The sequence below is a fragment of the Zootoca vivipara genome, chromosome 12 (assembly GCF_963506605.1).
Source record: "Zootoca vivipara chromosome 12, rZooViv1.1, whole genome shotgun sequence".
Taxonomy (NCBI): Eukaryota; Metazoa; Chordata; class Lepidosauria; order Squamata; family Lacertidae; genus Zootoca; species Zootoca vivipara.
The window spans coordinates 18,069,124-18,324,701 of record NC_083287.1 but is presented as its reverse complement, the minus strand read 5'-3'; the positions used below and the strand labels follow the sequence as shown (position 1 = coordinate 18,324,701).

General features: G+C 43.5%; 2 protein-coding genes across 7 annotated transcripts; one reads left to right on the top strand and one right to left on the bottom strand.

Moving 5' to 3' along the window:
* Nucleotides 1-4,000: 4,000 nt before the first annotated feature.
* On the top strand, nt 4,001-29,654 carry NR1D2 (nuclear receptor subfamily 1 group D member 2). Of its 2 annotated transcripts, none has more exons than XM_035129545.2 (8): nt 4,001-4,453; nt 13,336-13,593; nt 17,254-17,342; nt 17,889-18,033; nt 20,797-21,440; nt 22,643-22,828; nt 25,845-26,055; nt 28,397-29,654. In XM_035129545.2, exons 1-8 carry the CDS (start codon nt 4,438-4,440, stop codon nt 28,591-28,593), a joined length of 1,746 nt encoding a protein of 581 aa, XP_034985436.1. In that variant the 5' UTR covers nt 4,001-4,437; the 3' UTR covers nt 28,594-29,654. The 2 variants fall into 2 exon arrangements, with proteins under 2 accessions (XP_034985436.1, XP_034985438.1); XM_035129547.2 differs by lacking the exon at nt 4,001-4,453 and adding an exon at nt 14,074-14,171 and having other exon boundaries at nt 13,455-13,593.
* A 20,407-nt stretch (nt 29,655-50,061) lies between these two features.
* On the bottom strand, nt 50,062-252,792 carry THRB (thyroid hormone receptor beta). Of its 5 annotated transcripts, XM_060280665.1 has the most exons (11): nt 236,206-236,580; nt 189,947-190,060; nt 175,199-175,236; nt 115,364-115,428; nt 94,569-97,445; nt 72,813-72,913; nt 71,175-71,322; nt 68,090-68,295; nt 64,372-64,518; nt 60,217-60,475; nt 50,062-58,488 (listed from the first exon to the last, which is right to left on the bottom strand). In XM_060280665.1, the coding sequence occupies exons 5-11, from the start codon at nt 94,897-94,899 to the stop codon at nt 58,247-58,249; spliced, it is 1,434 nt and encodes a 477-aa protein (XP_060136648.1). In that variant the 5' UTR covers nt 94,900-97,445; nt 115,364-115,428; nt 175,199-175,236; nt 189,947-190,060; nt 236,206-236,580; the 3' UTR covers nt 50,062-58,246. The 5 variants fall into 5 exon arrangements, with proteins under 5 accessions (XP_060136648.1, XP_034984881.1, XP_034984879.1 ...); XM_035128990.2 differs by lacking the exons at nt 94,569-97,445; nt 236,206-236,580 and adding an exon at nt 252,706-252,792; XM_035128988.2 differs by lacking the exons at nt 94,569-97,445; nt 236,206-236,580 and adding an exon at nt 246,046-248,461.
* Nucleotides 252,793-255,578: the final 2,786 nt, after the last annotated feature.

The window sequence follows — 255,578 nt, the reverse complement described above, 5'->3', positions numbered from 1 at the left end:
GTGCATTTGTAGGAAGGCAAGGTATAAGTTCATAATATTTCAAATTTTATTAATGAACCTAATGGAGTGGCTATCAGTCGACTGAAATTTGAGCCTGTGGCTTCTAGATTGAAATACGCATGCCGGATCCTCATTAGCTTTCACACAAACCGACGGTGGACTGATTGCAACCTCTTGTAATAAAGCGCTTGTGTCTTAGCTTATATGCTGCAAAATGTGCTTATTACAGTTGCTTCATATTTTTTACTAATTTAAGTCTAGATTATTAGTATAAATGACTTTCACAGCTGCCCAGCAAAGCTAGTTTAATACCAAGACAGTGCTTAAAACCAAAGGTAAGGATTGGGTAAGGTGCTGCTATTCTATTAAGAGCTACATAATGGAAAACAGCCTCCGAGTAGTATTGGAGCACAGGCTCTTTCAACATTGCAAGTTTTCATTATTGACCATTGTCCATCCTTTTCATGCGGGAAACTGCACAGACTGACCCTGCTGTGTTAACTTGTGTATTTCCACAAGAGCTTTCATTAACTGGTTCTTCTCAGAGAATGGGTTATACAATCTTCATTCTGTTAACTAAATGTATAGCCGATAATTAGGTTTTTTCAAAAACAAACAGCTGATTTTTAAAAATAAAAAGTTGAGTTCCTTGTTCTTGGCTATAGTAAAGAGCTGCATAGTAAGAGCCTTTAGAAATTGATAAATGTGAGAGTCTTGTGCTTTGTTCTGTCAGGCTAAGAGAATCATGTGAAATAGTGTCTAGGAGTGAGCTATAGCTTGTTGTCTCATAGCTAGTACTGTATTATAATGCAACTCCTACAGCCAAGCTGGTGCCAGATATATTGCTCTGCTTTCCTTCAGACCACATCAGCAAAGCCAAGACCTCCATACACCCTAGCCTTGCGTCCTGGGGATGTCACTTCAGTGCTGCTAACGCAGTGGTTTGATTTCACCCCTGGAGGCGCACTCTATTGTCTCAAAACAGACGGATGCCAACGACATCATATTGCATTTTAGGGATCATTTTAATTCATTGTATAAATGTTTCCATTCTTCATATGCAGCAGTAGCTGAGAGTTATACGAGACACGTAATTAGCATTTTTGAACACGGGGCTAGATTTTACCCTTTGTTACAAGGGTGAGGAGCAGATAGCACCCGAGATCCTGAACTCCACCACCGCAAGCCGATTTTGACAGCTGGCCATCTGTGAATCACCTGACATCACACTGAGATCAACTGATCCAAACTAAAAAAATAATTCATTGGCAGGGGCATAGTTTGAACTTTGCCTGCAGAGGAGGATCCTTCCTCTGACCAGCGTCAATTCAAGTTAGTGATGCAAATGAATAATAGTCCTTACAGCAAACCGGCTTTGGGCAAGCATTGGTCACTATGGAGTCCCCCACTGCTATCATAGGAAACTTGCTGTCAATGCCCATCAGCAAATGGGCATTGGTTGCAGCCTTTAGTTGCCAGGGAACAATTAGGATCCCTTCAAGGCTCCCAAATTGACACTGGCATTCCCATTCCCATTTGCCTCATGTCTGATGTCACATAGGAAGTTGTGGAGCAGGTGTCCACACAGAGCAAAATAATCTTGTGGTGCCAAATTGGGGTTTAGGTCAAATGTGGCCTATGGGCCAATGGTTCCACCATATCTGCTTTACTATTATCCCAGCCCAGATCAGGACCCTGTGCCATCGGTGTTCTGAGGTGAGGAGAATAAATTGCATGATTGTATTTCTAGCGGAAGCACCTGTCAGAGCTGTGACTCTGCAATGATACTGTGACTCAAAGATGACATAGCGTTTAAGTTAGGTGTAATGACTGTTAATGTTGTGAAAATGATCAGCGGCAGGGCGCAGGCAATTTTGCAATTGAAAAAGAGGTTGAGTATTTCCGTGCTGAATATCGTCTGCAAAACTGCAATCTGATAATGTGTAAAAGAGAATCTGGTTTCAGCATACAACTGTTTTAAATTTCTAGGGAATAAGCATTAAATATGGATAAACCCAGAAGAATAAGTTGTAACTAAACCTAAAAACTCATGCCTGACTCACAAATTTTGTATTTCAGAAAATAAGCAAATACCATGAGATGTTTCTGTAATATAGTACTGAAAACTGCAGTGCAAATTGTTCCAGTGTTAAGAACAAAGGCACATTTTTGTGTCTGCAAGAGGTATTATAGCAGTATAGCCATGTTAATGTCATAAAACACAAAGCAAACTAAAGATGAGTTGGCAGAAAACATGTTAAATATTTGCTTTGATTATTCTCTCAACCTTTCCCTGAATTTACGAATCTCCACAGTGGTTTATTTAAAAATAGCTATGCTTTGTTGGAAGGTATTTAGCCATAATTTTTGAATTATGGTGCTGGAGGAGGCTCTTGAGAAGATCAAACCTGCAAGAAGATCAAACCTATCCATTCTGAAGGAAATCGGCCCTGAGTCCTCACTGGAAGGACAGATCCTGAAGCTGAGGCTCCAATACTTTGGCCACCTCATGAGAAGAGAAGACTCCCTGGAAAAGACCCTGATGTTGGGAAAGATTGAGGGCACAAGGAGAAGGGGATGACGGAGGACGAGGTGGTTGGACAGTGTTCTTGAAGCTACCAACATGAGTCTGACCAAACTGCAGGAGGCAGTGGGAAGACAGGAGTGCCTGGCATGCTCTGGTCCATGGGGTCATGAAGAGTCGGACACGACTAAATGACAACAACAATTTAGCCAGCAATGTTAATTCCATCCTACAGCTCTGAACAACTTATCCAGGCTGCAGGAAGCTTCAACCACAAATATTCACTACAGTACTGTATATGTTTCACATCCGAGTGAGAAGCTTCTTATTTCTTATTTGTTTATTAAAACATTTCTATATCTCCCCCCTGTGGACAAATAACTACACAACTTTTAGGACATCTGAAGGCAGCCCTGTCTTGGGAGGTTTTTAATGGTTGATGTTTCATTATGCTTTTGTGTGTGTTGGAAGCCGCCCAGAGTGGGCGGGGTATAAATGAAATTACTGTACTATACTATACTATACTATACTATACTATACTATACTATACTATACTATACCATACCATACCATACCATACCATACCATACCATACCATACCATACCATACCATACCATACCGTGGTACCTCGATTGTCAAATGTAATCTGTTCGGGAAGACTGTTTGACTTCCAGGACGTTCGACAACTGAGGCACAAACGGCAGTCTCCACAGTCAATGGAGACAATTGAAAAACACGCAGCAGAAGCTGTCTGACTTCCAAAAAGCGTTCGAAAACCAAAGCAGTTACTTCCAGGTTTTCGGCGTTCAAAAACCAAAATTTTCGGCTTCCAAGATTCTAGAAAACTGAGGTACCAATGTACTATACTATACATAATATTAATGTTTATATCAATAATAATAATAATAATAATCGCATTAAAACACAGGAAGAACTCCAATTGAAAAACTAGGATTGAGTTAAACTTAAAATATTCTGAGACCATGAACCATTGAACTTCCTTGGAGGTTTTTAAGCAGAGGTTGGATGGAGATGTCATGGATGCTTTAGCCAAGTTTCCTGCATTGCAGAAGGTTGGACTAGATGACCCTTGGGTCCCTTCCAACTACAATTCTCTGATTCCATGAATTCCTGTGAGCTCCAAAGTCATTACTATTGCCAGCCCCTTTCCTAAGCTTTTCTGGAGATAGTGATTCTCCGGCAAGCACCCTGCCTCCAGTCCAGCTAGCATTAGTCACGACCGATTGCCACCTGAGATGAAACCCCCATTGCATTTCAGAGGAACTTCGATGCCCTGATCTCGTGCGTAATTGCCCCCGTTCGACCCGGAGACGCGTGTCCGTGTCGTCACACGTGGCTGACAGGTGACAAGGGGCGGGTCGCTCGCTCTTCCCGCCTCCCCGAGGGGACGGGGAAAGTGTGTCACTGGGTTGAAAGAGGGCCGGTCTGGAGGGGAGGCGGGACGAGCTGGGACGCCGATGCTGCGGCTGTTCAGACGGCGCGCGGGTGGGCTGGCAAGGCGAGGGCGGCGACGAGGGGAGGCACGTGGTCGGCGCCGCCCTCCCGGTGGCTCTCCCCGTCCTCGTGCGGGGAAGGGGGAGGAGGAAGGAGCCGGCAGCCGCAGCCCAGCCCAGCTCGCCATCCCCCCAGGAAGGCTCGACGGTGGCGCGGCGGCTGCCTGCCTGGCCTCCTCCCGCCTGGCACACACGAGGCGTGTCCACGCACACGGGGGGAGGCGAGAGGCGGGCGCGCATCGCTTGGGCACAGCTGCCGCAGCGGCTCTTTCAGCGCAAGCGGAGAGCGAGGCAGACAGGCGCCCCAGCAGCCCGGGAAAGCCGTCGGGAGAGGCACCGGGGCGGGTGAATGATCCCGGCTCTCGGAGGCAGTTGCGTGGAAGAAATCGGGGGCCGCCATGGAGGTCAATGCAGGTAAGTGAGTGGGGGGGGGGACGGCAGAGGGGGGAAAGCTTTGTGGTTGTAAGGGAGGTCAGAAGCCAGATCTGAAGTGATGATTACGGAGCAGGGAGGAGAGAAAGGCGGATCAAGCTTGAAAGCCCTTTCCTTCCCTCCCTCCACTGATCCCGGAGGGTCATGACCCCCGATGCTCAAGCGGACCCCCACCCCCTCATTTCAGCCTCTTACTGCTCTGCACCCCACAAAAAAGACGGACCGGCTTTTCCTTGCGGGGAATGCGCGCGCAATGCTGGACATTGCGGTGATGGCAGAAGCGAAGCTGCCATGGAATTACCGCGCCGTAGTGTTGGAAAGGATCCCCGAGGGTCATCTAGTCCAACCCCGTGCAATGCAGGAATCTCGTCCTGTGGGTTCGGTGTGGATTGGCCCTAGAAGGGCTTCGAGGTCAGGATCGGGGGGGGGGTTGTATGCTGTCCTCCGGGAGGCAGGAAGCGGCCGGTGCGGGAAACCGGGCCGAGGGGCTTATTCCTTCCTTCGGGGCTGACTGGACTCCCCTCTCCCTGGAGGGGGTGGGTCTAGAGTTCCTGCGGGGCCTTTTCCCTCTCGCTTTCCCCGGCTGCCCATCCATTTCCCATCCGGCCGGTTCTCAAAGCAGCAGCTCACATGGACCGTCGGGCGAGCCACGTGCGCCGTTTTGTTTACGTTCGGCGCCGCCTGCTCCCTGATTGGCTGTGACGTCGGAGATTACACAATCGGGACGGGGCGGTCGCCTCCCGCTGGCGACCGCGTGGAGCGACACGTGAAGGCGGCGGCGGGAGGCCCTTGTTTTGGCGACCTACATCCAGGGGGCGGCGCGGGGAAAGGACACGTGGGGAAGGCAGGCAGGAGCCTGCAAAGCGGATGGAGGGGGAGGGAGGCGCGTTGGAAAACTGCGCCCAGAAGACTTGGGAATCTCCCTTCCCTTCCTTCCGTTGTCAGGGGGTGACTCTTCCCTCTCCAGCCTTGCTGGATAGGAGGAGCCGCCTTGCAAGGCAGGCGCGGCCCGAAGCCGACCTCGCTCCGCTTTTTCTTTTTGAAGATCCGAGTGCATTCGAGGTTGCGGGGCGGAGCTTTGACGCTGCTCTTTTGCAAAAGCCTCTCTGTCGCAAGCCGGGTAGCGACGCGATCTCTGTGCCTTCTAGCCCCTCTTTGAGTTTAGGCAGATCTGGTAGGATCGCCCCGATCCTCCTTCGTGGCTACCCAGAAGTGAGCCTGTTGCTGCACGTGGCTGCTACCCCAGATGTTATCCACACACACACACACACACCCCTTTGTCTTTTTAATGGACCAGGCTAGGGGAAATGCCTAGCCTGAGGCTGCGATCCTAAACAACCGCACTTACCTGCGAGTAAGCATCGTTCAATCCAGTAGGCCGTGTTTCCAAGTAGACGGGTCTAGAGTGGCAAGGTCAGTGCGGCTCCGTTGTAAAACACCCGGGGAGACGTTTGCATGGAGAATCGGATCAAGGAAAAGGCGCGCGCGTGGGGGGGGGTAATGGGGCTTTAGGTAATGGGGGGCTTTAGGTAATGGGGGGTAATGGGGGACAGAACCTCAGTTAATATTTTTTTAAAACTAGATTGGAGGGGACGACCTGTCCCCTGCTCTCCCTGGCTATGGGGGGGGTGTACCTCTTTGAACAGGTGACTCTCTGCTGTTCATCCCACGCGTATTTTTACTCAGAAGTAAGGCCTGTGCTAGAGGAGGTTTACTCTCTCTAGTTAGTGCCCATTCCTCGGGTATCTGAACCTTAGGGACGCTTGAGTTCCTCCTCCTCTGCCGGCTGCTCTGCAGCTGCCTTAATGCTATGGAAATCGAGGCTGGCTATTGGTGCAGGCAGCGCGGCTGCTTCTGTGCGCGCGTATCCATGTGACACATGGACTTTCTCACATGTACAGACGACCCATGTGCACGGCGCTCGAAATGCAACAGGTCGGAGAGTCATCTTCCCTGATGGCTGAGCTCCATAGCTGCCAAGTTTTCCCTTTTCTCGCGAGGAAGCCTATTCAGCATAAGGGAAAATCCCTTTAAAAAAGGGATAACTTGGCAGCTATGCTGAGCTCACGGAATAGGCAAGTCAGGTGGTGCAACACGAACAGATTCAGGAGGGACTTACATAATAACTACGGACATTGGGCAGTTTGCCTGAGGCTAGGAAGATGAGAATGGTGTTTTCTTTTATAAAAGTCTTATTCGAGGACCAGAAGGGAAGTGCTGCTTCCTCCACCAGTCCTGCAGCCGAAGGAGACAGGAAGGGATGGAAATTACGAAATTCGCCCTCCCTAAATCCATGTAATAAAATGGACTGAGCCGGCTAAATTCATGGAACACTGATTATATAACAACATGCACCAGCTTCCTAAAGCAATGAACTTTTTGATGTTTTGTTCAGAATTTATGACTACTTTTGTTATGTTTGTAGTTGTGTAATTTTTTTTTTTAAAAATGTATTGAGCATGGTTTTAACTTTGCAAAGGCGCATACAAATAAATTGATTGATTGAGCCAGGGGGAGATGTTGGATGACTTGAAAAGGCTTTTAAGCCCAATAATAGCAATCACCTTCTCTTCAAAATGTGTTTGGTAGGTCTCCTAGATAGTAACAAACAATTAACAAGGTAGTTAAGTATGTGTTGAAGCCACTTAATACCACCAATTAATTATGTGATGGATCCTCTCCTGCTAACTGCCCCCAATTAAATATAGTGTGACTGCCTCGCAGTACACCAATTACATGAATTTCTACAATTTACCACAAATTATCTAGTGGGCAAACTTAAATGATTTAGAGTCTCAGGCAGGAGTTGATCAAACAAGCAAGAAATGCTTTATTAAACAAAAGGAAGTTTATGAAACCAAATGCATAAGGAAATGCGTTCTTTCAGGTAGAAGTTAATTAATTTACTTTAACTATTAAGATGTGTCAGGTTTAAACAGAATATTATAGGCACAACTCTTCTTAAACTTCAGTTACTAGAAATCAGTTGGTACACTTCAGGTGGATAAATACTCAGGTTTCCAGAATAGATTGCAAAATGCTCAAGTCAGTTTCTGTCACTTAGATATTACAGTTAAGTACTTTCAACACCGTACTGCTTCCTTCACAGCTAAATACTTTGGTTCATGAGCGAGGGCACTTACCCACTCTCTTAACCAGGCATCCCCAAAACTTGGCCCTCTAGATGTTTTGGGACTACAACTCCGATCATCCCTAGTAACAGGATCAGTGGCCAGGGATGATGGGAATTGTAGTCCCAAAACATGTGGAGGGCTGAGTTTGGGGATGCCTGCTCTTAACCATCCCATACCTGAGGTCTTCTAAATCAGTGTTTCCCAAGCTTGTGCCTCCAGATGTTTTGGGACTACAACTCCCATCATCCCTAGCTAGAAAGACCAGTGGTCAGGAATGATGGGAGTTGTAGTCCCAAAACATCTGGAGGCACAAGGTTGGGAAACACTGTTCTAAATGGTATAACAGATCTAGGGAATCACCTCATCCCTTGTTACTGGTTTGGGAGTTGTCTAGTATCTAGAAGAACTCTCCCTTCCTGGCTCTACTGAGACCCAGGTAGCTTGAATTCCCACAGGATCTACCTCTCCCGGCTCAAACTTAGCCCTTCCAGAACACTCCTGTCTGTATACCTAACTTTTCCCTCAACCCGGTCTCCCTATCCAAGCTCCGAGGCTTTGTCCTCTCGCTATGGGTAATCAACTCATTGTGTATGTTTAACTTAACTCGGAACCAGTTCTCCCAATCTCACTCCCAATCTCCCAGCCTGAAACCTGTCTAACGTCTCACATCCAATCCTATCCCTCTTCTCAAATCCAGCCCTATCTCTCATCTTAAATCCAGCCCTATCTAACTCACTCCGTCAGAAAACTGCTCCTTTTATTCCTACCCCCAAAGTGCTGTTCCTTCTAGCTGACTCTGTAGCCAGAGACTCCTGCATTCTGGTGGAATTTCGGGGGGGAGGGACTGGATCACCAGACTCTGGTCTGGCTCTGCTGACCGTCACAAAAATAGGAAGAGCTTTGCAGGATCAAATGGAGGGGCTTATCTAGTTCTACTTCCAAAAGCAGCCAGTGGATCGTTTATGGGGTTTCCCCTCTCCATTAGCTGGTATTTAGAAGCCCTCTTGACTATAGACCTGGGTTTCCCAAAGTTGGGTCTTCATCTGTTGTTGGACTACAACTCCCATTATCCTTAGCTGGCATGACCAGTGGCCAGGGATGTTGGGAGCTGTAGTCCAAAAACAGTTTGGGAAACCTGATTTAGATTATCACAGCTGGCAGACTTATCCTCCATGAAACTCTCTTAACACAAGAGTGGTGGGCAACCTATAGCCTTCCACGTAATGTTGGACTTACAGCACCCACCAGCCCTAGCTTGCATGGCGAGTGGTCAAGGATGATGGGAGTTGTAGTCCAGAAACTTCTGGAGGGCCATACACTCCTCATTTCTGGTCCAATCTTTTTACGGCCGCCTTAGCTAGTAAACACCAACCACATCTTGTGACAGCAGATCCCTTGTGTTATTTATGGATTCCATGCACTTTCTGTCTCATATGGACTGTCAGTTAATGTAATCGAGTGATTCCAAATTGCAGAGTTATGAGAAAGAGAGAAAAATGTCCTTATTTGCTTTCACCAGTCATAGCAATGTAACGTTCGTGTTCTGTCCTGGCCAACTTTTTTTCCCTCCGCTAAAAAGAAAGCGTTTTGAATCCCGCACGATGGATGTACACTGTGTGAATATACATAGTGCTTTACAAAAAGCATTCTTGACAGGACCCTAAAAATAGACACAGGGAAACAGGAGGAGGAGGGGAATCACCGTGTAAAAGTACAGAGCAAAGGAGAACGCATTATGAAAAGGTACAATGAAAATGGCCATTTTATTTTCACTCCCATTCCTAATAATTCTTAAAAACAGAGTTTGCCTTTCTTGCTGCTACTGCAAATCGAGTCGATGTTTTCACACTAGTCACACCCAGTTAAGGTCCCCTCTTGTGTATGTGTGAATTTATTTTCTCTCCAGCCTACCCAGTGCACCATTTTCCGTGAACTTCAGTTGCTGTTTTGTTGCCCATTCATTTAGTTTGGACAAATTCCTTTAGAGCTCTTCATGCCCCCCCTCTCTGTTTTCATCACCCTGAGCGATTTGGTGTGAGCCAGATCCTTTGTGAATATGAAACAGCACCACTCCAAATAGAGATCCTTGCTTGTTTCCATGGGGGGTCATTGCCGTATACAGTGGTACCTCTACTTACGAATTTAATGCGTTCCGAACACACATTTGTAAGTCGAAAAAAATTGTAAGTCGAATCCCATAGGAATGCATTGGGAGAAAAAATTCGTAAGTCAAAGCAACCCTATCTAAAAATTCGTAAGTAGAAAAAATCCTAGCTAAACCGCATCCAAGATGGCGGACGGAGCTCCATTTGTAAGTAGAAACATTTGTAAGTAGAGTTATTTGTAAGTAGAGGTACCACTGTAAGTCCCAACTCCATGCTTCCTATTACAGTATTTAGCCTGTAATTTAGGCTGTTAAGCATTTTCCCTGCCTGAGTCATTGTACACATTTACACATGACTGCTTATGTGTGTGTTAAACTTCCTTACTAAACTGATATTGAGACACTGCTAGTAGGTTATGTAATGGCTTCCCGGGAAAGCACATGCTCAATGAGCTATAATTATAATAATTTGCATTATTTTGTGCACAGGTGTCCATCTCTTTTCACATGACACTGCTAGGATGTGGGTTTATATATGTCCAAATTTGAACGCCATTGAAAGTTTTGAAAGCGTTTCATGTTTATTTGAAATAGGGCTTCTCCTTTGATACAAAGCTTCATTACCAAATGCGTCACTGGAATGCTAATAATTCTCCCTCTCTGGTCTTAAATATGAATAATTTTGGAGCCCTAAGCTGTACGACGGCTCCCTTGGCCAATAATGCGAGATGAGCGCCGCAACCCCAGAGTCGGTCACGACTGGACCTAATGGTCAGGGGTCCCTTTACCTTTTAAGCCTTATGTAATTTTCATTGTGGCCTGAATCTACTTCTTTCATTGGTACTATCGTGGTTACTTATTAATTAGAGATTTCCCATGACAAACATTAACCTGGCATATGTGAAGAGGTTAGGACTGTGCCATGATTATATAAATTATTCCCTTGTGGAAGGCAATCTCACTGTGAAGATATTTTCTTAAGGATTCTTGAGAATCACAATGTTTGAAGGATATTTAGACTGCAAACCTATATGCATTTACTTAGGAGCATGAATGTAAGAGGGAACGTGCTCCCTGAAAATATATTTTACCTGTTCTCTTCTCCCCAAAATACTTCCTAGTAATGCTGCTGTAGAGTACTGATTAAATGTGAATCTAATACAGGCATCCCCAAACTGCGGCCCTCCAGATGTTTTGGCCTACAACTCCCATGATCCCTAGCTAACAGGACCAGTGGTTGGGGAAGATGGGAATTGTAGTCCAAAACATCTGGAGGGCCGAAGTTTGGGGATGCCTGATCTAATAGGTCATGAAAGAAGTTACGGAGGCATTAACGCCAAACCAACAGCCTTCAATAGAATGCCTGATCTCCTCAATTTTAAGTAAGCATGTTCTGGATTGCTGCCTTGGGGCTGATTCACACATAACAAATGCCACATGGTGGCTGCCACCATGTTGCAAGCTATTCCACGGGCGGCGGCGGCGTGCCCTGAGAATGGGGGTGATTTTTCTATCTGGCACTTGCAAGGCACCTGGAGAAAATGGGCTTAGTCTGCAAGATCAGCTCCTGCACATCACTTGTTGCGAAGAAGCCTGTATGATAGTAGCTGTAGACCTAGGTGTGTGTTGGTCCATATCCATGCTAATTACTGGAGAGGAGACAACTGCACCAGTCTTTGCTTTAGGAAACAGTTAATGTTGGGTTGCGGGGGTTCTTCCAAATGGAGCTGAATTTGCAAGCAAGTTCATTTAAGACAGCAAATGGTTTGTTGGCAACAGGGTTTGGGTTTCTTGTTTTTATTTTATTTCCCCCGGGAAGAGGAAGTCCACATTAAACAGGGGAAAGGGAACACACTTTGATGCCCTCCAGATTGTAGTCATGCATGCCATGATAAGTACCCATTTGGAAGCACCCGCAATAATCTTAAAGTAGAATGACAGTCTCATGTCTTCACAGAAAATGTAATTAAAATAAGGCTCTTATTGGGACTTGTATATTCAAAGAAAGGGGAAAGTTCATTTGTAGGTTTTGAAATTCTGCTAATGCAGAATTTTCTTTCCCCCCCTTTGCAATCACTGGAAAGTGGCTTTTCCACATAAGGGAGAGAAACTAAGACGGAATCCTAACAATAAAAATGTGAAAGTTGCAAGATATGTAAGTTCACTTGGAAAAATGAGGCTGAGAAGCAAGCTGGTTTAAAAAAGTACATTTTTATTTTTTAAAAAATCATTTGTTCTAGGAATTGTGTTCTCTGAGGGGTTATTCAGCTGTCATATGACCTGGAAATGGGGATCTTTTTCAACACACAAACTGACTCCCTTCCATGTATGACTGAAGATGCATCCCTCAAGGCCAGAACATTCACTCTTATTTTGAAAGATAGAATATTAGGTAAAAATTTCAAAAGCACTCAAGTTTCTTGGGAACCTGCATCCTTGCAGAAAGCCGGGGGGGGGGGAATGCAGGCCCCAATGACCGCAATGATCAAACCACTTGCTTTGGAGTCGTCCCCTTGTTGACCATAGGGCTTCTTCCAAGTAAGTTCTGAGACCATCGCAGCCTGAGTTCGTTTATGTGCTTGTGAAAAATTTACCCTTGGGGGAGCATCTGTCCCTGATTGTCTTTCATTCATTCATTCATTCCAAAGAACCCAGGGGATTGTACATCTATGAAGGGGAACTATGATTGTTGAACAAAAGGCTTTCTACACTTCCCAGAGTTCTTTGGGAGAAGCTTTCATTCTTACATTATTATTTGTAGAGATACCCGTTTGCCTTTCAAAAAGTGGCAGTCCCTGGTGAATTATAGAGGTGCGCCAAAGCAAATTGCTCCGTGTTTTTCTTTCTGTTCATCCTTCATGGATGAAAATACTTCTTTCTTCCTTTTTGTTGTCTTTGAGCCCATGCCACTTTGATGCCCAGAGGGAGGCCTGTCAGTACACAATGGCGCTGAAGCTAAACCCGCCATGGAGCCTGTTAAGGAACCATATGCAAGCTCCCCTGAGCTCCTTTTAGTGGAAGAACGTGATACATGTGAAATAAATAAGGATTATAGTTTTTGTTGGTGCTAAGAGTTATCTATTATTTATCTATTACACTTTTATAATGTGTTTCTGTCAGCACACTTGTGCATGTGTTTTAAACATGGCTTGCCGTCTCATAGACATGAAAGAAAAGGAAAATCTACCTGCAGTCTCAAGTCTTTTCTATTCTATTCTATTCTATTCTATTTTTATGTTGCTTTTTATTCAAATAAATCCCAAAGCCGCTTACAAACAAAAAGATAAAAAATAACATAATGGAACATCACGCATACAGCATGATGAATACTTAACAAGTCCATCCACTGATTCCCTTTCTTCCAATATTTCAGAAACAAAAGCTATCAAATGCTTGCATTTTGTACTTTCCATTCTTAACTGTCAGGGTTTCATAAACAGTGTCTTGTTTCGGAACATACTGCTAAAAGCAAGACACTACAGCATGTACCGTGATCCGATTCTGAAAACTTGAAAGGCATTTGGAACGGGGTTTGTTTACATGTGGTGTGGGAGAGACTTCTGGAAGTGGGTTGTAAAGTGGATCTGTCAGCTGGTAGACGTATTCCTGCTTTCTTCCTTCGACAGGTGGTGTGATTGCTTACATCAGCTCTTCAAGTTCAGCCTCTAGCCCTGCCTCGTGCCACAGCGAGGGATCAGAGAGCAGCTTCCTGTCCTCGTCACCTGTACCGCAGTCACCAAACAGTTCCTCTTCAGACGGCAGCTGCAGCAGCAAGAGCAAAGAGGGCTCTGATGGAGTACCAAAGAATGACCGGTTAGATGACCGCGTTAAGGCCAGCCAGCCAAGTGTAACTGCATTGACCAAGGGTCATGGTGGACTTACAAGTAAGTATCCATTTGTAGTAGCTCTGCTTTTGTTTAGGCTCAATTCCGGCATTGTGTTTCCAGTCTATGGTTGGGAGAATGGGAGGGAATGTGCTTAGGGCTCCATCTTCTCCCCTGTGCTTTTCTCCTGCTGTGTTTAAACTGGGGCTGGTCTGGGTTTGACTACAGATCAGGATTCTCCAAACCATGGTTTGGAGACTCTCCTAGCTGGCATTATCCATATTTAGTCCTGATTCAGGCATAATGGCATGCTATGGCTATAGCAAAACCTAAAAGGGAGGAGCTGGAGGAAGAAGCCTCTAAACACATTGGGAATTCCCAATCTCCAAACCATGACGGGCAAACATAACATCTGAATTGATCATTGATATGTTGTCCACACTAAATAAATATATTTGTCTGAGGCCTGAGGGCATCCTTCTGCCTAGAGCCTGTAGCACTTAACATTCAGTGCTTAACCTCTGACTTCCTTCCTTCTAGATAGACTGTAGCTCTGGTACTCAACCTCTGGCAAACTGGAGCTCCTGCCTCACAGTGCAAAGTGGTGCCAACAGGCCATGTAGTCCTGTGGTCCACAAGTAAGTTTAAAAGTCGAGATCTGACTATAAAAGGACCCCCAGACTTTTTCCCTCCAACAGTCCCAGTTAAGCAACATCCCCCCATTTTGAAGCCATAGAGGCTTCCAGTTGTGTAAAAGGTTGCTTTTATACAGCTCATTGTCTGCTTACAGTAAATTCGAAGCAAATTACCGAATGGAAAGTAGGTAGAAGTTTGGCAGTGCTCTGTACACGGTTAGTAGTGGGAACTCCAAAATAAAACTCATCACCCGTAGTGCTAGTTTCAATCTGTAACAGTGCCCGAGTCTTCCTCTGTATATTATTTTAAATGTAGAAGGAATATAAGATCCCATATTCCATACTGGGCCCAATACTACCTAATCTACCTGGGAGTACTCCCTCCTTGCCCCCTCAAGCTAAGGTCTTTCCCATCCCCTACTAACTGATCCTTTTGAAACAGAGGCCTCTCTGAGGGAAAAGTGTGTGCTTTGCCACTGCACAAATTGAGAGTTGCCTGTATGCAATTTTGGCATGAGCTGCTATCCCAGAACGTAATCCCAGTGTAAAATCCTGGTTTACTGTAATAGAACATGGGTGGTGGGGTTTGTTTGTTTTTTGCAAGTTTTCTTGTGTGTGTTTTTCCCCCAGAGGCCAGCAGCAACTTGGTTGTTATCTGTAGAGCTAAACAAGAAATAATTTTCCTTGAGTTTGCTTGGTGCTCAAATGGTTGCTAATCTTCCTAACGGTTGATTCTGTATTTGACTCTACTTGGAAACTGTTTCCAACATGATTCACAGATAACAAGATTTTCATCATTGATAAAGTCAGCACCCAGGATATTTCTTTGTTTGCAGTTTGGTGGTATATTTGTGTGTATACAGTGGTACCTTGGTTGTCGAATGGCTTGGCTCCCAAACAAAATGGCTCCTAAATGGCGCAAACCCGGAAGTAAGTGTTCCGGAATGGGAATGTTTTACGGAAGCTGAACGTCCAATGGGGCTTCCATGGCTTCCGATTGAGTGCTGTAAGCTCCTGCAGACAATCGGAAGCTGCACCTTGGTTTTTGAACAGTTCTGGGAGTTGAACGGATTAAGTTCGACAAGCAAGGTACCACTGTATCTACATCTATATGTATATGTGCATAAATATTGTCTATGTATATATACACGCATACACATTTGATAGTAAAAAGACTGTCCTAGAGTAAAGTAAAGGTAAAGGGACCCCTGACCATTAGGTCCAGTCGTGACCGACTCTGGGGTTGCGCGCTCTTCTCGCATTATTGGCCGAGGGAGCCGGCGTATAGCTTCCAGGTCATGTGGCCAGCATGACAAAGCCGCTTTTGGCAAACCAGAGCATCACATGGAAACGCCGTTTACCTTCCTGCTGTAGCGGTTCCTATTTATCTACTTGCATTTTGACGTGCTTTCGAACTGCTAGGTTGGCAGGAGCTGGGACCGAGCAACGGGAGCTCACCCCCATCACAGGGATTCGAAACACCGACCTTCTGATCAGCAAGCCCTAGGCTCAGTGGTTTAACCCACAGTGCCACCTGGCGCTTCAGGGTAATAAAAAAAACTTCAGAGGACAGATCATGACCAACGTTTGAATCCTGCACATTTGTGAAAGTGTGGTTATCATGATGACACATATTGCAGTGCTCACATTTTGGTGTCTGTTTGCTGTTCTCAAAACAAATTTTGTGTTGGTGCTATGATTTTGTGATGGTACTATGATAAACGTGCAGGCTGAAGACAGCAAAACGCAGAGGGGAATTTAGAGACAGTATTCTTTTTTTTTTTTACAATAGTTCCCAAGTGGGGAAGCATCTCTGTGATGGTCACCTGCAGGGTTATTCTATGCAGGCATCCTAGAGTTGTTCTAAGGCAGGCATCCTCAAACTGCGGCCCTCCAGATGTTTTGGCCTACAACTCCCATGATCCCTAGCTAACAGGACCAGTGATCGGGGAAGATGGGAACTGTAGTCCAAAACACCTGGAGGGCCGAAGTTTGGGGATGCCTGTTATAAGGCAAGGGATAAGATCCTGTGGCCCTCTCGATGTTGTAAGACTCCCATCAACCCTAATCATTGGCTATGATGACGGGGGCCAATAGTTCAGCTCTTGAGTGACCATAGCCCTCCTATGGTCATTAGACTCCCAACTCCCATTAGCCCCAGCTTAATGGACAGTGTGAATTGTAGTAAAGCAAGATCTGGAAAGCCACAGGTTAGCTGCTCCTGCCCTAGGCTAACTACTAAAGCAGGGTTTCCTAAACTTGTATCTGCATCTGTTGTTGGGCTACAATTCCCATGATCCCTGAGCACTTGTCCTGCTCGCAAAGCATGATGGGAATTGTCCAACAACAGCTGGAGACCCAAGTTTGGGAAACTTCGCTCTAAGGCCTAGATACAATGTTGTTTCTTAGTTGAGGGAATCAACTATTTTGTCAATAGTGATAATGATAATAATAATAATTTATTGTTTATATCCCGCCCATTTGGCTGGGTTTCCCCAGCCACTCTGGGCGGCTCCCAACAGAATATTAAAAACACAATAAGATATCAAACATTTAAAGCTTCCCTAAACAGGGCTGCCTTCAGATGTCTTCTAAAAGTCAGGTAGTTGTTTATTTCCTTGACATCTGATGGGAGGGTGTTCCACAGGGCAGGTGCCACTACCGAAAAGGCCCTCTGCCTGGTTCCCTGTAACCTCACTTCTTGCAGGGAGGGAACTGCTAGAAGGCTCTCGGAGCTGGACTTCAGTGTCCGCGCTGAATGATGGGGGTGGAGACGCTCCTTCAGGTATACAATGGACCCTCCGGATATGAACTTAATTCGTCCCGGTGGTCTGTACGTACCCTGAAAAGTCCGTATCCAGAGGCATCGCTTCTGCGCATGCGCAATAGAGTCCTTCTGTGCATGCGCACATGGCGAAACCCACTTCCGGATTTGCTGCGTTCACAACCCGAAATTATGTTATCCGAAGGTAACGTAACCCGAAGTACCACTGTACTGGAATTTGCCTCTCAACGAAAAGAATGTAACACAAGTCAAATATGTGTTGTTTCTATTAGGTTGTCATTCTTATTTTTCTATTTATAGAATTTAATGGCATGGTCCTGCTGTGTAAAGTCTGTGGAGATGTTGCTTCAGGATTCCACTATGGCGTCCATGCCTGTGAGGGGTGCAAGGTGAAGTATGATTTTATAATGTGAATATCTTATTGGAGCAGTTGGCAAGCACAATTTCAGGGACAAGTGCAGATGTACCTGGGGGGTGGAGGTGGGGAAGGAAATGTTTGTTGCAGCTCTAAAACCCTTACCCTACAAGCTTTAAAAACCTATCCAGAATCTCCTAAGCAAATCTTGTTATTGTGGCCTTCCATCCTTTTGGGGGGGTCTCAATGTCCAGGACTGGGAATATTGAAATGCAGTGCTTTTTTTCTATTAAAAAAATGTTTAGGGGTACTCTCATTTTCCTACTCATATTGAAATACTGCCCCTCAATGAGGCCAAACTTAGATTCACAAAATGTTTAGGGGTATGCGTACCCCCAGAAAAAAGCACTGTTGAAATGTGCGTGGTTGAAAAGGTGCTGCTTGGGGACGTCAGTTGGCATATTATTGCCAGCATAGCCAGATTCTAGGTTACAATGCAAGTTTCTGTTGATGGGGCATGCTTGCAAATTGCTTGCAAATAAAGGCGGTTTGAAACTTAACAATTGCTTGTTCTTTTCAGGGCTTTTTCAGAAGAAGCATCCAGCAAAATATCAAATACAAGAAGTGCCTGAAGAATAATAACTGCTCTATAATGAGAATGAATAGGAACAGGTGCCAGCAGTGCCGGTTCAAAAAATGTTTGTCGGTTGGGATGTCAAGAGATGGTATGTGTCTATATTGAGAGCAGTTAGCTTCAAAAAGGTGAATTGTGGTGCTTTTCATACCTAATTATAAAAGTTGGTCTAGAGCAGGTGTGAGGGAGAGCAGCTACAGACAGCCTCCTCCCATCCTGAGCACAAGCTCATCTCCCAGCGCCAGTGTGAGCGGGGAGGGGGATGTCTCTAGCAGGGAATCAGGAAGTAGAAGGCACAGCTCAGGTAGGGTAGCAGAGCCACGGCTCCGCTCAGGAGAGGAAATGGGAAGCAGGGAAAGCGCGACCAGAAGACCGCTCCCGCCGACCCCAGAATTGCGCAAGAAGCGCCGGGGGCGGAGATTCAATGTTCCCAGGCTACTTTGTTGGAGGAAAACGCGGGAATCTCCATTCAGAGGTTCTGACCAAGACTGACAACATGTACATAGTACTGACTCTGCACTGTAAATAGCTTGCACTGAATAAAACCATGAAAAGGCAACGTCGTGAGGAGTCTTTACTCTAGAGTAGCCGCTACCGCGCCTGTGACAGCAGGTTTTCCCAAAAACTTGCGCCTCCAGCTGTTTTTTGGACTACAGTTCCCATCATGCCTGACCACTGGTCCTGCTAGCTAGGGAGGATGGGAGTTGTAGTCCCAAAGAAATTAGCTGCAGACCCACATTTGGGAAACCCTGGTGTTGAGTAATGGTGTGACATGCAAACAGATTCATTTTATTACACTCCTTCCATGGGGGGGGGTTGGGAAAATACTGACGAGCATACAGGACTGCGGTAAGGATTACAGAGGTATGTGCATGTGAAGCCTGGTAATGAACTGAATCCATTACACGGATAATTTTGTAGGGGGGATTGCCGAATATTGCTCACCAACACGCGTTGCTCAATCCGCCTCCCGTCTGTCCCATCGCCAGCAGAAGCTGCCAATCACCCGCCCAACTGCCAAAGTGTCAGCCAGTCAACACCACCCATTGACGCAGCAACCAATAACACGCACAATAGCCCCTGACAGCCTCGGCAGCAACCAATCAAACGTCCATCCTATGCACTACCCATGTATAAGGCGACCCCCACTTTTTAGCATGATTTTTAAAGAAAATAACCTAGTCTTATACACGGAAAAGTACGGTAAATGGTGAAACAATATGCATTAATTTCTAAGGGGGCAGCACAGCAGCCTTTGGCTATAAGCAATAAACTTGATACCATACCATTTCTAAGGGGATTGAGGGTTTAAGGCAGGCATCCCCAAACTTCGGCCCTCCAGATGTTTTGGACTACAATTCCCATCTTCCCCGACCACTGGTCCTGTTAGCTAGGGATCATGGGAGTTGTAGGCCAAAACATCTGGAGGACCGCAGTTTGGGGATGCCTGGTTTATGGGGCCTTGGGAGGAAACACATGCAAACCAATCCTGCAGCTGGGAGGCAGTAATGGCGGTTGTCCAACCAGAATCTGGTTTTGCTTGACATCATCTTTTTCCCATATTGGCAGACCAGCATAGGGGCTGGTTTTCTTCTCTTTCAAGCAAACATGTCTTTATACTTGACATAAGCTGCAAAACTGCAAGCGGCCATGCCTTTTTAAAAACGACGCCGTAGCTTGTTCTTAGCTCAGCTACACAAGTGACGGCTGCTGCTTCTTCCACTTGCGGCATGAAAACTGCTTCCTGCGTTGTGTTATTGCTTGCGTTTGTGGGAAAGGAAGTCAAAGCAATCTCTTGCCACTGCAAGTTTCGAAAACACATCGCTAACTGGGGCAGCCAATATGGGCTGCTTTCTCTGGTGAAGTTCCTTAGGCTTCTTGAAGCCCAGGGAACGCCCCCGTTCAGACAGGTGATCCTTTTATGACATTTATTTATATGCATTTATAACCTGCCTTTCGTCATGTGGCTGCAAGGTGGGTTACATATTGTCACAGGGTCACTGGCGGCTACTCTAGAGTAACGACTCTCAGACACACTGCCTTTTCATGCTTTTATTCTGTGCAGACTATTTACAGTGCAGAAGCTGTACAGCGTACATGTTATCAGTCTGGGTCAGTACCCCGGAATGGCGATTCCCGCGTCTTTTTCCAACAAAGTAGTCTGGGAATCCCCAATCTTCGCCCCCGTTTCTTCTTGCGCAGCTCCGGAACTGGAGGGAGGGGTCTTCTGCCTCCCCTCTTCCCTCTCCCTTCCTTCCTCTCCCGGGCGGCGCAGGGGCTCTGTGACACTGTCAGAGCCCTGCGCTCTACTTCCTGTTTCCCCGCTAGACACATCCCCTTCCCCGCTCCCACTTGTGCTCGGGGAGGAGCTTGTTGTCAAGATGGGAGGGGGCAGTCTATAGCTCCTGTCCCTCACACATATGGGTCAATTCAACCAGAAAATCATGTAAACGTTCCCTCCCTTTTCAAAAGCAGTTTGCTGTTTGGCCTTGCAGTTGAAGCTCCCGTTTGAGAAACCTTGGGCTCAGAAAATAAGTATCATAGTCCCCTAGTCCTTGTTTTGAGAACTACCATCAAAAACATACTCATCAGTGCTTTTTTCTCTCTAGAAAAATAGGTGCCAGTACTCACCACAAAGTTGTTACAGTAAGTGCCACACTTTTTAACCAGCAAAAAAGAGGGGCCTGTACTGTGTACCCCAGTAAAAAAAAAGAGCACTGAGCAGCATGTGATTCTCTGTGTTTTGTTTTTGAAGCAGGAGAGAGTTTGGTTTGCTTGTACGGCATTTCCGCTAGAATTTGTCAGCCCGCGTGTAGCTGAAGAGTCTTGCTTTGTTTTTGTTCCTTTTCCGAAGCCGTTCGATTTGGCCGGATTCCTAAACGCGAGAAGCAGAGGATGCTGGTTGAGATGCAAAGCGCCATGAAAACCATGATGAACACCCAGTTCAGCGATCATTTGCCCAGCGAAGCCTCGAAAGAGAGCCAAGAACCTTTGCTTCTGCTGCCTCAAGGAGAGCTGAGCGCCAAACGGCAAGAAGAGCAGAAAAACACCGGCAGCCGTTCTCCTCCTCCTCCTCCTCCTCCTCCTGTTCTCCTCCTCCCCCCTCCTCCCCCTCCCCCCTCTGACATTGCTAAGGAAGAAGTGGTTGGCATGGTGACCAGAGCCCACAAAGATACCTTTATGTACAACCAGGAGCAGCCCGAAAACCCTCCCACTCCTGGGCAGCCCCAGAATATGGAGAGAAACCTAACGTACAGCGGTGGTAGTGAAACCAATAATAGTGGTGGGAATGAACAACATTTCACTGGACAACACAAAGGACAAAACAACATGCATTATCCAAATGGGCGTAGTAGCCTTTGCTTTGCAAACAGCCATTCTGTGAACTTGGCTAATGGTGTCGCCTCAAAAAGTTGCAATGGCAGGCCTGAAAGTGGCTTTCCTCAGCACATGTCTATGAACGCCTACCCCTGCAACCCCGGAGAGAGGATGCACCTGGTACAACTATTCTTTTTTTCCTCTTGCACAGTTCTCTCAAGGGTTTGTTACTTGGCATCGGTTCAGACTAGTCACATGGGCTGTGGGAGTAGCTTCTCCCTGGGACCACCTTGTTTAGTGAAATAATAAACTCAGGGCAATGACAACAACAAAAGATACGAGAGGGAGATTACTGAGGGGTTTTTGGGGGGGCAGGGGTGCCAAAATCAATTGGCCCATCGCTAAAAGAACCTCTTTCCAATTGAAAAAAGAAGGATGGTTGGGAAAATGACTGATAGTGGGAAATGTTTGCTATTACGTATTGCGTTTAACCGAGGTATATTTTATGAAACCTCAACCCTAAATATGGTTTGTTTCTAATCTTGGGAAGCTTCTGCTTCTCGTTTTTTAACCGATCCCAGTTTGCTGTGTTATCCAAACTCTAAATGTAGCCAGCTGCATAAACTGTGGCATGAGGTTGCCTTGTTTCAGCTAACCACAGTTAAAATTAACCACAGTTTGTCACAAACTTGGCAAACTGTGGTTAATCAAACATGGAAGCAGAAGTGAACTAGTCCCCACAAATTGCTCCAGAAGAGGGAGAAGTGCTCAAACACAAGCCTTGGTTAGGCATATTGTTGTAATGCTAAAACCACTTGCATGTGTAAAGCAGCCTTAAGGTGCTATAATGTGCCTCCCATTTTATAGAATTCAGTCAGTTGGGTAATAAGAATTAACTCTCATCTAATGAATTGCAAATTGCTAGGAAAATTAGTGTCAGTGAAACTTAACCAGCTGTCGTGTTTCATCGAAAACTTGGTGGTGATCAAGCTCGCAGTATGTTTACTTGAGAATTAAATGCAACTTTTAAGGTTCTCTCTTTCTCTCGCACTTTGTATGCAGTGTTTTTAATGTGCATTGGAATGCAGAAGAGAGATCAAATACACATGCAGATTTCAGGAAGACGCAACCAATCAATTTAAGCTCTGATTTTAAAAATTGCTGAGTCTTGAAGTTAATTTTTCATAATAATATTTTTTTCCATTAAACTGTACTGTGGATCGTAACACATAATTTAATTCAGGCCTCACATATTTAGTCTCCAAATATATTTTGTTGATGCTCCTATTATTGTAATAATTTATGGAGATTTTTGAAACTATGAAATCTCTTGGTCAGTTTGCTTGGAATAGAATATTAAGACTGTGTGTATAAATATCTAGGTTTGCCCAATGAACAAGACTCCTTTTGTGGACCCAAATAAGTCTGGTCATGAAGTCTGGGAAGAATTTTCCATGAGCTTTACTCCTGCTGTGAAGGAAGTGGTGGAGTTTGCCAAACGTGTTCCAGGCTTCCGAGACCTTTCACAGCATGACCAAGTAAACCTTCTGAAGGCTGGAACCTTTGAGGTGAATATAATCTTAATTGAATGTATTGCAGATGTTTTGCTATGGCGTGCTATATACATATAATAGATTCATTTTGTTTTGACCATTTCTTCCCTCCTGCAGCCTTGTCGGTTAAACTTGGGATAAAAAGTTAGTGCAGCTATTTTGATGACTTTGATAGTTGTCTGCAGCAGTCGTTCGAAATGTTTGGCAGAGGTTGTCTTTGCACAAAACTATTCCTACTTTGGCTTATTCTTCCCCTCAGGAATATGAGTTCAGTTCTCTTACCCTCTTACCCTTACAGAATGTTAGCGTGACGTGGCCTTAGTTGTAGGACTGTCTTGAATCACCTAACACATAATGGATTGAGGTTGAATCCTGATAAGACAGAAGCACTGTTTTGGGGGGACAGGGGGCGGGTGGGTGTAGAGGACTCCCTGGTCCTGAATGGAGTAACTGTGCCCCTGAAGGACCAGGTGCACAGCCTGGGAGTCACTTTGGATTCACAGCTGTCCATGGAGGCGCAGGTCAATTCTGTGTCCAGGGCAGCTGTCTACCAGCTCCATCTGGTACGCAGGCTGAGACTCTATCTGCCCATTGACTGTCTCTCCAGAGTGGTACATGCTCTAGTTATCTCTCGCTTGGACTGCTGCAATGTGCTCTGTGTGGGGCTACCTTTGAAGGTGACCCGGAAACTGCAATTAATCCAGAATGCGGCAGCTAGACTGGTGGCTGGGAGCGGCCGCTGAGACCACATAACACCAGTCCTACACCAGAAAGACCTACGTTGGCTCCCAGTATGTTTCTGAGCACAATTCTAAGCAATGATGCTGACCTTTAAAGCTCCAAATGGCCTCGGCCCAGCATACCTGAAAGAGCGTCTTCACCCCCATCATTCAGCCTAGAAACTGAGGTCCAGGGCTGAGGGCCTTCTGGCGGTTCCTTCTCTGTGAGAAGTGAGGTTACAGGGAACCAAGCAGAGGGCCTTCTCGGTAGTGGCACCTGCCCTGTGGAACGCCCTCCTATCAGATGTCCAGGAAATAAACAACTATCTTATTTTTAGAAACATCTGAAGGCAGCCCTGTTGGGTGCTTTATTTTGTTTTTAATATTCTGTTGGGGAGTAACTGGGGAAACCCAGCCAGATGGGTAGGGTATAAATAATAACTACCACTGCTTACTATTATTGCACCACTACCCCGCCCCCCTCAAGGGACATTGTGTGTGGGTTTATGCTCAACCACACTTGGCATGTTCTCTCTCTAGAGCAGGCGTGTCCAACAGGTAGATTGTGATCTACCGGTAGATCACTGGACGTCTGTGGTAGATCACCGGTAGATCAGTGGCTCTCCCCAAAGAAGCTAATTTTTTTTGCTCCCCTAAAAAAAACTCAACATCTTTGCCCTGGACCCCTAAAATGACCTGAATCACCAAAAACAGGGCTTTCCTTCCTTAAAAAAAAAAGCTCAGTGTCAATGTTGCTTTCCTCCTCCCTAAAGAAGCTCAACAACTTTTACGTGAACCCCCCAAAACAGGGCTTTCCTTCCTTAAAAAGCTCAACAACTTTGACCTGAACCCCCCAAAAGGGGGTAGATCAATGCCAGTTTTTAACTCTATGAGTAGATCGCAGTCTCTTGGAAGTTGGCCACCCCTGCTCTAGAGCATGCGTGTAATGTTGTAAGCTTTGGTTTTTGACAGATCCCGTTCTGGTAAATGATCTAGGCCAATAGTTCCCAATTAGCTAAGTACGGTGAACCCCCTGTTTTTCAAAAGCCAAACCATGGATTCCTTCCTGAATTTTTTTTATATGTCTGATAGCTTTTGTTGTGGGAATGGTGCCATGAAACTATTGGGAACAGTCAAAAGAGACAGGATCAGCAGTTTTAAACCAAAACATAAAAGCGTTGTCTTGTCACATCAAGCCAAAAGCCTCGCTGAACTTGAAACAGTCTTCATTAGGAGGAGTTGAATACATTTCACAAGGCGTGGCGTTTCACATTCTGGGTGCAACCATAAAAAAATCACTTCCTCTCTCCTGAGATGGGACGCAAACCTAACAATCTTGGGCTGCGCACACATTTCCAGTTTAAAATGTTGCTAGGTCATTATTTTTCTCGCTTGAAACTGACACTAGTCTGGTGGGAAAACGCAAAAATGCAGCATTTCATTAGAAATTACGAGATAGATACGGATTGTGGCAGATGTGGTTACACCACTACCTCAGCCTGATGCAGAGGAAATACGAGTATGTGCACAGTTTTGAGGAGAAGAAAGGTTGACGGGGAAGAGATTATATGGGAGGTGCAAGAGTAGACTGCAAATGTGGGAGCAGGACGTGCAGGGAAATGTTCCTTGTTTCTGGGTTTTAAAGCCAAAATACAGTGGAAGACTCCATTCGACTTCCGAAATGTTTGATGACCGAGGCGCAATGGGCAGTCGGAAACTTCAACTGAGAAAACTGAGAAAGGCGGCTTGGAAGCCGTTCAACTTCCTAGGCGTGTTTGAAAACGGAAGCAATTACTTCTGGGTTTTCGGTGTTCGAAAACCGAAACATTCGGCTTCCAAGAAACTCAAAAACCGAGGTTCCACTGTACTCTTTTCTGCATTACCTTTTAAAATCTTTTTTTAAAAAAATTTTTTTGCTTGAAATCCGTTTGTATAAGCAAACTCACCTGGTCCAGACATTTATTGCGAGAATATTTTAGCCTGTATAGTGTCTGTATTTACTTTAGAAAATTGTGGAGGGTTATAAACAAATGAGTAATATAAAAGAAGGCTGTGGACCAGAGATAGTATCACGCAGGTGGAGGTATGTTGGTGATGCAGGAAGCGTTCTGTGCTGGTCATTTTGTGGGGAAACCTGTTTTCATGTACAGAAACAACATTCCTTCTGTTTAAAAAAGCAATTGTACCTGTTCACCAGCTGTCAGACAAGCAACATTACCAATGTATAGTGTTACACACTGACTCATTTTATCCCTAATTTCCTGCAGATTGGTCTAATCTTTTTTTAATTGCTCTTTTTTTCTTTTGGGTAGGTTTTAATGGTACGGTTTGCATCCTTATTTGATGCAAAGGATCGCACTGTCACTTTTCTCAGTGGAAAGAAATACAGTGTGGACGACCTGCGTTCAATGGGAGCTGGTGATCTGCTCAACTCCATGTTTGAGTTTAGTGAGAAACTAAATGCCCTGAACCTTAGTGATGAAGAAATGAGCTTGTTTACAGCTGTGGTCCTTGTGTCTGCTGGTAAGAAAGTTAATCCATACCATGGAATAAAATATTTTTGTATATCTCCAGATTTAAAATCGGCACCTTTGTCGTCTTTTCAGAATAAAAGAAATCTAGCTAATAGGTTGGGGAGTATTGTTTATTTTTATAAATAAGGGGGGGGGGTGGATTTCTTCAGGGCTCCTGAGAACTATATCCTTCCGTCACTAATGTGGGGTGGAAGAATTTCAACAACAGCAAATTTTCAAGCGCTTTATTTTTCTGTTCCACTAGTAACAATAGATGGTGCCAGTTTCTCTTTCGCCACACCTGCGAGGACTTTTTCATTTTGCGGCCACTTTTCATGTTTGATTTTTATCCTTTTACTGTTCATTCATTTGTTTATGTTAAGTGTCAAGGTTTTTATTTATTGCAAATCGCTTTTGGCTTTTTGAGAAATACATGGTTAAGGGTTACTGTTTGTTAGGTGACCTGAGAGGATGTGTTCTCATTGACATGCAATGCTGCAGAAAACACACCAACGTACCCTTGCATGTCAGGTGGGTTCATGCCAACAGCTTTTTTGTTGTTCGTTTTTACAATTTTCCCTCACATTAATCCTAATGGGAAGGGAAAATAAGTACACTCCAGGTTGGACTTACTTCTTCCTCTCCACCCCCACCACCTCCCCAAATCCCGTGGAGTAGAAGCATATCCTAATCCAGACATCCCAAGACTTCGGCCCTCCAGATGTTTTGGACTACAATTCCCATCATCCCTGACCACTGGTCCTCTTAGCTAGGAATCATGGGAGTTGTAGGCCAAAACATCTGGAGGGCCGCAGTTTGGGGGTGCCTGTCCTAATCCACCTTGGAATGCCTCCTTTTTTGCCCCCTCTACCAACAGAGCACCAGAGGAGCTGCAGAGGCTTTTGTAGCATGCAAGGAGAATAATAAATTATTATTATTATTATTATTTATCATTTATTCCCCGCCCATCTGGCTGGGTTTCCCTAGCCACTCTGGGCGGCTCCCAACAGAATATTAAAAACATGCTACAACATCAAACATTTAAAACTTCCCTAAACAGGGCTGCCTTCAGGTGTCTTCTAAAAGTCAGATAGTTGTTTATTTCCTTGACATCTGATGGATGGGCGCCACTACCGAGAAGGCCCTCTGCCTGCTTCCCTGTAACCTCACTTCTTGCAGCAAGGGAACTGCCAGAAGGCCCTCAGAGCTGGACCACGGTGTCTGGGCTGAACGATGGGAGTGGAGATGCTCCTTCAGATATATTGGGCCAAGGCTGTTTAGGGCTTTAAAGATCAGCACCAACACTTTGTGTTGTGCTCAGAAACGTACTGGGAGCCAATGTAGGTCTTTCAAGACCGGTGTTATGTGGTCTCGGCAGCCGCTCCCAGTCACCAGTCTAGCTGCCACATTCTGGATTCGCTGTGGTTTCCGGGTCACCTTCAAAGGTAGCCCCACGTAGAGCGCCTTGCAGTTGTCCAAGCAGGAGAATGCTTTCATTCATGGGCCTTTCTCCACCTATGGATCTTCCTCTCCCCGTGAAGCAGGAGACCCACACTATCCTAGGCCCCTGGGGTGCCCCACCAGAGACCGTCGTATTTCAGACAAAAGGCTTGTCCACACTTTCTAGGCACTGTCCAAGAGGTTTTTCCTTCGTCCTGCCACTTTCCCTGGGGGGGGGGGAAATACCCACTGCTTACTGATGAATTGGAAGAAGCATTCATCAGTAAACAGCGCAGTTTCCTGGGGGAAATGGTGGGTCAAAAGAAGAAACCTAAAAATTGAACACCTAAAAATTACAGGGCAAGTGTGGGCGAACCCTTAGTTGCTGCAGAGCTGTACAGCAGAAGAAAAAGTGGCCCGATGTACTTGGCAAGTAGAGCGGACAGGTCCTCATTCCTGTTCCCTTTCCATAAAATTCCTCTTGCTACAAAAGAAGAGGACTTCTGGGTTGTTCATAGCATCACAAAATAAGGGGACACTGCTCTGCATTCCAGGGGTACCTTTGAGTAAACCCACTAAAATAAACGAACATAAGTTAGTCACGTTCACTAATTCCAGTGGGTCTACTCTGAGTTTGGCTAACCTTGGATACAACCCTTTTGACTTAGGGTAGGACTTTTTTTGTTATGTGAGGATGTTGGGAAGTGCTTTGCAAAACAGGCACCTAACTAAAAGCTTCAGTATGTTTATGCCTTTGCTTGTTTTACCTCTTCATTAGTCAACCCTGAATTCCCACTAACCAACACAAATGCTTTGACGAATAGCTGAACATAGGGTTGAATTTCATACTAACCAGTGTTAAATCGGCACACCAAATAACCGTCTCTGTTCCGTTCTCTTCTGTTGTTTAGAACGATCGGGAATAGAAAATGTCAACTCGGTGGAAGCGTTGCAAGAAACACTAATCCGCGTGCTTAGGACCTTAATCACAAAAAACCATCCGAACGAAGCCTCTATATTTACAAAACTGCTCTTGAAGTTGCCTGACTTGCGTTCCTTAAACAACATGCACTCTGAGGAACTCTTGGCCTTTAAAGTTCACCCATAGGCTTTTACCTCTTTTATTTATAGAATGGACTTGCTTCCTGTCAATTAACTGTGGTTATTTCTATAAAATGCTATAAAATGTTTATTTATGTTTGTTTGTATGTATGTACCTTTTGTGGAGAAGAAGAAGAACTCGCTGTCTGTGTGATGGGTAGATGTTATGTTGCCATGCAATAACAACGTTTCGGGTTGAACATTTTTCCGTCAGTGGCGACATGGCCATAGATTTCTTCATGATTATCCAAAATAGTGCCCCATTTGCACTAAAAGTGAAGAGGTGACATTCAATCTTACGGATATAGACTGTTAATTACTGCACCCTTACAGTAAAGACCAATTAACTGGCTCTGTTATAAACCAGAATGCACAATGGCTATATGCAGAAAACAGAATTTGGGGTAAATGCATAGCTGCCAAGTTTTCCCTTTTCTCACGAGGAAGCCTATTCAGCATAATGGAAAATCCCTTTAAAAAAGGGATAACTTGGCAGCTATGGGTAAATGACACTACAGTGACTGAAGATGGATTTAATCTGTTTATTCCCCCCCCCCCCTTTTGAGCATCTCATCTTGGTTCTGTAGGAAGCTCAGAAAATCTAACATTTTGCTTTTCGGAAGCTCAGGAGCTCCATGGGGAAGTCTCATTGTAAACTGATTTGATAGCTCCAAGCACAAGCGTCCATGTGCTGTATGTATGTATAGTATGTATAGTATAGTTGGGTGTGTTATGACTTTTAAGAAATACATTGTTTGTGTATGTATATATTTAAGTGTATGTATGTAAATAGTTCTAATTGAAACAACATGCATATAATTTCTCCACAATATTTTTCAACTGTGAAGTTCACCAAACGAAAGGTGGTTGACCCATGGGAACAACGGAACCGATGTTTTTGGTAGATGTGCTGCGGAACCAAATGTCTCGAGAGTTCATCGTGTTTATAGAGATTTTCAGGTTAACTGCGGTGTGCCGAGTTCGCTGCTTTGAGAAGTCTTGCAGAATCAAAAGTGAAATGGCAGATCTGTCAAATCAGTTAAAGGTACTGGATTGGGCTGACTTTTTTTTTAATCTATTGCTTCTAAGATTCTTACGTGCTAATCGACACTTAAAGTTGCTGGACACACTACTCTTATCTGGAAGGAAATTTTCCAGATGAAGCTTGTAATCTGTGTGATTTTAGAGAATCATGAGAAATTTCAAGGGAACACTTGATCAAACACCTTCATTGCATATGTTTGTGTGTCTTTTGAATCTGTACACTTTATACACCTGTATGCTACATGAGAATGGGAAACAAAAAACAGACACAGTCAGTGGCTCATGAGGTATGTTTGTTGCGCAAATGTTCTATTAAGGTTAGAGCTGTAAAGGTTTTCTTAAACCTTTTTTTGGTGTACATAGCAAAGGTCTGATACCAGGTCTATTTTTCTATAAATTTGATGTTCTTTTTTAAAATGTCAATAATAAATCCCCAGGTACAAGGATTTCCTTTGCATCTAGATACTATCTCAAAATAATATTTTCCTATAATATCAAGAATTAAAAACCACACAATGGCACTTAAAATAAGCCAGAACGTTATAACTGGCCTTATTGTTACCACAGTATGGAAGGAAAAATTCTTTCAACTTCCTCCTTAAGAAAAGCATTGAATCCCTAGTTTACAACCTCAATATTTCACATGACTGTTTCTTGCTTGAAGGTACAAACTTGCATCTCCCGTTGTGCTTAGGTGAAGAATTGCAGCTTCATGGGTCCGATAGATGTTTAGTATTTCCTGCTGTTAAATGGTGGAGGTAGATTTGACGCCCTGTTGCAGCATAAAACTTTGGAGCCTTTTGTATTACTGCTTTTTTTTATTTTAAGAGGTTGTTTCAAAAAATTCAGTCTAATTCAGAGGGAATATGTGCATCTAATTGTCTTCTGCACACAGAACTGAGACCACTAGGAAACAACCCATTCTTCCAATTTCAGTTGCACAACCACTTGGTGATGTCTTGAGACAACTTATGCTTTCAAAACATTAATTGTTGACTTGGTATAATACAGGTATTTCAGTAACTATATTTTTTATTAATCAAGGACAGGTAAGCCATTTTGCATCCACTGCTTAAAAATCAAAGAAGAACGTTGCCCTGATTTTTTGGCTTCTTACAGAAGCTTCCTCCCTACATATACAATGTCTCTACATTCTATTTTTAAATCTTTAGAAAAGTATAACCAGCACAATGTAAAGGATTGCTTATTTTAGAAAAGAGTTTCCATATTTGTGCATATAATTAGAAAATTATGTGGCCGAAATAGATGCATGCAATTTCGTTTTAAACAACATGTTCCTGTACATTGAAGAACTTGGATTTACGTTGTTCCGGGTTGTTGTTTATTTACAAATTCGAGATCCAAGTACAGTCATACCTCGGCTCCCGAATGCCTTGGGAGTCGAACGTTTCGGCTCCTGAACGATTGAAAACCAGAAGGGAGTGTTCCGGGTTTTTGAACTTTCTTTTGGAACCCGAACGTCTGGCACTGCTTGTGAGGCTTCCAATTGGCTGCTGGAGCTTTCTGCAGCCAATCGGAAGCCACTCTTTGGAAGTCGAATGGACTTCCGGAAGGGATTCTGTTCCACTGCCGAGGTACGACTGTACAACTTTATTTAGAACATTCCCCTGTGTTGCAGTCTCCAAGGCAGCTGTTGCCAACCTACTGCTAGATGTTTTGGACAGCAACTCCCATAAGCTGCAGACCGCATATGCTGATGGGACTTGTAGTCCCAAACAATTGGAGGGGCACCAGGTTGGTGAAAACTACTCTAGGGCCTAGCACTTGTGTTATGCTGGAAGCACCAAGAGTCATTGGAATGCTGCTGCTCACACTGGTGTGGTGTTAATGCAGAGCAGCATTTTCTCATACTAGCATCAAACTTCAGATAACTGGGTAATGCTTGTGTAAAAAAGGATCTGGCCTTAGTGAGCAAGGAAGCCATTTGCTGCCTCTAAAGTTAGATCTTGTTACATCTAAGGAAGCTCTGCTTTACTGTGTTGCTGGTTATACACTTGTTAAATACTGAGAAATACCCGTATATTCCGGCGTATAAGATGACTGGGTGTATAAGACGACCCCCGACTTTTCCAGTTAAAATATCGAGTTTGGAATATACTCGCTGTATAAGAAATACGACCCGGCGTATAAGACGACCCCCGACTTTTGAGAAGATTTTCCTGGGTTAAAAAGTAGTCTTATACGCAGGAATATACAGTATTTCGCATCAGACTTTTGAGTACTGTAGATGGGATGTTGCTAAAAGATTATGAAAATGTACTGTATGAAACTAAATGAATTTTTTTACTCTGGTTTTTCATGTTTAAAAAGATTAAATATGGGCATTATGTTGGCAAAGCAGACTTTGCTTGCTGTGTGTGCTCTTTTTCTCCATCAAAGCTTAACACTGGAGTGGAAACGACAAAACATGTGAACCATTTGTTGCCTTGGACCAATGTCCCATGAACGTTTATTTACAACATCCTAATATCTGCATGTTTGTGTGGCCTTCAGCCCTCCTTGCTGCCCGGTCAACCTAAGGAAATAGTTGCATATATGAAGTTGTCCTCTCAGTTAATTGAATGAGGAAGTCTGTTAAGCATGAAGGTTGCGTTATGTGTCCTGCAAGCACCACACTGGCAAGACGTGGATGGCTTGGAGCATGCATTTATGTATATTTAAGTCAAAACACTTCGGGCTAATTCAGAAATAAACCTCATAGACTTATGTGTTAATGGTGGGGGAATCTAACCTTGTGATTGTAATGTGTGACACCACACCAGATTGGAATTCCTGCAAGACATGTCAGTGCGTACCATAGTCTAAAGCAGTGTTTTCCAACCTTGTGCCTCCAGCTGTTTTCGGACTACAATTCCCATCATTCCTGACCACTGGTCTTGCTAGCTAGGGATGATGGGAATTGTAGTCTCAAAACATCTGGAGGCACAAGGTTGGGAAACACTGGTCTAAAGTGCACATTGCATATGTTACAGGCCATCACAAAGTACTAATGAATTGTATTATTCAAATGAACACGTACATGGAAGCATGCCATACAAATCACACCAGTATTCTGCATACATACATGCATCCAAGTCCTGTTGAATTTATATGAAATTTACCATGGTTCCAGGCCAAATTGAAAAGTGTGTTTCTGTGTTACTAAGGGAGAGGGGGGAAGGCGGGTCAGCACTGATTTCAGCAATAAGAAAATGATGAAGTGATGATCATCCTAAGTCTAAATCCATATGATGATGTACTGATCAGCCTAGATCTACATGTGCTCTACATGGCATGTGTAAGAAATTTGTTAATAAAATTCGGTATGCCACTTAATTAAAAAAACAACAACAACACCATCTGTGCTATTTACAAAGAAATGGATAGGGCATTTAGGGAATTTCCCCGTTTTAATTCAGACAGTGCTGATCTATTAAACAATAGTATCTCTCCAAATCTTGAGTCGGCTTCAAACAAAATAATACAACACTATAAATGCCAGCAAAGCACAATGTTAAACAAGATTCTTTTAGCAGTCACTAAAACATATATGCTGTGTAGCAGCAGATCTTTCAGAACGTCTGCATTTTAGTTTTGCAGTTTGTAGTCCAGGCAGAACATGAAACTTTTCTCTTGAACAGCAGAGGTCTCTAGAACCCAGAAGTCTTATCCCTGCATTTTGCTTTGATCATGTCATCATTTCCTTCACACGCCTCACTTCACACGCCTCATGTCACTTCACACGCCTCATGTGCTTTTCTCATGGAGTCGTCACACTTAGGCACTCATGTCTTCAGTATGTAAAGGTAAAGGCTTTGTGGGGTTGTTTGTAAGGGTGTCTGCTAGAATAGCACCCTAATCTCCTCCCCTGTAAAGGTAAAGGGAACCCCTGACCATTAGGTCCAGTCGTGACCGACTCTGGGGTTGCGGCGCTCATCTCGCTTTATTGGCCGAGGGAGCCAGCGTACAGCTTCCAGGTCATGTGGTCAGAATGACAAAGCCGCTTCTGGCGAACCAGAGCAGTGCACGGAAACGCCGTTTACCTTCCCGCTGTAGCGGTTCCTATTTATCTACTTGCATTTTGATGTGCTTTCGAATTGCTAGGTTGGCAGGAGCTGGGACCGAGCAACGGGAGCTCACCCCGTCACAGGGATTCGAACTGCTGACCTTCTGATCGGCAAGCCCTAGGCTCTGTGGTTTAACCCACAGTGCCACCTGCGTCCTTCAGTATGTACCCAGCCACAGTACACTCAAGAAGCAATATCAGATTACTAGATATGTGTGTAATTACTAAGGACCGATCTGCACCACACTGTACATTGAAAACAGTTTGACCATTTTAAAATCCTACATAACAACCTGGGAACTGTAGTTTTAAGTGTACCAAGAGTTATAAGAACTATCCTATGCCCCTCACAGTGTGGTTCAACAACTGATCCCACTTAACCAGGTGATGGGGAACTGAAACTTTGTGAGGGGTCTCCTAACAACTCTCGGCACCCTTAAGAAACTACATTGCCCAGGATTTTTTTTTGGGGGGGGAGCAGCCATGACTTCAAGATGTTTTAAACACATTGTGCAGGTGGGGCCCAAGAGTGGTTGTAAATGTGGCCAATGGTTGGGGATAATGGGATTTGTAGTCCAGCAATGTGCAGAGGCCACTGTTCCCCAACCCCTTGTTTACATGGAATGTGTAGTTTGGCTCTTCCCTCTTACATGGGATATGGGTAGAGGGCCTTCTTGGTAGTGGCGCCCGCCCTGTGGAATGCCCTCCCAACAGATGTCAAGGAAATAAACAGCTATCTGAAGATTAGAAGACATCTGAAGGCAGCCCTGTTTAGGGAACTTTTTAACGTTTGATGTTTTATCGTGTTTTTAATAGTCTGTTGGGAGCCGCCCAGAGTAGCTGGGGAAACCCAGCCAGATGGGTGGGGTATAAATAAATTATTTTTATTCAATTTAATTTTAACAAAATGTTACGCAGCACTGTAGCAGAATATGATTACCCAGGAGTGTTACAGATATTCAAAGTACCTGGGGGTTCACTTTAATATGATGTCCCCATTTTCAATTTTTTAAAAAGCGTGTTTATGTCTTCTGGATTTTACAAGCCATGCCGCTGGGCTGAATGAGAGAACAGCTCCTCATTCCAAGCAACTGCAACAAGCAGCAAGGAAGGTGGTTCATGGCCAATAAGCAGAGCTATCCATGGAGAGAGAACCCCATAATGTTAAACAGGACGGGGAATGAAATGGAAACACTCATAGGCAAGAGATGAGAGACCCATCAGGCCTCCTGGACCACAACTCCATCCCTGCCAGATCCCAAGCGCCTGCCCTCCCAACATAGCTGCCAAGTTATCCCTTTTTTTAAGGGATTTTCCCTTATGCTGAATAGGCTTCCTCGCGAGAAAAGGGAAAACTTGCACCGCCTTTGACCCTAAACCATATTTTGTAATCTAGAAGTATATTTTGCCCGATTTATTTCCTGGCTATTTTCTGCTTGAATTGCATCTGCAGCTTTATGTAAGTACTGTAAACAATTTTATTTTCCTCCATTACAGACTTCTGTGCTGTTGTTTTGTTTAGAGGGATAAATAAAGGGGAAGGGGCAGCCTTCCTAAAGCATCCTGGATGATGATGATGATGATGATGATGATGATGATGATGATGATATATTATTTATACCCCACCCATCTAGCTGGGTTTCCCCAGCCACTCTGGGCGGCTCCCAACAGAATATTAAAAACACTTTGTCCCAAGTTTCTGTGTTCATGCTGCAAAGGGTGGCATATTTTTAACTCTGCTAAACTAGACGCTCATCTTACTCAAGCGAGCAAGGGGAAGGTTAATTAATACATAATGTATCCTATCTTACTTTCCAAATCCATCCCGAGACAGGTAAGATCAGAACTGGCACCAAATCATCATTGCTATTTCAATTTATATCTCCCTTTCCTTCAGGGAACTCCAGCTGGTACACATGGTTTTCCCTCTGTCCATTTTGTCCTCGCAACAGCCCTAGAATAGTGTTGGAAGAGACCATGATGGTCATCTAGTCCAACCCCCTGCAATGCAGGAATCTCAGCACGAAAGTTGCCCATCCAATCTGAAACCATACTGGACCCCACTGAGCTTTGCAAATGTGCCAGCAATTTTATCGCTGCAGGAGTTAGGCTGAAAGAGTGTGCTTGGCCCAAGGTCACCCAGAGAGCTTCATGGCAGAGTGAGGATTCGATCTCTGGTCTGCCAGACTCAAGTCCAACATACTAACCATAACACCACTCTGGCTTTCAGCTCCAGGCCCCAAAGCTAACCAGAAGATGCTTATATTTCCCCCTATTATTTATCTCCTTTTCAGCCTGTGAATGTTTGTATTTTCCTCCTCCTCCTTGGGGGTGCCTGGTTTAAATTCTCTCTGCATCTCTATCTACTCGTAAAAAAAATCTTTACAAAATTTCTTAATGTTGTGGCCAGTCTTAGAACAGGACTTGACTTCCTTCTGGCTTCCAGGTAACTTGACAGTCAATACCCAGGTACAAATAGCGCAGAGCGTTTTTTATCCTCATGAACCCAGGCTGCTGTTTTTGGCTGGCTCAGCAGGGGGAGACGTAGCACAAGGAATGCCACTGTTGGAACAAATTTCTAGACAGGGCCTTTTTCCGCTGCCAAGTGAATTCTCCAAGGATTGGTTCAAACTCTGCTTTTTTTGGTTCACATGACCAGTTCTGGGTAGGCGCTCACATGGACAAACATAACGGATTAACCGAGCAATCAGAAAACCAGCAAGTCCTCTGGCTGCAATAGTTTAGCAGCCATAATAATAGAAGTGGCTTCTTTGTAAATTTGGGGGTGGGGTGGGGTGCAGAGTATAATCTGGTGGTATAATCTGCACCGTACAGACATCCTCCTATGTCCCCTGAGCTCTCCACAGGAACACCCACGCGCCTTGGTTGACGTGATCCTTCTCTTCCAAAGATCACACAGATGTGGGGCTCTGTGTGTGTGATCAAGTGCTCACATGGAATATCTGGTTCACAACTGGAGTCTATTGGGCTGGCTGGCAAAGGAGAGATGCTTTTGGAAACATAAGACCCTGCCTTGTATTGTTCGTTTGTTTATTAGACTGGTTGGCTGCTTGTTACACTGAGGTTCCCAAGTGACTTGTGACACATTTAAAAGTGTCAACATGCTACAGTCAAACCTCGGTTCCCAAACGGCTCCGTTAGGAATGTTTTTGCTCCCGAATGCCAAAAACCCAGAAGTAAATGCTCCGGTTTTTTAACGTTTTTTGGAAGCCAAACGTCCGTCGTGGCTTCCACTTGAGTGCAGGAAGCTCTTGCAGCCAGTTAAAAGCTGTGCCTCGGTTGTTAAACATTTTGGAAGCTGAACAGATTACGTTCGACAACCGAGGTTTGACTGTACAGTATAAATATGACAGTCATACAAAACACTTGCAATTCCATTAAAAAATAAACAAAATGCATCATAGCCACAAGGAGCTTAGGTAGTGCACTAACAGCAAAGATACTAGCACCAAGTTGCTCCATTGGGTCATAGAATAATAGAACCCTAGAGCTGGAAGGGACCCCAAGGGTCATCTAGTCAAACCCCCTGCAATGCAGGAATCTCAGCTAAAGCATCTATGACAGATGGCCACCCAACCTCTGCATACAAGACAGATGCTCTACCCCTGAGCCATGGCCCTTTCACTTTTCCTTCCACTTTCAACATATAATTGTGTTGCTATCCCCAACTGAATATATGAATGAGTGTGATGTCACAGTATGTCAGGCTTCAGGGAATTGGCTTCCTCCCCCCCTTTGGCAGCAGATAAGCAGAAGAAAGGAAAATGAGTCTTCTTACCAGTTAGAAACTTTAATGATCACAGAGAGAGAACAAAGAATCCAATTCCTAGGAATGGCGGTGCTCCCAATTAAGGGTTCCACCCACTTCCTCCCTAGTCACCCACATAACTAACACATCTTGTAACCTGAGCTCGTAACCACTGTGCTGTCTGTGCTGCCACCATATCTGCTCTTCTAGACCTTGGGCTGAGCAGGTGAATGCTTTCCAGAGACAGTGAATCTGTTAACTCTCTCCCCCCCCACTGTTTCTCCTCCTAGCTGTTCCCCATCCAGTACTTCCCAGCTTTTGCCTTCTGAACTATGTCCTTCTGCAAACCACTGTTCCAAATCTATACTGTTCTCCTACTCCTGGGAAGATTCAGGATCTGGATCAGGAGCGGGGGGAGGGGGAGGGGGAGGCTCCCACCATTCCTCTCAGTGCAGACCTCTTCAGTCACATATGACCGGGACAGACTGTTTTCCCACCTAGCTCAATATTGTTAACTTTGACTGGCCTCAGTGTAGGTCTTTCACAACATCTGCTACCTGATCCTTTTTATGAAAGTTGGAGGTGTTTAATCAATAATCATGTGCAAATGTTATGCAAATTATTTCATAATTTGCATATTTCATAATTTGCATCTACACATGTAGATCATCATAAGCAGATTTTAATGCAAACTTATTTTGCCCTCTTTTCCGTTGATCCTCCCTTTTGGGAGGCTCGTTTGCATACATGCAGATTGGCATTGTGTGAATGGGCACTCAGTCAAACAGTAAGAAACATAAAAACAATTAGGGCTTTGAGACAGAGCTTCTAGGTGAAAGGATGACCCTCGGCTTTGGAGCAGAGGATGACGAACCAATGAATTTACAGAATTGTCAGGAAGAAGGAGAATGACATAACCAAAGCTTATACAGAGGGGAGCATAGGGGGGGGGGGGAATAGGACTCCTGAACATTACAGTGATAAAATAAGAAAATCATAGCCACAGAGATGAATAATGATCAAAGACTGAAGCGAAACCAAACCACAGAGCAGAGGGAGCGAGAGAAAACAGCAGGGGTGACACAGAGGACAGAGGGGGGCTATATCTTTCCAGATGAACACCCTGAATCAAAGGGAAATGTACAACTAATTCAATCCACCCAAGATGTTTCGGGTGCAGCTCATCTCCTGCAAAGTTACTCCAGCTGCTCCACACACCGCCTTGCAATTCTTGCCAGGGAGTGAAAAATGGGCTGGCTGGAAACAAAGGAAAAATAACCCCCAAAGAGCCACCCCACATCCCAATATTTATATATTTATTATGCAATAAATATATAAAACCAAATGACTCAACCAAATGATATTTTAAGGAAGCAATTCTTATTGGGAAGTAAGCTCCATCAAGAACAGCCTCGAAAGATTCCATCAATGGTGTCTCTGAAAATTTTTACACATCACCTGGAAAGACAGGTGAACTAATGCCAGTGTACTGGAAGAAGGAAAGATCACCAGTGTCGAAGCGATGATTCTTCAACATCAACTTCGTTGGACTGGTCATGTTGTGTGGATGCCTGATGATCGTCTTCCAAAGCAACTACTCTGTTCCGAACTTTAAAATGGAAAGCGTAATGCTGGTGGTCAACAAACGAGGTTTAAATACTTTCTCAAGGCAAATCCTTTAAAATGTAGTATAAACACCGACAACTGGGAAACACTGGCTTGCGAGCGCTCCACTTGGAGAACAGCCTTTACCAAAGGCGTCATGGGCTTTGAAGACACTCGAACTCAGGACGCAAGGGAGAAACGTGCTAAGAGGAAGGCACGCTTGGCAAATCCACACCATGATGAACTCCCACCCGGAAACCAATGTCCCCACTGTGGAAGGACGTGTGGATCCAGAATTGGCCTCCACAGTCACTTACGGACTCATTGTTAAAATGGGACTCGTGTTTATGGAAGGCAATGTTTCTCGTGTTTATGGAAGGCAATGTGTCGTGGGCGTTGAAGATGCTTGAACCTAGGACGGAAGGGAGAAACGTGTTAAGAGGAAGGAACACTTGGCAAATCCACACCATGATCAACTCCCGCCCGAAAACCTACCAGTATGTCCCCACTGTGGAAGGACATGTGGATCCAGAATTGGCCTCCACTGTCACTTACGGACTCCTCCACATGCAGCTGCTGGGTGACCTTGGGCTAGTCACACTTCTTTGAAGTCTCTCAGCCCCACTCACCTCACAGAGTGTTTGTTGTGGGGGAGGAAGGGAAAAGGAGATTGTTAGCCGCTTTGAGAATCCTTCGGGTAGTGATAAAGCGGGATATCAAATCCAAACTCTTCGTCTTCTCTTCTTCATCTGCAGCATCTGGTGAGGATTTAAACAGATTGCCACAGCTGAAAGAAAGCTGATGGCTCAGGGGAAGGTAGAATGCAGACAATTTCTCACAACACCAGACTCACACCTCTGTAAGTTGCCACTTGGTAAATGGCATCTATGTGGCATAGACTTCTCTGAGAACAACCGTTTCTCACAGCGAGATTCAGAGCCATTAAATCTGCAATCCTTGACACATTTGCCTGGGAGTAAGTCTCATTGCACTCGGTAGGGCTTACTTTTGAGTCGCAAGACTGGTGTTCTAAACAAATTTACTCCACACCCCACTGAAGACGATGGGACTTATGTTGGAGTCAATGTGCAACAGCTTGCGCTGTGAGTCTTACGGCATTCCTCTCCCCCATTACACACAGCCTTTGTCAATTTAGTTTTCCTCTGACACAAAAAAATTGTTGCTCACATGCTGACAATATGGTCCAATAGTTATTACCTTTGAGGGGGGAAATCACCGCTGTTGTTATTTTTAAATAACTGTTATTACCTGACAAAATAATAGCAATGCCATTTCCCCAACGATGGTGTAATTGTGGCAAATTCATGCTGCAAGTTCCTGATGAATGACTGAGAGCCCATCAAAGAGAGTGGAACAAAAGACTCTTTAAAGTACAAAGTAGGTGGATTTGAAGATTGCCATAGGTAAATATAATATTAATAAGCATTGGGAAAGGCATAAAAATGCAGAAATACCCCAATGCCAATCTGCAAATCAATAACTCGCCCACACTTTGGTTCCTATGCCCAATTCTAGTTGCCCCAAGTGACAAGGTTGGAATAGGCACAGTTATTTCCAATACATAATGGAACCAGTCCGGAAACCCAGCATGCATTGTTATTGTGTAGGACAGAGGTTTTCAACCTTTTTGGGTCCACTGCTCCTTTGACCAACTATATTCTTTCTGCAGCACCCCTGTGGGGCTCAGGAGCCCAGTTATGTCACCCCCTTTTGAACCCCTGTGGGGCTCAAGAGCCAGCAGCCCCTCACCCCTTTTTGAACACCCTCCCTTGTGGAGTGTTCCCTCAGACTCCTCTCCTCTCCTTGGGAGTCCTCTGGGCAGCCTTAGCTGTCGCCCCTGGTCTCTGAGCTTCCCCCCTGCCCCAAAGAGAGGTACCTCCCCACACCTGAGAAGCACCTCCTGGACAGCCCCAGAGGCACCATTCGCCTGGGGAGCTTGTAGCCAAGGCTGCTGCAACAAACATCTGTTTAAGCCTTTAGGAGACAGAGACATGAGAAGGTATTAGAGGAAGGGAGGGAAAGAAAGAGGGACAGAGGCCAATGTTGCCTGCAGCACCCCCGAGCATCATTCGAGGCACCCCAGGGTGCCACACGGCATACTGGTTGAAAACCACTGGTGTAGGAAGATCTCCCATTTGACAGTCCTATGGCAGTCGACGAGGGGGAAACACATGAGAACTTTGGACCAAGTTTACTGGCATTAATTGTGCGACCACCTTCGAATTATTTACATGCGTTGGTCTTTCCATGATTTTGCCCTGAAGCAATGTCAGGAGAACTGGCCTAGAATTGAGCTCAGTGGTGGAGAGATGAAGAACACACAGCATGAGATAAAAATGTTTCCCACATTGTTCTCTCTCCAGATACATCAATAACGGACGCAACACACTCCAACTGTTCCTGTTTATCGCCTTGGCTGGAAAATATCACTTTCTCTCGTCGGTGGATCCTTCAGGTAATTGAATAATGCTGAATCGATATTTCCTTCATGCGCACTCACATGTTTGGGTAGTTATAAATGGAGAAAAATTCTTCCCAGACTTTTTTCTTGCTCAAGAATCAACAACAATACCCACAGGATAAAAATCACATGTTGAGAAGATTAATTTGGAATTTGATTTTAATCAGCTTTGTCATATTGCCTGGAGAAGCATTATTTCCCAAATCCATGTACAGTACAGTGGTACCTGTACTGGGGAGCAATGTGCGGTCGGCAAATTCAGTTGAGAAAATTGAGAAACGCGCCTCGTAAGCTGTTCGACTTCCGAGGCGCGTTCGAAAACGGAAGCATTTACTTCGGGTTTTCGGTGTTCAAAAACCGAAACGTTTGGCTTCTGAGATGTTTGACAACCAAGGTACCACTGTGTCATGGGCTTTGAAGACACTCGATCTCAGGACGCAAGGGAGAAACATGCTAAGAGGGAGGCACGCTTGGCAAATCCACACCGTGATCAACTCCCGCCCGGAAACCAATGTCCCCAATGTGGAAGGATGTGCGGATCCAGAATTGACCTCCACAGTCACTTACGGACTCATTGTTAAAACCGTGTTTATGGAAGACAATCTTACTCAGCTACGAGTGATTGCCAAAGAAGAAGAAGAAATTTAATATGCACACTAGGAAACAGAAGTCTCATATCTGCTTCAGATGTCACAGAAAGAGCACTAGGTCATGTGCAGGATAGAGTCCCTGGTCCGACCACTGTGCACTGCTGCCCCCTATTGCTTTCTTGGAGGCTCCACCCAGCACATACATAACCCATTGAAATCACTATAATTCGATCGCCTTTGATCAGAATGTAATTATGTTGTTAAAATATTGCTTTGAAAATTGCATGGAACTGTGGCAGCTGAATCCTTCAGATGTAGCGTGGCCGGCCCTACTGTTAGGGAAAATATGGTGGATGCTTCAGGCAGCAGACACTGGAGTGTGTGGAAGGGCAGCGGCAGCCATCAGTTCTGAGTGAACTTCAGGCATTCTCCCCTGTCGGATGACAGGACAACCTCAAGCAGTTGTAGAGTCCCATGGATTGTATGAGCAGCTTCAAGGAACGAAACCTCCTAGCCCCTCTGTTGAAATTAGAGTGTGCCCAGTGCTTCTTTTCTGGGGGGATGCAGGGGTACACATACCCCTAAACTGGGCATGGCCAAACTTGGCCCGCCAGCTGTTTTGGGACTACAACTCCCATCATCCCTAGCTAACAGGACCAGTGGTCAGGGATGATGGGAATTATTGTCCCAAAACAGCTGGAGGGCCAAATTTGGCCATGCCTGCCCTTAACATTTTATAAATCTAAAGGTAGAAGTACCTAAAAAAATTAAAAATTTTAGTTTCTTCTCTAGCACGATGAATCGTCAGTTCCGTTGCTACCCCTGATGGTGGCCTCATTTCTCGTCGTGGTGTTTCCTGAGTCTCAGACGGAAACGAGCGTTTAATGTGTGAAGTAGGAGTTGGAATCTAGCATGGTGATTGGACAGTTTTGTTGTATTTACTGTGTTTATTTCCCCCGATTTGAACTATAAAATGGTGATTTTCTTGAGTCAAAATGAGAGTATCCCTAAACATTTTTTTAGAGGGGGGGAAAACCCCCACTGAGTGCGGCTGTTTGACAGGAATTTCCCAAAGCAGGTTCTAGAATTGCTTTGAAGCAAGGCCAAAACAGTTAATTGAGACCTTTGGCACCCCAGTCAACATGGCCAATGGTTAGAGATGATAGAATTTGTAGAGCAGCAACTTCTAGAAGGCCAATGATTTTCCTGCCTTGATCTAGAGCAAACTGCTCATAAACTCTCACAACTATTCCAAAATAAGCCTTGCTTTATTTGAATTAAAAGGTAAAGGGCCCCTGGGTGGTTAAGTCCAGTCAAAAGCGATTATGGGGTTGCGGCGCTCATCTCGCTTTCAGGCGTTTGTCCACAGACGGCTTTTCAGGTCATGTGGCCAGCATGACTAAACCACTTCTGGCGCGGCAGGACACTGTCTCGGAAACCAGAGTGCACAGAAACGCCGTTTACTTGAATTAAGACACTTGATGGTTTCCATTAGCCGTAAGAACACCTATATTTTTTTATTTGTTCAACTGAGGCTGAGTACGGTATTTTTTTGGAGGATCAGACCTTGAACACTTTTGTCCTATCTGATGCATTTCTGGAAAATTATTAGTGATGTGAGTAAAGCACCACTTTGGAGTGCTTTCGGACACATTTGTAAACCACTTTGCCCGAAAGTGTGTTGATGGATGTGCTTTGGAGTCTTGTTTTAGTCAAGTGGTATTTTTGCTAGATGACAGCTCTGTCTGTTTTGTAGCAGCCTTTAGACTTGACCCAGCGTCTGTTATGCTTCACTCAAGGTCCAGGTCTCAACCAGACAAATTTCCACTCAGCAGTTGCTCCTCAGCTCAGTGGATAAGCTCTGTAATTTTCATTCAATGACCATAATTTGTGCGCTGGATAAAACCTACATATCTCCAAACTATTTCTATAATGAACTTGAGCATTTTATGGTGATGGTCAAGATAATACCGGTACATAGATATTTTGAAAGCCTGTTTGGAGAGCTTTCTTGTAGTAATTGGTAAGAATCTCTCATTCCTAAATACTCTTTGCTCTTTTTATAGGTCAGCAAAGTTGTGGTTTTTTTAAAAGTACTGTAGTTCATTAAACCTTAAGCAGTTGAAGGAATGTGGTGAACTGTAGGGAAAACAAACAAGTTAGAAAAGGGGGCAGGAACTTGGATCAGAAAGTTGCGCAACTGAAAATGTATGTGCTGTTACAAATATACGTTATTCGGATTCTTCTTTTCCATTCTAAAAAAAATTTGCACCATTCTGCCATCTTGGAAAGGCCAGAATTTGTTATTTTAACATCCAAATAGCACTACATAGCGGCAGAACTATGAAGCAACATATTAGATTAATGAAAAGCTGCAAACATTAATACTGTATATATTCTCATCTTTAATCTCTTAATTGTTTTAGATAGACAGGGGTATTTTCCATAATTTTCTATGTAAATTGAGGAGGGGTTATTTATTTATTTTACTTACTTACTTATTTATTTCTGTTTGTTTTGTTGTTTTTTATTAATACTACGTTATGACAATATGTAGCAAACACATTATATATCAAATATCTTATGTAAAAAAAGCAAAACAAGTGAAATATTAAAGAATAGAAGGGGGGCGGAGAAAATATGTATGAAAAGGAGAGAGGGACAACATAACAAAACCTCTAGATTGCCATGAATAAATTAACAGGAAAAAATACCATCATTTATTTTGTCATTCCAGAAATGTAAAAACAAGGCCCACCTCTCAATAAATTTGTTTTCAGGATTATTAAATATAGTGTTTCTTTCATATGCAAGTCTTATCATTAAGATAGTTGTCCTTAACCAATCAATTATGGCAGGGGAGATTCATTTTTGTGCACTATATATGGTGACCATTTTGCATGGAGGGTTCTGTTCCTGCCCCCCGCCCCCCAAGTCGGTGGAGCGTGCGTAAGCCTTCAGCAGCTAAACTGGTTCCGTTCCCTTAAATCCACTTCTGATGTGAATTGCAATTCACATTTGCAAACAGTTATAGTCTTGCATGCGCAAGCGAGGGGCTGCATTTTGGATCTGGCGGAGGTTTCTCGAAGGCGCCCACGTCAAGGCCGCGAGGTGCTTAATTCAGCTTTGCAGACCTTGTTGCATCCCAGGCGTGTTACTTTTCAACTTCCAGCTGACTTGGTAAACCTTGTCCTTGCACACAGAAGGAACCTCGCTGTCGCGCTCTGGTATAGTGTGAGCTCAGAAAATGCTTGTAGCAAGTGACGGGCCTCTGGAACTGTGAATGTGTTTGGCTGTGCAACCTGCTGTGTTTTTGGAAAGTGGGAGAACAGTAGAATGAGGTTACGAAGCACATCCTTTTGCAAACAGCCAGGAAATGGTACTGGCCGAGTGGTTAGATCACATAGAGTAGAATCCTTGAAGGCTGTGAGTTCAAGTGTTAATTGGTTCCAAACAACCCTAATCTTTACAGCAAAAATGAGACTTATGATTGGTCTGGCTGCTGAATAAGATCCTAACCAAATGCACCTTTAAAAAAAAAGGGGGGGAGTGGGGGTGTCAACATAAATCATAGAAGTCAGAATTACTTACAGGCAGGTGGTTCTGCACAGGAATTAGTTTGGACCTGAAATTATGCATTTTGATGAAGAGGGTGCTGCCGCTGATAGATTTGTTTAGTTCAGGCATCCCCAAACTTCAGCCCTCCAGATGTTTTGGACTACAATTCCCATCTTCCATGACCACTGGTCCTGTTAGCTAGGGATCATGGGAGTTGTAGGCCAAAACTTATGGAGGGCCGCAGTTTGGGGATGCCTGGTTTAGTTGTTCCAGAGCACTGCTGGAGTTGGGTTTTATTGTATTTATTATGAATGCAATGGGCAATACTGGTCTTCTGGCAGATAATAATAATAATAATAATAATAATAATAATAATAATAATAATAATAATAATATAGTACCCCACCTATCAGACTGGGTTGCTCCAGCTACTCTGAGTGGCTTCCAACAGGATATTAAAAACAATAAAAGATCAAACATAAAAAACTTCCCTAAACAGGGCTGCCTTCTAAAAGTCAGATAGTTGTTTATTTCCTTGACATCTGATGGGAGGCACTGGCAGAGGAAGAGGAGTGCAGGGGGAGCGCACCGCCCCAGGCAGTGTGATCTTGGTGGGGTTCCGTCGTGGCTGCCCCCCCCGTGCTGGGTTCTCCGCCCCCGCAGGTGGCTTGCCACGCCCCCAGAACATGTGCCCCGCCCCTGCGGGCGACACACCCCACCCCCAGAACACACAACCACATCCCTGTGGGCGGTGCACCCCACCCCTGGGACACGTGCCAGCCCCACTCCCACCTGCCCCCCCCGGTGCCGGAGCATGAAGCTCCGCCACTGATGGGAGGGTGTGTTCCACAGGGAGGGTGCCACTCCCGAGAAGGCCCTCTGCCTGGTTCCCTGTAACCTCACTTCTCGCACTGAGGGAACTGACAGATGGGCCTCGGCGCTGGACCTCAGCATAATAAAACATGAAACATTAAAAACGTCCTGAAAAGTTGTATAGTATCAGGACTGCATAGCCTTTCTTCTGATTCCTCGGAGCCTGATCCTGTTTTTTTCCACATATACACACTATGTATGCTATGCTTACTTTATACTGGGCGTGGGCGGGGGAGCTTGCAAAAGACAATAGGGCTGGCCACTTCCCCCCACAATAATTCCAGCACTGATTGGCAGGCCTATTTGTATTAGTTGAAATACTTTGTAGAGAATGTGGGAGTTCAGGCTAATGGCAAGAATGCCCAGGCCACTTAGTGTGACTTCAATAACATTAGACCTCCTTGAGTGCTAATTTCTGTTTCAAAGCGCACAAAGGAAATGTTAAAACGTTGCCCACGAGAGATCAAACTGATTATGTCAACACGTAATCTGCTAAAACAACCCCTATGTATATTTTTAGCTTAGAAGATTGGGGGGAGAACATATAAAATGGAAGTCATTAAATGTGTCCTGAAATACAGAACATGTCAATAAAATTTCTAGAAAATGTTTGCTGCTTTGTACATGTGTAAAGGATCTAGGAGGCCTAGGAGACCACAAGCTTAACATGAGTCACTAGTTTGATGCAGGAGCAAAAAAACCCAACCTAATGCTATTCTAGGAGGCATCAACAGAAGTATAATGTCCAGGTCAAGGGTAGTAATAAGTAGCACTCTATTCTGCCTTGGTCAGATCACACTAGTGTCCAATTCTGGGCACCACAATTTAAGAAAGATTTTGACAGCCTGGAATGTGTGCAGAGGAGAGCAACCGAGATGATCAAGGGTCTGGAAACCAAGCCTTATGAGGAATAGTTAAGGGAATTGGGTATGTTAAACCTGGATAGGACACGGAGAGGCAATATGATAGCCACCTTCAGATATCTAAAAGGTTGTCGCATGGAAGATGGAGCAAGCTTGTTTTCTCATGCTCTGGAGTGTAGGACCTGAACCAACTTTTTCTGCCCACGGTGCTTCTGAAATTATATTATGTATAGCCATATATTCCAGTCACTTGTAAGCAGAAGCAAAAATGTAGTTGCCCCTTTTCTTGGGAACCTCCCTCTTCCTAAAAAAAAAAAGTGCACTCTTCTGAGTCTCCCTGAGAATGTTTCCAAAAATGCCTTCTCACTTTGGTGGCCTGAGAAAGTGAGAGAAGACCTGCTTTGCCCAGCCCTTGTAATAATAAGAGTGTGGGATTCACACACACACACACACACACACACAGACGGATGCATATTTTTTTTTTTAAAAAAATTGTGTCTCAAGGCTTGAGAGAGTTCCCAACCTTGGGACAAGCCTTTTTCCAAAGTGTGAGAAACTGGCGCAGGCTGAAGCAACCTTCTTTAGCTGGCACCAAGCTTGCTCACAAATTACCCTGAGCACAGGTGCATGGGCCTGTGTGAAAGAAGGTACACTTGTTGATGTGTACAGCTCAGCTGGTGTGAACACAGACTGTCCACTAACTGAAGGCTGTATATGAACCGAAGTGCAAGAGTAGGCGTACAGCTCCACTATTTGTGCAGCTCAACATAGCGCACACTTGATTAATGTAATGTGTGAATACTCTTATCAAGTTGAGAGGATAGATGTGAGCAGTAAAGGTAAAAAAAAAGGAGGTAAAGGACCTCTGGACGGTTAAGTCCAGTCAAAGGCGACTATGGGGTTGCAGCACTCACCTCGCATTCAGGCCGAGGGAGCCGCCGTTTGTCCACAGACAGCTTTCCGGCGCAAATGGGACACTGATTCTGGCGCAAATGGGACACTGTGTGCATGGAAACGCAGTTTACCTTCCCACCCCAGCGGTACCTATTTATCTACTTGCACTGGCTTGCTTTTGAACTGCCAGGTTGTCAGGAGCTGGGACGGAGCAACGGGAGCTCACTCCGTCGCGGGGATTCGAACCGCCGACCTTCCGGTCGGCAAGCCCAAGAGGCTCAGTGGTTTGACCCCCGGCTCCACCTGAATGGTGCAGCAAGGCATTTAGAAGAATGATGCAGCAGGGAGTGTTGCTCCATTTGGGTTTCAATCCAGGCAGCACCACATCGGTGCTGGTAGGAGATGCTTAAAAGTCCCCAAGCACTCCAACAAGCTGATTTAAAATTCCTTAAAGAAGAAACAGACGCCAACCGCTGATCAGTTATAAGATTTTTTCTTTTTAGAATTCAAGCGTACACAGTAATCTATGCCCACTATAGTCATAATTACATATTAATATCTGCATACAAAAGCTATGTAAAAATTATATTCTTCCCCCAAATATACAAATTTTCTCTTCAGATAGTTTAAAACATTTGTGATCGCATATTTTAATATAGCTTAGGCTGAAAAAATATTACCCATCTAGCATATCACTTAACACTGTTTGGAAAACAGAACAAAACAGAACAGAACAGAACAGAACAAAACATTTTTTTTAATAATAAAAAAAGATCCTATTCCAGAATTCTCTGTCTTTCAAATAAATTCATGTAACTTCAAACAGCCTCAGGGCATGACTCCAAAACACAGAAAAGGCAACTCTAAAACTCACCAGAACCTTTCCTAATTTTATTTTGTAAAGAACATAGCATTATATTGGGGTGGGGGTGGGGAATGAAGCCATTTTGAGGAATTTTAAAATTAAGAACATAAAGAAACAAGAGGGGAAATTACTCATTCATGCCCTGATATGATCTTATCCAACACTAGTGTAATTAAATAAAGTGTCTTTTTAATGTTTAACATTGTGCTCAGTAATTTACATCAATTCAATCTACACCGCAATGTAGATTTACATTTGATTGTCTTGTGCATAAATAAGGGTTCGCTTTTAAAAGTTAGGTAAACTGTGCAAATAGACAGTCACAAACAGCTTATTACTTGCACAATATTGCTTTTGAAGGCGACATCGTTGAATGTGGATCAATACACACAAGCAATGCAGACTCTTTGCATTTGCTAACATTTATACAACACAGTAAAAACTTTGTGAGAAAAGGCCATACCTTTTTTGTCATTGTGATTTTTTAAAATTGTATTTTTTAAAAAAGCAACATTATTTTTGTTTTTAAAATAAATGTGCTCGCTTTGTTTTAAATGTTTTACGTGGAAAATAAACCTCTACCGCTCTAGGATATCGTGTCTCTATAAAAATTTATATAAGGGTCATATCGTAGTAGTATCAAAAGGGAGCATCTGATAAATCTAGTTATTTGAATAAAGTTACAATAATAACAGGACAACCCAAAACTTCTCGCATAGGTCTTTGCTGTCTCCAGAGTTGCAAAAAGGCAGGCGAAGAAAACTTGCTTGTTAACGTAGCACACCCCAGGGCACAGTGTCTTTGCAATGTTTTGTCTCCCGAACCTCTCAACGACCGTGCGAGGCAAGGGGCAATTCTGGAATATAAGGCTGAGAGACAAGTGACTTGCCCAAGGTCACCCAGTAGGTCCTTAGCAGAGCGGGGAAATGTTGGTGAACCAAACAGTCTAAAATTCTTACCGCCTAGATGAAGGACCGAGAAACTTCAGCCTTTCGCTTGTGAATGGACTCCAGCTCCCATTGTTCTTGACCACTTGCTACGCTATCTGAGGCTACTGGGAGCTGGAGTCCGTGAACATCAGGAAAGCCAGAGATTCCTCAGCCCTGACCTAGACCAAACTGACTTTTTCAAACAAAGCAAAAAATGAACACGTCTTCCCTGGTTTTGATTCTCATTGCTGACAGTGGGGGAAAGGGTTAGCCTTGCAAGCTGTTTCTGAAAACCGTAAGACTGGTTGGTTTTGCTTATGATTTATGCAGCGAGAAGAAGTCCGCATGACACCTACAAGTTAAGAGTTCCAGAGCATAAAGATAACATCACTAGCAATGACATGCTCCTCTTGCAGTCAGTAGCTTTGTCCAGGCAGATTCCGGAAGAGTAATAATCTTCCTTCCAATCCCGTTTTGATTTTGCCTCTTCTTTTCTGTGCTCTGCTCTGCGATGGAGTGATTATTTAGCACAAAGATAAAATCACAAATGTCCAATGTCTAAATTCCGACATCTGTATTTTGGCACAGTGTTGTTACTTTTAAGAAACTGCTATCTCACCATAGAAATACATTGTCAAGAAATTACAGAACTCAGTTGCAACACAAACCCAGTGCAGCTTAAACATCTGTTTGTTTAGAGCAAGAAACAGTAAAGATGACACTTTTTTTTAATAAGGAGTTTTTTTCATATAGAGAACACTCCACTTGCTACTATACCTAGAGCAGAAAGCAAAATTGAGAGCCATGTGGCACTGTCAACAAGCAGAAATAAACGCTGTGCAGTGTAAAAAAATCATCTTTGTTGTGTCCTGTCAAAAGGCTCAACCCACACAGAAAAAAATACTGGGTGTAGGATTTGCCACTATGAGTAGTCGGTTCTGAAATCTACTACCCAAGACGCTGGCCATGATTTGACAAAACCTTATAGTTTACCAACCTTGGCAGGACTGAGGACTATGTTCATTAAAAAAAAAAAAAATATCCCACACATATTTAAACAAACTAAAGACTCAAACATAGGTCCCAATTCTGCTCTCGCTCCCTGGTGTAAATGAACAGTGAAATCGCTGAAAAGCCTGTGGAGCTACAAATGTAAAAACTGGAGTGACTGAAATAAGGATTTAACACCCTTACATTTTGCTAGACCGTCTCCGAAGTACAAAATGGCTATCGAGTTGTGACTGATGACTTGATGGTAACTTAGTGAATTGGGCTGCACTTACCTAGCGAGTCCCATTGAATTAAGTAGGACTTACTTCTGAGTAGACATGCTTAGAGTTGCAGCCTTAAGTGTCTCTGAAGCATAGTGTGCTTTGCTAACCAACTACCACTTAATGTTTTTGTCTAAAAGGTGCTTTAGAACACTGAGTAACAAAGAACTAGTGACCTATGATGTTGGACAGTAGTCCTAAAGTGCCACCCGCAGCTCTGTGCCGGAAATCGCCTCCCGTTCTCATCCGTGATGGGAAATGCGCCATGTGAACAGAGGGATTCCTTGTTGCAAATGGGGGAAAGGGTGTTCCCCTGCCCTTAGAAAACAATGGGAAAGTTATGGAGCTGGATGTGCAATGGGGCCAGCTGGTTAGGCTGGAAGCCTTCTTGTCTCTGGCAGAAGATGCTTTTCCTCCACCGCAAAGGAAACATTGGGTACATCCCTCCAGAGGGTGATGACTATTTTTGTTTGGAGAAAGTATTAAAAGTCAGATTGGGCCAGAGTAGGTGAGCCCCAGTGCTTTTTCCCCTTAAAAAATGTTTAGCAGTTACACTCATTTTGACTCAAGAAAACCACCATTTTATAGTTCAAATTGGGAAAAATAAATACAGTAAATGGACAAAAGTACAAAGGTTCACAAAATGTTTGGGGGTATGAGTACCCCTGCATACCCCCCAGGAAAAAAAGCACTGGTGAGCCCCATAAATTGATGTTCCTTAACTTTCAGGCTGTCAGCCTAGAGCAGGGGCCACCAAACTGAATGGGACTTGCTTGCGAGTAAACATGCATATGATTTCAGCATTAATATATTTGTGGACTGGGGGGGGGGCTGGAAGGCAGAAAATGTGAGCAGGGTCACGTTTTACCTTGCACCCTGACCTAAACTGGCTACCCACAAGCCACTGCTTGCACCGTTAGGGAAAATGTGCATACAGTCAAACCTCGGTTGTCAAACGTATTCCATTCCGGAAGCCCGTTTGGCTTTCAAAACGTTCGACAACCGAGGCGTGGCTTCCGATTGGCTACAAGAGCTTCCTGCACTCAAACAGAAGCCTCGTTGGACGTTCGGCTTCCCAAAATTATTCAAAAACCGGAACACTTACTTCTGGGTTTTCGGCGTTCCGGAGCCGAAACGTACTATAATGGAGGCGTTTGGGAACCGAGGTTTGACTGTACTAATATATTTTCCCTTATTGCCCACTAGGACCAAGAGGGAAGAAGGCAGGAAGCCAGCAGTAGGCAGAGCAAGAGCCAGTGACAGGTGGAGCCAATTAATTTTGGTTTTGTCCCCATCCTCCTCCCTGCTGACTCTCCCTACAAGGCAGAGGCAGACTTGTAGGAGCCTAAGGCGGAGGAAGCAAGTAGCCGAGACCAGGCCCTGGACAAGTTGTAAGATAGAAAACATGCAGGTCTTCTTGGAGGAACTGAGATTGATGGGGCAGCGTCCCATTTGGTAATGGAGCAGCCTCCATGGCTAATGACTCAAGCAAGAACTGGCAAGTGGGATTTTGGTCAAGAAAATGCCAAATGGTTCTCATCTTATTACCCTGGAGCTACTTTTTAGAGATGTGATGAAGGGAGACAGTTGTCTTTGTGTGTTTGGGGCGCTGAAGCCTTTCAAGCAAGACAGCTCCTGACTAAATGGATTTAAGGATGCACCCAGACCCAACACCCTTGCCGTATTTCATTTCACATAACTCATTTGTTCCCTATTAATCCAGTTTTAAAATTTACATGTTTCCTCCGCATGCAGGAATTGGTGACTCGAGTCTTCAAAATTTATATTAAGCAATGCTGAATTCAGATGGTTACGCCACACATTCCCCACACGTGCTTGATGATACGTGCTGAGAAATGGGAATAAACAGGGAAACTTCCAAGACAGGACTTGGAAGGGCCTGCCTTTCTGATATCATCAACTGCCCAGTTTAGCATCTGCTAAAAGAATTTGGCAAGGCCAAGGAGGAGTTGGGGCACCACGATGGAAATTCAGCATACATACTTGATTCTGTAGGGTTAGGGATGGTGCGAGTCCTCCACTTATACAAGGCATGGCCAAACTTGGCCCTCCAGATGCTTTAGGAGTACAGTTCCCATCATCCCTGACCACTGGTCCTGTTAGCTAGGGATGATGGGAGTTGTAGTCCCAAAACATCTGGAGGGCCAAATTTGGCCATGCCTGATATACCAATCATGGGTGGTTTTCCGCTTTACTAACAGTGCAATGCTAAACATGTCTACTCAAAAGTAAGTCCTAGTCCATTCAGTGGGGCTTACTCCAGGTAACTGGGCACAGGATTGCAGCCTGAGGTTACGTTTTGTATAAAGTATGCTAGGAAAGGTTTACAGACCGTGGGGTGCAATAACCATGAGGTTATCAGCAGTCCATTGTCTGGATGACACCCTAGTACTGCTCACCCACATCTATTTCCATAGGCCTTGCAAGCAAGATGGATGTTTGCGTAGATTGAACTGCAGCACTTTCAAACTCCACTTATCTCCTTATTAAGTAAGCTGACGAGGGCCAGTTCCAACTTGCGATGTATTTGCCTGTAATATTTGTAAAGCAGGTACAGTCATACCTCGGTTTAAGTACGCTTCGGTTTGAAAATTTTCAGTTTAAGTACTCCGCGGACCCGTCTGGAACGGATTAATCCACTTTCCATTACTTTCAATGGGAAAGTTTGCTTCAGGTTAAGTACGCTTCAGGTTAAGTACAGACTTCTGGAACCAATTGTGCTTGTAAACCGAGGTACCACTGTATTTGACAAGACACATTTATCTGGGCAGATGCTTGATCTATTTTGAATTTGTTCATCTTTTGATAAATAATAATCCCTGAGTTCATCCAATTGAATTTTTGGATAAGCGTTTTCAAATGACTTAAGCTGGTGAAAGAGACCAGGTGAAGCTTACTTTGAAACTTTGCATATTCTTACGCTATCAGAAGCTTGTGAAACAAAAGCTCGCAACTGTCTCTTTTATGGCAACAACTGTCCCTCTGGGGACAGGTGATATTAGGTTCTGTAGACGTATCTGGCACCCGAGAGAATATCATGCAGCCTTCTTGGATGCCTCATTCATGAACTGATCTATGTTAACACTTTTCACTATGGATGTGGGTTATTACTCTTGCAGCCTGGACTTTTGTTTTGCAGCAGTTAAAAAACAAAAGGAGTCAACATGATGCCTTTGTTTCTTCTGTGACTGTTTAGGAGCCTCACACACACACGCCCTATTCATATAGACCAGAGGTTGGCAAGGTGCGGCACGTGGGCCGGATGCGGCCCATGAAGACCATTTTACAGGCCCATGAGCCCCCCCCCCTGAGCTGAGCCGCCCACTTCGGCAAGTCCCCCACGCGCTGCGCTAAACCGGCACGACGCAGCGCAGGGACTCGCCGAGCGGCGCCGGAAATTTTGTCTGTGCATGCGCAGATACTAGAAAATGCGCCTGCGCATGTCCAGACACCGAAAATTGCTTCTGTACAGGCACGATTTTCAGCGTCTGGGCATGCGCAGAAGCAATTTCTGGCGCCACGGACATGCACAGATGCAATTTCCGGCGCTGCAGCAGTCCAGCCCACAGACTATCTCCGTGGGAGTGATCCGGCCCATGGCTGGTAAACCTTGCCAATCCCGGATATAGACTGTGAAAAATATATACAGCATGTTTAGGCATTTGCTAACATGGATCACAACCTAACCTAAGTCATTGAAATCAGTGAGTTTAAGCACACCTAACTCTGTATTGGATTGCGGGGCCATGGACTTACTGAATGTCCACTATGTGATGACACAGTTTGGTGCATGAGCATTCAAAAGACTTCCTTTGCTAATGGAATGAAGCATGGCTGAAAGGAACTCTACTGTTCTCGCTTTGTCCACAGTGAACATCTTCCTGAGTACAGAATTTTTCCAGCGTATACAATGGTGCTCTGGGTCTAGACTTCTAGGGATTGTTCTGGGCCGACATGGCTCCCAAGGGTTTGTGGAATTGTCTTCTTGCAACAGAAGACGTAACACATGCCGCTTCTGGAACTAATGTTGTTTGATTGCCAAAGCAGTTTGCTATGTGGCATGAGAACTGTTGTTTCAGAAGTGCAGGCACTAAACCCTGCTGGCTGCGGCAAGGACTAGATTCAGGTTTCCTGGGGTCCTTGCCCCGGGTTACAGTCACTATGAGGGTGACTGTAGACAGGCAGTGAAAGGGTCTATCCCCTTTGCTACTTACTGATATGTGAATGCAAAGGGTAGCATGGAAGGATTCAAAAAGCATACTTTGAGAATAAGCTGAACTGGGAGAAGAAGAGAAGAGAAGAGAAGAGAAGAGAAGAGAAGAGAAGAGAAGAGAAGAGAAGAGAAGAGAAGAGAAGAGAAGAGAAGAGAAGAGGGAATGGCCTGCCTGATGCATCATATAAAAAATGAGAGCAGTTCACAGCAAATAAGTTAGAGGTTCCAGGAACTGCATTCCTAGTCTGTTTAAACATCACCATCAGAACAGCCCCAAGCGCACTGATTCCTGATTAACGGAAAACAGCAGCAGGAGAGCTTGTCCTGCACAGTTTGTTACTAATATATCAGAGGAAAAGAATTGTTTTCAGGGAAGTGGGAGAAAAAAGGAAAATCAAGTCCAAAATGCAACCCATTATCTTAACTAGGGAAATGGATGAAGTATAAAGGGCTTAGATTAGCGCAACTTTTAAAGCTGTTTTCCCTTTATGGTCAGTTTTATACTATAAAAGGAGATAGAGCAGTCATTTCAAATACTCTGTGGTCACATCTATACCACACATTAAAAGCACATGGCTTTCCGCAAAGTATCCTGGAAGTGTAATTTACCTCTCGCAGAGCTGCAATTCCTAGCATGCTTAACAAACTACAGTTCCCAGGATTCTTCAGAGGAAGCCATGTGGATTAAATACACAGTGCGGATGTGACCCGTGAATTTAGCTCTGGATTTAGCCCACCCCTGCAAATGATTTTTGAATCTGGGTCTCGGAAAAGCATTCGGATGACCCCTTTTCACCTCAAGATTCCGCCCGCAATGTCAAAAACGCCACTGGGAATGGTCATCAAATTGCTGGAATGAAGTTGTAGAGCCTTAAGTACAAAGACGACAAATGCATTTGTACTTTAGGGCTATGTCAATTTCCCTTGTCTACGTTTCCGGGAGTAGCCGACATGGCCCCTTCTAGATGTCATGGACTCCAGCTCCCATCATCCCTGACCATTGGCCATGTTTGCTGGGGCTGATGAGTGTTGTGATCCACAAAAACTGGATGCCACCATGCTTGAGTTTTCAGAGAAAATATGACTCTTCCTTTAAATTATCCCAATCCAGAGTCACAGATGTCATCAGATATGCAGAAAGTGCTCGCACACGCTCATAAATGCCTTATTCAAATCTTTTGTGTGCCTATGGGCTTTCTGCATCTATAGAAATTAATGAGGTAGCCCTTGCAGCAGTGACGGGGGAGCTGTGCCCTCCATTTGCTGCTGGGTGCCAACTCCTATCAGCTCCAGCCACCATGGCCAAGGGTCTTCTGGAGGACTACCACAAGTTCCCCATCCTCATTTTACAGGGGGACATTTTTGGTGTGCCTATCAGAGTTCCTGCACCCATAAGAAATGAATGGATCGAGCCCAAAACTGTCAGGTTTCTCCCGCACCTCCCCAAAAGCCTGGATGATTAACACAGTCGTACCTTGGTTCTCTAATGGAATCTGTTCCGGAAGTCCGTTCGACTTCCGAAAACGTTTGAAAACCAAGGCACGGCTTCTAATTATAATATGATAATTTCTTATTTATACCCCGCCCATCTGGGGTATAAATTGGCTGCAGGAGCTTCCTGCACTCAATCAGAAGCCGCGGAAGCCCGTCAGACGTTCAGGTTCCAAAGAACGCTCACAAACCGGAACACTCACTTCTGGGTTTGCGGCATTCGGGAGCCAAAACGTTCGAGAACTAAGTTGTTCAAGAACCAAGGTATGACTGTATAGCAATTTGCCCTATTTAGCAACATGAAGTCAAATTTGTTTTTGAAGACTTGGGGCAATGTAGATTCCAAATGCGAGTTCTTATTCTAGTAGGTTTGACTTTTGTACACACATCCCAATAAAATATGGAAAATGTGGAAAACGAGGGACTTTCTGCACTTTTTGGAGCACTGACCTATTTTTTTTTAAAGATTTAAAAATACAAAATGTTTTATTTATTTACTTGTAAGATACCCATTCTGATCTCAAAGCAATGATGGCAATTATGGAAGTCTTTGGCTAAATTAAGATGTACTCTCTTAAGAACTACTAAAAACCATGGTTGCAATCAGGTGAAAGTTAAGCATGGTTAAGTCCTATCGATTTCAGCTGGTACTTAGGTGAGCCTAACACTTGCTAGATTGTAGCAAATACCTCGTGTCCTGAAAGTGAGATAATACTGTATAAAATATGGCAGAATTAAAAAATATAAAGTTCTGAGTATTTGTTTCCCTACTAGTTCAGCTTATTTTCCCACCTCTCTCCAAATAGTGATGAGTGTGAGCTTATGAGCACCTGAATGCTGGTGAACGAAACGGATTCATTTGTATTCCCAATGTCAAACTTCCAAAGGATTCACATCAAAAGGACACACACCCACACCCACAAACACACAAATGCAATTGTCACAAGTACCCGCATTGAAGGGAGATCATCATTCGTGCCTATCAAAAATAATCCTCCAAACAAAAAACAAGGTGGAACAAAATGGAAATGAACAAAAGAGAGAGAGAGAGAAAATACTAGGCAATGGAATGAAATGACAGACACCCAGTAGTGCTATAGGATTTTTGAGAACCTCTCCAGTCTTTTTAATCCTCAAAAACTTCCAGGAACAAAGGGGGAAAGAGTTCTGTTGGGCATTCCACCTTCATGTGCAGGAAGCGGCTAGCATGACAAGCGCCAATCATTCGTAGGTCCGTCACTTTCATCAGCAGTTTTGGCCAAAAGTGTGCAATGTGATGCTTTCTGTAATTAATGTAGTGTTCAAATGCCAGGAGGAAGCCCTCTTGGCACTTTTCTATTCTCTCGACGCTGACAAGACCCGGACGATCTGCATAATTTAGACGAAAGGCATAAGTTATTTCCTTACATCCACCCAGGGCTACCCGTATATTCCGGCGTATAAGACGACTGGGCGTATAAGATGACCCCCAACTTTTCCGGTTAAAATATAGAGTTTGGGATATACTCGCCGTATAAGAAATACGACCCGGCGTATAAGACGACCCCCAACTTTGGAGAAGATTTTCCTGGGTTAAAAAGTAGTCTTATACGCAGGAATATACAGTACTTAAACAGTACCTTCTGCAGAGCTCAGTCAAATTTTAAGAAATTGATATTGCTCAGTGGCAGGTTCCCACGGTATTTCCCAATACAAGTCGAGCCTGACACAGATTCAGAGAACCAGTATAAGGTAGAGGGTTGTCTTCTTGGGCAAAACATAGGGCTAGAACACAGGAGGGGTTGCCAATTGAGAATTTTACCTTATATGTTTTGGTAAAACAATACAGTGGTACTTTGGTTTTCGAAGGTTTTTGAACGTAATCCGTTCTTGAAGACCGTTCGAGTTCTGAAACATTCAAAAACAGCTGACAGCTAGGCCTCCAGAACTTGCACTCAGCAGAAGCTGCGTGGCATCTTTGACTTTCGAGACATGTTCGAAAACGGAAGTATTTACTTCCGGGTTTACGGCGTCAAAAAACCGAAATGTTAGACTTCTGAGACGTTCGGAAACCGAGGTACTAGAGATGTAAAATTTCCGGAAATTTTGAAGCTCGGGAAAAAACCCGTTTTTTTCTGGGGGAAAACAGAAATTTTCGGGAAAATTGAAAAAAATGCTACATTAGCACTTATTTTTTTTCTTTTCCAGATTGAAAGTCATTCTGTTACTTTAGAAACATAAAATATAACTATGGACAATCTTAATGGGCATAAAATTATGACAACTAGCATATTAAAAATATAGTATATCCAAACAATTATTACAAATAGATTTTACTTTTAAAATAATATTTATTTGTATTCGTAACAAATGGAGCAACAATCTCCTGAACTGTTTACTAGTTTATGTGGAACAAAAAAAACCTCCACAAAACAATTTTAGAAAATCCAGAAGTAACAATTATTCATTTTTCCTCTTCACAGTATTAAAAAAAAATTCTCATAAAAAGAACGGAAGAAGGAAGTGGGACTAAGTTTCAATGAATGGGCATGAGATTCAGAATCATTTTCTGAACTGTAATGATCTTCCAGTGCTTTGAGGCCTAGAGAAGAGGAACAGAACCGATGCATACCACACGGATGCAAAAACAAAACTGAAACCTTTTTCTTTTCTGGTGACACCACCACCTCCTAAAGGAAGAAATGTATCTTGTTCTTGCATTGGAGAGTTCAGTTTGTAACCTAGGACTTGCTTGTCCTCACAGAAATTAGAATAATCTGATACCATACATATTTTTTAAAAATGATTTATAAAATATTTGAACCCCTTATCTTAAAATATTTTATTCATCATGTTAAAATAAAACATTCCATAATCTTTTTTTTTTATTTTTCCAATTTTTTGGAAAAAAAGAAAAAAGTCTTCAGGAAAAAAATGGGAAAAACCCAGTTTCCCTCCGAATTTTTCCGCTTTCCCCCCGGGCCTTCACATCTCTACGAGGTACCACTGTATATGTGCACGCTAGGCTTAATTTTGCTCTCCCCATGTTTATTTCCCTAGGAAGCCAGTGTGGTGTAGTGGCCAGAGTGTAAATTACTAAACTATTTCCATACTCACCTGAAGACATCAGCAGTACCGCCTGTAGGAGGGCGACTTCTGTGTCATCTAGGTTGAATGATGACAATGACATGCCCAGGTCAAAAATGGCATCCGATACAACTCCAAGACCCCCGTTTTTCAACTGGCCCCTGGTCACCGCCATCTCCCCATTCAGGGTCAAAGTCTCGCTCTCGGGGTCATAGCGAACTGCTGCTCTGAGGGACATAATCTCCATGCAACAACCTTTCAGAAGGATGATCTGGTCTTCACATGGCAGCTGCGGAGAATGGCAAGTGAGAATCAGTTTTCCTGCACTTAAGTAAAAGGGCTTCTCCAAACACTAAAAAGTAAAATGAATATTGCCACCACCCCTGTAAGCAGTTTCCTTTCATTCCTTCCCTTTATCACTTCCTTTGAAGTGATCACTAAAACCTGATGAGAGAGTGTTCTTAATAATGTCACCCACATGCCACCTTCAAAGAAGTCATTGTCATTTTTCACCCTTCACTGAGATTTGGGGGTTGCTGGAGAGTTAAGTTGGGATAGGTATACATTCAAAGCAGTTTTATTTATTATTACTATTTTGATGATGATTGTATAATTAATAAATCCCTATTATAGTACAGTGGTCCCTCGACTTACGAATTACTCGACATCCGTAGGTTTCTACTTACGAACGGGACAAATGGCCGCACACTTACGAATTTTCCTACATCCGAACGGAAACTGTTGGCGGCTTTAAATGCGGTTTCCTCGACTTCCGAATTTTCCCGATATTTTTCCCCCCTATGGGAAACCGCGTTTCGACTTCCGAACTTTTCGACCTACGGATGTGCATTCGGAACGGATTAAGTTCGTAAGTCGAGGGACCACTGTAATATTACTGCAACGTGTCATACTTGGGGCTGCTTTTGAAAACAGCAGCTCATTCAGAAATAGGCAGAATTCACATTATACCAAATCTGGCACAACTGCACTAGCTACCGTTTAGTCTCTGAAGCCCAATTCAAAATGTTGGTTTTGACCCATAAAGTCTTAGGTGGCTCAGGACCTCAACAACTGCCTCTCCCCACCTAAACCAGCCTGGAACCTGTGATCATCATCGGAGGTCCTTCTCTGCCCCTGAGGGACATGAGAAATGGCCTTCTCAGTGGTGGTTCCCCACTTATGGAACGTTCTCCCCCAGGAAGCACAGCTGGTGCCATCTTTGTCTGGTTTTAGGTGCCAGGCAAAAAGATTTGCATTTAGGAAGGCCTTCGGTCCTTAATTGAGAGGGTAACTAGTTATGTTGCCTGCCTCTTTATTGGACTCATTCTTTGATGTGAGGTGGGTAGGATTTGTATCTTTTATATATATTCCTGGATTTGCACTTTAAACCTTGTTTTACTGTGGCTTTTATAATTGGTTTTAATGTTGCTTGCTACTACTATTATTATTATTATTATTATTATTATTATTATTATTATGTAGGTTGCTTTGAGACACTTTGGTGTAAAAAGATAATAATAATAATAATAATAATAATAATAATAATAATAATAATAATTAATAGTAATTAATACTAATGTGAATGACCCAGCAATGGTACATACTTGTGTTATACAACCGCTGTAACCATCTTTGTTCCCCACAAAACCTTCAGCCCATTGGCCAACGTGAATTTGAACCCTTCAGGGTAGGAGGCCATCTTCTTATTAGTTCTGTAGCACTATTAAATCACCCATAGTCCATAACATAAAGTAGTTATGGGAACAAAAATCTGTTCCATTTTGGCTTCAGTTAAGTTATTTTATTTTCAAGTCAAGTTGAGATTTGTGTGTGTGTGTGTCAGTGGGGTTGGGAGTCGTTATTTATAGTACTGACACAGTGATTACATTTAATCTCGACAAAAAAAACCATTCTGAGTGGGTGAAGGGATCATGGCTTAGCAGAAGTGAAAGCAATGTTCCAGGGGCCTAACGGTTTTTGAAAAATGTAGTCTGCTTGCAAAGGAAAATTGACACTTGATTGTACCGTCGTCTTTCCCCCGCCTCAGCTGCCGGCTTTAAGTGTAGAGTATTTGACTCATAGGGAGACTCATAGGGAGGGCAAGAAAAGGAGAGAGAGAAAATGAGGGCTAAAATATATTCTAATTATCTAAAATAAACGTGATTAGTTTAAATAATTCTGAAACAAGCACATTCATTTTGCCACTTGCATGGTGCTGCAGAGTTTTGCTATCCGCTGTGAAGTATTCTGAAGTTTGGACAAGAGAGGGTGAATTGGGGCAGAGCGAATGGCTTAAGGGCAGCGGGGAAAGCTGTGCCAGCCGCATCTTTTGTTTGGGAAATTACATGAAAGTGGCCCAGAATGGCCAGACTCACTTGGAATAGGGAAGCCATTTGCATGAAGTGTTATCCTCCCTCTCTTTCACTACAGCTAAGGATGATCTGAGATCTGTGTATGAAAGGAACAACTGAAAAAATGCTCTGGAACAGATAAAGGGACACACAAGAGAGAGTAAGAGAGACAGAGGGTGTTTTCACACACAGGTGATTTAGCGTCACCCAATAATGTTGTTCTGCTTTAAGCTGGAAGCTGAAAAATGGACTAGCTCATTCTCTGGGCAAGTCTCCCTTTCTCTAGTCCCAATAGTCCCAAATGTTGAGAAATGAGGGTGAGGATTTTTCAGTGGAACAATTGTGTTTTTTGAGGAAAAGGTTAAATACATTCATCTTCCTCCTTGCTGCACTTCCAATTGTAGCACTTTGGATTAATCCATGTTGTGACGTTATCTCTTTGGTTAAAGATCTGGTTTCATCTATTTGTGATTTCCTCAAATGCCATTATTGAAAGACACCCATCATATTTATATGCATGGAAAAGTGACTTAGGAGAGTCTATGGAAGATAATGGAGATTTTCCTGGAGATAACCTGGAGATCTTTTTATTAATCAGCGCTACTAAGGAGACTATAAATGACACACAATACAAAGTTCTCAGTATGTTGTACATGACCCCTGCAGTACTTCAACAGATACCGGTATGTTCAACTATAGTTAGTACACTGATCAGATTGGTTTATGATTTAACCTTTGATGGGAGCAGTTTTTAGTGCCTTAAACAGTGTAAGAGTTCAGGAATACATCCCAGGTGACATCCAGGAATTTTGCCACATTAGGCCACAGGTAGCTCCAGAGCCTTGGGCTTGCCGATCAGAAGGTCAGCGGTTTGAATCCCCGTGACAGAGTGAGTTGCCGTTGTTCGGTCCCAGCTCCTGTCCACCTAGCACTTCGAAAGCACGTCAAAGTGCAAGTAGGTAAATAGGTATCGCTCTGGCGGGAAGGTAAACGGCGTTTCTGTGCGCTGTTCTGGTTCGCCAGAAGCAGCTTAGTCATGCTGGCCACATGACCCGGAAGGTGTCTGCGGACAAACGCCGACTCCCTTGGCCTATAGAGCGAGATGAGTGTGCAACCCCAGAGTCGTCCATGACTGGACCTAACGGTCAGTGGTACCTTTACCTTTTTTAGCTCCCCCAGCTATGCTATGTGATCGCTTTGAATCTATAGACTCTGTATTTCTGCATAAAGGCCTTCTTAAGTAATTGTACCCAGGGGCAAAGTTGTGTATAGCACATAAAGGGAAGTCTCCAAAGGAACTATATAAAAAGCAGTGCATTAATAAAATTCCCGCCCTGGGCTCCTTGAAGACTAGAGGCAGGGACTTAATTAATTAATTAATTAAATTTGAGAGATGATGGTTACATACAATCTTACTCAGAATGTACAACAAGCAAGGGATACATAATAAATATATTGTAAAACCATGGTTTCTCTTTATTTCCTAGGTGGAAGCCCTTCAAATCTTTTGATCAAATCTGAATCAAGTCACAGGTACCTATATTTTTGTTTCTGACTATGATATATAGATAACTTCGATATGATATAGTTAGTGAGCTGGATATCTCAAAGGCATGATATAATGAGATAGTTGTATGTAAGTTTATTAATTCCTAGTTCTTGTAGCGTTCTGCTTTGTTGTCTGTGTTGTAACTCTCCCTCAAAATAAAATAAAATTCCATCTCAAGCTGTTTTTAGGGGGGTAAACAAATTTCACATTTACATGCAAAAAATAAATAAAAAATAAAGGAGAAGGAAAGAAAAAAGAGGGGTTAAACTGGAAAGAAATTCGTACCTCACAGAACATAGGCAACTTTTTGGCAAAATCCACCACTCTTGTGATTGCTGGTGTGATAATTTTTGTAAACTGGCTGAAGGCTTCTAAATCTACTTTCCCGCCTTCTGGGGCATTTACTATTGGTGCTTGTCCAATATCCTCTGGCTAACAACAGAAAAGAAAAAACATTGTAAGGAGACAATTTATTTGCAGTGGACATGGAATCTTCTTAAACTTTTGTGGAGCGCTGGCAGCTCAAACCCACCACTTCTTCTGTTTTGTTTGTAAGAAAGCCCCGTAGCTATTATTTAGCAAAACTAACTTTTGTATTCAAAAGAAGCCACTCTCTAAGACAAACTCTTGTACGCGTAAGTTTCTGACATGGCACTACTCATTTGTGTAGGCAGCTCAGTGCTTTGTAAATGTAGCTACTTATTCTTGTCTATTTATGTAATCTTGTTGAAGCCATTTAGCTGTTCACCCCGAAACCCTAAAGCGAGTGTCGTTTCTCAGTCCCACCTAGGAAAACTTATCCTCTCCTGAAATCCAAAAGGAAGAGAAGTCCTTCGGCATTACATTTGTCAGAGGGGAATTTCTGACCTTTCTTATAATTTGTTGTCATTTGCTAGAGGGACACAGTGAGGCTTCACCAAAGTTCATAATAGCCAAAGGCTATTCCTATAGCTGCGCTAACCTGACAGGTAAGAAAAACAGACAGGATAGGAACCAACATGGGTTATATTCTCTCAACAGTTGATCACTTGGTTTGAGGGGTGAAGCTAAGTTCAGGAATTCAGGTCAAAGAGGCTAACATTAAATATGTGTTCTGTTTCCTATCACTGAGTTGACGTTTGTTTGCTTTGCCCAAAATATGTTATTGTTGTTTAGTCGTGTCTGACTCTTCATGACCCCATGGACCAGAGCATGCCAGGCATGTCTTCCATACGGAAATTTCAACCACAAATATTTCCCACTACAGTGGTACCTTGGAAGTCGAACAGAATCCATTCCAGAAGTCCATCCGACTTCTAAAATGTTCGGAAACCAAGGCGCGGCTTCCGGTCGGAAGCTGCAAAAGTCGCGTCGGACGTTCATGTTCCAAAGAATGTTCACAAACCGGAACACTCACGTCCAGGTTTGCGGCATTTGGGAGCCAAAACGTTCGACTCGCAAGGCATTCAGGAGCTGAGGTATGACTGTATCAGGAAACAAAACGGTATTGCTATTCTATAGCTGTTACTAAGTAAAAATGACAAATAGGAGCAAGTAGGATCTGCAACAAAATGTTGCAGCATGTTCAGATTCCCTGCTACTCCATTCTAATCTCACCACAATCAAAGCAACTACTCTATTCCGAACTTAAAAATGGAAAGCGTAATGCTGGTGGTCAACAAAAGAGGTTTAAAGACTGTCTCAAGGCAAATCTTAAAAAATGTACTGTAGTATAAAAACGGACAACTGGGAAACACTGCGAGCCTGCGAGCATTCCAGTTGGAGAACATGGGCTTTGAAGAAACTCGATCTCAGGACGCAAGGGAGCAGGGGGCGGAGCAATCGGGGCGGGGGATGGTCCGCCCCGGGCACCGCCCTGGAGGGGGTGTCGCTCTGGGCTGCGCCCCCACCCCCCCAGGGACGAGGCAAGGCTCCGTTGGCTGATTCACATGCCACTCAACAGAGTGGCTGCGTCAGCCGGCGCCCTTTGGTTCTTCCTGCTCAGGTGGAGTGGAGAGGGGCGGGCCAGGGAGGGGCTCTCTGGCCCACCCCTTGCCGCTCTGCCTGAGCAGGAAGAAGGAAAAGCGCTAGGGAGTGGTTTGCCGCCACCGCTCCAGTGCCTGGATCCCGATGCTAGAGCAGCAGCGGCAAACCGCTCCGTAGCGCTTTTGCTTCCTCCTGCTCAGGCAGAGCGGTGAGGAGCAAAAGCGTTATGGAGCGGTTTGCCGCGGCGGCGCTGCTCTAGGATCGGGATCCGGGCAATGGAGCGGCGGTGGCGGCAACCCGCTCCGTCGTGCGTCATGACGTGCGATGGATGCCCCGCCCCCAGCGGGGTGCCTTCGGGTTTGCCACCCCGGGCAGCCCGAAGGCTAGCGACGCCCCTGCAAGGGAGAAACGTGCTAAGAGGAAGGCATGCTTGGTCAAATCCACACCGTGATCAACTCCCGCCTGGAAACCAATGTCCCCACTGCGGAAGGATGTATGGATCTAGAATTGGCCTCCACAGTCACTTACGGACCCATTGTTAAAACCATGTTTATGGAAGGCAATCTTACTCGGCTACGAGTGAGCGCTAAAGAAGAAGAAGAGAAATCTCACCACCCCAGTTTTCTATTCCCTGCTCCCACAGGGACTCAGCATGCTCACAGCTCAGTGAAGTGTTTTGGCTTTGGCCATTACATCCTCCTAACCCTACAATCTCCAGGAATGATGAGCATGTCTGCAGGTGGGGGAGGCGTTCCAAAAGCTCTGTGTGGCCAGGGTTCCCTCTCACCAGAAAGCCTATGCAGAGGCTTCTCTTCTGCAAACATGCCCTGTGTGGACACGGTGTGGGGCTTGGGCTGGCTGGGATATGATGTGATGCTGAGAGCAGGGCCAGCACCTAGCACCTGGTTTTCACTTCACATGACGGTGGGATGGATGAATCTGCAATTTTGGGTTCTCTCATTTTAGTTCTCTACACTATTTTCCAATGCAATTTTTAACACATTGCTGGACTGGAGAACTACAAAATTTGGGGGGAAGAAATTGAATTACAAAAGGATTGCTGTGTTTCAGTTCACACATTGTTTGGATAAAAGTGCAAGTTTGGTGAGTTCTGCTTTCCCACTTGCTTCAAAAGTCAGGGGAAACTGTGTACACAACACACCGTCACTTCATTAGAATCACATAAATGCAGGGAAATCGTTCTTACTTTTCATGTTAGGCATTTATAACCACCTTTTCAATTTTAACAAATTTCCAAAGCAGTAACAAAGACCACTCAAAATTTTGCCTTATTAGCTTATATCCTCTTTCTGGTATGTGTGTATGGGGGGGGGACCTTAGAAGACAAACCTGGGCCTCTAGTGGATAATAATAATGATAATAATTTATATGCTGCCCATCTGACTGGGTTGCCTCAGCCATTCCGGTCAGCTCCCAACAAAAAATAGTAAAAACACAAAACATCATCAAACACTAAAAACCTCCCTGAACAGGTCTACTTGAAGACGCCTGCAGTTATATATTAGTTTCATTATTTTTAAAGCAACGTGCTCTGCAGGTTCTTATACTGATTTGCCGTTATACAAAAGCAAGCATTTCTCATCCAGAAAGGACCCTTGTAATGTGAAAATGTCTCTAGTTAAGGAACAGGCATGTAAAACCTCTTCAAAGGATATTGTTCTGTTCTCTTCTATTTCTGGCTCCCACTGATCTAAATTGGTAGAATATCAGAACTCGCAGCGACACTATGGTAAACAACAGGCCACATGCTAGGCAGGTTCCACGGATCACTACGTTGAGAATTTTTGTTTGCGTATTGCAGAAAACATGTGAAACTCAACTTTGTCTTCCTATGTTATTGTGCTCTTGCTTGTTCTTTGTTTCCTGCTGCAGAAACACAGTGGCCTTAAAGCGAAGATCTTTAGAGATCAAAGCTCCCCACCCTATTTGTCCATTCAACCAAAAAGTAAATGGTGCTAAAAATCAGGTCCAGCAAGGAGTGGTTCTGGCAAGCCCCTCACACCACTGTGTCACCTACCAGAAACTTCCTTTTCTGTTTCCAATGGCTTCCTTGTGCATTGGTGGCGACATGCGCTTCTGTAACAATTTTGATAAGCTCCCACTCTTCATCCGTTGGCTCAGGTTTCATCCCAATGGTTTTCTGTAACTCTTCCCGACGTCTCTTCTCTCGATTCTCCTCTATCAGTTTTCTTTTTGCTAGCCGTTTGCTGTCATCCAACACCACTATAACAAGGAAAGGACATACCGGTATTAGAGAAAAACAGATTGCGAACACTTCTTGGAACTGCGTAATCTGGGTTTTTTTTGGGGGGGGGATTAGGGCTATCTGTCTTGGGAGTCGAAAAGAAGTTTGATCTACCTGTGCAAAATCTATTTGTCACTTTCACTCACGCAACCATGCACACCCTCTGCCAATCGAGCCAATTCCAAATAACTGAAACAGACAACAAAATGCCCCTTATAAAACACTACAAAATTATGACCCCTTTTCTCGGTCCTGTTCTCAGCACAAGCAGTTAAGCATGTTTAAAAGTCCATGTTGTTGCAAAGAAGCCTGGTTCGCCCAGAAGTCTGCATGTGCCCTAAAATTACGTGTTTCCTGTGTGAGCAGGGAGCATAGTGCTAATTGCAAGGGATCAGGGAAAACTACAGTGGTTCCAGCCACTAAATATCCTCCCATCAAGGGAAAACATCATAGTAGGTTTTCTCCACGGTAGTCTCTAGTCTTGCGCATGATGTCGAGCCTTCACAATGGAGTGAAGACAGCTCAATTATAAGTGACTGGTTATAGAGCATGGGTAGGCAAACTAAGGCCCGGGGTCTGGATTTGGCCCAATCGTCTTCTAAATCCGGCCCGTGGACGGTTTAGGAATCAGTGTTTTTACATGAGTAGAATGTGCCCTTTTATTTAAAATGCATCTCTGGGTTATTTGTGGGGCATAGGAATTCATTCATTATTTCCCCCCCAAAAAATATAGTCCGGCCCCCCACAAGGTCTGAGGGACAGTGGACCGGCCCCCTGCTGAAAAAGTTTGCTGACCCCTGTTATAGAGACTGCATACTATTTGCTTGGTTTATCTAGGTAGTTTCATTTTTGCACGTTATATTATCCAAGAGAGCAGAGTGAGAGCAGAGTTTATCCATAATTGACATGCTATTGGTAGCAGCAGTTCAACTGTCACATCTGTTTTATGTAATGTAGTCCAACTTTACAGAGGCTATATTTAGATGGAGAAGATACTCGGGCTGTCATGTTTGTTTGACTGCCGCACAGAATGACAGCAAGTAATGTAAAGGTAAAGGACCCCTGGGGTTGTGGCACTCATCTTGCTTTCAGGCCTAGGGAGCTGGTGTTTGTCCCCAGACAGCTTTCCGGGTCATGTGGCCAGCATGACTAAACCACTTCTGGAGCAACGGGACACTGTGACGGAAACCAGAGCGTGCGGAAATGCCATTCACCTTCCCGCCACAGCGGTACCTATTTATCTACTTGCACCTGCTAGGTAGGCAGGATCTCCAGGGATACGGGTGGTGCTGTGGTCTAAACCACTGGCCCTCTTGGGCTTGCCGATCAGAAGGTTGGCGGTTCGAATCCCCGCGATGGGGTGAGCGCCTGGTGCTCTGTCCCAGACAGCAAGTACCAACTGGCAATTTAGTTTATCAGGAAGATAATGGTCAACAGGCCAACAGCAATAAATAATTCAGGGAAATGTGCAACAATGAACCATAACTAATTGCTATCACTAGTCACATGGGTGGGATTAGAAAGGAAATGGGTGGAAAGGATCCCCCCCCCAAAAAAAGAAAATGAAGTATTGGCTTGGGTTTTATCAAAAAACAGTCTCCATGCCCCACTGCTTTGGAAACCAAGGAGAATCGCCATATCACAAACGGCTTGGGGGAAGGAGGAAACTCATTGGCATCAAAAGCAAGATGACATGTAGGATATTTTTTGACAAGCACAAGCCCGAAGTTCCCTTGGGTACAAAGAGCAATAAGGAGGGAGTGGCAGAAGGTCCCAGGTTCAATCTCGAGCATTAAAAGGGCCAAGTTAGAAGTGATGGGGAAGCCTTTTGTATGGGACCCCAAACAAGCATTGCCAGTCAGAGTGGACAATGTGGATGAGCTTGGTGGGATGCAGCTTTCTCTCCCCCCAAAATAATTTTTATTTGATTTTACAAGTGTAGAATTATAACAATACAAAATACATATTCATATTTAGAGATTTCTCAGAATCCCTAGACTTCCCACCTTCCTCTCCATGGGTCCTATTATCAACCTTTCCAACTGCATATTATTTCATTGTCCAAATTTTATGTCTCTCCAGTTTGTCCATAGTATTTTCTACACTGCAAGTGTTATTGCAATCCTGCTAATGTTTTAATTTCCTCCCATTCTTTATTAAAGTTTTGGTCCTCTTGGTTCCTGAGCTTTCCGGTCAGTTTTGCCATTTCGGCATAATCCGAGGGATGCAACTATCTATACTCCTTTGCTTCCCTGTTTTATAAAATGGGCTCCTTCTACCCACACCCCATTTTGAGGATAACTTTAGAAACAACTATCAACACTAGCACTTTGGATTTCCATTTTGAGTTGCTCCACTTATGCTACTTCAAGTCTTCACTAAGGGTTAATCTTGCAGCCATATGCTGTAGTTCTTTAGAAGCAGTGCAGCGCTCCTTTTTTTTCTGGCTAAAAATAAAACAAACAACTGCAGGATGACTCACGCAACAACAGCATCCAACTTCCCATTCTTCCAAATCTTTAAGCATGATAATTTCCTGCCCCCTGCGTGATACAGCTCCATAACACACACACACACTCCTGAGTTAGGAATTGTTCATCTCCTTACTAACTTACATACAGACTCACCAGTGCCAGGGGAAAGGCTAGCCTTTTCAACAGTAGACGGAAAATTAAAGCTTTACGGAAATATTATCTGGGCATAACAACCAATATTCTCAACCAGCATAGAATTAGATAATAAAAAAAATGAGGGGAGAGGGAAACCAGGCACCCAACAAACAGTCATGATTACGTTGTACTGAAATAAACATACCTAATGCAAACAAACAGCACAGTAAAATAAAGAAGAAGCTTACAATCTGTTGCCATGCCAACATAGATGCATTTCTTGAAGCGACATTCCTGGCACTGGTTTCTTGTGACTTTGTCTATCACACATTTTCCTTCATATTTACAGGAGTAAGTTGGATGAAGGTTTTTCTGAATAGTTCTTCGGAAAAAACCCTATGTGGGGGAAAAAGAATGCAAAGTAGCATCAAGATTGTCTGCTTTTTTTATCATTCAGGTTACTTATAACTGAATCTTTATTTAGATATGCTGGAGTGTTTAGCGCCAGACATTATGAAATAAATTAAGGACATAGGAGGAACTCTCCTGGATCAGATCAATTACCGACCTAGTCTACCATTTTGTTCTCCCAGTAGCCATCCAGGTGCCTATGGGAAACCCAAAGCAACAGCAGTCTCCCACAGATACTGGACATAATGTATAGCCATCATTTCCTTAATCAAATTTCTAATTTGCAAATTTAACAAAGAAAAGGAAGGGGGAGATTATTAAAGGGAAGGAAGGGAGGAAAATATAATAACATACGAATACTACTACCAGTAGTAGTAACAAAAAACCACCATCACTTCATATTACAGATACAGTAGCCATCGTTACATGCATCTTAAGTTAAACATATATGTTAATACAAACCCTCTCGAAGTCCAAAATAGGTATCCACATGAAAATTGATGCCTATACGAAATGTGTTTAAATGTAGTCAAATGAATGGCCTGAGATCTGCAGACCACTGTGTAATCAAAAGGTGGATATTTATCCTTCCAGGCTTGAAGTCTAAATCTCATAGCAACCACTAATCCCCATACTAGAGGAATAAAATATAAAAGCACCCGAACATGCAAATAGCAAAGACTTCGCCAATATAAAATTGATGTGAATAACAACTTCAGCCCCAAAAGAATCTATCACTGGACAAGCCCACATAATGAGGCATTCTTCGCATTATACCTCCAACAGCTATCTGTATCGGACAGTGCCTTCTTGTATAAACAGTGTGGAGTCCAATATACTCAAAACACTGGTGTTTTTTTCTGTATCAGTCTCAATTTCAAGCCTAAGGAAACATTCCATATAGACTCTTAAGCAATTTTCTATTCTTTGGGTTCTTTGGTGCAATCCTAATTCCCTGTTCCACAACTCTCTGAGTTCCTGAACTTTTATGTTACAAAGATCCACTAAACATGTTTAAGCAACAGCTTTGGTTTAGCATTTTGCAAGGATCCAACAATTTAGGAGATGCCAAAGCACTCAAAGCAGATGGGCCATAAGTAGGTGCCAGCCACTCATCGGAAATGGATATTGAAGATGTAAAATAGGAAATGACAAATAATAATAATAATAATGAATCCACCTGAGGCTATTAGCTAATCTAATGTATATATCCAACATCCAACACATTTCTTCCACAAAAAAGACTGCCCCTCTGTCGTCAAATCTGGATTAACCCATAAAGTCAATTTAGTGCAAGCATTTCGATCAAATTGTAATTGATAAGCTATCATATTCCCTCCTAGTTACTAAAATTGAATCATGACTGATAGCCATAGCTTTATCCTTTACAAATTATAATTTAAATCACATGAAATTGCCTTATTTTAGCTCTTTACGTGGCCACGATCATGTAGTAATTCTTGCTATAGACTCACCTTGCAACCTTCACAAGTAATGCAGCGATAGTGATACCCCGTGGCTTTGTCACCACAAACAACACATAGCTCGTCCTTGTCTAAGTAACTGGGTATGTACCCTGTAGGGAAAAAGAAAGTGAGTGTCAGTGAAGAGGTTGAACTAGAGAAATCATACCGTATATTCCGGCGTATAAGACGACTGGGCGTATAAGACGACCCCCAACTTTTCCAGTTAAAATATAGAGTTTGGGATATACTCGCTGTGAGGGACAGGGGATATCGCGAAGTCCCTCCCCTCCTGAGTTCAAGCCCGTCCCCGAGCAAAGGGGAAAGCAGGGAGAGTTCCGATTCCAGTGGGGAAGCAGGAAGTCGTGTCCGAGGCTCAGGCAAGGTAGAGGAGCCAGGGTCCCAGGTGGGACAGGAAGGGGCAAGTAAGGGGGGAAGACCCATCCCCCCAACTCCAGAATTACGCAGGAAGAGGAGGGGCAAGAGGATGGGTCTGCCAAAGCTTTTGTGTTGGAGAAAGACGCGCCAAAAGCCATTAGGAGGTTCTGAAACCGACTGACAACATCGCTCCGTGTAAATAGCAATGACTTGAGCACTGTAAATACGCAGCACCAATAAAAGAATAAAATGCAGAGCTGCGTAGCGTCGTTACTCTGAAGTAGTCCACTCCGGCCACTGTGACAGCAACCTCCTAATCATTTTTGGGCTACTTCGGAGTTGCCGGGATGAGCGTGTCCGAGGCGGAGAAGTGGCGGCAGATCGCTGAGCAAGCCCAGCTAGAACTGCAACAGCTGTCGCTGCAGGCGCAGGGAGAATTGAAGGCAGCTAAAGAGGAGACTAAGAAGGTCCAGGACGACCGGTTACAACTTGCGGAACAGGTGAGAGAGCTCCAGGAAAAAGAGCAGCATTTAAGGGCGGTGGCGGTAGACCTCCAAAACAAGCTGGATGCAGAGAAAAACAAGGCGGGAGGGGCTCCCCAAGTCCAAGTGCTGCCAGGAAGGAGAGCAGGGACCCTTGTAAGCAAGTTCAATGGAGACCCGAAGGAGTTTCAGGGCTTTGAGACTGAGATCGTGTATGCTCTTGAGCTGCACCAGAATGAGTTCCCCGATGATGAGCACAGAGTAGCGTTTATTGTGGAACATCTCACCGGAGCAGCCAGGGAGTGGCTAAGACCATTAATCGCAACCAAGAATCCTTGCATGAAAAATGTCCAACAATTTCTAGAAGGTTTGAGGACGATGTATTCGTCCGATAGTCATTTGGACCAGACTAAGGAGGAACTGCATAATTTACGCCAAGGAAATATGACAGTTCGCGCATATTGGGCGAAATTCACCATGCTGGTGCACAGACTGGGGTGGGTTTTGGATTCGCCTCCCATGCAAGCTGCGTTTTACTTGGGTTTGAGCGAGGAGGTGAAGGATGAACTCTCGAGAGGTCCAAAGCCCAGTACTATGGATCAGCTGAGCAAAGCAGCTCTGGCGGTGGGGGTGAGGCAGGAATCCCGGTGGAACGACAAGCAAGCGACGCGCGCAAAGCGGGCTTGGTTCCCACGGTCGCAGGAGAAGCCACTCCCTCAACAACCCTTTCAAGCCACGCCTGGAGCCAGCCAGGACCAGGAGCCCATGCAGATTGATAGCGCGCGCGCGCGGGCTTTTCAAACCCCAGCGGCGCCAAGACGCAAGGAGGGAAGGGGCGGGAATTGCTTTCTCTGCAACTCACCCCAGCATCTCGTCAGAGACTGCCCACATCGCAGGGAGTGGCAAGGAAAGGCGGGAACGGTGGTGCCCTCCCCCACTGACGCAGCACCACAGCAGGGAAACGGGAAAGCCTGGCTGCAGGAGACAAGGGGCAGCAGCCAGGCACAGTCAGCAGACAACAGCCCCAGCCCGCCCACCCGCACAGAGAGGTGCAGAGCCAGCCCACCCCTCCCAGAGCAGGAGTGGTTCTAGAAGTGACGCTAACGCTCCCAAATGGCTATCCCCTGACGGTCCTCGCCTTAATTGACAGTGGGGCGTCCGCCAACTTCTTCTCGAGAAGCTTTGCAGAAGAGCACCAAATCCAGCTTTTGCAGTTGGATTTTCCTCTGCACGTGGCAACCATTGACGGCAGGGAGCTGCTGGGAGGGGCCATCACACATCAAACCCCCCCCATGAGAATGACGGTGGGAAGGCACTCAGAGACACTGGCGTTCAACGTCACCACCATCTCAGACCCCCCCATCGTCTTGGGCATGAGCTGGCTGGCGCGCCACGACCCCTCCATCAGTTGGCACCAGAGGTGCATCACGTTTGGGTCGGACTTTTGTCTGGAACATTGCATGCAGCACCAACCAGGGGAGGGCCCTCCGATAGCCACGGTGGCCACCATGCATATCAAAGGGGGTGAGGCAATACCCAAGCAGTACTGGGACCTGCAGGAGGTCTTCAGCGAAGCGGAGTCCGACCACCTACCCCCGCACAGGCCTTTTGACTGCCAGATCAACCTGGTGCCAGGGGCGACGATACCCCCAGCCAAGCTGTACGCCATGTCAGACCAGGAGCTGGAGGATCTGCGCGCTTTCATCGACAAGAACCTCAAGCGGGGGTTCATAAGGGAAAGCAAGGCAGCAGGGGGCAGCCCGGTCTTCTGGGTGGACAAGAAAGACACCCAACAGCGCCGTCTTGTGGTGGACTTTAGACGGCTGAATTCGGTGACAGAGCCAGTGGCTTTCCCCATGCCCAGAGTGGATGATCTCCTGACAGCGGCACGCAGGGGCAAGATTTTCACCAAGCTGGACCTAAGGGGGGCGTACAACTTGATCAGGATCCGGGAAGGAGATGAATGGAAAACCACGATGTTCACGCCTCTGGGCTCTTTTGAATATCTGGTGATGCCCTTCGGTTTGCAAGGGGGCTCAGCATGCTTCCAGGCCTTCATGCACCACGTCCTGGGGTCCCTCCTCTTCAGGAAATGCTTGGTCTTCCTAGATGACATCCTTATCTACTCGAATGACCCAGTGCAGCATGTGAAAGATGTCAGAGAGGTGTTGCAACGCCTGAAGGAGAACCACCTGTATGTGAAGCTGGAGAAGTGCAAGTTTCACACCAAAGAGGTGGACTTCCTGGGCTACAAGCTGTCAGACAAGGGGCTGGCGATGGACAAAGACAAGGTGCAGGCCATCCTGGACTGGCACAGCCCCAGGACGCGCAAAGATGCCCAACGCCTACTAGGCTTCGCTAACTTCTACAGGAAGTTCATCAAGAACTTCTCTCGCGTTACGGCTCCCATCACGGACTGCCTGAGAGGCAAGCAGAAGTTCAAGTGGACACCAGAGGCGCAAGCAGCGTTCGAAAGCCTCAAGAGAGTGTTCGCCTCAGACCAAAACCTGTTCCATGTGGTGCAGGACGCGCCCCTACGCATTGAGACAGATGCTTCTGAAAAAGCTGTGGGCGCAATTTTGTTGCAACTGGACGCCAACAGGGAGTGGAGACCCTGTGCCTTCTTCTCCAGGAAGCTGACACAGCCTGAACGCAACTACACAGTGTTTGATAGGGAACTTCTTGCGATCTACGCTGCGTTCCAGCACTGGCGACACTTCCTGGTGGGCGCAAAGCACCCCATCCAGGTGTGCACAGACCACAAGAACCTGGAGTTCTGGAGAACTGCCAGGGTGCTCAACCAGCGGCAGATACGGTGGGCAGAGTTCTTCTCGAACTTCAACTTCTCCATCCACTACATCCCGGGGGAGCAGAATGTCAGGGCGGATGCCCTCTCCCGCAAGCCAGAGTACATGGAGGAGGAGGCGCCACCAGCCCCAAGGCACATTTTCCCCCCGTCGGCATGGTCCTGCGGAGCAGCTGTGGTGAGCGAGGCAGAACTCACAGCACTGACGGCAGCGGATGAATTTGCCAACCGCATCTTCAGAGAACTGAGAGGGGGGAGGGAGCAGGCAAAAGACTTTGCAGAACGCAGAGGGCTGCTTTTCTACAAGGGTGCGCTGTACCTACCCACCACCCAGCTTCGACGTACGGTCCTCAAGCAGATGCACGACAACCCTACAGCGGGGCATTTTGGAAGGGACAAAACCGCTCACCTAGTCATGAGACACTTCTGGTGGCCAGGGGTGCGGGAAGATGTTCGAGACTATGTAAGGGGCTGTACCACCTGCCAGCGGGCGAAGGTGGTCAGAGCAGCGCCACCAGGGTTGCTGGAGCCCTTAGCCACACCACACAGGCCGTGGGAAGTGGTGTCCATGGACTTCATCACAGATCTGCCTTCGTCCAGGGGTAAGACTGCAGTGTTGGTGGTGGTGGACCTCATGTCTAAAATGTGTCACTTTATACCGTGTGCCAGGGCAGTCTCGGCAGAAGAGACAGCCAAACTGTTTGTTGATCACATTTTCAGACTGCATGGATTACCTTTAAGGGTTATTTCGGATCGTGGCCGCCAATTTGTTTCCAGGTTCTGGCGGCGGCTCATGAACCTCCTGCAGGTGGAGGTCAGCTTGTCGACGGCTAGACACCCGCAGACCAACGGACAAGCGGAGAGGGTCAACGCCATTCTGCAGCAGTACCTGAGATGCTACGTCAGCCAGCGGCAAACGGACTGGGTGGATCGCTTGCCACTAGCAGAATTTGCCTACAACAATGCAGTGCACGTCTCCACAGGGGTGTCGCCCTTTAAGGCCAATTACGGGCGCGACCTCAGATCTTTCCCAGAGAGGGAGAGGGAGGAGGAGGAGGAGGAGGGCCCACAGGCTGAGGATTGGGCAGAGGAACTGGAGACGGTGCACCAGCAGCTCAGAGAACACTTGGAGAGGGCCAAGGAAGCGTACAAAAAGGGGGCAGATCGCCACAGGCGACAAGGGGAGGTCATCAGGGTGGGGGACAAGGTGTGGTTGTCCTCGGAGGGCCTTCCCACCAGAGGGAGGTGCAAGAAGCTGGCACCCAAATGGCTGGGCCCCTTCACGGTCACGCAACAGGTCAACCCGGTGGCATACAGGCTGGCACTGCCAGAGGACATGAGGGTGCATCCAGTGTTTCATAGATCGCTGCTGTCGCCGTACAGGGAAAGCAGCAGGCTCAGGGACAGCGAACAAACCCCCGAGGGAGGGGGGGAGAGGGAAAGCAGGGAGCAACTCAATGAGGCCACGGCCATCCTGGATTCAAGGTGGGGGGTGGGGGGCCTGGAGTACCTCATGGCATGGGAGGATGCTCCACCGTCCCAGAATGAATGGGTTCCCGCCACTCAGATACAGGAGGAATTCTTGGTGGAAGAATTTCACGCCCTCTTTCCCCACAGACCCAAGCCCTGGCACATGGAAAGGGAGGGGGAGGAGGAGGAGGCACGGGAGAACAGCTCACCATGGCGCTGGGAAGCGGAGTTTGAGGAACCAGAGGATGAGGTATGGGTGTCGCCAAGATCCACCCAGTCAGAGGAAGGAGCAGATTGGCAAAACATTTTTACCCCCACCAGCTCAGACGCCACGGACTTTTTGGGATTCCCGTCCTCCCAGGCGGAAGGGGGGGGCTCGCAGGACTGGGGGGAGGTGTTCACACCAACGGGATCGGAGAGCACCGAGTTTTTAGGCTTCCAGTCGTCACCGACACATGGGGGGGGCCTGGGGAGGGGTGAAGGAGAGCTTGGGAGGGGGGTGGATGTGAGGGACAGGGGATATCGCGAAGTCCCTCCCCTCCTGAGTTCAAGCCCGTCCCCGAGCAAAGGGGAAAGCAGGGAGAGTTCCGATTCCAGTGGGGAAGCAGGAAGTCGTGTCCGAGGCTCAGGCAAGGTAGAGGAGCCAGGGTCCCAGGTGGGACAGGAAGGGGCAAGTAAGGGGGGAAGACCCATCCCCCCAACTCCAGAATTACGCAGGAAGAGGAGGGGCAAGAGGATGGGTCTGCCAAAGCTTTTGTGTTGGAGAAAGACGCGCCAAAAGCCATTAGGAGGTTCTGAAACCGACTGACAACATCGCTCCGTGTAAATAGCAATGACTTGAGCACTGTAAATACGCAGCACCAATAAAAGAATAAAATGCAGAGCTGCGTAGCGTCGTTACTCTGAAGTAGTCCACTCCGGCCACTGTGACACTCGCCATATAAGAAATACGACCCGGCGTATAAGACTTTTGAGAAGATTTTCCTGGATTAAAAAGTAATCTTATACGCAGGAATATATAGTACATATACTTAATGCAGATCCAACACAGTTGTTCTGAGAGGAAAGTTTCTTAACTAAAAGGTCGGAGGTGCGTAAAGTGACCAAAGTAGCACAATCAAAAGGAGTTTGGTGATGACTAAGACCAAAAAGAAAGGTTACGGGAAATAAAAGTGTACAGAGGAACATTCACTGCCAGAATCAGTATTATGCATAAAAGGCACAACCACCCAGTCTTGAGCAATTTTAAGCCCTGCTGATCTCAAGGCAAAATTTTGAATCACGTGCCATTTTTCTTTTCTGAAATCAATGGGACTTAGAAGCGCCTCCCTTTGCCCGAATCATGCCCACATTTTGGAAGACGAAATGCAATTGGTGTTAAATTAAAAGGAAACATTGATTAAAGGACAGAACAAACCACCATAATTCCTGGGTTGCATGGACGGTTTGCAACAAATAAGGCGGAGAAAATAAGCGCACGAAAAACCTAATTTGTCTCGAGTCTTGTGCCGAGAAGAGAAACAATTATCATGTTACCAACATAACACAGAAAACCCACTGATTCATCAAGGTTAAAAGTGGAGAGGGCCCTTTCAGAGATCACTTAGATAAACTGGACATACACAAATCAGCAGGTCCCTGGAACTGCACAGTAAGCTTTTCAACTTGCGGATCACACCAGTGTCCCTTGTCTTTGACTTGGTGAGTCACACTGGTTAATGGAAAGCTTGTGGGGAAATGTGAAATATGATTGGGCCAGAAAGTAACATTTACAGTGGTACCTCGGGTTACAAACACCTTGGGTTACATAAACACTTTGGGTTACAGACTCCGCTAACCCGGAAGTAGTACCTTGGGTTAAGAACTTTACCTCTGGATGAGAACAGAAATTGTGTGCCGGCGGCATAGCGGCAGCAGGAGACCCCATTAGCTAAAGTGCTACCTCAGGTTAAGAACGGTTTCAGGTTAAGAATGGACCACCGGAATGAATTAAGTGCGTGACCAGAGGTACCACTGTATTCCGAACTGGAGTTTAAAGAAGAAAAAGGAAAGTATTCACAACAAAAAACCCACCTTTTAATGCTTCAGCATCTTATTGCACCAGTATCTTATTAAACAGCACTCTAAAGGTAAAGGTAAAGGGACCCCTGACCATTAGGTCCAGTCGTGACCGACTCTGGGGTTGCGTGCTCATCTCGCATTATTGGCCGAGTGAGCCGGCGTATAGCTTCCAGGTCATGTGGCCAGCATGACAAAGCCGCTTCTGGCAAACCAGAGCAGCACACGGAAACGCCGTTTACCTTCCCGCTGTAGCGGTTCCTATTTATCTACTTGCATTTTGACGTGCTTTCGAACTGCTAGGTTGGCAGGAGCTGGGACCAAGCAACGGGAGCTCACCCCGTCACAGGGATTCGAACCGCCGACCTTCTGATCAGCAAGCCCTAGGCTCAGTGATTTAACCACAGCACCACCTGGGTCCCTAGCACTCTAAAGGTAAAGGTAAAGTATCTTATTAAACAGCGCTCTAATCACCATAAAAATACAGAATACATTGCACCCATATTAAAGTAGTTTCGGTGTCTTTCAGGGCAGAGACTTCTAAGTAGCCATATGCCTATTTGCCTCTGGTAATCAAGAAATGCCTCCAGGCACCCTGGCAAGAAAGTTTTTGTACACTGGAAGAAATTTTATGTCTCTTTTCAGGCTATGGATGTGCCAGGAATGATTTATACCCGTTTGTATGCACCAATGGGCTGGTAACAGTGTGTGTACCGGTAGCTATCTGCCAAAAGGAAAAGGAAAGGCTGTGGAAGGGTTATATGAAAATTTGGATAGCGGTCTGGTGTATTCCAGGCTCAGAGTAAGTTGAAAGCTTTGGAAAGGGGTCAAACCCACAGGCAATATACATGTCCCGTGAAAGGTTTATTTAGTACAAAAACACCCGTGCAGGATGTGATAATGGAATGCCAAACGCATAAACTCATAAAGCTTTTGTAAGGAGGGAAGCTATTCTTCTGCTCATGGATATTCCTAGCAAAATGTATGTGCATTTTTCATTCTAACCATGCCTTTCCACATACAGTGGTACCTCTACTTACAAATTTAATGCGTTCCGAACACACATTTGTAAGTCGAAAAAAATTGTAAGTTGAATCCCATAGGAATGCATTGGGAGAAAAAATTCGTAAGTAGAAAAAATCCTATCTAAACCACATCCAAGATGGCGGACAGAGCTCCATTCATAAGTAGAAACATTTGTAAGGTTCCAATTATTTCTATTATCAAAATTGCTACTGGACATGAATTATTAATATAGCCAAAGCTCCGCAATGCTTGTCGATTGCCCTGTAATTATTACTATTATAATGCAATGTTCTCAGGCCAGAATCGAGTTATGTTGGGTTGAACGCTTTGTGAACTTACACAAACATCTTGCATCTTAAATGTGCAACATGTTGATGCAGTAAACAAATAGACTATATTTCAGAGTGTGTTGAGTTGAGGGGAAATTTGTTTCTCTTCCATTCATTATTTTAGGAGCTATGGTGAATGTGTATTAGGAAGGATCCCCCCGCCCAATTACAGGACAGAATCAAAAACAATAATTACTTTTGAGGGGTACCCCTTACCATTGCCTTAAGTTAAAATTTCACATCGTATCTGTATAATGCCCCTCTTTCACTTTAAGTCTTCCCCAAAGTGTTAGAGCGGATCATGAGCTGAGCTTTTTCTTCTACAGTGGTACCTCTGGTTACAAACTTAATTCGTTCCGGAGGTCCATTCTTAAACTGAAACCGTTCTTATCCTGAGGCGCGCTTTTGCTAATGGGGCTTCCTGCTGCACACGCACCTCCAGCACGTGATTTCCATTCGCACTCTGGGGCAAAGTTTGCAACCAGGAGCATCTACTTCTAGGTTAGCGGAGTTCGTAACCAGAAGCCATTTTGAAAAGGAAGAGGTTACAACAGCCTAAGAGTCTCTGGGGTGTCAAAGAGAAGTGACAGGTTATGTCATGTTTACTAATTTGCTAAATGGAATATGAAAGGTATAATGAGAGGTCTAACACACTATGCACAAGTGCTTCGGTAACCTCAGGAAATCCAAGCCAAGTACAGAATGGGGGGGGGGGGAGACACAACTGGAAAACTTGGGTGTTGTTGTTTTTTTTTTTTTGGAAAAACATTGAAATGTGTTGTTAGGCATCATGTTCACTTCCCAAATGAATCCCAGATGAACCAAGAGAATATTATCCCTTAGAGCCTGAAAAAAAAAATAAGCAAACAGCCTTTGCTGCTGGAAGAGCTGACAGGCCTTTTCAACTGCTTAATTTTATCTTGATTTTCGATATTTGTATCTCTTTAATCCCGACGACAATCGCACGGGACATCGACCGCATGAAGCACTTATTGGTGGACGCCAACCCCTTGGTTTCACGCGATGTGGCCATCTACATTTTACAGGCCCTGAAACTCAGGGCCACCTTTTTGGCTAACTTGCCCAGCCCTAGTCCTATGTAAATTCCTGTCATACACGCCTTGCTTTGCCTTTTACCCTACCAGTCGCATTCAGCTGGATTTTATATCTAATGTTATAATTGTATTTGTTGTATTCTACATTGTTGTGCAACCGTTGCCTGTTTGATTTTTTTACATGTGCTATGGCTATATGGCTAATGCAATAAACTTTTGATTGATTGATTGATTGTATTTTTTAAATGGTGTTTTATGCTGTGACCTTGTAAATAGCCCTGATGTGTTATGATAGCATGCCCTCCTTATTATCAAGGAAATAAACAACTACCGTATATTCTGGCGTATAAGACGACTGGGCATATAAGACAACCCCCAACTTTTCCAGTTAAAATATAGAGTTTGGGATATACTCGCTGTATAAGAAATACGACCCGGTGTATAATACGACCCCCGACTTTTGAGAAGATTTTCCTGGGTTAAAAAGTAGTCTTATACACAGGAATATACAGTACCTGACTTTTAGAAGACACCTGAAGGCAGCCCTGTTTAGGGAAGTTTTTAATGTCTGGTGTTTATCGTTTTTCTTTTTATTATTATCATTAATTCTGTTGGGAGCCGCACAGAGTGGCTGAGTATGAATAATAATCATAATCAAAATAATCATAATCATAATAATCATAATAATATGCATGCACAGAGATTAATTTGCAGTATTTCTATGCCATTAAATTCAAGCCTTTTCAAAGTGGCTCATGTCTGCAACGAAAACTATAAACTACAACTACTGAAACCATATCATTACAATACCAAAAATAAAAAAGCAGTCTAAAACCTTTTACTGGCAAGCACAACAAATCAGATAAAACAATTCAAAACAGAGACAGCAACAGTTTAAACCACTGAAATAACTTAGAAAGGAAGGAAGGAACCCCCCACTGCTGCCCCTCTTCTGGCCATGGGAGTGGAGCTGACTAGGGCTGGAACCGTGTTCCCCCCTCCCTGCCCCTGCAGCCCGGGGGACCTGGCTTATTAGACTACAGCACAGTGTAAACAAGGGATGCAGGTGGCGCTGTGGGTTAAACCGCAGAGCCTAGGGCTTGCCGATCACAAGGTTGGCAGTTCGAATCCCGGCGACGGGGTGAGCTGCCAGTGCTCAGTCCCAGCTCCTGCCAACCTAGCAGTTCGAAAGCACGTCAAAGTGCAACTAGATAAATAGGTACCACTCCTGTGGGAACGTAAACAGTGTTTCCGTGTGCTGCTCTGGTTTGCCAGAAACGGCTTAGTCATGCTGGCCACATGACCCTAAAGCTGTACGCAGGCTCTCTAGGCCAATAAAGCGAGATGAGCGCCACAACTCCAGAGTCATCTGCGACTGGACCTAATGGCCAGGGGTCCCTTTACCTTTACCTACTTTAACATAACGTTTCACTTGGACACAAAAAAAGGAGTGTGACTTGCTTTAAAAAAATAAATGATTCATCAGGAAATAAGGATTTGTTTTAAGTTTTTCATGTGTACTAAAACTCAGTCTAAGGTTGTCTTTTTAAAAAAATGTTTAACCACATCAGTTAACAAACAGGGATACATTTGCTATAATGTTCTTGTTTTAGTTAAATAAAATGTTTAAATTGTTATTAAGGAAATGGTTATTTTTCTCCTTCCGATAAAGTACAGCAGAAACACCGTCCAAATATAAACAGTTATTAAACCTCACAATAATTTCATAATTATCAGTCTATGTATTTCTGATAGTATAACCTAATCAGTAATCTTTGATATAACTGTAAAAACTACTCTGAAAAATTTATTATTCCAAAAATGAAACCTCCACCTGGTTGTAAATATTAAGATGATACCAGCAAGAATGTGTCTTTCTGTAAAAAAATAAAAAAAAATCAAGTCTTACCGACTAATGATTTAAATCGTGATTTAAACCGATTTGATTTAAATCAAATCCACCCTGCTTTATTGCGATATTCTATAATTGCAGCGGTCCGGAACTAAACACACAATATTTGGGGGGCATGCCTGTATCTTGACTTTAAAAAGATGGACTGGAACCAAAAGCATACAGAATGAGAGAGTGTGGTCTGCAACAAAGAGGGGAATAGGGAGGGTAGAACCAGCTGGGAAGTTAACAGAGATGGTGTGCTCTTGTCCTAAAGAACAATTAGGTGCTTATTGTTAGCATACAAGGATTTCAACACTGCTTCATAATACGAAGGACACCACACAAATGCAGGTCAAGACACGGGCAGAAGAGCCCAAATGACTCTTAATGACCTTGACCTTCATCTGTCCAGTATATTTATGGCAGTTGAAGGTAAAGCTGTAGTCGTCTCAGAGTCCGGACCTGCAAATCTGTCTAATCTGAACACTTGGCAAGACAAAATACTCAGCGGGAGCAGATGCCCACACCTTAGAAGAATGTGTGCCATAATCCAATCTGAACAATCCCTCTTGAAATCTATTACACTTGATCAAGAGGGGCCCTTGATCACTTGCCTGTAGAACCAATTGCTCCTGGATAACATACCAAGTCTATACCCAATAATTATTTAGCGTTGCAAATGTTCATATTTTCAACCAAATTTGCTGGGAGCCTTCGTGCTGCAAAATGCATTTGAGGAGCCCTCACAATTTAATCTGAATATACACCAGTATCCAATTATATACCTTCTGATCAGAAATTAAACCTTATGAGAAGAAATTAAGTAAAATATTCACACACATCTTCAGAATACATATAAATTGTAGATTCATCTTTACATATTAATTTACATAATGTTACATTAGAATGTGTGTGTTTTTAACACCAGTCGTTGTAAACCTTTTCGAAGAAATTTCACAACTTTTCAACTCAAATGCAAAGGAAAAATGTTTCTTGCAAACTCATCAGTGCAACTAAACATGTATTACTGCTAAGTATGATAAAAGTATAGTACCGGTATATGATTTTTTTTAACAAGAGGTGTGCGTTTTAGGGCCCCATGGAGCATGTAGCCCCTGCGTACCCTATACAGTGACTATTGTTTTGTACTTAGAAGTAGCTGGTCCATGGATAAGCTATCTACCAGACCTCACAAGAAAGGATTCTATACAGATCTTAGCAAATGCTCTTTAGACCCAATGAATCATTGCAGAGGTTTCTGTTATGTGAATGCTATGGAAGGAGCAGAGTAGAGTTCTGTGTTTGTGCCTTTTTTAAGTCGGACTAATAAGATTTCTTTGAAAGACCCTTGGTCAGCAAAATATTCAAGACTGTATTGATAGTCACCTTGGTTTGTTTGTTTTTCTAACCTAATTCAGAAGGAGCATTTTTTTCAGCCAAATCAGGTAGTAGGTCATGGAATCTAAAGACAGCAAGATATGGAAGTCCGAAGGGAACATCATTGCAGTGTGGTTCTGTCCTTTCCCAACCTGGCTAACTGGTTCTCACAAAATGGACAAATAGTCATCAGTTTAAGAGCAGGTAGGTAGCCGTGTTGGTCTGACGTAGTCGAAACAAAATTAAAAAATTCCTTCCAGCAGCACCTTAAAGACCAACTAAGTTTTTTTTTATTTTGGTATGAGCTTTAGTGTGCATGCACACTTCTTCAGATACACTTCTTCAGATACACTTCAGGATACACTGTGTATCTGAAGAAGTGTGCATGCACACGAAAGCTCATACCAAAATAAAAAACTTAGTTGGTCTTTAAGGTGCTGCTGGAAGGAATTTTTTTAGTTTAAGAGCATTTATCTTAATGCAACGCAGGTTTCAAAAGATGCAATTTTTTGTGCATTCATGATTATTTCTGTTATTGGCGTAGTCAACCACAATTCCACTTCCAATAATGTTTGTGCCTGCAAACATTTTGGGTCTGTTATACAGCTTCATTTCCAAGCAGGGCATACCCTGTTACTTCCTGCTAACATCCTCTACCTTTTCATACCATGTTACGGGTCGTCGTCCCCCACACTGCTTCTTTTTGTGTCCAAGCCCCTCCAGACAGCAATAATCTGGTAGCATTGGGGAAGCGTCCCAACACAACTATTAAAGCAGAATGAACCCACCCTTAAGGTACTACCACTATTATGTCAAAAACATGTTGCAGAGTACATTTGCAATAAAACACTGGTCTAGAGGAGATCTTTTTAGAAGGCTAACAGTCATGCTTGAGGCCTTACTCTCTTTGTGTTCCTGATGATACTGAGGTTCAGTGCTTCTCCCCCCGGGGGGTGCTCAAGGATACGCAGTTGAGCAGTTTTCAACAGTTGCACAAAACAAACGTTGCTAACAGCAGAGACAGTCCCTGCCAGAAATCCAGAGCAAAACTTATTTACTCCAGTGGCAACGGTGCTGCGTCTTTAGTACTAAGATTATGAAATCATTAAATAGCTTTGTTATTATTATTTTTTAAAAAAATATTAATTTGGTTAATTTTAAATATATACTTAATGGCATATTTGTATACCCTTTCACATTTTTGCTGTTCTGTTATTCTTCTATCCTTCTTGACATTGTCTATGGGTCTCATATAAGTCTATTCAATTATTTAACTTCCACTTGGATTGGTAGGGTTTTTTTTAATTCCACTGAAAATGCACAGCATGGCAATCAATACACTCACCCCTGTTTAATGAACTGTTTAATGATGCTTTGAAGTGCTCAAAAGGCTATTATACAGAGAAGAGACAAGACTCTGGGTAATACCATGCTCTGGTAAAATAAGTAGTATCCTTTCTGATGAAGATATGATATGTATCTCAGCTAATGCTACTGTACATAAGCAAAGAAACTTTAGCTGCGATTACAAACAAGATGAGCTTCTGATATTGAGAAGACATCAAATCCAGTAATTATGCTGAACTTTTAATGTTTTATTTTAGTAAATATAAGATTATACAACTAGTGAATTAACAAACTAAAATATGTACATGATTGTTTACACACACACACACACACACCAGCAGTATGGCTTTCAGTGGGTATCACAATAGCAATCATTAAATAAGATCTGTACTTTTAAAAATATCGGTAAGTCATGAAATCGAAACCATTCTCCTCCAACAGGATGCATAATCTAGTCCAGGGGTTGGCAAGGTTTACCTCGCCTGGGCCGGTTCACTCCTGCGGAGATCGCTCTGTGGGCCGGATCGCATCTGCGCATACATGATTTCCGGTGCCATGGAAGCGAGTCCCTGCTCTGCGCTGCGCCAGTTTAGCGCAGCATGCGGGGACTTGCCAAGTGGGCGGCTCGGGGGCCATTTAAACGACCCCCATGGGCCGCAGGTTGCCGACCCCTGACTAGTCATATCACATCCAAAACCACCTTCCCAATATTTGCATGTTTGGTTTTGTGATGCTAATATGAAGCAACACACCATATCGATAAGCCTCTGAGATGTGAGTTGTTAGCAAGCTGTTTGTCAAACAGTATTCTATGGCCAGACCCATTTTAAATGTGTGAACAGAAAAACGGCAACACGGCACAGGTTCAATAAAGAGCTCCCACATGTCTAGTACAGTTGACTATTTGCTATTATTTTTCTTGTTTTGTAAATGCTCCAGTGGAACCTGATTGCATTACTTTATTGGAAGCGAAAAATACCCTCGTGTCCCTCTGTGTGGGAAATGATTGCCACTTTAAAGAAAATTACAGGGTATCGGTACAGTTTTGTTCAAGCTGTGGGGCACTGCACGAGCAAATGGGTTAAAGGCCTCGTCCTAAGAGACCTGCTCCCGGCCTCTGTGAAAAGTAGTGGGTGTTTGGCTACTCGCAAAGGTGCAGATTGCAAGTTTTGCTCTTAAATGCATGTTCCTTGTCTTTAAAATTATTGTAAGTACAGTGAGCTGCACTTGGGAGAGATACAAGTCAATATCACTCTTAACACACTGTACCTCGTTAGAAACAATGAAAAGTGAGAATTGCCAACCAAACTCAATCCTGGCTCAATATATATATATATACCTCTAGAATGGTAAGGTAGCATGAATCACTGGATAAAGCAGAGGGAGAATCAGATTATATTCCCACCCCCATATCCAATTTGCTATATTTCCTTAGGCAAGCCACATAAGATTGCCCTTCAGTCCTCGAAACAAGCGAAAGGGCTAAGTACCAGTGTTATTGCTTATTATGATGTCGCCCCTTGATGATGCTTAACCGAGGAAATCTAATGCTCGCTGACTTGCCATCTCTTTCCCCTCCAATATTGGCCAAGCGATGGCCACTGAGTGAAAAATGGCTCCTGTTAAAAAGCGCCAAATGAAAAAGGTCATCTGAAAAAGCTGCAGTCATTCTACATACTGATTATCCTGAAGACAGACTGTGCTACAATTTATTCCACGGACACACAACGCAGTTAAAATTCTGTAAGAAATTTGTAGTTGCTTCAAATTTACAGAGAAGCACAACAACAACAACAACAACAACAACAACAACAACAACAACAACAACAACAACAACAACAACAATGGAGGTGCCCCTGTACCAGCTTTTCATGCTGTCTTTAGAGAAGACGTGAGCCGTATAGGCCCATGAAGTTCAATACAGGAAGGATGCATTCCCACCCACCCCAGACTGCAGTTCTGGTTAGCCTCCTTAAATCCCATCGATTTGTAACAAATCTGATTCTCAAACCTTTATTGAGATATGTACAAAATTCCAGTAGGGTTCAACACACACACACACACAGAGAGAGAGAGAGAGAGAGAGAGAGAGAGAGAGAGAGAGAGAGAGACCCTGCATCTAGCTCCTAATTCAGGTAGGTAGCTGTGTTGGTCTGACGCAGTAGAAAGAAATAATTTTTTTTTAAAAAAAAATTCCAGTAGCACCTTAGAGACCAACTAAGTTCGTCTCTAAGGTGCTACTGGGCAATTTTTTAATTCTAGCTCTTAAATTAGTGTTGTTTACGTTCACAAATCCTCATTGCGTGTTTCAGAACCCTGGCTACTACGTAGCTCCATCTTATCCCCATTCCTGAGTGAACATAAGAAAGCCTACCTTACATTTGTCTGAATACCACTCCCTACTAACAACCGATTGATAAACGTAAGATCAAATTGTCTTGATACCAGGGGCAGTGCAAAATAACTTGCAAGACTGATTCCACTTGTCTCTGTCCACAGGGGCATAGCTTCTCTACTAGTGGCATTTTCTGGAATCTCCCATGTCGCATTGCCGAGGATAGCACATTCCGTCTCGCTAGTATATTGGCCCTGTGTTGATTTGGGATGGTCAAAAGGTAGGACGCCATTGGCTGTCCCCCTCACACCAAACCAAGACTTGCACATACACTATTCCTGATTTGGCTACTAAGTACTTGGAGTTTGTTGTCTAACAATCTGCGTTTCATTATCTCGAATGCAGAATTTTTTGATAAAGCCGTATGGGGTGCCTAGTGAGATTCCGAACAGCTGAATTTTATTAAACCATTTATCGATCTAGGTTAGCACTGTCTGCACTTATGTGCAGCCAGCGGTTCTCTAAAGCCTCAGACAGAAGTCTTTCCTAATCCTAACTGGAGATGCCAAGGACTGAATCTGGGAACATCTGCAGACAAAGCATATGATCTCTTCATTGACCTGCACACAGTTAATGATCGCAATACAAACAAATGCTTTGACGTTTGGAAGAGGGCTGCATTCTCCCCCTGGAACCTTTGAGCACCCCTCTCTTCACGACATAGCCAAATTTATGTTTCAAATGTCCACCAGCTTTGCTAGAATTTTGCCATGCAGCATGCAGCATAGAAAGAGGTCACGCTGTTTGATAAACACATATTTGAAGGGGCCTTCTAAATTTAATGTTTCTTTAGATCCCATCCTTTTATGCCGCCTGAGTACAGAACTGCAGTCTAAGGATGTTCAAAGCACATTTCTTGCTTCAAGTCTGGAGAAAGGCAGTTTATAAAACGAGATAAAGGATCACAGAGACAAGAGTTTACCAGCACAGGCCACACCTGAGAATGATCTCGCGCTTTTTGCAGCTTGTGCACCACACCCAAGAATCATGAATCTGCCTCTTTTCTCACCCACGATGCCACCTTTTTACTTCTCCACATTCATCTGAAAATCTAAACGCAGCCTCCACACAGTCTCCGTTACGAGCTTCAGATAGAAATGTGGAAAAGTGGGTATGAGCTCATTCCCACTCCCTGTCTTCAGCAAAAGTCTGGAATGGACTTCAGATTAGACAACTCACAACTGAGAAGGAAGCAACATGGCTGAATAACTAGAAGGAAGCAACATGAATGAATAGCACATCCTTTAAGTAAAACCACACTTTAACTCTTATCACCTACTCCAAAAAGTTCAAGTTATTTTTCGCTTTCACACACGGTTTAGGGATGGCAAAAATCTGCCACCTCTACCTGCTTTGCAAATTGTATACGCTGTCATTGTAAGGGGGTACATACAGATTATCTTGTCTGCATGTTATGACACCTAAATTTCCACAGCTGACATCAAAGGCAGCTTTAAAAAAAAGGAGATTGTTTACTTACATCCTGTCTTCCATGTAAGCCTCAGTGCCAAAATTTGCAAACCTCTGTTCACACAATGTGTTTTCACTTAAATCCGTAGAATTGCTGAAAAGTACAGAACCATAAAGGTTCAGGTTCTCTTTGGCTTGGTGAAGATTTATTGGGAAATTATTGTTTCTGAGGAACCTTTCTGGGTGGTGCAAGTACTAAACCCTAGGGATGTCGACTAGAAGGAACATTCCTAAATTTTTTGAACGTTGTAGATTTGCCTTGCTCTGGTGTATACGGTGATTTTTGTTCTGCAATTGTGCGATTTGTATTCATACTGTATTGTAATTGCTATTTGCAATAAACAATAAAATTGATTGAATTGAATTGATATTAGAATGAGCTGCTATGAGCCTCATGCTCACATGAGCTCCCCTCCTCTGCTAAACCTAGCACAGTGCCCTGTAACATTTGAATTTAGGAACTGTGGCTTGCTTAAACTATGTTTAGTGAAAAGAATCCAGGATTAAACTGGTCTTGGATAGAAAACTGTGCTCAGTTCAAAATCAATAGCAGCTCCTCCTTGAGATCACAAAAATGAGGAAGGGAGAGAATGTGAACCGAAAGCTTCTGTGGTAGAAACTGATTTCTGACTTTGTCATGAATCATAGTTGTGCTCAGTGCTTTTTTTTCTTGGGGTACGTAGGGGTACGCATACCCGCCTAAACATTTTGTAAATCTAAGCTTGGCCTCATTGAAGGGCAGTATTTCAATACGAGTAGGAAAATGAGAGTACAGTACAGTACATTTTTTAAAAGGAAAAAAGCACTGGCTGTGCTTATCTTACAGTGAAACAAGTTCTGAAAATCACAGAGGCTCAAATTCATAATGTGTAATAATGTATTGATTATTGTTACAATTTGGGTTTGCATATACGCTGTAAGAATAATCGATGCATAATAAATTACAGATTCTGATACCCAGCCTCTAGATTAATTTTCTGCCATTTTTTAAGCCACAAGAAGAAAAGACAGCAAGGGGTTAAATACAATGAAAACACTACACAGTATAGCAAAAGCTGGGAACTTATGATTACAATGTAGAACACTTATTTTTTCCAAATTTTCTAGGTATTTATAATTCTTCTATAGATGCTGTCCCACACACCATGTAGATCTTTTTGTTCTCGACTTTTATTAGAAACACTGTTTCTATTTGGGGCTGTATTGCAAGGCAAAACAACATGCTATACAATTTAGGATCAGAAAGGAAGAGATCTCTTCTCTGCTTGGGAATAAACACAACAGCAAAAGTTTTAGAAGTTTGTTACAAATTGTTCTTAGGGAGTGGCATTGCACAAATATAGCAGCAAACATAATTAATAGAAATGAAGTTATTAAGAATTGCCTGGAATGAGGGCAAAGCTCATGAACACCTGCTTTGGATCTTAATTTTGTTTTAATGAGCCAGTACTAAGACTTTGCTAACAAAAAAGGTGGAAGAAGAATAAAGGGGGGAATCAATTTTGGATCAATACTGTCACAAATGTTTCTTATTACAGCCGTCTGTCCTCGGAACAGGATTAAGTGATCGGTTACTTTTATAAGAGTTTGTCTTAAAGCTTCTAAGCAAAAACCACCAACAAACACAAATAAAGTTTCAAATACGATCGGTTTAGCAAATATAATATTAGAATATTTTGGTGAAAGCCATGTTGATTCTTGACTTCTGCAAGCCTTCTTTCCATGTTCATTTTTCAATGGGCAAGACAATATTAATTGAGGGATAGATAGCTCACGATGAAAATGCCCTGAAACATTTATCGAGATAGCTATTCTAGGGGAAGGAAAGGCAGCTTTCAAAAACAGTTTGTAATGTTTCCCATTATTAAATCCACTTGCTGGGAAATTAGTAGATTAACCAGTTGCAAAATGTTCACATAGACCTATTTTATTTTAATCCAAACAGTTATCACAAGTATTACTTAAAAAATATTAAGATGGCCAGGCATCAAAGAATTGTCAAATACAAGGACAGATACACATTTTACACTATTGCAAATTTGTAACAGGCAACTTATGTTTTAGTGTGAGATACTTAATTTCCTTGGGTGTGTGTGTGTGTTTTCCAACAGAAAGGTGTCTAAGAATTTGTATGACTTGAACATGAACAGGAAGCTTGCAAAGTAATATTTTTGCATAAATGAAGGAAAAAGCATATTGCTCCCTCAAATAATATAACTGTCTATTATATGGCAACAAATGAAAGCATTTGTTTACAGAATGCTGATTTGCACATTTTCTAATCAAACACATATATTTTATAATAGGAAAGAGCAATGAAAAGAAAGGGGGGGAGGTCCAAAGAATTTTTTTTCAATTTTGTAACATGAACATTTTTTAAATTTCAAAGTATTTTTAAAAATTAAAACAAAAATTACAACCCACATTTTGGTAATATTTTTCATTTTACTTTTCCTCATATAGACACATATAGATAACTAGGTCTAATAAAGCAGGAGCAACTAGTTATTTATCCTACCAGGAAAAAGGGCCGTAGGTTTAATATTCCTATTGTAAATATGCTACATTGAACTAAAGAATCATTCGAAGGTAAGTAAGTACTGTTCCTTGAGCAGTTATATAAGCAAAGCTAGGCTTTGTTTGTACACATATAGTTCAGTCTTAATAATTGGAGGGTATCATATCGATGTTTTACAGAGCAATCCCATACATGTCTACTCAAAAGTAAGCTCCAATTGTTTAATTGGGCTTGCTCCCATGAAAATGTGCACAACGTTTCAGTCTCAAGCAAGGTATTTCATCAAATGAAACATCTATAATGTTTCTGTTACAAAAAAAGAGAGAAATTCTAACACTATTTGCACACACCATTCATATAACAGTTTCTCAGCAATATTCTGTGTTTTCCTTACTGGGAAGTAATTATATACTAATATTATGAGAAATAGACATATTTTAAGGCTTAGAAGAACGGGTACGGTATTCACTTTTCAATCTAGCCTACTTCCCACTCAAACATTCAATTAACCGGACATGGGGCAAAATAAACTTTCATATCTGCAGGTTTTTCATTAATAGTTTCCATTGCCGACTATCATAGAATCATTCAGAGCCTAGTGCTTTAAGGAACTTTTAAGAATATGACCTTTTATAACTTGTTTCTTACACATGGGGGTACATTTTAATATCCTCTTAAATAACATATTAATCAATGCTGATTAGGCATAACCACCTTAAGATGCAGAAAATAAAGAACATCTTGGCAAGGTTACGAGTCGATAATGAAACCCTTGCTAAGCAGAAACTTTCCCAGTCAATCTGACAACGTACCAGCCCACACACGCACAAACATATATCTAGACAACAGGCTCAACGGCACAGAAATATACGCATATACATAAGCTTTCTGAAATTAAAGTAAAAGTAATGGCAAGTCTTTGTCTTTCACCTCCCGTTGCCCCCTCAAAAAACACCCTTTCCCAATCACCTAGCAACATCTGTCGCTGCTGCTGCTGCTGCTTTCGATTCTCAATAGGCAGTCTTCACATTCAAAGATGTAACTGAGCCAACGGGGGGAAATTGCAGGTGTAAAGCAAGCAAACGGACAAAATTCAGGTGGATTTCGTTTTCTGCTGTTGTTACAAAAAAGAAAATCCCCCCCCCCAAAATGGCATTTCCTACCTTTCTTCTGAGAGTAGGATGGCGATTGCCCTTGAGAAAAAGTAGGCTTTTCTTCGGTGAAATATTCAGGTTGGCTGTACTGATGCAGGGCCACGTCCATGTCGGAGTACTCACTTTTAAAAACGTTTCCAGGGTAACTACAGGTATACGGCTGATTCACCGCCCAGGCCTGTTCCATATATATGTTGTTGTTATTGTGCAGGACCTGAGCATCGCAACTGCTGTAACTCTGACTATCTTCGATATAAGTGCAATAATCAGAGGGCTGCATGTAGCAGTTGCTGCCGGCAGCCGGGCGAGCTTCATATATTTCTTGCATACAGTAGTTCATCTTGCTATCCTATCGTCAGCCTTATATTTTACATATGCACACATGCGCTCACATGCATATACACACGGAAGCCTGCATACGCATGGGGTGGGCAAGAGAGATGAATACGCAACACCCAGGAAAGTCGGCCGCAAAATTGTATGTTTAACTTTAGAGCGCTGCCCGAGGTGCTAATACCCTCTTTATATTAGGGATGGACTGAGAGCTCTCCTGCCAGTCAAACATATTGGAAAGCAGATTTATAACAGTCAAAGGTCTTAATCTGTGACTGTATGTTAATTCCTCGAGAAGATGGCAGGTAACATTGGCCACCAGACAAAGAGGCGATGCCCAGACAAACCCCCACCGTTGCACGATTTTTTTGGGGGGGGGTGGAATTATAATTTTATAAAGCTACTTCTGTCTCCTTTCAGTATGATTAGAAAACGATTACAAAGGCAAGGATACAGAAATGCCCCTGGTGTTGTCAACTTAAGTGTGAAGCATCACAAAGTACACTCAGGAAATCCTTGAGACGATATGTTCAAAATCCAAAAATCAATAATCCTGGTTTTCAGCATTAACTCCTAGAAAATCCAATAGTGCTATGTTGATGATTCAAGCAGTATGTCCCGTTTTGCAAAAATTTTAGCGTCTAAATCTGTCATCTGCTTTATCGATTTTGATTGACAGAATGATTTGCGTAAACCTTTCATGCCTTACATACACATAGGCCAAACTCCCCGCTGCTCACTAATTTAACACATTTGCAAGAAAGCAGCTTTTTCAAACTTCAGTGATTTCAGTAAGCAATTTTTATTGAATTCAACAGGTGGGAAATTTCAAAACAAGCCATCTTAATCAGCAAGAGAATACTGCTTAAATGTTGAAGTTAAGCTTAATTGGTTTGCCAGTTACATTTCATTAAATTGCTTTTTTCCCTATGATTCAATAATGAAGAGCTGGCTGTTTCTACATCTGTTTCATTCACACACTTATGCTACGAACATTTCAAAATCATTATGCAAGGCAGTCGATAATTAGATAAAGCCTCCTCAACTTTAAAAATAAGAATGTCTCACATTCATTTCGGGTCACACACAAGCTCTTATAACCAGCATTTAAAATAAAGGTCTCAAGCAATTTTAATTAATGCCACTATTACAGTAACAGTGCAAAACTTCTTACAATTTTCGTTGTTTTTCTTGTTTCCCTGGCATCAAACAGTTCTCCAAAAAATTTAAATTTACCCAGTTAATAGGGGTCAAAGGAGTGACTGTAAACAGAAAAGAATGGCTGCATATAAATCAGCAACTATATTTTCAAATCTTTTAGAAAGAAGTTTATCATACTTCTTCCTTCTGTTCCCTGACCACTGTCATAATTTGGAAAAAGTGCTTTGCTAACTCTTCAGAAGGACAAAACCATAGGCTGTCCAATAAGAATCTTAAGGCATTATTTTTGGTCTATTATTACAGTTGGGTTTTCATTTGGAAGCTCCAAAATGAAAAAGGACAATTCTTCAGGGGCACTTCACATGGAATAAAGTTGAGTGTCGAAAATTGGGAGCTTGTCAACCTTACTTTTTATAGGCTTGGATCCAGAGATGTTCCTGCTCACAGAACGTTCAGCCTCCTGATCCCCTTCTTCCCCTTTAACACACACACTTGTGTGTCTGAATGTTCACCCCATTCAGAAAGGTCACCCAACTCTCAGAAGAGATATTGCGAAGGACTGGGGGGCACTGCAGGTGGACAAGGGGATCTCTGGATCCAAGGCATTTTTTAAATTTTATTTTGATGAAGGCTACTCAACAACGTCTAAGATGTAACTACTTTCCACTATGGATTTTTGTGCCTGATAGCCATTCGGCATCGACGGTACAGTGGATTAAAACCATTTATTGTGTTTTCTTTTTCACATTTCTATTTCATTCTGAAATATTCACATCAAGAGTTTTTAATTTAAAAATGTATACCAAGGCCCGCTTCTTCTTCTTTTTTTAACAAAAGTAAATAAATAATCTGGTTTAAAAAGAAAGCTGAATTGACTAAAAACTTGGTATAGCTTATATCTCAAAACTGAATTAATATTTTCCTATCAAAAACAATGAATTAAAGCCTTTGATTCTGCTGCTTAGGCACAAAGAATTTTCAGTGCTGAAAGTCATCCATCTCCAGTTTCTGACTTTTCCACTAATAAGTGTTTACTAAAAGCTCAAGAATGTTAAGGTTTCACTTTGTCACCAAACATTGTCCTGCAGAAATGTCTCCTGTTCCATTTCAGTTTATTTTATGCCAAGACACCTTTCCTGATTATGTCGTTGTTTTCTTCTGTTTTAATAAAAATAATAATATTGACACTAAATAAATCAGGAAAATTTGCTCTTCCTACTCCGTGGACATGACATATATGTTTGATGTGTTGTTAAGTTTTTTTGTTGGGTATAAGCAAGATATATTTATTTAAAAGTACTAATATTCACCTAATATATGATCCATGTAGGCAGGTAGGCAGTCAATCCACTTGAGATATTTTGGGAGTGGTTACTTCAAAAGATTGCCGTTCTGTATAAAAATAAAATTAAAAAAACCAAGCAACTAATCCTTTGCCTCCTGCAGGGAAAGTAGATTGGTTGACATGACTGCACTCAACATCACTTGAGTTTTTCCACCCACTTCCAAGGGAAGTGGAGTGCTCTTTGCGTGCATTGCACATGCATAATGCGGCTGAGATTTAGAAAACATCTACCAGCCAACATGTTTCTGTTTTCTATTACAGTGGTACCTCTGGTTGCGAACGGGATCAGTTCTGGAGGCCCGTTCGCGATGTGAAAAGCTCGCAACCTGAAGCGCTGTATCTGCACAGCACAATTTGGTGCTTGTGCGCATGGGCAAAGTGCGATTTGGCGCTACTGCGCATGCGTGAGCGGCGAAACCCAGAAGTAACCCTTTCCGGTACTTCCGGGTTGCCGCGGGACGCAACCTGAAAAAAGTAACATGAAGCAAACATAACATGAGGTATGACTGTACAACAAAGGAACCACACACACACACACACACACACACACATGCACATGTTACAGTTTAAATACAGATGGCATGATTAAGCCAAAGTTAAGTCTTTCGGAAGGACTGATCGTGAAGCTGAGGCTCCAATACTTTGGCCACCTCATGAGAAGAGAAGACTCCCTGGAAAAGATCCTGATGTTGGGAAAGATTGAGGGCACTAGGAGAAGGGGACGACAGAGGACGAGATGGTTGGACAGTGTTCTCGAAGCTACCAACATGAGTTTGAACCAAACTGCGGGAGGCAGTGGAAGACAGGAGTGCCTGGCGTGCTCTGGTCCATGGGGTCAATGGAGAAATTAACTCAGCGTCCAATTCTCACCTATTGAAACAGTAAGGTGGTACCCAAAGTAGTGCTTAGTAATTCCTTGTGCAAATAAATGGCTTCTGCTTGCACACCGGGAATTTGTCCTGCTCTCCCCACTTCCATGCATTCCTGAAATTGGTTCTGGAGATTTCCTGAACCTTCTGGAGAACAGGTTGGGGATGGAGGACAGAGAGAAGAGAGGTTCGGTTGCACAAGCGGAAACTGTTCCACATGCACAATTATTTACTTGGATACTGCCCAGGAGGACCTTACTGTGCTCAAATTTAGCTGGATGGTGTCCTGAATTTTCTAACCATTAGTTGCTATAAAAAAAATTTAAAAAGTGAAGTACTAACAAGAAAATAGAGTCAATGATGTTATAGCAAGAAATCTTAATACTTCTAAACATCGCCATTGTGAAACTGTTGAAGTTGCAGTTTACTTTTCTTGGGAATATTTATGCCAAACAAACATTCCAGTATCTAGATAAGACAAAAATGGTGCATCACACATGATTTGGTATATCGTATGAGCTACAATGATACACATCAAGTGCCAAGGTATAGCCACAGCTGGGAATATCATTTAAGATTTTTTTATCGGCTTCTTTGTTGGGGTGAGTATAGATAAAACGGGGGAAAGGAAAACTAGGCATTTGTTTTCCACAACAAATGGCTACATGCCATTAGTAACATACAAATACAAAGTAAAGAGGTAAATAAAGTAAACCTGGTGTGGACTGCACACAAGAAGTGAGCTTATTTTAGACAGACATTTGTTAATTACGCAACTAGTACCTGTATATCAAGGCTGTTTAAAATACAATATGTGGGACCAACTTGCTATAAAGATATAAGGTGTGGGACAGAATTATACTCATTTTACTTAGGCATTCAACACACAGACCATTCAACAAGCTCTCAGGGCCGTTTCATTTAGGTAATTCAATAAATTATCAAGGTGACTTCAACCATCAAAATAGAACAAACAGTTAACTAAAATATGAAACACCATTTAAATAAATTACACGAGTTTCAACAGAACTGGCTCTCCTTAGCACGTTCAAGAAAGGAATCTGAAAACTAAAATGAAATGAAATATTTCTGAAATGTACTGTTCTTAAAAGAACAAGCCTGCAAACTGAATTAATTTTACATTGGTTCGAAAAAGAACAATTGATTTAGTTCTTAGTTATGCTACAGCAATTGCTGTAAGCGCACAGCCCGCCGAAGGGAAATCAATAGTCACAATATGGAGTAGAATCTGTTAATGTTTTGCTCTCTCAATTAATGTTCTCTGATGCTCTAATTTTTTATGGGGACACCTAAAAATATTTTTAATTAATATATCGGGAGTACTTTTGCTAAGGGGACAGACTTTTATATTTTTACTGCATAAGGGCTGAGCCACATGGCAAAAGCTGGTAACATTTGACAAGACGATACTTCTTTAAAAATGCTTTCTTGAACAAGAACTGAAGTGGATGATGTTTCCACTTGAAATATGTGAATATTTCAGATCTGAATGGAAAATTTGGTACTGCAGACAGTTACCGTAGAAACGTAGGCAGCACCTTCACTGTTAAAATTAAAACGGCTTTCAAAGATGCTTGAGCAAATCTGCAGAATCTGACCCTTAAGATACGGCTGTGGAAGTACAGCTTTTGTTTATTTATTTTTTTAAAAAGTATTTAAAAGTTCTGCCATCCTTACTTGCATAATACAATGGTCTTTGTACGCTGTGTGGCATTGTGTGTGTGGTATAGGGAAATATGTGGTACAATGGAAAAAGAAGATGTAATATGGCAGCAATGGTAGATTATTTTTATAACTGTGTTGGATGGGAGACTTGGCACAAGTGTGAAGAGATCATTACTGTCTGTTCTATTTTTGACAGAAGTTGTCACCTTTTTGTGCAAATGGGGCAAAAATGGCATCACCCGCACAGAAGGGTGAGGCAACAGCAAACTCAAGAGCAAGCTGAGGTTATCAGGAGTGAAAAATAAACTTTAGGAGGAAAGGTCTACTCTCTGGCCCATCAAAAAAAATAGTTTCATGATCTGTGGAAACTCACAGCTGACTTCAGGTGCCGGATTAGCCCTGGTTTTACTCATATAACAGGTTTTTTTTAAATATAAATAAATAAATAAATGGCAAGCTAACTACACTGAGGTAATTTGCCTCAAAGCATCTGGAACAATAAATGGCACCAACAGCAATTTCAGAAAAATATCTGCTTTTATGTTCATTTCCCAAGATTATACAAAATGGGAATTAAAATGTAGAAGGTTCTTCAAAATACACAGCATAATGGATGATAGGAGGACATAGGTTCTTGAATAACGATGACCATTCATGAACTAAAAGGCTATAATTTCCATTTGGAGAGCAGAACATGTTGTCCGGAAGCCGTCCACAGCCCAATAGGATTTTGCACGTGTTGGGAAATGTACTTGTTCCTACACAGAAAAAAAAGCTTGGTGCAATAAAAGATACCAGCGGCTCACTACTGGCCACGATCGACTTTGCACTCCTGAGCTCCAGGGTTGATGCAAAGAGTGGGGGGCTTGCTGTTTTGGTGCTCTGTTGTCACTCCCTGCTCTGGCTGGGAAGGTTAAATGTGGCTACTGAGGTACTCAGAATATGGCTATTATGCCCGGCCTTTCCTTCCAGCTCTGGAGGGACAGGTGGGAGTTGAGATGGCCATTTTGGGTGATGGGCACTATGACCTTTTGCCAAAACATACCAAGTGTGGAGCTGGTGGACAGGATTGCATTGGGCTTCCAAGGTCCTCCAAAAAACCCATTGTAACTGCAAGGAAGCAGACTGTCCTTCACCTCCAGACTGGATGCTGGGACTGGCTAATTGAGCATGGTGGTTTGCGCTATGTCAATTTCCCTGGGGAGATTCCGGGAGTTGTCCAACCTAGGATGAGGACTATGGGAAGTATTCCACTAAGCTGTGCTCAGAGTAGACGGACTGCAATTAATCAACCTAATGAAGACATTTTCATTCATTTCAATGAGTTTACTCATTGAATACAACCCACAGTCCCCATCCTAGGTTGGGAAAGATGCTCCTTTAGGGTTTGGAGGAATGCCTACTGTTTCTGCTGCCTTCTTTTACCAGGTAATTTTCTGAGCCCTGTGGCAAGGAAAGAGAGAGGTGATAGCAGTCATTTCATGAGTATGCTAAAGTTTGCGCATCATCCCTACATTAAATTACATCTAAGTGCAGCACTGGGAGGGGAGGCAACTTGCAGCCTGCAAGATGCCCCTTTCTCTTATTATTATCATATTCTCCTATTATTATAAGATCAGATTCCATTATTAAAAAGTAAGCCTCGGTGGCTGCTGAAAAACATATAGACACAACAGCAGGAAAGATCGGGAACAAAGATGAAGGCAATTCAGCTTTTCAGTTCATAAAGTACGGGAGGAAATTGTAATGTAAACATAAGAATATCTCATGGTATCCATGGCCAGTAAAATATGATCCAAATTGAATCAGCTACAATTGGTTTAATTTGCAATGAAGAGGCAATATCAATAGCATGATCCTCAGAAGGATGGGGAGATGAAACCGTCAAGTTATTCAAGACAGTGGCCTGGCTCAGATATAATAACAATCATGGTTTGTTGGTACAAGCACAAACTTCAGATTTGCACACACATACAAATACACACACACACGGTCTCTTTTGCACATGGCAGGAAGTTCCCACTTTTTGATAAGCTGCAGTTTCCTAAGAAAGTTGTGGTTCTTCCCAATGAACATGTGCAAGCTTTTTTGAACAAATTAAAGAACCTGATTTAATGAGGTGCTGTGCTGAAGCAACAGCCTACAGTGGGAGTACCCAATGTGGTACTACCAGATGTTCTGGTCAACTCCCAAAGCTCTGATCACTATGGTTCATGGTCAGGGATGATGGGGTTGTAGTTTGCAACATGTGGAGGCCTCTACAATGGCTACCATGGGGCTACAGATTCTGGTGAAATGTTCTTAGCACTGGTGTGCTAGAAACAAACCCCCGTGGCCAAACGTCCAACTGTGTTTTGAAAGGGTCCTGGTAGATGGGGAAAGGTTCTCTTCTGCTTGCTTGCACAGGATCCAGTGGGCCTTTTTAGCGCATAGAAGCCATGAAATCCAGTTACTATTGGATGACAAGTTGCGCCTGCTTCTTGTGTGTGCAATTGTGCTTCAGCTGCAATAGCAGTTAGTAGCTGGACTACAAAATTTAGAGCGCTAGCGTGCTAGCCCATGGAACCTAATTTCAAGCAAACACATTTATCATTGCATACGATCTGCAAAGATGCACGCAAACCGAATACCCAAATCTACAGTATGCACTGGTCCGGGTTTGCTGATTTCCATGTCTTTATTTTTGCTAAGCGCAAACAGCACTTTAGCTGTGCTCAGAAGGTGTATTTCTTGCATATTTCTGAACTGCACTTTGTGTCTCTTAGTTACAGAGTGCATAAGCCCATGCCCCCTGAAAGCCACTTCATACACTCTTATTATTTTTTCCAACACAGAAGTTAACAACAGTGTTATAAAAGCACATGCAGTAAAACTTAATGCACACAGCACAGATACCTTTGTCTTGTCCACATGTCGGATGTGATAACTCAGGGCAGAAAGGAAGCTTTTGATGGCCATGTACACTTTGTATTAAACATGCTTTTCCTGACCTGAATATTTCGTTTACAGCACGATCCTATACATATCTACACAGAAGCAGGCCCCGCTGATTTTAATGATACTTGCTTCCCAGTGAGTAATATAGGATCACAGCCTCAGTATCATAAAAGCAGCATTGAACGTTAAACATTTTAAAGCTACAGGTGTCATTGTTACGTGCATCTCTAAAGGGAAACAAACCCTAAAGAGCCAACTAAAAATAGTCCCATATAAGATGTACTGTATATTCCTGCGTATAAGACTACTTTTTAACCCAGGAAAATCTTCTCAAAAGTCGGGGGTCATCTTATACACCGGGTCGTATTTCTTATATGGTGAGTATATCCCAAACTCTATATTTTAACTGGAAAAGTTGGGGATCGTCTTATACGCTGGAATATATGGCATATATTCATCTGATGTATATTATAGCTTGCCGTAATATATTATTTAGTTTCTCCAGTTTCACACCGATAATTAACAGAGCACAAGAGACATAATAAACCGGGAATAATAGACAAGTGACTTCAGGGAGTATTTGAACCATGTCAATTCATATGTTATTTCTAAGCAACTCAATGGCAATATTTTACTATTAGATTATAATTTGTAGAAATAAAACCATGTATCTCCATGGAATTGAGGGCATATACCTAGGGGATGGCTTTTCACTGTAAGATTCTATCAAGGCTCCCTACTTTGGATGCTTAGATTCTGCAGCTCCCAAGAATTAACAATCGTCTACAAGACATGATAGGACTAAATGCAACGTCTCCCACAACTGTGATGTAGAAAACTGAATTCACCACAGTTCGCTCCTTAACACAACTTCTAGAGGTACAGGTGTCCTCAATAAAAGTTAGAAGGGTCCTGTTCCCCTTACAGAAAGCCCAATATGTTCCTAAGGAAAAACCACCAGTTAATTTAAACTGCTAAAGATGAAAGAAAATAGTTACTAATATATAACACACCATATACATTGATGTTCCACTGAGATAAACCAGGCTTGTGACCAGATATGCAGATTATTGGTTATAAGCAAGACCAACTGACTTACATTTTCAAGGCATTTGCTTTGCTATACTGACCCGCTAGTTCTTTTTTCACAAATCCTAAATTTTTCAAAGTGGCGCTCTCTCGTTTTTATTTTTCATTAACAGCTGCATTAAGGAAGCCAGCAGACTGTTTTGAAACAAATGCAAAGGCATGCATTTATATAAATACCGTTGGCGAAAATCTCACTTCAAAGCCTGTTTTCATGCAATTTTCAAAAGCCAGCTTCAACCGATAAGTGTTAATAAATGGAATAGCCCTGTGTGCAAGGCCACCAAATTCATTAGGCTCACATGTGTCTAGCCACATGTTAATAGATATTAGCTAATTAGACTGCTTATCACTTCACAATTCTTATTTATCCTCTTTGGGGTAAAATGTTTTCTTACATTTAGCAATGAAACGGGATGGAAAATAACAGAAGCCTTGGTGGGACTGTCTGGGAGTCTTCTGACAGCCCTCAGTAAGATGTTAAAGCGATCAGCCCCTGACATCTGTTAGCAAGGAGGCATTTTGAGGTAAAGGGCTCCCAAATCTGAAGAAATCAGGTGCTTAAACCAGTTTAACTTTTTCATGAGGTGATAGCCTTTGTGACATTATAATCTTTCCTCCTGATGTGACGCAAGGGTTTAAGTAGAAGAAAACAACTACTGGCTACTGGCGCCCCTCCTCTCACAGCAGGAGACAGGAGACTTCTTTTTTTAGGCACGAACATTAACAGATTATATATTCCAGTGAAAATAAAATAGGAATATCAATGAAACGCCACTTCTGTTGCCAAAAAGATAAAATAATTACATCTTTTGAGGCTGTCTGCAGGTGGAAAAACAGAATAGAAAGGACGCAATATGCTCCTGCCAGCTCACTGCTTATTAACATTCAGCCAGTAAACAAACTGACCATGAATCTGAGGAGAAAAACCAACTAATTAAATTATATATCCATGATGCTAGAAAGTGATAGCGTGTATTTGATGCTTCTACTTAGCACTTGCTTTTTTAAAGAGGAAAAATAACACTAAAATATATACAGCTGAACATGTAGCCACTCTAAACAGTAAAACAATAGGCAAGACAAATTAAAATAATGATTGCTTGGGGGAAAAATAATGTTGATGATTACTACAGCTTCTATTAATATAATGCAATTTACTGTTTACAGCCTGACTAGATCACACATATACTGAATTATAAAGATCTGCTACACTTTGCATAATCATTCCAATTACCTTTACATTTTGTCTCCTGCATTTGGTATTCCTTGGCATTTGTAATGCCTTCAACATTCATATCTGTGTGGCCTGGTAGGATCACTGAGCTAGTCCATGCTCTTGAAGCATGCAGGAATTGTGTAGGCTGGTGTCCGATTCTCAGCATATTGTTACTTTCACAGTGCCTTTTCTTACATAAATCCCTGTCTGTTATGTCTAGGATATTCCATTTGTATTTTCTGCCAGGAAAGTGCATCAGTCCATCCCAGGATGGAAGGCCATGTTCTAGAGGCTTGACAAACACTGGTTGACAAGCGGTTGGCATTGCCAAGATCTTGCTTAGCTGTGGAGTTCTGGAAAGCAAATGTTCCCCCACTTCTCTCGATCGGGTGGAATTCACATTCATCGCCCCCTGAATGCACCAGCAGAAGAAGGCAGAGGTTTTCCAGCCATGCACTTTCAGCCACCATGGTCAGTTTCCATTCGGTGCTGTTAAGCACATCGGTTTCCCTTCTACGAAATCCAGCAAAGGCAGTTAGGTTTAATTGTGCACAGGTAGAGCCAACGGATGCAACTTTCTCCAGCGCCACGTCTAGAACATGGGGCCCTGGGCAAGTTACCATCCATTTATTGCCTTGCTCCTATGATCATTTGAGGTCTTGTGGGTCGAAGCTGGTCATGAACAATTTTCAGATGCTTAAAACACAAAACATCAAGGATTCAGCCTTGTTTGACTTTGTTCTTATTGTAGGCTGACCTGAGGGACACTCTGTTACCTAAGGCCAACATTCTTATGTGGGCACGCTTAGCAGTTCCGGTCCTGCTACTATTGCCTCTCTCTGCTCGGCTTTGTGGCCGCAAGAATCAGGTGCCACTCCTACTACCTTGAGGGTTTTAACCCTGCTGGCCTTACGCACGTAGCAGGCAGCAGCAATGTAGAGCATCTCGCAGAGTTTAGACTTGCTAAAGTATATTCAGCTACACACTGCCAGAGGTAGTGGAATGTTGTAACTCAACAGCAATGTATGTATGAAAAAAAATTACATGAAAGATGTCTAAAGCTCTAACTTTCAATGTAGATAATATTAGTCATGGTTTCCTTCAGAGAAGTCTCAGGCAATTTCCAGTCATGAAAATTTGATGCAGATGGTTTTATTAGTCACGGCCGATGTTTCTGTAAAATGCCATTTTTTAAAAAGCGATATGAGGATGGGCATATATTTGCAAGAAACTAACTTGAATCTATTATGCATTCTGTTTTGAACAATTTCACTTGAGTGAAATTTCCCTTCACATATATGTAAAATGGTAATGGTAAGCAATGCACTTAACTATAAAGCAGAAATGCACAAGTTGCAATTGTGGTATGGAAAACTACGAGCCATTCTCCCATATTTGTTTAGTAGCCACACATTTTAAATCTATAATTTTCTAGCTGCAAGCCAAGGAAAAATATGAGCAACTGCAACCTCCTTCTAATTTGACGTGGTCAATAATAAAAAGGCTGCAAAAGTGCCTAAGGAAAGTGTCTGACTAGACTAAGAATAATTTGCAGTGAACTTTAAGTAGAACTTCCTTTGACTGTAATGGCATTTGCTTTGAAAACAAATATGACACCTTAAAGGTGTTTTTTTCATAAATGTGTTTCTACGTTAATTAGCAATAAGGAAACTGTATTTTTGTTCAACAGCTATTTTAAGACCGCACTTTCCTGTGACATTCATTTGCACATATTTTAATTGTGCACACCATAAAGTAAAATAAAAATGCCAAATAAGCCCATATCATTTTGGTTGAGTTGAAGGAGTGGGCTTGATCTTAATCCAGTGGCCTTCCATGCACAAAAGCCAGTTTCAGTTGCTTTAGAGATCAGGCCAAAGAATGAAGATCTATAGTAGATCCCCACTTCGGGACTGGTCGGTGGACATTGAACCTGAACATGTTGAACATGACTTAATTTCACAGTCTGTGGCATTGTGCCACCACTATGCTAGCACAACATGGGGTGCGCCAGTACAATAGCAAGAATGTGCCAGTATACTAGCAAAACCTGGTGCTGCTACAGACTACCTCAATGGGGCTGAGGCAGGATAGGGTGGTGATGTCAGGAATGCATGGCTTCACAACTCAGCCTCGCCACTCTGGCTGCTATTGCAAAAGTGGCTTCTGCAGCTAAACTGATGCAAGTCACTGAGTGCACTTTTAAAGCTGCACACCTCTTTAGGAGCCACGGACCTCTTTGTGCTTGTATATGTTGCTTTCCCCCTCAAAAATGTGCATAACGTTGTGTTCCGGTCCGATTCTACAGAAAGTAGCAGATGAGCCAAGGCAGGACAAGGCTGGAAGTGAGGCAAGACTGGAGGCAAGGCAGGATGAGGCCTGAGGTAAGGGCTAGGCCAGAAGCTGCAGTACCATGGATAGCTCCAAGTGAGCAACTTGTTCCGACAAGGGTTGGGAAGCAGATTGAGGCATTTGAAGCCTCTGCCTCCAGATTTCACCCCTAAGGAAAATTTCAGAGACAGAAAGGGCCAACTCTTTGAGCTAAAGATGGGCACTTTCTGTCTGTTCCAGAGCCCAGCATGCTCATGCTGGACTGGTGAAGTACAGTGGAAGGTATCTGGCTCCCTAGGAGAAGGGACCTGTGAGGACCTGGGTTCTGGCTTTGCTGGTCTGGGGCCTCCTCTGGGTGTGATTTTCTGCCAGCCTCAGTTGGAGTGGTCCCCTGATCTCCAGTGGCCAGCTCAAAGCCCTGAACTTGGTTCGGCTCCTCAGCTGGTGCCTCTGCAGCCTCTAACTCTTGTGTCTGGATTGCTTCTGGATTTAGATGGCGGTAACAAACCAACCATAGCAAGGGTTGTCTCTGTTGGAAGCAGCATCTCAGTCCCAAAAAAAGGTGTGATATGGTATCAGAGAAATGGGAAGGCACAAAAAGTGCTACAACTAAGACCTGAGGCGATTCACTGGTGAGAAGACCTTGGTTGACCATGGATTCATTTATGTAAGCATAAATCAACGTACCTGACACATAGTTAACATGGGATTTTTGTGATGGATATGTTTGACTGCAGGACAGACTCACAGAGGTTCAGCAGTAGCCAGTACAAACCTGCAGTTGCTGAATTCCTGACACTCAAGTTGCTACACTTGGTGGTATACTGGTATACTGTTGGTATACTGTTGCCCCCATCAAAAATGGCAAACACCTTTGAAATTAACGGGGATAGTAAACCAAGTATAGGCTTATTCACAAGATTTGAACCTGAAAGGTTTATAGGTCCTGCTTCCAATCACTCAATATATTTACAACTTCACATGAAAGCTGTAGAGAAGCTAGAAAGGTTTTATTTTCAAGAGGTTTATATCTAAGTCTCCCGAGTTTTTAAGCGTTGTTAGTCATGACTTTTGCTGCTGTCAGGTTTGTAATATGTTTAAACACGGATGTTGTAAGAAATCATCAAGACATACAGGCTTTGAACTTTGCAAAATTTCCTATTTCACTAAGGCAATAATACACTGCTGACATATAGGGAGGAAAATCATTAGCATGAGGATATTTTTTTTTGTGGGGGAAGGTTGTAGTGCCTCTTTTGTACTACACAAAACTTTTCTGCAGTACAATGTGATGAAGTGCTTGATTTCCAGAACAATCACAGTTCATACAGTGAATGCATATATAATGTTTGTTGGTGTCTCCCCTCCCACGCAAGATTCATTAGTTAAACAATTAACAATGGCGTTCCAAGGGAAACAAAACTGCACATACCGCATATTGTTCTAAGTGGATCTAAACACCAAAAAAAAAAATGTAGTGAATGTTTGCACCAGTCTCATGCCTACATCAATGTACACATGAGCATATTCCTTTGTATGCTGAGAAATAGCCCCCATCACCCTGGGCAGATGGAGAAATCCTTGTGGCCGTTGGTTACAACCACTGCCCACACATGAATGGGTTCACTCCCCTCCTCAGTTTGGGCACCTTGGTACACTTAGGCAGCTCAATGTGTCTTTTATGGGAAATGAGAGGTCTATGCATGCTCTTCCCCCTTCACTCAGTTAATAAGTCATAGACTTTCCATCTCCCACAAGAGCCCATTGTGGTATTTGTATGCGTACTTGTGCTTGCACACAGAGTGGGAAAGGGGAGCCAATGGAGACCCCCAGTGCTCAGGTGCAGTGACCATGTGAGGAAGGATCACATCTCATGTGTGCATCTGAGCCTGTTCTCACATGTGAACACTGAGCATCTTTCTTTTTTAGTTTCTACCTCTCTCTCTCTTTTTCTTTTTCGATTGTGAGTCTTTTCAATTAATACCAAATGTTTACCGTATTTTTCGCTCCATAAGACGCACTTTCTCCCTCCCAAAAAGGAAGGGGGAAGTCCGTGCGTCCTATAGAACAAAGGCTAGAGCCAGAGCTGCGTGCAGCGGGAAACCGGCTCTCGGGCTGCTTCCGTAACAGCGGAGAGGGTTGCTTCCCCCTCTCTCTCCCTCTCTCTCTTTCACCCCTTCCTTCCTTCTCTCTCTTTCTTTCTCTCTCTCACCCCTTCCTTCTCTCCCTCCCTTCCTCTTCCAACTTGAATAAAATATTGGGGGGGCAGGTAAGCCCCACCTCACATACCATATCAGCCTTTCTCAACCTGTGGGTCCCCAGATGTTGTTGAACTACAACTCCTATCACCCCTAGCTTGCAAGGCCAGAGCTCAGGGATGATGGGAGTTGTAGTCCAACAACATCTGGGGCCCCACAGGTTGAGAACCGCTGCAATTGATCTCAAGACAAAGTGCATGCACACTATATGAATAACAATGCCCATCAACATGGGGGGGACAACTTCCTCAAATATTTAATGGGGGGGGCAAAGGCACCTAGGCCTCTAGGAGTTGGCTGCTAGAACAATTCAAGAAAGCAAAATATTTTCCCCTTGTTTTCCTCCTCTAAAAACTAGGTGTGTCCTATGGTCAGGTGCATCTTATGGAGCAAAAACTATGGCATTTGAATGGTATTGCTTGCACTGATTCTCTAGGAGAAGCTGAACTACAAATTCATATTATGGCACTACTGAGATTTTTGCCTCTTTAAAAAAAACTAATAAAAATAGGGACAGCGAAACAGCTGTTTTCCTTAGTTTGTGTGGCATCATCTATTGGGTGTATCAGAGATAGGCTGTGGATCAATTGGGTATTTGTGTGTAACAAAGAAAGAGGGCATCTGTTTTCTAAATATATCTTCCTTACAACCCCCCCCCCCAAAGATACAGATGAAAGCTATAAGAACGACATGAAAGAAAATATGAAAAATGAGATTCTGAAATCCCAAAATTTAAGAGCTTTCCTGTTCCAGAAGTTAACAGGAGAGGATGTGGGTTGTTGTTGTTGTTGTTTGGTAGCTTCAGGAGGGAGGGAGGGCACCCTGTGCACAGCTGTTAAATCCAACTCATGTGCCTTCTACATCCCACCAAAGATGAGATGGGCAGTGACTGGGAGAGCAAGGCAGCAGATGCCTCAGATAGCAAAAATGCCTCGCGGGTGAGTTACTACTCCCATAGAATTTCAGCCCCATCTGTTTGTTTTGCCAGTTCCAGGAAAGGAAACACTTACTGATTGCTAGGCAACAAGTCGGCTCTGTCCTCAGAATAAACTATTTGAGAAAAAACAGTGCGCAGAAAAGGGTTTGCATGGTCCTTTCCATTTCCATCTCAATTATTTGGGAGCAATATTTCACATTTTCAACAGGATCAAGTGGAACATTTTTTTCTTCCTAGGCTTCTTCCTCTATAGGAATAAGGCTCTAAGAATGGGTACATATATCAGTCTTGAGAAATTGTTCAGTGACCATAATGAAACTTTTGGCTGAACCAAAGAAGCCTACAGTAAATGTAACCTGAAGCAATGAATACCGCAGAAGATGTAAACAGAGGTCTAAAAATAATTTCTTATGAGCTCTGAATATCAATGCACTGGGTAATCTGGGATGTCCAGCGGTAAACAATTTCAGACTCTTGCATCAAAACGAACCTCGCGCTTTTCTTTTGAGATCAGATCAACAGCTAAAACAAATTGTTTCACAATGTTCCCAACACCACTAGTAAAAAGTGCAGGTAGGGAACTATCAAAAAGTTGCCTGCGGGAGCTTATTTCCCCAGACAATATAAAGTCATTAATTACACTTTGTGGTAATTTAAAATATCACTATTCTGAATGTGCAAAGTATTCAGTGAGTCTCAGAGCCTCGCAGCATAATCTGTTATATTGCCTCTGATTGATAAATTACACATTTATGGTAATATTTCTGATTAGAAACATTGATACCAAAATACCTAACACCATAAACATTTGGTGCAGTTAACAGACAATACACAAGCTTTATATAAAAGCTGCCCTCAAAACATGGTGTTCTTTCATGAGTAATTTGCACTGAATATTAACAATGCAGACATATAATAGCCTTCAGTTCAACAGAAAAGCCATTACAGCAGCTTTACAATGAATGGAAGACCAGCAAGTATAGTGTGTGTGTGTACACACACACACACACACACACACACACACACACACACACACACACAAAGTGTGAAGCATAAATAATAGTCTAGGCATACAAATAAGGATGGAAAACACAAAAAGAATGCTGCAGATTTATAGAAACTAATCTCTTCTTTATAGAAACAGTCCTTTGTCCTAGACAACATTCAACTGGCAAAGTATAATCCTCTAAGATGTTATTGTTTTAACTTGCCCAGAAACAAAGGATGAAGGAACAAAGACAAAGTTCAGAACATGCAGATTGTTCACCCATTTCTGAATGGCAAGTTGGGCAATCACACATCCAAGCATTCTCACTGCAGTTTAAAAAATAAATCTTCTCTGACTGCTAAACAGGAGAACCCGATTAATTCAAAATTCTGTAGATGCACAAATTAGATATCTTCTCCATATCAATGGCCTTCTAGGAACCGCGGGGCTGAGAGTGGTTATTTTGCAGAGATCCTCAGATACACAGCCTTGCTTACGAACTACAGGAAGCGATAAGGGGTGTTTTCTTCCCCTTTTTTACGCTCTAAAATATGCATGCATCTGAGGGCAAAGAAGTGGGTTGGCATCAGTGAGAGAGATCAGCCAAGGCAAATGCAATCAGGCTTATGGCAATAGGTGCACCCAGGTCAGTCCTGGAAGCTAAATGTCCACGGGCCAAATCAAGCAATGCTAAATTATTGTTAATTTGTAGCAAAAATGCACATTTATGTTTTTAAAGAAAGGAAGAAGCTCAAGCGAATTATCTTCCCTCAACATGGGTCCGCTGCTACTGCCACATGAAGAATAAATTGCACAGTAGTCTTGTGGCAGGTAATTAAAATAGGAAGAACTCAGACCGGCCTATACAGTTTTAAAAAATACATATATATCACTATAGAAGTGCCATAAAGATATAGGCCTGCTTTCTGACATGTCAGCGTTAGAGAACTGATGGGTAGGCACAAGAGATAGGGTCTTTTTGGTGGCGGTTCGAAAGCTTTGCAATGCTCTCCCTCTCCTTGTTTAGATAGTTGTAGGGCACAGTGAAGCCAATATCTTTTTTTGTGAAACTAGGCAAAACCTGCCTGCTTTCCCCTTATTTTATCCAGTATACTTGAAGGAGCATCTCCACCCCCATCCTTCAGCCCTGACACTGAGCTCCAGCTCTGAGGGCCTTCTGGAGGTTCCTTCACGGTGAGAAGTGACAGGGAACCAGGCAAAGGGCCTTCTTGGTTGTGGCGCCCTCCCACCAAATGTCAAGGAAATAAACAACTATCTGACTTTTAAAAGACATCTGAAGGCAGCCCTGTTTAGAGAAGTTTCTAATGCTTCATCTTTATTATTATTATTAAGCTCACATGAGCATCATCACCTCTCAAATGGGTAGGGAAACTGCATCAGTGGCGATGTGCAGAATGCAATGCTCAGATGCCTTGCAACGCACACAAAACCTGAGAACAAGCATGGACTACTACACAATGTGTAATATGAAGGAACACTCTGTGTAGAGCAGTGATTCCCAAAGTGGGTGGTAACCACCCTTTTGGTACCTAAGGAGGTGCTAAGTGGCAAGGGGTGGTGGGTTTGGAGTATTCAAGTTAGAAGGTCACAGAGGAGCAATAAAGGCCTATCTCCAGAAAGGCCTACTGTTCACTTTAAGCATGCCACTCCCACAGGAGCGTAGAAAGGGAGGGGCGATGGGGGTGCTCCACCCCGGGCAGTGTGATCTCAAAAGGCGCCACGGCGGCTGCCCCTGCCCGCCCGCACTGCGTCCCCCGCCCCCAGAACACACGCCCTGCCCCTATGGGCACCCCGCCACGTCCCCAGAACGCACACCACACCCCTACGGGTGGCGCGCCACGTCCCCCAGAATGCACGCCAGCCCCGCCCCCGCCTGCTCTCTGCCCCCGGTGCTGGAGAAAGAAGCTCCACTAGTGCACTCCCATATATAAACGAATGTTCTGGAACCTTCTGGAACTTTCTACTTGTTTCTGTCAGGTAAGCTGGTATCACTGGATCAAGTTCATCAATTTTATTGAATTAGTTCCAACTAAATAGTTTTAATTAGATTTTGAATAAACGTGCAATTAATTGTCCCCTGTCTTGAATTTTAACTGTGTTATTAGAATCTTTAGTTGGTTGTGTAAACCACTATTTTGAATAATGCTTTTTATGGAGTACAGGCGTACTGGGGGATGAGTTTATGGAACGGAGGGGGCTGTCGGTTGCTCCCAAATGTTTGGGGACCACTGGTGTGCATAGTGTCACTAGTCCTGCTGGATCTCTCAGCGGCGTTTGACACCATCGACCATAACATCCTTCTGGACCGTCTAGAGGGGTTGGGAGCTGGGGGCACTGTTATACAGTGGTTCCGCTCCTTCCTCCTGGGCCGTGTTCAGAAAGTGGTGGTGGGGGATGAGTGTTCAGACCCCTGGGCTCTCACTTGTGGGGTGCCTCAGGGTTCTGTCCTCTCCCCCATGCTTTTTAACATCTACATGCAGCCGCTGGGAGAGATCATCAGGGGGTTTGGGCTGGGTGTTCATCAGTATGCGGATGATACCCAGCTCTACCTCTCTTTCAAATCAGAACCAGTGAAGGCAGTGAAGGTCCTGTGTGAGTGCCTGGAGGCGGTTGGAGGATGGATGGCGGCTAACAGATTGAGGTTGAATCCTGACAAGACAGAAGTACTGTTTGTTGGGGATAGGAGGCGGGCAGGTGTGGAGGATTCCCTGGTTCTGAATGGGGTAACTGTGCCCCTGAAGGACCAGGTGCGCAGCCTGGGAGTCATTTTGGGCTCACAGCTGTCCATGGAGGCGCAGGTCAATTCTGTGTCCAGGGCAGCTGTCTATCAGCTCCATCTGGTACGCAGGCTGAGACCCTACCTGCCTGCAGACTGTCTAGCCAGAGTGGTGCATGCTCTAGTTATCTCCCGCTTGGACTACTGCAATGCGCTCTACGTGGGGCTACCTTTGAAGGTGACCCGGAAACTACAACTAATCCAGAATGCGGCAGCTAGACTGGTGACTGGGAGCGGCCACCGAGACCACATAACACTGGTCTTGAAAGATCTACATTGGCTCCCAGTACGTTTCCGAGCACAATTCAAAGTGTTGGTGCTGACCTTTAAAGCCGTAAATGGCCTCGGTCCAGTATACCTGAAGGAGCGTCTCCACCTCCATCATTCTGCCCGGACACTGAGGTCCAGCACCGAAGGCCTTCTGGCGGTTCCCTCATTGCGAGAAGCCAAGTTGCAGGGAACTAGGCAGAGGGCCTTCTCGGTGGTGGCGCCTGCCCTGCGGAACACCCTCCCAACAGATGTCAAAAAAGAAAACAACTACCAGGCTTTTAGAAGACATTTGAAGGCAGCTCTGTTCAAGGAGGCTTTTATTAATAGATTACTGTGTTTTATTTTTCTGTTGGATGCTGCCCAGAGTGGCTGGGGAGAGCCAACCAGATGGGCGGGGTATAAATAATAAATTATTATTATTATTATTATTATTATTATTATTATTATTATTATTAACAGATGAATGGAGCACTGGGGAAAATGAGGTCACATGGAGCTCTACGTACTACAGCTTGTATTGCAGAACCTCAACCTTGGGGGGGGGGGATACAGAAAAGCTCTTACCAGTACGAAATAAATTCACATACCTGACATGCTGCTGGGAATCAGCAAAAGGTAGTCATTCTCATTTCTCTTTTTCACCAGTTATCACCTGTCAAGGATTTAAAAAGAGAACAATTTCAACAAGTGTAGCAAACAGAACACCAGAACAAACAGAACAGCTGTTTTAATTATTGACATTTCAATGTTTTGATGTGACTGTTTTATTAATACCAGTAAAGGGTTTCTTTCTTAGTTTCTTTCTTTCTTTCTACACTTTGCAAACTGCTTAGAAGCTTATTTTGGCACGAAGTAGTACCGTATTAACAACAAAAACAACAACAACAACAACAACAACATGTTTGCCACATGTTCCCTATATATTTATTAAATATTTATCTTAAACCTGTCTTTCAGCCCCCAACCCCTCAAAATGGCTAAGAATTAATGGTTAGACCATTACAACAAAAGAAACACAACTCAATACCAGACCACTAAGTATCAATGGAAACTGGTCCATGAGAATGAATGGGATGCTCTTCCCCATTCATGAGAATGAATGGGGAAGAGAGCTTGAGGTACAGTGGTACCTCGCAAGACGAATGCCTCGCACAACGAAAGACTCGCTAGACAAAAGCGATTCTTTGTTGCCTTGCAAGACGAAGCTTTCTATTGCCACGTCTCGCAAGACGATTTTTCCCCAGCTGTTTTTTTTTTTGCCGTCTGCCATTTGTTTCCACAAGACGAAAATTTTCGTAAGATGGCACGACCCACAGAACAAATTATTTTCATCTTGCGAGGTACCACTGTATACCAATAACACTTCTGCTTGCATTCCCAGTTGACCTGGCATGGCATCGTCATAGCACTGCATTTCCTTTGCTAACATAGCTTTCCTCCCTCAAAAAGTAAATGACAAGCTCCACTACCTGAAACGTGGCCCATAAATTTAATATAAAATGAGGCATGTTCGTTCCTTATTGGCACCTAGTACTCTAAAAAATGAGGACCCAGGTGGTGCTGTGGGTTAAACCACTGAGCCTAGGGCTTGCTGATCAGAAGGTCGGCGGTTCGAATCCCTGTGACGGGGTGAGCTCCCGTTGCTCGGTCCCAGCTCCTGCCACCCAAGCAGTTCGAAAGCACATCAAAATGCAAGTACAGTGGTACCTCGGTTTATGAACACAATTGGTTCCGGAAGTCTGTTCATAAACTGAAGCGTTCATAAACTGAAGCGAACTTTCCCATTGAAAGTAATGGAAAGTGGATTAATCTGTTCCAGACGGTCCGCGGGGTACTTAAACTGAAGCGTTCATAAACTGAAGCGAACTTTCCCATTGAAAGTAATGGAAAGTGGATTAATCCGTTCCAGATGGGTCCGCGGAGTACTTAAATTGAAGCGTTCATAAACTGAAGCATGGGTGTAATTGGTTCCGGAAGTCTGTTCATAAACTGAAGCGTTCATAAACTGAAGCGAACTTTCCCATTGAAAGTAATGGAAAATGAATTAATCCGTTCCAGATGGGTCCGCAGTGTTCATAAACCGAAAATTCATAAACCGAGGTGTTCATAAACCGAGGTTCCACTGTAGATAAATAGGAACCGCTACAGCGGGAAGGTAAACGGCGTTTCCATGTGCTGCTCTGGTTTGCCAGAAGCGGCTTTGTCATGCTGGCCACATGACCTGGAAGCTGTACGCCGGCTCCCTCGGCCAATAATGCGAGATGAGCACCGCAACCCCAGAGTTGGTCACGACTAGGTCCCTTTACTCTAAAAATACAAAAATTCCTTCAGTAGCACCTTAAAGACCAACTAAGTTTATATTTTGGTATGAGCTTCGACTCAGAACAACACGGCTACCTACCTGTATCTAAAAATACACTTTTTAGAAACCACAAGCCCTGGTATGAATGACACTTGAAGCCAGGGGTCAGCAAACTTTTTCGGCAGGGGGCTGGTCCACTGTCCCTTAGACCTTGGGGGGGGGGCGGACTATATTTTGGGTGGGGGGAAGAAAAGAACGAATTCCTATGCTCCACAAATAACCCAGAGATGCATTTTAAATAAAAGCACACATTTTACTTATGTAAAAACACCAGGCAGGCACCACAAAAATAATATAGATGTTAGACTGGCTCCCTCCTTGTTGTTCTGCCAACAGGTGAATACTTGGTCCAACAAGTATTCTTGGAATTGGCTGCTTCTAATGAAAGGGCTAGTATCGTGCTGTTTCTATTTTAATCATTTGTATGTTTTTAATAGCTTTTATACAGATAGATGTAGTTTTAATTCTATCAATGATTGTTTTTAATGACGGTTTTTCCCTATGTTTTTAGCTGTGTCTGGGGAAAAGGAAGGGTATAAATCAAGGGTCCCCAAACTAAGGCCCGGGGGCTGGATGCGGCCCAATCGTCTTCTCAATCTGGCCCGCAGACGGTCCAGGAATCAGCATGTTTTTACATGAGTAGAATGTGTCCTTTTTAAAATGCATCTCTGGGTTATTTGTGGGGCATAGTAATTCGTTCATATATTTTTCAAAATATAGTCCGACCCCCCACAAGGTCTGAGGGACAGTGAACCGGCCCCCTGCTGAAAAAGTTTGCTGCCCCCTGGTATAAATAAATATATTATATCCCCTCTGGTAGCCTGCACTTGGCTAGTGTTACATGTAAACCAGGCCAGTACCTCTAAATTGAGATACATTTGAGATGCTCACAGCTGATAGAAGCTTGTATCACATCATCATTGTCATCATCTTGGAAGTTGGCAAGGGGGTTATATTGCGTTTTACAGTTTTTGCTAGTAGTAGCCCTGTCAATCACATTTTTAGGATGCTGTTCAGACTCTCCTGGAATGAAAGACATACTGTGTGTTTGTTATAGTGATGAAATTTGCTTTCAAGAAAACGAGGTCTAGCTAACGTATTTTACCGTGTATAACATGCGCCTGTGTATAAGTCCCCTATTTTGGGGGGATCCAAATTAAAGAAATGGAAGGAAATTGCCCAGTTGTTTAGCTTTGGGGGAGGGGGGGAGTTGCCCAGAGTTGCCAACAATCGCTTACCTGCCTGACCGCCACTGACAATCACAAGCCTCCCAGAAGCCGCCCAACATCTGTCTGCTTGCCACCAGCCGCTGCCAATCAACTGCTCAATTGCCACAGCAGCAGCCAATTGACAGCAGGCCTTGCCTCAGCCACCAATCACCTGCCCACTCACCAGACAATCTCATGCTTGCAGCTGCTAACAATCGCCCGCCCCCCTCTGCACTATCCGTGTATAAAACAACACCAATTGTGAACATTTAGTTATAATAATAAAAACGTTGTCTTATACACGATAAAATACGGTACTTCCTTTACAAGCTTTTGCTAATAATAACAACAACAACCCTTTAATGTCTCAAAGGCTTTCCCTAGGGGCTGTAGGGAAGATCTGAAATGCTGTTCTTTCTAGTTTAGTTCATTATTAGTTTAATGCACTTATTTCTTACATCCTGCTCTACTTTTAAGAAACAGCTGTTTGGGGAGAAGTTTATTTTGAGTGGATTCGTATAATGCATCAGAATGCAATAAAATTCATTATTTGTGTGTTTTAATGCACCGCTTGGGCTTCCTTTAAAGCATAGCATTGTCCTATTAATATAATGAATAAAAAAATAAATTCCCACGAAGAAGCCCAGCAAATGAAACAGGACATTCTTTCTACTTAGATTATTTCCAGTGAGGAATCCCTCCATGATATTTATGAGGGATATTATCCTCTAGCTCCCCCCTGTGGGTATCTGATATTATTCTTTTGGAAGACATCCTGTTCATACAGTAAGTAGCCAGAATTTAGCATGTAAACAATATATAAGGAAGGTAGCATTCCATTTGGAATGGGGAAAAGCTTTGATAACACTTTAGCAACCAAACCTTCTTTTGCTATCTCTTTCAGCCCGGAAAATCAATGTGTTGTTACGAGGTGCTATACTATATCAATCCCTTAATATAAATCAGTTTACATTAGGGTTTGCATGGCATTCTGCCATTGAATGCTTAACATTAAAAACCAGACCTTCTCAAAATGGGGTAGAGATGGACTGGTGAGAAACGGTTAATTCACTCGAAATCTGAAATTATTTTTAATACGGAAAAGAGCATTTACTTATCAAGGCCATGCAGTGGAGGCTATGTACCTTGCTCCAGCGGTACTTCCTACAAATAGACTCTGAACAGAAGAGCGAGACTATTCAGCGCAATTAGTAAATGAACATTACTCATCCACCCACACTGGAATCATGTAGATCAATGGTAAAAGTATGTTTACGCTGAAATCGGAAAGGTTTGTTTCCCAACAAGAGTAATACATTAAAGAGCATGTCACTACTGCATTTGTCTATTAAGACATTGTTCTGACAAGACATTCCATATTTTGCTATCCATATGGGTAACCCTAGTTTCTGTATGCGCAATACCGATAATGAAGAGCAGTGAAAAATGGTTTAAGAAATGCAATATGTTCTCCAGTTACAATCCTTCCGGAACACAGACATCCTATTTAGCTTATTTTCCACTGGTCCAACTCCCCCCCCTCTTTTTACTCAGAGACTCGCAGAGGTGCTCTAAATAATTTATCTCATGAATGAGGCACAGTTTCTCTCATTCCAAGTGAAAGCGGAAATTTTGTTTAAAATTTTAGTGATAGCAGATGGAATTTTCTTCACTGCCCTTTCATAACAAAAGACACGTTTGACGTTAAACTTTCCTTGTTTTTCGCTGAATCGATTCAGAACACATTAGCTCTCATTTAAATGTCAATAAGGGACAGTTTATCTTCTGTGTTAATTTTCATTACCGTTCTTTGCGCAGTCAGTAAATGATAAGTTGTTTTCTGTCATCATTTCCAGGGCATAGTGAATTACTCACTAGCTCTGGAAAAAGGCTAATAAAATGTCAACTGGCAATACAACAATTTTTAGGCAACTTTATTAGAAGACACATGAATCATAATCTCTAACTGGCTGTCTTACCTTTAAAAAAAATCTTCTCCAAAAAGTGCATACATGATTTTTTTTTTAAGACAAAGGCAACTTTGAGGGTTGCCATACGTCTGGGATATCCAGTATACTGGAGTTGGCAGCAGAGTCCGGCTGGAAACCGGCCAAATCTCCGGGAAAATCCGGACGTATGGCGGCAGTGCCGTTTTTGCCAACTTCCCATAAAAATAGCTCAAAGAAACTCAACAACTTTGGGCAGAACTAAAAATACATTTAAAGCACAACTGTACATTTCCCCAAAGAATGCTGGGAACTTTAGCAGTGTGAGGGGTAAACTACAGTTCCCAGCATTCTTTGGGGGAATGTATGTGCTTTAAATGTGCTTTCTATATACCTTTGGTGGGCATGCAACCAGTTCTTGTGGTGATACATTGGGCCTACTCAGATAATAATAATAGTGTAATAATAATTTATTATTTATACCCCGCCCATCTGGCTGGGTTTCCCCAGCCACTCTGGGCGGCTTCCAACAGAAAAGTAAAATACAATAGTCTATTGAACATTAAAAGCCTCCCTAAACAGGGCTGCCTTCAGATGTCTTCTAAAAATCTGGTAGTTGTTTTCGTAAAATTCAATCGACGAACTAATAGCAGGGGAACGTCTCCGGGTCACATGCGTCCCTTCTGTGACTGTACACAGAATTTAAAGATCAAGTCAGAGTGCATAGCTTTTCCCTACACCTTTATTCTCCCTGAAACATTCCGAAGATTGAAAGGAAAAGACAGATTCTGCTCTGTATTCTGTATTCTGCTCTGGTCAGACCTCACCTGGAGTACTGTGTCCAGTTCTGGGCACCACATTTCAAAAAGGATACTGACAAGCTGGAACGTGTCCAGAAGAGGGCAACCAAAATGGTCAAAGGCCTGGAAACGATGCCTTATGAGGAACGGCTTAGGGAGCTGGGTATGTGTAGCCTGGAGAAGAGAAGGTTAAGGGGTGATATGATAGCCATGTTCAAATATTTAAAAGGATGTCATATAGAGGAGGGAGAAAGGTTGTTTTCCTCTGCTCCAGAGAAGCGGACACGGAGCAATGGATTCAAACTACAAGAAACAAGCTTCCACCTAAACATTAGGAAGAACTTCCTGACAGTAAGAGCTGTTCGACAGTGGAATTTGCCGCCAAGGAGTGTGGTGGAGTCTCCTTCTTTGGAGGTCTTTAAGCAGAGGCTTGACAGGCATATGTCAAGAATGCTTTGATGGTGTTTCCTGCTTGGCAAGGGGTTGGACTGGATTGCCCTTGTGGTCTCTTCCAACTCTATGATTCTATAAGATTTCGGGATAGGGGAAGATCAGAACGCAGAAGTCCTGTTTACACAATGTGAACCATGCATCCAGAATATGTGGAGGGGAGAGCAAGACCACCCCTACTTTCTCTGTTCTGGTTCTCCACACACCTTCATCCAGACTGTTGGATGAAGTGGGATATGGCAAGGGGGAGGGAAGAGAGAAGGGACACATGCCTTCCGCTCCCATGCTGAAATTCTCAATGTGGACACCTGCCTTTTGCCCCCCACTCCAACGCCAGCCAGCCTAATCACAGTTCCAGAGGGACAGATGATTTTAATCAGGGAAACAGCAGAAGGAAAAACTTAAAACTTGTCCTCCATCACCACTTCCAGGGTCAAAATTAGCAGCAACCCCCCAATTATTTGCTTTGAAGTTAATAAAATTACCCTGGGAGGTCCACTCACAGATCAGTTTGTCCCTCAGCCTCCTGTTGAAATTACTGAAATGCACAAGCAGTTGAAAAGAACGGTTTCATTTTATATATATGAAAAAAATACATTCTCAGCCAGATCTTTAGAAGATTTTTCATCTGAGTAATTCAAAAAGTTTTCCAACATGGTTTTTCAGAATACTCAGTCATTCAAAAGAGTAAGAGAGAAACAAATACTGTATCCACATATCTTTTTTTTAAAAGCCCTCACATAAAAACACTAACAGCAGACATTCCCAGGTGTCCCTATTTTCCAGGCACAGTGCTGGTTTTACCATCCCGGTTTCTGATTTGATCCTGGAATGTCTCCCTTTTCATTAGAACGTTCCTATTTCCATTGGAAAAATGTTGGAAGGTATGGAGTTATGTGACCCACAAGCACGGAGATAAGTAACTTCACAACCTTTAGAAGACATCTAAGGAAGGGGAAAGTGTTTTAGACTATTCTTCTCCAGTAAGTAGGGAAGGATCTGCCACTGGGCTGTGGGCTCCCCTAAGGTAGATCACATCAGTGACCCTGCCACAGAACAGATATACAATAATGGAGGAGGGAGAAAGATTGTTTTCTGCTGCTCCAGAGAAGTGGACACGGAGCAATGGATTCAAACTTCAAGAAAGAAGATTCCACCTAAACATTAGGAAGAACTTCCTGACAGTAAGAGCTGTTCGGCAGTGGAATTTGCTACCAAGGAGTGTGGTGGAATCTCCTTCTTTGGAGGTCTTTAAGCAGAGGCTTGACAGGCATATGTCAGGAATGCTTTGATGGTGTTTCCTGCTTGGCAGGGGGTTGGACTGGATGGCCCTTGTGGTCTCTTCCAACTCTATGATTCTAATAATAATAATAATAATAATAATAATAATAATAATAATAATAATAAATGGGTTCCATACATCCACCATGTGCATACATGCCAAAATAATGAGGGAAAAGGCACCGTCATAACAACAATTTGAAAAGTGTACTTTCAGTCAAGCTTCTGCTTCTGAACTTCTATGGTATAAAGTTCTCCGTGCTTAAAAGTTATGCACAATTAGGCTAGAATCCCTCAAGTCTACCTTATGGGTGAATGAGCACAAAGTACTGCAAACTGGTGTCATTTATTCTCTATGGAGCAGGAAGAAGATCTAAGATGCTGTTGGCCTACTTATGGAAGGCCCAGTGGGAACAATCTGAGGTTGCCTCCTCTGCTGCTTGTTTCAATATCTTTTTCTTCTTAGAAATGCAATTTTTACTGACTTGGTTTCAATAACACCTATCAAAAGCTCTTCATGTTTGCCTTATTTGATTTGGTCCTCATCTGGGGAACCAGCCCACATAAAGTATGTGGAAAGTATGTTTAAAAATGCCCTCACTTCATGCGCAGCATCAAAAATCATGTTCTGGGGGTTATTTGAACTCTTCCACGTGTGTGTATTAGAAACTTTGTAAAGTGAAAGAGATGGATTGGGCAATTTTCACATAGGCAAAAGTCATATGGTTGATGTAATCTATTAGATCAGTGAATCAGCTATGTAATCTTTGTCCAGTTCCTCAGGTGACAGTCACATGTCTTCTGCACCTGGTGAAGTTTTTGTTTGGAGAAAAGGCAAGTAAGAAGGGAAGTGAGAGAGGTGTACAAGATGGTATATATAGAAAGTAAATAGGAGAGCAGCTAATCTTTGAAACATTTACCGGTACACCTGCAATTAAAATCGTATTCCTTTCATTATTAATGTTAGCAATTTGATATTATTGTTCTCATATGGAAGAAATGTTCTCATTTGACAGATCATTCAAACCCTAGCGCTATATTACCTTTGTATAAAAGGTCACAATTTAAATTTACAGAACTAAATATGGTCTCTTTTATGGTAATAGCTATTCCTTTGAATGAAACCGGATGGTAAACTTAAATTTCTTCCTGCATTTATATTTTCACAGTGCCTAGCTTCACGAAGTGAATTGTTTCTTTAAATGTCAAATGGAATGTGAAATGCAGCAATGGTACAATAACAATTTAATGTAATTGTACAGGTACACACTTGTATAATTCTGTACACATTTATGGGAAGAGAAAAAGAATATTGCTAATTACAATCCAGGATACACACAGTGCTATTTTTCTAGAAAAAGAGGTGTTAGAACTCACCACTTTCCTCGTTCTTTTATACAGTGGTACCTCGGTTTATGAACACAATTGGTTCCGGAAGTCTGTTCATAAACTGAAGCGAACTTTCCCATTGAAAGTAATGAAAAATGGATTAATCTGTTCCAGACAGTCCGCGGAGTACTTAAACTGAAGCGTTCATAAACTGAAGCGAACTTTCCCATTGAAAGTAATGGAAAGTGGATTAATCCGTTCCAGACGGGTTCGCGGAGTACTTAAATTGAAGCGTTCATAAACTGAAGCATGGGTGTAATTGGTTCCGGAAGACTGTTCATAAACTGAAGCATTCATAAACTGAAGTGAACTTTCCCATTGAAAGTAATGGAAAATGAATTAATCCGTTCCAGATGGGTCCGCAGCATTCATAAACCGAAAAATCATAAACCGAGGTGTTCATAAACTGAGGTTCCACTGTAATGGCAATGGCGCCCACCTGAGAGGTGCCAGAACTGAGTTACGATCCTTAGAAATATGACCCTCACCCCTTTGACTGAAAGGGGTTTTCTCATTCAGAATACAGTCGTACCTCGGTTTAAGTATTTTCAGTTTAAGTACTCCGCGGACCTGCCTGGAACGGATTAATCCACTTTCCATTACTTTCAATGGGAAAAGTTATCTTCAGGTTAAGTACGGACTTCCGGAACCAATTGTGTTTGTAAACCGAGGTACCACTGTATTCCAGAGCAGTCCTGCATCAAGAAGCAATCTTTTAACAACTATCACCTGCTGAAATATAGCACCCAAATATTTTAGGGCACTTAACACTGCCCCTCAAATTGACAGAAACATATGCCAAATACTTTGGCCCAGCCTTATAGGTTGTCAAAGGCTCGTGAAAGGGCATGCCTGTTTAACAAATAATTCACTGTCTCTTGATGCCTGGAACAGAAGTATGTTGGGTTTTTTTCCCCCAACTAGCAAATGCAAGCTTCCTTTGCAGCTACACCCTAAAATTCTAATTCAGAAAAAAGTGATTTTATGAAGGTAGTTTCGTAATAATGAGTTTGTGTGTGCTTTATGCCTTACAATCCTCGGAGATGATCAAATTTTCTTTGCAACTCATCCAAAAATTGGCACAGTGGAAACAAGATGGCACAGAAATACAGAGTTACAACGATTCACACCCTCTTTTACAATTTAATTTCCCTCATGTTCAGACATGAAGAAAAGCAAATAGGTTAAGGAGTGTGTAACAGCATACAGGGAAAAAAATATATTAAAACCTTTCGGTTAATAATATAAATTTTCTCTACAGCACTGATTATTCAGTTAGATATTACTACGCGTAATGTACCAAATGTTCTACCAATAAATTAGTAAACAGAAGGATACTAATTTAGCACTTCAACTTAAGATTTTGTTTTGCTTTAATATATGTCTGCAATGTATACATGGAATATTGAAAATATTTTAATGTCTGCAAACTCACAATTAAGTATTCATTTTTTTAAAGTTATATTCTGTTAAGGAGAATGGAACTTTTTTTCATTTTTTAAAAAATCACCCAGTGTAATCTACTATCAAAAACGAAATGTTTAAAGAAAAACACAAGCAGAAGGTAAGAGATCAAAAATACAGGTTCATATAAAACAGATTTATTTATTTTTTCCTTTTGGTAAACAAAAAATCCTAAAGGTTCTACAGAGTTGAAAATTCTACACTACCACCCCAAGACCTAGTGACTACTACTATTTAAAATGTAGCATTGCTTCCTGTGCCAAAAGACACTAATAAAGAGACACAGAAATTTAACACCCAATAAATGCTTTATTTAAATGTAATTCTGCCTACACTGTGTAATAAAAACAAAACACTAGTCAGAGTTTTCACACACCCTTTTCTGGCTCTCTCAGACTGTAACCGTTTTTCTATTCTATGTAAAACCACATCATCACCACCATCATCATCATCTGTCTATGCATGGAAGAAACATGTGGCATGTGATCGAAGCAAAGCCGGGGATTTTATCATAATTCCAATGTATCTCTGTATAGCACAGCAGCTCCCAGGACATCTCATTCAATATTACCTCCATGAAGAATGGAACTACTTTGCATGATCAGCATAATTTTTTCCTTAGGTATTTAGTTTAAATGATGGGACATGATTAAGGTATTTGGCAAATTGCTACACCCACAAGCCCACAGGAGCGGAGGTGATGTCAAAGGTGCTTCCCAACCGAGGAATGCACACGGCAGAGAGTTAACTCTTTATTGTCAAAGTCGCTTCTACGCAGTTCTGGAGACCTATTGGTTGGTGCTCTTATGGAGCAGTTGCAGCGACAGAGGACCACCCCCTGTCAGGCTTCAGGGAATCAGATCCTTCCCCTGGTGGCAGCAAAGAAGCAGATAAGAAAGGTGAGTTCTTACCAATTAAGTTTATTCAATAATCACAGCGAGACACAAAGGAATGCGGTCTCTCTCTAGAAATGGCGTTGCACCAAGTAAAGTCCCACTCCCCCTTCGTCTTCCCTATCATAGCTGTCAACCCCCCCCCTTTTTTGCAGGAAACGCCTTTATTCCAAGCCACAGCTGTCAACCCTCCCTTTTTTGCGGGAAACTCCACTGCTATCCTGGATTGTTAGATATACCGTAGAGTAGACTGTCCCAGGGACAGGTGAGGCTGCTGATCCCTTATTTTCAAATCCAAAAGTTGACAGCTATGTTCCCTATACAATGTCACCTCTGCGTCGGCTAATCTAAGCCTTCTGCTTCTGAGCTCTCTGTTCTCCTACCCTCAATGCCCATCTGGTCCTGGGAGGAGGGGGGGGGGTCAGGAATGCTTTCCATGGACACTGAGTCTGTCAGCTGTCTCTCCTCCAGCACTACTTCTTCTTCTTCTTCTTCTTCTTCTTCTTCTTCTTCTTCTTCTTCTTCTTCTTCTTCTTCTTCTTCTTCTTCTTCTTCTTCTTCTTCTTCTTCTTCTTTTCCAATGCCCCCTGCAGCCTCTGAACCCTTCTGCAAACCAATGATCTAAATCAATACCTTCCTCCTGTTCTTGGGAAGGACCAGGAGAAGAGGGGGCAGTACCCACCATTCCTCCTCAGTCCAGCCCCTGACACTCCCCCTCCATCAGTTTATGTAGCTTCCCACGATGGGCTGCCCATGCACAGCTGGAGACTATGCCTGCGTGAAAACTTCCTCTGCTCATCTCTTTTCAGTCCCCTCTTGGTTCTGGGAGACAGTGGTGCAGAAGAGGGTAGGGAAGCATCCAGTCCTTCACTTGCCTTCTTCCTCCTCTTCTACCAACCCATCCTGTGCTCCAGCCTCTAGCTCTGAAGCTTCCCCTGCCTCTGATTCTTGCCTCCTGGGTAGTACAGGTCCCCACAAACCACTCCCCCCTCCTCCCAAGTCAGACGCCAGTCCCCCTTACCCTGCTGCACACTCGCCAGCATCCTGCCGGTCCCTGGCAGGTGATCAGACCTGTGTGAAAGTCCAAGGATGCAGTGCCCACATGGCAGACAGAACCTCCTGGCTCTTTTAATCCTTACTTGGGATAAGGCTAGCATTGAAGTGTACTCCAGATCTGAGGCTGCTTGGTTCCGGGAAGAGCTGAGGCTCCCAGGTGTGCTATAAAATCCTTCTGTCTCCTGGTCACTGGTGTAACTCAGTGGGGAATCCTCATTTCTGGGTGCCCCTGAGGGTCTTAGCTGCCACCTCTACCCTGCTCCAGCTGCAGGTGACCTCTGCCTTATTCAGGACTGGCAAAAGTGAATACCCTGTTGGAATGGGTGCCAGGAAACAGGGAATTACCGTGTTTCTCATATTATAAGACATGTCTTATATTTATTTTTTCCTCAAAAAAACACACTATGGCTTATTTTCAAGGGATGTCTTATTTTTTTCCTCCTCCTCCTGCCGCGGCCGGCATTGCTGCTGCTCCTATCACTATGTCTTATTTTCGGGGTATGGCTTATATTCCTTGAATGCTTAAAAATCCTGCTATGGCTTATTTTATGGGGATGCCTTAAAATATGAGAAACAGGGTATGTTCACATGTGGTGGGGGTGTAAATTTGTGCAATTTTTTGGGCAAAGGGTGTTCAAGGAGATAACAGAAGCCACTGGATTAAAGCTGACCAAAAGTCCAGAGGTAGCATTATTATCAATTTACAATGGGGTGGAAGGTTCACAGGCTATGAAGGACTTGCCCACAAATTTACTGACAGCTGCACGAATTATTATAGCCAGGAAGTGAAAGGGGAGAGCGGAATATAAGATGGGAGAATGGTATAAAGAGGCGTGGGATACAGCTATTAGTGGTGCCGTTAGGTAAGATGGGGAATATGCAGGAGAAATGATTCTGAGGAGATATGGAGCGTGTTTGTAGAATTTTTACTGTTAAAACGGAAAGGGGTCAAACCATCGCAAGAGGTGTTGACGTTTTGGGAGGTTGGATAGTTACAATGGAATGGTCTTGGTGGTGGGGTGCACATTTATATTATTATTTATGATTATTACTTTGTCTAAATGAATGAATGAAGCAAATAGCCAGCGGGATTTCTCTTCCCCAAGCAGCAGAGCCAACACTGCATGGAGCCAATGCCTGACTCAGAGTCCCCAGTGGAAGCCCAGTGAACTTTATGACATATGCCCTGTATCTACATACCAATGTCGGTGTAAATAAGGTAGCCTCGTAAAAGTGAAAGAGCACACAGAACTCTCGCTCTCTCTGGCAGGGGCACACAGCGCATGCATGCACAGAGCATTCTATGCGGCACAGTCTCGGCAGAAAAGGTGAGGAGGACAGTGTGATGAAAGTTTGCCTTCAGTCAGTGAGATCGTCAGTTTTCCAGGCTAGTGCACACAAGCTATCAACTATATTTATCCCTCTTGTTTACCCAAGGGCTTGCATACTCAACCACACTCACATAGCTTCTGACTCACTCGCTCAAGTTTTCACATGAATTTAATAACCTAGAGACGGGGGAAGTCGACTCTAGGTTTCAAAAGCAAGAGCCAGGCTTTCTGCTGCATGAGACAGGCTGCTTGTAGCTCTGAAAGCCTCAAAACAGGAGGCCAAGAGAAGGAGAAACTGGGTCACAATCCTGAGCCTCAACTGTGTTGCATATTTAACTCCCAAGTGTGTCTCTTGACAGCGAGGTGCTCTCATTTCCCTTTCCAAACTATGGCTTTGTAGTGGTAGACATGCAGTGCTCCAAATATGGCTTTGTCATTTCTGCAGGATGCTGTGACTTATTAAATTCTTAAGAGCTTAAGGCACAGAAACATAGAATTGTAGAGTTGGAAGGGACCAAAAGGGTCATCTAGCCCAACCCCCTGCAAGGGCCTTCTTGGTAGTGGTGCCTGCTCTGTGGAATAAGGAAATAAACAACTATCTGACTTGTAGAAGACATCTGAAGGCAGAAATTTTTAACGTTTGATCTTTTATTCTGTTTTTAGTGTTCTGTTGGGAGCTGCCCAGAGTGGCTAGGGAAATAAAATTTATTATTATTATTATTATTATTATTATTATTAATGCAGGAATTTTTTGCCCAACATGCAGCTCAAACCCATGACGCTGAGATTAAGAGTATCATGCTCTACTAATTGAGCTGCCCCAGGGGTTGGGGAATCCTGGCCTGTGGTCCAATCTTGGCCCACCAGGCAACTATTCACCAATCAGGTGACATAACTTGTCAATCAGCTGGTGACTCAGGGCCTCGCCAGGCCTCCATGAGATCTCTACCCTGATTGCCAGTAGCTCCCAGTCCACGGCCTCTCCCAGCACCTACGCGGAGATGCCGGGAAACTTTAAGACTGTGGCAGAAGGGATTTTGACAGGTGTCAAAAGCATGTGATAGCATAACAATGCAATGCAATGGACATGTCAAATTTGGCCCATAAACAAGAACTAGTAAGTATTGGGCCCATGGAACTCAAAAGGTTCCCCACTCATGGGCTGACAGCTGAAACCATCAAGGTAGCAATAGGTCAGAGATGGAGAGATAAAGGGGGCAATAGGCCAGAGGTTGGGGGGTGGGGCTGTTAAGGTGCAAGACATCAGCCTTTCCTCAGTTCTTGGCAGGAAGGAAGCAACTCCTATACTTAAAGCTGATGGAGGGATGGGAAGAAAGAGTCAGGGCGGGTCTGCAGTACATGCTCCCATCAAGATGGATTTTTGGGGTCCAGAAGGCTGATCGCCAAAGAATTTATGCTTTTGAATTGTGGTGCTGGAGGAGACTCTTGAGAGTCCCATGGACTGCAAGAAGATCAAACTTCTCCATTCTGAAGAAAATCAGCCCCGAGTGCTCACTGGAAGGACAGATCCTGAAGCTGAGGCTCCAATACTTTGGCCACCTCATGAGAAGAGAAGACTCCCTGGAAAAGACCCTGATGTTGGGAAAGATTGAGGGCACTAGGAGAAGGGGACGACAGAGGACGAGATGGCTGGACAGTGTTCTTGAAGCTACGAACATGAGTTTGACAAAACTGCGGGAGGCAGTGCAAGACAGGAGTGCCTGGCATGCTATGGTCCATGGGGTCACGAAGAGTTGGACACGACTAAACGACTAAACAACAACAACAATCTCCAGGGCTTTTTTCTTTCTTTCTAGAAAAAGAGGTGCTGGAACTCACCATGAACACCTCCCTTGTTTTCTTATAATGGCAATGGCATCCACCTGAGAAGGGCCAGAACTGAATTCCAGTGAGTTTCTCCGGCTGAGAAAAAGCCCTGCCTCTCTCGCTCACCTAGTTCAAAACTTTATCTGTCATTCTCTCTGTATAGTAAGTGTATGTACTGCAGTTCTCCTCCTTTATTAAAGCAGTCTCTATTTTCTGGAACCCAGCCCTGGTAAAACACTCTCCATTTTGTCCTGATTTCTGCCCATTGGGATTTTTTTTTTTAATTTGCCTTTCAATATCCTGTTAGCATCTATCTTCTAACAACATGCTTCTCAGGGGCTCTAGAAGCTAAACCTCTTGAGTGTCTATGCCCATTTATGCACGCATATGAACATTTCAAATGTTGGTGAGGCTCGTTTTGAGTTGCCGATAGCAGCAGGGCAAGTTTGCTTTTTCTTTCTTTCTTCTGAAGACATCTTTAACCTAAAGAACAAACGCTTCCTGGCTCTTAAAGCAGAGCAGGACAAGTTATTGCATGAATACAGCAGACAGAATGCTGCTTTCAGCAATGAGAACAGAATATTGCAGCACAACTAGTCATTGCTAAAAAATGGAAATCTCCCGCAACAAACCTTTTTTCATCAGTGCTACCAAGAGGTCTGAGACAGAGCACTGATGGAGAAATGGTCAACATCAACTACAGCTCTGCAAAATGGAACTGGAACAATCAGTTTCAAAACTCCTGGTACATTTTTATCTCCCTTGCAATTAAAGAAAAAGACATTTGCATTCCTCCAGCTACACACTGACAGTTGTGGCTCAGTACTCTAGGTCGATGCAATTAATTTTATTTCCTTATTTTTCTTTTCTATTGTATTGAACCCGATTGCAACTTATAATGAAATGTTTGCTCTTCATTGTTATTGTTATAAACCTTTGTACTTTTCTTCTGAAAATTTATAAATATGCTTTTTTTAAAAAACGAATGATATTTTACAAATGTGTTCCTGGTCTTATCTGTGGTATGAATGTGGCTTATTCCCATGCTCATTCTGTAAATTGAGTGACCTCAACCATATCCTACGATGATGATGTTGATAATTTGATTTCTTATCCGCCCTTTACCATAAGTTCCTTCAGTGGGTTATAGTAATTTAAAAATACAGTATCCGAATCAGTTTAGAACAAATTGCATTAAATAGCATAGGTAAAAGGTAAAGGGACCCCTGACCAATAGGTCCAGTCGTGACCGACTCTGGGGTTGCGCGCTCATCTCGCATTATTGGCCGAGGGAGCCGGCATACAGCTTCCAGGTCATGTGGCCAGCATGACAAAGCCACTTCTGGCAAACCAGAGCAGCACATGGAAATGCCGTTTACCTTCCCGCTGTAAAGGTAAAGGGACCCCTGACCATTAGGTCCAGTCGTGACCGACTCTGGGGTTGCGCGCTCATCTCGCATTATTGGCCGAGGGAGCCGGCGTATAGCTTCCAGGTCATGTGGCCAGCATGACAAAGCCGCTTCTGGCAAACCAGAGCAGCACATGTAAACGCTGTTTACCTTCCCGCTATAGCGGTTCCTATTTATCTACTTGCATTTTGATGTGCTTTCGAACTGCTAGGTTGGCAGGAGCTGGGACCGAGGAACGGGAGCTCACCCCGTCACAGGGATTCGAACCGCCGACCTTCTGGTCAGCAAGCCCTAGGCTCAGTGGTTTAACCACTGCGCCACCTGGGTCCCATAAATAGCATAGAGTAGGCCCTAAATATATATGAGGCGTCGAAGGACAGGGTTAAGAGATGCATCTTCAGCAAACCATGGAAACTAGATGTCGTGAGTGGGCTGGATGCCGAGGAGTGTTGGGAGGCACCAACTGGGGAAACCCCAAGGAAACTCCCAGTGGAAGAAGGCTCAGAGCCCAGGGATTGGTGGTGAGACGATGATGAGCAGTGAGAGGGAGAAGAAATAGCAGGCTGGGGGGAGGAGGTGTTGGAAGCTGAAGAGGCAACAGGGTTTGGTGAGCAAGATGAGTCTGTGGCAGAGGGCAGTCCAGACTCAGTGGCGGAAGGGGGTGGGGCAGGAGACAAGAGACGAGGCAGGCTGCGGAAAAATCCAGGGAGTCTCCCCCTCCTGCTGAGATCAGCTCTCTCAGAACACACAGAGAAATGAAGGTGGTGGAGCAATGAGAGACAAGACGACAGAACCTTAGGCTTCTGGGGAAGGAACCAGGGGAGGAGCCTTAGAGAGCGGTGGGCAAGTGGGGACTTTGGTTGCTCTGACAAGGACTTAGTTGTTTTATTTCTCTGAATAATGTGTTAGCTTCACTGGCATGGGGCGCTTTATTTCTGACCTGCGCACTGGCTCCAGCTCCTGATGCACCTCTGTGTGAAGGGAATTAGGGACTGCCACATAAAATGCATCATGATGAGTCATGTAGATTGAGTCTGAAAATGGAAGCAAGGGGTGGTGGGTTTTCTGTTTCCAGTGTCAATGAAACATGTTATGTATTAAGTTAACTGCAGTACTCCTTCTGGCCACTGTGGCTGCAGTTCTTACCCTGCCCACCGTGTGGCTGCAGTTCTCACTCAGGTCCACAACATGCAAATGAAGGATTGAGAGTGCTTTTCGCAGATTGGGTAGCTAGGGGAAGTTTGTTACTGTTGCAAGTTACTGAGTACTATATAAGCCAGTCGGCTAAGCTACTGTTCAGTCCAGAACTCAGAGCTGAAATAAAGAGCTGGTTGTTTAAAGAGGTGTGTGTTCATCCATCTTTCCCACTATTCAACAAAACAAATAACTGACTTTTAGAAGAGAAGAAGAAGAAGAAGAAGAAGAAGAAGAAGAAGAAGAAGAAGAAGAAGAAGAAGAAGAAGAAGAAGAAGAAGAAGAAGAAGAAGAAGAGCCTTCAAAGAAAGAAGCTGAACTAGTCATGAGAGCACTGGATCACCTCCACCCCAAAAATTCCAATCAATATACCGGTACCATACAAACTCAATCTCTGCCTTCAGAACAAAGACCAGATGAATTCTGATAACTGTTTTGATCAGAATTCATCTGCTTTTGTTCTGAAGGGAGAGAGTGATTTTTAAAACTGTATTCTTTTTCTATGTGCAAATATTCCGAATATTTTTTGGCATGGTAGGGCAGACAACTGAGATAAAGAAATGATATGCCTGGGGTAGTAGTCACTATGGAAATAAGGTTAGAGAGTTTTACAGGCTGTATTTACTGACAGCTAGAAAGCCTTTCCTCCTAAAAGCTAAATTCTGCTTCTTCACCAGAACTTGCTCAGCTTTTCTGTATAGCTAGGAAACTAAAAACATTGAGTTCTTTTTTAATTTGCTTTTCTGTTTAATCATCTCATCAATGCAATGTTACAGTCAAGCACGAGGTAATAAGAGGGGGGGGGACTTAGATATAATACAAATGGACATGAATAATAATCATTTGTTGTTTAGTCGTTTAGTCGTGTCCGACTCTTCGTGACCCCATGGACCAGAGCACGCCAGGCACTCCTGTCTTCTACTGCCTCCCGCAGTTTGGTCAAACTCATGTTCGTAGCTTCGAGAACACTGTCCAACCATCTTGTCCTCTGTCGTCCCCTTCTCCTAGTGCCCTCAATCTTTCCCAACATCAGGGTCTTTCCCAAGGATTCTTCTCTTCTCATGAGGTGGCCAAAGTATTGGAGCCTCAGCTTCACGATCTGTCCTTCCAGTGAGCACTCAGGGCTGATTTCCTTAAGAATGGATAGGTTTGATCTTCTTGCAGTCCATGGGACTCTCAAGAGTCTCCTCCAGCACCATAATTCAAATTCATAATTCAAAAGCATCAATTCTTCGGCGATCAGCCTTCTTTATGGTCCAGCTCTCACTTCCATACATCACTACTGGGAAAACCATAGCTTTAACTATACGGACCTTTGTCGGCAAGGTGATGTCTCTGCTTTTTAAGATGCTGTCTAGGTTTGTCATTGCTTTTCTCCCAAGAAGCAGGCGTCTTTTAATTTCGTGACTGCTGTCACCATCTGCAGTGATCAAGGAGCCCAAGAAAGTAAAATCTCTCACTGCCTCCATTTCTTCCCCTTCTATTTGCCAGGAGGTGATGGGACCAGTGGCCATGATCTTGGTTTTTTTGATGTTGAGCTTCAGACCATATTTTGCGCTCTCCTCTTTCACCCTCATTAAAAGGTTCTTTAATTCCTCCTCGCTTTCTGCCATCAAGGTTGTGTCATCTGCATATCTGAGGTTGTTGATATTTCTTCCGGCAATCTTAATTCCAGTATACTATGATAATAAGTTATCATAGTATAACTTATTCCTCCACTCTTATAGTCCTTTACTTGGCCTCCCCTTCCCCTCCTATCCTGGTTTCCTCTCTGATATCTTTTCAAACTGCGTTTCTTACTATACTTAATTGTTTTCATCAGCAAACACTATTCCACTTTTCTTGTTATAATATTTTTCCATTAGAAAACTCCATATATAATCTATATAAAAAAATCCACTCCTCTTTTAGTAGAAACATTGGGTTCTTAGAAATCCAACATCAGGATTCTTTGCACCTTGGAATTATGCACTGGATAGCAGCACAGCTAATCCACGGACACATTTAAAATATACACAGCGCACCTTCAATAAGTTTGTTACTTTCTGCAGGTTTCTTACAAATCCATTGAAGACACAATCTCCCAGAAGCAACACAACAAAAAGTAGTAATAATAATAATAATAATAATAATAATAATAATAAATTATTTATACCCCACCCATCTGGCTGGGTCCCCCCCCCCGCCACTCTGGGCAGCTTCCAACACACATTAAAATACATTAAAATGTCACAGATTAAAAACTTCCCTAAACAGGGCTGCCTTTAAGTATTTTCTAAATGTCAGATAGTTGTTTTTCTCTCTGACCTCTGATGGGAGGGTGTTCCACAGGGCGGGTGCCACTACCGAGTAGGCCCTCTGCCTGGTTCCCTGTAGCTTTGCTTCTCGCAGTGAGGGAACCGCCAGAAGGCCCTCGGCGCTGGATCTCAGTGTCCGGGCTGAAGTGTCCACACTTGCCTCTGTCTAATTTGAAGAAGGGGGCTACCAGATTCTGACCAGCAGAGGCATACATTATAGCTAGTTAAAGCAAGAGCAATTGTTTTTAAGATACCATTGCTGTTTTATTCACAGCAAACCAGACTATGCATTCCTTTTATCCTCCACTTTTTTTTACAGTCCCAAACAAATAGTGAAAATAAATTAATTAATTAATAATATATTTTTATACCCCACCCATCTGGCTGGGTTTCCCCAGCCACTCTGGGCGGCTTCCAGCAAAATATTAAAAATACAGTATAAAACATCAAACATTAAAAACTTCCCTGAACAGGGCTGCCTTCAGGTGTATTCTAAAACTCAGATAGTTATTTTTCTCTTTGACATCTGATGGGAGGCCGTTACACAGGGCGGGTGCCACTACCGAAAAGGCCCTCTGCCCGGTTCCCTGCAACTTCGCTTCTTGCAGTGAGGGAACGGCCAAAAATTAATACCTTTTAGCTGTTCACTTTTTTATAAAAATGACAAGCTGCAATAGTGATTTTTCTACAAACATGTCTCCTCCTGGTGGTGCTATAAAGTCCATGGCCAGTGGTTATGACACCAATGTTTAACAGCAAAACACCTCAGAGTCACACTGGGGCCGACTGTGCTGCCGGTGGCAGCTCCAGCCTTCTTTGTTCTCCAGGAGCAGACCAGAGTGAAGTCTGCCCCGACTCGGTCTGCTCCAGTAGCCCCCCAGGCCGCCACAGATAGGCCAGAATTTGAATCTGGATTTGGCGGGAACCCAGTAGGCTCCGCGATGGTCAGGGGAGCAAAGCGACCGACGGTTGGAAGGACGGGAAAGCCCAGTACCGGGCCACAAACGATGCCCAGTGCCGGACTGGGTGAGCGGCCTTTTTCTGCCTGCTCTTGGAAGGGAAATAGAAGAAACCAAGGAGAATGTGGAAGGAAGCCTAGATTGGGGCTTCAAGGCAGACAAGGCTCAATAGGAAAGCTTGCAAGCAGGCAAATTAAAAGATTTGAGATGCTGTGTTCTAAGGAATTTAAAATAAAACACCCTTCAAAACATCAGGTGCCAAAAAGCATGTTGTTCTGCAGAATCACAATGCGTCCTGGTGAGCAACACCGCAAACATTTCATGTCATTGTCATTGTCATTGTCAACACTTGAGCAAAAGGCACCAACTGCTGAAAGAGCTCAAGCAGGGAAGCTTACTACACATAATATTAAATGGGTGCACTTTTCGTAATATACTATAACTAAATCCTTAACTTGCTTCACAGATGCAGTCTGTCAAAAACAAAAGTGGGGAAATGTAGGGAGAGAAACCACACAAAACACACACACACCTGCAAAAGATTGCTTAGCATAATCACAACAGTTCATTTTTTTAAAAAAAGAATGCTTAGGAAAATATGGGGTGAGGTGTTTTATACATTAGGGCTGTCCCACAGGGAGGCCTGCTTAACTCACTTGGCTGTTAATGAGTGGTGAGCAGTCCTCTGGCATATTGATCTGCTGGTTTTTGCCTGCCTCTCATTACGGTCCCTTATGAGCCTACTTCTTGCACTAGCTGTATAAACTACATTTCATACCATCGGTCCTGCTCCTGCTATTGAACAGCTCCCCAACCAGAACTCTACACACACACACACACACACACACACACTTCCACCTCATCTGGAAACCTGCATGATGACTGGAATTTTAAAACATACAGAAACCTTTGCATGAAGGCTTCCCCCTAAGCAGATGGTGATACTGGATGCATGGATATAAGGTGGGCAGGATTGCGAGCCATTATGCAATAGTGGCAGGCAGCCATTGGCATGTCCTCACTGCCTCTTCTGCACATGGAAACAGCTCCACACGAATAATGCATCTAACCATCACAGGATACTCCTGCTAGTAAAGGGAAAGGGAACTTCCCCAGACCATTAGGTCCAGTCATGACCGACTCTGGGGTTATGGCGCTCATGTCATGTTATTGGCCGAGGGAGCCGGCGTACAGCTTCCGGGTTATGTGGCCAGCGGGGATTCGAACCGCCGACCTTCTGATCTATATAGTTATTTCTGCAGGATCGAAGGTTCTCTACTCTTAACAGGGTTGGTTTTAGTGCACCTGCCCTGTACTTAGCATTCACTCCCACTAATGGTTTAAGCAGAAATTACAAGAGCAGGCAATAATTCCACAGTGCTCCTCTTTTAGTAGAAACATTGGGTTCTTAGAAATCCAACATCAGGATTCTTTGCACCTTGGAATTATGCACTGGATAGCAGCACAGCTAATCCACGGACACATTTAAAATATACACAGCGCACCTTCAATAAGTTTGTTACTTTCTGCAGGTTTCTTACAAATCCATTGAAGACACAATCTCCCAGAAGCAACACAACAAAAAGTAGTAATAATAATAATAATAATAATAATAATAATAATAATAAATTATTTATACCCCACCCATCTGGCTGGGTCCCCCCCCCCGCCACTCTGGGCAGCTTCCAACACACATTAAAATACATTAAAATGTCACAGATTAAAAACTTCCCTAAACAGGGCTGCCTTTAAGTATTTTCTAAATGTCAGATAGTTGTTTTTCTCTCTGACCTCTGATGGGAGGGTGTTCCACAGGGCGGGTGCCACTACCGAGTAGGCCCTCTGCCTGGTTCCCTGTAGCTTTGCTTCTCGCAGTGAGGGAACCGCCAGAAGGCCCTCGGCGCTGGATCTCAGTGTCCGGGCTGAAGTGTCCACACTTGCCTCTGTCTAATTTGAAGAAGGGGGCTACCAGATTCTGACCAGCAGAGGCATACATTATAGCTAGTTAAAGCAAGAGCAATTGTTTTTAAGATACCATTGCTGTTTTATTCACAGCAAACCAGACTATGCATTCCTTTTATCCTCCACTTTTTTTTACAGTCCCAAACAAATAGTGAAAATAAATTAATTAATTAATAATATATTTTTATACCCCACCCATCTGGCTGGGTTTCCCCAGCCACTCTGGGCGGCTTCCAGCAAAATATTAAAAATACAGTATAAAACATCAAACATTAAAAACTTCCCTGAACAGGGCTGCCTTCAGGTGTATTCTAAAACTCAGATAGTTATTTTTCTCTTTGACATCTGATGGGAGGCCGTTACACAGGGCGGGTGCCACTACCGAAAAGGCCCTCTGCCCGGTTCCCTGCAACTTCGCTTCTTGCAGTGAGGGAACGGCCAAAAATTAATACCTTTTAGCTGTTCACTTTTTTATAAAAATGACAAGCTGCAATAGTGATTTTTCTACAAACATGTCTCCTCCTGGTGGTGCTATAAAGTCCATGGCCAGTGGTTATGACACCAATGTTTAACAGCAAAACACCTCAGAGTCACACTGGGGCCGACTGTGCTGCCGGTGGCAGCTCCAGCCTTCTTTGTTCTCCAGGAGCAGACCAGAGTGAAGTCTGCCCCGACTCGGTCTGCTCCAGTAGCCCCCCAGGCCGCCACAGATAGGCCAGAATTTGAATCTGGATTTGGCGGGAACCCAGTAGGCTCCGCGATGGTCAGGGGAGCAAAGCGACCGACGGTTGGAAGGACGGGAAAGCCCAGTACCGGGCCACAAACGATGCCCAGTGCCGGACTGGGTGAGCGGCCTTTTTCTGCCTGCTCTTGGAAGGGAAATAGAAGAAACCAAGGAGAATGTGGAAGGAAGCCTAGATTGGGGCTTCAAGGCAGACAAGGCTCAATAGGAAAGCTTGCAAGCAGGCAAATTAAAAGATTTGAGATGCTGTGTTCTAAGGAATTTAAAATAAAACACCCTTCAAAACATCAGGTGCCAAAAAGCATGTTGTTCTGCAGAATCACAATGCGTCCTGGTGAGCAACACCGCAAACATTTCATGTCATTGTCATTGTCATTGTCAACACTTGAGCAAAAGGCACCAACTGCTGAAAGAGCTCAAGCAGGGAAGCTTACTACACATAATATTAAATGGGTGCACTTTTCGTAATATACTATAACTAAATCCTTAACTTGCTTCACAGATGCAGTCTGTCAAAAACAAAAGTGGGGAAATGTAGGGAGAGAAACCACACAAAACACACACACACCTGCAAAAGATTGCTTAGCATAATCACAACAGTTCATTTTTTTAAAAAAAGAATGCTTAGGAAAATATGGGGTGAGGTGTTTTATACATTAGGGCTGTCCCACAGGGAGGCCTGCTTAACTCACTTGGCTGTTAATGAGTGGTGAGCAGTCCTCTGGCATATTGATCTGCTGGTTTTTGCCTGCCTCTCATTACGGTCCCTTATGAGCCTACTTCTTGCACTAGCTGTATAAACTACATTTCATACCATCGGTCCTGCTCCTGCTATTGAACAGCTCCCCAACCAGAACTCTACACACACACACACACACACACACACACTTCCACCTCATCTGGAAACCTGCATGATGACTGGAATTTTAAAACATACAGAAACCTTTGCATGAAGGCTTCCCCCTAAGCAGATGGTGATACTGGATGCATGGATATAAGGTGGGCAGGATTGCGAGCCATTATGCAATAGTGGCAGGCAGCCATTGGCATGTCCTCACTGCCTCTTCTGCACATGGAAACAGCTCCACACGAATAATGCATCTAACCATCACAGGATACTCCTGCTAGTAAAGGGAAAGGGAACTTCCCCAGACCATTAGGTCCAGTCATGACCGACTCTGGGGTTATGGCGCTCATGTCATGTTATTGGCCGAGGGAGCCGGCGTACAGCTTCCGGGTTATGTGGCCAGCGGGGATTCGAACCGCCGACCTTCTGATCTATATAGTTATTTCTGCAGGATCGAAGGTTCTCTACTCTTAACAGGGTTGGTTTTAGTGCACCTGCCCTGTACTTAGCATTCACTCCCACTAATGGTTTAAGCAGAAATTACAAGAGCAGGCAATAATTCCACAGTGGTTTGGTACCATTGGCTTCTCTTGTCTCGGCAAAACGCCTCGAAAGCCAAATCAACAAAACGAAAACGAAAATGATGTAGTCTTAACCATAAAACAACACAAACGAATGAAAGGGGTTAAGGGGAAAAAATACATGCAGAAATTGTAAAATAGGAAGTGTAGAAACTAAACCAGACAAACTGAACCAGAATACTGATCCATGTCCAACAGACAATGAAGAACGTTGATCAGCTTGATAATACAATGGTATGGTGTGCATGCAGCTAGACAGATATCAAAAGCCCAAATGCATTTGGTCTCAAAAGATCTTCAGCCACACAAAATTATGCAACCGTCTTTAAAATAAAGCCATTCCTGCAGGCTATTATAAAATTCAAAGTCAAAGAGTAAGCAAGCATTCAGGTAACATTTGAGCTGGAAGTAGTAGAAGAAGCCTAAAGCACTGGAGAGGTTTAATTCCTAAGTTGTTCAGTATAGGAGAGACAGTCAATGTGGTCCCTTCCAGATGTTGTGGGACTTTAACTCCCTCCAGCCTCTGCCAGCATGGGCAATGTTATTCATCAGAGATGTAGGGAGTTGCAGTCTGGGAACAATGGAAATGCCACTGGAGGGCCTGCCATAGATGCCATGCATATCTGAGTGTGCTTGAATGATGCCAACAGTGCCCTTCAGCTCTCTATATTGGACAAACAGGCCAAACCCTACGCCAAAGGATAAAAGGACATAAATCTGACATCAGGAACCAGAAGACAGAGAAACCAGTAGGAGAACACTTCAATCTCCCAGGACATTCTATACAAGATCTCAAAGTAGCTGTCTTACTACAAAAGAATTTCAGGAACAGACTGGAAAGAGAAGTTGCTGAATTACAACTTATCACCAAGCTCAAAACCATGGAGGGACCTGGTTTGAACAGAGACTTCGGATTCTTATCTCATTATACATGATAAAGCGATCTTCAGCCATCTCAACCCTTGCTTTTTCATGCAAAACCATTTGCAGTCGTTTTCGGTCATCAACAGCTATCAGTCAGTCAATCACCCACTTCCACCACCCTCCTGAGTGATTCCCCCCTCCCCTCCCCACCTCTTCTCTACATAAGTGCCTGGGGACTCCTATTTCACTGTATCTGAAGAAGTGTGCATGCACACGAAAGCTCATACCAAAATAAAAACTTAGTTGGTCTTTAAGGTGCTACTGAAGGATTTTTTTTATTTTGCTTGAATGATGCTTTTCCTAAATGAAGAGCCTAGTGCAATTGATAAAAAATAGAGCATTGGGGTTCAACAGGGAGGTCCCATGTTCAAATCCTTGTTCAGCTAGGGTTCACCGGAATACTTTGGCCAAGTCTTTATACCTATACTTGCTGTATGATTCTGAACAGGAAAACATTTTCTGCATCAGCATAATTCTGTAAGAATAATGAAAAATGTGCTATTTTAAAATTGACGAAGATATTGTGAAAAACACAGAAAGGTGCCCCAAAAAATGAAGAGTGAAAGCATTGCCTGGCTGGTACTCAACCACCAATATCCCAAATGTTTTTTACCTTTGCACTGCTCTGTGGAGGTTTCACTGTGGAAGTTAACTTTGAGATGAAGAGACAAGGCGGCTGTGTCTTATCAAACATTCACTTGTTGTCCCAGAAACTGCATCTTAATGGGACTGCCATATTTTATTCATCCCATGTTTCATTTATAAATACGCAGTATCATTATCTGAGTTTGTCAAACTGCTCACTTTAAAATTTCATAGAATGCTGCTGCTTTGAGAATATGATCTTTCCAATAGCAGCAGGTGCATGATTCAGTCCAACACCTCTCTTTTTAAAAAAATAATAATCATAATTAAGTACGTACATACCTAACATTCTTTAAAAAAATGTTTAGGGGTACTCTCATTTTGACTCAAGAAAATCGCCATTTTATAATTCAAATTGGGAAAAATAAATACAGTAAATGGACAAAAGTACAAAGATTCACAAAATGTTTAGGGGTATGCGTACTCCACTGTCCCCCCAGAAAAAACACTGCCCCTAAATCAATCTCCTCTCTTTCGACATCATAAAGTTGAAATGTGTCTTATTATCATTTTATTTAATCAGCACTGGCTGCCTGTTCCAGGCTTGATATATAAGGCACTGGTTTTGACTTTTAAAGCCCTATATGGCTTGGGACCTGTGGAGTGTTGCAGCCTTACCCTGAAACTATTCTGCTTCTAATGAGTGACTAAGTCTTCAAGGTCATAGATCTGACTATGCTGCACATAGGCATTTAGGCTCAGGACCGCAAGGACTGCCTCTCCCCACATGAACTGATCCAGACCCTGTGATCATCAACTGAGGCCCTTCTTTGAAGAGGTCTGGAGGGTGGGAACACGAGAAAGGGCCTTTTCTGTGGTGGCTCCCCATTTGTGGAATGCTCTCCTCAGGAAGCCTCACCTGATGCCATAATTATATATATATATATATATATATATATATATATATATATATATAGGGGCCGGGCAAAATCTTTCCCCTATAACAAGGCCTTTGGCCTTTAACTATTGGTGGCCTTTTAGAAGTAGGTGGGATGTTTTTAATGTATTTCTTTCTCCTCTTGGTTTCAATGTGCCTATGTGGGTTTTATTGTCTGTTGGTTTGGTTGTCAGTTGTTCTGAGCTAGATAAAGCAACTTCCAAATTTAATTAACACCACCACCAATTTAGGCCTTTTTGTAGGCCCACCAGTTTTTCTTTAAAGAGCACATGCGAATTAAATTAAGGTTGCCTCCAGAGATAACCTTTTTATTGCACATCCATCCTGATTTGAAGGCAGGGGGGTTAGATGACGTTGACTATTCACTGAACACCCCTTCTGATTCTTGGAGAGGTCAAACAACATTGCATCAAGCATCACACACTTTCCAGTGCATTTTTCTGTCCCTTTCCTTATTGCAAAAATGAGGGGGGTGGGTTTCTGGGGGAAGGCAATTTGTTGCACAAGAGCTCCAAAACACTTTTAATTACACAACCTGAATTTGCCAGAATGGGATTAAATCCTATCCAAAAATACATAATGAGAGACATAAGTTCTTCACATCGGAAGTGCAATGCTGGGAACTTGGGCGTTGGGACACTTGGGAAATGGGTGCCAGGGATTATGCAGAAAGATGCCCAAACTAAGGGCATCCCATCTATCTCCTCCCGCTTCCAAGGATTCTGGAGAATCTACACTTGGACTAACCATGCAATTCTATGCATGTTTAAAAAGGTAAAGGACTCCTGACCGTTAAGTCCAGTCGCAAACGACTCCGGGGTTGTGGTGCTCATTTTGCTTTACTGGCCGAGAGAGCCGGCGTTTGTCCGCAGATAGTTTTTCTGGGTCATGTGGCCAAGCATGACAAAGCCGCATCTGGCGAAACCATAGCAGCGCACAGAAACACCGTTTACCTTCCCGCCAGAGCGGTACCTATTTATCTACTTGCACTTTGACATGCTTTCGAACTGCTACCGTAGGTTGGCAGGAGCTGAGACCGAGCAACGGGAGCTCTCCCGGTTGGGATTCGAACTGCCGACCTTCCGATCGGCAAGCCCTAGGCTCAGTGGTTTAGACCACAGCGCCACCCGCACGTTTACTTGGAAGTAAATCCCAATGAGTTCAATCAGGTTATGCCAGGTAAATGTACATGGGATTATGCTTGAGGAGGCTATTTACTGGTTCAGATCTGTAACTTCCAAGTGATTTCATATGACATCTGCATGGGGAAAAGCTGGAGAGTTTTTAAATCTGCATCTATTGAAATACTCAAGTTATAAACGATTACAGACTATGCAAACAAGCCAGCTTTATGTCTGAATCTTCAGTACAGATTAGTCATTAGAGAGTTGTATTCTTTTGGCAGTGCGAGGCTAAAAAAAAGTCGCTTCTTTCCAGAATAGTCTAGTATTCTTTTGGATAAATCTGGGGTGGGGGCTGTTGTTGTTGTAAAGGTTTTGGCTTTAGAAGAGTGAATAGCGAGTCTCCACTGCTACCTCTTAACCATGCCAAAGCATATGAGAGATGTTTTGAAACACTCACCAGTTCACCAGTTAAATTCATCAAAAGATGCAGCTCTGCTGACAGAAAATGACAGAAGAAATGGCATTCGTGTAAATCACAAACCTCACTTGGACGCTTCCCAGAGAGCAATTATGGCTTCAGACAAAACCAAATGCTACTGTTGGGGGAAGACCTTCCAGGGCAATGGACAAAATCAGACAACTAAAGTCATCGGAATGCAGACCTCTGTGGAACTGGGGAAATAACACTAAAACTGAAAAGCAGTGTGGTGCCATGAGGCTATTAATCAAATATAGAGGCATGTCTTGCAGTGTAATTTTCCATTAGGCACAAGGTCGTTTCTAAATAGGGCAAAGGGAACATACATGCACAGTAAGATGCTGTTTTGCACAACTCCTTCCAAGCGCATTTAAGAACATTTAAAATAGAAGATTTACACACACACACACACACACACACACACACACAACGTATAAGCAAGAGAATTTCATAAAAGTCACTGGAGATAACTTTACTTTCTCCAAAGCTGTTCTACTGCGGAGCTAAAACTAGCAAAATCTCTTACAAAGTGCCTTGCTTCCCTTAGCAAGCAGTCTCTCCGTGATTACAGATTGATGCTAAGTCAACTTGACAACTGATTTGGAAAATGGTTCATGCTGAAAAGCAGCAGGATGGGTATTCCAGCCTCCCACAGCACCAGCCTCATTTATACAGAGACAAAGGTCTCCTTTTGGTTATTTTATACCAAGCTAATATTGTGTGGTCAGGCGGAGTCCCCCCACAACCCCAGGCGACCCCCGAGTGGAATAATGACTCAAGACAACGGTGCTATGGGATTAAAATTGGCCAAAACTTTATTAAATTTCAGGTGTAGGGAGACCTTGGCTCAGGCATTGGGCATTTATCCTTCCCAGTCCCCAGCCGGGGATCTGGGAGACATCAGGGTTATCCAGAATGTGTGGGGATTGGACTGACTCTAGAGAACTTATGTTCAAGGAGCGTCTCCACCCCCATTGTTCTGTCCGGACACTGAGGTCCAGCACCGAGGGCCTTCTGGCCGTTCCCTCGTTGCGAGAAGCCAAGTTGCAGGGAACCAGGCAGAGGGCCTTCTCGGTAGTGGCACCCACCCTGTGGAACGCCCTCCCATCAGATGTCAAAGAGAAAAACAGCTACCAGATTTTTAGAAGACATCTGAAGGCAGCCCTGTTCAGGGAGGCTTTTAATGTTTAATAGATTACTGTATTTTATTTTTCTGTTGGAAGCTGCCCAGAGTGGCTGGGGAAACCGAGCCAGATGGGCGGGGTATTATTATTATTATTATTATTATTATTATTATTATTATTATTATTAAGCAGAGAGCCCACCGCCACTTTTGCCACTGTTGGAGGGGAGAGCAATGACAACCTCTCAGCGTATGGCCAATGTCTCCCCTCAAGACCCCTTTAACGGGGAACCCTGGGATAACTGCCGCAAGGGGGGCGTGGGTCACCGCTTGACGCCCCCCCCCCATTTAGGAAGATAGATTAAAGGATCCCGCCCAAAGCCTGAAACCGCCGAAGTTGTGACGTTTTGCTACGGGAAAGGCAAAACCTGCCAATGCAGGAAAATTCCTTTTCGGCCCTTCAACAGCGACCCTGATGTAGCAGCGCCTGCGTACCTGTGGAGAAGAGGTTAAACTGCAAAAGAAGACTTAACTGGGGGAGGGCAGGGTGGGAGAAGCTATGGAGTCAACTGAGGCTTTGCAGGTAAGATTCACCTTCTGTTGTGTGGGCAGGGTGGTCCCTCCCCTTACCTGGCCGATCCCCTGGCAACGCCTCCCCAGGTGGGATTGGGCGATTGGGTGAGGTAGGCGGAGACGTCCAGGTATCTAGCTTGGGGAGGATTAAGCCAGCCCGAACTACCAGGAGCCGCACTAGGATCTGGGGGGCTGCGCGTGACCATGCAAAAGGTGCCCCCCCCATTTGATGTGGGGAGCGGTCATTTCCAACGCTATATGGTTATTTCCATTCTCCGCTGTGTGTTATTTTTTGGAAAGTCAGTTGGGTTACTCTTACTGCCTTTACAGCCTAGATAGACCTGTTTCTCAAAAGTTACTGAGGATGCAGATAGACATAAATGGTTTGAGCAGTTACATCGCCGAGGAAGCACACTGTACAGATACAGAATTTCCTGCCCAGGTGGGAACCAAAAGTGGAGACAGCACTGTTCTGTTTCTGGGTTTACCACAGACAGCTAGGGCCACCATGACAAGAGGAGGCTGGTCTAGATTGGCCATTGCCTTCATCCAGTACACTGTTCTTATGTGACACCGGTTATTCCAGTTTTCAGCAGAACCCGACAGCAATGGTCCTTGCAACGTCATGAGCCCACTTCTCCTTATCAGACGCAATTTTGCCTAAGAACCTAAAAAAGCCCTGCTGAATCAGGCCAAAGGCCCACCTAGCGCAAAATCCAGTTTTCACCATGGCCAACCATGTGGGAAGCAGGGCTGCAGTTCTTTCAAAACAAATGTTCCTTTTACAACAGGAACAACAAAGCAATGAGTGAACATTTCACGAACAAACACTGAAGATTGGGGAAGGAGCAAGGCATATGACTGAGGTTAGCCTCCAAATTGCCGGTCATTAGATTATGCATTATTATTATTGTTATTATTAACTCATTTTTATGAAGAGTTCTCCATAGAGAATAGGGGAGGGGGCATAAGAAGATGGAAGGTAGGAGAAGCTCATGCAGACAACTGCAGTGCCTGGAGACAGACAGACAGACAGACAGACAGACAGACAGACAGACAGACAGACAGACAGACAGACAGGTTGTGTACCCACAGCAGTGACCAGAGGAGGAATGAGAGGAAACACCACAGTGCTTCTGCAGCAGCACAACCGGATCCCTTCATCTGCCCCAACTGCAACAAAACAAGTCTCCCCCATATCTGTCTCTACAGCCACAGCAGGCACTGCGACTCTTTTTTTAAATAAATAATAATATTTATTTATACTTTTCAAATTTATACATTTCATTAATTTTACAATCATTTTAACATTTCAAGCTTTGAATTCCTTCCCCCTCCTTCTGCGGTTCCCTAAATTTATTTTTTTAATATCTTCTGTATATCCAAATTTGCTCATTTAATTATCTACTTTAAATATATATTCTTATGAAACTGCAGGTTATTACAAAAATCCCACCAATGTTTTTAGCTGTTTGCAATTTATCAGTACATATTCAATAAACCATTTCCATTCGTTTATAAAAAGTTTGTTATCTTGATGTCTTATTCTTCCGGTTAAGTTTCGCCATTTCTGCATATTCCATAAGTTTTTTGTATCCATTCTTCCTTTGCTGGGACTTCTGCTTCTTTCCATTTTGTGGCAAGTAGCATTCTTGTTGCTGTAGTCGCATACATAAATAAATTTCTATACACTTTAGGTAGGTCCCTATAATTCCAAAAGAAAAGCCTCTGGTTGTATGTTTGTTTTTACAAAGGTTTATTTTAAACATCCTTTTCACTTCAATATATATCATTTCCCAATAAGCTTTAACCTTACTACAAGACCACCACATGCACTGTAACTCTCCAACATTGGACTTCGCCCGCAAAGGCACTCCTCTATCATTTCCGAGACAGATGGATGCCAACAGCATCACTCCCAGCCCAACCTGGAGATGTCAAGGGCTGGACCAGGGACCTTCCAGGTGTAAAGAAGATGCTCTACTACAGAGTTTTGACTGGGCTACAGGAATTGCAAAGGAAGAAACATACTAATCAAGTTAGATGACACTTATTTAAAGCCCAGGACCACTAGCAACCAGCTTTCATAGTGTTGTTGTTGTTGTTTAGTCGTTTAGTCGTGTCCGACTCTTCGTGACCCCATGGACCAGAGCACGCCAGGGACTCCTGTCTTCCACTGCCTCCTGCAGTTTGGTCAAACTCATGTTCATAGCTTCGAGAACACTGTCCAACCATCTCGTCCTCTGCCGTCCCCTTCTCCTTGTGCCCTCAATCTTTCCCAACATCAGGGTCTTTTCCAAGGATTCTTCTCTTCTCATGAGGTGGCCAAAGTATTGGAGCCTCAGCTTCACGATCTGTCCTTCCAGGGAGCACTCAGGGCTGATTTCCTTCAGAATGGATAGGTTTGATCTTCTTGCAGTCCATGGGACTCTCAAGAGTCTCCTCCAGCACCATAATTCAAAAGCATCAATTCTTCGGCGATCAGCCTTCTTTATGGTCCAGCTCTCACTTCCATACATCACTACTGGGAAAACCATAGCTTTAACTATACGGACCTTTGTCGGCAAGGTGATGTCTCTGCTTTTTAAGATGCTGTCTAGGTTGGTCAAACCTAGACAGCTTTCATAGTAACAATCTGCTTTCATGCAGATTTCAGTTTGACAGTGAGAACTGGCCCAAAGTACTTAACAGGAAGTCAAGAGCAACCTATTTGTGTACAGTGCCACACAAATCACCTTCAAGATGAGGCAGAGAAGCACTTGAGTGAAGTATGTAGTTACTCGGAATCAGAATATACAGTAGCAAATAACTGAAAGTCTCCCGCTGAGCAATTGCTTTTTCCAGTACAATGAATATTTTCCTGCCGGAACCTGCTACTTTGGTGTCTCAGCAGCATTTCCCGTAACATGCACTGAATAAAAATGACCGGGAGTCAAGAGATGCAAACATCTAGCAAACAGCTGCACTATTGAAAACGGGGTTCGTCAACAAGGCGATGCCAAATGGCCAAGGAGAATTTCTTTTTCCCCTCGTCCACTTCAGCTTCTTCAGCTGTGTGTCTCCAAATAAAGACACTTTACTGTAGCTACATCTTTGTTCAAAAGCGGCAAAAGGTGGGCAGAGCAGATGCAGGGGGGGGGTATCAGGAGGATAAGGACAGAGTCTTGTGCCAGAGAAAGCTACAGTCGTACCTCGGAAATCGAATGTCTTGCAAGTCAAACGTTTAGGCTCCCGAACGCCGTAAACCCAGAAGTGATTGTTCCAGTTTGCAAACGTTCTTTGGAACCCGAAGGTCCGTTGCGGCTTCCAATTGGCTGCAGGAGTTTCCTGCGGACAATTGGAAGCTGCGCCTTGGTTCCAGAACGTTTTGGAACTCGAATCGACTTCCGGAACAGATTAAGTTTGAGAACCAAGGTACGACTGTATTTTGTATACCTTCTATTTCAAATACACATACCACAGACACAAACCAACACCAAAACCTCCCAGAATGAAGAGGGCCAGCAAACACAAGTCCTCTGGCCTTGCACAGTTTGTTCACATACTGAAGATAAATAACATGCCCTGGAAAAGCAAAAAAGGAACTGCTGAGATACCACAAGCCATATTTTCTTCCAACCCCAAGAAAGTAGATGTATCAGCATCAACAAGACGTGCCTAGTGTCTGACTCAGAAATGCTTAAGAGTACTTAAGAGTGCCAACAACAAAAAAATAATATTCAGCACCAGTGTATATAAGGAGCTTTAGATTTATAAACTTGTACTTTTGCCCAAAGCCAATCCAACTAGTTTAAATGTAATCCCCAGTCTCCAGGGAACTCTGGGAAGTGTTTAGTGAGATATACCAGTAATATACCAGGGAGGCAGTGCAAGACAGGAGTGCCTGGCGTGCTATGGTCCATGGGGTCACGAAGAGTCGGACACGACTAAACGACTAAACAACAACAACAACAACCACCAGTAATTTATAACAGGTAATTTTCAGCACTCTCAGCAAATTATGATTTCCAGGGTTAACTGGGGCAGTGGGGAGAAGGGACAGCACTTAAACAGGTATAAACCCAATTTATGTTTTTGAAGCATATTGAAGATGTTCCTTCTCCAACAAGCTTTGTAAGCGGAGATTTTTATCCTGGTCTGTATCTTTATTGGGCTAGAAAGTTGTTTTATATATGTTTTGATTCTTGCCGTTTTACTGTTAAATGGCTTAGGAGTGTTTTGTGGGGAGTCAGTCAATCACTCAATCACTCAATCACTCACTCAATCAATCAATCAATCAATCAATGTGTTGGTACTGTAGGTATTCCAAGAAGAGTATCAACACAATAAACAAAAACCCTGTCAATTCAAAACAAATATTCTCCACCACAAGTTTCACCAAAGTGAAATAGCCCAATAGCCCAATACTGAATTTAATGCCTCAGGTAAACTAAGACGGGAGATTATAAACATCTTAATTGAGGGTGGAAAGGAGAGTTAAAAAGGTGAGTCTTCTGATACAATCCGGGTGTGGGGGTCAGAAGTTGTTCTTCAAACCCTGTGTACCCACACATTATTGGTTTTCTTTGAAGAAAGCAAGTTATTTCTCTAAAATGCCGCAAGTTGATTTGGTGAAATGTCTGGCCGGATACAAAGCTCAGTACGAGACAAATTTAGCTACCATTGATTTATAAGCTCATTAACACAATTTCTCCCACAGTGAAGAAAATCACCCTTGCTCATTAAGGTGATGGCTTGCAGTTTTACAGTAATCATGGCGACTTTTAGGTATCTTGTTTAAAAAAGAAAATAATTGAGTAGCAGAATATTCTGGCTGCATAACCTTAGTTCCTCTCTTTTAAACCAATCAAATATGACCTTTGTGACCCCCCCCCCATTCCCACTGCTTATGGCATTGTGAGTTTCCAGGTGTATCTAGGGGTCGTGTTCCCTTTTGGGAATGAGGCACAGAAGATTCTGTGCTGTCGTTAAGATATATGGTTTATTTACACATATATACTGTACAACGTGAGCCTGTTATGGTGGGTGGGTTTCACAGCACACCACCCACCAAAGGGGGTTTGTTCCTCCCATAGCCACAGCCTTGGATTCAAGCAGAAATCAAACATCGTGCTCTGCCTCTCTGGGTTTCCAGCCTGCAACTTTACTTCTAGGTCACATTACAGCAACCTCCTCTTAAGTGCTCTACTCTAAACTCTATCTGGAAATTACAACTAATCCCAAATGCGGCAGCTAGTCTGGTGACTGGGAGCAGCCGCCGATACCACATAACACCGGTCCTGAAAGACCTACATTTGCTCCCAGTACGTTTATGAGCACAATTCAAAGCGTTGGCGCTGACCTTTAAAGCCCTAAACGGCCCTGGTCTTGTATATCTGAAGGAGCGTCTCCACCCCCATTGTTCAGCTCAGACACTGAGGTCCAGCTCCGAGGGCTTTCTGGCGGTTCCCTCCCTGCAAGAAGTGAGGTTACAGGGAACCAGGCAAAGGGCCTTCTCTGTAGTTGCGCCCGCCCTGTGGCACACCCTCCCACCAGATGCCCAGGAAATAAACAACTATCTGACTTTTAGAAGACATTTACAGGCAGCACTGTTTAGGGAAGTTTTTAATGTTTGATATTTTATTGTGTTTTTAATATTCTGTTGAGAGCTGCCCAGAGTGGCTGGGAAAACCCAGCCAGATGTGAGGAGTACAAATGAATTATTATTATTATTATTATTATTATTATTATTATTATTATTATTATTATTATTATTTAAATGGGGGCACCCATTTGTTGTCTGGCACCAAGCCCCCTTGATCCTTTGTTCTCTGAATGGCCTATCACAAGCACCAACACAGGAAGCTAGCCTGGCTTAATTAGCTATTAACACTTGCTGGATCCATGGACTATAGAGGTATGGCAGCCCGTTTAACACCCCAGACCTTTATAAAATTCTAACACTTGCTGGATCCAGGGATTAAAGAGGTCTGGCACCCACAAACTCATAACAGCATAAATAAATGCCAACTCATATACTAAAACCTTTTCTTTTCTGGGGATGATGACCCAAAAGTATGCCTCATAATTCATAATCCACATGTTGCTTTTTTGTGGATTTAGAGGTTGTTAACTTATAGATTTAGTTGTATAATTTATAGATTTTGTGGATTTGGAGGTTGTTAACTTACAGGGACCCAGGTGGCGCTGTGGGTTAAACCACTGAGCCTAGGGCTTGCTGATCAGAAGGTCGGCGGTTCAAATCCCCGCGACGGGGTGAGCTCCCGTTGCTCGGTCCCAGCTCCTGCCAACCTAGCAGTTCGAAAGCACGTCAAAATGCAAGTAGATAAATAGGTACCGCTACAGCGGGAAGGTAAACGGCGTTTCCATGTGCTGCTCTGGTTCACCAGAAGCGGTTTTGTCATGCTGGCCACATGACCTGGAAGCTGTACGCCAGCTCCCTCGGCCAATAATGCGAGATGAGTGCACAACCCCAGAGTCGGTCACGACTGGACCTAATGGTCAGGGGTCCCTTTACCTTTTACCTAACTTATAGATTTATGGAATCTATGCCATTGTTTTTCTAAAGCATCCAATGCTCTTTTAAATGTGTTGTGAGAGGGGGTAACTGGTTTGTTTCTGTACTTGTTTTTATTATGTATTTTATTTTATATTGTATTTTTATGTTGTAAACTGCCTTGAGATCTACGTTTGGAGAGCAGTTTACAATAATAATGATGATGATAATGATGATGATAATGATAATAATAATAATAATGCTACTGGCATCTGAATTGTAGCAGCTATTCTGTTACTAATACAAACAAAACCACTGCATGATTAAACACTCAATTAAGTATTCTTAACATCTTTTTTTTTTAGTTTTTAAAATGGCTATTTCACTAAGATGCTTGCTTCAGATACCACAGCAGAATAGGCTGTTTCAGATAAAACAAAAGTAACGCATCAATCAGAAAAGAGCCTTCTAGCCTGTAATGTGCAATGGGGTGGCACCCGAAAACTGTTATTCAGCTGTGAAGTGTTAAGAGGATATACCCTGCACTCTTATAGGCGCAATAAAACATGGATGCTCGCAAACAGGAAGTGCGTATATAATTTGCAAGTACTCTCTCTATATGACTCGGCAATCATTTCCATGCTTTATACCACCCGTTGGCAATATGGAGCAAGAGCAGGGAAAGGCAGAACTTGACAAGCACAGGACATGCAGCAAGTCCCTATGAAAGTTATAGGCCAGAGAGGGATTGTCTGCCATGGAAGGAGGAATGTTTTCACTACCTCTGCATGGCAACAAGTACCGTATTTTTCCATGTATAAGATTCAAATTTAAGAAAAGGGGGGGAGATGACCCAGAGTTGTTGAGCTTTTGGGGGGGGGAGTGCCAAGGGTTGCTGAGCATTGGGGGGGGGATGCCAATAATCACTAACCCAACTGACAAACGCTGACCATCACTCGCATCGCTGAAGCCAACAAGCGCCTGCCCGATAGCCAACAGCAGCCGGCAATCGCACGCCTAATTGCCACAGTGGCAGCCAATCCACAGCAGCCCTTCCCACAGCAACCAATCACCCAGCAAATCGCCGCTGACAAGCTCCTGCTCGTGGCTACAACCAATCACCCGCCGCCCCATGCACTATCCATGTATAAGACGACCCCCGTTTTATAACATTGTTGTTGTTGTTTAGTCATTTCCGACTCTTCATGACCCCATGGACCATAGCACGCCAGGCACTTCTGTCTTCCACTGCCTCCCGCAGTTTGATCAAACTCCTGTTAGTAGCTTCAAGAACACTGTCCAACCATCTCATCCTCTGTCGTCCCCTTCTCCTAGTGCCCTCAATCTTTCCCAACATCAGGGTCTTTTCCAGGGAGTCTTCTCTTCTTATGAGGTGGCCAAAGTATTGGAGCCTCAGCTTCAGGATCTGTCCTTCCAGTGAGCACTCAGGGCTGATTTCCTTCAGAATGGATAGGTTTGATCTTCTTGCAGTCCATGGGACTCTCAAGAGTCTCCTCCAGCACCATAATTCAAAGCATCAATTCTTCGGCGATCAGCCTTCTTTATGGTCCAGCTCTCACTTCCATACATCACTACAGTACTCGGAAAACCATAGCTTTAACTATATGGACCTTTGTCGGCAAGGTGATGTCTCTGCTTTTTAAGATGCTGTCTAGGTTTGTCATCACTTTTCTCCCAAGAAGCAGGCGTCTTTTAATTTCGTGACTGCTGTCACCACCTGCAATGATCATGGAGCCCAAGAAAGTAAAATCTCTCACTGCCTCCATTTCTTCCCCTTCTATTTGCCAGGAGGTGATGGGACCAGTGGCCATGATCTTAGTTCTTTTGATGTTGACTTCAGACATATTTTGCGCTCTCCTCTTTCACCCTCATTAAAAGGTTCTTTAATTCCTTCTCAATTTCTGCCATCAAGGTTGTGTCATCTGCATATCTTAGAGTAAAAACACCTCGTCTTACACACGGAAAAGTACAGTATTTTGCTCCATTTCTAATACATAGCAGCATCTTGTGCCTTATCCCAGCAAGGGTGGAGAGTCTGATTCTGCCAAGATGAAACAATTCTATTTTCTTGGTACGGGGACTGGGTTTTGACAGCACGCTCAATTCATTGGCAACCGTTGTTGTACCAACATTTAACAGTTTCCTTTCTAGTGAAAAGGGGGAGGTTGAGGGTTGTTTCATGAAAAACAACCAACAGTTCTGCCTGCTGCCACTTGCTCGGGCAAATCATTAGCTTTGACTATTCCTTTTTTTGTTTGCTTGCTTGTTTACATGAATTAACAAAATGCATTTGATGCAAGCATGAAATTTGCAGCGGGCCACAATGAAAAGGAATTTTAAAGTAGCTTTCATTTCATGGTGCGCTAAAGTATGGTTGGGTAGTACAGAATCAAAACCACGATATTCAAAACGGTCTGTTTCAAAACAAAGCCGTCATTGGATCCCCAGGGTCGTAAAGTAGCTTAATGGCAGGACTTCGGCTTTGCATGCAGAAGGTCCTGAAGTCAAATCTTGGCATCGGCAGGAAATGCTGGGAATGTCTTGTCTAACACCCTGGACAATACTAAGCTAAATACTAAACCCTGTATTGACTCAAGTATAAGGCAGCTTCATATGTCCCTAAGCAAATTTTAAAATAATAATATTAATAATAATTTATACCCCACTCTGGGCGGCTCCCAACAGAAATTGTTGACTCACTCGCCTTACAGAACACATTGTGTTGGGATAGTAAACCCTGCATGTATACCATTTGACACAATACGTTTGTAAACTGCTGTTGTTTCTATGGCTGTGAGAGTGATATTTTCAGGTTCTAAAACTCCCTCCCTACTGAACTGCAGTTGATCGCAACATCATTGGCCTTTAAACTTTTCAAGCAATTTTTTCTTTTAGGATGGCCTTTCTTAAGGTTTGTTACTGCTGTTTTCAGTGAAATTTTTTTTTTAAAAAAATAACATTTTAGTGCTTCTCGGAATCTAAATCTCTGCTTTTATAAATGTTGCAGTTAATAAATGTTGTTTATCCAGTCAATGTTGGCAAAGTTTACACAAATGATTTAATGTGTTTGTGTGTGAATGTATTATATATTCTATTTTATTATTAAATTGTAAGCCACTTTGTGAAGATCATTCCCGAAAAGGTGGCCTATGAATGTGTTTATAAATAAATAAATATTCCAATATTACGCTTTCATTTGTGATTAAGCTTTTCCCGCTTTAGGAATACAGGATGGAGGAAAGAATGCCATGCACGGTCTTTCCTTTCTTAAGCTAACAGTTGCAGAAATCCACAGAAATCTTGGTGGTGGTTTCACTATGTAACTTAAAATTATTACAATGGAAACATGGAGCCAGTGCTTGCAAGGGGAAAAGACAAGACTACTATGTATACTGTTCCAAGTTCAGCGCAGTGCGCCAACTGAGCCAAAAGACGCTCTGCAGAAGGTAGAGGCCACAGAGTGTAACTTCCTTACGCTCTGGTTATTTTCTATGACGTTACTCCATGTATAATTAACTAATCTTCCTTATACTGCAAATCATTTATGTCATGGGGAAGTATCCTTCAGAATTTTCGGTAGGAGAAGTCACCGAAAGTTTAGAGCCCTTAATTTGCAGTGGGATCAGCTAAAAAGCAACAACATCCAGAGGTTTGCACGGAAAACCAGATTGCTGTCAGCACTGTTTTTTAAAAAAGAGCTAAAGGAAAGAATTGGGTAACTGCAACTGCCGAGACGAGGAGCATCGTACGGTAGCCAACATTCAAGCTTGGTAATTGCACTCTGTGGCTTCAATCTGGCCATGGCAGACTGACACATTGTCATTTGTGCTCGGGAAAAGTGTTTGTATTCAAGGTTGTGGGTGAGGTTTCTTAAATGTACTTGGCAGTGTTCCAGTGGCAGAAATCTGCAGGGTCATTTAAATAAGAATCATCTGCAATATTTAACATATTATGCTCCAGATGCCACTAGCTTTGCAGAGAGTGCCAGTCCAAAGTCTTTTTTTCATGATTGTCAAGGACTTGCTTGGATGCAAAGGAGCAGTGGGAGGCAACAGCTGGGGAAACCCCCCAAGGGAAGAAGGCTCAGAGCCAGGGGTTTGGTGGTGGGATGAGTGGTTAGAGGGGAAAGAGGGAACAAACTGGGAGGAGGAGGTGCTGGAAGCTGAAGAGGTAACAGGGTTCAGTGAGCAGGAAGAGTCTGTGACAGAGAGCAGTCCAGAATCGGATGGAGAAGTGGAGGCTGGAGAGGAAGAGGCCAAGAGGCAGAGATGGCAGGCTGCTGAAGAAGCCAGGCGGTCTCTCCCTCCAGCTGTGACCAGCTTCCTTTCCCCCTTGGTCACCCAGAACCAGAAGAGGTATAAATTAGGCTTACCAGATGTCCCCGGTTTCCGGGGATAGTCCCCGGATTCACCAATCTTCTGCCCCCGGGAGGAAATCTGTCCCCTGGAATGTCCCCGGATTTAATAAATGTCCCCGGATTTATGTCTGGGGACTTCCTGCGATGCAACATGGCTGGCACCATGGCAGCAAGCAGCATCGGAGGTCCCAGCCACATCTGGGAACATCACCTTTCATCTCCAGCTGCATCTACCGTAGATGATTATTTCCTTCTCCCAGTGCTGCAATTAGCCCTCTGGTAGGAGAGGAACCATCCCATTGGAACAAATGAGATCTTTCCTGTAGGCAAGATTCCTGCATTGAAGAGGGTTGGATTAAGTGACCCTCAGGGGTCTCTTCCAGCTCTACAACCCAATCAGAATCAGAATCATAATTTATTTATACCCTGCCCATCTGTCTGAGTTTCCCCAGCCACTCTGGGCGGTTCCCAACAGAATATTACAAACATGATAAAATATCAAACTTTAAAAACTTCCCTAAACAGGGCTGCATGCAGATGTCTTCTAAAAGTCAGATACTGTAGTTGTTTATTTCCTTGACATCTGATGGGAGGGCGTTCCACAGGGTGGGTGCTACTACCGAGAAGGCCCTGTGCCTGGTTCCACTTCTCGTAGTGAGAGAACCGCCAGAAGGCCCTCAGAGCTGGACCTCAGTGTCCGGGCTGAACGATCGGGGTGGAGACACTCCTTCAGGTATATAATGCCACGTCTTATCAGTGTAGTCTATTTCCCCAATTACAGAGAAGTTTCTTTCTTGGCCCCTTTCCTGTCTTCCCATCTAAGTGCTTAGAAGACATTGAGTCCCAGTAAAGGATAGGGCTTTCCCCGGCAATAGTGAAAAAAATGGAGAAAGTCCCTCATGTCCTTTTAAATTATCACTATAAGTAGATGGCAACAGAGCCCCCTGCCCTTTTCACCAGGCCAGGGGTATGGGGTGTTTTTTTTCATTTTTCATTTCACTTTTAATTTGTTTACTGCCTTTCTATATTGCTATACCCAAGCCGAAGAAACAACAAAACAGACACCAAAGACCACACGCCATCTAATAATCCAATACAATAAAGTCATAGTAAAAACATTACATTTTTAATAAACAACCTATATTAAATAAAGCAATACAGTGATACCTCGGTTTTCAAATGTAATCCATTCCAGAAGACCGTTTGAGTTCCGAAACGTTCAAAACCCAAAAACTCAATAGCCGACAGCTAGGCCTCCGGATCTTGCAGTCAGCGGAAGCCGCGTGGCATGTTCAACTTCGGAGGTGTGTTCGAAAACCAAAGCATTTACTTCCGGGTTTATGGCGTTTGAAAACCGAAATGTTCGTCAATGGACTCGTTCGACAACCAAGGTACCACTGTACCCAATAATCCATAATAGTAATAATAATTAATTTAAAATGATAATTAAACAGTTTACACCTAACAATTACAATAAAGAAAAATAACGGCAAGTCGCAATGCATAAAATACCACAAAACATGCAAAGATATGTAAAAGGATCAAATTGAGAAACAAGGACACACAACTTGTTGTCTAAACAAGGACACACAAATTGTTGTCTAAAAATACACTAGAATTCCTAGTTACAGGTAGGTAGCCGTGTTGGTCTGCCATAGTCACAACAAAATAGCCAACATAATAATAAAGAACCAGACAAAAAATTAAAAAAAAATCCTTCCAGTAGCACCTTAGAGACCAACAAAGTTTGTCATTGGTATGAGCTTTGGTATTAAGAAGTGTGCATGCACACAAAAGCTCATATCAATGACAAACTTAGTTGGTCGCTAAGGTGCTACTGGAAGGTTTTTAATAATAATAATAATAATAGTTTCGCCTAGAATTCCTCTCTTCCCAGCTGCTTCTGCTGTTCTCAAAGTTGAACTGAGCAGAAGTGAATAATTATTCCTACTTTGCAGGAAAGTTGGACTAGATAACCGTTGGGGGTCCCTTTCAACTCTCTGATTCTATGATTATGTGGTAGGATCAGGTCCAATCTAAGCCCCGTCACTGCACCAATTCCAGGTGTGCAGAGTGATGTGCTTGTCCTCCCAGCCCTGGCTGCCATGCTCAGCAATGTCTGGATTTCTCCCTGGGTGCAGCTCTTTGCTACTGATATCGGATCAGAGACAGGTTATAGGACAGGGGTCAGCAAACCTTTTCAGCAGGGGGCCGGTCCACTGTCCCTCAGACTTTGTGAGGGGCCGGACTACATTTTGAAAAAAAAAAATAGGAACAAATTCCTATGCCCCACAAATAACCCAGAGATACATTTTAAATAAAAGGACACAATCTACTAATGTAAAAACACCAGGCAGGCCCCACAAATAACTCAGAGATGTATTTTAAATAAAAGGACACATTCTACTAATGTAAAAACATGCTGATTCCCGGACCGTCCGCGGGCCGGATTTAGAAGGTGAATGGGCCGCATCCAGCCACCAGGCCTTAGTTTGGGGACCCTGTTCTAGGTATTTGGCTGGCGGCAGAATAATAATTTCCATTGATATTTATGCTGATTTCTAATTGTTCTTTGATCCTCTCTTATCTCTCTTATCTCTTACCACTGTATTCTGCTCTGGCCAGACCTCACCTGGAGTACTGTGTCCAGTTCTGGGCACCACAGTTCAAGAAGGACACTGACAAGCTGGAACGTGTCCAGAAGAGGGCAACCAAAATGGTCAAAGGCCTGGAAACAATGCCTTATGAGGAACGGCTTAGGGAGCTGGGTATGTTTAGCCTGGAGAAGAGAAGGTTAAGGGGTGATATGATAGCCATGTTCAAATATATGAAAGGATGTCACATGGAGGAGGGAGAAAGATTGTTTTCTGCTGCTCCAGAGAAGCGGACACGGAGCAATGGATTCAAACTTCAAGAAAGAAGTTTCCACCTAAACATTAGGAAGAACTTCCTGACAGTAAGAGCTGTTCGACAGTGGAATTTGCTACCAAGGAGTGTGGTGGAGTCTCCTTCTTTGGAGGTCTTTAAGCAGAGGCTTGACAGCCATATGTCAAGAATGCTTTGATGGTGTTTCCTGCTTGGCAGGGGGTTGGACTGGATGGCCCTTGTGATCTCTTCCAACTCTATGATTCTATGATTATCAAACAGAGTTTGAAAGGGTTCCCTCACCTCTCCTAACACTATCCTCATTCTCAAGATTTGAAAACTGAGAAAGTGGCAGGCTCCACATGATTCCATACTGTCTTCAATATTCTGGAAGAAACAGTCATCTGTCTTCAGCTTAATTTGTTTCCCAAACAGTTTGGGAGTTATGGCTGAATATAGTATACGGGCTAAACATCTTTAGAAGCACAACAAACTAAAATAATCTGCCAAATCTGTTTATCCGTTCCTCCTCCTACCGTACATGTGCTATTTGTTTTGTCATATTTTGCAGTGCAATAGTGAACGTGCATTAGCATGGCACAACGTGTTTTGTCTCCCTCCCCCCTTCCAAAATTAAACTAGAAAACTTTACTCTATCTATAGTCCATGTCATGGGGTCTGAAAAGGGGCTGGCTTTTACCAGCTGTGGTGATTAAATGAGCTAAGTTACTGTATCCTGAGTTTGACCAAACTGCGGGAGGCAGTGGAAGACAGGAGTGCCTGGCGTGCTCTGGTCCATGGGGTCACGAAGAGTCGGACACGACTAAACGACTAAACAACAACACTGTATCCTAGAGAAATTAGCCACATTGGTATATGAGTAGCTTTCACCCACCTCACCTTAACTGTGTAAAGTCAGTCTAATATATGTAGCATTCAGTTTGCAACCACAGGTTAGCATTCAAGAGAACTGAAATTGACCAGAGAAGATCCATTAATCATTGGAATAATTTTTGGGAACACACTAAAAAGTTGCAAAAAGATGTAAATTATACAGATGCAAAAAAGATGTAAATTATACAAGGAAAACAATATTGCTCTTTAGATTTCACTTACAGATAAACCATTCAAACAGGCCAAGGTGTGATTTACCTTATGCATATTATACGCCAATATTTTTAGCCTGCTATCAGACACTGATTGATCATATCCCTATTGAAGTAACAATCTTTGTGTAAAACAACATTTTCCTCCTTCATCCTGCGATTAGTTTGAACTTGAGGAATTAAACCAGGTACTTTGATATAACCTGCAACACTAGTAAAATTATTTCCAGGGCCAATAATGAATAGTCATCTCTGGGAAAGCACCTTAACTCCCAAAAATACATAATGCTCAAATGTGAGCAACAAGATGACATAACAACTTGACAAGTAGAACATATTGTATGTGAAATAAAAGTTAGACATGGAACTGAATGAGAACTTTGTATTGTGTCCACAGTCCTGTGAATACTTGCATTCACAAATTAGCATAACTAAAGTACATAGGGTAATATTCAAATATGTTTTATTCAGAGTTGACCCATTTATATTGATAAACATTTATATTTACATTAATTTCAATAGGTCCACTCGAGTAAAACCTGGTTGAATAATGCCCATAGATTATAGAGTGTCCCATAGTTTAATATGGCCAGAGCTAGACATTTAAAAAATCCTTTTTATTTCAATGGGAGTGCATAAGTCTTCTATTGCAATCCAAGGTATGAGAAAGTGTTTAACTTTGGGTGAGCCATGGATGTTCCATATAATTTGGTGTCAACAGTGAATTTGTACATGCTGATAAAATAGTCTCATTTTCATTCATTCCTACTCCAGCGGAACTTAAATAACTATATTTGGGCAGATGTGAAAATATCTGTGTCCATTCATTTTCTCGGCTGCCACAGAGTTCTGAAATTTGGGTGTCAGCTTTCCTTTTAAAAAGCGAAATGATCCTGACTCACATTTTCCTTCATTTAATTGTTTCATGCTGCTTGGTAGAAAGGAAGCAAAAAATATTGTGAGCTTCAGAAAGATCTGTAAAGTGCTAGAAAGCCATACAGCAGATACATTTGCAAATTATTTCAAATATGGGGACACCTGGTGAACTTTTAAAAGTAGAATATTGGGGTGGAGTTGATTGAGGAATTAAAATAAAAGAAATTAGGAGTAAGTACATCATGCTTACAGCAACTGAGTAAAAGAAGCCCACCAGGTTCTTAAATGTCAAGAAATATGACAAAAATTAGTCCTTCCCCTGAGGGAAGCACAAAACAATGAATTATGTGGTTGTAGCCAACATAGCAAGGGACCCAGGTGGCGCTGTGGGCTAAACCACTGAGCCTAGGGCTTGCTGATCAGAAGGTCGGCGGTTCGAATCCCTGTGACGGGGTGAGCTCCCGTTGCTCGGTCCCAGCCCCTGCCAACCTAGCAGTTTGAAAGTACATCAAAATGCCAGTAGATAAATAGGAACCGCTATAGCGGGAAGGTAAACGGCGTTTCCATGTGCTGCTCTGGTTTGCCAAAAGCGGCTTAAGTCATGCTGCCCACATGACCTGGAAGCTATATGCTGGCTCCCTCGGCCAATAATGCGAGAAGAGCGCGCAACCCCAGAGTCGGTCACGACTGGACCTAATGGTCAGGAGTCCCTTTACGTTTACCTTTAGCCAACATAGCACTGAATTAAAGTAACTTATTCTGTGGCCCCCACTTGGTTCCAATGGGGAGTTGTGGTGATGAGGGCTGGGCTGGCATGACAGGCTCCATTTACCCTCCATGCCCTGCCCCTGCTGGCGTGCCCCCCACCACCACCACCACCACAAGCACCAGCAAACCACGCTACGCCATTGGCCACGACCCTCCAAATAAAAGGCAAAAACCTTGAACGAAATAACTTGAGGTAGCATAGGTAGCCTTCAATTCAGTATGCTATCTCCCTTACCGAAGAACATATATATTTAATATGTGTAGATTGCTTCCACTTGGGATTGCATTATTTGAAGTTGAATAATCGATGCTGCACAGCTTTGCTTCTGTGAACAAGTGTCTTTTTTATTACATTGTAAATGAAGGATAAACTGTCATTTTTCACACATTACCCAGACCTTCATATCTTCTGTTATTCTTTTTCTTAAAAATAAATAAATAACCAGCAAACTAAAGGTCCCTGAGGAAGAGGAGTAACCTTGGACAAGTCATTGTCTCTCAGTCCTTAAGCCACCTCTAGAGTTGCTGTGAGAATAAAATGTGAGGTGAGAGTCAGTTATAAGGCAAGGAGACAAAAGATATAAAGAGAAGTATTCAAAGAAGCTTGATGAAAGAGGCAGTACAATAGTGTTTTTTTCTTTTTTTGTGTTGTTCACTATGCATTTAGTAAAATCAAAATAAATAATTTAAAGAATGCGAGAAGATGTATTTTAAGCCTCATTTGTTATCAGTCTCAGGAACACAGCTACCAACGTAGATCATACTTCACTGATAGGTCATCTTTACAATCAACTACAAACAACTACAGTACTGCATTGCATATAGAGGGGAGCAGTTCCCGAATCTGGGCACAGTCAACCTTGATAGCTGGTTGATAGCAAAGACTACTCTGGTTGGTCAACTAAGCCCCACACACTTTGGCCAAACTGAATTCCAGTGGGTGGCGGCTATTCTGCCTTCCCTTGCAGCCGACCAAGGAAATTCCCCAACAGGGAATTCCCCAATACGATGGAGAGGCCTTTCTCTCTCGGGAGCCAAGGTCCTTCTGTAAAAGGCTACTACCACTGCCAACCCAGTGGTAGTGGCCTTTCACAGCGGTAGTGGTCTTTTTCTTTGTGTCGCTTTATTACTTTATAATTGAAAACTTTTCAATAAAATATGAATATAAAGAACATCTCTTTTATTGCCTCAAAATGATGATACAGCAACCCTAGCAAACTCGACTTATGCAAACCTTACTTGAGCTTCAGTCCCATTATATATGGTCAGTTTAAGACCAAGCGCAGGGCACTCATTTTATACAATTTCATATTCTGTCTACGAAGGGTATTCCGTTGGGAACCGCAAAGAGTGGCTGGGGAGACCCAGCCAGATGGGTGGGGTATTAATAATAATAATAATAGTTATTATTATTATTGCCTGCTGAATACGGGAGAGCCAAAAGCCATGGGAGAGCCAAAGAGCTATAGCTCAGGAAGAGGAAATGCTTTCCATACAGGTCACAAATTCCATCTCGTACAGTTGCAGTTAGAAGGATTTCAGGACTGGAGGGGAGGGGAAAAGTCCACCTAAGACAGGCATCCCCAAACTGTGGCCCTCCAGATGTTTTAGCCTACAACTCCCATGATCCCTAGCTAATAGGATCAGTGGTCAGGGATGATGGGAATTGTAGTCTAAAACATCTGGAGGGCCGAAGTCTGGAGATGCCTGACCTAAGATGTTGAAGAGCCAAAGCCACTTGGAACAGATGATTCTGATGTGGATAAAGTAGCTTCATACATTTACTTTAGCGATATACTGAAGACTGCCCTCCATGGGATATGTACACCCCAACTTTTAAAGCATTTACTCTGCTTCAGTTTAAAATGACACCGTCTTGAGTAACACGAGGACAGCAATACAGTGGTACCTCATGTTGCATACGGGATCCGTTCCGGAGCCCCGTACATGAGCAGCAACATGAGCAGTACGCAACATGAAGTGCCACATGTGCACGGCGCGATTCGGTGCTTCTGCGCATGCCGTCATTTTCGTGTCTGCGCATGCGCGAACCGCCAAGTACCCATTCCGGTACTTCTGGGTTTGGCGCGTGCGTATCCCGTGTGGTACGCAACCGGCAGCATTCGTAACAAGAGGTACGACTGCACTGTGGTTTCACTTCTGAAAAACTTCAAAATGAGCAACACAGCCTTTAATTTACATTATAGGTGTAATTCCTTGTAAGTACAGTTTTAGGGGAAAGACTGACACAAAGGGACCTACAATGTGTTGATACAACAGCTTAAGGGCTGTTTTTTTTTTTTTTTTTTTTGGTAAATGAACAATGATGCACACAGGAAGGATCTAGGAATCTTAACCCAAATCATTGGCACTGGGGGCCCAACCACACTGAAGACATTTCAGTTTAAACTATAAAAATTTCTGATTATCCTCATGTGACCTCAATGGCATCTCGCCAGAACTCGGCTCTTGTTGGCATTTAATCTGAACGTAATCCCTGAAATCTCTCCTGTATTGCTAGGTTGCAGGGGTACTAGACTCGGGCAGTGGACCAAGGCTTACGCTGTAAATGTTGTTCTCGGCTTGTATTATTCCCTTTACCTTTTTCAGCTACAGCAAACAATCGGTTTGAAATTTGCTTTCGTTTTTTTGAGTATGGACTTGTTCATTGTAGAAGCATGTCGTTTAAAAATAGAAAGCAAATCAAGCATAATAATGTTCACAGAAATAATTGCCCCTTTGCACTTTAGATGAGTCACGGCACTACCCTCACAGAAGAACCACACACACATACAGAGCTTCGGGTAAAAAAGTGTTATTTCTAAAGATAATTCACAAGGAAACAAACTAAAGGTATCAAAGGTTGAAACATGAGTAAGTCATAATACTGATGCTGTGTGATCTTAGAAAGTCTTTTAAATGCATTCTTAGTTTCACTTGATGATCTCTTACAAAAAGTAGCTCAGGACGTGACACAGCTAAGATAGGCAATGTGTTTCCTCTGAAACGTATTTAAAATGTAGGCAGGGCCGGCGCGTCCATTTAGGCGAACTAGGCAGCTGCCTAGGGCGCCAAAATGGAGGGGGCGCTGGCCAGCCTGCCCACCGCTGCCACCTCCACTGCGCCTGTCAGCTGTTGAGTGGCTTCAGGCCGCTATCCTGAGGCGCACGCTTTCCTCCGGAGAGCAGCCTGAAGCCGCCCAACAGCTGACAGGCGGAGTGGAGGCGGCCCCAGGCTCGCGCTCCCCCCGCAAAGCCCTGGAGGCACGCGGGGAGTGCGAGCATGGGGCCACCTCGCCGTGCCTCTCTGCTGTTCAGCAGAGGCGGTCCCAGGCTCGCGCTCCCCACGCGAAGCTCCAGAGGCGTGTGGGGAGCACGAGCCTGGGGCTGCCTCCTCCGCGCCTCTCAGCTGTGCCTGTTGAGTGGCTTCAGGCCGCTATCCCGAGGTGCGTGCGTGCCTCTGGAGAGTGGCCTGAAGCCACTCAACAGGCACAGCTGACAGGCGCAATGGAGGCGGCCCCAGGCTCACGCTCCCCGCGCAAAGCTCCAGAGGCCGCAGGGAGAGCGAGCCTGGGGCCACCTCGCCGTGCCTCTCAGCTGTTTTTTATTTTATTTTTTCTATTTTTATTTTTTATTTTTTCTATTATTTATTTATTTAGATATTTAGGGGGGGGGCAGAAGGTGATCTCGCCTAGGGCGTAAAAAACCCTAGCGCCGGCCCTGAATGTAGGTGACATGCATAATAATAATTACAACAATTTTATTATTTGTACCCTGCCCATCTGGCTGGGTTGCCCCATACATCTCTAATAAAACTATGCACAGATAGTCTGGGGAACTCAGAAGCACCAAGAGTGTCAAACAAATGTATTTGCAGGATTGAAGCCACATGCATATACATTGTCCATCGTTTATATGTTTGTTGCAAGAAATTATGTATTACATTCATATCCCAACTTTCCTCAAGGTGGTATACACATTCTGCTTCTTCTCGTTTTACCCAAGAACAACCCTGTGAGGTACAGAATCATCTATATATATATATATAAATGTAGGCATTGCGCGTGCAGAGGTCACAGCCTTTCTCCGTAACTGCTGAACTGTAATGTAACAAATTTGGCCACAATGTTCCATGCCCATCAGGGAGGGATCTGGCATAATTCCCCCCCCCAAAAAACCACACCTTTCACACCTAAAATAATGATTAAACACAAAAAAGTGGTGCCCAAATTAGACGTCACCACCAGAAGCTCTGAAGACTCCAACAGCATCCAATAGAAAGGCAGATCGCACGCTGGTGCCTCCAAAGCTGTGCCACCAGATGACATCACAAAATTCCACAGCAACCAACTGAAAACAGTCCTTTTGCAGCAAAAAGGTCCAGCTTTTTCCATAGGCCACAGCATTGCCTAGCAGGGAAAACTGAGTAGGCCGCACCATTCAGTAGGCCACAGGCAAAAAGAAACAGAATAGGGCCTTTCGCAATTGGTGGGGCACAGGGATGAGGCACAACAAAGGGAGGTGGGAAACACATAGCAGGGGGGGAAGGACCCTGAGTCAGCCAAAGCAGTGGAGGGTGGGGACATTTTCAGGAGCACGCGTGGGGGGGAGTCTTATTTTTGAAACTTACAGTAGGGGAGTCAGGGTTGGGACAGGGCAGGTAAGGGGACTCTAAAGGGACTTTGAAGGTCCATTTAACAGAAAAAGCTCCATTTAACACAAAAACCCACAGCAACGCGTGGCCGGGCCAGCTAGTAGAATCATAAAATCATCAAATTGTAGAGTGGGAAGGGACCATGAGGGTCCAAACCCCTGCAATCTTTTTGCCCAACGTGGGTCTCAAACCCTTAACCCTGAAATCAAGAATCTCATGCTCTAACAAATGAGCTATCAGGAGGAGAGCCTAAGAGAATTTGACTGGCCAAAAGTCACCCTTCAAAGCTGATCAGGGGGTTGAACCCTGCCACCAGTCCAACATTCCAACCATGGCACCATACTGGCTCTCAAATATTTAAACTGTAGCGATGCTTGAAAATTATCTTATATTCTTTGGCCTCTGCTAGACTCTCCCCTAGCACCTACTCTGTGCAAATCCTGCAATTTGATGCTAATTTGGATACTCATGTGGGTCAGTAACTGGAATGTCAAGCTGCAGGGACAAGCTCGTTCGCCTTTTCTAAATGAAATAAATAAATAAAATTGACTATTATTATTTTAAGAACACAGAGCCAAAGGGCTAAGTGCTACACATGCGTTTATCTGTCTTAGCAAGACTTCAGTGAGAAGGGAAAGGGGGGAAAAACAGCTAAGAGGTAAGGAGGAAATTTTCATGCCATGCCAGGCACCAGAAAAATGAATGGTTATAGCTACAGTATATTCCTCCCCCCCCCCTGTCTTCAAAGTCGGGCTAGACATAATTTTGATCCTTCCATTGACTAAGCTTCATCTATTCAACTCAGTTTTAGGAAGGTGAACTAAGTGGTCGATAGAAAAATCCAGAGATACTACCGGTAGTGATCAGAAAATACCTTTACGAGAAGGAAGCTCATCTCAGGATACTTGACAGAAAAATATTTTGTCCCTTGTTTTGCATGATTGACACCAGCACAACTGAGGACTTCCTCGTTTCCAAAGACTCACATCAAACAACTTTTAGCACATGAATGCTTTTTGCCCATGAAACTAGATGGGATTTCGCATTTTAGATTATATATATAAAACCACCATGGAGCTCATCTGCATCTAGGAAGCATGCAGGAGCAGACCTGTTGTGTAGCCAAAAAGCTCACACAGTTTTTTAAGTGAGCACAATTAAAGTGTCCTCATTTCCTTAATAATTACATATCCAATATAAAACAGTTGGTCCTGTAGCCAGCCTGCCCAAGATAGATCCCAGTCTTTGTTCTCCCTTCTTCTTCGCAGCAAGTTGCTCTAAAAACTCTATTTTCCTGTCACCTAAAACTGCACATCCCATCACCATGGCAACCTCTCTATCTGCCCAGGCCCAAGATTCCTCTTAGATTGACCATCAACAACACCTTCTGTCATGCCTCCATCCCAGGCGAGGCCCTGCCTTGGAAGAAAGCTTGGCTTGTTCTTTTCCATTGACCTTCAATCTTCTCTTCAATACTCCAAATAATCATAATTATTTTCTAGGGTTTGGGAGAGGTGCCCCCCCAAAAAATCTGTAACAATATGCAGTGCTTTTTTCTGGGGGTACACATACCCCTAAACCAGGCACCCCCAAACTGTGGCCCTCCAGATGTTTTCGCCTACAACTCCCATGATCCCTAGCTAACAGGACTAGTGGTCAGGGATGATGGGAATTGTAGTCCAAAACATCTGGGGGGGTCGAAGTTTGGGGATGCCTGCCCTAAACATTTTGTGAATCTTTGACTTTTGTCCATTTACTGTATTTATTTTCCCCAATTTGAACTATAAAATGGTGATTTTCTTGAGTAAAAATGAGAGTACCCCTAAACATTTTTAAAGAAAATAAAGCACTGACAATGTGTGTGTGTGTGTGTACATACATGTACATGCATGTACAGTATGTTCTAACTATGCATATATACTCATGCATAAGAAAATGTACAGCAAACCTGTACTTTAGCTGTCAGTCTCTCCATAATTGCTATCTAAAGCCATTTCAGTCTAACTTACTTCCACATGACTGACATCATTTCCACCGGTTGTGTGACACATTTCTTTAGCCTCTGAAATACTCAGAGAGCTGCAACACACACACACACACACACACACACACACACACACACACAGCCCCACCAAGTTGCAAATAAATAATCACAACATAAACCCCAGAAACAAGTGCTCCATGCAAGCTGCCTCACAGCTCCGCTGCCTAAGCTGCTAACAAAAATGAAGTTCAGCGCTCGGCCAATCCCATCATCCACCGAGAAGAGAAAATGCTTTGCATAGCCTACAGCAACTATTGTTAGGCGATCCAAGAGGAGGGATTAGAGGCTAGTTTCTGAAGAAGTCTCGGCTGATTATTGTCCACGCAAAATTAGATCTGTGTCTGAGAAAGTCAAATTTTGAGGGTGGGGTGGGGGGGACCATACAGCCTGTCACAATATGCACGGCAACAGTATGTCCCGGAAACATGCAGCAGAATGTCTGCGCTGCTTTGCATTGATAACTCTTCTCAAAACACTTCTTAGAAACAGTGAACTCAGGACAATCATCCACACCCACATTCCTGGTTTTCACAAGAGCTTTTCATTTCCCATCCAGCATCTGCTCGTTATCATAATAGAACATATGAAGTAACAGCTAGGGATTTTGGCATCTTCGCAACACTGAAAGTGCAATATCTCACTAAAAATGCTGCTGCTGTTCCTTCTCTAGCCAATGGATGGGATGACCCCTAATTGCCACAATGTTCTCCCTAGCAGACAGGAGGAGCATCTTCCCAGAGGTCCTTGGTCCTCTCTGGCTGATGGCAGAGGTCAAAGAACACCTCCTTTCTGCTCTCTAGCTGCCCTTCACACAAAGGAAGTTTGGTCTCTGTGGCCAATCTGGCAATCAGGGGAAGGTTGGCCCTTCATTATGGATCTTCTCAACAAACAGGGAATCTGTCAGGCAAGCTCCATCAGGCTCTTTCCTCAACTGTCATCAGCAGCCATTGCATCAGGAAGGGAGATGGGATGGAAGGCCTTCTCCATGCTCTCTGTCAGAAGGCCAGCAACTTTTGGCTCCCCCTCCCCTTGAGATCTTCCATTCTAGCTGGCCATTACAGTGTTACCCAGGTTTTCGAACAGCTTAGTTCTCGAACAACTTGGAACCCGAACGCTGCAAATGTTTGTGAACATTTTTTCCCGAAGTTGAACGTGTTCCGTTTTTAGTCCTCCGCTTCCAATTAGAGTGTTCCTCTTCCTGTTTGAGTGTTCCGTTTCTGATTTGAACCCCCCACTTCTGATTATATATTTGGCGCTTCTATTTGGTGCTTTTGTTTTTGCTATTTTTGCGTGTTTTTGTTTGTGCGGCTTTTTCGGTTAATTTGTTTTTGTGACTTTGTAGAACCCAGTTCAGCTACTGATTGATTGATTGATTGTGTGACTGTGGAAATGGATAAAAGTTGCAAAGCCAAGAGAACCATTAACAGAACAATAATAGAGGTAGTAAAATTCATGTAAAATTCCTGGTTTTGGCCTTGTTTTTAAAAGTCTGGAACGTATTAATCCATTTTGCATTACTTTCTATGGGAAAGCGTGCCTTGGTTTTGGAACGCTTTGGTTTTGGAACGGACTTCTTGAACGGATTAAGTTTGAGAACCAAGGTACCACTGTACAAAAATTCTATAACCAAGAAACAGTGCTCATGTGCTCCTTCCCCCTTCCAATTCCTTTTCCATTTGTGTTATGTTTTTTACATCACAAGGCTGGGACCAGAGAATGTCTTAGCACTGGTATTTATAAGCCTCAGGGGTAACCTTTTTGGCTAAGAAGCGGGATGAAAACCCTTAAAATGAACCACTATTGTGACTGAGAAAGATCAGCAAGGCTAGGGTGCGGTCGCGGAGGTGCAGCAAACACAGGAAGAGCTACTTCAATTTTGAGAATCACAAATAGAAATTGTGTTAGATTATGAGTACAAGGTTTTCCAAGGGTAACATTCTGTGTCCACATCATTAATCAGATTCTGAGAAGCCTCCCTCCTTGAAATTTCTCTCTCATTTGAATCTGATCTATTCTTTATTTCTTTGACATTGCATTAACAAAAGGGTCAGGGTTTTTCTCATCCTTTTTATATCGCAGTTAGACTTTGGGAGATCCATAGTCAAACCCTCACTCATTCATGGGACAATCACAGGGACATCAACTGGGGTAAATCCATCCATTCATAAGACCCTCACCACATTGGAAAAAGGGCTGGAAACTGCTGTGATTAATAATAATATTCCCCCCATATTTTTTAAAAAAACATTTTCCCCATAATAATAATATCCCCTCTCAAGTTAAATACTTCCTTCTACACAAGTATATTCGTAGGCAGCCTATAGGAACTGTAAAGCACTTTTATTTGCTATTCCTTTTTTTGGAATAACTTTTTTGGGGGGTTTATAAACAAGAATAATGTTATACAAATAAGTATACAGACGTATCTTGGAAGTCGAATGGAATGTGTTCCGGAAGTCCGTTCAAATTCCAAAAGGTTCGACTGTCAAGGCGCGGCACCGGACGTTCAACTTCCAAAAATCATTCGAAAACTGGAACAATCGCTTCCGGTTTCCAATCGTTTGGGAGCCGAAACATTTTGAGTTTACAGGTGTTCAGCTTCCGAGGTTCCACTGTACCATGTTTTCTCATGTCATTTGTACATCACAAAAATACCATAATAAATGTGGAGCAATCTCTACAACATATGGTTCATTATTAGTGGTCAATGTATAGGTTACTGGTTCATGAACTGGTTTAAACAAAGGGGAAATTACTTTTTAAAGAATTTCTTATCAAGAATTACAACTATGAAAATCAATACGTGTTTGTCACTGTGTCATTATGAGTATGGTTGTTCTGACTCCTATGAAAAGAACTATCGCTTGGCAACATATGGGTAGCCTTTAACAAAAATGCATTAATGCTTTTGATGGCTTGGCGTACTCTCTTTCCTGCTATTGCAATGTGACATCCTTTGGCTAGTAGGAGGTGCAAAGATTTAATGACTGAGAGACGGGGTGGGGGGAGAGAATAGCTGTGAATCAGCTGAGAGTGAAGCACAATCTGATGCAGGATCGTATGTTTTGCCGCTGGGTAGCAGCCATCTATTTTCTTCTAATAAACGGAGCAAATATTACAAAGGTACGAGATGCTCAGTGCTGTGGTCTAAACCACAGAGCCTAGGGCTTGCCAATTGGAAGGTTGGCAGTTCAAATCCCCACGACGGGGTGAGCTCCCGTTGTTTGGCCCTAGCTCCTGCCCACCTAGCAGTTCGAAAGCATGTCAAGTGCAAGTAGATAAATAGGGCGGGAAGGTAAACGGCGTTTCCGTGTGCTGCTCTGGTTCGCCAGAAGCAGCTTTGTCATGCTGGCCACATGACCCAGAAGCTGTCTGCGGACAAACAGCGGCTCTAGGCACTAGGCAATAAAAAGGACATTTTTGCCCGTGTCAAAAAGGGCCTCTTTTAGGTGCAAAGCCAATTCTCTAATAGCAAAATATGATTTATTGGCTGTCTCCGGCTACATTACATGCAGCAGCACACACACACCCGGTGCATTAATGTTAGAACTATGCAGGGCCTCAGGACACCCAAACTAATAATAATAATAATAATAATAATAATATAATTTATCTATACCCTGCCCTTGGGGTGGGTTTCCCCAGCCACTCTGTGCGGCTTCCAACAGAACATTAAAAACAAAATAAAACTTCAAACATTAAAAACTTCCCAAAACAGGGCTGCCTTCAGATGTCTTCTAAAATTCAGATATTTATTTCCTTGACATCTGATGGGAGGGCATTCCACAGGGCGGGCGCCACTACCGAGAAGGCACTCTGCCTTGATCACCTTAACCTCACTTCTCACAGTGAGGGAACCGCCAGAAGGCCCTCAGAGCTGGACTTCAGTCTCTGGACTGAACGATGGACTGAACGAGACGCTCCTTCAAGTACCGTATAGTGGGCTGAGTCCGTTTAGGGCTTTAAAGATCAGCACCGATACTTTGAATTGTGCTCGGAAACTTACTGAGAGCCAATGTAGGTCTTTCAGGACCAGTGTTATATGGTCTCGGCGGCTGCTCCCAGTCACCAGTCTAGCTGCTTAGTTGTAGTTTCCGGTTCACCATCAAAGGTAGCCCCACGTAGAGTGCATTGCAGTAGTCCAAGTGGGAGATAACTAGAGCATGCACCACTCTGGCAAGAGATGTCATGGCTGGCAGAAGTATACATAGATTTATCCCTGAACAACCACTTCTGATTTCTTGAAGCCATAACCTAATTCTATATAAAATCGTGTTGGATGAAAAAAAGCTGACACGAGAAATCAAAGCACTTGAGCTGGATTCCATCAAGCGCAACATGCCAGCTTCCCATTCCAGGAGGTGTGGTGCTGATTTGCCTGAGGGACTGAACAGTTCTTGTTGTTTTCAAGAATCTTTGACTCACCATCTCTCAGGTTTGGGAGTTCTACTGAGTCAGACCTTCGATGCATCTACCTCAGTAGTGTCTAAATCAAGGACAGGGAACCTGTGGTTTTAGGGTAGTCTCTCTGTCAACCTAGCAGTTCGAAAGCACGTCAAAGTGCAAGTAGATAAATAGGTACCGCTACAGAGGGAAAGTAAACGCCGTTTCCGTGTGCTGCTCTGGTTCGTCAGAAGCGGCTTAGTCATGCTGGCCACATGACCTGGAAGCTGTACGCCGGCTCCCTCGGCCAATAACGCGAGATGAGCGCCGCAACCCCAGAGTCGGTCACAACTGGACCTAATGGTCAGGGGTTCCTTTACCTTTACCTGCTGCAGGAGGCACCACAGCAATGCTGGGGAGCGGGGCATAGGGGTGCACGTGCGAAGCATTTCAGTGTCGCATAGGGGACCCCAGAAATTTGAGAGCCTGAGGTCTGCCAATGGATACTCCTGACGGTTGGCCATGTTGGCTGAGGCTGATGGAAGTTGGGGTGCAGCAACATCAATGGGGGTGGAGACGCTCCTTCAGGTATACTGGACCGAGGCCATTTAGGGCTTTAAAGGTCAGCACCAACACTTTGAATTGTGCTCAGAAACGTACTGTGTATATGTGTGTATGTGTATAATAAAACTCTGTAAATACACCAGAGAGGAGCCGGGAGTCGTCACTTGTGGAAAGCACAAGCAGTGTCCTCACACACCCTCCACTACATTCAAGACCAGCAGGCTACTTTAAGGATGCATTGTGTACACATCTCTGTTCTACAGTACTTTCCCAGTCCTCCACGATGCCTGTGGCAGCCTCCTTGCCTTGCCTAATGGCAGGGCTGGCCCTGGGGAAGGTGGCCCTTTTGCGTCTGAGTTTGCCCCTGCCACCTCCCAGAGAGTTCTTCTTCTTTAAAAGGTCTATACTAAGAAGATACAGAGACAATTATTTTCATTTGCTTCTTGCATCTCCTGCCCTCCCAATTGGAGTGTATTTCAGACAGCACATTTCCTCCCACTTAGGGCTTTTATTCATCATCACTTACTTTGATCAGAAAGCTGAAGTGCCGGGATCTTTTGCATGCTGTGGAGAGAACAGGGGGGGGGGGAGAGAGAGTTAGTAATGATTATATATTTAAATGTGCTTGCATGCTTTCAGCACGGAACAAGTTTTTAATACACCACGTTTAAGAAACAGAGACATGCTTTTGCTGTGAATATTCAGAAACGTCAGTGTTGGGTACTAAGCTTGGATCCTAGAACAATAGGCAGGTAGGATCCTTGAATGCAGCAACTGATTGGCTTGCAGGAGAAGACCAATCAGGCTCCAGGAGGGAAGCAGAATCAGCCAATCAGACGGGACTCATTGTGTAAATAATGTATATAAAACCCTGAGGTTTGGGGGGGGGGATTCAATCACTGTTTTACAAGCTGCAATAAAGAGCATGAAATCACTGCAGGACTCTGGGTATATTTTTTTTAATAAAGGTCAAACCTAAATTCTGACAAAAGATCAGTCAACACAATCTTCTTCAGTCAGCACAGTCAGATTATTCAGTTTTTGGTTTCTGCCTTGGATACTCATTAATGGATCTCATTAAAAAGCTAAAGAACGGGGGGGGGGCATCCCGCTTACTTGTCCACATGGAAGCCACGTTTGATAGGTGTTTCAGCTCTAGTCTTGATACAAATCTAGATAATGAGGCTCAACCAAAGGAGCACTTGAAAGCATTATGAAAGGCTTCAAATGGCAACCCAAAGGTTTCCAAGCTCTTCCCGTGATTTTCACGGGCTTTCGCGTGCTTCTGAACAGCGAACGTTAAGGAACAGAAGAGCACCTGACAAAGAGACTTTTGTCACAGTTCCCAACAGGATAGTAACTATTCCTGAAAACAAAATGCACAGGAAGCTCAGGTTTCTTAAAAATAATTTGAAAGATCCACATGTAAATGTGCGCTAGAATCAAAAGCCACATCCACATTTAAAGCACTTTTATTCCAATTTAAGACCAGGGTGGATAAAAGTCAATTATTTTTTAAATAATAATAATAATAATGGATTTTTTAAAATCTTTTTTTTATTTAAATTGGATTTTTAAAATAAAATACTTTGGAAGAAAAAATCCTTCTAAAGATAGTTTTCTATCTTAGTTCCATTATAATCCAAAAGCTATTTATCAGGAAATAAGGATTTGTTTTAAGTTTTTAATGTGTGCTAAAACTCAGTCTAAGGTTGTTGTTGTTTTTTAAAGTTTAACCACATCAGTTAACAAACATGGATACGTATGCTATAATGTTATCGTTTTACTTAAATAAATTGTTTAAATTGTTATTAAGGAAATGGTTATTTTTCTCCTTTCAATAAAGTACAGCAGAAAAGTTGTTCAAATATAAACAGTTAACTTATTAAAACTCACGATGTTTTCATAATTATCTGTCTATGTATTTCTAATAGCATAACCAAAAATAGCAATTTTTGATATAACTCTAAAAACTACTCTGAAAATTTATTATTCATCTGGTTGTAAATATTAAGATTATACCAGCAGGAATGTCCTTCTGTAAAAAAATAAAGAAAGATTTAAATCAAGTCTTACTGACTAGTGATTTAAATCAAATCCACCCTGTTTAAAACTCATCCTGGGAACTGTAGTTTGCTAAGGTTCCCACCACCACCACCACTTCTTTGTGATGCATGGTGAATTTTAATGTAATCTGATCTGGCTGTGGGTGTTAATGAACAGTAGAATACACACACACACACACTTAAATATCTAAATGGAAGGAAGATTCCCTTTACTCTGTCTATAGGTACATTTGACTATATTATACAGTGGTACCTTGGGTTACAGATGCTTCAGGTTACAGACTCCGCTAACCCAGAAGTACCTCGAGTTAAGAACTTTGCTTCAGGATGAGAACAGAAATCGTGCGGCGGCAGCGGGAGGCCCCATTAGCTAAAGTGATACCTCAGGTTAAGAACAGTTTCAGGTTAAGAACGGACCTCCAGAACGAATTAAGTTCTTAACCCAAGAGTACCACTGTACTTAGAGATGTCCTTTTGCAGAGTTAAACAACCAACAAAAATATCCTTGCTCTCATCTTCAGTCACTTCTTCCACAGCACAGATGGGACTGTCACTTCCTCCTCCCTTGAGTGTAGACGAGGAACAAGTGTGAAAGCTATGTCAAAGAGTTAGCCCCACGCTAATCTCTGGTTCAGATGTAATGAGGATCCTTTAAGCAAAAACATGGGTTCATGGGCTACCCCACTTATGAGGTGAAGATGGTTTAAACAAAGGAGACTTCATCCTTGTGAACAAATCACAGAATTGAAGAGTTGGAAGGGATCCCAAGGGTCATCTAGTACAACCCTCTGCAATGCAGGAATCTTAACATGACAGGTGGCCTTACAACCTCTGATTAAAAACCTCCAAGGACCACCTCTCCTGGAAATCTGTTCACTTTCCAACAGCTCTTACTGCCATAGTTATTCCTGTGGTTGGACTCTCCTTTCTTGTAACTTGAAGCCGCTGTTTACAGGTAGGTAGCCATGCTGTTCTGACATAATTGAAACAAAATAAAAAAAATCCTTCCAGCAGCACCTTGTTGTTGTTGTTTAGTCATTTAGTCGTGTCCGACTCTTCGTGACCCCATGGACCATAGCACGCCAGGCACTCCTGTCTTCCACTGCCTCCCGCAGTTTGGTCAAACTCATGTTCGTAGCTTCGAGAACACTGTCCAACCATCTCATCCTCTGTCATCCCCTTTTCCTAGTGCCCTCAATCTTTCCCAACATCAGGGTCTTTTCCAGGGAGTCTTCTCTTCTCATGAGGTGGCCAAAGTATTGGAGCCTCAGCTTCATGATCTGTCCTTCCAGTGAGCACTCAGGGCTGATTTCCTTCAGAATGGATAGGTTTGATCTTCTTGCAGTCCATGGGACTCTCAAGAGTCTCCTCCAGCACCATAATTCAAAAGCATCAATTCTTTGGCGATCAGCCTTCTTTATGGTCCAGCTCTCACTTCCATACATCACTACTGGGAAACAAAGCAGTGCTCTAAGGTGCTCTAAGCAGCACCTTAGAGACCAGCTAAGTTTGTCATAGGTATGAGCTTTTGTGTGCATGCACACTTCTTCAGATACACTGAAGCAGAAGTCACCAGATGCTTATATGGTGGGGGGAGGAGGTATTACTCAGAAGGGTGGAGGGAGTGGGTGATTGGCAGACTGATAGCTGTTGATGACCCTTAACAACTGCAAATGGTCTACAGGAAAAAACAAGGGGTGAGAATGACCTGGACTGAATAAAGACACTGGATTCTTATCTCATTATACATGATAAAGCTGGAAGGAATTCTCACCCCTTGCCTTTTCCTGTAGAGTCTAGACCATTTGCAATCCTTAACAGCTATCAGTCTGTCAATCACCCACTCCCTCCACCCTTCTGAGTAATACCTCCCCCCCCCCGACCATATAAGTGTCTGGCGATTTCTGCTTCAGTGTATCTGAAGCTCATACCTATGACAAACTTAGTTGGTCTCTAAGGTGCTGCTGGAAGGAATTTATTTATTTTGTTTTGAAGCCACTGGTTCGGGTCCTAGCCTCTGGAGCAGAAGAAAACAAGTTTGCTCCCTCTTCCATGTGACAGTCCTTTAGATATCTGAAGGTGACTATCATCTCCCCTCTCAGTCTCCTCTTCTCCATACCCAACTCCCTCAAGTGTTCCTTATAAGTCTTGGTTTCCCAGCCACTTATCATCTTGGTTGCCCTCCTTGGCACATGTTCCAGCTTGTCAATATTCTTCTTAAATTTTGGTGCCTGGATCTGGACATAGTATTCCAGGTGTGGTCTGACTAAGGCAGAATAGTTCGGGACTCTTACTTCCCTCGATCAGGACACTATACTTCTCTTGATGCCGAAAGCGCAGGTCACTTGCACACCAATATAATAATAAACTTCAGCTTAATCCTACTTTGAACAAACTACCTATAATTGGAACAAACAATGGTTTCTCATATTTGGATCTAAGAAGGTTCGGTCAAAATTGCGAAAGGAAACCTTAAACTCCTTCCCCACATACCAGGGATGAGGGTGAGCATACAAACTCAAGGCGCTCACCGGCCTGTCCTTATTACCGTACAACAAACCATGGTTTTAGCGCTGCCTCTTAACTGAGCCACTCTGTGCGCTGGCACACAGCCTGTCCCAAAACAGCCTCTTGTTGCAAAAGCGTTACCGTGCACAGCAAAACTCAATAAATTTATATTTAAAGTGAAAGGGGGAAACGTAGCTCGCCTCCCTCACTTTACAAAGAAACAAGCCAGAAAAAGTAAATAAAAGGGCACAGGGCTCTTTTTGTTTGTTTGTTAAATGGTCTATTGGCAATCCTAAATGCAGTAAGTGCAGGCTTGAAGGATTTCCTAGCTTAAACAATTTTGGTAAGTTGTCCAGAACGCCACGTTCTTGCAAGAATCCAAAGCATCTTTTACCGGAGGGGTGGGGGTGGGTTTTTATTGTTGTTGTTATTCTAAAAGCCCTTCATTCGCTGCATCCAATTAAAGAACTTTGGTTTCACATAAGCAAGCTCACAGCCAAGAAAGGTCTCTCTGGATCCACCACAAAGATATTTAATAAAAAGGGGGAGAGTAGCCTTGCCTCATATGCTTTCTGTGTGGGCTAATTAATGCCTTTCTTTTGGGGGGGCAATTTTCGGTATATAAGCAGACATACATAACTTATGCAGATAACGTGCGCAGACATGTGTTTTAAAGCACTGTTCTCTCCCTTAAAGAAAGTATAGTCATTATTTATCCATGTTGATTTCATTAGCATTGAAGGGTGTTACACACGCGCTCTTGTATCTACGCAACAAGGAAAGGACACACAAACATCCCGAAGGACAAAAGACTTTCCTAAGTTTTTTTTCTTTTGGCAAAACAAAAACAAAAAACGACTGGTACTTCCTTTTCGAACACCCCAAAGCTCTTCTTTCAGAGAAACAAGCAAAGTGTCAAAACTGCACCAAACTGTGGGGGGCAAATAAACCTGGTAAGAAGGCTTGAAATCGGCTATATAGTTTCCAAATCTCAGCTTCAGAGAATTTAACAGTCTACATCTTGCCAGCCATAACAAAATGGAACCAAATTAGACTGATAAAGAAGAATGATAGAATGCCCATGTTGTTGTCGTCTTTAAATCTTCCCTTATTTTTTTTTTCCATTCAAGGAATAAAAAACAGTTGCATATGTTTCAAGCCAATGCTGGTTTGTGCATGATGATAACTGCTTAGCCTGTATGATCTCCCCTTGACCCTGGAAAAGTGTGGGGGTTTTTATTATTAAAAAAATCAGAATAATTGTTTAATTATTAAAACAATTAGTGCATTGATAACAATAGAAATATTTCTGCTATTTGTTTTTTTAAAAAGAGGAAAGCATAGGGGTTAACAGTTAAGCTTGCATTTGGTTCACATCTGTAGCTTCATTTGAAAGGTACAGAAGGTTCATACCACACCTTGAGAATTTGCTATGAGGTCCGTTTTCATATTAGTCTAGTTTGGACATCACACAAAACCACAGTTTAGTGTCACAATAACAAGCCATAGGATACCTTAGGTTCACACACTCCTCCCCCCCACCACCATCATCTCTCTTCCTCTGGCACCGCCATGAGGATTTTGGAAGTGTTTTGCTTCCACTAAGCTTAACCACTTGTTGTGTTACAGAACCTGACATAGCATGGTCAATGTTAACTATGGCTTGTTTGAAACCAGCCAACTTCATACTATAGACCAGGCATCCCCAAACTTTGGCCCTCCAGATGTTTTGGACTAAAATTCCCATCTTCCCCGACCACTGGTCCTGTTAGCTAGGGATCATGGGAGTTGTAGGCCAAAACATCTGGAGGGCCGCAGTTTGGGGATGCCTGCTATAGACTATGGTAAAATGTAAAAAGTAAAGGACCCCTGGGTGGTTAAGTCCAATCAAAGGCGGCTATGGGACTGCAGCCCTCATCTTGCTTTCAGGCCGAGGGAGCCAGCGTTTGTCCACAGACAGCTTTCCGAGTCATGTGGCCAGCATGACTAAACCGCTTCTGGCGCAACGGGACACCATGACGGAAACCAGAGCACACAGAAACGCTATTCACCTTCCCGCCATGGCGGTACCTATTTATCTACTTGCACTGGCGTGCTTTCGAACTGCTAGGTTAGCAGGAGCTTGGACAGAGCGATGGGAGCTCACTCCGTCGCGGGAATTCGAACTGCCAACCTTCTGATCACCAAGCCCAAGAAGCTCAGTGGTTTAGACCACAGTGCCACCCACGTCCCGATTATAGGCTATGAAGCTGACTTGTTTAAACAAACCATAGTTAACAATAGTTAAAATTAACCAGTTAAGGGCTCAGACAAGACAGTAATTTCTGGTAAACTGAACTCACAGGTGAAAGCTTCTATTGTGCTCATCACACCTGCACCAGAGAAGGGAGTGCTCAAACCCAAAGCAAAATATGACTCACTCACATCACACTAAATTAGGGATTAGCATGATGTCTGAACATGGGCATTATGTTCCTTTGACTCTAGGTTCAGTAGCAAGCTACAAACAGTACAGGAAATATCTGCATATCACAGCAGTGGTGAAGTCATCCATTTATATTAAAAAACTACACCAGACACATGGCCCTAATGAATGAATTCCCAGTTATTTATCCAAATCTACCTTACCCTTTTGAAAAGAATTGAGCATGAAATTGTGCCCGCATTGAACAGGTAGCACCAACAACATTTCCCTAAGTAGAGGGAAGAGCAAAGGCTCTCAGCATCATTGCCATGTGAAACAGAAAAGGCAAATACATTTTGGAAATATCTCTTAATAATTAGTTATTGTACACCAGTTATCCCAAGAAGGATCTTGTGAGGGACAGGGGATATCGCGAAGTCCCTCCCCTCCTGAGTTCAAGCCCATCCCCGAGCACAGGGGAAAGCAGAGAGAGTTCCGATTCCAGTGGGGAAGCAGGAAGTCGTGTCCGAGGCTCAGGCAAGGTAGCGGAGCCAGGGTCCCAGGTGGGACAGGAAGGGGCAAATAAGGGGGGGAGACCCATCCCCCCAACTCCGGAATTACGCAGAAAGCGGAGAGGAAAGAGGATGGGTCTACCCAGGCTTTTGTGTTGGAGAAAGATGCGCCAAAAGCCATTCAGAGGTTCTGAACCCGACTGAACACAAAGCTCCGTGTAAATAGCAATGACTTCAGCACTGTAAATACGCAGCACCAATAAAAGAATAAAATGCAGAGCTGTGTAGAGTCGTTACTCTGAAGTAGCCCGCTCCGGCCACTGTGACAGATCTCTCCCCCCCCCAAAAAAAATTGCATTTAGCCTGTGCTGGGAAAAGTCAGAATGAATCAGAATGAGTTACCACCCACACTCACAGACTTAAAACACCACACTAATCAACTGACCTTTCCATTTTCTGCGAACTCTGGCTAGCTCAATTTGTTGTTGACTCAAGAAAACCTGAGCAGAGACATGCACAAAGATATCACTGGGATAAATTCAGATCCACACTCTTAAGCTCGCGGAGGGGAAATGAGCGCTCTTGCTAACATGTGAGGAAAGGAGCAGAAGTTCTCATCTGTGCTCATTTGCTACATTATCATAATATACATTTCAAAACAGAAATGTAAAAAAGCCAGATCAGATAACATTTGGCAGAAATTGGCAGCATCTGGCGAGAGGAAATAAAAGCAGGGTGGAAATGGCTATGAGTCGTGAGGAAAAGCATCTCAGCCTCTAGCACTCTAAGCCTGACATTAACTATCAATCATTTTCATTATAATTTCATTTGGAAACGAAAAGGCAGAAGAGAAGGGAGGCAGTTTTCATCCATTGGCCAAGTGCTCTTTGAAAGCATAGGCCCATAGCTGAAGATTGCAGGTATTCTGTTCAAACAAATAACTAGTTCAAGACAACTAGTTCAAGACAGAATAGCATTGTGGGTAAAAATGGCAGAAAGTTATGCATTTAAGGTAGAGGTCAAAACATGAACTCTAAAGAACAATTCCCATCTGACCTGCCACCATTCTGTCCAAAGACCCATTCAGGCGATGATATAATTGGGTAAGGAGATTAATTTTTTCCTAGATTCCCTCCCACACCATTTGAAGATGCAGATGTATCAACTCAAGTGAAAGATGTGTTTGAAGTAATGAGGTGGAGAATTGGGACTCGAGATACAATCCTGTCCATTCCAGCAGTGCTCCAAAAACAGGACTACCAGAAGAGCAATTGTTTGCCACCATATACATTTAAAATGGCACGAGTTCTCTCTCTCTCTCTCTCTCTCTCTCTCTCTCTCTCTCTCTCTCTCTCTCTCTCTCTCTCTCTCTCTCATAGTTCTTTCATTGTCTTATACCAACATGTTCACAAAAGGACAGAAAGAAGAAAACATGCCAAAGGACAACATAAACCAGGCATCCCCAACCTTCGGTCCTCCAGATGTTTTGGACTACAATTCCCATCATTCCTGACCACTGGTCCTGTTAGCTAGGGATCATGGGAGTTGTAGGCCAAAACATCTGGAGGGCCGCAGGTTGGGGATGCCTGACATAAACTAAGGTATAATTGACCAGAGAGATACTTGGTACCAATTGTTTCCCAAAGGATGCTAAATAAGAGCCTATCAGATAATACTTTTTAGTACAGAAAATATCAATACTGGATTTCCCCATAGTTTAAGAGGACAATTTTTGCTTTGCTCCTTGTGTTCGAAGTAAACTTGCTCTTGAATGTTCATTATATCTAGCTATATAGTAAATACCAGTTCAAGAATACTTAACAAAATAGTTAAGAGATGGAGGGGTGATTTCTTAAGCCTGCAACCCTATGAACATTTATCTGGGAGTAAGCCCCATTGCTTAGTAAATTCAGCGTGACTTATTCCTGGCTAAAACGTATAGGATTGTGTTGTAAATGTTCATTTGTGATTTTTAATTAGCAAGGTAAAACTCCTATATACCAAAATTATGACTGAAGTATAATATCCGGAATAAACCTGGGAGTATAACTTGTGAAATAAGTCTTTAAAATCCGATGAGATACTCATACAAGCAACAGATAAATTAAACCGATTCACAATTGCAGCATGACCTTTAGACAACGTAAGAACTTTGCAAATATTATACTGAATGCAAGCGAGAGCCACACTGACGTTACTGTCAAAGGGATTGTGTCATAGTTATTTTTTTGTTAAGTGAGCCAAGTCCTGTTCTCCCTTCTCAGACACAATCACACAAAATATTGATAAAGTTATGCAGGGGGAAAACAAGCACCTAACATGGCCTTCATTCTCTTGAACAACTTGACCAAGAATTAATCTGGAAGAGAGGAAGATTTCTCTGGCAGGCCAAAACACATTGTGCCACACTCACACACCAAGTCTGAGGAACAGCAAAACCTACCGGATAATTAAGCTCTTGGTTAATCAAAAGCAGGGAAATTCAGTCAGCTGCTAGGTATTAACAACTTCCAAAAGGGAGACCATAAAATGGACATAAGTATGGATTAAAAATTAACCACGATTGCCAGAAAGCCTGATAAGGCAATTCCACCCACAGAAACATGTGCTCAGACCTATCTGCCAGCACATGGCATAGCTACATTCTGCTGTCTTTAACAGCATTGACAGATACAGAAGCAATTATACAAAAAAGCCAACTTTCTCTAGAGTAGGATGGAGGAGAGGGAAGCTGAGTCAGACTCTAAGAATACAGTTACTGGGATCTGAGACATTTCTCCTTCACTCTATATTCTCTTTCGCTTGGTCGTTTCAATATTTCCAACTCGGTAAGAAAAGCTCTTTTAGATTTATTGCTTAGAGCAGGCATCCCCAAACTGCGGCCCTCCAGATGTTTTGGCCTACAATCCCCATGATCCCTAGCTTAACAGGACCAGTGGTTGGGGAAGATGGGAATTGTAGTCCAAAACATCTGGAGGGCCGAAGTTTGGGGGTGTCTGGCTTAGAGTGTTGTGCTGATAATACCAAGGCTGCAAGTTTGATTCCTGTATGGGACAGCTGCATATTCCTGCATTGCAGGGGGTTGGACTAGATTGGGTCTCTAGCTGTTTTTGGACTACAACTCCCATTATCCCTAAATCACCAAGGGTTTGAGACCCATCAGCTACCCTCACTTGGTTTAGCCTTATGCCTCCTTCTGGCAACTCCTGCAGTATTGCTCTGCTTTCCTTTGGACCATATCAGCGACGCCGAGCTGGGTGGGTCTTGTCATCTGGGCATCCCATACACACTGCCTCCATTCCCCTCCCCAGACCTCCGTACAAACCGACCAGGCATGCCCCCAAGGGAGGCCACTTCGGTGCAGCGAACATGGCGGTCTCACTTCACCCCCAGAAGCGCACTCCATTGTCTCTCGAGACAGACCAGTGCCAACAACAACAATTAAGCAACGTTAGGATTGTCATGCTGGCCACATGACCCAGAAGTTGTCTACGGACAAACGCCGGCTCCCTCAGCCTATAGAGCGAGATGAGCACACAACCCCAGAGTCGTCCACGACTGGACCTAATGGTCAGGGGTACCTTTACCTTTAGGGTTGTCCAAATGTGGTCAGTGTGCTCGGCGTGACCTCAAGGGAGAGACAAGCGCTGTCCGCCATCTTTGTTCTATAACAATCCTTTCACGGCTACATACATTTCCTTCACACAATGAGCCCCAACCTCCTCGTGGTCAGTAGAACTGCTAACAGAACCTTATACATAGGACTTCTATGCACCTAAGGCTCTTTCTGTGTGGTGGAAAGATCCAGCTTTTTCCCATTCCAGTTCAGAGATAGATAGATAGATAGATAGATAGATAGATAGATAGATAGATAGATAGATAGATAGATAGATAGACAGATAGACAGACAGGCACACGCAGGATCCTGCTTCCTCATCTATGCATTCATAAAATGTAAAATTGTGTCAACCAGCCTAAAGTCGTTGCTTGATCTTATAGTCACCCTGTGATGAACACATCCATGTGAGCTCACTCTAACTTAATAAATTTTTTAAAAAATCTCCTTCAGAAAATTATGTACATCTCTGTGCATAGGAACTAGCAATTTGGGTAAAAGTTTGGCTTAAGTCGGTGTTAACTTACATTTTTTCACATTAAAACTGACCCAAATGCTAACTGCTCCTTACCTCACAACAGCATTCTGTGTCGCTTGCTATACCGACAGAGAGATGGGCGACTAAATACTTTTTAAAATAGTACAAAATATCTTCTTAATTAAGTTGTTTTTTTTATGTGAACCCAGACAGGTGTTGTCCAGCAGTTTATCAACCACCTGCTCAAGCAAATGCCCTCGAGGCCATCAAATTGCCATTGAGGCTGCTGTATTCGGTATGGTGGACATTTGGCATCTATTTTCTCTTCAATTGTAAGTTTTTCACTCATGTGTGCCTTCACCAGCAAACGCCAGACATGCACCAAAGACACAACACCCAAGGCTGGCCAAATTATTTTGGCACTTAAAGCAGGAAATCGCATAAGCGCCTCACCACTCAGACTAAAAATACATTAAATAACTATTTGTTAGTCTTTTCATTGCACATCGCTCTACCTAACAGCAAGACCAGCTCTGAGTGTCTTCCAGATCTCATGACAAATGATAGGAGGAGGAAGGCTTAGAAAAACCAGTGTTTTAGCATATCAGGTTAGGACCGGGGTCACTCAGGTTCAAATCCCCACTTGGCTACAAAGCTGACTCTAGTTTTTCCTCCCTCTCAGGCCAACCTATCTCAAAAGCTCCCTGAATGAAAGGTAGGATAAAGTATAATAAACGATAGCAATAAAAAAAATGAACAAAGTGCAACAAATCCGATAAACAATAATAGATCTGAAGTTACATTCTAAAGTCACAAGGCCATGTCTTAAATATTTGTTTTAGAAAGATACGCACACTTTATTTTTTAATACAAGAGCAAATTTTGCCTGCCGAGGCACCAAGATGTCCCCCCCTATAACTCACACCAAACACCATAATTTTAGTTTAAGGTTTTTGGCATTAAATTTGGCCACAACTTTATTAAAATACAAATAATAATGTGAGTGGTTGCTTAGGCCAGCGTTTCTCAACCGCTGTTCCGCGGCACACTAGTGTGCCGCGAGACGCTGGCTGGTGTGCTGCGACGTGCCGCGACGAGAAGGGCGATTTGCATTGTGACGTGCCTGGCGGCCGCCAATATCCAAAGCTGACCCGCCGGAAAGCAATATTTCTCCTCCTCTTTCCCAAAGCTCAGTGCAAACGAGCCTGGCGGCCGCCAATACACAACACGGACCCGCCGGACGGCTTGTGAAGCCTTATTACAGGAGATTGCAACCAACACAGCAATTGGCAAGTGTTTCTTACAGTCATAATTATAGTCAATATAAGGCGGCACAGAGTTAATTTTTTAAACTTTTTTAATGGTGGTGTGCCTCGTGATTTTTATCACGGAACAAGTGTGCCGTGGCCCAAAAAAAGGTTGAGAAACACTGGCTTAGGCATTGGTTCCCCAGCCATCTCTCTCCCGCCTGGGACAGATCTGACTCCCTCTAGCCTAGTAGGGGAGCCAGTAAGTAAGCACCCCCTGAGAGAGGACGGGGCAGGGGGCACAAGGCCTTCTTGTCCTCTCCCCAGATGCTCCCCAAGGCTCATGTGCGGTCCTGACCCCTAGCGGGGATAAACAGACAAACATGTGGAGCCCCAGGATTCCTTTAACGGAATACTTCTATATGGCAGCCCAGCCAAAAACCGTACCCCTCGTCCATTTTATTTGAACCAATGCCTAACCGCAACCTCACAAGTTGTGACTAATTGCAGCGTAGTAGGCAAAAACCACCTGGCACCAGCCAATCAGCCAAGTGGCAAAATTCCTACCAGGCCCCTGAATACAGGCAACCCCATGACAGGAGCCGCAAGGTCAGTGCAAAGGGCCTGAAAATAGCGGAGGGCGGGTGGGAGATTTGATGAGAGCAGCAAAGAGGTGGCACAAACTGCTCAGTATGTATATATATATATTGCCAGGGCTGTCAATCAAGCAATTGCAACATGCTAAATTCCCCAGCAACAACCATTCCCTCCAATCAGATACCAGAGGTCATCCAAACTGACCCGCCCACCCAGGCCCTGGGATATCTTGTTAGCCCTTCCGCAACCCATGTTCTATCCTATGGACAGAACCTGCTTTATCAGATTCTCCACCTAAGCCTTTGGTGGAAGTGTTTAGATTTAAGTTGTGGATTTGGCTATATAAATATTTCACAAAGCCTTTCCCCTGAAATGGGACACAGCCCTTAGGTTTTTTTTGGTAACTCTGTTCTTCCAACTGCTCAAAGTCTGCCCATATTCTTATCCCTTCTGTTATAGGAAAGTTAAATGATGATGGGAAGGACAACTTGACTACATTTTTTTTAAAAAAACTGAATTGGTAGGGAATGTTTGAGGAAAGGGAAGAATACGCAGAGCCCGGGTGCTAGTCTAGTAGGAAGAACAAAATGATCTCTATCCACTTTGCATCATGTACAATTTTATACACCTGTATCCAGGGTGGATTTGATTTAAATCAGATCGATTAAAATAACAACTTACCACAGTTTTCCGTGTATAAGACGGTTTGGGGGGGGGCTCCAATTTAAGAAAACACCCCTCGGCATTAACCATATATAAGACGAGCAGCAATTTTAAAGCTAATTTTTTGGTTGGTTGTTTATTTTTTTTAAAAAGAAACCTAGTCTTATACACAGAAAAATATGGTAAATCACTAGTCAGTAAGATTTGATTTAAATCAATTTTTTTTTACAGAAAGACTCATTCTCGCTGGTATCATCTTAATATTTACAACCAGGTGAAGGTTTCCTTTTTGGAATAATAACTTTTCAGATGAGTTTTTACAGTTACTGTATATCAAAAAATTCTGCTTTGGTTATACCATTAGAAATTCACAGACAGACAATTATGAAATTATTGTGAGGTTTAAGAAGTTAACTGCTTATATTTGGATGGTGTTTCTGCTGTACTTTATTGGAAGGGAAAAAATAATCATCTCCTTAATAGCAATTTAAACAATTTATTTAAGTAAAACAACAACATTATAGCATACGTATCCATGTTTGATAAATGGTGTGGTTAAACAATTTCATGAAAAACTTAAAAACAAATCCTTATTGCCTGATAAATAGCCTTTGGACTATAATGTAACTTAAATAGAAAACTCTCTTTAGAATGATTTTTCCTCCAAAAGTATTTTATTTTAAAAATCCAATTTAAAATATCATTGATTTTTATCCACTCTGCAATAAAGCAAGTCACAGTCTTTTTTGTTTGTTTCCCAGTGGCATTTTGAAAATCTGATTTAAATTTTAAAAATCTAAATTTTTAATTATTTAAATCATTGATTTTTATGCCTGTATCATGTCCCTCTCCCCTGTTTTGTCCTGGCTCCAGCAGCATTGAAACAATAGGGCACAGGACTCTATGGAATCTTCCTGCACCCAAATGAAGTAGGGTCTCTCTGTCATTCTGCTATGCGTGCGACTCTAGTCAAGGCCTCAAGAACGCCTTCATTTATACGATCCTTTTTTTAAAAAAAAAAATTAACATTGCTGCCTTCTGTCGCTTTGCACAAGATTTTGAAAAGTTTATTTCAGAAGAGGGCATCTGTTTTCTCTGGAGGAAAACATTACCTTGCATTCGTGAGTCTGCCTTGCCTTTCTTCCAAAACATTTAACAGAATTTAAACACTGTAAAAACTGACCTTAGAACGAGCCCATAAATGAGAGACGAGATTGAGCTGGAGGATGACAGAAACCATATCTGTTTTGAAATATATGCGCAGATACAGGGATCACAGGTCTTCTGTTCTTAGCATCTGAGGATAAAAATAAAAATAAAAATAGCATGAATCAGCAAATGTTTATCTCACAGACACTATGTGCCTAGAAACTGCAGGCATGATTGTACCAGTTGCTCAGCGGAAAGTTTTACCGATCAGAAGAAAGATCTAATCAGCCAAGTCTGAACTGTATTTTACTTGACATCACCCCAATTTATCATCGTTGTAGTAATATCATCTAATACACGGGGAAATACGGTAACTTTTGTTTTTAAAAAAACCAGAGGCTTAACTATTAGGTATCATAGGATAAGAATTACTGAAGGAGAAGAAGGCCCTATGTATACATGCGACGACAGAGGCAAGAATGGGCTGCATCAATAGGAGTATAGCATCTAGATCAAGGGAAGTAATAGTACCACTGTATTCTGCTCTGGTCAGACCTCACCTGGAGTACTGTGTCCAGTTCTGGGCACCACAGTTCAAGAAGGATACTGACAAGCTGGAACGTGTCCAGAAGAGGGCAACCAAAATGGTCAAAGGCCTGGAAATGATGCCTTATGAGGAACGGCTTAGGGAGCTGGGTATGTTTAGCCTGGAGAAGAGAAGGTTAAGGTGTGATATGATAGCCATGTTCAAATATATAAAAGGATGTCATATAGAGGAGGGAGAAGCGGACACGGAGCAATGGATTCAAACTACAAGAAAGAAAATTCCACCTAAACATTAGAAATAACATCCTGACAGTAAGAGCTGTTCGGCCCTGGAATTTGCTACCAAGGAGTGTGGTGGAGTCTCCTTCTTTGGAGGTCTTTAAGCAAAGGCTTGACAGGCATATGTCAAGAATGCTTTGATGGTGTTTCCTGCTTAGCAGGGGGTTGGACTGGATGGCCCTTGTGGTCTCTACCAACTCTATGATTCTATGATTCTACGTTGTATGCCCAGGGAAGAAAGAACCCCATCAAAAGAAGAATGGATACTGAAACTGATGGATTGTGCCAAAATGGCGAAATTGACGGGGAAGATTAGACATCAAGAGGACAATAAATTTAAAAAAGAATGGATTAATTTTGTAGAATATTTGAAGGAGGTTTGCAAACATCTAAAAACGTTAGTAGGATTGGACTAGCACTTGTCTGACAAAAGATATAAGCAAGGAAATGTAATGGTTTGGATAAAGCTATTTAGACGCAGAAAAGAGAAGAGATAACTATGGGAAAGTGGGGAGAGGGGTGGGGGGGAAGTCTGGGGAAGTCTTTAAAATAAAATAAAATTCATTTTTTAAAAAGAAAGTAATGCAAAACGGATTAATCCGTTCCAGACTTTTAAAAACAACTCCTAAAACAGCAATTTAACGTGAATTTTACTATCTAACGAGACCATTGATCCATAAAATGAAAGCAATAAACAATGTACTGCAGTCACACAATCAATCAATCAATCAATCAGTAGGTGAACTGGGTTCCACACAGTCACAAAAATTAAACAAAAGAAACACAAAAACAAAAAACGCAAAATAAATAGCAAAAACAGACAGACCTCAGCGTAACACTCAAAACGGAAGTGTGGCACTCAAATGGGAAGCGTAACACTCAAAATGGAGCATGTTCGGCTTTCAAAAACAGTTTGCAAACCGGAACACTTACTTCTGGATTTGCAGTGTTTGGGTTCCAAGTTGTTTGAGTATCAAGGTGTTTGAGAACCAAGGTACCACTGTATTCAGTTACAGCAGCTCAGCTTTCCTCATCTTGTTGCCCTCCAACTGTGTCGGACTACAACTCCCAACAACCTCAGGCAGCATGGCAAATGGTCAGGGATGAGGGATGTTGTAGTCCAAAATATCTCTCTCTGTGTGTGTGCACGCACACACACACACATGCATGCATGCCAGGCTGAGACCATTTGCCCTAGCACATGCCACAATAATACATTTGTTAGTCATCAGGGTGCCGCAAGACAATAATTCAGTCATGAGACTGAGAATTGACATGGATCAATTCAGAAACAAAACCAAATCTGGAGCGAAAGATTCCGACCGCTACACAGAAATGCAATGGTTTGGCAATGTCAATGCAGACTCTTCCCTCGATAGGTTTTAAGTCTAACTGTACATTACAGTCGTGGATGAAGAAAGGATGTTTTTATTTCTGTTTTCGCAGGACGAGAAACAACGCAGCTATTTTCTCACATAAACTGTGCTAAGTAGCAGGGTGCCACAAGTTTCAGGCCGTAGGTTAGAGACACTAGACAGGACATCAGATTAAATGTTTCAAGAGTTTTTAAAGGCTTTCTAGCATGCAAAGAAAGCAGCGGCCATAAAGATGCAGGCAGAGTATCTAGAGGAGGGGTTGGAAACCTCGGGCCTAAGGAGAAAATGCAGCCATCCAAGCCTCTCTGTCAAGCTCACAGTTCACATCTCTCAGTGGTATCCCCCCCCCCGAGTGCCTCTGTCTTTCCTGGATGGAGAGAGATGCTTGCGTAAAAACCTCTGACTTTTGCGTGGTGGAACTTGTAGCCAACTGTACATTAAGAGTCCTATCAACTAGCAAGAAACCTCTGGAATATTGCAGAACCTCCAATATTTTCCAGGGACAGTCCTGGATTTACAGAAGCCATCCTGGTTTCTGCTTTGATCCCAGAATGCCCCACTTTTCCTTAGGACGTCCCTATCTTTATCAGAGAAACGATGGAGGGTTTGGAGTTATCCAATCCCTGAGCTAAGGAGATAAGTAACTACAGTGGTACCTCGCAAGACGAATGCCTCGTGCAACGAAAAACTCGCTAGACGAAAGCGTCTAGCGATTCTTTGTTGCCTCGCAAGACAATTTTTTTGCCACTTTTTTGCCGTCTGCCGTTTGTTTCCGCAAAATGAAAATTTTCGTAAGATGGCACGACCCGCAGAACGAATTATTTTCGTCTTGCGAGGTACCACTGTACACAACCTTTAGAAGGCATCTGAAGGCAGCCCTGTATAGGGAAGTCTTTTAATGTTTGATGTTCTATTACATTTTTATATATGAAGGAAGCCATCCAGAGTAGTTGAGGCAACACAGTCAGATGGGTGGGGGAAGGAGGAGGAGGAGGAGGAGGAGGTGATGATGATGACTGAATAGGACGTCCCTATTTTCACCAGAGAAATGTTGGAGGGTATGATATTGCCCACAGTGGCAATGAACAATCAAACTGTTCTGTTCCTGACTAAAAAATCTCCTAGGACCTAGATCATTCAAATATAACTGCAGTTGAAGGTACCAGGGCAGGTGTAGTAAGGATATATCAGTTTACATAACAGATCTCTCACACTCTAGGGCAGGCATCCCCAAACTTCGCCCCTCCAGATGCTTTGGACTACAATTCCCATCTTCCCTGACCACTGGTCCTGTTAGCTAGGGATCATGGGAGTTGTAGGCCAAAACATCTGGAGGGCCACAGTTTGGGGATGCCTGCTCTAGGGCAACACAACATCCTTTTGCTAGAGCTATCATGACACCAATGGAGGTAGCCATCTGGGGCAAGGGCAAGCAGGGCCCACAACAGGGAAAGCCATTCAGGTGGACTCAGTCATTTGAATAAATAATGTATAAACTCAATTACATTCAACCTTAGACGAGGTGGATCAGAAAACTCGGCTATTCACAGTTAGAGGCAAGTGGTGTTGCTGAATACCAGTTGCTGAAAACCACCAAAGGGGAGAAGGCTATTGTGCTCGGGTGCTGCTTGTGGGTTTCCCAATGGGGGTCTGATTGGCCACAATGAAAAAAAGATGCTTGACCAGATGGGCTGGTCATTGGCCCGAGCCAGGGGCCTTTTCTTATGTTCTTACTGCCATAAGGGTGTTCCCCAAATGAAGTCCATTTGCAACTGCCCTTCTGCTTGGAGTTATTTCTCTCTCTGGGTGGATCTAGACCAGGCATCCCCAAACTGCGGCCCTCCAGATGTTTTGGCCTACAACTCCCATGATCCCTAGCTAACAGGACCAGTGGTCAGGGAAGATGGGAATTGTAGTCCAAAACATCTGGAGGGCCGAAGTTTGGGGATGCCTGATCTAGACACATCAAAGAAGAGTTTCGGTTAAACACGTTGCAAACTTCGTATGAGAAATCGGGCTGGCAAAAACAGAACTCCACAGCACCATCTGGTGCCACAGTGTTAGAATGCATAAACAACGCATATAAAGTGAAATAAAAAAGTTCATTCAGTAGCACCTTAAAGACCAACTAAGTTTTTATTTTGGTATGAGCTTTTGTGTGGCACCACATTGAGCCGCATGAAATGGAAGTCCATCAACGAAAGCTCATACCAAATAAATAAATAAATAAATAAATAAATAAAAACTTAGTTGGTCTTTAAGGTGCTACTGAAGGAACTTTTTTATTTTGCTTCGACTCAGACCAACACGGCTACCTAGCTGTAGCATATAAAGTGATTTTTCTTTGCCAATGTAGCTGAGACCTCTATCTATCACACGCATACCCCACCCACCTATCCTTAAAACAGAATTCAAAATTCACCAGGCACATTTTGCACTTGGCTATTGGCCATTTGCGATCAAGTGAAGGTACTTGGGCACCAAGATGGCACCTGACAAAAAAAAGGTGGCGCTGTGGTTTAAACCACTGAGCCTCTTGGGCTTGCCAAGGCCAGCAGTTCGAATCCCCATGACAGAGCGAGCTCCCATTGCTCTGTCCCAGCTCCTGCCAACCTAGCAGTTCGAAAGCATGCCAGTGCAAGTAGATAAATAGATACCGCTGTGGCGGGAAGGTAAACAGCGTTTCCATGTGCTCTGGTTTCCCTCATGGTGTTCCATTGCACCAGAAGTGGTTTAGTCATGCTGGCCACATGACCCGGAAAGATGCTATGGACAAACACCGGCTCCCTCAGCCTGAAAGCAAGATGAGCGCTGCAACCCCATAGTCGCCTTTGTCTGGACTTAACCGTCCAGGGGTCCTTTACCTTTACCTGACCTTACCTGACATCTCCACCATCTGGAGGTACCTGCCTGGGGATCATTTGATCTGCACTGTTTTCACACACTAGCAACATATCCTGTAGAATTCTATCCATGATATTGCATCTGCACTATCAGAATGAATCTCGGGAACCAAAAAGTTGTATTGAACAATACAACTCTTGACCTCTTCAGGCTCCAAAATGGCAACTATGTATTCTGCTTTGGTGACTGTAACGCTGGTTTAAGAAGCCATTTGGCACCTAACTTATATACCTGAGTGTCTAACACTACCTTACAATAAAGAAAGCTACCGTATTTTCAGAGCACCTATGTTTCGCAGACGAACCTTGTATTCTAACTCCACTGTAAATCCAACCTTTCCCGTTTGGAAGACTGAGTGGGTCAGCCACAGAAATGAGCCATTTCATATAATCCTTAATGGAGTAAAAATAATTCATCGATGCAGAGATACAGTGGAACCGAACATAAATTACATATCCATTGTAAGAGAGAAAAATTCTGCCAGCTTCAGTTCTTCTGTGAAGAAGATCCTGCACCAGCAATTGTTATTTGACTGTCAGAAGCGAAAGGCATCCTTTATCTGAGAAAGTGTGAGAAGTGGTAGTAATTCATTTAACCCAATGCCTGCATGGTCCTGTGGAGAGGTGAAGCAGCTGCTGCTTGATAATTCAAGACAAGCCTGGAAGTAATAAAGGCCCATCAGTATACAGTTTGTACAGAATAAGAATCGGAGTCGTCCCCCGCCCCTCCACACAACTGAATCAAGGCACCGAGTATTAATTCTAGTGTGTACACAAAAGACCCAACAGTTGAATCTGAAGTCTGCCACCTTCTGGGTTATTACCAATGTCAGTCAGAGGCTTAGATGAATCAGCACATCTAGAACAAAGTGATTCATTGACAGGAGAAAGCAGAAAAGAACATTTGTGTTTCATTATGGCCCAGGACATGTATCTTCATTCTGAGGATTCTGCACATACGAATTTTCATTCAGACACAAACTTCTCAGGGAAGAAAACCTTACTGGACCAACTGGTGTGTGAGCTGAAGTTTAAGCTGTTTTAAAAGTTCAATCTGATACACAAGGCTTCCTCAACCTTGGCCCTCCAGAGGTTTTTGGCCTACAACCCCCATGATCCCTAGCTAGCAGGACCAGTGGTCAGAGATGCTGGGAATTGTAGTCTCAAAACATCTGGAGGGCCAAGGTTGAGGAAGCCTGTGATACACTTTTAATGCAATTGTTTAAGGGAAGGGAGAAGGCAATTTCTAGTAACATCCATTTTTCACAAGGCTTCCCTTATGCCGGCCTGCCCTCTATGGGGGTCCGAGAGGCCTGTGCCCTAGGGCCAACTATGCTTTCCGGTGGAATTCCATGTTTGGATACACTACATATAGTTTTCTTCTTCCAAAAGTAGCAGTAGAGCTATCTCTTAAGTACTGGGGCACTGGGAAGGGAGGCGAGGTTGCCCCTTTCCTCCCATGCATAACTTCAAATTTAAATCCCTCCCAGAAACTATTAACTATCCTGAATGGGGTAACTGTGCCCCTGAAGGACCAGGTGCGCAGCCTGGGAGTCATTTTGGACTCACAGCTGTCCATGGAGGCACAGGTCAATTCTGTGTCCAGGGCAGCTGTCTATCAGCTCCATCTGGTATGCAGGCTGAGACCCTACCTGCCCGCAGACTGTCTCGCCAGAGTGGTGCATGCTCTAGTTATCTCTCGCTTGGACTACTGCAATGCACTCTACGTGGGGCTACCTTTGAAGGTGACCCGGAAACTACAACTAACCCAGAATGCAGCAGCTAGACTGGTGACTAGGAGCGGCCGCCGAGACCACATAACACCGGTCCTGAAAGACCTACATTGGCTCCCAGTACGTTTCCGAGCACAATTCAAAGTGTTGGTGTTGACCTTTAAAGCCCTAAATGACCTTGGTCCAGTATACCTGAAGGAGCGTCTCCACCCCCATCGTTCTGCCCGGACACTAAGGGCCAGCGCCGAGGGTCTTCTGGCAGTTCCTTTGCTACGAGAAGCCAAGTTACAGGGAACCAGGCAGAGGGCCTTCTCGGTAGTGGCACCCGCCCTGTGGAACGCCCTCCCACCAGAGGTCAAAGAGAACAACAATTACCAGACCTTTAGAAGGCATCTCAAGGCAGCCCTGTTTAAGGAAGCTTTTAATGTTTGATTTCTGTATTTTAATGTTTTGTTGGAAGCCGCCCAGAGTGGCTGGGGGAACCCGGCCAGATGGACGGGGTATAAATAATAAATTATTATTATTATTAGCCACAGAAAGAAATAACATGCATGTGTGCACATCTTTTCTTAACAAGGATGACTACCCAAGAGGCCACAAACAAACAATTATACATTGCTGGAGGGTCTGTCCTTGTGTGATATAGCACCGTCTTGCAAACCAGCCCACAGAGGTAACTAACCGGCCAGAAACAAAACTCCAAACCTGTTAAGAGGCTAGTAGGCTGCAGTTCTGTGCAGCAAGCATCAAACAGCAGTCCTTCTATGAAGCAATCGGACTGTTCTCCACCAGCCTGCTTGGTTTTCATACTGGTTATAGAGGAAGGGATTTCATACTGGTTATATATAGAGGAAGGGAAAAATGTATTTTTATTAAAGATTTCTTGGTTTACAAAAGTATGTGCAATGTCTCTTTTTTCAAGTTACATTTTCTACAGGTCAGCTTCATTTGTTGAGACATTAGTGTTACATCAGGAAGAAAGGGGGGAGAGGTGGAGGGGGCCATGGCGGGTGGGGGTGGGGGTGGGGTCGGGTGGCAATGCTTCTATTTTACTTAATGTATTTGTGGAGTTCGGTGTCAGCATCGTTTGTGCAGATTCTCTTTGCTATTAGCTTGTGTTCCTCTGCTGGTGAGAGAAAGGGTGTGGTTGCTTGTTTGTGGTTGGCTGTGGTGAACTTTGTTTTCTTGTGTGAGTGGGGTGGGTGGGTGTTTTTGAATCAGGTTAGCCAGATTGATTCGTACAGTATGCTGTTGGTGGATTCTTGTCGTTGTCTTGTCCGGCTGTGATGTGATAAAGGGGAGCCATACCGGGGTGAAGAACTAGGCAAGTTGTTAATTAAAAGGCTAAAAAGCACATTCACTCATTCTGCACTAACTTATACCGATTAAAAGCCAAGACAGCATGCATGGGATTTTGGGGGTGAAGGAGTAGACAAACGCAACAGTCCTTCAATACACCTTCTGTAAGGGGAAGGGCTTATAGAGAACAGCCCCCCTCATCAGAAGCAGCCCATCTCCAAGCAGTCATGAAAGCGAAGGAGCGGATGAGGGAAGTCAGGAGACGGAAAGGGAGTGCCAGACCTCTGGCAACATCCAAGAGCCCCTGCTCCACAGGCAGGAAGAGAGGGAGAGGGAAAGAGAAGAGAGGAATCAGGCAGACCGCAGACCCTCCCCCCCCCCGACACCGGAATTGAGGAGGAGGAGAAAAGGGAGGAGATTCACTGTCCCGAGGCTTTTATGTTGGTCAAAATCACGAAAAGGGGCAGTGCCGGATTCTGATTCGGAATGAGGAGACATGAAACCAGTAGCTCGCTACACTGTAAATAATGTACACTAATAAAGACTTTTGAAAGACAAGCATGTGGAAGGTCGTTACTCAGGAGTAGTCACAACAACCCTGACACCTTCAATAGCTCAAAATACACCTGGCTTTCTTATAAGGGTTAGACCAGTCTCATGCTTCCCCTCTGAACATAAGCATATTTTTCCCCCAGTGTGCCAGTCCATCTGCCTACATGTTGCTAGATGGCTGGCAGCAAAAAAGACAATCACGGGAATATGTAATCAGTGCAAAAAAACCCCCCAAAAACTATACCGTGATAAAGCCCTGAAACGAGATATGGATAAAGTGAATGATATTAAAACTAAACTAATAATTGTTCAAAAAAGCTAAATTAGCTTAAATCTCCCAAAAGAAACCTTGATATGGAAAACACATAAATTTCTCAAAGAAACCTCTAAATAAAGTAAACCTTAGAAAAAAACATAAATTTCTCAAAGAAACCTCTAAATAAAGTAAACTTTGACGAGGTGCTGGCTGAGTGACTCGTCTCACTGGAAAATCTCTATCTGTTTCCTCAGAAGGAAAAGGTTTACTTTATTTAGAGGTTTCTTTGAGAAATTTATGTTTTTTCTATATCAAGGTTTCTTTTGGGAGATTTAAGCTAATTTAGTTTTTTTGAACAATTATTAGTTTAATTTAATATCATTCACTTTATCCATATCTCGTTTCAGGGCTTTATCACGGTACAGTTGTTGGTTTTTTTGCGCAGATGGCCGACAGCAGCTTTTAGCAACTGGTCTGGAAGCAAGTCACCTGAAAGGAAGAGTTATTCTCCGCATTACCTCAATGTGTGATCAGGATTGTAATACTCGCCCTCCCCCACACAATAAATAAATAAATTCAGCTGCCACATTCAGAGTGCATTTTTTGGGGTGCACGTGTTACGCAAAGTGAAAATGCAGAGGTCTGGCAACTACTGAAAGTAATAATTCAGAAAAGCACTTTGCAAGCCATACCCAAGGAAGAACGAGCTTGGTAATTGCAGGAGATGAGCATGTAGATAAGAGGGAACTTACTAATGGAGAAATGCAAAACCAAAGGTGGAGTTACAAATTCCAAGATATTCAGTGTAACCTTACAAGCAGGAAACATACACCAAACCCATGTAATGAGACAGCTAATTACAAAATTCTTAAGTAGTCTGTTTTTATCCTTTCAGTTTGGAACCTGTTGCAGCTCTAATTATGTCATCAAGAGCACAAACAAGCCTGATAACTCCTTAATTTTAGCCTCTATGGTACCAACCAGCCAGTTTTTTTTACTCAACCTACACTTGGTGACAGAAACAGGTTGTGGTGGGGTACAAGACGGTAAATGAAATCTCAAATCTATGGTGCGATGGGAGAGATTAACAGAGGAACTATAGGAGTTGCCAGGGACTGTGCAAAATGTCAGGACTGGCAAAAGCAACACAAAGCAGCACCTCAGGCCTAGTGGAGGAGCTTATGAAAGTCCCAACACAGGCTCTCCTTCTCACTGCCAGTTAAATTTTGAATAAGGAAGCAGAAGAGGATATCAGAGAGGAATTGTGATGGGGGCTATTTTATAGAGATTCAAGCTAAACCACGTCTTGACCAGAGTAGTTTGGAATTTATTTAGAATAGGTTGGGGTGAGGTTTATGAACTTGGAGAGCTGGTTTTTGAACTCCCCGAATTCCAAAACTTTGCCCCTACCACCAAGTATCAAAACGATCATAGGGCAAGATTGATGATGTTTTTCTTTCATTCATTCATTTCTCTTTCTTTCTCAATCAATCAATCAATCAATCGCCCTATAGACACAGGTTTCAGGGCAGTTCACAAGATAAAACAAAAATAAAAAATAAAAACAAGAACAACCCATTAACCCCCCCCTCCCCAAAAAAGCTTTAAAAGGAACTACAATAATATAGAGATATAACTGTTTTGCTTTGCTTATTAAAGTAAACAAATGGTAATGGATGAGATCAAACTGCAACAATGTAGTGGCTTTTGCTTTTAGTTTTTAGGGAAAACGCTGTTGTGTTCATGTCCTGCTAAACATCTGGTTAACCACAGTGAGAGAAGAATATTGAACTTTTGTTCTGATCCATCTTTTTTATGAATGTGTGGGGAGTAACTTAAAATATGCAGCTTTACCATTATGACCGTGTTCCAACTGCAGACATTTTAAATGTTCTACATAAACTATCAACTAAAATTTAACAAGGACAAATGGAAATGCACGAGAAAGGGAGGGGGTGGGAAACCTAACTAACTAAAAAGCAAAAGGGAACAGGGAGGATTACAGGCTAGGTAATGGCATTTTCGAAAAAAGGATGTGAGGATTTATATAGTGAATAACAAGCTGAACATTACTCAGCAGTGTGATGCTGGAGCACTGAAAACATGCAAATTAGGGTGCTTAACAAACATAGCCCTATGTTTACTTCATTCTCTTTGGGCAATTACCAAAGGATTTGTCAGCGGTGGAATATTTATGGTTCACAGACTGGAGAGGGTTGGACTTAAAAATATAAATCAAGGCCATTGTTGTCCCAGTGGTGTGAGATTCCAGGGGTTTCAGGTGCTTGCCCAGGGTTTGTGTTTCCTTTTGGAAATGATGCACAGCACAGACTGTGGTGTCTTTAGGTTATCACATATCTACAACCTTAGCCGGGACGTGGGTGGCGCTGTGGGTTAAACCACTGAGCCTAGGGCTTGCCGTTCAAAAGGTCGACAGTTTGATTCCCCGCGACGGAGTGAGCTCCCATTGTTCAGTCCCTGCTCCTGCCAACCTAGCAGTTCGAAAACACGTCAAAGTGCAAGTAGATAAATAGGTACCGCTCTGGCAGGAAGGTAAACAGCGTTTCCGTGCGCTGCTCTGGTTTGTCAGAAGCGGCTTAGTCATGCTGGCCACATGACCTGGAAGCTGTACACTGGCTCCCGCGGCCAGTAAAGCGAGATGAGCGCCGCCACCCCAGATTCGTCCGCAACTGGACCTAATGGTCAGGGGTCCCTTTACCTTTACAACCTGAGCCTATGATGGACGGGTACACAGCATTAACACCCCCAAAGGGCCTTCTTTCTCCCATAGCCACAGCCGCGGATTCAAGTAGAAATCAGTCATGGCTTTCTCTCTGCCTTTCCAGCCTGCAGCCTTTTTTTGCACCCAGCTCACATAGCAGCAAAACACAGTAGTACAGTGGTACCTCAGTTTAAGTACACAATTGGTCCCAAAAGTCTGTACTTAAACTGAAGCGTACTTAACCTGAAACGAACGTTCTCATTGAAAGTAATGGAAAGTGGATTAATCCATTCCAGACGGGTCCGCAGAGTACTTAAACTGAAAGTACTCAAACCGAAGCGTACTTAAACCGAGGTACGATTGTACTACTGTTTTGTCCTACTATCTAAGAGAGGGAGAAACCCATTTGCCATCTGCCACAGAGCCCCCTTTCCTTGGTCCAAATGGCCCATTACCTGTCCTTTATTTCTCTTAATGACCCATCTCCCAGGTGATTACCTCATGAGGAAGCTAGTTTGATTTACATTTGACAGTTGCTGGGATTATAAGGATTAGAAGTCTGGAACCCACAAATTCATAATGCTATATGTGTGAAAGCACTGTATGGAATGGGCGGGGGGGGGGAGATGGTAACTCTGCTAGATATTTAATTTCCTGACCATATAATACAGTTTCTCAACCTTTTTTGGGCCACGGCACACTTGCCCCGTGAAAAAAATCACGAGGCACACCACCATTAAAAAAGTTAAAAAATTTAACTCTGTGCCGCCCTATATTATAATTATGACTGTAAGAAACACTTGCCAAATATTGCTTTCCGGCGGGTCAGCGCTGTATATTGGCGGCCGCCAGGCACGTGACAATGCAAATCGCCCTTCTCGTCGCCGCATGCCACTAGTGTGCCGCGGAACAGTGGTTGAGAAACGCTGATATAATATATACTGAAATATGAGCTGAAGTCTGTAGCTCAATCAACCAGCTGCGTGAGTTTTGCATTCTCTACATTGGATTAACTGACTCTTGAATTGGCTGGGATAACCCTTTAGAATTATGCACTTTTAATTGTTGCTTTGTGCTTCTGAAAGAATTTGAGTTTGGATTGTGTTATTCCTCTTGGCCTAATATTACTGTTGGCTTAATATTATGGATGGATGTACTTCTCGATGACATGGGACATGCAAGAACATGCAATCCCTGGAAATCTAAGATGATGAAAGCATTTTCTGTTTTCCTTATTGTTGGAATCTGCCTGAGGTACATGGACTCTTTTCCTTTGCTGCTGGACTCCATATCCCACTCCCACAAATTTGCTCCCCTTTGCCTCTCACAGGCCCTGGAATGTTGTGTTTCAAGGGTTGCAAGTCCTATTCCCATTGCAGATAAAACCTGTTGAGACTAACTTCAAAATAAAAACTCTTTTTTTCTTTTTTTGAGTTTTTGATCTAGAAAAATAACTGGGTAGGTACAACTAGAGTTTTTCTCCAAGTTGGAGCTAATAAGTGTTAATTAAAATAATTGTTATAATGCGACTGTAGCTAGTCTAAACTTCTGTTCTATACAGAATGGTAGCAGAATTCTTCATTATAAGAATCCACATAGCAACAACACTCAAAGCCAACTGGACAGAAACCCAACTGGTACTGTAGGATTCCTGCACTAGTACAGTACTTCCTTGCAAGTACCATAACGTTGATCAATATAGGCTATTCACTGAGGGGCAATGACCTGGAATTCCAGCACAGCACGAAGAAACCCCAAAGTTATTTTTTTTTTGTAGAGAAGCGTTTAGTGACATTAATACAATCCACAGTGAATCCTTCCTATTTCTATTATGTAAGCTGCAATGCTAATATCATTTTTCCTCTCCACTACACTTTCTACTTCTCATAATATGAATCTGGCACCTTCTCTTAAGAGCTTTCTTTGTCACAAGGCAGCAGCGATGGAAAGTCTGTGGCAGGCTTGTACTGCAGATTATTCCAACCTGAACTGACAACTACACTCTTTGAAAAAGATTGGATTCCAGTTAAAATACAAGAGAACCAAGGATATGTGGGGAAGTGAGATGCCTGGCTCCTCTGGACTCCACCTATCAGAACAAATGAAATTCAAAATTGTATCACATTATAGTTCTTCCTTTATCTTTGATGCAGTAAAATGAGTTTCCCTCGCTAGATAGTTGGTCAAGTACCCAAGAAAGCAAAACTGAAGCTGGTCCTCTTTAATCCAAGTTTTTTTTTTAATAAAGGTAAATTTTTTGCTGAATGAAACATGAGGAAAATTCACCTGAGCTTAGCTGTGCTGGAGGATAATTCACAAATATTAAATAAATGCCTTTCAGAAATAAGAACCAGAGATTAATGAAATCTTCATCTCATTTTACTTTAATCCACACTCATCTCTACTTTCATAATTGATATGGAAACATGAAAGCCTTGCAGTATTATCTTGGTAGATTATTCCATCTTTAGGAGTCTACTTCCAGCCCCTAAAACGATTTGCTTTCTAAGAGATCGGGGATGTGTCACAAAAGCAGACCTAACTCACAGCTATCACTCACTCAAAGCACGACAAAAACTGCCTAATATTCAGAATGTAAATGCCACAGAGCAGGAACTGTTTTTGTTTAGTTAGGCAGTTCTACAATATTTCCTCCCTGTGCTTTAAAAAAAACAACAACCCCAAAACAAACAAACAAAAAGCAGCTGCAAAAAGCTGAAACTGTGAGCAAAGGACATTCAAATCACACAAGCAAACATACATATGTTGCTTTTCCCAGGGAGGAGGGAAATCTAAAGAATCATAAAATTGTCCTTCATGTGTAGTTTGCCCTGTAGATGCTGTAATTAGTAATAGCGGCATAAGTTACTTACGCTCAAAGCAGTTTTTCGACACATAGCATACATGCATTCTGAATTTAACGGTTCCTGCAAAGCCGGAGAGGATGGGAGTAAGATCCCAACAATATTTAGAGGTTCAGTGGGGCTTTCTGAGCTAGGCCATGATAACCAGGACTCTGTTTCGGATTAACGCTCGTATTCTGAGGTTGCAATAATAATAATAATAATAATAATAATAATAATAATAATAATACAGTGGAACCTTGGTTGTTGAACGTAATCTGTTCTGGAAGACTGTCCGACTTCTGAAATATTCGAAAACTGAGGCGCAAATGGCTGTCGGCAATTTCCATTGAGAAAATTGAAAAAATGTGCCCCGGAAACACGTTCGAAAACAGAAGCATTTACTTCCGGGTTCCAAAATGTTCGGCTTCCAAGACGCTTGAAAACCAAGGTTCCACTGTAGTAATTATTATTATTAATTATTATTATTATTATTATTATTATTATTATTATGAGATAATATATGAGAGTCCTCATATTGGCCCTAAAAAATCAGTTTAGATTTTGTGTAGTATCCGCATCACACATCCAATCCTCCCTACCCTTTTGTCCCCAGTTCAAGTCATGCAAAGCCTTGAATGATGCAAAATTGCGCAATTTGGAGTTGCTGCGCTTATGCAATGGTCCCAGATACACTGCTGCTCCACTCTAACACTATTCTCCATTGTGTACCACTGGAGCCATCGTTTTTGTACATTTTAACTCAGCGTTGTTAGCAATCAGTGTGGTTAAGCAATTCTAAGCAATAAACAAGAAAAACAAATAGACTACAGCTAGGAAAAACTACCGTGTATTTTCATGCCAAGGATGTTTATAGTTTCTCTTAGACAAGCGCCTTTTATACCATTATTCATGAGAGCCAAAGTCAAGACTAGCCATGCTTGTCCTCCAATAAACTGGTTTGGAGACATTGTGATCCATTATAAAGAGCGTCTAGTTGCCCAATACCTTCAACCATGTGCCGCAATTTGCATCCCTTGCTCATTTTTTTAAAAAACCCACTCCAGGAAGCACATATTCTCCAGAGTCTTCCACAGGATCAAAACCAAACGATTCCACATGATAGTTCCAAATCTGGGTACAATTCAATCCCTCGCTGTGTACTCCAAAGAGCACATGCGGGCATAAAGCACATAGGCGTACACTGCCCCCAAATGAAACGTCCTCCTTCCTGCCAACTCCATCCCAACCTTCTTGCTCAGCAAGGAAGCTCAGGGTGGAGAAGACACACCAAAGGCCTGCTGGAGGCGGCTCGTGCCTGCTGTCCTGACCCCCCTACAGACTTTTTGCCTGGACAATGGAAAAAGATAAAAAGACTTCCAATTCTCTGTCTGTCAGCTAAATATAGTATTCACGCATTTACATTCAACTATTCTATTTTCTATTTTCTATATGCCAATTTCCCCCGTCTTCAAATCCAGGTACAGTGGTGCCTCGCTAGACGAAATTAATTCGTTCCATGGGTCTTTTCTTATAGTGAAAAATTCGTCTAGCGAATCCCATAGGAATGCACTGAATTTTTTCGACTTTTTTTTCCAATGCATTCCTATGGGAAACCGCGATTCGCTAGATGAATTTTTCGTAAAACGCATTCGTCTAGCGAGGCAAGCTCCGCTCGAAAAATCCTTTCGTTAAGCGGAAATTTCATTAAGCAGGGCATTCGTTAAGCGAGGCACCACTGTATTACAAGTTGTTGTTGTTGAGGATGATTGAATTTATATACCGCCCTATACCCGGGGGTCTCATGGTGGTTCACATAATAGATTCAAGATATAAAACGACAAAATACCTGATAAAAATAAAGCAACAACCCAATAGCCCCCCCCCAAAAAAAACACTTAAACAGGGCATAGGATGTAAATCTGAACAACCAAAGGCCTGGTTAAAAAGGAACGTTTTTGTCTGGCGCCTAAAGGTGTATAATGAAGGCACCAGGCAAACTTCCCTGGGGAGAGCTTTCCACAAATGGGGAGCCACTGTAGAGAAGGCCCTTTCTCATGTTGCCACCCTCCGGACCTCTCAAGGAGGTGGCACATGAAGGAGGGGCTCAGAAGATGATCTCAGGTTCCGGGCAGGTTCATATAGAAAGAACTGCGGTCCTGAGCCATTTAAGGCTTTATAGGTCAAAACCAGCAATTTGAATTGGGCCCGGAAACTAACTGGTAGCCAGTGCAGTCGGACCAGGATTGGTGTAATATGCTCAAACCGTCTTGCTCCGGTGAGCAACCTGGCCGCTAAATTCTGCACTAGCTGAAGTTTCTGAACCGCCTTCAGAGGCAGCCCTATGTATAACAGATTGCAGTAATCTAACCCTGAGGTCACCAGAGCATAGACAGCAGTAGTTCATTTTCTCTTTCAGATAAAAAATGCATAAGAAGTTTCCAATCCTTAATAAATGTCCATAATGATCTTTCTCTAATTAAGCACACTAACATTGCCATCTCAGTTAAGTCCAATAATGTTATCAACTATACCTCCATGGAAGATAGGGCTATATCTTTCCATCTTTGTGCATAGAACAATATGGTTTTCTCAGTAGTGATGTATGGAAGTGAGAGCTGGACCATAAAGAAGGCTGATTGCCGAAGAATTGATGCTTTTGAATTATGGTGCTGGAGGAGACTCTTGAGAGTCCCATGGACTGCAAGAAGATCAAACCTCTCCATTCTGAAGGAAATCAGCCCTGAGCGCTCACTGGAAGGACAGATCGTGAAGCTGAGGCTCCAATACTTTGACCACCTCATGAGAAGAGAAAACTCCCTGGAGAAGACCCTGATGTTGGGAAAGATGGAGGGCACAAGGAGAAGGGGTCGACAGAGGATAAGATGGTTGGACAGTGTTCTCGAAGCTACTAACATGAGTTTGACCAAACTGCGGGAGGCAGTGGAAGACAGGAGTGCCTGGCGTGCTCTGGTCCATGGGGTCACGAAGAGTCAGACACGACTACGGTAAACAACAACAACAAGTATTGGAATAATCTTCCACCATCCTCAAGCACTTTGAAAACAAACAGCTTTCTCTGTGGGATGGAAATTTCTCCATATTTAGGAGGATTTCCTCCCCTCTCCACAGCTTTAAGGGGACTCCCTGTAAAAGGGATTCTCTTTGAAGATGCACTCCCAGCACTTGTCATCTGATTGGCACTGAAAGCACATTTTCAAAGGACACTGCAACTGTTCGTCAAATCGAAGTTCAAATCGAAGAGAAGTTTGTATATTTGATCCATTTGGAACACAACACAGGCAACACAACATAGACAAGGTACAATTGTAAAGAGGCTGGTATCAAAACTGTATTAAAATCATTGATTTTATACTTTTTTATTATAAATGAGCTAATCCAAAGAAGCTTCTTTAAAAGTTAGAATTGATCTGTGTGAGAGTTTTTAATTACAGTTTGATTTCAGAACAGAATAGCACAAGGTGTTTGCAGGATTTTTCAATGGTGTTTCAAATATACATGATTTCACATAAACTCACAGTGCCTTGGAACATAACCCCCACATAAATTGGGAGTTGCCTGTATTTATTCCACATAATTTATAAAATTTATAAAGGACTTATGTAGTCCAAAGCACTTTAGTTCTTTTCATCCCAGCAATCTTTTCCATGTGTAAATGATCCAAGTTGTACCCAGATCTACTCCAAACCAGAATTTCTTTACTATTAATTTAAACAGAGGAGATCAACTTGCACACAATTTTGGGGAAGACTGTCTACTTCCATGGGAATTAATGGTGATTCCAGCACATCCAGGAAGTCCTTGTGCAAATCAGGGACAAGACAGGCATGGGATTCAACTCAACGTTGAATAAACCTTCTGCTTTTTTAAGCCGAAATACGCATGGGGCTTGTCCCATTAAAATAAAAATAAAAAAGCAATGACAAGTGTATATCTAAATTAGTAGATACAATTCTAACAAAAGAAGGAAACTTGAGTCTTTTTTGGATGAGCATAATGCCTGAAGAACTGACAAGTAATGGATTCCTTAATCGCGAAGACAAAGCAACCTTCAATTAAGATGAGGTAATTCTAAAGCAAAATAGTGTAGTTGTTAAAAAAGAATCACCCACTTATTTTTAAAAGATAGTGGACAGTCCTCTTCTTTTTTGCTGGTCATTCAGAAGTGTCAGAACATAGATAAGTAATACACCAGGGAATCAGTTTCCAGTGGTCTACTCAGAACTTCCAGTTGCTGGGATTTTTGCAAAGACTTATGCACTAGATATAGTTGGTTCCTTACATGCTTGTCTTATCTTCTTAAGCAAGAGTGCATTCATTATCACGGAATATAGATTAGTTGTGCCTTGACTCTTATGACATCCTGAGAACACAATCTTTCTTGATAAATGTAATCATGTACAGCCACCTACAGAGAATCATAGGGTGATATTTAAGTTTCTCTGTCACGGTCTCCCATTGCGCCAGTAGCAGTTTAGTCCTGATGGCCACATGACCCAGAAAGCCGACTGTGGACAAACGCCGGCTCCCTCGGCCTGAAAGCGAGATGAGCGCCACAACACCATAATCCCCTTTGACTGGACTTAATCGTCCAGGGGTCCTTTAGCTTTTTACCTTTACCTTATTCACAGTAGACCCACTAAAATCAATGAACATTATTGTCAGGGGGTTGTTGCGGCTACTCTTGAGTAAAGACGCTCCAGTCTGCGCTGTCTTTAAGAGTTTTATTGTGCATACTATTTACAGTGCAGAGATAGCAGAAAACATGACCACCTAGTCACTTCCAGAATCCGGCAATGGCTTCGGTCTGCTTTGGGGCCAGCATAAAAGCCTGGGCACCCCAAAACGTCGCCCCTTAGCCCTACGTGTGGGTGCACGCCTCAATTGGGCGCTGGAAGGAGAGGTCTCCCCTCTTGCCTGGGCTCCGCGTCTCGCTGAGTCCCTCATCCGCTGTCCTGACTCGCTGCTCGTGCTATCGCTGGGCGAAGTGCTGGTCAGGATGACGGGGGGGGGTATTAAGTTAGTTCCATTAATATCAATGTGTCTACTCAAATGAAAACTTAGTCAAATGCAACCCATAGTGTTGGAAGCAACCTCAAAAGTCACCTAGTCTCCAGCCTCTGTTAAAAAACTTCTATTGAAGGCAAGTCCATCTCTTAACTGCGCTAAATTAAAGTTATGAATCTGTAAATAAAGCCTGCTCAAAATATGGGAGCCTTTGATTTAGGAACATGATATGCTATCTTCAAAAGCAATGAGCTCATTTTGGGACTTAACCTCCACTTGCTATTCAATCAGTGGGGAGAGCTGCCTATTATACTGTCTAGATTCACAGCAAAATCCTTTGGATGTTCAATAAGCCTCAGTCCTTACACACACACACACACACACACACACACACACACACACACAATACTCTGAAATCAGATTTTGCCATTAAAGATCGGAATACTATAAAGTATCTAGTTTTTCAAGCCATTTATCATTTTTAAGTCTGCATGAGGCTCTTCTTTCCATTTAATGGTCTACGTTTTTTCTCCTCTAAGCGCCTTTTCAAATCATCTATGGAAATGTCCTTGATTTGCGGTCTCTGATCCACCCACACTTAGCTCTCTCTCTTTTAGAAGACCTTGGTCTATTAGTAGGACCCCATTTCCAAGCAAAGTAAAAAGAGAAATTTGCTTCATAACCATTTTATTGGGAGGGGGGAACCGAAGAATTTTACTGACAATTATGTACTAAAATCTATGCCGCAGCCACCTATAATGATACTGCAGAACAAGGGGAGGAAATTACATGCCCCAGATAAAAAGGGATTGTTCTAATTCAATGGATTATATGAGTGCCATAATAGCCTGACACAAACACATCATGGTACTTAGTCATCATTCTCTCCATAGCTAATTAAATTACGATTATTAAACAAAATTGGTTGAGTGCTGAAATCTATTGGTCACACCAAATAGTGTCATAGAAAACAGTTTCCATGGAAGCAACCAGTTCCAAGTTTTACATTTTTGCAATGTAAAATCATGCAGCAGCGACGCCCAAGCTGGGCTCTCTTCTTCGGTGGTGGTCTTAGGCATAAAAGATCCGAGCCAACAGTTTTCTTATTAAGCATTGGAAGATGCCCTTTCCCTCAATTTCCTGCGTCTCAGTTTACACCATGTTTTTCTTCCTTTCTTCAGCACAGTTTCAACACAGTGCCTATTCAGAATGCAAAGTGAGCCATCAAGAAGCCTGGCCAGAGACATTTGGGCACCTGAGGAGAACCCAAAAAAATGGCGTGCCGGGGAAGGAGGGGTGAGTGAAGAACTACAACAGGAACAAGAGGGGGAATAAAGGTCTACATCAGGAGCAAAGATGGGAGGAGACCTATTCACCAGGAGGCCGCTGTGAAGGTTGGATTGGGAGGCTGCTGGGAGGAGGCAGATACCATACATGAGATCCAAGGAGAACCAGCCATGGTTTCCACCACCACAGCAGCAACAACAGACAATGCATTCCTTGGAGGCCAGATCTGCTGCCCCTGAGGATCCTGCCGCTTGACCTTGCCTCATGGGTGGGCTGACTCTGATTATTAACTCTAAATTTAGGGCACAAAAAGTACTGTATAACCAATCGGTGTGTGGGCAAGCAACCAAACAAGGCGTTCCTATGGGTGTCAAGGAGTTTCCAACTGCAAGCAACGGTAATATGTCAATAGTTCAACTTTGGGCTCATGTCCCTGAGACATATGGGCTGAATCTAGACATATCAACAAAGTGTTTCAGTTAAACACATTGTAAATTCATACAGGGAAATCCGGTTGGGAAAGGCAGGACTCCGCAGCGCCATCTGGTGTCATGGTGTTATATTGCATATACAAACACCTCAGGTTACAAACACTTCAGGTTACAGACTCCGCTAACCCAGAAGTAGTACCCCAGGTTAAGACCTTTGCCCCAAAATGAGAACAGAAATCGTGCGGTGGCAGCAGCAGCAGTGGGAGGCCCCGTTAGCTAAAGTGGTACCTCAGGTTAAAAATGGTTTCAGGTTAAGAACGGACCTCCAGAACAAATTAAGTCCATAACCAGAGGTACCACTGTAAAATGCTTTTTCTTTTACCAGTCCCGCTGAGTCCCTGGTCCACTAAAAGCACACACGAGAAGGCTGAGATTCGTTCTGTCACCTATGATATCCTTCAAGAACTCCTGCCCTAACTTTAACCTGCTTTAAACTCTTTCAGTATTTTAACTTTTGTATGTTTTAAAGGAGGGCTGTGATTTCCCCCCTTGATTTTACTGTCTTGTCTTTTGTAAACCACTTTGAGGGTTTGTTTGTTTGTTTTACAATCAAGCGGTGTATAAATTTTATGAAATAAATAAAAAATAAACTGGAAGATGATACTTTCTATCTTGCCATGCTTATGGGCAGCAGAAATTGTTGCTTACTAGCAGGGCTCCCCACCCCCACCCCACCCCACCCACCCCGCTGAAACTCAGTTCTGGCACTCCTCAGGCGGGTGCCATTGCCATGATAGGAGAACATGGGAGGCGTTCTTGGAGAGTTCCGGCAACTCTTTTTCTAGAAAAATAGCCCTGCTTACGAGCAACGAGCTATATTGTTCACAGTCAATTGCTATCCGAATGGAACTAGCCAAACACTTAGGAGCATTAACGCAGACCTACCAATTGGTGTGCCGACACACTGAGAGATGTTACAGAGGCCATTGAGACAGGGGCCCTTTGGGTATTTAGAGAGGCAGTGTTGTATATCGTCTTGGGAGAATTCAGCTAAAACTGAAGCTCAACCACAGACTCACTGGGGTTCCTTGCAAACCTGTTACTTTACACGCCTAACTTTACACAGGCTCAGCATCCACATATCCCTTCAATGCAGACTGCATTCCTTTCTTTCTAGAGCTGCAGAATGGGAACCAGGTATTAGGAGGAAAGGAGAATAGCTGGGTGTGAGTGTAATGTGATGGAGCCTCTACTACATGAATTAACTGTCTTCCTTTGTGAAGGCGACGGGCCACTTCATCATTAGTGAATCATCTAATCTCATTTCTCAAGAAGAACTCATAGGCATATTTTGTCAGGTGCATTCTGAAACCTGTCTTTACATTGTTCCCTTAATAGTATATTATTTGCTACATAACCCCAAATATTTCAGTTGTGCGCTACATGGAGAAATCCCATCAGGAAAATGTGCTACTTATGCTGGAGGCTACTTTAAGCAAGTTGCTTGCTCTAATTTGGCCTCCACAGTACACTGCATACTTGTTGGAAACTGCTTCCTGAATGGAGTTTTTGTTCAGGGTTCATTTGTTCGGGAAAAGGAAAAACACTCCATAGTAAATATATGGCATTCTCTCTGTCCCTTTAATGTTTATAGGGCAAGGCCAGAGGAAAACAAGCAAGCAACTTTAAGTAGCTTCCACCATAAAACACACACACACACACACACCCCGAATGATCTTCCTGCAGTACTACAAAACAGAAATATTGGATTATGCAGAGCAAATGATATAGCATTAATAGACAGGTTTCTTTTTTTTTTTTACAATAATATTTATTGAATTTTCCAACATTACAAATCAAATCAATATATCTTCACATCCACTTTATATCTTTAGCACAAAAGAGAAAAAGAGAGAAGAAGAAAAAAATTAATAGACAGGTTTCTGAAGGTGGCAACATATGCCGAGACCACATAACACCGGTCCTGAAAGACCTACATTGGCTCCCAGTACGTTTCCGAGCACAATTCAAAGTGTTGGTGTTGACCTTTAAAGCCCTAAACGGCCTCGGCCCGGTATACCTGAAGGAGCGTCTCCACCCCCATCGTTCTGCCCGGACACTGAGGTCCAGCTCCGAGGGCCTTCTGGCGGTTCCCTCACTACGAGAAGCCAAGTTACAGGGAACCAGGCAGAGGGCCTTCTCGGTAGTGGCACCCACCCTGTGGAATGCCCTCCCACTAGAGGTCAAAGAGAACAACAATGACCAGACCTTTAGAAGGCATCTCAAGGCAGCCCTGTTTAGGGAAGCTTTTAATGTTTGATGGATTTCTGTATTTTAATGTTTGATGGTGTGACAAATTGAAGCACTTTTAAAATGTTTATTTCTGCCCGGCTGGCAAAGAGTTAACCCACCTCCAGCCTGACTGGCATAGAACTCTGATGGGGGCGGGACTGTGCCCGGTTTGAAAGGAGGGAGTGTCGGTTTGGTCAGTTAGGAGGGAGAGGGAGGAAGGTGTGGTGTGATGTTATGTGGTGGCTTATATGAAGACAGTTAAGAGGCTAGGAAAACTTAAAGTTAAATGTTTGACTGAGTTTATTTTGTACAACTGGAACAAAGCTAATTAATAAATGACACGTTAAAGAATCACTTATGTTTTAACACAATAAAACTTCATCTCTGTTTTTGCCAACAAGAGGTCCGTTTGTATTTTTCCAGCGAGGTACCAGGACTCACAGCCGTGGTGACTCAAGAGAGGGCCAAACTCACCTCAGGCAGGGAGGAGGTGGTTTGTGTCCTGAAGTTACACGGAGGAGGCTTAGAAGGGTAACCTGAGGTGCCAAGAAGTTGCCAGAGTGCCTAGGGCAAACTTCTACAGTGGGGGAATCCAACTGAGGGAGACCCTTTACAGGAGGCAAGAGGTTATTCCTGGGGGACAGCCTAGAGTTTCTTAAGGTACCAGGCCACGTAGGCTGGAAGGCTCTCCTTACTTAGAAACCCATTAGGAAAAGGGGTTGATTTTTGAGGCGGCAGGAGCAGAGGGTGGGTGTTTTCCCCTCTGGATTCCTGTGTCGCAGTGATAGTAGGAGAGAGTGGGACACGGGTCGTCACATTTTTGGTGGCAGCGTCGTGATCGAAATTCAAAGCTCACGCGCCTAGTTTGGTTTGAGTCTGTCAGGATTTTCCTGTGAGGAAAATGACTCACGTAAGAAAACCCAGAGAGGCAAAAGGAGATGAAAGAACGGAAGGGGCTGAGGGAAGCCCAGGTTCTGAGGTAGAACTGATGAAACTACGAATTGAGATGGCCCGGATTGAAGCTGAAAGTGAGAGGGAAAAAGCTAGAATTGAAAGTGAGAGAGAAAAAGCTAGGATTGAAGCTGAAAGTGAGAGAGAAAAAGCTAGAATTGAAGCTGAGAATGAGAGGGAAAAAGCTAGAATTGAAGCTGAGAGGGAAAAGATGGCATCTGAGGAGAGAATGCAGTCCGAGAGGTTAAGGGTACAATTAGAACAGGACAGAATGAAGCTTGAAGAGATACGTTTGCGATCAGAATTAACTAGTGGCCCAGTTAATAATGATAGTATCGCAATTAATTTAAAAAGGTTCCCCAAATTTGGAAAGGACGATAATGTCGAATCGTTTCTATTTACCTTCGAACGCGTTTGTGTGGAATTTCAAATACCTGAGGAGAACTGGATGCTTTATTTAAGACCTCAAATTTGTGGGATACTAAGTGAAATTTATGCTGACCTGAGGGAAGAAGAGCTGTCAAGTTACCAAGTATTTAAGCAAAGGGGCAGGGTTCGATGTGGACTCACGGCTGAACAAAGCAGAAAGGCTTTTCGTGAGGCAAAAAAGGAACATAAAGAGACTTATGCCCAACTAGCTAGCCGCTTAGATAAATTACTTGACAGATGGATTCAAGGGAGTGGAGTGAAGGACTTTGATGAGTTAAAACAATTAATTTGTTTAGAACAATTTTTAAGCAAATCCCTAGCAATTTACGTTGGTTCATGAGGGATAAAAAACTGAAAACTGTGGCACGGGTTGCCGAGGTCTTAGACGAACTACAAGGTGATTTCAATGAAATAGCATTCCCAAAACACTCACAGAAGGGTAATCCATGGAGAAACAGAGAAATTAAAGACAGGCAAGAAAATTTTCCTGTCAGGGAATCAGTTTCTGACAAGACAGGGTCTAAGAAAATCACTTGTTTTTTCTGTAATCGTGAGGGCCATGTACGTGCCAGGTGCCCCCTGCTGGTTAAGTCGCAAACTACACCTACTGCAGCTAAACAAGTAAAACTGGTAATGCAGTCACAGGAAAATAGCTCGCCTCAGACAGAAGGCTCAGAGAAAACAGACAGTCCAGCTGAGACTACTTCTAAAGTCTTGCAGGTCTGGAGGGCTGAGCAGGAGTGCAACCAAGATTACATGGAGCCAATTGAATTAAATGGTCAGTTTTTTTTAGGTTTGAGGGACACAGGAGCAGAAGTCTCACTTGTCAAATCACAATTTGTTCCAAAGGAGCAGTACCTCAAGGGTCAGTCCTATAGTTTAAAAGGCATATGGGGCCCACATTTTGAAGTACCATTAGCTGAAGTTGATATTACCTACAAAGGATTTTGTGGCAAATGGAGAGTAGGAATCCTAAATGAATTGGAGGTACCCTTTTTAATAGGGAATGACCTAGCTAGTCAGAAGCATCGTATTCAAGTGATAACTAGGTCTCAGTCTCAAGTCACTGAGAGTAATCCTCCTGCAGTTATAGAGTCACCCATAGATCCTAGTGAGGATGAAGGGCTGATTAGCGTGCCAGTGGTCCAGGAGCACGGTGCCCAATTCTTGAGTGATCAAAAAGAGGATGAAACTATAAAAGAGCTGTGGGGTAAAGCACAAAGTCCTAATGCAGAAGTAACTGTGGAGAACCCCTGCTTATTTACCACCATTGAGGGAAGACTGTATAGAATTTCTAGGAGGAGGAAAACTGCTGCGGTTTGGGAAAGGAAGAAACAGTTAGTGTTGCCAAGAGCTTACCGGTTGCAAGTGCTACAAATGGCACACGACGCACCCTCAGCAGCGCATCTAGGCATTAGAAAGACTAGTGATAGAATCCAAGCAAGATTTTACTGGCCTGGGATGGGCAAAGACATCAAAGAGTATTGCAAGTCCTGTGTGATCTGCCAAAAAGCAGGCAAAAGAGCGGACAAAACGCGAGGCTTGTTACAGTCTATTCCCGTAATTACTGAGCCCTTTTCCAGAGTAGGAGTGGACATCCTCGGGCCTATCTCCAGAGTTACAAAAAGGGGGAATAAGTTTATTTTATGCCTAGTGGATTATGCTACGCGCTATCCAGAAGCAATACCTCTGAAGGACATTGACTCAAAGACTGTAGCAAAAGCCCTCATGTCGGTATTCTTAAGGCTGGGATTCCCCAAAGAAATTATAACAGATTTAGGGACATCCTTCACGTCCAAGACCATGGAAGAGCTTTTAACTCTTTGTGGGATTAAGCATGTTAAAACTACGGCTTATCATCCACAGTCGAATGGCTTGACGGAGAAATTTAATTCGACCCTGAGCCGGATGCTAAAAACCTATTCCATCAATCATCCTAACGACTGGGATGAGAGGCTGCAACACTTCCTATTTGGTTATCGCGAAGTGCCGCAGGAGAGCACAGGGTTCAGTCCTTTTGAACTCCTATTTGGACGACAGCCACGAGGACCCCTAGACTTGATGAAAGCAGCGTGGTCAGGGGAGGAGCAGATCGACAGCCCTGATGTTGTGACGTATCTACAGGAGCTGCAGAGCGACCTTCAAGAGCTACGGGAGCAAGCTGCTCACAACTTGCAGCAGGCACAGCGTCGACAGAAGCAGTGGTATGATGCACACGCAAGAGACAGATCTTTCCAGCCCGGTGACAGTGTGCTCGTGTTAAGAACAAGACGTCGAAAGAAGTTGGAGATGTCGTGGGACGGTCCCTTCAAAGTGGTCGAGAGGATTTCTGCGGTGAACTATTTGGTAGAGTTAGATGGGGAAGGGAACCGATGTAAAAACTTTCATGTAAATTTACTTAAGCCTTATTTTGACAGAAATAAGTTGGTGTTGCAAGTAAAGGGGAAGGTGACACAAGGAATTCATTTAACTGGATGGGGAGTGCTGAGTAAGGGCACAACTCTAGCAGAGGTGTCATTCGATGAAAGTCTGACCCCAGAGCAAAAGGAGCAGTTAAAATTAGTCCTTGCCCAGTTTGCTCAGATCTTCTCAAACATCCCAGGGAGGACCAGCCTAGCAACTCATGTAATAGACACAGGGTAAGCACATAAGTGGGAAGGAAAACATCATAGCGGACGCCTTATCCAGGTATTTTTTGAGAGGTATAGGATGGTGCAAATTATTATATGAAACGGTGATAACCCTAGCAGAACATTTGTGCTTAGGCGTTATAATCTGACACATGCCAAACATGGTTTATCTGTGTACAAGTTTATGAGATGTTAATTTAGTTGACTTTGTAATATGAATGTTATAGAATGCATTGAAGTATTTTTAACCCCAAGCCCATTGCTTTGGCATTGCTCTAGTTAGTTAAGAGCAAGCCGACGCAATGTCTTTGTGGTGGGGGAGATATGTGACAAATTGAAGCACTTTTAAAATGTTTATTTCTGCCCGGCTGGCAAAGAGTTAACCCACCTCCAGCCTGACTGGCATAGAACTCTGATGGGGGCGGGACTGTGCCAGGTTTGAAAGGAGGGAGAGTCGGTTTGGTGAGTTAGGAGGGAGAGGGAGGAAGGTGTGGTGTGATGTTATGAGGTGGCTTGTATGAAGACAGTTAAGAGGCTAGGAAAACTTAAAGTTAAATGTTTGACTGAGTTTATTTTGTACAACTGGAACAAAGCTAATTAATAAATGACACGTTAAAGAATCACTTATGTTTTTAACACAATAAAACTTCATCTCTGTTTTTGCCAACAAGAGGTCCATTTGTATTTTTCCAGCGAGGTACCAGGACTCACAGCCGTGGTGACTCAAGAGAGGGCCAAACTCACCTCAGGCAGGGAGGTGGTGGTTTGTGTCCTGAAGTTACACGGAGGAGGCTTAGAAGGGTAACCTGAGGTGCCAAGAAGTTGCCAGAGTGCCTAGGGCAAACTTCTACAGTGGGGGAATCCAACTGAGGGAGACCCTTTACAGGAGGCAAGAGGTTATTCCTGGGGGACAGCCTAGAGTTTCTTAAGGTACCAGGCCACGTAGGCTGGAAGGCTCTCCTTACTTAGAAACCCATTAGGAAAAGGGGTTGATTTTTGAGGCGGCAGGAGCAGAGGGTGGGTGTTTTCCCCTCTGGATTCCTGTGTCGCAGTGATAGTAGGAGAGAGTGGGACACGGGTCGTCACAGATGGATTTCTGTATTTTAGAATTTCTGTTTTGTTGGAAGCCGCCCAGAGTGGCTGGGGGAACCCGGCCAGATGGGCGGGGTATAAATAAATTATTATTATTATTATTATTATTATTATTATTATTATTATTATTATGCCTAGTAACTCTTCCTGATAAGTCAAATTTGAGTGTTCCCTAATGACAGAGCAACCAATAAACTAGAATGGCACGTGGATGATCCAGTATAGCTCTACCACTAATGAACTATTATTGTGTCACTGACATGTTACAAAATACGCCTGCAAAAAACAACAACACCCCAACACTAAACCAAAAGCCAGTCCCACTGTCATTGGAAAGAGCAGCTTTGAACCCAGGGGCTATATCTGCATCAATTACAGCTCTGAACTAGCATTCTGCTTTACTTTGTATTATGTAGGTGTGGAAAGGAAGCCGCAGTGGTCTCGACAATCTGTAGGGTTACAGTGTCTATTGTCTCCATGTCATGGGAGCAAACTCCTAGGGGTCTCAGGGCCCCCAATAAAATATTTGAGGGAGCTCCCCTCCCCTTCACCCAGTTGATGGGCACTGCCATTCAAATGGTGTGTGTGCACTGTGTCATGTGATCGATTTTGCGGGATGGGGCTTACATGGGCCCCCCCTCAATATTTTATTCAGGTTAGCACCCCTGCTCCATGTTTACATCGTCAATGTGCGTTTTAGATCCAATGATCAGGTATCAGCAATGCTGTGGATTTAACAGTCACCAATGAAAGAACAAATACAGTGATTTAATGAATATACAAGAACGTGCAAGAAACAAAATATTACCAGACTGCTTTTCAAATGGACTGTTGTGGAAACAATAATATATGATATCAAACTTTTTTTCCAAAGGAAAAAAAAGAGGGTGTGTGCATATTTAGGTGATTCCACATTAGTTATTAGAATCCATGCCCAGAGGTTGTGTGTGTGTGTAAGGTGAATAAAATATGAGTGTTGTTTTTTTAACATAAAAACCCAATTGCTAAAAAAGGCAACCTTGATTGTGAATTATTATGCACATGCCTGCTTAAAACCTTCATATTTATGAAAGCAATTTTATAAGTAATGTCAGTGTTGAGCTGGTGTTTTGAATAAAAGCACAAGACAACACAGAAATGGAAAGTTCAAATATAATCAAGGTATAATTCAGGGAGAAAAAAATGTTTTTAAATGTCTCCCGTGCAATTATTTTTAAGCGCAGCACTCAACTTGAGCCGTGATGCCTTGTTACATAAGGGGACAGAAATTATGACTAAGCACGAGGGGAAAGACTACCCCTGCCAAAATCACAGCTGAATTATAATACCGCAAGATGAAAGTACAGTATGAGTTTGTGAATGCAATCCTAAAAAAACTCTTAATTCAAGAGCAGAGCAACTGACTAAAGTGCAGCTCAAGTATAGTAAATGCTAAAGATGGAAGTTGGGAGCATGTTGTTGGTGGCAAATTCAATGTAGCTAAAATTAATATAAGATAGGGTTGGGGGGGGGGAAGTCAGTTTTGTCTTGTATTGTAGTTATACACTACCTGACCTGCACCTTCTTGAAACAATGTGCAAAGGACGGCTATCCCTTAAAAATCTGCAGTCCTCTGTGTGATGTGGTTCACCAACCAAACAGTATGTACAAAAATGTAAAAAGGTAAAGGTAAAGGGACCCCTGACCATTAGGTCTAGTTGTGACCGACTGTGGGGTTGCGGAGCTCATCTCGCGTTATTGGCCGAGGGAGCCGGCATACAGCTTCCAGGTCATGTGGCCAGCATGACAAAGCTGCTTCTGGCGAACCAGAGCAGCGCATGGAAACGCCGTTTACCTTCCCGCCAGAGTGGTACCTATTTATCTACTTGCACTTTGACGTGCTTTCGAACTGCTAGGTTGGCAGGAGTGGTGGGGTGGGGGGGTTGCATAAACACCCAAATATAAGTGAAGCTAGCATGCAAAAATGTGTTATACTAGAGAAATTGCTTGCAGAAATGTGTATACTGGCATTGAAAAATGTGTCCGTTGGGAGAAACGTCCATTTGACCAATACAGAGTTCAAAGTGATGTTTGTCTTTAAGAGGTTCTCGTTCTTCAGTTTTCACTAATGTGGATTTAGATTGTTTTCTGAGAAGCAATTCGAAAGTGAAAAGGAGCAGGAAAAGTAAAATGCCCCGTGCAACATTTCACAATGCCAAATATGTACATTTACTATGTAATTGCTTGTGGTATGTTTAAGGTATCACATACACAAAATGAGCAAGTGTACTCAAAATGAGTGAGTAAAGTATACATACAGTCCTACTTTCAAGACTGAGGTGATTTAAAGCACAATGTACTTTATGTATCATAAGTGTTTATATTGCTGCCATTTTGCTTTTAACAAGTATTAGCAAAATAACTTGCCTACTTTCTGTCTCGCCCAATTTCAAATGAATAATCTGGTTTTGTCCTCTCCTCCGCTGTTGCCCTCCCAAATTAAATCATGGTATTGTTTGAAATTGGCATCTGCAACCCAACGGTGAAATCAGGTGATATCAAACTGGAATTGCATATTCAGAAAATGCTCTTGCCCTCCAGGACTTGCCATCTTCACCCCTAGGTCTTGCTCACCAGATGTCAGTAGCATCTGGTGAGCAAGGCTTGCAGAAGTCACTGCCAGCAGTGAAAACATGGAATATTATGGCAACTGCAGCTCACAAATAAAATGATTCATACAGCTAAAAACACATAGCAACTAGAGCTGGGCAATAAATCAATATTTCACCCCAAACCGGTCTGAAGTCAATATTGTGATATCAGTTTCATAATTTTTGACCTGGCAACAGATAATGAATCATGGTGTGTGTGTGTGTGTGTGTGTGTGTGTGTGTGTGTGTGTGTGAGAGAGAGAGAGAGAGAGAGAGAGAGAGAGAGAGAGAGAGAGAGAGAGAGAGAGCGCACACGCTACACAAAAATCACAGTGTGGGGAAAACCACTGCTTCTCTTGATTCTTGCAGACCCACTTAACTCTGCCAGCTCAAGTCTTCCCTGCCTCGTGCCGGGAGCAGCGAATCAAAAAAGCAGGCACCGACAAAAATCACAATGCTAGAAAAACCGTGAAGCCAGCCAAGGCCTCTACATACCGTAGCTCCATCCTTATTTCAGGCAGTGTGATACTTTGGTATATCGTGAAGTTTAGCTACTGATATATTGCGAGGTTGAAAACCAGGTATTGCCCAGCCCTAATAGCAACCATTTTCAATGTGGAGATAGGGAAGAATAGTATGCCATACATTGGAAGGTACAATTTTTCACGCCAACCTAAAGGACAATAAGCTTCTCGGGATGCATGAAACGCAGGGAGGGGGGTGACTCCGAGGAAGTCCCTAAAGGAAAATGATATGAAATGTTTAAGTGCTGAAAATTTATTTGTTTTTTATTTTATAATTTCATTTTTATTGTTTATTTTTTGTATGAATAATGTTATGTGGATTATGCTTGGTCTTTATGTATTCATTTGTTTAAATATAAAACTAATAAAAATTATTATTAAAAAAAATAAGCTTCTCAGGATGCAAAAGTATGCACCTTGACTTACAGCTAGTATAATAACAATGATGATGATGATGATGATGATGACGACCCCGGTTGGCGGGGTCACAGAGGGCGCTTAGGTGTGATCTCATTGATGGCCATTGAGAGCTGGTTATTGCAGCTCTCGACAAGCTCATCTAGTGAGTCGCCAGGGGGGGGGGCAGGGTTCCACAAGGCCTGACGGAATCGATCAAGATCCATCAGCCTCCACAGGCGAGCCCAGATAGGCTCGCCACCCAAGCAGGGGAGGGGCAGGAAGTCAATCTTGGCTTTCAGAGCGTAGTGATCAGACCATGGCACTTCCACAGTTGGGGACATGATCACGTCTATACCCGCGCCAAAGATCAGATCCAGCCTGTGGCCTGCTTGATGTGTGGGACCCAAAACAAACTGGGAGAGCCCTAATGTCGCCATGGAAGACAGCAGGTCCAGAGCCTGTAAGGACGATGAAGTCCAATGAAGCTATCACCATCCTCATTTGTCCCTTGCTTTTGCCTCTAATTTCTGTTTCCGAAAAATACCTCCAATGTTTCATCCTTATTGCATTAAAAGCATAACAAAATGGGGGTGGATGATGCCAGAGTGGCAATCTGTATGGCGCAGGCTTGAATTCAAGGATGGAAACAAGGAGAGAAGCATAATTCTGTGCCATTGTTTTTTAACCTTGGCACACACACTTCGCTGTAAATTCAAGTATGTAAATATGGTTGGTCTCATATATCATAAGTCACTGCAACTCCAGGCATGAGATTGGCATGCTGCAGTCATGTAGGAATTTTAAACGGCAGTCAAGCCCAAACTCAGCTGAAGGATTATGCTTAATGCATAACTATATTATAACTCTGCATAATGAACGTGACAAAAAGGGTGGATCTTGTTGGGTTAGTAAACGATGCTGAATATTGTTGTTGTTGTTGTTTAGTCGTTTAGTCGTGTCCGACTCTTCGTGACCCCTCTTCGTGCTGAATATTACTCTGCATTAAAAATGACACATTGTTTTACTCGAACTTAGCAGAAGTATGCAAGTGGATCAGAACAACAGGATTTTATCTCCAAGACACCTAAATAAATAAAGCCTAGTGATTGTTCTACAAACACCAAAAGGCAGGATCAGTAGATGCTATATTTACAACCTGTTTGAAAAATAACCCGTGCTTTATCTACATTTTAAAAATTGTATGTTTAAATTAATTACATTGTAAATACAGTCATAGCCTGGAAGTCAAACAGCTTAGTTCCCAAACGTTTTGGCTCCCGAACGTTGCAAACCCGAAAATGTGTGTTCCGGTTTGCAAACTATTTATGGAAGCCAAACGTCCAACGCAGCTTCCGATTGGCTGCAGGAGCTCGCTGCAGCCAATCAGAAGCCACATTTTGGTTTTCGAACATTTTGGAAGTCGAACGGACTTCCAGAATGGATTCCGTTTGACTTCCAAGGTATGACTGTATGTCACACAGTACGTATAGATTTTGCATCCCAGTCAGATGGGCAGAGTAATAATAATAATATTAATAATAATACTGTAATAATAATGTTGAAGAGGACGTTCCTATTTTCATCAGAGAAATGTTGGGGGGGTATGAGCTTAGTCATAGAATCATAGAGTTGGAAGAGACCACAAGGGCCATCCAGTCCAACCCCCTGCCAAGCAGGAAACACCATCAAAGCATTCTTGACATATGCCTGTCAAGCCTCTGCTTAAAGACCTCCAAAGAAGGAGACTCCACCCCACTCCTTGGTAGCAAATTCCACTGCCGAACAGCTCTTACTGTCAGGAAGTTCTTCCTAATGTTTAGGTGGAATCTTCTTTCTTGTAGTTTGAATCCATTGCTCCGTGTCCGCTTCTCTGGAGCAGCAGAAAACAACCTTTCACCTCTATATGTCATCCTTTTATATACATTGGTACCTCTACTTACGAATAACTCTACTTACGAATGTTTCTACTTACGAACGGAGCTCCGTCCGCCATCTTGGATGCAGTTTAGATAGGATTTTTCTACTTACAAATTTTTAGATAGGGTTGCTTCGACTTACAAATTTTTTCTCCTAATGCATTCCTACGAGATTAGACTTACAATTTTTTCGACTTACGAATGTGCGTTCGGAACGCATTAAATTCGTAAGTAGAGGTACCACTGTATTTGAACATGGCTATCATATCACCCCTTAACCTTCTCTTCTCCAGGCTAAACATACCCAGCTCCTTCATATATACCAGTGGGGGGGGGGAGTAGAAGGTCCCAGATTCAATTTCTGACATTCCTAGTTTAAAGGATCAGTTAGCCAGGTGATGGGAAAGACCTCAGCCTCAAACCCTGAGAGCTGCTGCCGTTCAGAGCCTTGAGCTATATGAACAAACAGGCAGGCCTGGTTTAAGGCAGGTTTCCATGTTCCTATGCTCCTTGCCCAGCTTACAGGAGAGCTTAGAGATGTGCCTTCCCTGAGACCCCAAAGCGAACTATTTTCTGCTTCCCATTCAGTTCTTGTACCATCTCAGTTCTAGTACTCAATTTTTTTAAAAAATTATCAGAAATGAATTAGCTCTTAAACATGAAATGTTCCACGTAAACTAAGTTTGGCTCAGGCAAGAGAAGTAGAGTCATACCTTGGGTTACAGACGCTTCAGGTTGCGTCTTTTCGGATTGTGCACCGCGCGAACCCAGAAGTACCCGAACGGGTTACTTCCTGGTTTTTGGCGCTCGTGCATGCACAGAAGTGCTAAATTGCGCTTTGCACATGCACAGAAGCACCAAATGACGACTCGCGCGTGTGCAGATACGGCACTACGGGTTGCGAACGTGCCTCCTGCACGGATCACGTTTGCAACCCGAGTGTCCACTGTAATTAACACTGGTTTCTATTGTGCTTTCATAAGTACTTTCACATTTAGTTCTTCAACATGGCATAGGGAAATTTGAAAGAAGGCGGATTCAAAGCACTGGAAAAAGAGGAAGAAATTCCTGCTACTGTCCACAATGAAGAATATTATTATTAATTTTGTCTTACTGTTGCTGGTAATAACATTGAGGTGAATCTTAATGTTTGCCAAAATTATAAGATGAAGTTAAGCTATTGGGCAATTTCCAGATCCACATTTTTAAAAACCAGCAGATCCAGAGCCTCTTGCATGCTCTGGGCACAGAGGAAATCCCCATTCACTTCAATGGAGGAGGCAGAAAAAATTATATACTGTAGTCTGAAACACTAGGCTGCAATCCAGCAAACCACACACATATCCAGACCCCATGACCTAAATAATCATTTCACAAATATAACATGGAAAAATCTGTCTGTACTTGTGGGAGTCCCTTGCTAGATTGTGACTAATGGCTGCAGTCACAACTCTCTCTCTCTCTCTATTTCAACTGTGTTCAAACAAGCAGTTTGAATATTTCCAGTCACTGTAAAGCGGCGCTATTCACTCAGATGGTCTATTCTGTTCTCAATAAGCCACACCAATCCACACAGCACTTGGTATCACAAGTCCATAGCATAACCTTTTTAGAACTTCAAACAACCTTTCTAATGCTGTGTACGAGGATTAAAAATAAAATGCAGGCTCACAGTGTTTACTGCAACAGGTAACCAGCCTTACCAATATTTTAAAATACATTCGAAATGTGTTTTTTTTAATCAGTTGTTGTTAAATCAGTTGTTGTATTACAGGGAACCAGGCAGAGGGCCTTCTCAGTAGTGGCACCCGTCCTGTGGAATGCCCTTCTATCAGATGTCAAGGAAATAAAGAACTATCTGACTTTTAGAAGACATCTGAAGGCAGCCCTGTTTTGGGGAAGTTTTTTAATGTTTAATGTTGTACTGTATTTTTTATATTTTGTTGGAAGCTGCCCAGAGTGGCTGGGGAAACCTAGTCAGATGGGTGGGATATAAATATTTATTATGTTGTTGTTGTTGTTTGGTTGTTGTTGTTGCTGCTGCTGCTGCTGTTGTTAGAATTTGTATACCTCCATTCATCCATATATCTCAGGTTATAATTGCATTATAAAAAACACAAAATATTTAATAAAAATAGGAACGAAAACATGTACTGATAATTCCTTCTCCCACAACCCACTTGAAAAAGGGAATGTCAGCCAGCCCAAGGCCTGGTTGAAGAGGATCGTTTTCGCCGATATTCCTTTCTAAAGCAGAGTTCTAATAACATCACTGCATCGGCAACAGTAAAAATCGTTTCAAAGCCACACAATGTTCTCCGCTCTCTCAGCTTGTTTTCACACCTTTCATTACCTCTATCAGTCAGTGTGACAAAATGAGTCAGCACGGCAGGATACTGGCAACTGGAAGGCTGGTCTTCCCTCTAAAGTTGATGATGCAGCCTGCAACATGTGGGGACTGCAGCTGTATTTGGTCCCCTGCCTCTCAGCAGAATAGAAATCCCTCTTCCTTCGGAGGGAGTCAAAAGGAAGCTCGCTTTTTCCGGCTCAACACCAGCCACCAACTCCTGCCACAGGTCACATGCTTCCCTGGCCAGCCTGTGAACCCTGAACCAGCACTCATTTCTGAAAATTAACTGCTGGTGCTCGATATCTGCCTGTCCTATGATCAAATTAAGCAGTAACGCTTGCTCTGTTTATCTAGGTGTGGAGGAAAACTCATCACATGCATTAAGCTGGAGGGTATTTTTAATGTTGTTAAAAATCGTCCTGGTGGGAATTTAATATTTAGATTCTAGCTATCGAGTTTTCGAAAGAGCAGGGGTTTGGAAATTCAAGCAAGATGTCAGAAACACATATGATGCCATTAATTTGTCCAGGATTTCCCGGTCAAAAGCCAGGATTTTCACTTTCTGAAAAATGGCAACCCAACTTGTTGTGTATTGAGTCAAAGGATTTTATATCTGTATTATTCTTGTCTGTATTTGCATTAGGATAAAGTAACTGCCTTTTGGTTCCAGGGGGTACAGCTACTATTGGTTCATTTAAGCTGCTGTATTTGGATCAAAATGTATCCCTTGCTAGCTAGTCCCCTGTCCCTATAAATGTAGCTTTGCTCTCCTCAGACCTCAGTCTTGTTTACTTTAATAAAGAAGTGTTACTAGAGAACTGTCTCCAGCATGTTATGTCAAGAGAGCTGAAATCACAAACCTCACGTCACAACACAACTCATTAATATCAAATTTATATCAAAGGCCAACCTAAGCAACCCTTAGGTACATTCCTGGTTGTAACTTGGATTTGCTCCCAGGGGTTTCTGGGCTTCTTCAGGAAAAGTAAAGGACCCCTGGATGGTTACGGCCAGTCAATGGTGACTATGGGGTTGCGGTGCTCATCTTGCTTTCAGGCCAAGGGAGCTGGCGTTTGTCCACAGACAGCTTTCCAGGTCATGTGGCCAGCAGGACTATACCGCTACTGGCACAAGGAGGACCGTGACGAGTGCCAGAGCACACAGAAATGCCGTTTACCTTCCCAGCGCAGTGGTACCTATTTATCTACTTGCACTGGTGTGCTTTTGAACTGCTAGATTGGCAGAAGATGGGACAGAGCAACGGGAGTTCATCCCGTGGCACGGATTCAAACCGCCAACCTTCTGATCGGCAAGCCCAAGAGGCTCAGTGGTTTAGACCACAGCACCACCCGTGTCCCTTTAGTATAGGAATACTATGTTGGTGTTATTGTGTGCATGTGAGCTGAATGTGGGAATAGTAAGAAAGAGGTAAAAAATTATTTGTGTGCCGGTCTGCATGGGAGAGAGGGAGGGGGAATTGGTAACAAACGCTGTAGTTGTTACAAATAAACAAACAAATAAATAAAATACATCTGCGAGTTTTTGTGCATCTGTTCTTGGAAATCTACATTTACCCCCTTCAGCAATAAGCGTTTAAAAAGTAATCACAGTGGACTTTAGAGGCAATCACCTTCATATGTTTTCAATGTCTGAAGGAAACAGTTTATACAAGCCTAAGTGTGCATACTTAAACATTCTCTCAAGGGTTACGTGCAGATAAACGGAAAACAAAATCTGGAGCAGCACGAAGCATAACTCATTATGTAAAGTTATGAGATACAGTTTGTTACATGTTTGATTACCCAAGACTTTTTATAATAAACACATTTATTTTTATTTTTAGCTTGCATCACTGGCAAATATGGTAGCCTGCAAGATTTACTGTGTGGCCAGGAGCCTGAATGTACTGCGCTGGTGTTTATTTCAATGTCTACACAAGAGAAGTGGAAAATGGAACATGTACATTGGCTTTTAAGGAGGGCTCTCTTGGGAAGACCAAAGAGGAAAGCTCTGCAAAAGAGTGTTCCAAGTACTAATTTTAAGAAAGCAAATCTCTGTCTGCTTTTCACAGGAGGATACAGTCTTCTTCAGTCTATTTCAGATTGCGTACGAGGAGACTCTGCCATCGCTTTAAAAAGGACCAGGGGTTTGTCAATATGAAGATGTGCAATTTTGGACAAGCTTACCTAAAATACAGCTACCTATATTTCCTTGTAATATATAGCTGCATAAGTCTCAGGATGGATAAAAATCAATGATTTTTTTAAATAAAAAAACCAATTTTTTATTTTAATTGGATTTTTAAAATAAAATGTTTTTGGGGGGGGGAATCATTCAAGATAGTTTTCTATTTAAGTTACATTATAGTCCAAAGGCTATTCATCAGGAAATAAGGATTTGTTTTAAGTTTTCAATGTGTGCTAAAACTCAGTCTAAGGTTGTTGTTGTTTTTTAATTGTTTAACCACATCAGTTAACAAACATGGATACATATGCTATAACATTATTGTTTTAGTTAAATAAATTGTTTAAATTGTTCTTAAGGAAATGATTGTTTTTCTCCTCCCAATAAAGTACAGCAGAAAAGTTTTCCAAATATAAACAGTTAATGTATTAAACCTCACAATAATTTCATAATTATTTGTCTATGTATTTCTGATAGCATAACCAAATCAGTAATTTTTATTACTGTAACAGTAAAAAACTACCATACTCTTCATCTGGTTGTAAATATTAAGATGATACCAGCAAGAATGAGTTTTTCTGTAAAAAAAAAATGATTTAAATCAAGTCCTACTGACTAGTGAATGAAATCGTGATTGAAATCGAATTGATTTAAATCAAATCCACCCTGATAAGTCTAGAGCAAGAGAGAGGACTCTCAAACCTTGGGAGGTCCAAATGCAGGCATAGGCAAACTCGGCCCTCCAGATGTTTTGGGACTACAACTCCCATGATCCCTAGCTAACAGGACCAGTGGTCAGGGATGATGGGAGTTGTAGTCCCAAAACATCTGGAGGGCTGAGTTTGCCTTTGCCTGCCCAAATGCAACCCTCAAGACCTTGCTATATTGTCATCTAACTACACCCCTCTCCTTGAATTACGCCTCTCCCCATGCTCTACTTCACACCCTCCTTGGGTACTTTTCCCTCGACGCTTATTGTTTGCCTCGAAGGAGACAGGTGTAGAAACCTCTCGACTTTTGCGTGGCTGAAAATTAGCTTGTGATGCAAATATGAAAGTCACATCTATTTCCTCTGCCCACGTTTGCCCCAGGCCACTCCCTCCATGGGCATGATGTCCCTCAAAAGATGGCCCATGATGGAACGTGGCCCTCAGGCTGAAGAATGGTCACCCTATCTTACACTAGTTTTTTTCCATGACGTGATAGTGAAACCAGAGGTTGAAAAACACCAGCCTACCTACTTTTGTTTTCAAGTAAGGCCTCTGTCACCCAAAACAGAGTAGAAGAAAAGTAAGCTTGGGATCTCAAATGTTGTTAGATGGGCCTTTTAAATTAAACTGTCAGTACCAATAAGAGTGGAGGAAGGGAGAAGCTTGCCTAAAGCTATTTGGCGAGGTCATATAATGGGTAGTGAAATCCAGTGGCCACAGCATAGGAGCAGATGAGTACAATTTTGTACCTGATGGGCTGAATGGGTGGCCTTGGCCAAGGTACAATCTCTCTGCCTCAATTTTCTACCTTGCGTATTTGAAAACTATATGGAACTACCACTGAGGAGGGTGGGCCACCTGTGAAAATTAATGGAATCAAACCAGTATGTAAATAACTTAATACTGTATATAAAGATTAGCAATTGTCACTGTGATCAGGAGACCTTGAGATATACTAACTAAACAGTGCGTAACACAGCAATTTGGGCAGAACTCTTATCTTGATTTTCCCGTGTAGCAAAGCAGCTAAGTAATATTATCATTATTTGTGTAAGGTCATGTAAGAACTGGTGTGGTAGCATTTACAAACGGAGGAACTTTGCCTGCTTAGACCAGGGATCAATTCCCCATTCAGTCAATAAAAACACTATACATCCTATTATTGCCATCCCTTTACAAATCATGAAGAAAACGTCTAGTAAAGGCATCCCCAAACTTCGGCCCTCCAGATGTTTTGGACTACAATTCCCATCTTCCCCGACCACTGGTCCTGTTAGCTAGGGATCATGGGAGTTGTAGGCCAAAACATCTGGAGGGCCGCAGTTTGGGGATGCCTGGTCTAGTACATGTAACTCTGATAAAATGCTCATTTGCATCGCACCTTTACAAAATATAAGAAACAATAAGGTCCCAGCTGGGGCTTCTGGTGTTAAGAAATATTTGCAATCCACAGAGTTCCTTGTCCTTTGCCATCGTTTCTAGCCTCTACTACATCTCCACTTGCTGACTCCAATGCCTTGTGTGCTCATTCCTTTTCTCTGCAAGCCACTGAAATGTTCAAAGTTTGCAATCCCATCTCCTTCCCCCAATGGAATCAACATAGTACAACATCAGGATCCTTTGATTCAGCCAGTGCAGAATGCAAAGTGGGGAGGATGCCCACATGGGGAGGGGAGCTAGCAAGAAATATTTGATGTCAACCATGATGCATGAAGTTCACATCAAGACACATCAAATGACAGCTGCTAAATACAAGCTACTCCAGAATATGCCCATAAGAATCAATGGAAGAGTTAAGGAATAAATCGATTGCAGCCTAAACGGACAACACAAAGTTGGAGATGATGATCTCCAGCCAGATACTAGTGGAAAGGCCATCATACCACAAAAACCATGACTGAAACTGGCTCTCAGTAACTCTGACCAAGTAGACTCCAAATGCTGCACAAACTATGGAGACTCAACTATATTTTCCCCAACATCTTTCCCAGACTCTGTTTGAGGAGGCTTCTTGCCAGGAAGTTGACGGCCTGATCTCTAAAATCTTCTAACCACAGGATCGGACCTACCCTGAGGAATCTTGTTTTGCTGTGGTCCATTAAATACTTGCTTTGTGGCTAAATAAAAGACACAGTGTCTGATGTTGCCAGTCAGACACCTTTAAGGCCCAAGTAAACGTTTTTAAAGGTGTGTTTAACACACCGTATATTATCACAGTCATTTCCTCTTCCTGGTATCAGTTCTGAACCCAACGTGTCAGACTTTAAGACCATGCCTTGGTCAGTAAAAACCATCCCCAGGGCCGTCTTAAGCATATCCTGCGCTGTGGTGCAAATATCTCTCCAGCGCCCCCCCATTTCCCAGAGTTGCCGGCGACTTCAGTCCGGCTCGTTTACATCGTGTGGTCCGACGTGCGGTCGGCGCTGCACATATGCAAGAAGCGCCCAGATTGCAGCCCAGACGGCCTCCCTCTAAGTGCCCGAAGCCCCTTACCTGCCCCCGTCTGGGGAATGTTCGCTACTAAATCCAATTACATTTATACATTAAAGGGGGGATTACACTCCACCTTTCCCTTCCGAAAGGAGTTGGTCAAAGCGGTTAACATGGGAAAAACAAACAGAAAAATAAGCTGTCATTAAAACGATTAGCAAAAACAAAAGCAACATCAAAAACACAACGGTGCAGAGAGCCAAACTAAGAGTAGATAAATTAGATTAAACTCAGCAACAACAGAATCAAAGGTTTGCTTAAAGAGAAATCTCTTCAAACACCAGCTGAATGCAACTAGAGGGGGAGAGATCTGGGCAGAAGATTCCTAACCACTAGACTGGCTGGCTAGAGGAGTTGAGGACGAGCTCCATCGCAAGGGCGAAGACCTCCACCATGGAGGACCCCGCTGTACCCACAAAGGGTTATGCAGGCTTAGTTCAAGAGGTGCCTGTCTTTCCTGTTGGCTGGAGATGGTGACAGATCCAGGAATGGGGTGTTCCATTGGTGGAGGTGGGACAGATGTAGCCTTGAATCCACTGGTTCCATGGAATCTTCATTCTCCATGATCAGAGCTAGCATAATCCCCCCCCAAAAAAAACCAATGGTGAAAACCTGGAGGTTCAGGAGCAAAACAGTGTGTCTCCACCTTCTGTCCTGGCTAGCACAAATACTAGGCTCATCTTATGGTTGTACACTGCCACCAACGATGCAAAGGCAGCGGCACGTTCAGGGAGGATGAAATAGCAAATTTTAAAGGCCAGGTGGATCCACACAGGAGAAGCAGAAAGCCCTTCAAGACACCTGGTCCAAGCTGGTTAGGGCCTTAGGTAACCTGTGGTGTACTGGCCAGGGAAGAAAGTGTCCTTGAGCCTGTCTCGAGTCCTTTCCCTCACCCCTGAATTACTCACCGGCTGCACAGCATATCTGAGAAAGGTGGGACTCAAAGCATCTGAGAAGGAGCGCCTTTCTAGAAGAGTCCCTTCCTTCTTAGAAAGCAAGCAGCAGCTAGACAGATCTTATCAGGAGAATGATTCATCACAGATGGCCCAACTTCTGCAGCCACCAGCAAGAATGGCGACTGTCGTTAACTTGGATATTCCAGTATTGCCACTGCTTCTGTGCTATTTGTAATCAAGAGTCAGAACAAGGATGGGGAAACCGTGGCCCCCCCAAACACTGCCACACTACAACTCCCATCTTCCCTGAGCATTCTGTTAGGGCTGATGGAAGTTGGGGTTCCTCAGTCTCTGGTGGGACCATAGGTTTGGGGTAGGCTACTCCCAAACTGGATTCATTTTGGCCAGCAGCTATCTCTCCATCTAACCCAGGGCGGTCCAACCTTTCATACCAAGCAGGCCTCAATAGTACTTCGACACAGAACCTGTGGGCAGCCCGCTGCCTTGTTGCTCGGCGTGAGGTTGTGAGGCCAAAATTTAACACACACTGCCAGACCTTGCTGCCCTGCCAAGGAGCTAAGGATGTGCGAGGCTCTGTGGTGGTCATGTGGGGTGGTAAAAGCTTTCTGGGAAATGATATATAATGAGCTGAAAAAAATGTTTAAGATATCTTTAAAAAAACAAAAACCAGAGGCTTTTTTGTTAGGCATTATAGGTGCGGAACTACCAGAAGAAAATAAGCAACTGTTTGTGTAGGTAACGACAGCATCAAGGGTGCTTCTTGCCCAGAGATGGAAAGAACTACCGACCAGAGAAGAGTGGCATACCAAGCTGATGGAAGATGCAGAAATGGCAAGACTGGCAGGAAAGATCAGAAAACAGGAAGACCAAGTATTTTTTTTTAAAGGACTGGAATAACTTTCTAACATATTTGAGAGACTCCTGCAGGCACCCCCAAACTTCGGCCCTCCAGATGTTTTGGACTACAATTCCCATCTTCCCCGACCTCTGGTCCTGTTAGCTAGGGATCATGGGATTTGTAGGCCAAAACATCTAGAGGGCTGCAGTTTGGGGATGCCTGGACTACTGTAAACAGTTGGAAGCATTGGCAGGAATACAATGACACCTGCAAAGTAACATGGATTTTGAATATTATGGTTGTATAATAGATAGATCAGTGTTTCTCAACCAGTGTGCCTCCAGATGTTTTGGGACTACAACTCCCATCATTCCTGACCACTGGTCTTGCTAGCTAGGGATGATGGGAGTTGTAGTCCCAAAACATCTGGAGGCACACTGGTTGAGAAACACTGAGATAGATTACAGTAAAAGATGCAGGAATAAAATTTAGAATTTGAACCCACAGAGGGAGGAAAGGGGGTCTCAAGGTTCAAAAGAACCCCCTTTTTAATGTTTGGAAATGTTATATTTATGGTGTACAACTTTTATGTAAAACTAATAAAAATTATTTTTTAAAAAAGTTGAATAAATTATAGCAGAAACCTTTTTTTTAAAGGGATGTGCGAGGCTCTGGCTGGGTCCTACAGCCCTCCCGTCTTCTTCTCAAAGCTGGGAAGGCACTGACTAGGTTTTCGGAAGGAGGCTGCAGGCCTAACTAGGACCCTGTCCGAGCCTCACGCCTCCTTCCCAAAGCCCAGCACCTCACTTACTTGGCTTTGGGAACGCAGCACAAGGGCTCTGGGGGTGGGCATCAAATGTTGCCAAGGACCACCGAAAAAAGACCTTGAGGGCTGTGTGCATGTTGGACCGCCGTGATACCCTATCTCGCTGTTTTCTTTTGAGACTGGAATATTTATTTATTTCCTCATAAGAGCACAAGACAACGTGGAGTGTTCTCCCTTCCCTCTTATATCCTAACAACAACCCTCCGAGGTAGCTTAGACGGAGAGAAAATGGCAAAGCCAACCTCACCCAATGAGCTTCATGGCTGAAGAGGTTCACCACCCCCCAGTCTTCGAACTACAGTGCAAATCTGGTTCTTTATTAGTTACAGGTAGGTAGCCGTGTTGGTATGGCGCAGTGTTCTGAAGAAGTGTGCATGCACACGAAAGCTCATACCTATGACAAACTTAGTTGGTCTCTAAGGTGCTACTGGAAGGAATTTTTTTATTTTTTGTCTGGTTCTTTATTATTATGTTGGCTATCCTGGGTTGAAGGAAGGGGGGGGAAATAAATGTAATAAAGCAGCAATGGATTATTTTATTGATATTAATAAGCTGCCTGGGGGGAGGGAACCTTGTTGAAGCGTGAGATATAAACATTCATAACTAATAATAAACTTTGAGAAATTTTCCCTAAGATGCACTTTTTAAACTGAAGAATTTTTTTATGTTTTTGTCTTGTATTTTTATGCTGCGAACTGCCACCAGATCTGTGGATGAAGGGTGCTAAACAAATATAATAAATAAAAATAAATAAATATTACTAATTAATAGTTTTGGGTTTTCCCCTACTCTTTTGTTAAAAACTTGTTAATTAGCTGGAACTTTTTTCGTGCTTTTTTTTTTAAGTATAGCATTTCTCCTTGTTTATTTGGCACTGCTGCAGAAATAAACCTTGCAAGGGATGCCTTTTCCAAGGAGGCAATTCTGAAGCGCTGCAACTGACAAGCACGCAAGGGGGGAAAGGGAGCCACCCACTTTCCGCAGGGAGGCGTCTCCCGCACCCACCACCCCGAACCCGCCCGGCAGGCAGGCAGGCAGGCGGCAGCGCAGCCGGGGTCCCCGCACCCCAGCCCGCGTCTCCGCGCGCCTCTCCCTCCAGGATCCGCGCTCACACAACTTACTCATCATGGAAACTTCCACCCGCTCCGTGCATCGCGCCCGCACCAACTATGCCAGAGACCTTTCTTTTAAAAACACAGATTTTTCTTTTTGTCAACAACTGAGCAGCATACGCCGTGCGGAGCCATCAAGCCCTTAATAAAAAGGAGGAGGAGGAGGAGGAGGGAGGGAGGGAAATGTATTTTTAATTGCAAAAAATAAATAATCCAAAAGCCCTGTGATGAAATATTCTGCTCCATCCAACAAACGCCAGTCTGGAAAACCCCGCTCGGCTGCTTGAAGGGGGGGGGGTCGGATTTAAACGCGCGCGCGCACATACACACATAAATATAAATATGTACACACACATTCTGCAGCTACTTCCCCCCTCCACATCTTTCCAATGATAAATACTAAAATGCAGAGAGAACGAGGCTCCGCTTCCTCGGTAAACAATCGCAAGGCGCTGCGTGGGAAGCGCGACCGCGGAAAACCTTCGGGGAAAGGAAGGGGGGGGAGACAACAGCACAACCCACCCGGGCGAGAGCGAGCCTACGACGCGCTTCAGACGATCGAAGCCAAGCGGGTGCTAAAAATACCCAACATCTGGCAGCGCGGCGAAGTCCAGCTGTGAACTCCTGCCCCAGAAGTCCGGGTCAGGAGGGGATGATCCGTCGGGTGGACTGGACCCCCCTCCTCCAACAACAACAACTCCGGATTGCCTTGCTTAAAAAAAAAAAAAAAGCCCGGGCACTCACTCACCGCGAGCAAATCCGGCAGCGCGGCCGTCGCGGGTCTCCTCTTGCCTGCGCGTCCTGCCCCGGCTGGGGCTTCTGCCCGTCGAAGGCGCGCCGCTGCTGACGCCGCCGCCGATGGGGGGAGTCCTGCCGCCTCCTCGGCCCTCTGCTCCTTCTCCTCCTTCGCCTTCTTCTCCCCACCTGAGTCCGCCCCAGCCCCACTGCCTTCCCCAGCCGGTTTGTCTGTCTCGGCGCTGGTGACCTGGTTTCCCCCTCTCTCCACGCGCCCCACCGGGAGCCGGAGGCGCAGCGGCGAGGAGGAGGACTCAGCTCCCGTCCGCCCGCCCCACGATCGCCGGGGGTGGGGAGGCAGGCGACGCCCGCGCGCAGCTGGGGGGAAACGGGAATCCGGCTCTGCCCCGCAGGGCGCAGCTGAGCCAGCCAGGCGCGCGTCACGCGTGGATCTGCTCCTGGGGACGCGCAGCAGGCGAGCCCACGGGGAAACCTGCCTCTTGGGCTAAGCTAGGGCTGCCCACCTTTAGGAGCGTGGAGAATCGGGAACCCCGGGGGTCATCTAGACCAACCCCCGGTCACTTATCCAATCGGAAACGGGAGGCTTTAATTGCTGCGCCAGGAGCCCCGGCCGAGGATCCGGCTGCCCTCACTCCCCTGGGGCTGTGTGCTTCATATCTGCCCGGCAAAGGAAGTCGGGGAGAGATGCCTTGCCCAAGTGCCAGACTGTGCCAAGGCGAGGCTTCACATGTGGCGCTGCTGGCGCAGCACTTCCGCAACTCTCCCAAGGGAACCTGGGCCGCTCTCCAGGGGGGATGTTTATACTGCGCTTTTCAAAAAATTATTTAATGCAATTAGATGAATCTCCCACGCACACCCCGGGAAATTTTGGAGGGGTGGGGCAGGGTGGAGCAAGAGCTTAGATGCAGGTCCTTATCTATTTATAAAGAAGATGAAGAGAGCACAATCTGCACAGAGACCCATATATGCTAATTTTATGTTCTTCAGCTTTGTCAGAGAGATTTTTTTTATTGTTAACTGATTTTATAAAATAAGGAATATTTCAAATGCACTAGAAAACTGCAGTAATTTAACAATTATTTCTTTCAATGGTTAAAAAGCAGTTCAGGTTTAGATCTGAGTTTTAAAAATACTTTCCAGTTTAAAAGTGATTCTGAGCTTTTCTTTGGTGCTGCAGATTTTTTAAAAAAATAAATAAATAAATCACCAGCTGAAATTGCAGTTAAATTGCTCTGGTCCTGATTTCCTGACAACACCCTTCGCCATCCTGGTGCCCTCCAGCTGCTGCCAGACTCCAACTCCCATCAGTCCCCCAGCAAGCACAGCTGATGGGAGTTGTATTCTAGCATCATCTGAAGAGCACAAGGTGTGGCAAGCCTAGGTTACAGGTAGCTTTATAAGTTGGCGTTATTGCCTTTCTTATTTGAAACAGGTATACAAATGACAGGATACCTCTCCAGTTTCTGCTTTAATGCAAACAATTATGTTGCTAATTAAAATATGCCCGCAGGGTAACATTCCCAGCTGTGTCCAGGATGTCACAATGCACAGGGCCTTAGACTTGCAACTGAATTACTTTCTCTCTCTCTTGTATTTTTAAGAGTTAAGCGAGTTCCACTTTACCTCTTTCAGCGTTGAGGACTTCAGTACCTAAGAGATGACTCATGTATGGCCTGAAATGTCTGTTGTAAAAGTGTCTGCGAGCTTGTGCATTCTCTCCCATTATAGATCTATACACAGTAATCTTTAATATGAACTATGGCCTAGACCTCCAAACACCAACACAACTGAGGTCTACTTTACGTTTCTGTGGAAGGTAATCTGAGCCTGCCTTTACAGTGGAACCTCGGTTTATGAACACCTCGGTTTACGAATTTTCGGTTTATGAACGCCGCGGACGGATTAATTCACTTTCCATTACTTTCAATGGGAAAGTTTGCTTCAGTTTGTGAACGCTTCAGTTTATGAACAGACTTCCAGAACCAATTGTGTTCATAAACCGAGGTGCCACTGTATCTTTTGTAAACCTACAGTTTGCCTTAAACTTTGTCTTTGTTTTAGTTACAGGTAGGTAGCCGTGTTGGTCTGAGTCGAAGCAAAATAGAAAAAAAAATTCCTTCAGTAGCACCTTAAAGACCAACTAAGTTTTTATTTTGGTATGAGCTTTCGTGTGCAGGGTCTGACACTTCTGTTTCTAGTGTATCTGAAGAAGTGTGCATGCACACGAAAGCTCATACCAAAATAAAAACTTAGTTGGTCTTTAAGGTGCTACTGAAGGAATTTTTTTCTATTTTGTCTTTGTTGTTAGGTAATAACGTTATTTCTCCCCACACTAAAACACACACACACATCTTCCTCGGCTGGAGTGCAACATTTCCATGTGCCCAGGTCACAAGCGCTTCCTCTCATGCCCTGAATTAACCAACTGGCAGGTGCAATTCATTGCCGTGCCAGAAAACGAAACAGGGCAAGTATACATGCAAATGGCGCAGCTGTTAGGGTGCTTCTCAGGAGCATGGATCTATACACATAAAAAGCTCAGTCCCATATTTGGGGGAGACTTTTCCAGATACAGTAGCTTGAGGGTTACTGGGGGGGGGGTCAGTAAGCCAACCATATTGTCACAGTGGCGCTGGTGGCTACTCTAGAGTAACGACTCCTCACAGCTCTGCATTTTTATCCTTTTATTTAGTGCCGTCTATTTACAGTGCTGAAACAGTGCTATGTACATGTTGTCAGTCGGGTGCAGAACCTCCGAATGGAGATTCCCGCCTTTTCCTCCAGCAAAGAAGCCTGGGGATACTAAATCTCCGCCCACGACGTTTCCTGCGTAATTCCGGGGTCGCTGGGATCGGTCTTCTTCCCGCTGTTTCCCTGCTTCCCCCTTCCGTTCCCAAGCGGCGCCTGGGCTCGGCTACCTTGCCCAAGCCCTGGCTCCTACTTCCTGATTCCTCGCTAGAGACATCCCCCTCCCCGCTCCCACTTGCGCTTGGCGACGAGATTGTGGTTAAGATGGGAGGCGGCTGTCTATAGCTTCTGTCCCTCACACATATGAATGATCAATGGTGACAAAATTTCTGTGGAAGAAAGAACCAGATAATGCAGAATTCTGACAGCAACCCTCCAATATCCTTTTTCTGGCTGAGAACATACATTTTGTCTTCCCTTTTATACTTCCTGACATAGGAATTACTTGCATGCCATTGATAATGTAGTGATGGCCAAGACATACGCAGTGATTGTTTCATTTAAGGCTCAGTCTCTCCATTTTTGCTTTCCAGGAGAGGCTGGTATACTGGGACATTGCCCTAATTGAGATGTCAAGCACAAACAAAAAAAAACCCCAAAATCTCAACGCCACGCTCTTTCCTGTCGTGTTGACATTCATCTCTTTCCATTTGAGTTTATAGTCAATCACAGTCAGAAAAGCATGAGACTCTTAATCTCAGGGTTGTGGGTTCAAGTCTCACGTTGGGCAAAAGAGTCCTGCATTGCAGGGGGTTGGCCTAGATGTCCCTTGTGGTCCCTTCCGACGCTACCATTCTATGATTTGCTGTGATTCTTATTCTCTAGCCCAGGCACGTCCAACAGGTAGATCGTGATCTACTGGTAGATCACTGGACATCTGTGGTAGATCACTGGTAGATCAGTGGCTCCCCCCAAAGAAGCTGAACAACTTTGGCTCCCCTAAAAAAAGCTCAACATTTTGGCCCTTCACCCCCTAAAACGGGCCTTCCCTTCTCCCTAAAAGAAGCTCAACAAGTTTGACCTGAACACCCAAGAAACGGACTTCCCTCTTCCCTAAAAAATGTTCAACAACTATGACCTGAACCCCCCAAAAGGGGGTAGATCACTGCTAGTCTTTAACTCTGTGAGTAGACTGCAGTCTCTTGGGAGTTGGCCACCCCTGCTCTAGCCAGTCAAGTTCTCTACACTGGTTCAGCCACTCCCAATCCAAAAGCACTGCTACAGCCAAGAGGTCCTCCCCATCTGCTTCCCTGAAGAAGAAGAAACATGATAAATGTATATGTAACTAGAGCTGCAGGCTCCTTATCCCTAGTTTTGCAGGTTCCCCCAGCCTCCTGGCATCATTGTGGCAATCCATCCACAGAATATAACATTTGTAGGGCTGCTGCTACATGGGCATAGTTGGAGGGTGCAGGGGGACAGCTGCCCCCCATCAAGTAAATAAATAAATAAAAATACTTAACTGACCAATTGTGTCACAGATAACTTGGTTCTGCCCCCCCACACACATAAAGCCCCCCCCAAAAAAATGAAGCCCATGTGCTGCCATGGCAGACCCATTAGCCTTGTAATTTGTTCTGGACATGCTCAGAGCTGTTTTCTTGAAGGCCACACCACCACACAGCTCGTAGCACTTTGAGGGACGTGTGGAGGTTTGCTATTCCTGTTTATCTTTAAGTTCCAAAAATTGTTTCTGTATGTATGGGTGTTTGACAGGCCACTGTGAGGACAGAATGATGGACCTTTGACCTGACCAAAGTGGGACTCCTATGTTCTTATGCAAACCACTTGGCGCAACTGCAGAACTGGATTATCAACCAGTTGCTGTGGTTAGCTAAAATACTGACTGTAAGATCTGCTATTCGCACAAAGGATACCTGTTATGGAATCATCTTATTAAGTATCAACAGAGGTTCCTCATTCGGGAGGCAGGTGCACTCTGCGCATGCTTACGCCACTGATTTCTGAGGTCCTAGTTCCTAACAATGCCTCCCCTGCACAAGTCAGAGGGTGCTGAGGTGTGAGAGAAGGAGTTCGTTGTACTAATATTTCCAAATTTCAGCACCCAAAGTTCTTAGCTTTGTGCCCTTGTACAAGTAAAAGAAACATACTAAATTATAGCACTCTCTGGAGCATCTGAGTTTTTTCCAGTGCAAACTGAATTTCCCCCCAGTGCAAGTTATGCTTTTCCAATTCAGAATTTTCTGCAAAACCCAAACCACTGCTTCAGGTGCATGTGTGGTAGCTTCCCGGGACTTCTTCTTCTTCCTTGGTGATCACTCGTAGCCAAGTAAGATTGCCTTCCATAAACACGGTTTTAACAATGGGTCTGTAAGTGACTGTGGAGGCCAATTCTGGATCCACACGTCCTTCCACAGTGGGGACATTGGTTTCCATGCGGGAGGTGATCACGGTGTGGATTTGCCAAGCATGCCTTCCTCTTAGCACGTTCCTGGGACATGCAACCAGGAAGGAAAACACACTGTCCAGACTTCCATGCTTATGAAGTACACACTTTTCAAATAGGGAGATGATAATGTATGCTGGGAAACGTAATGTGTGGAGCATCCACAAGCCTTCATTAAATCCATTAAACACAAATGAATTTAAAGGACTCTCGACAGACGTGAAATGCAACAGGACATTTTGCTTCCCTATCGACCTGTCAGAAATAATCTCTAACTCAGACGTCATTTACATCCAAATTCTTTTCCCCCTGGAAGGAAGATAATGGGTGCTAATGTGCTTTCTCTGTGATGAGGCAAAGTAGGATGTTTCGAGCTCAAGACAAGATTTAGTATATCTAAAGGATGAATAGCTAAGAGGATATCGTAATATTAGTGCAACAGTTGTGAAAGAATGGTTTGTTGTTATTTTCCAAATACCCTGCCCATCATTTCACCATTTATCACAACATGGTGTTGGATCCATTCAACACCAAGACAACTGCTCTTGTCCTCAATGGGACAAATTAGTTAGGAGTTAACTCGTCCCCCTTACTTCATTTGGAACCAAGGGCAGATAAATTGAGATGACTCCATCCTCTCAGTATTTTCCAGGAGGGATTAAAGCACATATGGGAACTTCAGTTTTGTGCAATTGAAGTGAATTATATGATCTGGAAGGTTGGAGAACCCTCCAGAACAATGTGGGAAGTGCGGCTGGAATCTGCAGGCAGGAGTGGGAAGTGGCAAAAATGGCCTCCTAGCCCATAGGAATACCCAATTTGCATCACTTCCATGAATGGAAGGAGCCCTTACATTCACATAACAGCACATCTGGATCCAACCCATTGATTCAAGACAGGCTGGAGGAGTATAAAAAGGGCACAATATAGCCTTCATAAAGGTGAAATATTAGCTAAGAGGTTTGGACACCTGCTAGGTATAAAAACAATGACTAATCTTTAAAAAAAATTAACTGCAGGAATATTGAGAGGTACTTGCAATTTCATATCATTTAATGTTGATGATTGAATTAAAATATAAATTGAGTCTCTCTCCTTCTGCCAAGAATGAGTCACATACAAACATAATGAAACCAGAAATGGAAAGAACTCTCCTACAATGTGAATGTGGGCGAGCTTCTCAAAAAACTTCTAATTTTTAAAAATGTCTACACTAGCTGGCAAGATCAATACGAAGCCAGCCGCATGATTTGTTTTTGTGCCTTCACCATAAGCAGGAGAGCAAGTCATATAAATCAATGCTGACATTAATTTTTTAAACGCCTTTATTCCTATATGAGTACATCAAAGAAAATGAAGGGGGGGGGAAGAATCCCAAACATTAAGTGAGTCACAGTTACAAAAGGAAGGCAACAGTGTGTTAATCCCTTCACGTAGGATTAGCTAAGGGGAACGAGCTACCATTGTCCTTAAATAACCCTGTCATTTTCGGGGTTGCTGAATAGTGACTACAGCATGCTAACATGATAAATACACACTATTTTGAAATCATCAAAAAGCAGACATGGGGATGTGTCACGAACAGTGAAATCATGCCTGGGTGCCTTGTTTTCATTGTGTTAAGTAACACTCCAGCAAGGTTCACCCCTAGTGATGTCAGTAACTTCCACCCTGGTATAGTAATGCCATTATAGAGCGGCAGAAAACAATTACAGCCTTCAGTTTCAGCAGCAGACAAATTAGCAACTGCCCGTTTTTGGAACATGCAACAGTTTTAAGGCACATGACTCCTGTTTTTCCAACAACAACTACCAAGCGCGAGATTAGCAAAACCAACTTTACCAGATTATCTCCACCAGCTCCTTTGCATTCTTCCCTACCTCTGCTTGAGGCGGTAGAGCCGGGTCACACACAGGTGATAGTGGAAAGGTTTCTAGGTAAAGTCCCAGCCTGGCCAATTAGCCCCTGATTAATCATCTGATCCATGGTGAGTAGTGGGAGAAACTATGTGCACCTGAGAAGAAGCACTGTTTCATTCCTCAAAATCCCACTGATCAGCAAGCATCTCCTGTTGGCTTCAGTATCAGGTCACAGGATTAAGATATCTGACGTTTCCCTACCGAGGAAGAGGGTGATCCTGTTGGTCCACAATCCATATCAGAAGGAGTGCTGGATTATACCCTGTGGAGGCTCCTAAGGGCCCACCACTCTGGTGGGATCACATTGAACTAAGAAAGCTTGGTTGTAATTTTCTTTCAAGATCAAATCAATATGATTTGCCTGCTCTGGCTATTGGGCAATCCTGCACCGATCAGAAGTACAGGAGGATTCCGTACCAGTGTTGAGATACAGTGTTTGAATCAAAGGCCATGTATCTTTGGAAAAGTAGTGCTAGTACAACTGAAACTCAAAATCAAGTAGTTCTTAAAGCCAGAATGGGTACGTAGCACAGTTTTCTATCTAACAAACTTGAAGAATATTTTTTGTAATTCAAAACAGGATTTAAAACAAATTAATTTCTGGTTTCTGTGCATGCATCTTCCGCATAACTAAGCATCAAACACCTCAATCTTTTGCACATGCTGAAATGTTGATAACTGTAACTCCTAACTTGCTGAAGAAACTGTAAATGCAATGATTTTGCAACTTGTTTTAGGTGCTACATTCCCCTCCCCCCAAACAAGCGGCCATATTTAAGCCTTGTTGCACTTTCTTTACCCTCCTGCCCTACCTTCTGACAACTTGGCTGGCATACAGCTGTTGTTTGGCATATGAGATTTTCATTTGAGTTAATGTAACATCTGTACTGATACCTGAATAAGTGGGTCATGCTGGCAGTGGCATCCTGGAGCTAACTGAAGCTACGTCTAGCCATGGCTCACACTGCAAAATGTATAGCTATAAATTCATGTTTGCTGTCAAATATTCTAACAGCATATACTGTAATTCATTTCAACTTATTACTAATATTTCTAATATTTCAACTAATACTAATATTCAACTTATTACTAATACTTCAGCACAACATAGCTAATTTTCCACCGCAATATTCTGGTCTTTGGAAGATAAAACATCTAATATTATAGCCCATACCATGGACATCCCCTGCTATTCCAATATCTTACTGGTATTATTTCAAGCTTTTATTCTTGCTATGCCATATTTTGTGCATCAAATTATTAGACGTGCTGAGCAAACTAAAAATAGAATATACCACACTGTTTTCCTTTCTAATACTTTCTTTACCATGCCATATCAGATAGATTTCCCCCCCCCCCAAAAAAAGAGGAACAAGATGTGTATGTAAGCATGAACGTCAAAATAAAAACAAAAATGGAGGGGGGAGGCCAAGGAGGTAAAATGAGAAGCTTACTACTACTGCACAGTGCACATTGCCTGAACAAAAATCTTCTTTTCCTTTGCGTGCAAAAGCTCAGGAGAGACCTTGCGTGGATGCACATAGCAAGGAGAAAATGTCCTCCTGAAATCAAAAGGGTCTAAAAATCTTAAGCAGGAAAAATAGCAGAGCATATTCACTTTCAACCTATCGGTTTTAAAAGTGCAACTACTGTACTCTCACAGAATATGACAACTTCCATCTCCATATGTCTTGTTGCAAACTCATGAGATTACAACCAACGTATTTACTGCAATGATTTCCACAGAAAAATCATGCAGTTTAACACAGCCTTGCTAATGACTGTTTAGGAAGCATTCTCACCGGGCCCATTCAGCTCTGCTGCTCCTCCACCTCTTCCTCTGTCACGATCTTCTGCTGCCTTTTCTGTTTCTTCATGTACCATTTAATCATATGCTGCCCCTTCCAAGCTAGGCCTGACCACTGGCTCACCTCTATTGCACTGTTGTAGAGTATCGTACATATGTGATCTCCCTCCCTCCCCTCTAGAGGGTGATGGGCGAGAGGTTGCAATGGAGCAACAAAAAGGGAAATGTTCCATTATTTATGTGACAAATACTTGAAAAAAGGACTATTGCATCACCTCTTAAATCACCTCTGCTTTAGGCTAAACATACCCAACTTCCTCAACCTTTACTCATAAGGCTTGGTCTCCAGGCTTCTCACCCTGGGTATTTGTCATCCTCCTGACATGCCCTAGTTTGTTCTTGTACTTTTTAGGCTGCGATTCCCAGAACAGGACAAAGGAAGGTAAGGTCTGCCCAAAGCAGAATAGAATGATACCATGACTTCTCATGATCCAGACACTATAATTCAGCTGTTTAAGGCTGTGGTCCCATGCCCCCTTACCTGGAAGTAAGCCCTATTGAATGAGGTTGACTTCTGAGAAGGCATGTATAGAATTACGTTGTCAGCCTAATTAAGTTTGCAATCGAAACTTACGTTTTCTCCTTAATAAGTGCTGCTGATTTCAACTGAGTTTATTTCCCTAGCTAGCGTATAGAGGATTGCACCCTGAAGAATTACCAGAATGTTTTATTTACCACCCGAACTTAAAAAACAAAAAAACCCGCTGCTCCAAAACAAATTGCTTATTACTGTTAATTACAGCACCTACTTCCTCACACAGAAATAAGCACTAACAAAACTCTGCTCTGTGAAGCTTTTATAACATTTCTGTTTCAAAATCCTCTTTTCAAAATGCTAATTGATCCTCTAAATGAACTTTATTAATCATTGATGGAAAACTGGCAGCCTACCTATTAGTGCCGGCTTTGGCAACCGCCTTAAAGTGTCCAATTAGGTCGAAGTGTCCAATCAAGAAATCTCTGGAAAGAAATTAGGGCAGAATCTTTAAGCCTAATTCGCTTCGGAGCAGGGTAGAAAAAGTAACACAGATAAATTCACACGATGTTGTGGGTGGGGTGGAGAATGGTAGAAAACAGTGCCTGAGAGTTTAGAGTTTGGTGCTCCTGTTATGATACTGCACTTAATACAGTCGAACAATTTCCCACTTGCCTGCTCACCTGGAGTGAGACACAATTGCCCCTTGAAGAGCGGACAAGCGGCAAAGTCCAAATCCATTCAGTTTCTTCCCCTTACGAGCATCATGCCTGTCTGTCATGCCTTCATGATCCTGTTAAGAGGCCTGTTTCCAGTTTCCCCATATCAATGAAAGTAGTTAATTTTCTGCCAAATGAGCAGATGCAGTAACGATGCAATCCTATAACAGAAAGTACCACTATCTTTCTTACTTCCAGGCAAGTGTGTGTGTTTAGGATTGCAGAGAAATTGAAAGCCTTAATATTTTAAATATATACCTCCGCTATATTTCATAAATACATAAACAATTATCCCACTTTAAGGATCTATTTGTAGGTGTTGCGATGAGCCCTTTTTGGAGACATCAGCAATCATAACAGAGTAGATCCTGCAAGCAAGTATTTTTCTGCAAGCGATTCTGGCCTCAGTCCAATTTCAATAACAGTTGTTTTAATTTGGAAACAACTATTCCTAATGTATCATTAAGCTCTGAGCTCAAAAATCTGACAGGTCTGCTCCATACTTTCACTCAGCCACTTGCCCACATATTATTTTCTACACTGTTTTTGTGCTTAACATGCCCCCCCCCCAAAATTAAAAACACCTGTATGCCAGTTAACTTTTTCTTTTTTCGACAATACACAACGCTTTTGAAACTATAGTTCAGTATCGGTCAGTTGTTTCGCGGGGGTGGGGGGAGGGAACCAGCTGTAGAGAATTACTCATGGCCACTGAAATGTCGCTAAGATTTTTGCAGTACTCGGCTGTCAGTTTTGTGACTGCAGAATAAAATATTTAATATTTGTTTTACTTCTAGATTATCTGTAGTAGGCATGTACATATGCATACCCTCCAACATTTCTCCGATAAAAATAGGGATGTTGTTGTTGTTGTTGTTGTTGTTGTTGTTGTTGTTGTTGTTGTTGTTCCATTTATACCCTGCCCATCTGACTGGGAAGCAAATTCTATCCTGTGCTGACATATTCAAAATGTAATTCATTCAAACATACATGTTAAAAAAACATACTGTATATAGAAACATAATAAAAAGTTAAATGTTTAAAAAGCTTCCCTATAAAGGGCTGCCTTCACATGGCTTGGGGGTTGGATAATTCTATACCCTTCTCCATTTCTCAGAGGACAATAGGGACGTCCTAAGGAAAAGCAGGACATTCCAGGATCAAACCAGAAACCAGGGTGGCTTCTGTAAATCTGGGGCTGCCCCTGGAAAATAGGGACACTTCAACAGTCTGCATATGCAGCCTTTGAGGCCATATATAACTTAAACTGCAGCATTCTGGCATTCCACTGGGTTTATTCTATACCCTTGGCTTTTCAGCCTCAAGCAACCTGCTAAACCGAAGGCGTTGTGAACAATCTGGCGGACTGCCACATCAGGTTGTCATGTCACACACATGGCCTGTAGGTTACGTGTTGTGTAGGCCTGCTCCAAAGACATAATTTACTATAATTTAACTTGCTATGGCAAAAGGGTCAACAGTGCTTTTGTTGCACACAGTGGACAATTTCATTAATTATAATAATTAAAGCATTCAGCCTCTGGAACAGGAAAAAATTGTGTGGTGTGGGGCTGAGACACAAATGTCTTGCTGTCCTTTCCAGATTTCCTGGCTCTGCGCTGTGAAAACTTTGATTTGTCTGTACTTTTAAAAAAAAGTTTCAAAAAAAGAACACCCCTCTTTTCGGCCATAGTGTCTCGTATCAATACTACCCGTAAATAATTATATAATATGAAACAATATAAGTCGCAATTTATCCTTAAAACACACAGGTGTTAGTGATTGGCTGAATTGTAACAGTTGTGCAAAGGACCTCTATAACGTTACGCCATTGACAAAGATCTAGAACAATGTCGCAGTTATATTGCACAGTATAAAGTATTTTCCCCATATGAGAGCGTAAGTAGAGCTGTTGTTTACCAGCAAAGAGAACCAGACATCTATGGGAAACCCACAAGCAGAAGACAAAAGGCAATAGCTCTCTTTCCTGTGGCTTCTCGGCAGTTTCTATACAGAGGTATAAAGGCTTCTCGAGGTAACATATAGTTATCATGATTTGTAGCCATTAATAGGCTTAACTTTGAGGAATTTAAGTCTATTTTCCTGCTTGCAGGCTTCCTACAGGCATCTGGTTAGCCCAGGCATAGGCAACCTTGGCTCTCCAGATGTTTTGGAACTACAACTCCCATGATCCCTGACCACTGGCCCTGTTAGCTAGGGATCATGGGAGTTGTAGTTCCAAAACATCTGGAGAGCCAAGGTTGCCTATGGCTGGGTTAGCCACTGAAAACAGGATGCCACTGGCAAGCAGAAAGCAGCAAAAAGGACATTCAAAGACCTTATTGATGCCCAGATGAGTGGGGTGGGGGAGAATCCTTTGCAGTCTGAGGGCCGCATTCCATTCGGGACAACCTTTCAGGGGCCACATGCAAGTGGTGGGCGGGGCCCAAGGCAAAAGTGGGTGGACCCACCAACGCACATTGCACCTTTATATACACTAGTGGCCAAAATTGTGGAAACTTTTTGGAAAAAGTGTATTTCTGAGGTTTGATGGCTCATAACACCACTTTCTTTTGGAGCAATACCATAATAATACATCGATGGAAAGATAATTTAATGAAGAATGTAATGCAACAAAGTTTGTTCAGTTATCTCTATTCTATCCAAAGTTACAGTATAGCCAAATAACCAGAAAAAGGAAGCACAACTTGCTTAGGTTGATATGCAGTAGCTTTCCTTCATTTGAATGTAGCCAATGAGCAGGAGTGTTAAGAGAGCCGATCAGGTGTTACGAGCCATCAAACCTCGAAAATACACTCTTTTCCCAAAGGGTTTCCACAATTTTGGCCACTAGTGTAGGTCACACTTGCACACTTCTTTCTGTTCTCCATCCAGGAAGGCAAAAAGGCACAGCTCAGCCAGGCCAAAACACTCGGTGACAGTGCAAAACACTCATAGCCAGGAAGAGGGGCCGAGCTGAGAAGAGTTTGAGCAAGGTAGAGAAGTTTGGAGAGCCTTTGCACAACTGTCCTTTGCGCAACTGTTATCTTGGTTCCAAGATCTGAGTTCCCCACTCCTGATTGGGGGAAACAGACACAACAGGAAGAGCCATGGTACCGTTCTCTTATAGAAAATTAAGCTGGTGTTCTTTTAGGCAGAGATTTCCCTCTGCGCCCACCTCCCACAGTGAAGAGATAGAGCTCAGTAGGTAGAACATGAGACTGTCTCGACAAGAGTGGTGCATGCTCTGGTTATCTTCCACTTGGGACTACTGCAAGGTGCTCTACATGGGGCTACCTTTGAAGGTGACCCGGAAACTGCAACTAATTCAGAATGTGGCAGCTAGTCTGGTATCTGGGAGTGGCTGCCAAGACCACATAACACTGGTCCCGAAAGACCTACATTGGCTCCCAGTATGTTTCCGAGCACAATTCAAAGTGTTGGTGTGTTGGTGCTGATCTTTAAAGCCCTAAAGGGCACCGGCCCAGTATACCTGAAGAAGCGTCTCCACCCCCATCATTTAGCCCGGACACTGAGATCCAGCGCCGAGGGTCTTCTGGCGGTTCCCTCGCTGCAAATAGTGAGGTTACAGAAAACCAAGCAGAGGGCCTTCTCGGTAGTGGCGCCCAGCCTGTGGAACGCCCTCCCATCAGATGTCAAGGAAATAAACAATTACCTGACTTTTAAAAGAGATCTGAAGGCAGCCCTGTTTAGGGAAATTTTTAATGTTTGATGTTTTATCGTGTTTTTAATATTCCGTTGGGAGCCGTCAATAGTGGCTGGGGAGATATAAATAAATTATTATTATTATTATTACTCTTAAATCTTAGGTTCCCCTTAGATTGGGCAAAAGATTCCTAAATTGTGGGCGGGGTGGACTAGATGACCCTCAGGACCCCTTCCAACTTGACAGTTCTATGATTCTATGAACACATTGGAACTATAACCCTGCATTGCACATTGTTTTGTGCGCAAAGCCCTGAACTCAAGATGGTAAGCTAGATTTCAACAGACAGCAGTTATATTAAAAAAGATTGTTGGAGTAAATAGATGGAAAAATTGAATGTCCTCGACAACCCTATACTACCATTAGCAAACTCCCAACCAACGTCAGTAGTTTATTTAGGAAATTCCTGTGGCCAGGAGGGCACATAGAACTATCTGGAAGCAGCAGGAGGTAAATCATGTTTCATACTTGGCAAACGATACACAAACCTACCAAGGGAGAGGGAGCAGATCTTTTGCGGCATCCTTTTAATCAGCAATCGCATAGGTCATTTCAACTCTGCTCATCTCCTTTTGCCATTTTAAACTCTAGCAGACAACACAAAATGTTGACTATGAAAGCAGAATCCCTCTTCCTGACTGTCAAACGAAAGACAGCTAAAATCCAGCGTTTCGTGGAACGAGGCCTGACATACTTCTGTCTGACTTCTCTGCTCATATTTGGATGAGGAAGACTGGAATACCCTCAGGGAGGTCAGCTACCAAGTCACATCTGATTTAATTATCAGTGATGGGAACATGCAAATTTTGATCCCAACTTCCACTTAAGAGTTTAGCGCCTCAATAAATTCTGAGGATGCCTCTCCAACCAGATGCGTTGTCCCAACACTTCCTGAACCAAAGAAAGGCAACAATTTGTACCTTTACAACACAACTCCCTTTGTTTAGATTCCCCCCCCCTTTCACTAACCCCCAAAGTTTAACACAATAGACCGGGTAGGACACCACACTGCCTAATTTCAGCTGTCTTGAAGGGGAGCAGCTAGGAATCGAGGACAACCTACCATACTTTAACTAGAAAACCACCGTTAACAAATAGGTAAGTATCACCTACTGGCTTGTCTGCCCACCAACCTTTTTCTGTTGGTTTCTAGCATCCCTGCCTCAATCTGAAAGAGCTTGACAATCTGACAGCCCTAATTTTAAACCTGGAAAAGGTGCTCCTTCAGAGTGCATATGCAAAATCTTAACCTAAAAACCATAGGAAATTGCAGTACATGAAGTCAGATCATTGGTCGGTCTAGCTGTGTTTTCTACACCAGGACTTGGGGGTCTGCGGCCTTCCAGGCATAGCAACTTTTGCCTTTTGCATGACAGGCCTGCAGCCCACCTTATAAAAGGTATGGTTTGCACCTGTTGCTCTGCCGGCCATAAGCGTAGCCGGGATTTTTGTGGGGGAGGCAGAACCTCAGTTTGCTATGTATTTTTTTATTGAATTTTACTGACTGGTGGAGCAGATGCCCCTCCCCCCTCCGGCTATGCCCATGCTGCTGGCTTTGGCATTTATTTATTTATTTATTGCCTCAGGTCCTGCTTACTATTGGGCAAACCATAATTAGCTCAGTCAGTAGAGCATGAGACTCTTAATCTCACGGTTCGAGCCCTGCGTTGGGCAAAAGATTCCTGCATCGCAGGGGGTTGGACTAGATAACCCCCGGGGTCCCTTCCAACTCTACCATTCTGTGGTTCCATAATCCGGAAAGTTGCCCACGAGGGAATGTGGTCGGGGAGTGGGGTAGAAAGGGTTTCTCCCCCACCTCGGACTCTGCCCTACACACAACTGACTGAGGAGCTTAAACCCCATTGATCTGAGTGGGATTTGCGTTGGGCCCCATTCACACATTACTAAATTCCGGAGGAAGTCTTGTTTCCTGCCCACAGGGCTGGGAGAGAAAGAGCCCAGCTTTCCCTTGTGGTATGGGCGCATCCCAGCCCCATTCCCACCTCGAGGTGGCGAGGGGAGCAAGCCCCATGCAATAAATGCAACGACGCTTTTTTAGTTTCCGAGGGAAACGCGCTGAAACACGGGATCATCACACTTCGCGAGCTGTCAGCTCTCCGAGGGCTGACTAATCCGCTTTAATCATCTTGAAAGGGGGCCAAGTAGTCGCTTTCTGCGGTTTTGTCCTGGCCGAGCCACTTCCTTTTCCAACCGCCCTTGTCGCCGCCGCTGGAGAAACTAATCAGCTCTTAATGATCCACGTGCAGGAGATGAGAGGCGCTCCGTCCTCCTCCTCCTCTCCTCGAAAGAAGCAGAACCGCGGAGTCGGGAGGGTCCAGGGGTCATCTAGACCAACCCCGCGCAACGCGCGCACATAATCTTTTTCTCTCCCTCCCTTGGGCCACATCATTAGAAACTCCCATTTCTATCCTCCGGGCCTCCTCGTTTGCCGCGTTACGAAGTTCCCTTCCTGCCTGCCTCCAGTCTCCGCCTCCATCCGCGTCGCGCTCGCTTTTGCAAAGCAACCCCCTCCGGGAAGGGGAAGGGAGAGACGGGTGGGGTGGGGGGAGGAGGAGGAGGGCCGGAGGGCGGCCCGCCGGGCAGGGGGCGCGAAGGTAGGAGGGCCTCACCTGCCAAGCGCGGCCTCGGAAGACCAAAAGCGAGACGCCGGCGAGGCTGCGGCGCTTCCCACGGCGAGAGGCGGCCTGTGTCCTCGAGTGACCCGGTCGGGGGCGGGAGGGAGAGCGAGGAGGGAGGCAGCGAAAGGGAGAGCGCGCAGGCGAGTGAGTGACACAAATGGAGCAGGACGCCGGGTTCTCTGGGCAAAACAGAGGCGGCTCTTTCCTCGCTGGGCTCATTCTCTCTTCTCTCTCTCCCCCCGCCCCCTCTACTTTCGCTTGCCCCGACACGCGTCGGCTGGTTCACACGACAGGGCGAAACTCGCAGGCTGATGTTCGGGAATGCAGCCGCGCTGAAGGCGGCGGCGGCGGGCGCAGCTGAATTGCTTTCTCTTGCCCCGGCGATACGCGCCGGCTGTTTCACACGACCGGCGGAACTCGCAGCTAGACTGCTTTCGCAGGCTGAAGTTCGGGGATGCGGGCGCGCTGAAGAAGACGCCAAATCCTCGCCCCAATATATATAGCCTATTGTTTTTATTAAAGTTGTTTGATGTGTGTTGCAAAACACAGGGAAAGGTACATTGACTGCCCCCTCCCCTTATTAAAGTATATGCCGGCACCTATCCTGCCCATGTTTCCACGAAAAGGGGCCAGTTCAGGAAAGTGGGAAATCAATACAAATCTGATGTTCTACCCCCACCTAACAAAAGCCTGCCCCCCACCCCTAAACAAAAATCCTGGCTATGACCAGGGGCCAGTTCCCCAGTCGGGTGTGTGGACAGGTCTGTATCGACTTAAACCTTTAAATTGCTCTGCAGCCCAGGTTCTTAGCTGGTGGTGCCCTCAGGGCAGAGGCCTCCTTGCCCTGGCCCATAGGAGCCAACTCCTAGGAGCCGAGGTACCTTCAACCCCACCCCCAATAAAATATTTGATGTTTGGATCTAATGGTTACAGCATGAAGAGCATTATGGACTTAATCGGAAGCATTCACATTTCTTTTTATTTCTGTTTGTTACATTGTATATAGGCATATTAAATTATATGTAGGTAGCAACAATTTGGAACACAGATATGAGCAGTTTGTAAACTTGAATGCTACCTTTTTGCTTCATGGGAAATTCTTTGCTATTTGTATTTTCTTTCTTATTATTTTCTTTCTTTATAAACTCAATAAAGATACAATTTTTGGGGGGGGAAATTGAGGGGGTTAGTTGATGGACATTGTCATTCAAATGGTGTGCGTGAGGCTCATTATATAAGGTGGGGCTTACTCCGCCCCGCCCCCAATATTTCAATTTATGGCACCCTGGCATAGAGTTGTGCCTTAGAGCTTAGTGTTGCCCAGGTTCTTAGCTGGTGGTGCCATCATGGCAGGGGGCTGCAGAAGGGCGCCTAAAAGCAGCATAGCTGGGTTACCAGATTTGGAAAGAGATTAAGTCTTATCACAACGGCTGTGTTCTACATCTGTCTGATTGTGGGGAGCCAGGGCCAGATTTAGATGAAGAGAGGCCCTAGGCTACTCCACTTGTGGGGGCCCTCCGCATCCCCCACCCTCACAACTAGAAGAAAATGGAAGAGTGTTTTTCTCCTCTAAAGGACATAAAATGTTATTGTTAAATTCCATGGTGATTTTAAAAAATGCATAAAATCAAACTTTTGCAATAACTGAACTTTGTACAGGTAAGTAGCCGTGTTGCTCTGACGTAGTCAAAACAAACAAACAAAAATCCTTCCAGTAGCACCTTAGAGACCAACTAAGTTTGTCATTGGTATGAGCTTTCGTGTGCATGCACACTTCTTCAGATAATTCAGAACTTTGTACACCTTTTGTGGCCTGGGCAGGCCTGGAACTAGTTCCCATGTCTTGTTCCTTTCTAAGGAATCAAGTTCAGCCTTCATGGCATTTAGCCTGGGCAGGCCGCAGTCGTCCTCTTATATACCTGCTGGGATTGACAAGGCATCTGACCCTCACCTGAATCTCATAGCTCTCCTGTAGCTGCCTATGATTAGTTATCATTTAACTCTTGGGGAAAATAATTAGCATCACACGTCATGTGCATGGAAGTTGCCGAACCAATAAACTAACTAGAAGGATTACTGTTAATAGCACCAGTTTTCCTATAACTTGATATTGCTGCATAGTTTTGATGAACCGCAAAAAGCATTTTTAGTTTGCTTTCTGTTGCCACCCTGGAACTTTCATTTATTAGTGCCACTTTGTTTTGTACGATTCCTTGCAAATGAAGGAAAAAACTTTTCTGCTTATGTTGATATTTGTAAATTGCAAGCAGGCCCGTGCTTACAAACTGCGGCACAAACAGAAGTCTGGGTAAACCCCTAGCAGAAGGTAGGGAAGCACAGTTCTAGGTCTTCCTTTTTCTTTTTCAAAGGACGGCGACTAATGTCATCTGCTAGCTGCTATGGCTTCTACTTCTTCTGTCTGTGCATGTGCTTTCAAACTTTGTCAATTCAAAATTCTACAGCCATCAAAACAAAAGCAGATGGAAACTATTAGATCACAACGACAGCTGAAACGAGAACAAAAAAACCAGACTCCCCCCCCCCCCGCCCCAAATGTGAGCAGACAGTAAGAGATGAAGAGGGGGGAAATCCCCAAAGAGAAACATGAAGATGCAACAGTAAAACAATTATTTGCATACAGCAAGAAAGCAGCTAGGGTAGGTGTGAGTTGGTTAGATGACAAGGAGAATTTAAGAAAGGTGAGCGAGTTACTCGCATCCGTTTTCGATGACTATGGAAGACAAAGGTCAGATACCCATGCCTGAACTGATTTTATCAGGATGGGAGTCCGAAGAACTGAGACAAGCAGCAGTGATAAGGGATGAAGTTCTGGGCCTTATTGCTAAATTAAAAATTAACAAATC

Coding starts and splice junctions, on each gene's coding strand:
- NR1D2 (XM_035129545.2), top strand. Junction 17,343..17,888: donor ATGCCTGTGAGGGGTGCAAG/GTGAAGTATGAT, acceptor TGTTCTTTTCAG/GGCTTTTTCAGAAGAAGCAT. Junction 21,441..22,642: donor CCGGAGAGAGGATGCACCTG/GTACAACTATTC, acceptor ATAAATATCTAG/GTTTGCCCAATGAACAAGAC.
- THRB (XM_060280665.1), bottom strand. CDS start 94,899: ATGAACTACTGTATGCAAGAAATATATGAAGCTCGCCCGGCTGCCGGC. Junction 68,296..71,174: donor TGTTGGCATGGCAACAGATT/GTAAGCTTCTTC, acceptor TCCTTGTTATAG/TGGTGTTGGATGACAGCAAA. Junction 64,519..68,089: donor AACAGAAAAGGAAGTTTCTG/GTAGGTGACACA, acceptor TTCTGTTGTTAG/CCAGAGGATATTGGACAAGC.